Below are 248533 nucleotides of genomic sequence, written 5' to 3'. Positions count from 1 at the left end.
TTAGAAAGTGTGTATTCCTCACTGAACAAAATTCTGTGTGCATTGCTTGTTAAATCACTGAACTCCCCTTGAGCTGTTACGAGTGATCTTTCTAATTCTTCATTTTATTAGAGCAGCTTCTCAAAACAATCTAGAGTTCTGGGTAGAATTTCTGCATCAGACTCAAAATTCTGTACACATTTGAAAGAAAAATCCCCAATTGTAATTACTCCACATTTCAGCTTTTAAATTAATAAAAGTAATCATTCCTTTTGAGTATGAATAACGTTATCTTACAAATGATAAGAAAATAGTGACCTAAGGCTGGCGTTTTCCCCTCTCAGAAAATCCGCACACTGCCTTAACTGTTGGCAGCCAGCAGTTTTCTGGGCCGTGGAGCCGGGGCGGTCACCGCACCTCCCATGTGGGATCTCCCACAGCTCAGGCCACACGAGGAGACCCTCACTGCCTCTGATTCCTTCTTTCCCATTGGACTTTCTCCCACCACCATCTCTTTTCCCTGAGGCTGGCCCTCTGCGTCTAGTCTCAGAGCCCAGGAACGCGTAAGGTCCCCAGAGTGCATTACAGGGGAGGAGTCCGGGCCGGGACCCAGAAGGAGCTTTGGTTTAAGGGAGGAAGAAAGTGAAATTCTTGTGGACTGCGAGGTTCACCTGTGTTGGCTTATTTCTTTCTCATAGTTTCCCTGAGAAGCAGGCTCAACCCTTTCACAGGTGAGAAAATCGAGGCTCAGAGACATTCAGAAACTCCTGCGAGGCCACGCGGCCCACTGCAGAGCCAGGCCCCCAGTCTGCTCCGCCTCATTCCAAAGCCCCTTCCTTTCAACTGAGCACTTAACCCAGGTTGTAGGAACTCTGCGTCTTCTGCTGGACAAACTGACCATGTCCAACCTGGTCTGAGACCCCATCAGGATGTCCCCTGCTAGATCAGGGCCAGCCCCACGATGTAAGGCCAACAGCCACCTACATGCCCACCCCACACCTTGGGCAACTTTGTAAATGGCAAACCAATGCCAGATTCATGTGAAAGTTAAAAACACTAGAATTCAAATAACAGCTGTGCCAGGAGCTTTGTTAAGAAACCCTTCGGTTCTCTCAGGCTCTAACAACCCTGCCGTGTCAGTGTTATCCCCATTTTAGAGATGGGAAAACTGAGCCCTGTGTGGGCTGAGTGGTTGCCAAAGACCAGGGATCTGGGATCCAGCTCAGTGCAAGGCCCTTGTTCTCTACCCCTTCAGAAGTAACCACGACCCAGGTCACTAGCCCCAGGCCCCGATACTCTGTGTGCCCTCGTGGTCCCCTTGCATCCAGCCTGCTCCTCCTGCAAAACCTACATCGTTTCCCCTCAGAATCAGGACGATCTGTACTCCTGTGAAGCTGGGAATTTAAAGGATTTCTCCCTAAGCCTGGTAGTGAGGGCCAGAGGGCGGGCCTTCTCTTAGACTGTTCACAGTGTGGTCCCCGAAGGTCCCAGCATGGCTCTTTGGGACCTAAAGATGGACAGTGAATATTAGCTGAAATGCCTGTTCCTATACGAGGTGACACCCCCCGTAGCATCAGCCAGTGCCACCTACTGCATGAGTGATGTTCCCACTTGCGGGAGGGGGTTGGGGGCAGGTGAACTTACCCTTATCCGTTACATCATGTTCTGGTTTATATGGAACAGACCAAGAAACACTGAGATGTACTTTGAGATTTTTAAATAAATTATGATTGAATTCCTGTCAGCTCATTTGATCACCATAATTCTGCCATTATTCCAAGGGATTTTTCTTTTCTTTTTTTGAACTAAACTGAGTTCCGGGGCTCTACCATTGGTGGAAGGAGTGAGTGCTGGGCTGGGAGGTCTCTGTCCTCCAGCAGGGAGGGGGGCCCTGGAGGAGCCGCCAGAGACAAAGGAGCGGAAATTCCATTTCTTCTCCCTCCTGCTTTTACTTATGTATCTTCCTTTCTTCCCCTTCCTTCTCCTACTCGTGATGTTCTCCTCCCTGGAAAGTAGCCAGCAAGCCAGCCTGGCTGCCGGTGAGGGTGACGCTGAGCCTACTAAGAGACAAAACTGGGAAGATGACTGGTAACCGGAATCTAGTGCTCAGCCCTAAGTGCTGTGCCAAGAAATGTGGCTTTACTTCATGGTTACTGGGTGGGGGTTGGAGGGGAGGAGATGGAAACTGAGGCCCAGAGGGAAAAAAAAATGCCCTCTCCCCTAAGACAGCTAGTTTGGAATGGTTCTAGAAAGCCCAGATGGGAGCATCCGCAGGTCATTTGGAAATTCGTTCACCAATGTTCTTGCTCATTTCTTTAGCAATCATGCTTTGCGGACCCACTAAGCACCCATCACTGCTCAGGGCTAACAGCAAACAAGTACCCTGTGCAAATCCTAAGGGAGGTACTCCATAAAAACCAGCGGCTGCAGAAAGGTAAGGAAGAACACCAAGGAGAAAGGAAGGCGGGCAGCGGGAGGTGGGTCTGCAGGAGGGCGAAGGAGAAAGTGGAGGTGTGGGCGTGGCTTTAACTCCCTTGTTCTCGCCTCATCTCCTTTTTCTGTGTTTCTTCCTTTCTCTGTTGCTCTGGCCGCGCATGTGCAGGAGCTGAAGGGGGAACAGCATTCATAGGCACGAAGGCTCCAGGGGAGGAAGCCCCCTCAATTGTACTCCTCCTTTGAAACCTGTCGGTGCAACAGTTGCAGATCCCAGCAGGAGGGCACCCACCCAGCTGGTACACCCTGAGGGTCCCTACTGTCAGGTCAGCTGTGCTTCTCCTGGACCCGGGAGGCAAAGACCTTCCTTCCTGGAGCCAGCCAAGTGTTCACACTGATTTACTGTTGGGCGTTGAAACTATTAACTTTTGTTTTTAATTATGATGGTTTGCTGAGCTCTGGAAAGCCCTGGTTGTGAGTTAGCTGCTGTAAAAATGTGAAAGGAAAGCAGCCCCACGTCAGTTGCCTGAGAGCAGATGATAAAATCGCTTTCCGTGTTTGCAGAAGGGATCGCCTCGGTACAACAGTCCAATGATGGAGAAGCAACTCCAGAACAGGCACTGAACTTCAGCTGCACTTGACGGCTCCAGCCTGAAATGAACGCTGCCTTCAGGTGATGAGAGGTTTCCTGTTGCAAAACAAAGGGGCTTCCACTCTGGGAGGGCAGACTCTGCTCCCGCTGTGACACAGCCTCCACTGCTGGCAAATGGGCAACCATTCATGTAATGGCCTCGTCCATCATCTCTTGCTTTATTATTACTTCCATTACCCAAGCAATTAGGAGCAAGTCGGAGCCGATCACGGAGCCCGAGAAATGTAAACTTTTATGAACAAGAGGGCGGCCGCCTGGCTTCTGTCACGGAAGGTCATTTCCATAACAAATGATAATTCTGCACACGTCTGGCCCCAGGGACAACCAACAGGCTCAGCCTCTGACACGCCAAATCCAGAGTCAGGCCACACTGGGGGCTCGGATGGGCCACAGCCTGAGACAGGGACAAGGAGGTAGCCTGGCGGCTTCCAACAGCATCCCCTTGGTTATTTGCCCTCTTCTGGTTTGGAAGAGAACGAAAAGACAACAGTAGGGGAGCAAGACAAGAGATAGATGGAGAATTTTTTTTAAAAATCACTGAAAGTCTGGTGCTGGGGGAAAGTGCAAAGCCGTGTTTATCCCCTCCCCGCCCCAAGCCCCCAGCCCTGTCTTTAGCCCAGCCGGACTCCTGTGCAGGGACTTCCCTAGCCAGTCATCAGTGCTGCCCTCCTGCTGACAAGGCTTCCCTCTGCCTCCGCTCCTCTCTGCTCCCCGCACAAGCCCAGGGAGAACCTGGAATCCCGGACACGGCAGGGCTCTCCCCTGCAGTCCCCAGGCTGGACCGCAGACGCCCCACACTCTCAGCAGGTCCACCCTCCCCTCTACCTCCCGCCATCCCCCGGTTCCCTTCAAGGACATGGAGACTGTTGGGGGATGAACTGTGTCCCCCTAAAATCCATAAGCTGAACTCCTAACCCCCAGCTCCTCAGAACGCGACCATATGGAGATGGGGTCTTCGAGGAGGGAACCAAGGTGAAATGAAGTCATCAGGGTGGGTCCTACTCCCATAAGACTGGTGTCCCTATAAGAAAAGGAAAGGACACCAGGGACTCATGCTCGGAGGAGAGACCACATGAGGAGACAGGGAGAAGGCGGCCGTCTCCAGGGCCAGGAGGGAAGCCCCAGGAGACACGAACCCTGCCGACACCTTGATCTTGGACTTCCGGCCTCCAGAGCTTGAGAAAATAAAACTACCGCTGTTTAAGCCCCCATGCAAATACATGTATACAATATGCTGCACGTATGTTTTTAGTTTACGTGGATGTACTGATCACTGTTACTAAGAACAGTTTAGACCTTTCCTTTTTTAAACTTACATAGTTATCAAAGGAATACAGCCAACCACAAAATAAGAATCAGCAGAATGCGGGACTCCAATCACAAAGGACAGACAGATGTGCTTACACATAGTCAAGAAATCAATTATCTAAGTTATAAATAACAAGTTGAACTTGAATTTTTTTTTTAATTATAAATTTGTCATCATGACAAAGTCAGGTGCTGCTAAGAAAAGTCAAAATCGAGGGGAAACACTGATGTTAAAAATACAGAGAGATGGAAAAGAACAGAAAATTAGGAAAGGTTACTGGGTTTGTTAATGAAGAGAGAGAGCCATCTCTGAGAATGGCACTTCTGTTAGTCCAAGATTGACACGGGGACTGGAGGGTTAAAAAGGGAAGGAATGAGAGCCCACAGAGGCCGTGAGCTGAGAATGTGCACAAACCTTCAAAAAAATTTTTCTAACTAACCCAATACTGCTGAGAGGACTAATGATAAATGAAGTGTGATTCCAGGATTTTTGGATTGAAGACTGAAAACTGCTAATACATCAATTCTCCCCCACATTATTATAAATTCAGTGCAGAATAACCAAGGCAGCCCTGAAGAAGAATGAACTTGGAGGGCACACATTGCCAGAAATAAAGAGATCCAAAACAGAAACAAATCAAACAAAAAACATGTATATTTAGGACCAAGTGATGCATCAATGCAGAGTAGAAAGGACGGTGCTAGGTCAACTGGATGTCCACTAAGAGGAAAACAAAACAAACAAAATACGTGTATATAAAATACACACACACTCCTACCTCACACCATTCGCCAAAACCAACGCAGACCAAGGTGAAATACAACTTTGTACATTTTTGTGAACTTGGAGGAGGCAAAGATTTCTTAAACAAGACCCCCAAAATACTACAAAGAAAAATCTCTAAATAGGACTGTATTACAACTAAAATTAAAATAAAAAACACCATCAAGAGGATGAAAAGCCAACCCACTGAGTAGATCATCCGTGTGTGTATGTACTTATGTGGGCATACGTGTACGTATACCTTTGTGTGTCACAAAGTACTGACATTTTGAATATATTTTTAAACACAAATTAATCAGAAAAAGACAGCCCAATAGAAAATCAGACTAAAACTTGAACAGAGACTTCACAAAAGAGAATAGCCAAAGGCCATTAAACGTGTGACAAGGTGCTGACAGTCATCCATCAGCAGGGAAATAAGCTGAAACCGCAGTGAGATCATATTGGTACCACCAGAAGGGCTCAAATGCAGGTGAGGGCTTGGAGTGACCCACGTGCTGCTGGTGGCTGTGAAAATTGGTACAACCACTCTAGAAAACGTTTCATCAGGATCTACTAAAAGTGAACGTACAGTTTTACCCACACTAGCAACTCCACTCTTAAATATATACCCAGCAGAAAAGAAGACACGTGTGCACCGAAAAGGCACGCACAAGAATGTTCACAGCCGGCAGGAAGCTCACAGCAGCCACAACCAGGAATCACCCACTGCAGCAGGACTGACAAAGAAGCTGTGATCTAGTCACACAAAGAAGCATCAAAGAATTAAAGATGCAGAGAGGCTCCAGCTGGAGATGTGGAGCTGGGGGGGTGTGTCTGTGCAAAAGGAAAGAAAACGGTATTTACAATTAACCCTGAGATGAAGGGGCTCTTGGTGTCATTTATTGACTTGAAAGTTTCAAGTCTTCCCACAGGAAGAGTCTGCAGACTGGACAGGACCGCTTTCCCTACGCTAATGTTAGTATCTGAAATAATGAAGAATTCTGCACAATCCCATGCACACACGTGTACTGCTCACCTTTGCAGGTAGACATGGCATCTTCAGGGACCTCCCCGGCTGCCCCCTGACTGTCCACAGGACACCTCCCCCAGTGACTCGGGAAAAACAGACCCCGGATAATCACCACCTGAGCCACGCAGGCTGGGTTCTGACCTGCCTGCCCTCAGGTTGTGAATTGACCTGCCTCAGAGGGCTTTTGTGAAGTTTAGAGGGTAAAATCCACCTTGATGACTCTCAGTCATCACGGTGCCCCAAGGAGAAATTCATCATGAGATCAAAGGTTCTGATTAAGTCGGTCTAGGGTAGGGTCCAGACCTGTGTTAAACTTTCTAGGGGGTTCTAAGGTGACACTGGGGCTGAGAAACACTGATCTGTACGATACTCTGCACACATAGCAAGTGTCTCACAAATGCTATGCTATTGTTATGATTGTTCTGTCATTATTTATCATCTTATTCATTCATTCACCCACTCACTCACTCAAGCTGCCCATCGCAAAAATCAGCAACAAGCCGCGGGAAGTTCTCCTCATTTCATACCCATCCCTGAACATCTCAAGTGTCAGGAACCGCTGTGGAGAACAACTAATAACTGATTAAGGAGAAAAAATGTGTAAAACTTCTTAGAAGCAGCGCCTGCCTAGTCTGTTTAATTCCAGCTCAAACAAGCCCTTCCTCTGAGATCCCAGTAAACGGAACAAACCTCCGACTGCCAGAGGAGCGGGCTGGGAGCAGGCACGGGGTCCTGCTAAGATGTGAGCCCACCACCCGGAGCAGGGGGTGTTCTAATCACGGTCAGCTTCCTGGAGCAAGCTTTCCCGAAGCTCACCTCCATCGCATCAGAGCTAACAATGAGACGCGTGCTTTCCCAGAGCCGAGGGCTGCGTCCGGGTCCTTCTGGTCACTGGGGAGCTACCTGTGGGTCCTTACTCCCTGGAGAAGCCATGTGTGTGTCCTGGCTCTGAAACCGTGAGGCTATACACGTGGTAGTAAGGACATGTGAACGTGGGCTCGGGGACTGTGTTCATCCCATGGGAGGAGCATCTAGGAGCCTGGAAACTGCAACCCTTATGCAAACTTCCTAAAGACTCGTGCCCAGGGTCTGGCTGAAGCTTGGTCTGGAATAGGGCCTCTGAGTCACAAAGCCCTGCGTCCCAGGACAGCCCCCTGACTTCTGTCTTGAGGAGCTGTGTTCTTCTGGGTCTGTGGGAGGCGCCGCCCCGGCGCCCCGAGCAGGGCCACAGAAAGAACGCTGGACCTCAGCCACCGGCGACTCTGAGCCCAAGCTCTGCCCCTGCACCTGTGGTGTCGATCACTGCCATCATTCTCTGATCACATCTGAGGATTATTTTCTCTCAATTAAATTATTATTAGCGCCTCTCGGTCCTGAGCAAAGAAAACGTGCATTTTGAAGGGAGATGAGCTCAAAGTCACAAACTTGAGGGGTTTTTCTTGGGAAAAGAGGGCCAATTAAACACATGCCCCCCCCCAAGTCTACTCAAACTACAGTAAGAGGGTTTCATTTCTTAATGAAAATAAAAATTAAAAATAAAAATGAGAGAGGAAAAAGTGAAAGGAGAAACAGACCCGTCTAAGGGTCAGGAACCAGGGTGGCTTCGGGACTCTGAACACCAAACCCGGAGCCAAAGACGGTGGACTGAAAACCCCCAAGTTCTCAAGGGAAATTATTGCCTACCTAGAAATGAAGTGACCATCAGGTGGAATAATGATGCTTTCAGACCCACAAGCTCTTAAAAATGTGCTTCCCACAAGTCTTTTCTCAGGAGATGATCAGCAGGTGTGCTTGAGATTTAGAAAAACAGAAGGAAATGTGTCCGGAACACAGGTCTAGGGGTCCAGCGGCGCAGGCGGGATGCCCCAGGACAGATGCTCTGGGAAAGGTCTCCCTCAGGAAGGTGAAATCCTGAGAGTGTGGGAGACACGCAGAGGCCTTGAGGGTTAACACGAATGACTTTGTGATGAACACACAAAGCTGAGCGACTGGGGGGGGGGTGGGCGGGGCCGGAAATCAAAGAAAACTGACTCCTGGAAAAATAAAACCGAAAAATGTGCAATAAAGTAAAGAGTGATCATAATTTACTCCATGGCTGAGCTTCGAATAGCATTTACGTAGTTATGAGCACGGCCCCTGCTGTGACCAGAACTGCCAGGTAAAGACAGGAAGCAGACAGATGGATACAAGGATGTGAGTGTGTGTGGTGGGCGTGGAGGGGACAGGTGTGCTTTCTCACCTTCACCGAGGAAAGCCTGAGTTTTCAGATGAGACACCCAGAAGGAGTGGTGCCAACACACAACACATCAGCACAACACAAAGGGGCTGGCCTCTGGCAGTAAGGACGCATGGACAGGGAGCTCTGAGTCAGAGGTGTGTGTGCCTTTTGACAAACCTTGTAAAACTATTTTGTTTTTTAAATCAGGTGCATGTATAGCTTTGATTTTAAAAAAAAAGTTAGATTGTCATTTCATTAGCTAGGTAACCACTGCCAGGCAGTATATTTATGATTAGGATCCTCTATAAAAGAACCTTCCTCGGAGAGTTTTTCTCAAGGTAAAATGAGATGATCCAAGTAAAGACTTTAGCAGATGCCTAAAACATAGTTTGCACTCCATAGATACCAGTCTGGTTTTTTGTAACAACTTCCAGGTGGACGGGGCTGCTCTAGGCCAGCTCCGGAGCCGGTGCAAGGACTGCTGGGGAAAGGGTGAAGGAGCCGCAGCACCCGCGAAACACCCCTGTGCCCCGTTAAGTCCAACCAAGGCCACCCACCAAGACCGAGAGACTCCTTCCCCTGCGGCCGCAGCTACGCCAGCAGTGCATGCCAGCAGGAGTACGAATTGCCTCTAAAATAAAAGGATACAAAGCTGGAGAGTGTGAGGTAGTTACTGGCTTTCCTTAATTGAAAAGAAAAAAGGACCATTCTTAGGAAAAAAATGTGCAGACTAGTTAAAACTCACGCAATGTAATGAACAGATCTCTTAGCTGTGCATACAGCAACATGCACCTGTGAGCACGCTTTTCTGACAGTGGCAGCTGGACAAATCTATGACCTGTTTAGAAGGGAAACTACAGTTAAGCCTGGCTAAATTCCAAGTCAACTTAAACAGTGTCCGACCACGACAGATAACAGGTGAGAGAGACGCCAGTAAATCATTCTTCAGTGCTCAAGTCAGTAGAATTGTCAAGCTGCGCCCGGAGGGTTTCCCCACCGTAAACAAGTAGAATCTTCAGCAAGACAGCACTGGATTGTGGTGATCCCAACTTCAACTAGGAAACAAAACTCCTTAGACCAACAACAGGTTACATTCTTTTTAATGTAACTCTAATCATATCAGCTTGTGAATCTTGTGATATTTCATTAAGTAAATATACATAATACAATCTGGAGCCAATGGTATGTGCTTGCATCTGTAAGAAACACAGATGGCCTAGGCTGTAAGTAAAGTCATAAGGAGGTGTTGAGAAAATACCAGTAAATTGGGGTTAAAGAAAAGAGCCATTAGAAGATTTGTCCATCAAGTTTCAAGTTTCATCAACTGAAGTGGGGATTCCTGAGATGACTGAAATCATGATTTCAAAAAGAGGAAGCGCTTGGATCTCAGGTGCACATGTGACTGCCAAGTGTCGCTTTCGTTCCCACAGGCTGGCCCTCTGCAACCGGGAGTCACAGACCCCCTGCAGAAAGGCCTCTGCTCTCCTGTCCGTGGGCTCCTGGAGGCTCCTCCTGACAGGATCCCATGTGCCCCCACCAAGCCCAGTCTCAGGATAGACTCAGAGCACATTTGACAAACATGAACTAACTCTCCTTGGTTGCAATGCTTTTCTCCTTGAGAAACTTAGTACTTTCAGAAAAATGAAAATTACCCTTGAAAAACAGATTTAGTAATAAAACAGCTGTTGACTTGAAACAAATAGATGCCAGATATTTCTCCAGCAAAGATGGGTTTGTTTGGGATCATCAGAGAATTGCAGTTCAGGGTCTGCAATCACGGCGAGCCACATGCGAGTCCCTGCACGGCAAGGGAAGGAGACGCTTTACAGAGAGGAAGAGGAGGTCAGGCGGGCTGCAGTGTACAAAGAGTGTAAGGCTTTTCACTGGCTGAGTCCTTGCAGGACAGGAGAGGAGTCTTCCTTCTTCCTGCTGGGCTGTGTCCTCACAGGACATGAGAGCACCCGCTTCTGGTCTCCCAACTCTATTTAATTGAGGGTTCTGTTCATTAATTTTTTTTTTTTTCACAGCAGAGCTGTTTCCTGTGGACCAGGAAGTCTTCCGAGTGAAACATCTCTGGGGCTTATCTGCTTCCACAGCCACGGGATCGGGACCTATCCTGACCCTAAGCTGCCCTTCAAGGCCAGGGAACCAAGAGTGGCCCTGTCTCACTCCCCTTGGCCATGAGCCTGGACATCCTGGAGGGTCTGGGCATCCGCAGAGCCGCCCCAGGTGGAGGCCACTGGGGAAGGGAGATGGTGAGGGCCCAGACGCGAGTGGGGGGAGGCAGGACAGACCAACTGAGGGGAGAGAATTGAAGAGTGAGCCCGTTTCTCTCATGGCAGAGCTACTTCCTTGGAATGTCCGTTATAGATTTTCTTGGGAATTTTGAAGTTGCTGTTCAATCTAAAACAATTATCTTGGGGAGGAGGGTGTAGCTCAGGGGCAGAGCGCGTGCTTAGCGTGCACGACGTCCTGGGTTCAATCCCCAGTACCTCCATTAAAATAGATAATTAGCTAATTACCGTCCCCCAAAAAGTAAAATTTTAAAAATAAATAAGTAAATAAAACAATTATTTTATCAAAATGCTTACTAAGGAAGCAACATCTCCTCTAATGAATAAAATTGGAGCCAAGCTTCGTTTGTCTTTTTTTTCCAGTTAGGGACATCTTATTCGAATACAGCACATGTTTAGGAATGTGCACAGGTCACAAGAACTCAGCTCAGGAAACTCCCACAGACTAAATACGCCCTTCTGCTCAGCACCCAGACAGCCTGAGGACCCTCCACCCAAGGGTGACCACAAACCCACAGACTGGCCTTGTCCAGTTTTGAATTTTGCACGAATGGAAGCCTATAGCAAGCACCTCCCGTATCTGGCTGCTTCGCTCAGTGTCATGTTTGCGAGGCTCGGGCGTGTGGGTGCGTGTGGGTGCACGTGGCTGCCGTCCGTGCACTCCTGCTGCTGCCTGGCATCCTGCTGTCCACCGGAGGCAGATGCTCAGGAAGGTCCTTTTATTTGGCTGTGACCAACATCCTACCTTCGTTCGTCTTTGGTGAGTGATATTGACCAGAAAGGCTTTTAAACTAGGAGAGAAAACATCTGCCTGAAGTTACTAAGAAAGCGGATGAAAACAGTGGTGCATAATACTAAATGCAGGGCTTCATTAATTAGCACCCCTGCCCCCCAAATACATCGCTTTACATGCAGAGTGTGAGAAGAGAGAGGTGAGTGGGCCGTGGTGAGAAAACAGTGGAATGACGTCAGAAAAAAGAAAGAAAAAAGCCCTGAGAGAGGGTCTCCCCCATACATACAACATTCTCCTTCCACTAAAAATGCGCCTGGTTAGAATTAATCGTCCAAAACCCTGAGCAAGTCAGAGGCACCGTCTGCAGCTGTGCAGCCCCGTCTCCGTTGTGATGGAAGTACCAAGTGCAAAGTCAGATCCTGAGGCTGGTTCGGCCCAACTCAGCCAAAGGTCACTCCTTAAAATGCAGGAAGGGGCTCTACAGGACAGCCCCGCGGCCCACCGAGCTTGGGAAACGGTGGTGAGACAGCGTGTTTCTGCAGAGCCTCCTGCCGATGCCTGTGCTCCAGGGCAGTGCGTGTGATGGGGCTTTAAGCAGGAAATAGGCTACACAGTGTTTCCCAAAGTCATCTGACCAGGGGACCCTTTTTCAAAGGGAGGGTCTTTCGAGACTCTAGTCACGGAACACACTTTGAGGAATCACTCATGCTGTAAACCTTGGGTGTGTTAGCCATTGCCGAAGCCAAAATGAACATGGCACGATTCCTGACCTCCAGGAAATGAATTAATAAAATCAGATGCCTCCCAAAAAAGGGATAAGAAAAGGAAAAAGAAATTAGGGCTTCCTGAGGGCCTGATCTAAGCCAGGTCGGGAGAGCGGTGGTCTGCCTGGGCTGCCGTACAAAGCCCTGAGGCCGGACAAGCAAGGAAATGTGTTTTCTTACAGTCTGGACGCTGGAAGGCCGAGACCTGGCTCGTCTCTCCTGAAGCCTCTCTCCTGGGCTTGGAGATGGCCGTCTGCTCCCTGCCGTCACACAGTCTTCTGTCTGTGAGTGTCTGGTCCTAGTCTCCTCTTCCTCTAAGGTCACCAATCATATTGGATTAGGACCCACCCTCATAACCCCATTTTAACTTAAGTGACCTCTTTAAAGACCGTATGCTTGAATGCAGTCACATTCTGAGGCACTGGGAGTTAGCACGCCACCAAAATAATTCAGCCCATATCAGCCATTTCACACCTTTTATCTCATGTAATTCTCAAAAGAACCCCCAGAAGTCAATGTTATTACTGCTTGCTTGTGAAAGCTGCTACTACAGTAAAAGATAAAAGGTGAGGAAGGAGGGTAAACCCGGGCCCACACCTCTCCAAAGCCCAGGTCCTCAGCCCCTCAAGCTGCTGCCAGCTCACGAAAACGCATTTGCATGCCAGATGAAGACTTACAGATCCGATGCAGAATATGAGCGAAAAACTGAACACGTATCTCTTTTGTAACATTTTAGAGATGAGTAACTATTTCTCGTTGGAAAAAAATATCCAATTACAAGCAGAACTTGCTAATGAAAAAAGTAATGATTTCAAAATTTTAATAATGTGATTATTTTAAAAACAAGTGCCACATGAGATGTTCTCAGTTTCTGGGTGCCCCTGTCATGGCTGTAATACGGCAGGTTTCCCTGCTCCAGCCGCGTTTCCCTGAGTCCGCCCGGGGGCCAGTGGACCCCGGAACAGACAGCATTCATCTCCTGACCACAAAAAGCAAATGAGGCAGCGGCCGCCTCCTTCACGGAGTGGTCCTTCACATGCAGAGAGGACGTCTGGAGCAGCGGGGTCACAGAAAGACCGGACTGCCGCCTGCGTTGGCACAGACTGCTTGTGTACGTGGACCAAGCCACCTCACCTTCCAACAGTCGGACCCGATCTGCCAAACGGGGATGACTCTTCCCCCTCGAGATTCCTCCCCTCAGGAAGTTTAACGGGAGAGCCCCGGAAATGGGGCGGGGTCCTGCCTGGCTCACAACAGACGGGAGACACTGCTGTGCCTTCCGACTCTGTTAGCATCGGTATTTGTAAATTACAATGCGAAATAAAGCCTCAGTCTGTGCTAAGCGTCAAGGGGCAAGGGCGCCCTCAGTGGGCTGGGGGAAGGAAGAGTGAGGGCCAGTTCCCCACAGGGCCCGCGTGCTGTGCACAACCAGTCCGTGCTGGCTGCAGAAGCCTTCACCTGTCAGGTTGTACGCTCGGCCCCGAGGTGGCCATTCGGCTATGGTACCTGAGTCCCAGCCCGCCATTCCCAGTCCCGGGAGGGACTCACAGCTCGGGGCCCCCAAGGCTCCCCACTGAGACAGATTCCAGAGCGGCTTCTCCACTGCTTTGTAATCAACTAAGCTGCCAAGGATTGAGATATCTGAAAAAATCAAAAGCGTGGAGGGCAGGGACTCCGAGAGCCATGAGAAGGAACCACGTAACTTAGCTGTTAAGAGTAAGGACATCAGGGTCAGACAAAGCCAGGGGATTCATGTTCCAGCCAAGCTGTGTGATCATAGAAGCATTATTAACCTCTCTGTGCTCCGGTCTCCTCATTTGTAAAGTGGGAATCAGGGCCAAATGAGAGAGGCACACAGGTGGGGGGAGGCGCTAAGTTGAAGGAGGTGCTCGCTCTCAGGGTCAGGCTGGTGGAGGGTCAGCCCCTGAGATCAAGTATTTCCTTAAATTTTGCACCCCAGGACCTCACATGGTCCTGCCCATCGTGAGAATAACCACAGTACCCAGGATATAGGGGAAACCTGCGGCGCTTAGCAGAGCGCCTGACACGGCACGGGCCTACGATAAAAATTACAATTATGTTAACTCGACACTCCACCCAGCAAGCTCAGGAATATAGATTCTAACAACCCTCACACCTCTATAGGTTCAGTCTGTCTCCACAGTTTACCTGAAGGACATTTCCAGAAGCACAGAAGTGGAATGTAACCAAAAATAAGGTGCATTCCTGGCCATACCAAAATGCTCCATCTTTGCGGTGGTTACTGCTCAGTCTGATCACTGAGACCTTCCTCTAGGTGGCGCACTATTCCACCACTCCGCGTAACACTCAGGCTCGGCCACAGTCCCTGTCTCACCTGTCAGCGCTGTATCGGAAAGCCTCTTGCGTGTTTTTCCCCTGCAGGCTGGGTGCCTATTGGCAACAAGAACTGTCATATTCATCCTTTTAACCCACTGCCTGACATTCAGTAGACACTTAATTAATGCCTGAAATACAGAATGGCTAATTGGGCAGATATGTCTAAAGTTTCCAAATTAAGTTTATAATAAAAAGTTAAAGTTTTATGATAATAAGTTATTGTTATAGCAGTAATAAGTCGTTCAAAGGAATTAGCTCCATGGTGTAATACTGACCTGAAGGCTCCATGAGACAGTTAAAGGCATTTCTCCCATAGTGTTCTGGAACAGACGTGCACTTAACTGCGTTCAGAGCTTTTTAGAAGGTAATGGTTTATATCTCCAGCAATCTTATTACAGCAGCAATTGGTTTGGGTTTGTTTTGAGGAGAGTCGGTGATTCCAGGAATAGGAGCAGCCAGGACCCTCTGGATCTCCCGGCCTCCTCCCGGCCGGGCGGTACCGCTCAACCCGCGCATTGGCACAAGCTACCGCGCCTACACTTCCAGGTTCGCTCAGCACAACTCTGAAAAGTGCAACGACCTCAGGCACAAACGCTAAATGGAAAGGTGGCAGTGTCCTCCCTTTAAAGTCGCATAAACGGGGCTCTATCTGGAACGACGAGTGTCCTTAGCACCAGTCCCAGCGGCACAGGGCGCAGCCCAGGTTCCGGACCCTCGCGGACCTCGCGCGTCCACGCACCCAAGGAGCCTGCCTTTCCACCCGAAGGACGCAGTGGCCCTGCTTGGTCGCCAGATGGCGCTGAGGCCCCAGCGATCGCGCTCCGGGGTCCACGTGAGCTCGGGCGGGCGGGGTCCCCTCGGAGTCCCCTCAGAGTCCCCTCGGCTTCACGGATACGGAGGTGGCGGCGGCGGGGACACTGCGAGGCCAAAGTCCCTGGCGTCTCGAACCCCTGCCGCTCCAGCCACTCAGCTCCAGCAGGCCTGGTGAAGGTGGCCTGATACTTTATTTTCAAGAAAAGCCAAAAAGCTGAATTTTTGTTTGAAATGCTAGCAATTGCTGTACTTTAAAATGTTTAATGGAAACTCCTTTAAGGACTTGGGGGCTAGGGAGGGGGCTTGTCACTTGGCGCATCTGGTTGCATGGAAGGCTGGCTGGGGACACAGCAGGGCTGAGGCTGCGAGGGGCAGGGAGACACCCAGGCCAGGGCCCTTAGCCTGAATTTAAGCCAGGATCACCCAGGAATTACCTGATCAGGAAGAAGGTGGGTCTGCGTAAAGGAACAGAAGAGAAGGTCTTGAACTTCACCCACGATGGAGTCAACTGGTGTTAGACTCACCCTCCCACGGCAAACAATTGTAAAAGGGAACAAAACAGGCAAGGCAGCTCTTAGCAGGAACTGGACCGCAGTCAGCACAGGCTGTCATCCTTGAGAGAAGGAAGCACATGATTGGAGTCACGTGCCTCCCGCCTCCAATTAATGCAGGGGTGCGGGGAGGTGAGACCACGTGGAGTGTAGTCAGCATCTCACTGGGCCAGCGAGCAGAGACTGGAGAGGAGGGCTGCTGAGAAAGATGATTTGTGGGGCCCGATGCTGGAGAAGGGAGAAGGGAGGCCGGGCAGAGACCTCAGCTGAGGGTCCTTGGCTGAGGGTCCTTAGCCAGGAACTGTACTTCACAAGCCCAGGCAAGACTCTGCAAGACCTGGCCATCCCTGAGTTGGGGGGAGGGCAGGGGAAAAAAGTCTGTCTGCCTAGATTTCTATATCCAAAGAAAATACCCCGTTAAAATAAGAGTGAATTAAAGACACTTTCAGGTAAGTAAAAATTCATTCTCAGCATACCAAGGAGACGTAACTTAGAACCACAATGAGACACTGTCACACACCCACAGAATGGCTAACATTAAGGAAACAGAACAGCAAATTCTGGGGAGGATGCGGAGCAGGGGGGCTGCCACACATTATTGTGGGGGTGGAAATGGTGTGACCGCGTTGAAAACTCTTAGGCAGTTTCTTCCTGTGAGCCAGCAATTCCACTCCTAGGCATTTGCCAAAGGGAGACGAAAGCATATTGCCACCAAAAGAAAGACAAAAGTGTGGAAGCAGCTTTATTCATTATATCCAAAACCTGGGAGCAATCCAAACACCCATCAACAGGGCATTTTGTAAGAGCATGTGTGATGGTATAAGCTGTGGTATATTCATGTGGTGAAATACTGTAAAGGAATTTTAAAAAATGAAGTCTTGGTATCTATATTGTGACAGGAAGGAAATGTTTAAACATATACAGAGGTTGCAGAAGTAACTTGATAAACTCCCATGTACCAATACCCAGCTTCAACAACTGAAATGTATGGGTGTCTGGTTCCAGAAACCACATCTCTTCCTCTATAAGCATTCCAGTGTATCTCTAACAGTTAAGGGCTCTTTTAACATAACAATACTATTGTCACAATAATAATGCTATTATCACACAAAAATATTCCCTTAATATCATCACTAGTCACTCAGCATCCCAGTCTCTCCAACTGCCTCATTGCTGTGTCCTTAATAGTTGATTTTCCCCAATCAAGTCCAGAAAGGCCCATAAGTTGCATTTGTTTGATTTTGAAATGCTTTTTTAATTTAGGTAAAAGTGTTCACATACCAGAACATGCAGATCTCAAGTGTATATTTCTGAGAGTTTGGGCTAATATAGACACTTGTGTGATCAACCCATCAAAATATAAAAGGCTTCCATCACCCCTGAAAGTTCCCTCCTGCCCCCTCGCGACCAGCATCCCCACCACCCAGCCCACTGGAAACCCCCTGATGTGACTTCTGTTGTAGTGGAGTTTTGTCAATTGTAGAAATCCACAGAAATGGACACACTGTCTATACTCATCTGTGTCTAACTTCTTTCACCCAATGTAATAATGTTTTTTTGAGATTCAGGCACAAGGTCATACATACCAAGAATTCAATCTTTTTTATTCCTTCATACTATTTCACCACGTGGATATAACACAGCTTATACCGTCACACATGCTCTTAGGAAATGCCCTGTTGATGGATATTTGGGTTGTTCCCAGGTTTTGGATATAATCAATAAAGCTACTTCCACACAAATTTTTGTGGGGTTTTTTTGTGTGTGGATTTTTGTTTGTTATTTGTTTTTGTTTTTATTTTTGCTTTTTGGTGGCAATATGCTTTCGTCTCCCTTTGGCAAATGCCTAGGAGTGGAATTGCTGGCTCACAGGAAGAAACTGCCTAAGAGTTTTCAACGCGGTCACACCATTTCCACCCCCACAATAATGTGTGGCAGCCCCCCTGCTCCGCATCCTCCCCAGAGTTTGCTGTTCTGTCGCCTTAATGTTAGCCATTCTGCGGGTGTGTGGCAGTGTCTCACTGTGCTTCTACATCGCATCTCCCTGGTGTATTGGGAATGAGTACCAGTCCTCTCAGTTTTTATTTACCTGAAAATGTCTTTATTTTACCTTTATTTTAATGGGATATTTTCCTTGGGTATAGAAATCCAGGTGGACGCCAGGTTTTGCAGAGTGTTGCCTGGGCTTGTGAAGTACAGTCCCCAGCTAAGGACCCTCAGCCAAGGACCCTCAGCTGAGGTCTCTGCCTGGCCTCCCTTCTCCAGCATCAGGCCCCACAAATCGTCTTTCTCAGCAGCCCTCCTCTCCAGTCTCTGCTCGCTGGCCCAGTGAGATGCTGACTACACTCCACGTGGTCTCACTTCCCCGTGCCCCCGCATTAATTGGAAGCGGGAGGCACGTGGTTCCAATCATGTGCTTCCTTCTCTCAAGGATGACAGCCTGTGTGACTGCGGGCAGCTCCTGCGAAGAGCTGCCTTGCCTGTTTTGTTCCCTTTTATAATCATTTGCCGTGGGAGGGTGAGTCTAACACCAGTTGACTCCATCGTGGGTGAAGTCCAAGACCTTCTCATCTGTTCCTTTAAATATGTCAGTTCCTCTGCCCTCTCTTTTGTTTCCTTGCAGCAGGTTGAAGAGACCATGTTCATTGTCCCAAAGAAGTTGCCCACATCGGGATTGTACCTACTGCCTCTCACCAGTGCTTTTTAACAGGACCCCCCTTTCTCATGTTTCCTGGACACTTGTAGTTCTGCCTAGAGGCCAGATTCCATTCCGGTTGGTTGTTGTCTGGACCCCTCGGAGGTCCAGGTCCATACTGCCCTTGGGTGCACGTAATGTTCAGTCCCCGTGATGTGAGTAGCCTGTGATGATCATTGCCTGGATTTATTTTTTCATTGAGGATTTGCAGAGCTGTGGTCTGCTTTTACAGTTTCCCTTCTCCAGTCCCTTGCAGGATGCATCCATAAAGAGAGAGGTTCCTAATCAGCTACGTGGGTGCCCTGAGGCACGGCTCATGCAAGAGAGGCAGATGAAACCTTTGCCTTCTCCCTTACTTTGCCAGAATGGGCTGATTTCCTTACATCTTCTGAAGGTGTCTGGTGAATTTAATTTCTTTCTTCTTTTTTTATTAATGAATCATTGTGAACTTGAGGAACTTAAATATATTTTATGTTTCAATTCATTTAATTTTTTTTTTTAACTGAAGATCAAAGTTTGCCCTCTTTGGACAGAGGGGGCCTCTTTGCAGTGGCTCCTGGGTCCTTTAGACATGATCCCAGGGGCTTCTGAGAGGACATCCCTCCTTTCTGGTGTGACAAGTTACTCTGGGTCATCCTGCCCAGTTCCTGTACCTAACACGGAATCCACCATTTTTATAAGGAAACTAGGTTTCTGTTGGTAGGAAACAGTATTGGGAGCCCACAATCTAGGAGGTAAGGACACTCATAGCTGTTGGGTCAGTTCAAGGTCGTTTTGGTGCCTAGATCAGGAAATAATGTCTTCTCTTTTACATTTTAAAAGAGATAATATACCATGTGTTCATACTGACATTCCCAATTCAAAACTTACTGTGACAAGGGCTCAGATTCTATTTTTTGATGTTTGATGGCAGGTTTTAAGCCTCACCCCTCGCTCCCCGCTCTGCCCCACATCTGAGCGGGCTGATAAGAAGGGCCAAATGCTCCCTCCTCCCAGCCAGCTAGCCCCTGCTTCCGGCTTCCGCTCCTGCCGGCCTCACTGCAGACCACAGTCAAACCCCAGTCAGGTTCCTTCCTTTCCTGGTACTCTCGACCCATTTCAGACCTGGTGAGAGGTCTGCTCTGCACCCCCAGAGGCTCAGCTATGTGAGTCACGAGACTTTCATACCTCTGAGGGCTGGGGGCGGCACCATCCGTCCTGACACACACATCACACTTGAGGTGAGGGGTCCCTCTTTGCAGGGGAGGTCCAGAATACCTCACTCTTTGATTTCATACTCATATCCCTTTTTTCTTAGGCTGAAAAACTCTCTTTCTAGTGGTGCTCACATAATTGCCTATTTGCTTTATCCTACTATAATAAGTTCAGAATAACGAGATCTGTATTACTGCCGATGCAATTACAGAACACTGCTTCATATTGTTTTCAGTTCCTTTATATCCTTAGGGAATGACCATCAAGGGATGTACCGTTAAATTACTGTGTTTTAAATGACTTTAAATTACTGCTCTTTGCGTGGCTCTGTTGCTGCTTGATGGTCAGTTTCCCTCTAATTTCTACTTTTAGGGTTTTCTATGTCGTTGATTCAATTGGTTTTATGTTTATATAAATACTAATATGATTCAAAAGTCAAATTTATCAAAGAAGATAAGTTCAGAAAAATCTAGCTTCTCTCTCTGTCTTTCCTCCTCCATTTTTACATTATATGCATTTTACATTATATGCATATTATATATGCACATATGCATATGTATACTATATGTATATTGTCTCATTTTAATAAGAGCAACTATGCCCGTATATTCACAAGCCCATTTCTTAGATAAACACTGCATGCTGTATGCAACTTTTCCCACTATATCTTTTGCATTTAGTAATATTTGGAGGCAATCACTCCACACTAGTTTACAGAAATATTAAAACTTTCTATTTGAATACGATAATTAAGGCCACTAAAAGTTACTAAATCCATTGATATATTTGATACTAATCCTGTTATATTTTTAAAGATATATTGATATAGTTATGTAGCCTTTCACTGCTGTCTGTGTTCTCTGTCTTTCTTTTCTATATGTTTTGATATTTAAAAGTAGATACTTAGGAGTATTTGTAGTTATGATGGAAACAACCTAAATGTCCATTGACCAATGACTGGATAAAGAAGTTGTGGTGTGTGTATATATATATATATATATATATATATATATATATATATATATAGTGGAATACTACTCAGCCATGAAAAAGAATAAAATAATGCCAATTGCAGCAACATAGATAGACCCAGAGATCGTCATTCTAAGTGAAGTAAGCCAGAAAGAGAAAGAAAAATACCATATGATATCACTTATATGTGGAATCTAAAAAAAAGACACAAATGAACTTATTTATAAAACAGAAACAGACACAGGTATAGAAAACAAACTTATAGTAACCAGGGGATAAGAGGTGAGAAAAGATAAGTTGGGAGTTCAAATTTGAAGATATTAACTACTATGTATAAAATAAATAAACAACAAGTTTCTACTGTGTAGCACAGGGAACTATATTCAATATCTTGTAGTAACCTATAATGAAAAAGAACATGAAAAGGGACACATGCATGTACATGTATGACTGAAATATGATGCTGTACACCAGAAATTGACACAACAGTGTAAACTGACTATAATTCTATTTTAAAAAAGAGAGTACTTTTAGTTACAGTCTAATGGTTATATGCTTTTATACAATATCTTATTCTCTTCTGCTTGAGTCCATGGGTTTCTTAATATAAGCCTTCTTTAAAATTAATCAAAACCATCTCTGGCACAATATTTAATTTGAAGTAACATTCTTTTTCTCCCAGTTCATACCTCTAAGGCAATCAGAGAGCTTACTTCATTTCCCACATACTCTGGCGGCTACCCCACCCCAATCGCTGTTAGTGGTGGTATGTCTGCATTGTCGGAGCATACGCCCTCTACATAAGATAGTCTTTCCCTTGAAACCATCACGTGGTCCTAGTTCTACAGTTACATTTGTATCTAATATTCAATGCTGAAACGTACTAAACGTGGCTTCAGTTGGGTTGTCTGAAGCCTGGTCACGCCAAGTGGTGGAACCACCATCCCTGAGTTCTTCCGTGCTCAAGACAATGTTTCTGCATACATGAAGGTCTCTTTGTAAACCTGTATCTTCCTGGTTTCATTGTTCTCTAGGGAAACTATTCCCCCACTCTTCTTGCTTTTGTTAGGATAAGTGTGTAGGACGTTGCACCCCAGTTCATTCCTCCGCTACTTAGGTGATGGGCTCTCCTACAGTATTGAGACAGGAGGTTAGGATTCCTGGTGTTTTTAACTTCAGACTTCTAGGGGTCCCTAGCCTATTCTACCAACAGGTGTTCCAAATTGGCCTGTGCTTTCTTCAAGCTGCTTGATGTCCTGATTTGTGTGTGGTCTCTCTCTAACTTTCACAGCTAGGGTCCTTGTCCTGCTCAGTTTGGAGTCTGTCACCCAGGGGGAAGCCATCATGCCTGGAAACTTGGTTGCTTGGTTTGCCTTCCTCTATCTGTAAAGCAAATACTTAAGCCTTGCAAGTTACTAACTTTTCAACACATCACAGAGTAAAATTTCCTTTACAAGTGAACATGAATAAAGGGCAATTTTTTTAAACTAGCAAAAGAGAGTTGATCTCAAGGAAAGTCACCTTTCCCTACCCAGAAATTTCCAATGTTTCAAAGGCAAAATTTCAGGGCTATTGTGAGGGCTTTGCCAATGATAGATGTATACCTAGAATTCCATAATTTTCTAATAACTACGTGTAAATCATCATTGATCATCTCTAAAAATTTTGTTGAAGTAAAAAAAAAAACTCCTGTAGGATAGAAACTTGTCTGAACTAATTATTAGAGTATTGAAATTCTGTTCTCAAGCAATTCAAATATCTAAACCTACACTCACAGATCTTTCCTTTCACTTCATAAGAATCAGATACTAGGAAACAGTTCCAGAAAAGTTTCAATAATGAGACACCCCTCACCTTCAGGACAGAGAATCTATGACACGCTTTCCAGGGACACCACCTGGCCCTGGGAGTCCAGGAATAATGAAGACCACAGAATTGAAAGTTTCAAATTGTTAGTTACTCAAATGTTTGACAGTGAAAAGAATGATCTTTAATATTAGATTATCAAATACCTGCCAGTTCATCTACTTACACATCCTTACACCCAAAAGTAATAACGTTCTCCAATAGCATTGTTTCCTTCTGTGTCAGCTCCCCTTTGAAGCAGTGACTTCATTCAGCATCTTCTGCATATCTGTATATGCCGGCCAAGCCCTGCGCTGTCATTTGCCTGTGGATATGCCAGTATCCCCCACTGGAAGTGAAGCCATTTCTGGACAGAGATCCAGGAATCCAATGTCCTTTCACGGAATCCAGGGATCAAGGGCCTGATGTCCTTTCTAACCATTTTTACTTTTACTTTCCCATTATATACTCAAGTGACCCTACTCTGGGAGACTCACTGTGGGCTTCTGGGTCATCTTTAAAGACAGCTTTTTTGATCCTGTCTGTCCCTTGCCCCCACCATGCATGACAGCCAAGCACAGAACTTTCTCAGGGAGCTGGAGAGGTATTTCTTAATTCTTTACACACATTTATCCAAGGAATCCAGCAAGTGGCTTTAAATAGTTTTTGGCTTTATGATTGACTTTTAAAATTCTACTAACTCTGCAGAACAAGGATTTATGTATTTGTTAAATAAATTGGTAACAAAAACTCTAAGACATTAACAGATACTTAGGGGAAATGGCACAAAAAGACTGTTGCCCCAAAGCAAAAATGATGAAAAGTTTAAAAAGGTAAGGAAAAGTGTTCAAGTTTACCAGTAATTTAAAAATTCAAACTGAAACAATATTCCATCTTTGGTTAATTGCAAGCATTTGCATTGGGTAGAAAATTTGTTACGTTTTTGAAAAACAAGCAATTAAGTGATAAGAAGCAAACATTATTTGACCCAGAAACTAGATTTTGGGAGACAGAACCTAAGGAAATACTCTGTTATGTCAAAACAAGGTTTTTGTCAAGATGTTCATGAGCATGTTATTGGTAATAACAAAATGTTAGGGAAAACCTTAAATGTTCAAATACAGGGAAATAAGGTTATCAAAGTGATACTCACCAAAAGTGAACGAGAAAAAGCTTACGCTATAATGCGAAATGAAAGCATAAGAAATAAAATGTGTGTATACACAGATATGTAATGTTTGTTACACAAAATGCACATTATACAACAGTATGAGTAGGTCCTTGTGTGGGCGTGTATGTGCGTCTTGGGGTAACTTTCCCTTCCTTCTACATCTGTATATTTTCCAAGTAGTCCATAATGACAACATCTACTATTAGCTTCTTAAATTTAAAAATGTTTTTCGAAATTTCTTTCATGTTTTTCGATGCCACTTTTTAACCCAGTTTCTTTTTCTAAACTCAGAGAGTAGGAATCAATGTTCCCATCCCCCCTTTCTCCAGGCTGTTAAGTCGAGTGTGGGCACACAGGGTGGGTGCAGGGTTGAGTGGAGCAGGCTCTGGCCAGTCAGAGATCCAGGATGACTCCCCTCCAGGTGGGCCCTTAAACTACCTGTTCTGTTGTGATTCGTCAGGTCTACAGAGCCTACCTCCCCTTGCTCCCCCAGTGGAGAGTTTCAGGGAAGGGAGGGCAGAATCAACAGCCTGGAGGCTAGAAGGATGTGGGCACCTTTGGGGAAAGGATGACTCCCCCCCTTGAGCATGGACATGGACTGGGATCAAATTGACCAAGGAGGCAGAGGCTCAGGGCACATGTGGCTTCACAGGTCCTGGCAGGCTTTTGTATTCAATTCTGAAAGCAATTAGCAACCTCCGAAGGGCATGAGCCAGGAAGTCGCAAGATCTGGAGTCTGTTTGCAGCAGCTCACTCTGTCAACCATGATCTAACGGTCTACAGAGGGTCCCGAGCTGAGGTCCCAGAGGTCAGGAGGATTATATCACATCATTTCAGAGTTGGGACTAAGGGAATAGGGCAGTGCTGATAGAATCCAAAGGGGGAGGTGTGGTCCCATGTGTGCTTGGACCTAGATGGAGTTGGCCTCTCAGATAAGCCAGGAAGAAAGGCCCAGGAGACTGAGTAGGGACAGAGGCTGGGAAGTCAGGGAGGCGTAACCCCACAGACCACCTGGTCACTCCACCCGTGGAATGCTGGCGAAGGGGAACAGTGGAGGAGTCCAGCTTCTGACTCAGGTGAGAGGAGACTGGGAGCCCAGTTGAAGCCAGGTTTGGGGTTCTGGGAAGCAAGTCCAGCCTTGGAGCTGGTGGTTGGAGGCAGGCAGGTCGGGTTGGAGCTGACAGTGACCAGACCTCTAGGGATCTCCAGGGTCTCAGCGGGGCAGTGGACCAACGGAGGGAAGAGGGCATCCAACCCATATCAGAAGGACCCCAGCCCCACCCCTTGGCCGCCTTTCTCATCCCACATTCACACTTTAAGGCTGTTGCCTCCCCTGACTGGAAGGCTGGCAGCATAGCGGGGTTATGAAGAGACAGGGAGGGGAAGTGAAGTTGGGAGTCTAGAGGCTCCTCTGATAGGCTCTTGACCCCTACCTGCAGTCACCCACCCGTGGGTTCCCAGGCCAGGGCGCCTGGCTGGGACCCGAGATGTCCCGTGGACTCGGACGGAGCACCTGCCCCATGCGACCCCGTGGGTGCCAGGATGAGATCCTGCCCGGACTAACAGAACTTGTGCGGGGCGCAAACGGCCCATGAGGGGCGCCTGTAAGTCCCCGCCCTGTGCCTCCCTCTCGCCCCTCCTCTCCACCCCCGCAGCACCAGGTGTCGGGGATTACAAAGTGTAACCTTTACTGGGGCAGAGATGACCAAACAACACAAACGTCTCAAATGCGATAAATTTTTATTAAACACATTCTCAATTTACAGAAAATACATGCTCTAGTCAGGCGGACGGGCCCGGAGCTTAGGGGGACTGCTGAAATGTCCCTTTATCAGGTGTCTGGGGCACTGCCAGGCGGTGAGTCTCTGGCGGTTGAGAGGGGGCGTGGGGAGGGCCGCGGAGACGGGGCCCCGGGGCGGGGGCTCCCTGGAGACAGGATCTTTGGCTGACTGGCTTCAGGCACACTTGCCTGTGCGCTCTGACGGTCTGGAAACGGATTTCCCTGAAATCTCCCCAGGTGCCTTGGAAAGCCTTTTCCTGCCCCGCAGGGTCAGCTGTGCTCTAACTGCAGGGTCCCTATTCCGCGTCCTCTGCAGGACCGACAGAGCGGACTCCAGTCCTGCAAGCCCGGATTCTCGCGCAGGAGTGAGACCCGTGCTTTAATGCAACCTTAGGCTGTGGACCAAGCTTCCACTTCAACAGAAAACACCGCCGCTGAAGCATTTACATCGTCAGTTTAAAGAGGGCCCGCCCACAGATGTAAGCTCCCCGACTGGGACAGTCCGGAAGTCTTTGCTTTAGTTCCCTGCACTCTCCGCAGAATAGAAAGTACCTGCGGCGGGGGCTTTGTGTGCCTATTTATTTGACAGGAAATTTAGCACCTCCTAGTTCTGATTAGGCTGCCCCGACAGGGTCACAGAACAGTCCCTGATAACAAACAGTAATTAGAGTGGCAAAGTAGCATTTAAAGGGGTTTACCAGGCACGAACTTTCCTGTGATGGTGTGAAGGGGGAGGAAATGAAACTAACCCTCCGAAGACGGTTAATAGCATCCCTGCACCTACACGACCCTCAGCAGGCTCGTCGCAGAGGATTAGGAGCTGAAAACCCTACCCACTCACGCTGTTTTTCCAGGAGCTTTCCCACACTCTTGCAGGCAATCTATCCCTGAATTGTCTCTCGGGAGGAGAAAGGCTCCAACTTTTTGGTCTCAGGGTCCCTTTTCGCTCTTAAAAATCATTGAGGACCACTAAGAGTTTTTGTTTATGTAGATCATTAACAGAATAATTTTTAAAATTTCATTTATCATTCATTTTAAATCAATGAACCCATTTCATGTTTTGCATAAAAATATTTTTATGAAAAATACTTATCCAAAAACAAATTAGTAAAAAGAGCAGCACTATTTTATATTTTTGCAAATCTCTGTAATATCTGATTTAGTAAAAAAAAACAAAAAAACAGCTGGATTCTCACATCAGCTTCTGTACTGGGGAAACTCCACGCCACACTCATGAGAGAAAAGGCCAAGGAAGAGCTGTTATTACAAAGGTGGTTTTGACCTCATGGACCTCCTGCAAGGATCTCAGAGACCCTCAGGGGTTCCCAGACCACGCTGTGAGAACAGCAGCTCCCGACCAAGGAGAGCCAAGCTCCAAGGGGTGCGGGGTGAGCTGGAGGCAGGTAACGGGCAGGGGGGGAATCTCCAATTCACTTCACACCACGATGGCCCGCAGAAGCCCCCCTTTCCTCCGTCCCAACACGCACGTGGCCCCAGAGAGGGAGGAATCCTGTAGTTACTTATTTTAGAATTCTTCCATTTTGCAACGCATCCGTTTTACTAATTGGAGAATTTTTTCTAACAGGAAAACATTGCAAATGTATATGGATGGCAATAGCAACGATTAAGTAAATTATGGTTTCTAAAGACGAACATTTTGCAGTCATGAAAAAGAAAGTAAAAGAGGAAGATGTACTCTTTGGGGGTTATAAAGCAGAGAACACTGAATATAGAACAATGTGTATATTATGATCTTAGTACGTTTTTAAAAGAGAATAATACATGGATAACTGGGGGGGGGATACAAGAAATTACGTATAACAATTGGTTTATCTTTGGGGAGATACAGGAACTTTAAAAACTTTTAAACCTTCCAGCACTGAGTAACACATTATGTACCATTGTTAATTGTACACTTGTCTAGGAGCCTTAAAGAAAAGAAGGCAAGACAAGTTTCGCGGCGGTGGGACCATGTTGCATTTTCAATCTATGCTGCGGGATTGAGGACCCTTAAGCAGGCTTCTTTGGCGGGTGCAGCAGAGCCGGCCTGTTGGAGCCCGCCTGGCGGAGCCCGCCTGGGGGAGCCCATCCGCCCCGCCCCGCCCCGCCCCGCCCCGCGGAGCCTGTCCCCTATGGCCCCGCCCCATCTCTTCCCATTGGTCAGTCTCCTCGCCGCTGCGCCCAATCACAGCGCTTAGCGCCAAATTTGAATCGGGATTTTCATTTGAATCGTGAGGGCGCGGCGGCGGCTTTCCGCTCCCGAGCCGCTAACGCCGGGCACCTCCGGGACGTCGCAGGGCAGGTCACCCGGCCACCGGGCCACCGGGCCACCGGCGAGGGCGGGGGCGTGGGGACTGCGGCCGCGGCGGAGGTGGCGCGGGCCCGCGGACGCGGCCCGGTCCCTGTGGCGCGGGCGGGGCCGACGGCAGACGCAGGTGGACGCGTCCCCGGCTCCCCGTGGTGCGGACTTGCGCGGCTGTGGACCCGCTGGCGGCGGCTCGGGAGACTCGTCCCGGGTGAGCCGAGGCCGGCGCGCTTCGGGGGCGGGGGCACCGGCGGGGCCGGGGCCGCGTGGGCGCCGGGGCTCAGCCTGGACCCTGCGCGTCCCGGGCTCCGGCGAGGGGTCTCAGGGGGAGCCCCGGCAGCCGCGACCGCGGGGGGCGGCGTCCTGGCCGCAGGCCTGGGGGCGGTGGGTGCTGGGGGACAGCCGGGGGCCTGGCTGGGGCTTCCAGGGCGGTCAAGTAAGGCGTGGGCCAGGGCGGCAGTACAAGGGACCCCAATGGGTCGCTTTACAAGTGACTTCTTAGCTCTTTGCTTTAGAGTAACCCCCGCCCCTTCCATGTGTTTTGTTTCTCTTGTTTTGTTCAGGGGCGTGTTAAAGTGCAGTGGAAGAGTTGCTTGTAAGTCTGCTTCAGCAAACCTTTTGATGCCTGCCCTTCCCATACGGATTATACTCAGATTCTTGTTTAGAAAATGGGTCCTGCCAGACGCCTTGTTACCATCAAGAGGAGCGGGCTCGACGGCCCCAGCTTTCCACTGAGCCTCAGCTCCTGCTTGTTTGGAAGGTGAGCCCTGCGCAGCGCTGTCAGTTTAATTTAAATTTAATTTAAAATAAGACAGTTTAGCTTAAGAAATCGTAATATTACTAATCACAGATGAACAGACTGGCTACACGGCTCTGGGCTCTGGGAGCAGTGCCCGTCTTGCAGTTTGCTTAGGACTTCCTGTGTATCGTCAGCATGACTGGTTGTTTATTATGAAATAGAGTTTTGAAGACAATGTTTATATAGTTGTGTGTTTTTAATCAAATGATTTTTAATTGATAAAAATCTATAAGCAAAGAGAAATGTAAAGGACTCAAATTGTGACTCATTTCAGGCAGTGTTAGGCGGCCACTGTGTTCATAAGAAATCTCCCCAAACTGGGCATTCCTTGGCTGCTGGGGGATATTGTTGAGCAAATGAGGAGTTCTGTATGTGGCTTGCTAGTCTTCTTGGAAAAATGAAAACAGGAGGGAGAGTCCTGCTTGTGTTTAGAGAACTCTGCTGGTGCCTTCCTGTGTTGGTGCTGGCGGGAACTGCGGTCCCGGTATAACAGACACCGTTATTCATCGCACCCCGTCTCGGTTTCTAACATGTGCCCTTTTAGACAAATGACAGGTCACCCTCCCAGTGGAGCCCAGATCCCCTTCTACCCACACCTCACCCTTACCATGTTCCACCACACTCACGACCGCCCAAGCTCTTGGTCACCTCGGTGCTTTTAGCCAGTTTGAACTTTTATCCCTAGAATGTTCTGTCTACCCTCCGGCATGAGCGAATCCTTTCCAACTTTCAGCTTTAGGATTCAAGTTATCTGAGAAGAAAGCTTTAGTGAAAACTGCTCTGTCTTTCCTGACCCTGACACGGTGATGAGGCTTTGGTTTGTCTGTCTCACTACTAAGCTCCCCAAGGACAGGGACTGTTCAGTTAATACTTATGTACTCAGTGACCGGCATGGGGTTCGGCTTATAAGGGTGGCCGATATTTAGCACTTTGTCCAGTGGAAACATCAGCAAGAGAATTGGATTTGGAATCAGTAAGTAGCAGTGGTTTAGGAGACATTTTTTTTCATGTCACAGTGTGGGAGGACACACACCACGCACAGCATTGGCATCAGGGAGCCAAGGTCAGGGTGCTGCCAAACATCCTGCCATGTACAGGCCAGCTCCCTCTACAGAGAATCGTCTGGCCCCAAATGTCAACAGCGCCAAGGCTAAGAGCCACTGATCCATAGTGATTCTGGTTGGCAGTCTCCTGCCAGACAAATTCTCAGTTCTAATGAGATAGTCTCTCTCTCTCTCTCCCTCTCTCTGTCGCCAGATTCAATGATACCTAAAAATCAAATTCTCTTCTTTGGTTTAAAGTAGCTGTTCACTTTTCATAGCTTCCACTCTCTCCAAAAGGAAAGAACAAAAAAACACTTTGGTATCAAACAGCAGTAATTCTGTTGTTATACTGTAGTGATCCAGCATATCTTTATGCAAGACTTTTTACTCTAGAAACGCATTCCTGTTTGGTCATGTGACACAGGTAGGAAGGGACAGTCTTAGACTCCAGCGACCCATCCTGAGAACAAAGTGGTATATCGTCTGTTCAAACGTGTTACCACAGGATGGGAACAGGAAGACCAGGGACTCGAGGAGCCTTGCCAAGGGCACCTTGGATTGGTCTCTGTGTGGGTTTGCGACTTCTCCCTCCTGGGGCTTCCTGCTGACGTCAGCTTTCTGGGAAACGACAGGTTGGGTCTAGATAATTTGTTGTTACTGCTTGTAGACTAGTGTTTGTCATGATAGGAGACTTGTGACTCTGTCCGTTGACACAGTGTAGTTTGAAAACAATAAAAAGCTCACAGATTACGAGCATCAACTGTGTGTCAGGCAAATGACAGATGTGGGTAACTCAGCTGTTCGCAGAACACCATGACGTGGGGGCCAGTGGAGTCCTCTTTATGAGGAAGCTGAGGCACGGAGAGGTGCAAGCGTGAAATACAGCACTTTTGCTGATGATTAAACATTCCAACACACATAGCATTACCAATAGGCATATACAAACCTTTTTTTTATAGGGGAAAAAAAAGCACAAAGCACTAAAAATAATTATTCTCAAACTGATGTGAAAGTTCTTTGGTTGGGCCTCATCGGTATAGATAGTTTAGTAAAAGGCAATTCAATTTTGTATTCTACTGTTTTCCAGTATAATTATTTGTAAGTACTCTAAAGTTTTAATGATTTAAAATCGTTGTACAATACTTGTAGAAATCCTGTGCAAAATGACAAGATCCTTGACACTGCCCAATTTGTTTTTCCTTTATATCGTTACATTTATAGATCATACAGTCAAATGCTGTTTTATTTTGAGTTATTGATGTAATTTTTTTTAAATTGCAACAACGTAAAAAAATCTTTATTCTTCTGGATCAAGGGGTATCGAGTGTGACATCCGTATTCAACTTCCTGTCGTGTCAAAGCAACATTGCAAAATTGAAATCAACAGGCAGGAGGTGAGTGGGTTTTGGGAAGTCTAAGTCTTAAAATTCGTCCCATTTTGTCCATTTACTGGTTACCTATTTTCCTCTTTTTCTCTACCTGTAGGCAATACTGTCTAATTTCAGTTCCACAAACCCAACTCAAGTAAATGGATCTGCTATTGACAAACCTGTACAACTGAAACATGGAGATGTCATAACTATTGTTGATCGGTCTTTCAGGTTGGTAAGAGCTAATCGGGCTAAAAAGAAATAGACCTGCTTCACCAAAAACTAGCTTCCCAGTTCACCTGTGATCCTTCGTTCATGTTGGTAAATGTCAAGGTGTTTGAGGTTGGCATTCCCAACACTCAGTCTTCATCTAAAATCACATGGTCTAGAAGGAGTGACAACTGGGGTTTATTACCTGCTCCAACTCAAGGATCTGAGTGCGCAGAACTATGCCCTGGAAGGTGACCATGTCCTAAAGGGGTTTTACTTTGTTGCAAGTGTTTTGAAACTGCATACACTTTTTTTTGGTTTCTTCTTTATTTTAAAGTGAAATACACTCATAGAGAAAGATATAAAAGATGTACAGCCCAACTTACTGTGAAGCCAACAGTCTTGAGGTGATCACCTGTTTGAACTGAATCGTGCTCTCCCCAAATTCCCGTGTTGAAGTTCTAACTCCCAGCTCCCCAGAATGGGACTGTCTTGGGAGACAGGGCCTTCAGAGAGATGATTCAGTTAAAATGAGGCCACTAAGTTGGGTCCTAATCCAACCTGACCAGTGTCCTTGTGAAAGAGGAGATGAGGACACAGAGAGAAGCCGGAGGAGCAGGTGCTCAGAGTGGCCACCATGTGGAGAGGCAGCAGGGGGTGGCTGTTGCCAAGGAGAGAGGTCCTGAGGAGGCCAACCCTGCCGACACCTTCATCTTGGACGTCCAGCCCCTGGAACCGTGAGGAAATAATTTTCTCTTGTTTAAGCCACCCAGGGTGTGGCCTTCTGTGATGGCGGCCCTAGAAAACTAACACACCCCCCAAGCCATGAGCAGAATTTCCGGAAGCTGCTTTAATGCATTTTCTAACCTCTGCTGCTTTCCGGCACCCAGTAAACCACCCATGTGGCTTCTGTGACAGCGTGGAAGTCTTCGGAATTTCTCCCACCTGAGCATGCGTCTCTAGCCACTATGGTTTGTCTGCCTCTATTAAACTCTGTGCATTTGTCACTGAGTTCTGCTCTTGTGGTTGTGAGATTCATGCACAGTGTCCCAGCTGCTCCTTCTCACCGCTAAGTATTTCATTGAAGTGACACCCACGGCTGGATACACAATTCCACACAATTTATTCGTTCTGGATGGACATTCAAGTAATTTCCAGGTTTTGGCTTGCTTTTTAAGACTGGATTTTTTTTTTTAATACTAATCTGTCCTGTGTGTTTGAAAAGAGTGTTGTCCCATGGCTGCTGGGTGGAGGGGTCAGTCTGCACAGGGGCACTGGATCCAAACTCCTAACTCTAGAAGCCTAGTAATTTTTCCCCTGTTCTTAGTTACTCAGACAGGTAAGCTGCAATCACACATTGAGGATTTTTTTGGTTTTGTTTTTCAGCTCTGTTGGTTTGTGCTTACCATATTTGGAGGCCACACTATGGGTTTAAATCAAGAATTAAGAATTAGCTCCTCTTGGTGGCTGACATTCCATCGTGTATTATTCTGAAATGCCCTGTACCTTTAGTAGTGCTTCTGATTAGTGATTTTCTACTGTAGATTTTTAAGATCACATTACTTTCAACTTTCATAATCCTTAAGGAACCAGCTGTTAGAGATTATATGCTTTGTCTATAATTGGTTTATCTTGATAGATTGACACTTTTATCAAGGTCTCTGAATAACTTTTATCTTAAATTCTATTTTGGTGGTATGAGTACAACCTCTCCACCTCTCTTCTGGTTGCTGTTTGCATGGTACATCTTTCCCCATCGTTATCCTTTCATCCTGTTTGTGTCTTTGAATCTAAATTGTATCTCTTGTAGGCAGCATATAGTTAAATCTTTTTTTCATCCATTCTGCTAAATGGAAATCTGTCTTCATTACTACCTTCATTTATAGTAAATAGATATTTTCCAATGTACCATTTGAATATCCTGGTCATTTTTTTTTCCCTGTGTTTTTTGTGAATTTACCTTCATTTTTTGTTTTGTTTTTTGTTTTGCTTTTCGGGGGTAGTAATTTAGGTTTGTTTGTTTGTTTGTTTGTTTGTTTGTTTGTTTATTTATTTATTTATTTATTTATTTATTTATTTATTTATTTATTTTTATTTACTTATTTTTTTAATGGAGGTACTGGGGATTGAACCCAGGACCTCATGCTTGCTAAGCATGAGTTTTACCACTGAGCTATACCCTCCCTTCCACCTTCATTTTTGAAGTGTGTTTTTACTGAATACAGACTTTAAGGTAGGAAATATTTGATGAGGAATGGAGACCAGAACTATTTCCCCCAAGTGAGATGCTGCTCAAATTAAGATTAACTGAGATGATTCAGTGCCTCCAACAAAGAGTAGGAAACGGATCTGGGGAAAGGACTTGATTCAGGACTCTGGTACCGTGAGAAACAACTCCAGATGCTTGGCTGCTTCAGATCTTTCTTAGGTGGCATCTAAATTCAAATCAGGCTGTCTCACCGAGGCACCCACATTCAGTATGCATTACAAAAGGTTGTTCTGTGAACTGATAGCTGAGTTCTCTTAGAATAGCTATGTATCTTGCTAAATGCCTTTACATCTTCATAAAATGTTTCTGTCTTTGTTCAGAGATGGACAGACAGAGTGAGAGGCTGAGGAGGTCACAGTGATCTCAAGTAGTTCCCCTGCAGTGAGTGGCAGCACAAAGTGATGGAGGCGTCAGACGCCACCCAGCCTCTGGCCTGACCTTCCAAACCATCAGAGGATTCCCAGGAACGGAAACCAGCCGAAACCCGATGTGCGCTCTTACGCAGTCGGTTCCAGCACAGGAGGTGCTCAGGGACGCTGCTGAATCGTACAGGCCAGTCAGTGTTCAGAAATCAATCTGGGTCCCAACTTCTGACCACGGTGTTTCACAAGAAACGAGGCAAACTTACCGAAGTTTTTAGTGTGAAAACGCTTCTCTAACTCAATTTACTTCTATGAATAAGGCAGTTATCTTGAACACAACCTGAAGTTTGACCCTTGCTCCTCGGACATGAATCAGATATGGAAGGTTTATCGTCGGTTGCAAATCCTGAATCTGAATCTGTGTCTCATTCAGGTATGAAAATGAAAGTCATCAGCATGGAAGCCAGTCGACCGAATTTCCAGGACAAAGACGGGAACAGGTGACGGGGGGCTGTTATCCCACTTTGGGCTCTGACTCTCTTGCATGACGATATGAAATTATTTACATGCACTTAGACACCATGGCTTCTCACAAGGGAGGATGACTTACCAGTTATAGTGGGAGAGTGTAGCTAAGGTATTAAAACACGTTGAGCTTAGACAGAAATTGAAAACTATCCTTCCCCTTTTATTCAAAGTGAGGCTACTAAGTCGGTGTGACACTTTGACCCAGAAGGCTCATGATCTGATTTTGCAAACTTCTGGTTAAAACCACCCCGACACAGAACTCAAACTCCAGAACCGCATGATCTGGTGGCTCATTTGTCTCCCGGTCATCCATCTTTACTCACCTGAAACAGTGTCATCAGAGTTGTGGATACCAGGGATGTGTCCCATTTTGATGGACAGCTGACCCATGACACTGGAGGAGAGTTACTGCCTTGTGTCACGTGAGAGACTCATTACTTGTGTCTTATCAGTGGCGAAAACATATTCCAAATGGTGCAGCTTGTGAAAATGCAATTCTGGGCCCATTCTTGGAAATTCAGTAGGACTTAGAAGGTTGCAGGTAAATCCTGAGAATTCCTCTTTTTCTTACTTTTTATGAAGCTACTCAAGCTAGCCTCACCTGACCAGGTTGGAATTCCCTGGCTTAAGGGCCCTACCACGGGTACTGCGGGGGCAGCAGTAGGTGCTGCAGGCAAAGACCTCGGCTTCTGCTAAGAGCTCTTCCTCCCCCAGAGGAGTAACTTCAGTGCTGAGCCTGCTCTTCAGTGCCGGGGGGGGCTAACCTGAGGTGCCCCACCCGCCAACCGCCCTTAGAACTCCAGCCAGAAAGCTGGACTAAGGGCTGGATCAGTGGTCCCAGTGGTCCGTGAGTTACTTGTTATCTGCATTGTGATAAAGTGAGTATTAAGCCTGAACACTTAGAACATGTTATGGCAGTTTGATGGTGATTTTTATAACTATTGGATATAGTAATGCAGAAAAGTGGGCTTCTATTTTGTACATATTTTTAAATCTTAATTCCTTTTTATTGTTCAGTCATATGATTCTTGGTCAACGTCAGGTTGGAAATTAGAAATAGATCCCTCACATGGGAAGTTAGAGAAGTGATGTATTCAATATGAAGAAATCAGGAAGTGATTAAAGAACGAAGTTCAGTTATTTGCCTTTGGGTATATTTTGTGATATTTCCCCCCTAATAATCTGGAGGATATTATTTTTCCTCCTTTGAAACAATATTGAACTTTTATATCTTAACATATGTGTTCTTCACCCCCTAAAAAGCTGCCTGTGAAAAATCACGAAGGCGGCCAAACAGGAGTGCAGCGTCCCAGCCCTGCTGTGCGCTAAGGGTCCGGTGCCTCTGGGTGCACAGTTTTTTAACTTCTGGGCTTTCAGATATACCCTAAGTGTCTGCCAGCCAAAGGGCACACGTGCTAAGCGGAGCCGCAGTTCACCCACGGGTCCTGTAGCCAGTTTCTGATGAAACTGAGTCCAAAGTCAGTAGCCCTGTGCCTGTGGTAGGGTCCCAGACCCTGAGTGTGGGTGACTTTGATTCTTCTTTCATAGAAGTTCAAGGAAGTTATAAAAAGTGGCTGAGGTTCAATTTAAGCGATCTTAATCTTCAAGTTTGTTTTGTTTCTTACTCTGTCTTTTAAAAAATGAGCTGAGAAACACGTAGCTTGTGAGCACCAGCGCCCGAGTGGCTTGGGCTCATCTGTCAAGGTCTCCAGCAGTCCTGTAAGAACAGCTGGGGGGGAGGAAGGGCATTAGGAGGAAGAATATTGTAGTAAACATGACTGTCGGCATTTGGAAAGGCATCTAAATCGCTTCTCTCATTTTGCCAATTCACAGGAACCTTCGCGTCGGGTCTCAAGATCTAGCTTTTCTTCCAACCCTGGTCAGTAGTTTTTTGGTTTTGTTCTGGGATCCTGTAAGATCAGTTCTCTTTGTAGCTTTGTGGACAAACACAGGCAGACACCTGAGTTAACTTTCCCCAAGTGACGGACGGGCACCACGCTTGTTTGGGGGGGCCATGTGCAGATAAATGGGCTTGCTCTGCCGTCCTCTTAGCTCTGAGCAGGCTGGTCGCACCGGATGTCTCGTGTTGGTTATAGAGGCTAATGCGGTTTGTTTGCTTGCATCATCTTGCTAGTATCAGAATACTGCTGTTACACATTGAGCATTAAGAAGTTTGTAGGCTAAGGGAAGAGCTAGGTTTTAAGACAATTTGAAACAGTCTTAAAACTTGCATACTACACCTGTTAATCATTGAAAAAAATCTTGAACTTCTGTTTCTTATTTCATAACTCGCTGTCAAGGTGGGAAAGTTCAAGATTCCAGTGACCGTTCAAAACTCACTGAAGAAAATGTTTCAGGAAAGCCCCTGGTACATGAGGAAAATACTGTAGCAGCGGGTACCGCCGTCTCAGATGGCTCCGAAGAAGGTGTTGCCAGGGAAACACCTGATGGTGTTCATTCCTCTGGACTTCCGAGAGATAATTGCAGAAGTGCAACAGATCCTACTGCTGGGGCTTTCCAAGAAGATTCCAGCGTAACATTAGGGAGCTGTAATGGAGGAGGGAAGGCTTTTCCCACTATACAGGGTCTTAAGAACAGTGACAAAAACGAATCTCCCTTCAGGAGGCTTTATGAGTCAATGAAGTTAGAGTTAGACGTGAAATCAGAAAAAGTAAATGTTCTACAGAATCGCAGAAAGTCAGGATCACGAAGTCACTGCACAACAGAAAAAGAAAGTGCTGGTGGTTTAGAGGGCGAGTCACCGATCTCACTGGTCTCGCTTAAATCCAGACTGAAGTCGAGCCGAAGTCCCCAGATTAAGGGAGAACAAGGAAGTAGCCAGACTGGGGAACAGAGGAGTGTTGAGGAGACAGTGCAGGCTCCCAAGGACACCAGGAGTCCTGGCATCCTCCGCACAGAGATGGTGGTGACGAAAACCACGACCCCGCTACGGTATTCACAGCAGAACTCCTCGCGGAGATGCCAGAGCGAAGACCTGGGGGCTGTCAGCAGACGTGAGTCTGTGAGTCTAGATCAGAGTGAAGGCTTCGGGGCAGAGCATAAGATGTTTACCCCTCAGAAGTTCTTGCCTAGGAATCAAACACCCATTAAAGTTGAAAACGCTGGTAGTTTTGGAAATACACCAGAAAAATTCTCCAAAAAGAGGAAGAGTATTCCTACAAGTGTGGACAATCTCCCGACAGAAACAGAAATGGTGCAGCAGACTGTCCCAGCTCCACTGGTCCTCCAAGCTGAAGGGAAAATTCAAAACGGCTTTCTCAACAAGACAGCTGGACAGATGTGCCCTGGGGCCCCTGGTCCTGACGCAGCTGATGCTGGCAGCTTCGGTGATTCCATTAGTAAGTTTATTTAACTGGAAACGTATGTCCCCCCAAGAGTTCATGTCTACCTTATACGTCAACGTGAATTAGTGGGACCTTCTCTGGCTAATGATTCGCTCTGTGAGGCACCAAGGGGACAGTGACTAGAGACACACTCGTCTACCCAGAGATTCACGTGAGGACCCAGATCACCAGCCAGACCGAGGGACAGAGGACGTGCTGGTTGTTAGGGGAGGATTTAGCAGGGGGCTCAGGTGATAGGGTGGCCCAGAAGCAGATTTGATTCTTCTGTCTACTGCCAGAGAAGGGGGGAGGAGCATAATTGCTTTTCACAGGAGTTCAGTTCTGAACTCTGAGCTCTTGTGTCCTGGGAGTCTGACCTGACCCTCTCAATTAAGTCATTGTTAATCTTTCAATACGGGGTGGCTCATAACATGTGGACCGTCCCCCTGGGTTTATGTGCCCGGCACTGTTCTTCGTGTCTTACAGACACCCACTTCCCTTACTCCGTGCAGGCAGCTGGAGTGTCTGCGGGACAGGTGTTTTCTCACCCTCATTTTGCAACCTAAGCTCACCCAGTGGGTGCCCGGGAGGTGACCTGTGGCGCAGCTGTGGTAGCCCCTCGGGGGCCGCCGGGTGCTCTGACGCAGTGCGCCTGCCATCAGCAGGGCCTGTGCGGCTCTGAGCTGAGACCTGAGCACACCAGTCACAGTGTCAGCGTCCCCACGAGTCTCACAAAGTGGGCGCGTCACTTCGACGAGGGCTTATGGTGACGGGTGGTTCAAAAAGACGGTGGTGGGGCTTGGGACACAGGACTTCCCATCTGGCAGCACCTCCGGGAGAAGCCCCACGCTCGTAGGCCCTGCTGCGGGCGGGTCTGGGTGAGCCCCGGGTGTGAATCCTTCAGAATCCTTTCTCGGGCGCTGCCGCACCGCCCCCTGCGCCGAGGTGGGAGCCCCTGCGTCAGGCCCTCCGTTACTCAGCTCTGTCCCCGCAGGACTTCTCAGCATTTGAGGGGAAGGCCTTGAACTGTCGGGTCGGGCTTTGGTGGTTTGTCCTTGGGTCTTTCGTGAGCTCTGGAAGCACCGTTAGCTTCCGCATCTTCACAAGAGAGGGAAGGTGTGTGGAATGTCAGTGTCAGTGACTTTACAGCTGGGTTGTCTTTCATTGGAAACAAGTCATTTACTGTCCGGTTTTTTATCACCTTTTCCGCTTCTGTGTCCATCCCTCTAGATAAGGTGGAGGGGGTGTCCCTGAAGAGGAGGCGGGTCTCCTTCGGGGGTCGTCTGAGGCCTGAGTTATTTGATGAAAACTTACCCCCGAACACACCTCTCAAGAGAGGAGAGACACCAAAGCAAAGAAGGTCTCTGGTGGCGCACACTCCAGCCGTCCTGAAGAAAATCATCAAGGTGCGCTTCCCTGCCGGCCGCCCGCAGGTCGGGTGGCTCACGTCTGTGGTCCTTGGTCTTTCCAAAACGCCTCATGCTAGAAGATGGCAAGGAAGACCTTTTTCTCTCTATTAAAAAAATGAAAATATAAAAATCTACATGAGAGCTCATTCTCGTGGGTGTTGAGACAGGAACACCTGGGTTCCTAGCCGTCACCGAGTGTGGCTGAGCACAGGTGGGTTCTTGGGACTCCTCTGCAGAGGCCTCCTGTCCCCCACGCTCCAGGGCTAGAGGACCACAGGAGCCAACTGAGATGAATCCGGATGCAAACTATTGTCTATAAGATAGATCACCCACAAGGTCCTACTGTAGAGCACAGGGAACTTGAAATAACCTCTAATGAAAAAGAGTATGAAAGGGAACATATATGTGTATGTATAACTGAATCACTTTGCTGTACACTTGAAACTAACAATATTGTGAGTTAACTAGACTTCAATTAAAAAAGGAATCTGGAGACATCATGACAGAACCACAAGGGTTTCTTCCGCTTTTAGGATTATAAAGGGAAAAAGAAAATTCGAATGGCAACACACCTAAGATTTTCACCACTAGCTCTTTAGAACTTTCAATCATCTACCCTAGGCGGTGTCGTCCCCCTGACCTCAGATTGTAGGAGTGAAGTGAGGGCTCCCCTCGCTGGAGGAGTTAAGCCATCTTTTTTTTTTTTTTTTTGAAGTATAGTTGTTTCACAATGTCGTGTTAGTTTCTGGTTTACAGCACAGTGATTCAGTCATACATATATATTCTTTTTTCAGATTCCTTTTGTTACAGGCTAGTACAAGGTATTGACTATAGTTCCCTGTGCTGTACAGTAGGACCTTATTGTTCATCTATTCTGTATATAGTAGTTTGTATCTGCTGATCCCAAACTCCTAATTTATCCCGCACTCCACCCTTCCCCTTTGGTAACCATAGTTTGTTGGGCAGTCTTTAATTTCTTTTCATACCAATAGGAGTGTAAGGTATGTTTTTTTCCCTCCCTTCTCTACGGGCTCCCAGGAGTGAGCAGCCCTCCTTCCACGCAGCCCAAATGTAGGATGGCGTTTCCTTGGATTTAGATCTGAGCCTCACTCATCAGGAATTTTCTTCCAGCTTTCTGCCTGGAATACCACAATTAAGACTTATTTGCTGCTTTCTTTTCCCCTTTTCCTTTCCTTTTCCTTTTCTGTCCTGAGGGACGGACCCCATCTCTCCCATACGTTTGACAGACACTGGTTGAAATGTTTAGTGCTTTAGGCTTAAACAACTGAAGTCCTTAATTAGGCAGAATTTTCACATTCATTACAGAGATATTATTTTTGTATTAAGGTTTCTTGTGAACATTTAAATCTTGTCAGGAGCAGCCTCACCCATCAGGGAAAGGAAATTCTTCAGAAACCCGTCCGGAAGTGACCACCCCAGACACGTGTGCAAAAGCTCCAGCCCCGGCTACTACCAGCACACCTCCAGCTGCAGCTGATCGGTGCCGTAGGTCACCCAAGGCGTCTTCTGTCTCCAGTGGCAGCAGATCTCACCAGGCAGACACTCCTAAGAGAGGAGGCAGAAAGAGCGGCAACCTGCCTTCAAAGAGAGCTTCCCTGGATCGCAGCCAACACGGCATCTTACAGATGATTTATTCCAAGAGAAGGAGTGGGGCATCTGAGGCCAATTTAATTGGTTAGTGTCGTATCCACAAATAGGTTTTCAGGTTGATTTTCTCGTTAACACTTGTTTTGAAAAGTCTACATTTTTCCCCTGTGACAGTGGCGAAGTCGTGGGCAGATGTAGTCAAACTTGGCGCGAAGCAAACACAGACCAAAGCTGTTAAACGTGGACCCCAAAGACTGCTGAGCAAAAGGCAAAGAAGAGCCAATACTCCGAAGGTGCGTGTGCCAACATGTGTTGTTCTTTTCCACATCATGTTGTTAAGGGTGACACTAAGTGTGCGCTCAGGCTTTGACGTTTTATGGACCTCCTGATTTTTTTTCCAGAAGCCGACTGGCATCACTGACCATCAGTTTAGTACCGGCCACGCAAACTCTCCTTGTACGATAATCATAGGGAAAGCGCACATCGAGAGAGTGAACGGGCCGGCTCGGCCCTACACGATGCTGAACAGCTTTGTGTTCAACAAGCCGGCGGACTTCAGCGAAGATCTCTCAGGTACAGGCCCAGCCGTGGCTCCCGTAAACCACAGCCCTTTCATCCCCGGCGTGTGTCCACATGGGGAGGGTGGGAGCATGTCTGCTTATCTGCCGTAAGAGGGCAGGAGAATAAGGGCCCTGTCAACCCCGGGGCCATGATGTTTAAGGAGGAGGAGCAGGACTGGAGGAGAGTGAAAGCGACAGGTCCGTGATGAGTTGGGGGTCCCGTGTCCCGCACAGCGCGGGTAGGGCGGGAAGTGCACGCCGTTACCTTGGAGAGCAGCACGCGTAGAAGCCGCTTCGCTGGGGAGAAAGCAGCCTTGTGCTCATAATCGCCCCCTCCTTGCATTTCTACTGAAAGATCGCCCCAGGGTGGGAGACGCTGGTTTGAGTGATACTTTGCTTCTCCCAGCTCTCCTCTCCCTCCACGTAGCTGAGCTGTTCCCTGAAACAAAGGCCCATGAAAAGGCTTCCTTTATTTTCTTACTCTTGTCTGTATTTTGGTGGAGGTGCCGGGAACTGAACCCAGGACTTTGTGCATGCTAGCCAGGTGCTCTGCCACTGAGCTACACCCACCCCAGGCTTCCTTTAACCATTAAGAGTTGAGCAGTGTTGCCATTCTCACTAAAAGTGCCACGGAACCTGCTTATGGCTGTTCCGAATTAGAACTATGGCAAGAACCAGGTTTAGGATTTTAAGCTGCATAGTTTGACCAGTGGTTTCCACTCTGAACACTTTTGGAAAGAGGTGACTCTTGAATCCATTAGGTGAACTCTTTTCTTTTTTTTTTTAACTTATTTTTATTTTTTAATTGAAGTACAGTCACTTTACAATGTTGAGTCAGTTTCTGGTGTCCAGCATAGTGATTCAGTTATACATAGACCTATATATTCCTTTTCATATTCTTTTTTGTTATACGTTATTATAAGATGTTTGATGTAGTGCCCTGCGCTATGCATTGGGACCTTGTTGTCTGTCTATTTTACATATAGTAGTTTGTATGCTAATCTTGAACCCATACAATCTTATTTTTATTTGCTGGCAGATTTTAAAATGGGAGAATTGTAACAGTGACATAATCCAGGCAGGGTGCCCTGAAGTCAGTCGCATTTAGGTCAATACATTTAGCTTTCTAAGAAACAAGACTACAGGAACGTGGATCACGGCTAGACAAAGCCCTGACAGCGTGCTCCAGGAGCGAGGAAGTGTGAGATTATGGCACCCAGTGTGTGGATACGCACGGGTCTGTGGATCCTTGCGCTGCACGTCACGCACATGTAAGAGGGCACTCACAGACAGCTTACGAAGCACTGAGGATAAGTTCTCCAAAAATATTTTTAAGATAAATAGAAGCTTAAATATTTAGTACCCAGGATGATGGGTTTTCTCAGCCTTCCTTCAAAACATTTCCCCAGACGGTCAACAATGGCCGCCCCGACCCTTCGGTGTGAGTAACTCTTACGACAAACCGCGGTTAGGGCTGAGGACTGAGTTTTAGGTCAGGCCTGAGCAGTGGCAGAGGGGTGAGATTTTTAAGTGAGCCGTCCAGCTTGGGAACCTTCGGAACATGCGTCCCAAACACAATTTGCAGACAAAGGCCAGGCTGAGAGCGCGTTTTGACCCGCTGATGGCAGAAAAGGAAGGAGAATGTGGGCTAATGAGAAAGCCCTCATTTGTTGAGAGGACTGTGTGCGTTTTTTCCTGAGATGTTGTTTCTACTACAATTGGTGTTAAAATGAAAAGTGGTGATATTATTACTTGCCAGTACTAAAATTGGGCAGTCCTATGTCAGTTTTAAAGTTTGGGTATGTTTTATTTGTGCATAAAATCCAGGACTGCCTAACCTAGGACTTTTCCAAAGGAGCTTGGGGGCCTGAGGTTTCGGGGTGCATGGAGGGGAGGCCCCGGGGCACAGCCTCTGTCCTCTGGCCAGTGCTCACACTTGGGGATGACTCTGGAAGACTGAGGACATCAACTTCCTTCATTTGATTTTCTTTCCAAGAGGAAAGACAGAGAAGAGGTGATATAAGAGTCTAACTTCTCACACCCTCGTAAAAAAATGCGTTCATGATTAACGCAGCAGTCTCTTGCACAAACCCCATCTGCCAGGAATCCTAGGGCGTCGTTCGCTGTCTGCGTTCCAACATTTCTTCTGTCATGCGTGTTGTTTGCAGGTGTGCACAGTATGTCAGTTTTAACCACTGTCCCACTATTTTCATGTAACAGGCCTGACTGAAATGTTCCAGACTCCAGTCAAGGAGAAACCACAAAGGATGAGCCTGGGTCCCTCCACCCTTTCAAATTCAGGGGATTTTATTGGAAAAAAGCTTCCAGTATCTAATTCAGGAGAAGAGCCTCTGTTGCACACTGCAGAATATTCTGGTTGGTTTGCCTTTTTTTATCCCTCGCACTTTGATTCTCCCCATGGCAACCGGAGACGGTGCTCTTCGTTCACAGCAGCTGTTGTACAACTTTTCTACAGCAGATACTCCTGTTAGAGCACCGCGTCCAGCTTCCCCACCCTATTGTTTTTAGGGGAAGTTCCTGTCAGCCACTGAGCTAGCATTAACCCTTCAGAGACTTGCATAACAAGGAATACTCGTTTAATAATCATAAACTTGCTGTGCACGCTTGGCTGTCTTCATTTAGTATCAGTAAAGAGGGTGATGTGCAGAAGAGTATGGTGGTCTCCCGTCACACTGCTGCGTAAGTCACTCAAATGCAAAAGCGCTGTCAGTTACCAAAGGGAAAGACGGCAGGTGCACACGGCGCAGGGACTCCTGTGACCACGGCGGGGCACCTGCGGCAGGATGAGTGTGAGAGGGGAGGTGTGGGGCCGTCTACCGGCTCACTTACGCTGGGCACTGAGTCCCTGCCGTAGAGGGAACAGCTTGCTGCTCTGAAGATGCTTCCTGTTGCTAAAAAGTAGACGTTTCCGGTGTAACACGAGCCCTCAGCGTGCCAGGTATAATCCGTGATATCGCATCCATGGTTCAGCAGAAGAAACAGCTCTTAGTTTCTCACGTTCAAAGAAAAAAATGTTCCGCTCACTGAGACATGAGTGGCAGCCTTCAGGAATTTTTCACTTTTATCTAATCCCTGAAGATCCTTACCAGCACCTATGTAAACCCTACTCTATATCAGCCAATAACATTATTCCTAAGTGTGCCGGATTCAGATGTCAGCCAGACTGATGGTCACATAAGCAGCCTCATGTCCTTAGGTGGACAGGGGACTGGATTATTGGCTCTTAAACGATATTTATGAGGACAGAACACCAAACTGGCACAACACAGTGAACGGAATATACTTACTGTGTGTGTTTTAATTTCTTGCAGGAGAGAATGTGTTCCCCAGTGCTCAGGAGGTGCCCGCAGAGCCGTCTGGTAAACGTTCTGCCAGCCCTGGCCGTCTTAAAATCAATGAAAGGACTGTGAAAACTCCAGGGAGTGTCTATCAAGCGCCGGGTGCTAAGAGAGAAACTCAAGAGTCTGAGGCAGCGCCTCCAAAGGCAGCACCGAGTGCAAACAGGTGTAGAAGGTGTGCGGAGCCCAGAGCCAGGCAGAGGCCGGGCGCAGAGAGTGCGAGCGAAGATGCGGAACCGGACACTGTGGAGGACATCTCGGGAAGACGTCTGAGAAACGCACCACCACCAGGGCAGAAGCCAGAGGGAAGGGGGAAGGAAAGTGAAAGATTTTTTGAAAGATGTAAGAAAAATATTGAGTCCAAAGAAGATTCTGGAAAGATGATGGCTGTGAGGAGATCCAGAAGAGCTTCAGAGCTGAAATGGGAACCAACAGCAGACCTGACCACCCTCATGAGACTACAAGAGACAGAGTTCAAGGAAGACTCAGTGGACATCCCAAGTGTCCCCCAAACCCCAGCTCGTGCCGAAGAACCAACAGATGCAGAGAACAGAACCACAAAACTGCACTGGAAATCTCCACAGCCCGACAGGATCAGCTCGCCCGCCAGGACAAACACACAGCCCAAGACACCTTCCCGGAAAGGGGATGTGGAAGAGGTCTCAGCACTCGGGAAGCCCACACAGACACCGGGGGACGCCACACACACGGACAGAGGACCAGGTGATGATGAAAACATCAACCTGTGTAAGGAAACTCCAAAGCAGAAACAGAACCCTGCAGAAAATGTAACTGGAAGCAAGAGGCGGCCCAGGACACCCAAGGAAAAGGCCCGATCTTTGGAAGACCTGATTGGCTTCAAAGAGCTCTTCCAAACCCCACATCTTGTCAAGGAACCAATGATTGATGACAAAACCCCCCAGATACCCTGTAAGTCTCCACGGCCAGAACCAGTTGTCACGTCAACCAGTATGACCAGACCATTCAAGACACTTTCCCTGAAAGCAGAGGTGCAGGAAGATCTCTCAGCACTCAGGAAGCCCACCCAGACGCCAGGGGACACCACACACTCGCACGGAGGACCAGCGGGCGCTGATAAAGACATCCAGATGTTTAACGAAACTTCAAGGCAGAAACTGGACTTTGCAGAAAGTGTGACTGGAATTAAGAGGCGGCCAAGGACACCCAAGGAAAAGGTCCAGTCTCTAGAAGACCTGGCTGGTTTCAAAGAGCTCTTCCAAACCCCAGTTTGCACCAAGGAACCAACGGCTGTCGTCAAAACCCCCCAGATGCTCTGGATATCTCCACAACCCAAACCAAATGTCACACCGACCAACAGGAAGAGACAGCTCAAGACACCTCCCCAGAAAGTGGACAGAGAGGTTGAGCTCTCAGCACCCAGGAAGTCCACACAAACACCTGGGGAAACCAGACACTCAGACAGCGAGCTGGTAGGTGATGATGAACACAGAGCATTTAAGGAAAATCCAAAGCAGAAACTGGACTCAGCAGAAAATGTAACTGGAAGCAAGAAGCGGTCAAGGACACCCAAGACCAAGGCTCCACCCCTGGAGGACCTGATTGGCTTCAAAGAGCTCTTCCAGACCCCACATCATGTCAAGCAACCGATGACTGATGACAAAACCCCCCAGATACCCTGTAAATCTCCACGACTGGAACCTGTTGACACACCAGCAAGTAGGAAGGGACAGCTCAAGACAGCTCCCCAGAAAGTGGACAGAGAGGGTGAGCTGTCAGCACTCAGGAAGCCCACCCAGACGCCAGGGGACACCACACACTCACACGGAGGACCAGCGGGCGCTGATAAAGACATCCAGATGTTTAATGAAACTTCAAGGCAGAAACTGGACCCTGTAGAAAACGTGACTGGGATTAAGAGGCGGCCAAGGACACCCAAGGAAAAGGTCCAGTCTCTAGAAGACCTGGCTGGTTTCAAAGAGCTCTTCCAAACCCCAGTTCGCACCAAGGAACCAACGGCTGTCGTCAAAACCCCCCAGATGCTCTGGATATCTCCACAACCCGAACCAAATGTCACACCGACCAACAGGAAGAGACAGCTCAAGACACCTCCCCAGAAAGTGGACAGAGAGGTTGAGCTCTCAGCACCCAGGAAGTCCACACAAACACCTGGGGATACCAGACACTCAGACAGCGAGCTGGTAGGTGATGATGAACACAGAGCATTTAAGGAAAGTCCAAAGCAGAAACTGGAGTCAGCAGAAAATGTAGCTGGAAGCAAGAGGCAGTCAAGGACACCCAAGACCAAGGCTCCACCCCTGGAGGACCTGATTGGCTTCAAAGAGCTCTTCCAGACCCCACATCATGTCAAGGAACCGGTGACTGATGACAAAAACCCCAAAGTGCTCTGCCAGTCTCCACAACCAGAACCACTTGTCACATCAACTAGTATGACCAGACTGCTCAAGACACCTCCCCGGAATGTGGAGATGCAGGAAGATGTCTCAGCACTCAGGAAGCCCACCCAGACTGCAGGCAACACCAGGCCGTCACACAGAGGACCAGTAGGTGATGATAAAAGCATCAGATTACTTAAAGAAACTCCAGAGCAGAAACTGGAGTCAGCAGAAAATCTAACTGGAAGTAAGAGGCGGCCAAGGACACCCAAGGAAAAAGTCCCACCCCTGGAGGACCTGATTGGCTTCAAAGAGCTCTTCCAGACCCCACATCACACAGTGGAACCAATGACTGATAACAAACCTTCCAAAATACCCTGTAAGTCTCCACCATTAGAATCTGTCAACACACCAAGTAGGAAGAGACAGCTCAAGACAGCTCCCCAGAAAGTGGACAGAGAGGGTGAGCTGTCAGCACTCAGGAAGCCCACCCAGACGCCAGGGGACACCACACACTCACACGGAGGACCAGCGGGCGCTGATAAAGACATCCAGATGTTTAACGAAACTTCAAGGCAGAAACTGGACTTTGCAGAAAGTGTGACTGGAATTAAGAGGCGGCCAAGGACACCCAAGGAAAAGGTCCAGTCTCTAGAAGACCTGGCTGGTTTCAAAGAGCTCTTCCAAACCCCAGTTTGCACCAAGGAACCAACGGCTGTCGTCAAAACCCCCCAGATGCTCTGGATATCTCCACAACCCGAACCAAATGTCACACCGACCAACAGGAAGAGACAGCTCAAGACACCTCTCCAGAAAGTGGACAGAGAGGTTGAGCTCTCAGCACCCAGGAAGTCCACACAAACACCTGGGGATACCAGACACTCAGACAGCGAGCTGGTAGGTGATGATGAACACAGAGCATTTAAGGAAAGTCCAAAGCAGAAACTGGAGTCAGCAGAAAATGTAGCTGGAAGCAAGAAGCGGTCAAGGACACCCAAGACCAAGGCTCCACCCCTGGAGGACCTGATTGGCTTCAAAGAGCTCTTCCAGACCCCACATCATGTCAAGCAACCGATGACTGATGACAAAACCCCCCAGATACCCTGTAAATCTCCACGACCGGAACCTGTTGACACACCAGCAAGCAGGAAGGGACGGCTCAAGACGGCTCCTCGGAAAGCAGAGGTGCAGGAAGGTCTCTCAGCCCTCACGAGGCCCACACAGACTTCAGGGGACACCACGCTCTCGCACAGAGGACCAGAGGGCGGTGACAGAGGCATTGCAGTGTCTCAGGAAACTCCAAAGCCGAAACTGGACTCAGCAGCAAATGTAGCTGTAAGTAAGAGGCGGCCCAGGACACCCAAGGAAAAGGCCCCACCCCTAGAGGACCTGACTGGCTTCAAAGAGCTCTTCCAGACCCCAGATCACGCAAAAGAACCAGTGGCCGAGAACAAAATCACCAGAATACCTTGTAAATCTCCCCCAGCTGAACCCGTCACCAGGAGAACAAGTAGGAAGAGACGGCTCAGGTCCCCGCCAGGGAAAGTGGGTGTGGGAGAGGTCTCAGCGCTCGGGGAGCCCACGCTGACGCCAGGGGACGCCACACACAGAGAAGCTGTCGGGGATGACAAGGACGTCAAAGTGTTTAGAAAAACGTCAAGGCAGAAACTGGACTCAGCAGAAAAAATAATCGGTGTCGGAAGTCGGCTAAGATCATGTAAGCAGAAGACCCAACCCCTGGAGGACCCGAGTCTCAAAGAGCTGGTCCAGAAGCCCCGTCAGGCCAAGGGAACAACGAGAGCTGCTAAAGCCACGACAGTGCCCTGCCAGTCTGCCCCCGCAGAACCAGCCCCCGGGCCGACGGGGAGAAAGAGACGGCTCAAGTCCCCACCAGAGAAAGCGGATGTGGCCGAGGTCTCGGCGCTCAGGGAGCCCATCCAAGCACCGGGGGAGACCACGCGCACCCACGGAGAACCTGTCAGTGAAGAAAAAGACACCCAAGTGTTTAGAAAACCTTCAAGGCAGAAACTTGACCCTTCAGAAAATATAACGGGCATGAAGAGTCGGCTAAGAACATTTAAGGAAAAGACCCAACCCCTGGAGGCCCCGGACAGTCTCGAAGAGCTGGTGCGGAAGCCAGATCAGACCAGGGAGCAAACAAGTGATGCCAAGATCCCTGTGATGCCCTGCCAGTCTCCACCAGCACAACCAGTTACCAGGCCAACAAGTAGGAAGAGACGGCTCAGGTCCCCGCCAGGGAAAGCGGGTGTGGGAGAGGTCTCAGCACTTGGGAAGCCCACGCTGACGCCAGGGGACGCCACACACAGAGAAGCTGTCGGGGATGACAAGGACGTCAAAGTGTTTAGAAAAACGTCAAGGCAGAAACTGGACTCAGCAGAAAAAATAATCGGTGTCGGAAGTTGGCTAAGATCATGTAAGGAGAAGACCCAACCCCTGGAGGACCCGAGTCTCAAAGAGCTGGTGCGAAAGCCCCGTCAGGCCAAGGAGCTGGGCAGTGGTGCCGCTGGCATCAAGAGAGCCCCAAAGGAAGCACCTGTTGGAAGAAACCCTGCAAAAATACCCCAAAGGGTCCTCAGAGCCCCTAAATTGAGATTCATGGAAGACCTTGACCTTGTGGGCAAAGAAGACCCCATGAAATCACCAAGTGCAAGCAGCGTCTCCCCGCCGCCCCCCAAGAGGAGACGGGGGGAGGATGGAAGTGTCACAGGAAGGAAGACACTGCGCCCCGCGACTGCCACACAGGGCATCGCAGGTGAGAGGTCACCCCAGAAACCAAGGACAGCCCCCAGGGACGGATGGCCACAGCCCGAACCATTGGTAAGGAGGAAGAAAAGTCTGAGAACTTTGGCACCAAGGACTGAACGAGTGGAGAACCTGCCTGATGGTGACACGGGAGCCAAAGCTACGGGCCGACAAGCAGAAGACGCACACCCTCCAGCTAAGGTGAGGGACGTGCTATGTCACCCTCCTGTGTCCTCCAGGAGGGGTGGTCTCCATTTGGGTTCAACATTTGGTATAAACTGAATGTAACCTGAACGTACGTGGGGTACCCTCTCCAGGGGGGTCTGCACTCAACACAGTGAGCGACTACGGACCACGCTGAAGCATCCTTTGGGGTTTTATAGAGAGAATGAGCTAACTGGGGAAAATAACTGGTCAAAATTAGTATCATATGTTTTGACAAGAGCTTCTCGAGAACTGAGTTGTGTTCACCTTCAGAGATGTGGGGCATGGGGCCGAGGAAAGGTGGGCAGCTCAGTCCTGCACTGTTCAGACACTAACCCCGAGGGCTGGGTAGGTGTGGTTTGTGGTCAGGTTTTAAACGATTAAGACAGTAGACAGGGCACGTGTGTCCTGGGGAGCCCGTGGCTGCTGGGGTGTCAGACAGGCGTTACTGCTGCAGGAGAGAAGCCTGTAAATTCCATTCCTGTCCTGCTCTAGCAACGACTGTTAAAGGGTCAGAGATTCATTTACTGCCTGAATGAAGGGACGTTTTCCTGGAAGACCCTTTGAATGCTTGTTAGAATCAGACTGACACTTGTGACATTCAGGTGTTGATAGAAATTGACACCAAATCCCATACTCAGGGTTTATCAGTAGAGACGGTGATTTCTCCAAAGGGGCAGAGTGTCAGGCGTCCTCCTGACTTCCTCAGATTATGGGCACCTTCAAAAATTCATCAATGTAAAATTTCCCAGCTAATTCCCCTTGGAGTTCACTTTGGATTGTTTCTCTCCATGGTGAGCTTTGAAATCTGTATTCCTCACTATTGGTGTTTTGTGACTGTCTTTTGAACTTTTTTAGGGAATGTCCCTGCGTTCCAGGGGCCGGAGTAAAACCGATGTGGGAGAGCAGCAACCTGAGTCTCTCACATCAGCAGAGAAGGTGAAAATGAAGAGAAAAGAGAAAAAGCCCTTGAAGACGTCGCAGGAGAAGCAGCTCCAGAGGCCAGAAGACGGAGCCGACAATCCTGCCTCCGGGGGCCAAGTTCACGAGCGCAGGATGTGCTTGAGGTCTCGGAGGCAGCAGAAGACACCTCCGCCTGCTGCAGCGGAGGAGAGCGCTGGGGAGGAAGGGGCGGGAGCCCACGGGGGGAGCCGGGAAGGGGAGGGAGCAGCGGAACGTGCAGGCCTCCTGGGCTCGAGATCAAGAAGGACTGCAGCCCACCCTCCAGCAACCCCTGCGGAGAGCGAGTCCGAGCGGAGGGTGACGCGGGGGGCCAGGAGACATGCCAGAGGCCCACCAAAGGCAGGTGGGTGATTTGCCGTTTCTCTGTTTTTATGAGCCTAGGGAGTTTCCATTTAATTTTCGTTCTCTGTTGCGAAAGCAAACACAACACACCCTCTGTGGCAGCAGGCTGCCCGCCGCCGGGGATGCTGACGGGAGCAGCGGGAGGCTAGGCCGTTGCTTTGCCTTGTGGCTGCGTTCGGGTTTGTCCCTCGTGGGGCTCTCCCTCCAACAGCCAGTCCACGTCATGAAGCCGTCATTCGGGGGAACAGGGTTCACCCAGTCAGTGCTCTCCGGCTGCTTGTTCCGTCACCCGCGCCGAGACTGCAGACGGCTGGCTTCAGTCCCGGTCAGAGGCTGAACGCAGCAGCCAGGCCGGTGGCCCTGTCAGATTCCAACGGCGTCCCTTTGGACAGTGGGCGTGGAAAGCAGTCGGGGGTGGCCGTAGGCGAACAGTATGTCCAGGGGGCAGTCGGGCGTCCTCTCTCCTCCGCACATGTGACATTTTCTCTGTTAACGGGCTGTCAGCGCTGTTGACGTCATGTCAGAGCCAGCAGCTCCCGTGTCATCTGCCACTTGAGCAGACACGCGGAGCGGGGGGAAGCACAGTCGGTGTTCTGGGGGACGCCCGACTTGGCTGGTCTGAGAGCGAGGCCCCGCGGCTCCCCCTCTGAGTGGTCTGGGTTTCCCGGCGTGCAGTTCCAGACTCCGTGGACGCCAGGCCTGTGGGCTGCGGCTCCCACCTTCTCCTGTGGTGGATGACTGAGGTGGTGTCACTGCCGAGGCACAGGGACTTGTTGACCATGTGCCGGAAGTAGTGACAACGTGGCGTGACCTGTCACTCGGCCACATCCTGGATCTCATCCAATGTTCCACTGCCCTTGGAGATGAGGGGACAAGGACAGAGAGGGCAGGAAACCATGGTCAGCAGAGGCAGACGGAGTGCATTCTCCCCAGGCCTCTATTATCTTGTCACTTACCATTCTTTTGTCATGCGTAATGTGGATTTCATACCGCGTACATCTCCACTTTGACCTTTTCCTGAGATTCAGTCATTTGAGGAACATTTGTACTGCTTTGTATTAAGGTGATGCCTTCAGTCAGTAAGGATTTCAGGTTATTCGTATTCAAACTCAGCCACAGATTTTTAAATTCTGTCTTCGGTTTTTCTGACTCTTCCCCCACCAGGTTAAAGATCACTTGACCAGGTCATCAGTGGGGACGGCTTCCAAAGTGTGTCCCACATCACGATCAGCACTTCCAGTGGGCTGTTGAGTGGAGGGCTGTGCAGAAGTGTAGACGTGGGCTGCTTACCTGCAAATGCGGGGCAGACACTGCGGCTCCGGGCAGCAGCTCTGAAAAGGCGGATCGCCTTTGGTTTCGTTTTAGATTTTATCGAAGTGTCTAGAAAATGAGCCTTCTCCCAGCACCTCCCGCCGCACACAGCTCACACTCACACGGTGCTGAGTGACTGTTCTCTTCAGACACACAGATCGTTTAGAAAAAGACCCCAAAGACGTAGTCCTGATTATACATTTGAATTCACTTTTTCTGAGTGGGATTTTTAAAAATTAGTGAAAATGTATGTTTTAGTGTTGAAATTTTCTAAGTTATGTATTAACGTAAAAAAAAAGGTTCCAAACCTTTCTATCAAAAGACAAAATATTCAAGTTGAAAACACCAAACAGTAAAAATATTTTAAGGCAGCTTTTACAGGATGCATTGGACAGCTCACTTCCAACCTCAAGATTAATTTTCTAGAATGAAAGGTCTGCATCTCACCTAGCAAGGATTTGGGGCTTTGCAGAGTAGACTTGGTTACAAAAATTATTCTTTTAAAATTACTTAAGAGTTGTATTTTTGTTCCCAAACAGGAAAATGACAATGTGTGTGTCAAGCAAATAAGAACTAGAAGCCGTTGGGACAGTGAAGACATGAAGCGGACAAGTTTGAAAGGGAAAAAAAAAAGTAATAAATGTTAGTTTAGTGATAGTTCTAGCACAGTATTTGCCATACATTTTAAAGTGAATTCTGTAAATAATGCTATCGGTGGAGGTTGGGGGGTTAAGGGAAGAAAGCTTAGAATTTTCTGGCTCTGAATAGTTTATTCAAAAACCCCACATGGAGGTTATGAAGGAGACTGCAGGGTCTCATAAAGTGATAAAAATTTAAAACGGGGAGTGAGGGGTCGGGGGTGGGAGTGCGCCACGGTGCGGCCTCCAGCTGTGCGCAGTGAAGCCCTGACGTTTGTGACCCCGTGGCCGGTCCCCTGGGCCGCGGGCTCTGCCGCAGCCCGTTGTAAATGCTTCTGTGCTTGTCTCCCTCCTGCACATCTCCGCCCATCCGTCTCTCATGTGTGTCCTCCGTCAGACTGTGAAAGGCGGCCGGGGCTTCCAGCCTGCACCCTTAGCACCAGGTAGGCGCTCAGGAAACAGTGACGAGTGGACAGAAGAGTAGAAAAGTGAAAGTTACAGGTGCCCCTTTGCAATGGGGGACGTCGTGTCCATGCACTGGGGCTGTGGTCGCCTGCACGGGACGGTCCTCTCCTTGGTGTCCTCATCAGTTAAGGGAATAAAAGTGATTTGGAGGGTGGCTTATGAATCTGTCTTCAGGATAAAGATGTAACTTTATTTGAGGAATGATGGGTAACTTGCCTTTTTCCACTTTCAGTGTCTTTGTCTAAACTAGGACTGCTTTCATCTGAGAGGCCCCTCACCGACTCTTAGGGCCGTCGGCCAGGGTGCCCCTCGATGCCAAACTAACATCCCTCTCAGCTTGCGTGCTTTCGTGTCAGGCACATCTGAGCTTTCTACTCAGCTGAGCTTTTTGAGGCCACGCCTCTTGGCCTGACTTTGTGTCCAGCCCAGACAGGAAGCAGCACAAACCCTTCTCTAAAAGGATGGCCGTTTCTCACGGCCAGAGCGCACGAGGCTCTTCCCCCCGCAATTTCTGAACTGCTTACCCGTGAGCCCCTGCCGCCCACCCCTCGTTTTCAGCCCAGAATTCTTTCTGCATCTCCAGGGCCCTCCGTCTCACTGCTGGGCATCCCCATTTTCACATGCTGCCCTGTCCTGTGGCTCCGTGGTCCCTAATTCAGAAATGAGCACACCTTCCCTCCAGTCACCTGTGTGGCACGCCCCCCCCCCCCAATTCGGCTGCCTTGCCAGGTGGAGGGGAGCATGGAAAACAAGGGAGGGTCACTGTCCCGTACGGTGTGAACTGTACCAGCCGTGCCCCTGTCTGTCCCCTCTTGTACCCCCGAATCTGGCGAGAAGCCAGATCCGCAGAATAATAAATGTTTGTTGAATAAATGCCTGAGCCTCAGTGTCTGAGTCAACGGAAGTTGATGTTGCTGTTTTGGCTGCCGTAACGCAGTCTTGGAGGCTGATGTCTGAATCATGAGGAAGAGTGAGTGACAGACTGAGGGAGGAGGGCTGCGGAGGGAGGATGGAGGAGACATCTGAGGGCAAGCGATGGTCGAGCTGGGCCAGGAAGAGGGGCGGGACCCTGGCCAGCAGCAGGGAGGGTATTGTAGGAAGTGCGCCCTCACTAGGAAAGGCACTTTCTTAGAAGGTGCGAGTCATAAAGACACCATTTAGTAGGCAAGACTCAAGAAACTGAAGTTGTAGGAATTTTCTATGATTAAGTTGTCCTGCCAAGACTTGGCAAGAATTAGGACCCTTACATGTAGAAAGCCCAGTTAGCTACATGCCTGGGGACTGGAATGTACTGATTGGTTAAACAGCCCCTTGGGGTTCAGTTCTAACCAAAAACCTCACTGAAATATGCCAGCTGCTTTCTTAGCTTCATCAGCGCAGCATGTCAAGAGCTCAAGGCTGGTTTTATTTTCTAGAGTGGGAGGTGCCGGATTAGAAAAGCTATTACAAAAAAAATGTTTTAAAAAACACGAGTCCGCAGGATGCCTTCATTTAGCACGTTTCTGGGGGAGCATCAGGCAGGAATATTAACCATTCAGCCAGGCTGCGTTTGAGAAGGGGGTGCAAGAAATAAATGCTCACCCACGCGCTGTGTGGCTTGGTGACTTCTCTGAGCCTGATTCCAAGTGAGGAGCAGCCCCCTGACGGGAAGTTCTCAGTAAACAGAAGCTATTTTTACATTTTAATCTTCAGGCTTTCTTATCCCCAGTCTCTCCTGGACTTTTCTCCTCTAATTCTGTACCAGCCAATTCTTGCCTTCCTTCGGCAAAACCCTGTACCCCCCGGCACACAGACACAGACGTGCACACATACACGGGCACGTATACACCCGTACACATGGACACACACACACACCACACACCCTGCTCTCTTCTCTGCCTGGGACTTTCCCCACCTCCTGCTTCATAAGACGGTTCCCTCAGCCCTGAGCTCAGCGCCAGTGAGACTCCCTCCAAAAGCCTTGCTCACTCGCACTCCCATCTCCCGGGCTGGGCTGGGCTGGTCCCCGGCTCTGTGGCCCGGAGCCCTGCTGTGCTTCTTGGTAGAATGTGGCCCAGTGGAACCTGGACCTCTCCACTCCTAGGACTAAGCTGTGTCCATCCAGGAAGGCAGACCATGGATTTACCGGTCCCTCTGCTCTGGTGACCAGACGCAGGAGGTGTCTGAGATGAAATGATCTTAAAGCCCACGGTATTTTTATTAAAAGGAGGATGGACAAAAGAAAACAGGACCAAACCAAGAAGGAGAAGGGGCCGCCCGGGGCGGGGCCAAGGGCTGGTTCGCTGGCCTCTGCCTCCCCGTCCACAGCTCCACGGCTGGACGGCTCCTCCCCCTCCTGACCAGCCAGCCCCCCACAGCCCCGCGGGACTAGCCCTCATGTTTGGGAATAGGGATCCCCTGCAACCCTGGCCACATCCAATTCGTCTGGACAGAAGTAGGGAGTCCAGGGGTGGGGGTTTGATCGGGGCCACAGTCAGCAAGTGACAGTGCATGTTGCTCCCAGCCACCCTCACGTGACCAAGATCCTGGAGAGAACTTGCAGGCAAGTCCTGGGGTAGGAGCCCGTGGGGGGTCAGTTTTTCCCCGGGGAAGTTTGCCATCAGGGGCAGAGAAAGGTTTTTGGTGTCTGGGCATCTGGAGTTCATCACTGCCGGGAGATGCGGAGGAAGGAAGGAAGGGGAGGCCACCCTCAGCCCTAAACAGAGTCAAGACCGAGGAACTTAGGCCTCGGCTGCCGGGCACGGGGGTGAGGTGTCCGGATTGCTGTGGAGAGATTACGTCGCAAATGTCAGGACCATAAAGCAAATTCTAGCTACTTAACGAAAAATGATTTAAGATACTGTGGCTGGGATCCTACCATTTGCTGGGCTGTCTAGAAAGTTCCTCTATAATTGCTGTTGAAATCATCTCCCCAGACACAGCAGCGTCACTGCAGCCACAGCTCGAGGGACCCTGGTTCTGGCGCCGTGCAGACCCCCAGCGCCCAGGCCGTCTCCTGGGCCTGGTCGCAGCCTCCCTGCTGGTACGAGCACCACGTGGGCACCCGAGCACCCAGTGGTCTGTAAGCCGGGGGGTCATCCATATCGCTCTTCACAGAGGAACGAAAAGGGCCCGTGACTCGTTCCCGGGAAGCCCCTCCTGGCGTCGACACGACGGCTTCCCGGAGTGAAGGTCTGGTTTTGTATGTTTGTTGGCTGGGTCATACCGGAGTCAGCCTTGCGTTCACCGGCCCCACCTCCAGCCTGGCAAGTCCTGAAGCTTCCTGGACAAGGGTCACTAAATAGCCATCGATGACTGTCCTTTATAAAATATCGAAGGGAAACATTTATAACAGGAATAACAAAGGGTCGTATCGATGTTTTAAAAAGAATCACAATAAATCAGTGAGGACAGGTCAAATGACACAATTAGGAACATGGATTAAAAAGTAGGAACTGGTGATTCACAGATGAAACATGAACAACAAACGTGTGACAGCACGCTCAGCCATGAAGTCAGGCAAATGCAAGCATGAGGCAAGATAGATTTTTTTGCGTCTCCGTTTTACAAAGTTCAGAGGCTTGCTGTTGTCCAGGGTCAGTGGAGAGATGGCCACCATCTGCACCATAGGTGGCCAGATGAGTTGGGACATCCTTTGGAGGTGGCAATTTTTCTGACCCAGGAACTCCACTTCTGGGAAGCTCTCTGTTAGAGAAACTTTGCACGTGAGAGCAAACACATTTGCACAACTACATTCGTCATAACACCGCAGTGTAGCAACGCAGGCTGAGGGAAACCGCCCGACGTCCACCACTGTCCACCTGCAGTGGTTTACACCGGGGATGCCAAGCGCCCTCAGACAGGACGAGGAAGTTGCGCACATGCTGACACAGCCAGAGGCTAACACAGAGCATTAGACAAAAGGGCAAGTCGCACAACAGCCCACAGGCGGTGTGCTGTGTCTTTCTAAGATGCAAGGTTTCCACTGATAACCTCTTCAGCGTCAGGACGTATCTCAGCACCGATGGCGCCTTGGGAGAGACAGCTGGCAGTGTGCTGGCTCTCTCACCGGAACGCGAAGTGGATTTGGCAGTCTTGTCATCCTGGATTTGATGCTATACCAGGAGTCTGACCCTGCTGCTCTGAAAAACAAACCATCAAACCACAGTCCGTGTGTTTACGTAGCTGTACGCTCTAAATCTGCAGATAGCTGTCTGGAAGGACGTACCCCAAAGTTATCAGTGGATTGGGGCGGGGAAGAGGAGTCGGGTGAAGGGCCAAGTTCACATGCGCTCTTTCTGTTTGGTTTGAGCTTTACAACAAACACATCTCCCTGTGTTGCTTCGGTGGCACCATCTTTTGAGACCAGGGGCTGGTGACCCGGGTGACAACTCCCCACCTGGGAGTCGGAGGAGGGGAGGCCGCAGGCCGAGGAGGCCAGAGGCCCTCCTGGCTGCCGAGCTAGTCTCGTGTCTAGAGCCTGGGTTTGGGGGGCGGGACTGTATCCTGGGGCGGGGAGGACTCTCCCCCAGAGCCACCCAGTCATGGGTACTGCCACAGAGCCTGCTGAGCAGCACACCCCTAATCCGTGCCCTCCAACCCCAGCCGGGCACTCACCTCCCCCGGCCCGGCCACCCTGCCAGTACCTGGTGCCACGTCAGTACGTCTCCACCTGACAAGGGGCTCCTCAGGGGCAGGCCTGGCGTTTGTCCCCTTTCGGCCCCTCGCACCCTCCTGAGGCTGTGGGCTTGGGCCGGTTGGTCCCTGGCAGGCTGGGATGCCCGTGTGCACCTTCGCGGCCCCTCCTCCGACCTCTCCTCCCCATCCGCCGCCTCCGGGGGTGCCCCAGCTTTCACCTCTCTGCTTCTGCCTCCCAGGGGAAGGAGCCACCGCACCGAGGGCGGAAGCGATGCGCTCCCTTATCTACCACATAGACAGACGTGCAGACGGACAGACCCAGAAGGAAAATCAACGCTAAACCCAACGTAGAGCAAAGAGCGGTCACTGCTGGTGGGTTTTTTTTTTTTTTTTGCAAGGGGGGGGTGAATTGAGTGGAGGGAGGAGAATAAGAGGTTTTCAAATCACTCATTTTAACAACTATAACAAGGCTTATAAAATTTATTTATTAAATAAATACAACAAATAGTAAAAAGCATCTGTTTAAATCCCAGAGTATGGGAAAGAGGAAGCTGGTGTGTGGGTCAGGGGAGGGCGGAGAGAGAGCTGGGACCACCAGCGACACAAGACGTGTCAAGCGTGGGGGGCCTCACAGGAGTTACTACTTAAGAGGAGAAGCAACATTAGAAGGATTTCCTGATTCCACCTGGCCGTGGGCTTGGAGCTCGCTGCCATCCTCCCTTCTGAGATTCTGAGAAACCAGCGCTCAGCGCGCAGAGCCCTGTTCGGATTCCAGGGGGAACGTGCGCCCCCTGCAGGGCGAGTTATTTGACTCCATGCTTCACGCACGATGAGAACTGGGCTCACCCACCGGCCACCGCGCTCACTCTTGCCAGGGGGGCTGCTTTATGCCGTGTCCGAGCTAAATTTTAGAAGCCGTAAAATCATCTTATAATAAGTCAGCGCTTACCTCCTAACGAATGTCTTGTCTAAAGGGATTTAAGGCACAAGGATGGGAAGAGGAGACTGCAGTGAAGAACGAGACGCAGGCTGAGAGTCAAAGTAAAGATTTATCCTTGTATCTGAATGTTTTGGATCTTGCAATTTGCATATACAAAGATTTCAGCGACATCCACTGGCATTACAGTCAGAGCAAGATCAAATTATAAATGTAATAAAAGAAAAAAAATGGTAGTTGAAACTGAAGTACATACATATATTATAAAGATTGCACATAAATTAAACACAACTCAGGTAAGCAAAACTGAAGTCTCAGTTACACATACATTTTTAAAAATAACATGGGCATGTCTCCGAACGCTGAAACAGAGGTGTCAGGCTCATTTTAAAAAGTTTTTAAAAACACATAAAAATACCTTTTAAAACACTGGTGTGCATTCTTCACTCGTATAGCACGTGGAGAAAAACCGCACAGCGAGTCACACAGTGACTGGTAAAGCATGGAGGTCAGAATGGTGGCCTCCTAACCCCTATTTGGCGTCTGAATGCAAAGGCAGGCAGCAGAGAGAGACGGCTTCGCCAGCATGGCGCCGTTTCGTTATGTACACGGACCTTCTTTGACCAAAGGGAGAGAAGAGAGAACTTTCTGGGCCAGACAGACAGGACACCGAGTCCCAGAGTGCCCACCAAGACTGTTGGACTGGGAGGCGGTGTCAGAGGCCAGAAGGCTGCTCTTACTGGGCCTCCTGTTCAGGCAGGTGCTGCCCTGAGTGCAGAGGGGGTCCTGAACCCAAGGGACCGTGGCTTCTGCTATGTTTTCCGAACCAGGAGGGCCGAAGTGCAGTGGACACGGGGGTGGGCCAAGGGAGCAGAGGAACACACATGGGCGCTTTCCTGACGGCACCACCAGGAGGTCTGCCTTAATCTCAAGATGAGAGATGCCACTTAGACCATTAAGGGGCCTGCAGGATTCTGGCGAAAGGTTCCTAAATCTGACCCAAAGACATGCACCTCGGCCCTGACTCTGGACCCCATGTTGCCTTCACCCCAAACAGCGGCTCTGTTTCTAGGCTTCGGTGCTCACTCAGTCTTTTCTCTTCCCCTGTAGTCAAAGAAGGGCTTCAGGCTTGGGATTTTAACAATGACAACAAATGGACCACCTGGCGGGTCTTGCAAAGCACTCTCCGTTTTCCTCCCCGGCCCAAATGCATGCTCGTGTGCCCAGAAGGGAGATGGGCACCTCCAGCTGTGTGTGGCCCAGGGCAGCAGCTGGTGGTGATGGCAGCGCTCGCAAGTTGTGCTTTTGTCCGTCAGCTGGGCGCCTCCTCCGGCCAGTGGGCGGGGCTCGGAGGTGTGGTGGAAGCTTGATGCCTTGGGCCTGCTATTGGGACTTAACCGACCCTGGGATGAAATGAACACTAGAAACGAACACGGGATAAACAGGGCGATAGGAAGGTGCAATCAGTTACCAGTGGAAATGGCAAGTAAGGCCTTTAGACTCGTATTTCTTTTAAAAAGCAAAAAAAGTACCCCCAAATGCGCATGTCCAATGTGTTCAGAAAGGTAGACCAGATGTCTTTTTGGTATTGTGCTCATCTAGGCACCTGAATGTCTCAGACTGATCGCTGTTAGATTAAACCTTTCTACATGCATCCTTTCCCCTTTTTTTTGGTCCCAAAAGCCAATCCCATCTGGCTCTGGGATCATTAGTATCCAGTGCCAGAGGTCTCAGTAGTAACCATTCAAAAATAAGTTAGCCTTCAGATTAAGGATTTCTCTTCTTCTTTTATTAAATATTGAGGAGTGGGACTTAAAAACTGTATAAATCTAGATTTCAAGATTTCTTTTCTTACAGTCTTGGTTTTTACAAGAGACCTTCAAATACCAAAATGCTTCTCAAGAAGTTTAACGCAAAATTGCCTGTGGCTGTTCTGTTTCTACCAGGCGGGCGCTCTTTGCTTCCGTGAGCGTGAGATGTCCGGCTCTACCTGACCTTTTGGAATGGGAAGTGGTTTTTCTGTCACGCGAGTCTCAGAGAACCATCTGAGTCAAACACCCAGACAGACGGACAGCACGAAGCATCGTGGGAGAGAAACTCTGAGGGCTGGTTTTGCTGGACCCACAGCTGTGGGCACATCAGCCCTCCAGCCTTCCCAGCTCACCCATCCAGCCAAGACGGCACGCCACAGCCTTGAATAAATGCATTTCTAAGTATTAATAATAGTCACCAACTACTCTAGTGTGTTTTAGACCTGGACTCAGGTTGTAAAGTCTCCTTTGATCTTTAAATGCAAAGATAAACCACACGGGTCGAGATTAAGGACTGCAACATCCCCTATTACACTGCATCTTCACCAAAGGTTTGCCTTCAAAAACCTGCTGCTGCTCGGGGCTGTGAAGTCAGTGTCAGGGAAGCCCACCTGCCACTGATTTCTGAGTCCTCGACTGTTTCTTAACGACGCTGTGGTTGGTATATTGTGTAAATAAACACACTTGGCATGTTAAGACTTCTAACAGTTAGAGGTGCTGAATGTGTGAAATTATACAATATGAATCTAATGAAAAATTAAAATATTTTTACTGATTAGCAGAAATATATATTTTATGGGATATTATTTGAACTTATACATTATTCCAGTTTTTAAAAGGGGTATTTGAGATTTAATAACTGCAAATGGCCTTTAAAGCATAACAAAATATATACAAAGAAATTAGGAAGGATATTAATGCCAACTATGAAATAAATTAACATGATTTTTACAAAATATACTGACCATTAAATTAAAAATATTTTAAGGCAGGAGTTTTCATTTGAAATTAGCATAATCAGAAAATATATCAATAAAATCTTGTACCACTTTGTAGCAGAATTCATACTGTTCCTGAAAAAGAAAAGCAAGAACACATGAAAATAATATTTTTAAAATATGTGATTGATTTAATTAGGAGAAACAGTAACAGGAAGACATAAAAATTCTGATTAGTAAATAAAATACTGTATGTACCCTAATACACATTGGCTTCTGTTGCCTCACTTAGTTTCTAGGCACATGAACACTTCCAAATAAAGCTGTTTTTCTACAGAGAAGATGTCCATGTTTAGTTGCACCTTAGCTGAGTGTATTTAGGACAGTCTTGGTGAAAGATTCTTTAGGTTTTCATATTTAAACGAAAAAACAACTACTTTTGAACTGGAAAAAAAAAAGTTAGTGTACTTAGCATCAAACTTCATAATGTAACAAAAAGTAACCTATAGAAGTTAAATAGGCTAGGACTATAGATTGTTCTCAAGCCGAAGTTTACACTACAAAAGGGACATTGTTACATGTAAGTGTTACTAGGATGCCAAGGACGATGCCTTACGTCTGCATCTGTGTAAGGCTCTTAACCTATTTCAACACTTGTACAGCATCTGACTCCTGCCTTCCCAGAAGCTCTGTGAGGTGGTTAAGACTAGAGCCAGGTAGGTGGCAGGTTAATGGGGGACCAGCGAGCAGGGTGTGTGGCACCCCCAATAATGGGCACTCAAAGGAAGAAATGAAAGAGATGGAGAAATTGTCGATGGTAGGACTCTTCAGCATGCCTACTGTGCATCTCAGAAAACCCTGTATACACAACATCAGCTGGCAGGAGGTGGACCCCGAAGGTTCGAGTAACAACAGAGGGCAGTAAAAGGTCTGGGTACTTGCAGACCCTGGTCATTTGCTGGCCCAGAGAACATGGCAGATGGGGAAGCAGGAGGGCTGAGGGCAGCTCCCAGCCCCCTCCTCTTCTTTCCCAACACCTTGGGTTCAACCTCTTCCCTAAATTCACACTGAACAAAAATCACAGAGGAGGATATAGCTCAGTGGTAGAGCATTTGCCTGGAAGGTACGAGGCCCTGGGTTCAATCCCCAGTCCCTCTACTAAATAAATAAATAAATAAACCTAATTACCCGCCCCAAGAAAAACAACAAAAATTTACAGGCTTTCAGGTTGAATAAGGCCAAACATTAGCCTGACCGGCCCTTCTGAAATCTCAGTCCAGCTGGCCCGAGGAGGGGCTTGGCCTTCCAGGGAAAGAAAAGATGGGGCAGGAACCTCCTGTCCTGAGATTGCAGGGAAGTTGTCGGGAGGGCCAAGAAGGGATGGGGGGCTCCTCCCTTCCTGCTACTGCGATTGCCACCAGATCCTCAGTCCTCAGGAGGGAAGGCCAAGTGCCTGAGTCAGGATTGAGCTAGCAAGGAGAGTGAGTAGGCTGGGAGGGCAAGGCCTAAAGCGGGCAGCCCTGGGGAAAGGGACAGGCATGAACAGCCTTTAAAATTGCACTTGCGGGGGCAAACAATCACCGGATTTGGTGAGGCGGCATCTCTCCTGCAAACCGGAAGTGTGTGTTTTCACCACCAAGTGCAGGAGGATGTACAGAGCAACTGCTCACTGCATGGATTCCTTAAGCCCCCTGGACAGCGTCTGGAGGCTGAGTGAGACCCAGCCAAGGAAGAGTCCAGACGTACAGTGGAAGGCAGAAGGTTACAAGAACCAGGACTGGAAACGTCAGAGCTGCTTCTGAGCTTGGTCTGTCCGTAAATGCACACTGGGCTCCGGTGGAAGAGCTCACTCTGACACAGCAGCTGGTACCAGCAGGGCCTCTGTCTCGGGGGTCTCATCACAGGACGTCCTGGATGTGCCCCTCCATTCGTGTCCTGCCCAGGGGACAGACCCCAGCCCGAGGAGGAAGGAGGGAGTCTCTAAAACTTTACTGTAAACTGACTGGAACTTTCAGCTTTTTTTCTTGGAAACTTACCTCCCCCCCTCCCCCCACTTGAACTCTTTCGAAGAAACATACATCAAATTCAGCATCAGATGGGTCTCGACTCCTCTGGAAACAGGTTCTTACCAGGGTTTGCACCATATGTGGCCTCTGAAGTCGTAAACTCTTCACAGCTTGGAATACGTCTAAAAGCCCCTCAGCTTTGACTCGTTCCAGAATGTTGCTGAGCGCGATGAACGTCCCTGTTCTCCCGGCCCCGGCGCTGTGGGGAAAAAATGCTTGATGAGATGCCCAAACCAGCCCACGGGGATGAGAATCCACGGCCCCCAGGACTGAAGCAACCGTCACCGCAAGGATCGCGGTCGGGGTTTTTAACGATCACTTGCATGTGGCTTTAGCTTTGGACCAAGAGTCAGCAAATATAAAATCCCCAAGACACTTGCCTAATTACAACAGACAGACTCCTCCTGAGTCGCATCAGGACCGGTCACAAGATTTTAACCTTGCAGAACCGCTCCCCTCTTCCCTGTGTAGACCACTGGTTCTCGGTGGGGCGCCGGGGCCAGTCACACCAGCATCGCCTGGAAACTTGTTAGAAGTGAAGCCCCTCCCAGTTCAGGTCGAGGGGAAAGTAGTCCTGGCCCAGACTCTCCTTGCTGTGCAGGCCCACCTTCTGAGATGGGAAGTGCGCAAGGCGGGGTTTAAGGGGTCAGATAACGGACGAACACTTCCCAGCGATGGAGATCTGAGTCTACTCCATTTAAGATGATCAGTTGCTTGACAGACTGGATATACCCACAAGAGCAGACCCTCTTAGGAGAGAGAAAGCAGGCCTAAGCGAGGCGGGCTTGGCTGGCCTCTTCCAGGGAGCCCTCTGGGGATGCACGGCTGCCCTCTGGGCCCCAGAATCCCAGGTGTGGGCTGGTTCTAAGATTCCAGTCTCTGTGTCTGCCTTCCCACAGGTGGGATGCCCTTGTGGGTCTCATATCCCTGGTGCCCAACACGTGCTAAGCTCAGCCTGGGTTTGCAGAGATGGAACACCGAGGAACTCAGTTCCAGTTTATCCTAAAGGATGTCTGCGAAGGCGCCAGGGACTGCAAACCACAGCATGCGCTCCACCTGCTGGCCAGGCCGGAAGTGCGCCAGGCGGGTCTCAGACAAGGAAACAAACCCTCCCAGCTCAGCTGCACTTTGCTGGCTGCAGGGCTGGGTGCGGGGAGCGGGGCTGGGGGCGGAGTAGAAGGCACTCACAAAAAACGGGAGCCACGTGTGTGGAGAAAGGGACAGAAGCGCAGCTTTAGAAGCAAATTAGGACCCTCAGGATTAAACAGCACAGACTCCGTGGGCAAGAGCTTTGCAAGGGTGGCCAAGGCCCCGCTTGCAGAGGGTCCTGGCACAGAGGGAAGGGGAGCTGGCATGTCCCCAGATCTGGTCAGATTCAGTCTCTACCCCCGTAATGCTGTTTATCCAGGTGTTTGCTGGGGGTGCCTCAATGTGTCCAGGTGTCCCCACCCTCCCACCCTCTGCCCGAGGTGTGTCCTTCTGTCCATCCCTCTGTCCTTGGTCCTGACTTGGGAGCTGGACTGAGAGGCTTCAGGATGGAGTAAGGCTGGGGGCGCTCCATTACGGACCCCGGCCTGGACATCCCTGAGCAGCTCAAGGAGACCCTCCTGTTTGCTGGGTGGGCACCTCAGCCAGGCTGTCTTTCAAAACAAAGACAACTGAAGTTCAGGGTTTGTCTGAGCTGTGCCTGGAAATTTTTTTTTAACACTTAAAAAGCAACAAAGAAATGTGTGTTTGAGTCATTTCCTGACTCCTCCCCAAATACTTCTGCACGTATGTTAAGATGGCCTTTGTGCACTGATGTAAATTTATTACATGCGTAAGGCAAGGTAGAAACTACAGGCCAGGGAAATTATGTTGCTGGGAGCAGTGAGCTGGGTGTGGGGTCTGCATCTGCCCCACCGGGAGGCGGCGCTCACCTGCAGTGCACGGTGATGGGGTGGTTGCCCGTCTGTTGCTGCTGCTTCTGCACAGCGGCGATGAGGTCGATCATGCCCTTGCCCTCGGCGGGGATCCCGATCTCCGGCCAGCCGTGGAAGTGAAACTGTCGCACCATCCGGGTCTGCTCCTCCTGGCGGGCCAGGGGCTGCCCGGTGGGAAGAGCGTCTCAGTGCTGCCCCATCACAGGCCCCTGCCCACCTGGGGTGGGTCACAGTCCGCCTGCCCTCCCAGGAACTCGAGCCAAGACGGGGAGCCCTCCCGAGGTCTTTGGTGGCCAGTAGAGCTCCCATCTGGCTGGCCTGAGGGCCCCAGTCAGGGTGTCTGCGGGCTGCGGTCATCTTAAAGCAGAAAGCTAGTGACGCCTCCTTCTGCATGGGGGTCAGAACACCCAGAGGATGCGGCCCAGAGCCCCCAGGGACCTCCAGGCCCCCTAATGGGGTCCTGGGCACTCTTGCTTGAGAGAACAGGGGTCATCCTTTTTTCTTTTTTTTTTAAAGAAGGCAGGACTCCACTTGTCCCTTCAAGGCTGGAGATGAGTTTCTGAGTCTAGTGGCCCGGGTTGTTCTGTGACCTTTGGGCAAAGCCAGGCTTCACTGTACTGACCATCTTGAGCTCAGAATCAAAGGTGGGCATCTGACCCATGGCTGACACGCAGAGTTCCTAGTCTGACCAGGAGAGGGGCCCAAGACCCCATGGGGAGGGGGACAGCCAGGGACTCTGAAAACGGGCCTGGCAGAGGGCAGCAGAGCGGCCTCTGTGACTCCGCTAGTGCCCGATTCCCTCCTGCCCCTGGCCGCTGCTACTTGTCCTGAGGAGGGGAGGCAGTGGGATGCCTCTGGGAGTTGCCCTGCCATCCTCACGCTCCAGCAAGGAGGTGACACGGAGGTCACATTTACTACATCTGTCACTTGATAACGCGGCCCCCTACTGTCCACACTGACCACTGATACGAATGTGGGGCTCCAGAGAAGCCAGAGCAGCAGGACATTCTGGGACAATGACAAGCGGACCCCGGGTGATGACTGCAGTGTGTTCTGTCCCCAAGAGATTCAAGGTCTTTGGCAACAATACCTGATTGAAGGTGACCAGGAAGTCTCGTACACTGATGGCTTCAGACAGGGTATCGCTCTTTATTTGGATCGTTATTTCTCCATGAGTCACTGAGCCCTCTGTTGGCCAATACTGGTAGCATTTATCCTTGGAGGATAAAATAAGAATTTAAGTCTCATAATAGATAATTTGCTGCTAGCAGTTTGGATGATATGATGCCAAATTGCTCTCAAACCATTTAACATATTTTGTCCGACTGAGAAAAAAACATTACGAATACTAATGTGAATGCTATTAATGCCTGTTGATCAAGGGAACAGAACAGAGAGTCCAGAAACAGACGTGTGTATTTGAAACTCTGATAGAGAACAGAAATGATGTGACATAAGGGGGAGACCAGTCAATAAATGGAGCTGGGAAATCAGTTTTCTATACAGGAAGAGAGAACTGGATCCCTAATTCACACCCGACCTGGCCTGATATGACCACCCCAGCCCCTCCTGGAATTGCACAGTGTACACAACCTGCTCTATCATACATGGTAGCCTTGAACCTTAATGACAAACCAAGACAGTGTAAGACTTACAGTAGAAAACAAAACTGTGAAAGCCTTAGAAGAAAATGTCTTCTCATTGGGGGTATGGATTTGCCAAACAAGATCCCTAATGAGCTCACTGACTATGACACAAAAGACTGCAACATCAGATTATAATAAAGTAACTCCATGTCATCACCAAATACCAAGGGTGAATAGACAGGGAATTAACTGGGACAAGACACTTGCAACACATAACACCAACAAGGCTCAGTACCAAGGAAACGTAAAGAAATCTTATAAATCAGTTAGAAAAGGGCAAAAACACACCAGAACAATGAGTGAAAGGCATGAATAGGCACTTTGCACAAGAGGAAATACGCGATCTGTAAACATACAGAGTGCCTGCCGCCTGACCTCAGAGGGATCAGGGCTGCAAATGAGAGGCGTGGAGAGATGACATTTAAACCTATTTAATTAATAAAAATGAGGATGCCAGACAACATTAAGGATGTCAATAAATGACAGTCATCGTGTCCACTTTGGAAACCATGACCTCGTTGGAAAGCTATTAGGAGCTACCTTGCAAATGCTTTCTCCAATGCAGCATTTTGTCTCTTTGCAACCTACCGTTCCTTGTGCGGCATGAGACACGCACAAGATTGCACCTACAGCACTGTTTGTAAAACAACAAAATGGAATCAACACAAATGTCCTTGATGGGAGAGGGGACAAACGTATGGATGCATGATATATAGTTCGTGCAGTGGTGTATAAGGAAATAACGATGAATAAGCCACAGTTACAGGCATCAATACAGGGAAATAGAATTTTGAGCAGAAAAATACGTACAGGAAGCCTACATACGGTGATGGTACCCTTTGTACAAAGTTCAAAAGCAGGCAAAGCTGAAGAGCAGTTTCTTTAGGAACACATCTATGTGTTATAAAAAGATTTTTTTCTTTTAAGGCTCAGAACACATCCACTAGGATGGCCTTAATCAAAAAGATAAGTGTTGATGGGGATGTGGAGAAACTGGAACTCTTGCACATTGCTGGTGGGAATATAAAGCGGGGCAGCTGCTTTGGAAAGCAGTCTGGCAGTTCCTCCAAAAGTTTGCAAGGTAGTTATGATAGGTCCAGCAATTCCACCCCTAGGTATCCACCCAAGAGGAATGAAAACATACATCCATGTCAAAACATGTCCATGAATGTTCATAACGTTATCCATAGCAGCCCAAGAGTGGAGACGACACAGATACCCGTCAACCAATGAACAGATAAACAAAGTGTGGTACATTTGTGTAATAAAAAAAAAAAGAATGAGGAACGGATTCATGCTGCAACATGGATGAAACTTGAAAACATCATGCTAAGTGAAAGAACTCAATCACAAAAGACAGGTTGAACTGTGGCCACATCAGGTGGGCAGCCCTTGCTGTGTGTGAGCCGCCCCGGAGGCCGGGCTGCAGGGCACCCCGACCTGCTCTCTCTCCTGGACCTCCGTCAGCATCACGATCGTGTGGCACTTCCACTCCCAGACCATCCTCCAGAAGTCCTCCACCGTGTGCGCCAGGGGCCCCTGGGTGGCGATGAAGTAGTCCTTCTGCCGGTAGCCCTTCAAATGGGAGCAGAGGTTAAAGCCTGGCCTCCAGCTTGCTTCCGCCGCGGCGGGGCTCGTGAGTCTGGGACGGCTTGGGGCCGGGTGAGAGGTAGCACCCCCCAGGCTTGCAGGGCCTGAGCCGAGCCCCAGCTGACACACACACGTGTGCACACGCACGTGCACAGAAAACAGGTCAAGGTGCCCAAACTAGACAGCCCGCTTCCACTCCTAGGGCATCCCTGAATGGGTGTTATAACCCCTTGCTCCCGCCGGCTTTGATCCTAACACGCCTGTGCGTGTTACCGCTAAGCTAGCATCGCGGTGGGGCAGAGAGCCTGGGCGTGGAGCTAGAGGAAGTGGGTTCAAATCCCAGGTCCCCGCTTCAGGCCCAATGACCCCTGGCACCGTGTTCTCAGCTGCAAACGGGAATTCTCACACAGACTTGGTTGCACCTCCTTATCGCCCGTTCTTGAGCTAACTCTGCTGTGTGTGAGGCAGCCTGCGACCGTGTGCCTGGACATGTTCGTGTCGTCACGCAGAGCTCACATGAGAGGATGCGTGTGTAAGCACAGAGAACAGGACTGGTGCGTAACAGGGATGTGAAAGAGAAGTCACTGTTACTGGAGGCAAAATGGAAAAACAGCAAACTGCTCAACAGTGCACCTCCATCCTCTGTTCCCAAAGCTCCTGATTCATTTTTTTAATCAAGCGGTTCGCTAATGAAATGGTTTGGATTTCTGGGGGTGCGTCAATCCTTTCTGATTGTGAAAGCAAGTTAGTTAATCAAGGGTCTGTGTGATCAGGGATGAAGGGACGCCCAGCCTCGCCAGGCTCGGCGCGGCCACTGTACTCACGTCTATAAAGGACGCGTTGATGTAATCCGTGTACTCCTGGCCCCTTTTCATGGAAAGGATCACGCGGTTGAAGTCATCTGCAAGGCAGTGTGTCCCCTGGGTCAGCACAAACCCTATTCTGCCCTGCAAACCTGCGTGCTGCTATAAGCCTCCGAATATAAAACTTCTTAATAAAATCACTAAATAAAGTCAACTCCTCAGAAGGTTTACTTTATAAAACAGGCTACATAAAATGGCCCCGGGGAAATTGTATTTTGGCAGGAGAGTTCTATGGTTTTCACTGGTTATAAAGTGAAGCCATTCATATCAAAATATAAGCGTTAAAGGTGCTACATTTCAGAAGTAAAAGGCGTGTGGCCCGGCAGACACCCTGCTCCTGCCCGAGCTCGTGTCCAGGGGGCGGAGGTCTGGAGTGAGGCTCTCCTCTTCCCCGCAAGGCGGGCACCAGCACACTTCCCTCTGTGGTTCCTCGGATGCCTCCGTTCCTGCCAGGCCGGCAGGCCCTGCCTCTCCCGCAACCTTGGGCAGCCCAGTGCCCCGGTGCCTCCCCTCCCGCGCCTTGACCGTCCCAAGACTTCTTCCCGGAGGGCCTCAGCTGAGTTCCTTTCAGGTCCTGCTGCACAGCCTGGGCAGGGACCCCAACCCCAGCCCGTGTACAGGGGGTGCCCGGCCTCCGCCCAGGCCTGGGGGAGGAGGGAACGAGATGCGGAACCAGGAAGCACTGACTCGTGCCTGGAGCTAATCTCTCCACTTCCAGGAAGCCCTCCCTCTCCCGCCTGCAAGCCCAGGTCACAAGCTGCTGCCCAGACTGCCTGGGTCCCTCGTGCCTCCACAGGTGGGCGTTCTCTTCCCCACACTTGACAGAGCTCCCAGAGGGCGCCCAGCCCTTGACTGCTGGTTTACTGAGGTGGGCGGTCAACGACCTCTCAGCCACAGGATGGCAGCCCCTCGGCATCTGCCTCGGGGGTCTACGCTCTGCGGCCGGGCTGCCTTACACGGGATGATCTGGATGACTCTGGCCTTCTTCATGTTGGCCGGCAGGTTGCCTGTCCTCATGTTCTCCTTCATGATCCGGACATTTGTCAGTTTCTGCAGCCAAGAGGGACACAGCCTTGCGGTTAAAACGCTGCCACTCCCGAGAGGGTGCTCAACCTCCTAGCTCACTACTGTTAAGGGCACCTGCTCAGAGGAAACACCTGTCTGTCTCCAGACACGTCCTGAGTCTTGGGAAGTAAAAGTGCCTGCATGTCACGCCTGTCGCCCCCTGCTTCCTGCCCCAGCCGGCTGCTAAGCTCCGAAAGCCCCCATTATTATTCCCTTGAGAGTCACGGGCAGGATAGTTCCCCTGCCTTTTTTGGGGTCAATCAAGAGGCGAAGCGACTGAGAGCAGCCTCGTTTAAAGGGTGTCCCGTCTCCCCTTAGGGCAGGTCGGCACTTACCCTGAACTCCTCCTCCAGCCCGATCTTGTCAAAGTGGGTGGCAGTGCCGTGCAGCGTCTGCAGGTGCTTCTCCAGGGAGGACACGTCCAGCTCGGTGTCCCCGTAGAGGTAGTACTCCAGTAAGGCTTGGTAAATGAACGTGTACTGCATCTGCGGGGAGACCCAGAGGAGCTCCGAGGGGGCCATTCTCTTCTCCTTGTGCAAACGGGAGGCGGTCTGGGGGCAAAGTCAGACTAATGGCCATTTATAAGGACCACTGGTGGCCTCTGACCAGGGCCAGGGTGACAGTGGGTGTCACTGAGGGCGTCCTCCCCGTCGGGCCCTGCTCTATGTGCACATCTGGGGGAGAGTCGCATGCCTGCTGGGTGGCTGGGACGTCTGGGTTTGCTTTGTGACGCTCACGCCAGGGCAAGCGGCCGGCAGGAGGAGGGCGTGACTCACATCGGTCTGAACCATCTGCGGGCGCTGGTTGCGGATTCTGGACACGAACTCAAAGACATCCACCTTCTGCTCGGTGTGCATCATGTCCATCATGGCGTCGATCACTATGAAGGTGCCCGTCCGGCCCACGCCCGCGCTTGGGGAGAAAGGAGGAGGCCACGTCATGAGCCCTAAGTGAAGGACGGGACAGGCTGCCCTGGACAGGAGACCTCATCGCTGAACACAAACCTCGTTTGGTTAATAAGGCGCAAACCCAAGGCAAGACCACCAGAGGGCACCACGACCCTAGTGAAAAGACCTCAAATCTGGGTCCTCTAGAAACTGTTAAAAGGCTTCCGGAAAAGAGCGGCTGTCACATCGTGGGAGTTGTACAGGGGAGTCTTTCTTCTCTTACCAAATGTTGTCTTCTCGTTACCACTTGTGTAATTGGATTTTTTTTTTTATTGTCAACCTTAATATGGCTTTTCCAGGCTCTTCCTAAGCATGGAAGCTCCCAGGCCAGGTCTGCTGGCCCTTGAGCCAAGGTCATGAGAACAGGCGGCACCAGCTGGCTCTGTCTGCGACCCTAGCCCTCGCCCCCGGGCTGGTGAAGCCAGCTGGTCCCTAGAGACAGGCTCCACTGAGAGGTGTCCTCCCCGGGAAGCGGCCGGATTCCTCTCCTGGGTGTGGGTTCCCTTCCTCCCCGTGTTCTCCCCACTGCGCTCCCAGGAAATCCTCCCCACTCCCGGACCTGTCGCGTCCTGATCACCATCAGCCGGAGCGGATGGTCCACACGTGTCTCCCCAGCTCCCAGGGCTCAGTGGGCACACAAGTGACCTCAGCCAGCATCGCTGAACAAATAAACCCCGATGGCCCAGACTCGCGTGCGGCAGCATCAGCCAGAACGGCGTGCGGCAGCCCAGGGCGTCCGGTCGCTCGGCTGAACTGGGCTTGTCCCTTCCAGCCCGGCAGCGTTAACCTCTTCTAAAACATGAAAGCGAGCTTTTAAACAGACAGGCTCACGATGTAATGAATGCAGTTCCCCCACATTCCTCTTCTGGGGGAGGCTGGTACCGTTCTTTCCAGCTCGTTTCCAAAATGGTGCTAGGACAGGCAGTGAGGACCCTCCCCCCCAAGAAGGACTCCCCGCCGATCTCACGGTGCGGGTGGAGGGGGGAGAGTAGACAGACATGAGAGGACCCCTCCAGGGGTCTTAGTTCTTTACAAATTCAAAGTAGGAGAAATCCATCAGGTGCAGAGCCAGGTAAAGATTCCCCACTGAGCAGGTGCCTGCAAGGGGCCAGGAAGCAGCCGACTAGAGGCTGGGTCCAAGGTGCCCAGGTACACATGGGGGAGGGGCTGCCGAGAGGCCACTTGGCACCAAAGGGACAGTGTCTGTTCCCCCAGGAAAGGTCCCAGGTCAGGAGGTCCTTCCCTGCTGGGCTCTGGGTGTTGGTGCGGAGCTCAGAGCTGTAGTGAGAGACCCCTCCCTGCTGTTTCTACAGGGACTGCCTGGCAGGGAGTGTCGGTCCTAGTTTTTTAACGGAGGTACTGGGGATGGAACCCAGGACTCTGTGTGCTCAGCATGCGCTCTACCCCTGAGCTAATACCTGCCCCCCACTGGCTCTTTTTAAGGGGTTAAGAAGATGTTGAGGATGGGTGTGTGGGAGCAGAGAAGGAAACCACAAAGCTCCTCCACTCCCAGGCCGTACACGCTCCTGACCCTGAGGAACTGGGAGGGACGGGGAGGTGAAGTCCACTCCCCCTGGAGTCCCAGGGGGCTGCCAGCCGGTGTGAGCCTCTTCCCTGACCCTGTGTGAGAACCGCTGTCGCCCCACGACCTGCTGCCAGGCAGCACCCAGACCACCCGTTTGCCCGCATGGGGCTCAGCTTGGGCGGGAAACACCCCCTGGAGAGAAGGGCTTCCCTGCCCCCTGCCCCCCGCCCCCCGCCACACCAGCAAAGCAGAACTTGAGGAGGGAGAGCCGGAGGGGGGCAGTAGCAGCACCAAAGGAAAACACTACCACAGAGGGGCGACTTCTCTCCTCAGTGGCAGAGGCTAATTCCCGGCACAGAGTGGGGCGGAGGGTGAAGCTAAGACAAGAGGTGAACGCAGCTGCCCGGGCACCTGCGGCAAGGAGGAGGTGAGCAGGGGAGGGGCAGCGCCCTAAGGTTGCACACGCACAACGGATCTGGAGGGATCGGAACACAGCAGAACTGAACCGCTCCCTGCAGCCACCCCTGAACTCAACACAGAGTCTGCTCCTTTTCTTCTGCCGTCCAGAGCTGAGCCGGCCTGGTAAAGCTATCGGGAGCTGGACGCACAGCCCCCCTGCCAGCCGCTTCTCCAGAGGAGGGCGTTTGGACTCTCCGCCCAAATGATGCGCTACTGACAGAGATCCCCACCATCTCAGTTACAGTGGGACCACATCTCTGAGGGGTTTCTCAGAGACCCCTGTGCAGGGACTCAGGCCTGCCGGCCCCTCCGTCCAGGCTCAAGGACGGAGGACCCTGCTCACTGGGTGTCAGAGTTTGGACACTGAGTTTCCAGCTGTGACGGACGGGGGTGTTCTGAGTATTACGGTGCTGCCAGGGACAAAAGGCACCTGCACACAGTGACACAGGGGCTCTGAACCTGCCACATAGGTGTTCAGCAGAAGCCACTGGGAGACTCTGGCTTTCAGGAAGTCTGAGCAAGAATGGGAGCTGCCCCAAGACGCCATCACGGGGGCAGGTGGGGCTGGACCACGCCCCACTCCCCTCCAGTGCAGCTGCTGGAGGAGCGTGCAGCGCCAGGGAGCAGGAATTCTACAGGTGCCACCTCACCTAATGCGTAGTGGCTCCAATGGGGCTGATCCAGGATTCCATCCCCGGCCAGGATGCCAGTGGCTCCCCTCTGACTCCCAAACCTCCCAGCCAGGGCAGCGAGGGATACAGCAGAAGCCCCGGGGCTGGGGCACTGGGGGACACAGAAGAGAGCCAGCCAGTGCCTTCAGGTTCTGACCATGCGTTCACCAGGAGGACGGGGAGCGAGGCAATGGGACGGTCTCGTCTTTTGTGTCTTTGTCTTAGAAAACAAAACATGCACAAGCCGGCTGGCCAACCGGAAGTCCAAGGCCTTTTCAGGAACGTGCCTTTATGTATCAGAAGCCAAACCGGGCATTTAGTCATGAACTGTGGGGGCGAATTTGTGCACTGATTCTGCAGACTGGGGAGCCCAGAGCAACTAAGAGCCCAGCGTGAGAACAACTGGAGGGCGTCCGGGGACGCAGAGGCGGAGGGAGACACGCTCTGGAAAAAGCAGGCATTTCCGAGCCTACCTTCCCACAACCTCAGGAGCAGGCACAGCGGGGGGCGCAGCGCTTCGTGTCCTGCACAGCCCACCTCCGACGTGAGTCCCACCCTCCCAGGCTGTCCTTCCCACCACACATGCGGAAACCAGTCAAGCCGCAGCCGGCCGGGGGCAGACTGGGCCACAGACCGGGTCTCCAGGGCACACCAGTTCTGGCTGGCTCTGCTCCAGCCGCTATTCGCTGGGGCCCAGGGCTCGGCCCCCAGCCGCTCCAAGCCTCACGGGCCCTTGTATTAAGACTTGGGGGTCCCCTGTAGAGGTGTGGTTTCCATCTCTGCTCTCGGAGGTGACTTGAGGCTCTCCAGGGGGTGGTGAATGCGAGGCCAAGTGGACTGTCTAGAGCCCCACCCCCACCATCAATTGGGCCTCTCAACTCCTGCTGTTTTTGACAGTGAGGCTCCCCGCCAGGGCCACGGGTGAGAGGGCTCTGCTACCCGGGACGGGGATGGACCTCCAGCTCTCGGCCTGAGGGATTCTCTGAGCCGCACCTGGTATCTGGGAGGTGTTTCACATCGCCCCGGCCGGCCCCTCTGCACACGCCGATACCGTCTGCTGATCATTCTCCCACTGGGGGCAGAGTCCTCCCTGGGGGCCCGCCCCACAGCCCCGGCCCGCACGTACCTACAGTGGACCACGATGGGCCCGGCGTGCGCGGGGTTGAGCGTCCTCACTTTTTTCAGGAACTTGAGCATGCCGATGGGGGTGAAAGGCACTCCGAAGTCGGGCCAGCTGGTGAAGTGCAGCTGGCAGACGAGCCGAGGGGCTTTGCAGCCGTCGGGGAGCTGCTGTGGGACACGGGGACACGTGAGTGGGCGGGACGGCCCCTGCTCCCCGCAACACCACACTCTGAGGGTGCTTGCTCTGGCTCCCCCTCCGCCTTCCAGGCGTGAGCAGAGCCCCTCAGTGAAGGCAGGTCACCCCCGAGTGAGAGAGCCTGATGCTCACTGCCAGCTCCAGACATGCTCCACAGCAGCGCCTAAGGGCGCTGATCCAGGACTGGGCCAGGCAGGCCCCAGGCAGCCAGACACTTCCCTGCGGCTGGCCCTGTGGCTTGTGGACGCCACTGGTAAGCAGGGTGTTCACATTCCGGGTGCCGACTTTGTGCCTATGATGGTCCTGTGTAACTACTGACAGCACAAGCTTTCACTCCCAAAAGCATCTTAATTTGCAGGGGAAAGCTGTGGTTGGCCTACCCTCAGGAGACCTCCCAGCCCCTCCCTCAAAGCCTCTCTCAGGTTTTATTACTTGGAACCCAGGAGTTTGGTTTTCTGTTCCAGACCACAGAAACTTAGAGTATTTGGGAGTGTCTGTATATTTCTGGGAGGGAGGCAAGCCAGGGACAGTAAATTATAAAACTCATCCCTTCCCCTTTTTGCTGTGGCTTCTAGGAACCTCAGAATCATATGTTGCGATCTAACTATACCAATTATTCTACCTTTGATTATTGATAACATGACTTTCTGTTTTTTTTCTCTGTTTTTTAAAAAATATCTCTTAAATTTCATCTGCCTTGCATACAGGTATCTTTATTGAAGACTGCCTTAAATCCTATGGGGGAGGGGGGCTAGCAGGAAATGAGTGTGAAAAATACTGAGATGTTCCAAATATAACTTTGAAACTGTTAAAAAAAAAACAAACTCACCTCACCATTCCAGTGTGTGCAATAATGTGCCACTGAGTGGGGACCCCCCTAAACTCCATGACCCCCCAGCTGACTCAACTTCCTTCACCCAGAATGGTCACTGGGAGCCAGAAGCATCCGGCCCTGTCTCCAGAGTCCTGTGCACTGTCTACCATCTGCTCCTTTGGACTCACGTCCTCCACCCACTGATGACCCTTCCCGTCCCCGCCAGGCACCTCCTCCAGCCTCAGCCTCCACTCAGCAGAGCTGCTGCATGATGAGGGGGCAAAGCTCTTCGTGTTATAAAACGTAGTCCTGGGTTTACTCTCAACGCTGCTCTCTGGAAGGACCGCCTCTCCAGAAAGTCAAGAACGTCAAGTGCTTACTGACTGAATGCAGAACTTCCGGACGGTGTAGTCCACCAGCACCACGCAGTCCTCCACGCACACGCGGATGTTTCCGTAGGTCCAGCAGCCCTGGTCCGGCCAGTACTGATAGCACTTCTCCTACGTGGAACAAGTGAACAGAAACATCAGGTCTGTGGGGGCCTTTGATCACCTCGTCACCCCGACCCCGGCCATCGACACAAGGCCTCATACACACCAGGCTCGAGGGAAACTGTCCTCCAAGCTGGGAAGTGTGTTTCCATCTTATCAGTGGGCAAACAGAGACCACGCAGTGGTTAAGGGTCTCACTGAGACCAGAATTGGGCTGTTCGTGATTTCGACAACAAGCCTGTCTTGCTGACTCATCAATTCATTAAACTCACATCTTGATTGAACCATCTGTCTGAGCAGCTCCCTTCAGATCCCGGAACTTGAGCAGAAGTGGCCCCACCTGGGGCGGGGCTGCACCAAGCCCCAAAGGAGCATGTGCACCCCAAACACTGCCCACTGGATACAGAGGGGAGCTTCTTCCTGCTCGGCGCTAAAGACAGACTTAATCTGCATCACGCCCATCCCCCACGTAGGGGTACTGAGCTTGTGGTCCACTGGGCGCTCCTGGCTCATCTCCAACCAGGAAGAGGCCGATGCAGGAATCTGCAGAGCTGGGACTGTGGTCACAGGCTGTTTCTCTGCCTTCCTTCCCCCAGAACTACAAATGGCATAAACACAAGAGGGTGGGGACAGGGCGCCCCCAGCCCCTGACCCCAGGCCATCCTCCTACAAAGAGGACAGGAGGATCCACCTAAGGGGGAGACACCTGCTCTACGGCCACGGGAGAGGCCCTGGGGGTCAGCAAGCCGTCCACACACCAGGCGGTTTTCCGTGGAAAATGCCAGAGAGCACAGCTAAGGGGTTAAGTCACGAGGATTAATCATCTTATAAACCAACAGGCAGCTGGTATTCACCAGAGCTCAGTGCTTGTGTGATGAACCCACGGGACAACTTCCCCTCCCACAGCCTGGCCCTGGGCATCTCCGGAGAGACCTCGAGGAGAAGCCAATCCCTGAAGGTCCAGGTTTGGGCCAGGATTGGCCTCCAGAGGACCCTCCTGAGATTCTCGCCTCTAGACTCTCACTCGGGGGCCCAAGGGCTGTTTCTCAGGCCCCTATAGGGCTCAGCACGTGTGATGGTTTCACAGCCTTGGCCTCCCGTCTACACAGCGGACGCCGTCCCCTCCCTGCCGTCAGATCATGAGATGCCAGAGCAGCTGCATTTCACAACATTGAGCCAGGATGTTGAAGCCAGGGACACCACAACAGAAGTGTAAGCAATGAAGAAAAAGGGAACTCTATTGAGAAATGATTTCATCTGAAACAGTGAAAATCAACATACAGAAGCCGGCCAGCTCTGAGTCACAGAAATGGAAAAATCCAGCAGGAGGCTTCAAAGAGCCGTGAGAAACCGTCAAGTAACATAGCAACGGAATGACGGAGGGGAGACGGGGTGCTCTGCGCCTGGCTGCCTCCGCACTGGTCCCATGTTCCGTGTTGGTAAACAGGCCCCCCAGAAGCCTGGGCCCAGAGGGCAGCTGGTCCAGGGGAGGCGAGGCTCCAGGCCAGCCCCCTCTCCCAGGGTGGGCCTGCAGAGCATCCGCTCAGAGTGCGGGGGCAGCAGCCTCGCCCCCACAACCAGGGAAGGGTCCTTGCCTGGAAACCCCCTGCCTCCTGCCACTGTTTCCAGTGAGAGAGGGCGGCGGGGGCAGGATTCACACGGAGGGGTGGCCCTCCCAGCCCTGCCCCAACTCCCTTGAAAACAAGAAAACCCCTCACCTCTCCCTGACCAGAAGCGGTGGTTGGAGCCTCTTCCTGTGCTTTTCTGCGCGGAACAAATTGGAGGTGGGGGAATGGGGGGCACTTTGCAGCTGCTCTGCCGGCTGGCTGCCTCCCCCGCACACCCCAGCTGAGCTCCCCACGGCCCATCACTTCCACCTCAAAGGGCAGCCCATCCCCGAGCCCTGAGCCCTGAGCCGAGCTGCCTGGGCTTCGCTGGGAGCCCCGTGGCAGTCAGAGAGGACAGAGGGCAGAGGTGGGGTCAGCGCCTCCGGCCCGCGCCTGCCCAGGCGCCTTCCGCTCATGCTGCTGGCCACCACCCCTGTTCTGGCCCCCAAGCTAGAACCCGCGGGAAGAACCATTCCCCGCCACCAGCAGGCCTCCCTCCAGCTCCCAATTCCCCTTTCATTCTGGAGAGTGAGCTCACTTCCTAAAGCACAGACCCCTGCTCACAGCTGAGAACCCCCAAGGCCCCCTCTGCCCACCGGCTGTCCCTGCCATCTGAGCCCCGAGCCCTGGTTCCCTGATGCCTTTCTAGCTGTCCTGTCCCCAGGCGCAGGCACCCTGGCTCCGGGGCCGGCAGACTGCTCCCAGCCTCGCGCACACGTCTCCCTGCCCCGATGCTTCTCTCCAGGTGCATCTGGTACCCCTGGCGCCAGCTGGCACCACCATTAGCCGCTAATCGTGCACTCCTGCCCCGGCCCGGGCCCCGGCCCCTGCTCCACACCTCCACAGCCACGGTCACGCTGTGTTCTGCTTTACTCCACAGGGGTCTGTGTCCCTTCAGCTAGAAAGTGAATGACTCCCGGGCATGGAAAGGCTGTGCACCCCAAGTGGAGCCCAGTGCTGGGTGCACACCAAGCTCTGCCCTGGCCTTGTCCTCTGGGTGGCCTGTCCCTCCAGGACCACCCCTGTCCCTGTTACTCTCCATTACATTTTATGTCACCTCCCGACAGAATCCACATTGATTTGCTTTGTGTTTGGCACCAGCCTCTCACAGTAGGTGGAAATGGCTTGAGGGGTTTGCCTGCTGCCTCCCTGGGAGTCCTGGGTGGGCGGGGGGCAGATGCTAACAGTACTTGCCACAGAGAGGAAATGAGTCAGTTTAAGTTTTATTCTTCAGAGAGATTTCAGTTCTTATAATGTACATTCATTACTTTTTGAATTAGAAATGGCTGATTAAACCCACTGAAGTGACAAGCGAATAGTACTTTAAGATGCCTTGTTTTTCAAATGCATTTTGCTGGTCTGGACAGGAGGCAGGAAATCTTTTTTTTTTTTTTTTTTAATAGTCTGCGGCCCAACGCATTATATGCCCAAGACACTAAAAATCTATGTATCAAAATCCATCGCTTCCCCCGTGGAGGAAGGGCTGTTGGGCCAACCGGGGACGACCCTCAGCTGAAAAAAAGGAAGTTCTGGCAGCATTTTTGTATCCTTGTCTAGGACGGTGGGATACTTGGAACACAGAGAATTTATTTCAAAATAGAAGTGCCTGCGCTGCCGGGTGCATTCTGTCTCCTGCAGTGACAAGAAAGTGCAGAAGCCGAGAGGAAGCGGTAAGCCCCCACCCAGCCGCACAGCGGCGGCCAAGCCGGAAGAGTCAGAGGCCAGCGGGGCTCACCTCTTTTCTTTCTTTCAGGTTCGTCAACATGACGATGGTCGCAGACTTCTGTTCCCAGATCATTCTCCAGAAGTCATTGACTGTCTCCTGTTTAGGGCCTGTGAGGAGAGGACGGTCCCCAGGTCAGACAGAGAGGTCACTGCAAGCCCCTGGCCCGTCACCCTGGCTCCCAGGGGACACCTGATCCCGCCTTCCCTGAGGACAGAGATGAGGGGCCCGCTGGTCCATTTCATGCCCCACAGAATCCCAGAACCCGAGCGGGTGGCTAGCCTCCCCCTGCCGTCCTGCCACTCTCCCCAGGGGCCCGCTGGGGCTGAGAGCCTCAGGAGCTAAGGAACTGGACCCAGATGGGTGATTATCTTCATGGCAATAAAGGGTATGCAGACAGGAGTTGGGTCTCCAGCTGCCTGTCAATGTGGTTTGTATCCACTAAGGGGATTGTCAAAGTTTCAAATATGACTCCCCCCCAACAAGAACCACTGAATCAAAGGGTGTGTGCGTGTGTGTGTGAGAGAGAGAGAGGGAGAGACTGACTGACTGCAGGCTGACAGACCCGCTTGCCCCGTCTAATCCGCTTTCCTTTGCAAACATCTCTCCCAGCTGCCCTCGCTGCTAGTGATGCTGTCCAGTGAGATGTGGGCTGAAGTCCCTAGGGCAGGGGTGAAAAGACAAAGTGTCTCTGGAAGAAAATTCTCTGCTCTGTGCCCTCTTTCCTGCCTGAATAAGGACACAATGTCTGGAGGTGCGGCAGCCGTTCTGTGATCCTGAGGATGACAGATGCTAAGGAGGGTGAAGCAGGAATAAAAGAGGTCCCTTGAGCTGCTGCTCCAGCCCCCAGTTGCTTCTCCTTGGATACTTGCTTACAAGAAAGAAAAAGACACTTCTATTGGTGCCAGCTAGTGTTTTCTGACGATGCTAAGAGCCAGGCATTCTCCTGAGGTTCTCTGGGTGTATGTGTATCTCCCTGTTCTTTAGGGAATCTGCATTTTATACAAGCTCCCCAGGTGATTTTGATCTGTACTGAACTTGGGTACCCACTGCGCTGAAGATTCTTGCCTAGGAGTGAGGACGTCCAGGGAACCTAGTTTTAGCTCCACTGATACATCCAACTGCACCAGCACAGCTCCTGGGGAAGACAGCCCCTGGGTGACTGCTGGTGCGCTGGACTGAAAGCACTGCAAGACACAGAGAGCCTCATGCCCAAGGCCGAAGGGCGCGCTTTCACGGCTAAAGCACCCTCGTGGTTGTGGCCTTGATCTGAAAAGCTACTCACTCCCCTCCCTGCTGCCCCTACGCACAACGGGGAGCCACACAGAGCTCAGTGGCTGGGAGACAGTCAGGGCTTTCTAATCAAGTATCAACACGCTGCAATGGCAACCAGCAGACCACTGGGATTTGGGTTTAAATCTCGCAGCTGTGGAAGCAGACAGGGTGTCTGTCTGTCTGTCTGTCTGTCTGCGTGGTGGCACCTCTAACATGCCTGTCACATGACAGAAGCCCTCGCACACTCCATGTCTGTCTGCGCCGCCCGCAGTGGGGGGACCCGTGGCTCGGAGACCCCACCTCTTCTGCTCTGGAAGGCCTGCTCACCACCCCACAGGACTCTGCTTCCCAAGCCCTGCTGCGCAAAGAGCCCCGGGAAAGCTGGCTGAAGGGCAGGTTCAGGTCCAGCAGCAGGTCTGGGGTGGGGCTGGCGCTGCTGCATCTCCGTGCAGCCCCGGGGATGTGACGCTCCCGGCCAGTGGAGCAGCCGCGCTGAGTCCCAAGGCCGGGCGAGATGCGTGACACCTTTGAACCCCGTGTGCTCTGGGAATGGACGGACTCCACCCAGGTTACATAAACACGGCAGGCAGTCCCCACACAGCCCGACAGAGAGCCGAGGTAAATCCTCTGACTGCTGGTATCAGATAAGAAGCAACAGCGACCCACGTCATTTTGTCAAAACCACATTCAGAAAATAACTGAAGGAAAAGCTTACCTTGAGCTGCTATGAACTTATTCTTCTCCTTATAACCCTAGAAACATAAACGCAGATACTTCAGAATTATCGTTGTGGAAGGACTTGGTTAGTGCTGTTGGGAAAGCATCACATGTTCATCACGGAGAATTTGGAAAACAGAACAGTAAGAGGAAGATTCCCCAGTAATTTCAGAAATAACGTGCTCTCTTTGTATAACCCCCTCTAATCTTTTATTTTCTGTGACTACCTTCCAGACACACACAGAAGCAGACGCAGGACATTCGTATTTTTTTAATTGGTTAATAGGTACACATTGTCTTATACTGCATTTTTATAATAATTGTTAATTTATATTAGATGACCTTTTAAGGTTCAATTAAAATGGATTCTTAATAATCCATTGCATATGATTTTGCTACAACTTATTTAACTGGCTCCCACTGTGCGGTTCTGTCAGCACTATAAATAACGCTGTAAGGAACATCCTTTGTGCTTATCTGCTTCTTGAGAACGAATCCCTGACACAGGTGCTAATTCAAAATTCCAGGCACTTTCATGCTCTCTGTCCTGCAGCCAGAGTGGCCAGCGTGGCCAGTGTGGCTAATGTGCCCATCAAAGTTGTGACAATTTCACCCTCGGCCCCAGAAAAGAAAGTGCCCATTGGTCATGATTCACACATAGCCCCCAAAGGGCCCAGGCGTGAGCATCATGCTGAAGGGGGTGCAGGGGGCATGGACTTACATCTATATACGAAGCATTGATGTAGTCTGAATACGGGGTTCCATCCACTTGGCTTAAAATCACCCTGGAATGATCATCTGCAAAAAACCAACCAACCAACCCGTGACGTTAGGTCAAGAGATTCGCATCTACTGTAGGAAACACCACAGAGGACACAACCAGAGGGTCCACGGGGGTCGCGGGACAGAAGACGTTCTTCCTAAATATCCCCGTGAGACCCTCGGTGTCATTAGTGCAGGAGAGCGTCTGTTCTATTGAGCCCGGGATCTCAGCACTGGGGACAGTCGAGGCCCCAAAGAGCTGCCCAGGGCAGCCGTACAGGCTGTGGGAGGAGACGGGGGAGAACGTCGGTGTCCGAGAGTGGGGCCTGCCGGCTCCTCACGCAGACACAGGAGGGCAGGGGCTGCGGGACCCCTACTGTGTGAGGACCTTATTCTCTGAGCCCCCAGATCGGGCCCTGACGTTGACAAGTGTGGGCGCACGCAGAAGCACTTCTGGGGTCCACTGTCCCAGGCCTTCTGGGGAGAGCGCTGCTAACCCTCTGGACCAGAAGATCTGAGGGAGGCTCTGGGGTTTGGGATGGCAGACCCCGGCCCTTGTGCTCAGGGCGCCCCGGGGCAGGGAGCAGGGCCACACTCACAGGGCCCGCCGGGCGCTGGCACTGCCTGCGAGGTCCCGGCCTGCGCTACCGGCGGTCCCCCGGGGCGCGGGCTGAGCAGGGGTGCTGGGTGCGTGGGCGTGCGTGTGTATTTATGTGTGCGTGTTTGTGGTGTGCGTATTTATGGTGTGCGTATTTATGGTGTCTGTGTTTGTGATGTGTCTGTGTTTGTGGAGTGTGTGGTGTGTGTGATGTGTGCGTGTTTGTGGTATGTGCATTTATGTGTGTGTGGTGTGTGTTTGCGGTGTGTGCGGTGTGTGTGCTTGGGGTGTGTGTGTCGTGTGTGTTTGTGGTGTGTGCAGTGTGTGTGCTTGGGGCGGTGTGTCTGTGGTGTGATTGTGTACGCACACATGCGGGGGAGGTTTCAGCCGGGGCCCCGCAGGACTGACCGCCCTGGGGCCGCACCACTTCTGCCTTCAGGCCCCCTTTCTCCATAAAAAAATGTAAACATTCCACTTTGCGACTGCAGCAGCGGTTAGCAGAGGTAAGTGTGAGCCAGGCTGGATTAGGTATGTACTTTCTTTTGATTCTAAAAGAAATGAGATGATTTCAGGTGTGTGAGCAGCCGGCCGCCCAGGAGCAGAACATACAGGATGCTCAGACCCCGCCCAGGGCCCGGGGCAGAGCTGCCCGGGGGCTGTTACTCTGCGCTGGGCACAGAGCTTGTTACGTGGGCGTACTTTGTAGTACTCACTACATTAACTAATGAACAGTTCCGTGTCCTTGTCCCTGCTCTGTCCCCTTCTAGGCCCCAAAGGACTGAAGCTAACGGAGGCGGGTGAGTTTGTGGCGTGGATCTGGGGCAGAGCCCCTGCATCATGAAAGGCAGCTGGGCTGGCCGCGAGCTGGGGGCCTCAGACACCTGCTGTCTGGACATCGTACCACTGCTGCTCGCAGAGGACAGGCCAGTGTGGCTCTCAGGGGCGGTCACAGCCCACACGGGGCACTCAGGGTGTCAAATCCCAAACTCACAGCCAGCAGGAACTTGACTATGAGACGTTCCTGCTCAGGGGCTGACAACCAGGAGGCAGAAACAAGCACGAAGCTGGCTGAACAAGCATAAAGCTCGTTGACCATAATTTGCAACAATTTGCACTTCTGAGGACAGCTGTAGAAAACAGAGGGTAAAAAATAGCGTTCTGGTTAGATTCAGAGTCTTGCAGCTCTAAGAGCCTCCTGTCTTTTCATTCTAAAAAGTCACACTTCTCTTTCAAAACATTAATTCCTAAAATTATCATTTATCGGTGTTTTTCCAGAAAAAAAGGGTGCTCTCTTGCCACTGGCCACGGAGCCCTTCCAGAATCCAGCCTTTTCACACACCAGGCATCTTGATCTCCGTCCTCAGTCCCTGGAGCCACATCCAGGACTGGACTCCGAGCCCTGGGGCATCTTGTCAGTCTGATAAATTCACAGCCACTCTCTGCTTGTGGAAGATGGGGAGGGGCAGGGAAGGAGCACAGGGCTGTGCGACTCGGGCCCCCACCCTCTTCCTGCCTGCTGACCCTAACTCCACCTTGAGTACGAGCAGGGTCCTTCAGCCCTGGGGAGAAGAGGGGGTGCAGGCCTAGGGGCGCCCCGCACAACATCCCTGTGACCCAGTCCACTCCTGTCCTAGGCCCACAGCTGCCCTTGGGGCATCTCCGACCAACTGCTCAATTTAATCAGATACGCTTCTCCCGTGTCTTACTGATGCCAAACGCCAGGTGCCACCCAGCTGGCCATCGCCAGGGCACATCCCAAGTGTCTCCCTGCCACCGCTCTGTAAACTCATCCTCCTGCCACTGTGAAATGCTCACCCCCTGGCAGAGTCCCCTGGCCCTTGGTGACCGCCAGCACCCTCAGTGTCCTCAGTGTGGGACTGCTGGCCCAGGAGGGGCTGGAGTGGAACCTACACTTTTATATTTGCAGGAACAGCCAACTCACTTCCCTAGTACCAGCTAGAGGACATGGCTCAGAGAGGATGTGCAAGACACAGTCCCTGTCCTTTCCTGTTGGTGACCCTCAGGGGAGGTGCTGCCCCACCCCAGGCCACCCCATCTGTGAGCAGGGGCAGGTACCCGGCCACTAACTCTGCTCCATTAAGCTCCGATCGAAATGCTCTTAATTAACAACGTAAATGTTACCTTTAAAAGATAAAAGGTTCAGTGATCAGGGAGAGAAATGCAGGCCAGGAACCTAGGAAAGGGCTTGGCACTGAGCACCACACAGACATTCTGCTGTCAGTGCTGAAATTAATTAATTAATCTAATTAATTAAACTAATACTAGACACCAACTTCCAAATATCCTGATTGTTACTCGCCACAAATTATTCCCCAGGTCCCAGATGTCCTACACGCTTTTCCTTTCCTTTGAGCTGTTCAAGCCGCATGGCGGGCTCCCCCCCCCCCCCCGCCCCGTCTCTGATAATCTGCACCCAGTCGAGCAGCGAGTCCTCTCAACGTGATCTTTGCAGTGTGTCCAGAACCTGAGCCTGGACCGAGCCACCCTCTCAGCCTGGCTGCAGGACTGCAGTAGCCTCCTGGCCTGTCCAACAACAAATGCGCTGGATGGAATATTATTTGGTGAGCTTTGAAAAAAAACTAACAAAACCTCCAAAAAAATCAACAAAAAACCCCCCACATACATCCTATGCACACAAAATGGGAATAAACTGCTTCTATCAAGTGCTGAAAATCCAGAGACCACACAGCAGGCAGACCACAGCACCCCTTCACTGCAGAGCACTTGAACACAATTCTAATCCTAAAAATGCAACCAAGAGCCAGCTGCTGAGGCCACCACAGGCCAGCGGCCTCGATCCCACGGAGGTCCTGCCTGAGCAGGGAGGTTCCCTGGACCGGGGAGGCCTTGGCCTGGGGTTCAGACATGAACTCACCAGAGTCTCCGAGGCTGCCCTTCTGTTAGCCTGATGGCAAAGCCAATAGGAGGGTCCAGGCTGGATGAAGGATGCCCCAGCCTCCTCCGGCCAGCTTTTACGAGGGCAGCTCGAGACTCTAGGGGTTTGTCTTGGTTCCGAGGCTCCCAAGGCACAGCCCATCCAGTGATGCCCCTAAACCGATGCGTCTGCTCCCCGGCCCTGCAGCCCCCTGGAGCCAACACCCCCCAGCCCATGGCCACCTTTAGTGGGGTGGTTAAGATGGGGTTGCATCTAAGCCTTCCCACAAAGCTGTCAGAGCCCAATGGCCTTCTTATCCCGTCACTTCTGTCCTTGGTACAGGAGACTAGTTGCTGGTGGCCAAGAACACCATGTCCAAGAAGGGGAGATGCCCGGGGCCACCAGCTGCCCGAGGCTGGGGCTCAAGATTGGGTCCAGTGGGAGGTGGCCTACCAGCCACACAGGTGGCCTCCCTCCTGGCCCCTGGGCAGTCCAGGTCTCAACGGTGAATACAAGCTTAGCAGCCAGGCCCCCAAACAACACAGGGTTTGGGGCCCCGGGCAGAAGACACACACTCAGACTCCCAGGTGCAGGGCTGAGCGCTGCTCTGACACGTGCCCTGCTCTCCCAGCACCTGAGCGTCTGCTGGGGGAAAGGCACGGCCACCAGGAGCTGCAAGGCAAGGCCGAGTTTTGTCCAAATGCCATTGATTGTGCAAAAAAAACAAAAAAGGAAAATCTTACTGGGAAGAATGTTGGGATATCTGTTTTTCTCTCTGTTTTCTTCTTTATTGGCCAGTTCAAAAGCTCCTTGTACGTGTCCAGACGGCAACGACTAGGAGAAAACGCAGAGCCAGCAGTAAACGTGAGGACTCCCACAGCGTGCTTCCCTCCGCCTCCCTGCCGAGTGCAGGGGTCGCACCCCGGACCTCTGCGCAGACCGCCCCCAGGGCGCCGCCTGCCTCCCTCCCCCTGCCCGTGGACGCTCGGCCAGCGCCGGCCAGAGACGCGAAGGAGGCACAGGCCCACATTCCCCTAAGTGCCCCGTCTAGCAGGGCCAGTGGAGGTGTGGACAGAATGATGACCCCTGAGGTGGACCCAGAACTGCACTAAGGCAGGGACTGGCCTGTGCGCTGCCACCAAATCCCCGGGACCCACAGGTCCTGGTCCAAAGCAGGCACTGCACGCGCGCGGGTGGCCCGGCCACGGCAGAGCTCTGTGTCAGGGGACCGAGGGGCTGAAGGACGAGGAGACTGGTGGGGAAGGGCCTTCCTAGAGCCCCGACCCGCTGAAGACTCAGCGTGCTCTGTGGACCGGCGGGGGTTTCCTGAGAACGCGGGTCCCAGGCCCGCCCCAGGTCAGCGCAGCACTTACCCGGACCCCCAGGCACCTGCACGCGTGCCAAGGTTGGACGCGCCACCCTAATCCTCCTTCGTCTCAGAGGAGGAAACAGCCGAGCGGCTCAGCTGAGCCCCCAGAACTGAGGTTTGGTGCAGCGGGCGTGAGCCCAGCCTCCCGACTTCGAGCTCTTTCCACTACTCGGGGCCCCTTGGTTCTTGCAGGCTCCAACCACCCTCCTGCACTTGCTTGCTGCCAGGACCCCCTCCACACTCAGGTGGGCTCCGGGAGGTACATAGTGGGAAAGAGCCTTTCGAACCCCCAAATTACGTCTTTCCACATTCAACCTGACTGTTGGCTGAACCAGGGGCCACTGGAACTCGAGTAATTAGTGTTAATGTTTATCAAGTGTTTACGACGTCCCAGGCACTGTGGGACCAGCCTTCACAGCTCACCTACCATTAAGCGACATTACAAGCATCACCCTTGTTCTGCAGATGAGGAAGCAGAGCCCCAAGGTGACTGCAGAATTGTCGAGTCACCTGGCCAGTAAGCGGCAGACACTGAATGGGGCCTGCAGCCTGCTGGCGTGGAACTGGCACCTGGGCCATCAGGAAGGCACTCCCTTTTTTAAATGTGGGGACAAGCCAGGGCTTCCGTGTGTCCTGCTGTGAGTGCCCCGGGGACTGGGGAAGGCCTCCCGGCTGAGCCTGGGATCAAAGCCAAGGCCCTGAGGCAGGTCTGCAGCCCAAGGGTGCCAGGACTCCCTCTCCTAGGTCGGGAGTTCCTCCATCACAGACTCAGCTCCTGCCATCCGGTGTCCTCTTTCCGCACCAAACCCGATGGCCCCAGGCAGAGGCCCTGCCAGGCCCGGGCAAGGCTGGTGCGCAGTTCCCCGCCAGACCAGACCTCCTCCACCGGCAACTCGAGGCTCGGCATCGGAGATGTTTTAACAGTGACCTCCCTGACCTAACCTCAGTGTGAAATTTATGGCAACATCCTAGAACCTTCTCTTTTTCTACACCGAAAAGCTTTTTTGACCCCAGCCCTGAAAATAAAAACGTGGCATGATACCATAATGGGAGATGCATGATGTTAGACATTTGCTAAAACCCACAGAACGGGCAGCCCTGGGACCCAAACCCGGACCTCAGTTTGTACTAATGAGTTAATACTGGTACATCAGTTGTGACAGGTGTAACACACTTGAGCAGGATGTTAACAACCTGGGAAACTGTGCAGGGAGAGCTGGGGTACATGGGAATTTGGTACTTTCTGTACAATTTTTCTAGAGACCAATATCTGCTCTAAAAACTCCATTAAAATGAATTAAATAATAAATTAAAAAAAAACTTGAGAAGCCTCCCTCTTCCTGAGAAGGCGTGGTGGCTGCAGAGCTGGGGGTGAGGGAGCAGCTGGAGGGGTCAGAGTCGGGGGGACGGGCCTGGCTCTGACACCTGCAGCTGCGTGGCCCCAGCAGCAGCCTGAGAGCCAGAACACGGAGACGGGGTGGCGGTCCCCGGCTCCATGGGCAGCACGGAGGGTCACATGGGGTGACGGGCAAAGTGCTCTGTGCCCTGAACCTCTATCTCGTTTCCAAGTGCACAGAACGACCGCCCGCAGAGCCAGCCAGCACTTTCTCCTGCTTCAGTTACTGGGGACTTGCATCCTGGGACGCTCTGATGGCCCAGGACAAATGAGAGAGCACGCAGGAGGGCTCAGCGAAAGCCGGGTGACCCCTGCAGGGCCTCGAGTGAGCCGTGTGTGTAGTAACGGGTCAGCAAATGCCTTGTGATTGACGGTCCCCTTATGTAAATTGGCCGAAAAGGATTGGTTTGTTTCAGGCGCGATTTCATTTCAATAAAAGTGCACAGGTGTGTGCACACGCACACACGTATCTATGTACAGGTGTACACACACACATACACAGGAGCTACATTCCTTTCCCTTCCTCTTCTTAGCGCTGGGCAGGCACAGCCCAATGAGCAAAACAGACAAGGGGCCAGGTGTTGGCTGTTTCAGAAGCTCCAGGGGACTGTCCTGCTGGGCACTGAGCTGGGACCACTCCTGGGGGCCCCTCCCTGGGCCTTTGGGCAACACTTAGGACCGGGCCTGAAATAACCTGCCAGGACAGGGGCTGTCTGGAGAGGGCCTTTTTCTCGTCCGAATGGACTCAATGGCAGAGGTTTAACTGGGGGCCTGGAACAGACTCCGCGAAGTCAGCCTTCTACCTCTGCGGGTGGAGACTGTGGACTCTGGACACCCCGGAGAGTTGTCCTAAACAGGACGGCAGCTCCAGACTCCTCATGGGCAGACCCTGGGCCCTGAGGGGCACACTCCTCACCTCCTTCCCAGGATAGACAGTCCTATGGGGACAGGCAGGGCCTCATCCCACAGGTGAGGAAACTAGGCGGAGGTTAAGTAGGTGGCTTACATCTCCAGGCTGCCAAGAAGCAAATCTGGGACAGGCTGTTGGGCAGGCTGCCTCTGCGCACGCCATGATGGTCCCACTGGACCCATCCCAGTGCCGCCCTCCTTCTCCTCAGGTGGACCTCAGCTTCCACCAACAGAACGCACATGCCCAGCTCTTTTGGATCGGCTACTTGGAGACACATCTGTCTCCCTACACACTTCCGGGAAGAGACGCTGAAGACGAAGGGTGAGAAAAGAGAGAGAAAAGGACCTAGAGCCCACCTCAAGTCCACCTGCCTGCAGAGCCAGGAGGGGGCTGGTGACAGTGGCCTGGGGGCTCCTGGAACAGGCTGCCCCTCACTGGACAGACGAACAAACTGGGGACCAGAGGGTGACCTTCCCAGGGGTCCCCGGAGCCAGGACCAGGCGCCACGCCGCTGGACTCCACCCCTCCCCCTGCTCCCCCCGCCCTCACTGAGCGGACGACTCCAGGGGCAGCTGGGGAGATACTCAGTGGCAGGGCTGGGGCACAGCGGATGGTGAGGCACTTGGTTTAGGGGCAACGCTGTAAGGAGTACCCAAAAAACCCAGGAATCAAGAAAAACCACATTCAAATTCAACATCTAAAAAAAATCTAAATTAACGCAAAAAATCCAGGATGCTCGAAACATCAAACTTTTTAATAACGGCGGGGTCAGCAACGGTGTGGTGACAGCCTGCAGTGACGGCCCCGTGGGACTGTCAGGAAACAGCAGGAAAGCCAGAGTGGCCCTGTCTGTCTTTGCAGCTGTGCTGCTTTGTCCATCTTGGATGCTCACACCAATGCTGATATTTTCAAACGCCGCATGAAGGTATTATTCGTTCAGATGACTGTCTCGGTGCCCCTTACATTTTGCCCCTGGGGCAAGTGCCTCACCTGTCTGACCTTCCTCCCAGGTTGGCTCCCTCTGAGTTGCCCTCACTTGGAGACGACTCAGCCCTCCCTGAGCAAAGCCTGCCCCGAGCCTCCACGTGGAGAAACACAAGCGCAAGAGGAAATAGGACAAGAAAGGAGGTGGGGGAAATGGTCCTACAGCTGCCAACTTGGATAGTCATTTTGAAAATGGAGAATTAACTTCTCTTGTCAGGCTGAGAGATTGCAAAACAATATTGCTCGGAGCAGTCTTTCAATATGACCTAATTTCTCAAAAAAAAGGGGACACATTTGGAAACAATTAAAAGGAAGCAAGATAAAGGCAGATGAGGCTTGTGTTAAAAAAATAAGCACAATTATGGTCTAAATGCGCCATCACCTTCCCACACCCTCTTGAGTTGCTTCTGGGCGAAAAGTCACTTGTCTACAACAGGATTCATGCTGTCTCCAGATACCACAATTGCATAACCCTTTGCTATTTCAGAAGCCCATTGTCTGAGCCTCACACTGGGCCTGCGAGGTCGTTAAGGCATCCTCTCCACTGGCCCCCTTCACAGAGGATGGGGGCTGGTTTCCAGGAGGTTAACTGACGTGCTGGGGCCGGGGCGAAACGGGCAGAGCCAGGAGCAGGCAGCTTCCCTGCTGGAAACCTGTCCTCTTTCAAGCTCAGCACTCAGCACAGGGTCATACACAAGACAAGGAAAAGAAAACTCAAAACAGGACCAGGGATAAACCCTGAACAGCCGATCCAAGACGACACTCCCCGATGTGTCTGTCTGTCTGTGCATCATGCATCTGTACCTGTCTACCTGATTCATAATTCACAGGACTTTAAATAAAAAATCAGCCACACGGGGGAGGCGTCACTGATGGACACTGTATTTTGTGAGAGTGAGGAGGACCCGTTCGCTACCATCGGGCTGTACCACGTGGTTAGCTGTTCTTTGCTAGATTCATGGAGGGCGGGATGAACATGCTGAAGTGAGCAGACACCACAGGGCTGTCGAGGCAGAGCTTGCGGCCCTCAGGGCAGCCCCCACGACCGTTTAATTGACGCTGTGCGGGCGGCTGGGGCTCCTTGCTGTCAACGTGAAGCTGTCACTCTGTGGTCGGCTCGGGCCCGGGTCCTGCGCATGCTCCGGATGACGGTCTTCCGTCACGCGTGATTTCAGAACGAGGCACTCAGAGCGCCAGAGCGGGAAGGAGCCTTCCGAAAACCTCGCTCACCCGCCTCATCGGATAGCTGAGGGGTGGGGGTCCGGGGAGGGGCACCACAGCAGAAACCAGGTTTCCTCAGGACCCATTTTTGGGACACTGTCACAATGGATGTGGACCTTCTCAGACTTTGGGCTAATTTATCTGGAAACGCAACAGCCCACGTGCCAGCTTTCTTCCACACGACGAGACAAAGGGGCCCTCAGACTCACATTGAACTCCTCCCGAAACCTCTTGCAGTCATCTGCCGATCGGACGCGGATCTCCTCCTCCAGGTGCCCCACGGGGATGGGGAAGTACTTCTTGGGCCCCGAGGGGGACCTGCTGAGAAGCGTCACTCTCTGCTGCTCTGTGGGATCAGAAGAAACCAGGGACCACTTAGCCATACTCCCTTATGGGGGACAGTAACCAGACTGACGGACAACATTCCCGGAGACACGCCTCAGCTGGAGGGGGAATATTCCTCAGTTCAGGAGCCCCGGGGCCAAGCAACTGAGCGCAAGGCCTGCCTCCTTACAACATACCTGCGCCAGCCGTCGGTGATGCACCCCGGCCTGTGCACCGCTCCTGCCGCCCCAAGATGCCTAGTCTTCCCAGCTCCCTCACCCACCCTCCACTCCCTCCCTCCCACCCCTGCTCCTTCCACAAAGGATTTAGGTGGCTTCAGACTCTGACTCAGTTGTCCAGGTTTGAAACAGAGTAATTACAGGTTTCTGGGTACAAACTGGTAACAGACTGGGAATCGATTAGGATATAAAGTCTCCTTCAGCCTGTCTTCTTGGCCACAAATAGTCCTGGTTACACAAGCCCTGTGCTCCAAGAGAAATAAGAGAAACCTCTCCCACCCCCGCTGTTTTTTTTTGGGGAGAGGCTGGGGGCTTTGAGATGCAGAAGGGCCAGACAGCAAAGGAGGCCCCGGACAAGCCGCCTCCACAGATTCAGAGTGAGACAGAGGGAGAAATCCTGGACGAAAGTGCTGATGATCCCAGCAAGGTCAACATAACTTTCCTGTCACTTGCAGAAGGGCCTGTCCCCACCTGCAGAGCCGCTCTGAAGCCCGGCCAAGAACTCCCTCCAGGGCGCATTCCTCCCAGAGACAGACACTGACAGATGAGCGAGCCAGCCTCGCCAGCCACACCCTCCTCCCTCCCATCCCGGCTGCTGGGACGTGCAGGGCAGGGAGGAGAGGACAGGAAGGTGGCACCTGGAGGCCATGTGCCATCATCTAACCAGGGTCACGGCCCCCCAGTGCTGCAAAACCGCCCTTCTGTGTCTGGCCGAGGTCCTCTGCTGTTGACCTTTTTTTTTTAAACTGTCTTGGATGGGTTTGGTAATTCGTCTGAATTCTGACAGCACCTCTGCTCCCCTAAACCACGGAACAACCAGGTAGCAGTCTGCCTGGAGGAAGTTGTAGTCACTGGTGTGAACCCCTGTTTTCAAAAGCCTCTGCCTTGCACACTTTTCTCAGACACCTCAACGTAGGGGAAGAAAACCAACGTGCCTTCATAAGCAGCATTTCCAAGTTAGCAGCTGAACCTGGAACCTAAAAGAAGGGTCGGAAACGCCCCCGGCAGACTCCGAGCCTGCCTGTTGGACACGCTGGTACATCAGCTCCCTTCCTTGAGCTGATCCAAGAACAGGGCGGATTCAGGGGGCCCTTTAGGGAACTGTAGACTGTGAGCCTGCCTGTCTCATCTCAGAATGATCTTGAAGACTTACTGACGTTATATGTCAAAATCCGGTAAAAAAGACAGGATATGAGCAGTGCCTCCCCAAAAGCCACAAACTGAACTGCCTTAAACGTCTGTCTCACACCAGAGAAAAATGAGACCAGTTCTGAAATGGGTTAGACATGTTTCACCAGATGCAGCCAGATGGAAGTCTGGAAGCTGGAAGAGCTGAGCGCTTCCAGGAGAAGGAAGGCAGCCCCCGAGCCGCCCCGGCCCCGTGGTACCTTGCTCCTCGAGGATTCCGTTGGGCATCTTCTTGTCGTTGGCGCTGACCACCGCCTTCCTCTGCTTCCTGAACCTTTGAGACACAGACGTGTTAGGTGTGGGCACAGGGGGCTTCCCGAGAGCCCGGAGCCCGCTCGGGGATACCCACCAGGTGAGCCGGGAGAAGCTGCTCCTGCTGCTCATGGCTGAGCGCCGCCGCTGGTCCCCCAGCCCCGCGCCCTCACCGCCCGGGCCGCCCGCCCGCCCGCAGTCACAGCCTCCCGGCCTCACTTCCTCCTCCAGCAGGTCGGGGCAAGTCAGCGCCCCGGACACTCCTACCTGAAGAAGTAGGCGGCGAGGAGCAGAAGGAGGAGGCACAGCAGCAGCGGCAGCAGCAGCCAGGCCAGCAGGGGCTGGGGCGCGCCGGGGGCTGGGGGGCCTGGGGGCACAATGGGTCCCCTCAGGGCGAGACACGGGGGAAAGGGGTCCGGGCAAGGACAGATGCCCAGCGCCAGACTTCATAGTTTGAAGAGTGGCCCCTCTTCCCTGATGCCAGACCCCACTTTACTGCTCACAAATGAGTTCCCCCTCCAGCCCACTGACCCTTCTTCCTGGACACCAAAACCCCACTTCACAGTTTGCAAACCCCCTCTTTCATCAGCCCTTTTCCTGGACACAAAACGGTACTTCACGGTTTGCAAAGCAGTCTTCCCCTCTATCCGTCCCTCCTCCTCCATGGCAGAACCATACTTCACAGTCTGCAAAGCAAAGTCCCTTCCCTTCAACCCTTCTTCCCTGATACCAGAACTGCACTTTACAGTTTGTAAAGCCCCCTCTTCATCAGCCTTTCTTTCTGAACACGAGCACCCCACTCTACAGTTTTGCAGCACAGTCCACTGTCCTGGTCCATTGGATCCACAGAGGCCACTCTCCTTAGATGAGCACCACTGACAGTGAGAAGGTGCCATCCGAGGTCCCCTGGTGCAGGGCTGTGAAGGCCCCAGACCTCCACGTGGCCTTTTTCTCCAAGTTCCAGAGTACCTGTCCCTCCCTCTACTGGGAGGTGGACAGTGGAGGTACAGACACCCCGCTGCTCTGTCCCAGGACAGATCGGGAGCTCCCAGGGCCTCCAGCACGAGCTCAGGGCACAGGACAGCAGCCTTGCCCTCAGGCCAGACAGACCTGCGGCCACGCAGTAACCTGAGCTCCTGGAGCTGTCAGCTCATGATCCCAACCGCCCAGAGGAAGGCTGGTCACCAGGCACCCCCTTCCCTCCTTCATCTGTCGTTTCTCAACCAGAAGGTCCCACATCCCTGGACCCAACCTGGCCACCCTGGGGCTGCCCAGGACCTGGGCCACAAGCCCCAATTTCATGGGGCTCTGGTGGACGGGCTGCCACCCTCAGTCCCCAACCCTCCCCCGATGCTCTGACTCAGCTCCTGCCTCCCCAGATTGCCAGGCTGCCTCCTCCTCACCAAACCGTCAAAGGCCCCCTCTTCCTGGAAGCCCACACAGTTCCCCAGCCCCCAGTAGGTCCCAGAGAGGCTCTGCCTGCCTTTAGTACAGATCGCCTTCACCCCTGTTTCAGTGCAAGCCCCTTGAAGGCAACAACTAGGCCTCCATCACTTTGAGTCTCAGAGGCACCAGCATGGCCCCCGAGTTGAGCGGGGGCCCACAGCCCTGAAGCCCCCCTCCCCCGGCTAACCTACACCCCACCCCTGGCTGCGAGCTCCCAGGAGCAGGCCATCCCTCCCGGGCCTCGCGGGGCTCAGGTATGTGGGGAGCGCATACACCCCTAACAAACAATGAAATGTTACTGACTTGGGTGACTGTTAGACTTCAAAGTGCAGCGAGGGGCAGTTGGACTGTGGTGAGGGACCTGGTCAGGCCTGCTCCAGCTGGCTAGCGATGGCCCCAGGCCACTGCAATTGTACTGCGAGGCCGGGGGAGGCCAGGCTGAGCAGCTGGTGGCTCTGCTCGGTCCCTCCCCTGGAGCCCAACCTGCTGCAGACCCCTCCCGAGGAGCCCCCCTGGCCTGAGGTTCCCCCTGCAGCTCCTCAGAGCAAACTCAAGCCCAGGCTGATGGGGGAGACTCCTGCTACCGAGGGGCAGAGCTGCTTCATAGCCCCGACTCAGCTCTGTCCCTGCCGTCCAGACGCAGCCTGGGTGGGGCCCTGCTGCTCTCCGCGGGCATCCCTGCTGTGGAATATCCCACTTCTGCATTTGCTCAGCTTGAGCTTGGCCATGACTGACTGGCCAGCTTGCTGGGTGGACCTAGCTGACGGTGCAGGCTTGCCGGGAGCCTCACAGGGGCCCTGGGGCTGTGCACATGGACGGAAGCCCACCCCTGAGGCCGTCGGGGCGCCAGGGTCGGTCCAGCCTCCATGCTCATGACACCCGGCCGGTCACAGATGTGGGTAATTCCCTGGCACGTCCTCAAGGCCTGGGGCTGAATGACCCAAGGCCCCCGGAGAGGGGCTGTGCACAGGGACGGAAGCGATAGATCACCAGGGCGAACGGGTTCCCCGGCTCGGACTTTCTGCCAGTGGTCAGCGGCTGCCTCTGTTCTGGAAGGCAGAGGTCAGGCGGGAATACCCAGGGGCTGACAGGGAACTTGGGGGGGGGGGTCCATTCCCTGCCAACGGGTTGCGGGGCTGGCCGGGTCTCAGCCCCCGTCCACTGGGACCGGGGAAAGGTGGACCCAGAGTGCTTAGCTCTTTCAATTTACTAGAAGAAGAAATCTATATTTTTATGTAAAAATTATCTGATTTTTAAATATTGGTAAGCAACTCAACCTAAATACTATTCTGAAAGCCAGCGTGGGCCAGAAGGCGGCTCTGCAGGCCAGGCTGCGTCCCCGGGGCACCAAGAGCTCTCGATGGGGACTCAGGGTGGTGACTAAGCAGAAACACGGAGCCACTTTCTGTTTTCACTTCACGTTGATGTGGCTCAGACTGGGTGGGGCTGAAGGGGAGCGGGGGGGGGGCCTCTCCCGGAGGTAAGGGCCCTGGTGGTCCACTTAGAGCAGCCTTCTCCCCAAATCTCCCCAAATTCTACGCAGCTCGTGCTGCAAGTCACGTGTGTACGGATGTTTGTGCAAATTTATGCCTACACACACCTGAGACATGTGCATGTGTGTGCACACGTGCACGTGTGTGTATTTGCCTACGAGGAATCCGATCCTGGAAATTAAAAGACCCAGGCTGCTGTGTGAGTTTTGACCTTAAGTCATGCATCTGCACACTTAAACTCGAGTGGATCACCAGCTGTGCTTGAAGGCCCCACGAGGTGGGCGTGGGCAGTGCTGCGTGGGGTCCCTCTGTCCCTGCCTCAGCCCTAAAGAGCTCTGTGTGAGGCCCTGCTGAAGTGACCTTCTTCTGGAGTCTCCCCTTATAGAAAGGGGGCACCAGATGGTGTCCCTCCAATGCGGATCTGCTCTGCCTTGAGGGGGTCTCTGGGGGAGGGAAGAGTTGGCGCAGGTGTGAGAGAGAAGAGGAGGAAAGGAGAGAAGAGGAGGGGAACACAGTGGGAGCAGCTGCGTTCGGAGTGGGGGGGATGGAGGGGAGCACAGGGTCCCTGCAGGACCCGCTGTTCACGGCAGAGGGCGCTTTACAAGCTGGCTCCCGCCCTGTATCTTCTACGTTTTGCTGGGTTCTGGTCTATACGAACAACATAGGGCCCCAGGCCTGCTGCAAAATGTTCAAACCAGACACAAAATAGTCAGGGACTCGAGCCATCCCTCCTTGTTCCCAGAGTCACATGCTGTTAAACTTGTGGAGTGTATCTGCCCTGACGATTTTTTCTACACATTTACGTTCATAAGCCCACGGGTCTGATAAGTAACTAGAGTCCTGCTACTCTCTCATCACATCTGAGAGTCCACGGACCGAAAGGTGTGCTCTTACTTTATGAACCACTAAGAAAGAAAAAAGCAATGAGATCAAGGCATCTCACAATACAGCGATGTGAAATGTGAGAAACAAAACCCAAACCAGATGCCATGCGCTGTCCGGCAGCCCTGCGACTTGTCTTTCTCGTGGGGTCGTCTGTCTTGGAGAGTTTCGGCCTCAGTGCATGTGAGCCTCTTTGTTTTGTTTAACTGCTGCTTGAATTTCCACTTTTTGGATAAATCAAGATTTGGAAGGACATTCAGGTTGTTTCCAACGTTTTTGCTATTATCTGCAATTCTGCATCTCATGACGGCATCTTTGCGTATCTCGCAAGTGCTGCGCAGGGTAGCGCCTGGAACTGGATGTTTGGCATCACTGTCCACACACGTTAAGTTGTAATAGAAACTGCAAATCACTGCCTCCAAAGTTTCCAACCTCTGCGCTCACCTTGGGTGTACGAGGGAACCTATTTCTCCTGGATATTAGCAATTCTTTTAATTTTTGTCAATCTGATAAGTAAAAATGATACCATTTCAATTTGCATTTCCCTAGTTTCTAGAAGGTTACGAATCTTTTCATGATTCACAAACCTAATTAATTAGATATGCATATTTTCCCTGGTCACATTTTTTATCATTTTCCTACTGTGTTTTTCTTTTTCTGTTAATTTTTAGGAATCCTTCATACAATATGGACCAGAATGTTTTGTTATACAATTTGTAAATACTTACCTTCAATTCCTTGTGTAAAAGAACATCTCTTGATGATTATTTACCACGTTTGGTTCGGTGAGCAAAGGAAATGATTGCCGGTTACTTTGGAAGGCCCTGGCGACATGCCGTTATCATCCCTAAGGATGCGTCATCCCTCTTTTGGGGAACAGGTGAAGTTTCAAAGGGCACTTCACACAGCCAGGTTCTCTCTGGAATTCCAGGCCACAGGAGTCTGTCTACTCCCTGTAACGAAGGCTCTGAGGTCGAGCCGGCCTGGATACCCCCCTCTTGGAAGTGGCCAGCAGCCAAGCCTGCAGAGGCTGCAATGGGATGAGTTTCACATTCATTCTGGTGGGCGGCCACCGGATCACACTACAGATACCCATGGCCATATTATCAGCCAATCGTTTTATTTTTAAGTGAAGCCCAGGGTGCCATCTGCAGGTACGTCCACACAGCTCTAGTGTTTCTTCCCTACTTTGAGGCAAAGGATGCTCGGCATGGTTGAATTCTTTGTTGAATCCTCCTGCAGTTGCTGGGCACTGGGTCAGCAGAGGCCAGCAGAGCCCAGCAGATGCCAGCTCCTCTCTGCCTGGCACAGGGAAGCGCTGAAGGGTCCCAGTGACCTGGCTTGAAACCAGGCAGTGTGACGAATGCAGTTTCTATCGGCTGGGGTTTCTGTTCTTTCATTTTTGTGGTTTTGAATTTCTCTGGAGTTTCCATGTAAGAGGGTGTTGCTCATTGCAAAAGACGGCCAGGCACCTAGAACGGCCCTCCTGGTTAGGGGATTACGTCACCAGGGAGGCTCCGGGGTTAGTAAATCATGTGAAGCCTTCGGGCTGGACGGGGACTGAACTCCTGACCCCAGGCTGCATGATACCAACTCTAATACCATGGCCTAACTTCCCCTGGAGGGAAGTTGACGATCTATGTTGTCCAGAGAGCTTGTGATGACCAGGTTGTGATGCTTAATTTCATGTGTCAACTTGACTGGCCATGAAGTGCCCAGATATTTGGTCAACATAGCCGAATGATCTGGGTGTTTCTATGGGGATGCTGTTTGGGTGAGACTCAACGTTTGAGCTGGTGCTCTGAGAAAAGCCAACTGCCCTCCCCATTGCAGGTGGGCCACATCAAATCAGTTGAAGGTCTGAATAGAACAAAAAGCAAGAGCCTCTGGTGAGTAAGGGGGAATTCTTCCCACCTGACTGCCTTCCACATAGGTATCTGTACAGCTCTACAGCAGCCTGCCAGACTTCAGACTGAAACTGGGAAACTGGCTCTGCAGATTTTGGACTTGCCAGCCACCACCATCCTGTGAACCAATTCCTTATAATAAATCTAGATCTAGTTCTGGACATATGTCTAATCACCAAGTGACATCCCATCAGAGAAGTCTTTGAGTTTTATGTCTGGGAGTCTCGGGGGAAGGAGAGGAGAGGGGGGCAGCTGTGTGGGGACTCACAACAGGCCTGGGTCCAGGGTCGGGGGACCATTTTCTGCTGGTTAAAGGCTTTTGAAGGAGCCAGCAGACCCAGGCAGGCCCACAAGTCCACCAGGGAGGCATGGGGTGGCCCAGGGAATTCATATCGACCCCTTTGGGACCCAGAACTCACCCAGCTGAGCCTCCGTCTGCATCAGGCCATGTCTACGGAGACATCAAAAGATACTGAGAGCCAACTGTCAGGGAAGTAGGGGTCTGGCTGGGTGACAGGCCACCATGACACACTCTCTCACTAGCAACAAGCTGACGAGCCCTCTGCACCCCAGCACGATTATCTCTCTTAATCCTCACAGCACTGCCAAGAAGTGGGAGCTATTATCCCCTCCGTCTACAAATGGGGACACTGAAGCACAGAGAGGTTCAGTGACTTACTCCAGGTCATTCAGCCAGGAAGCGGCAGAGCTAGACTTAACACAGGTAGGCGATTCAAGAGCATTTGCTTTCGTTTTTCTTCTTCATCTCCCTCGCCTCCTCTTCCTTTTAACTTTGCATGGAATTTAATTTTACGGAGGTAAAATTTACAAACTATAAAATGCACCATCTAAGAGTACAATTCAATGACTTTTAATCAATTCACAGAGGTATGCAGCCATCACGACGATCCAGTGCTAGAACTCTTCCACCAGCCCAGTAAGATCCCTCCTGCCTCTCTCTGGTCACTCCTGATCCCACCCCAGCTCCCGTCAGCCACTAACACACTTCTCCCCACAACGATTTGCCTGTTCTGGGCATTTCACACACATGGAACCAAACAACCTGTGTTCTCCCATGTCTGGTCACTCAGCACGTTTCTGAGGTCCATCCATGTTGCCACATGTATCAGTGGACTCTTTTTCTCCTAACTTTCAAAGGGTACAAAAAGGTGAGAGATCAGAGTAATGAACCCCGATTTACCTGCCACACAACTTTCCTATGGGACAGGGTCAGCAGTGTGCAATGGCAACCCTGGCCACCTCTGCCCCCGCCCATTTCTGGCCCCACCCACTTCCAGCTCCACCACTCACTTTCTCAAAGTCACTCCTGACATCACATCTCTTCATTCATAAGTACTTAAGTATGTGTCTCTAAAGGGCAAGGACTCTTACTAGTTTTATAATAAACCTAACCTCTATACCAATATTTCACCTAAAAATACTAATTTCTTAATGAATGTCATCCACTTATGACTTAATGTATGGCATGTCAGCATTTAAATATCCCCTACTGACTCATCAGTGTTCATTCAGGGTTGGTTTGAATGGGGTTCCACACAACCGGGTCAGGGCTGCTAACCCTCTGCTCTCCTGCCCCCACCGAAGCTGACAGCAGCTCTCAGCCCAGGTCGGGGGGTCGTGCCTGCTGCTTCCTGGGTGCTAAGCTCTGCTCCAGTCAAGTACTGAACAACTTTCTTCCTAGCCAGCCTGCTTCACAGACATGCCACATCAGAACCACACTAAGGAAGCTAAGCACACCCTCCTCCTCCTGCCTTACCCGCCCATCACCCTGCAAGGTCCTGCAGGCTTGTTAAGAGGAAGAGACGGCGGGTCCTTACCTGGGGTCGTGGAGGTCCAGTTGCTCTGTGCTGTGGTGGTCTTGTTTTCCGTGAGAGCCTTGGCAAGGGGCAAGCTAACACCGGCCAGCAGGAGCGGACAGAAGGGCTCCATGGTGATCCTGGAAGAGGCAGGACAGGCTCAGAGACTCGGCCACCACACGTCGAGGGCTGTTTGGCCACCACCGAGGCGGAAAATTCACGGAAGACAGAGGGCTCGGGGGGAGAAACAGGACGGGACCAGAATCAGGGTGATGGTGGAGACACTCTGGGAGCGGGGCTTTGCCAATCTGCGGTAGGGAGAGAGGTCTTCACGCCGGCACGACATATACCTACACTTGGAAGTCAGTTCCACCTTGCAGCAAGCCAGGCTCGCGACTTCACGAGCTACCCTCAGGTTATGAAGGCTCCTGCTGTTCGGGTTAATTTCCTTTTTGTCTGCTTGTCTGTTTTCTGGGGGAGAAAGGAGGGGAAAAAAGGACTTGGAGGTCCCCAGGAAGGATAAACTCTGAAAACAGCACGAGGTCAAGGATTCTGAGAGGCCGTTTCACAGACCCACAAAGTGGCCCGGTGCCCATCACTTTTGGATTGCCAGTGAGAGTAACTTGTCTGAACATTCAGGAATACACAGTGCAGTATTTCTGTTTTGCATCGTGACAGCTCAGAGGAGCATCAGAGAAGAGTTCAGGCTCAGGAATAGGCCAGGCCATTTGGTTCACGGTCACAGGGCTGGGGGCTGGAAGTGGGGGTCCAGCCATGTGCACCAGGCCCACCTCTGCTGTCCCCTGGCCACGGCCACAACCACAGCCCGGCCCTTATTCTGAGTGCAGGTCTAGACTGCCTCCCACCCTCCCACGGGAGTTACAGGAGAAGGTCCCCTAGTGTCTCCAGCCCCAGGCCGTCCACCTGCCTGGCCTACGCTCAGGAGCCCGATTAATTGCTGTAAAGCCCGGCGCAGTCCCCTCACTCATGAGGTGCGAACAACAACCCGGGGGGTGAGGAGCTGGGGTGACGTCACTGCCCCTCTGAGCCGAGCACTTGGCCGGCAGCTTTCATGGGTTCTATCTTCACAACTCTGGGCTGCTGGCCTTGCTGATTCTGCTCCAGGCTGAACTCTCAGGGGAAGCGGAGGGGAGCTCCCTCCCGGAGGAGGGGCCTCGGCCAGCTTGCCTCTGATAGGGCCGCCTGGGCACCTCGGGGATGGAGGAAAGTGTTCCCTGCATGTACGGATGGATGTGCTGAGCAAAAATGAACTGCAACGTGGCTCAACACGGAAAAGGCTCTTCTGCCCAGGAGACCTGCGGGCAGTCACCTGGGATCCCCACCCTGCACTCCGTTTTGTCACGACACCAGAGATCCTTCAGAAATGCGCCAGTGACCTCTTGGTGGTATAGAAACCCCTCCCAAAGGGCTCACTACAGGTGGAGGTGGGATCTGGCAGGCTGATGCAGACGTGTCCCCCTCCTGCACACCCCCTCCCCCCATTTCATCTGCCCAACCCCGTGCACCGCACGGTCAGCCTGGGCGCCCGGCCGCACAGGGAGCGCTTTCCTGCACGAAGCCTCCCTCGAGGATAGGAATGGACCGAAGCCAAGAACACTGGTTCCTTGTAATTAGAGAAGACTTGTGAATGAGCGCAAAACATCCCAGTCATTTTTCAACAATCACCACTATTAAAATGAAGCCTTTCTGAGCCCATTATGATATTATCTCAGAACAACTACCACGGCCACAGGCAACACTTACACTTCCTTCCTCTTTTTTGTTTCCAAAATATATTTTCGCTCTACAGAGCGAGCCATACACACACACAGAACAGCCCTCGTTCCATGAGCACCTATGACGATGTGCTAGGCCCTTCCTGGGGGTGTGACCCTCACAATAATGCCTCCAGGACTGAGAAACTGGGATACTCAGCGGGGGAAGTGGCCCAAATCCAGTTCAGAGGAAATGCGGGAGCTGTGATTCGAAACCAGGACCGTTGCAGAGAAAGGCCCTCAGCTTCTGACAGGCAGCTTTGCACACACAGCATTAAAAAAAACTGTCACTGAGCACTGCAACCATGCTTTTAATGCATCTGAGTAAACTGCAGAGTCATTGATTGGGAAATATTAATTGGTTCAGTACGACCCAGAGAGGCAGACTTCTTAGGTGCATTAAACAAATTCATTTCTCTCTCCAATGCATTAATTTAAAAACCCTCCTTTCCAGATGTTCAAGGATCGAAGAGGAGGCCGGACAAGGGCATCCCATCAGGAATCAGACGCCACGAGGCCGGTTACGTGCCTCCTAGAGCGGCAGGTGGTTTGCCCGGTATGACCAGCAGAGGGCACTAAGCTTTGCCGAATTCAAAGCCATCCACCGTCTAGATAGAGTCCCTTCCGTCTGTATCACAGCACTGACGGGGCCAGGCCATTGACAACTCACCAGTCCCTGGCCATTTGCCCCCAAAGGGTCTGCACGAGCCACCTGATAAGCACAGACACGAATTAGTGCAAACATAATGCTTCAGACAGCAACTAAATCCATATTGAATTTGAACGATTTGTATTTAATCAGTACTTGTGTGTTCACCAAGGGTTAAGCACCGTGGGGGCAGAAAGCACACTGATCTCTAGAACTGAGATTATCAAAACAGCTTGTTTCCTACAAAGCAGACTTTATCACATTCATCAAAAGTCGGCTGGCTTTACATCTGATTACAATTGACTTTTTTTTTTCACTCCATTTGATGCCTTTTTAATGCTGTTCTTTGGGAAATGACTCTGGGGCAGGCAGCCCACTAGGTCCTGGAGATGCAAAGATGAAAGCAGCTCCTTCTCTGCTCTAAAGCAGCTCCACTGAGCTGGAAGGGAGGGTGGGAAACAGCGCCCCCAGACCCCACTCCCATGCTCTGCAGATGTGTGCCCACAGCGCCAAGGAAGGGCAGTGAGGGGGCAGTAACTCACCGGGGAGGTCACCAAGGCTTCCCCAAGTGCTGAGAGGTCCCTCCAGGACGTGGGGGGAGGGACAGAGGCTTGAGGGAGGCGAAGGCATGACCCATCGTCCAGATAGTGGACGGTCTGGTCTGCTGGGCCGCTGGATCGTGAAGGAGGCAGAGACAGCGAAGGTCAAGAGACGGGGCTAAGTTGAGAAGGCCCTCTAATGCCAAGTTAAAGAGCCTGATTTGGTGTTAAAGGCGCATTATCCATCAGCAGCCTACATTATTAGAACCACTGGGGGCATTAAACAAAGATGCCAATTCCTGGGCCCAGCTCCAAATGTTTGAATTCTAAATACATGGGGAGTGATGGATTTACGTAGACTGAAGTTAAAAACCTTGGCTGTGAGCAGTGAACCGCCCTTCAAAGGGCAGTTGTGAGGGTGAGTTCTAGAAGCCATCATGAGCCACCTGAAACCGGGCATAAGCTTCTGAGGCCCCAGGGTGGCCCGGGAGCCTGGGCACCGCCTGGGAGTGTGCTAGGAATGCAGAGTCCCAGGCCCCACCCAGACCCCTCACCTCTTCAGAAGACCCCTAGTGGCTGCCGCGCACATTACAGTTTGAGATGTGCTGGTCTGGGCAACAGGTCGAGTATGGCTGGACAGGCCAGGACAGCGGGGATGGAAGCGGGGTGGGCTGAGAGGGCTTCGAAGTTGGAATCCATGTGCATCACCGGCTGGACGTGGCGATGAGCGGGTGTCAAAGATACTGGGGTTTCCATCTCGGGAGGTGGAGCGGGAGGGACGTCGTTCATGAGCTGAGTTGGGGAGACTGGGGGCCCTCGTCGGGGGATACAGATGATTTCAGCTTGGATTAGGAAACAAAAATATAAGCTACCAATTATTGAGCTCCTATGAAGTGTGACAGTTTAGCTGAGGTTCTGGATGAAGTACCTCACCAGCCCTGACCGAAATCCCACGAGAAATGTCCTGTTGTCCTTGCAGTGTGATGACAAGTTGGATTCCAGAAGGCTGTGGCCCATTCCCGTGGAGACTGCCAACAGGAGTGGGATCTGGAGCTTGGCTGGAAGGGAGGGGTGGGCTGGAGTTAACTCCAGGGGTATGTGGAAGGGGCAGAGGGGAGGTCGGGGTGCTCAGCTGAAGGAGGCCTCTACACTTAGGGACCGGAAGGGAAGCTGGGCAGGAGACTGGGCAGTGGTGGCCAGGGAACAGGAGGAAGATGGAAGCAGGTGGAGGTGGAGAAGCAGATGCAGGAGAGGGTTCTTTGCCCCCTGTCCACTTCCCCCAGCCCTCACTCACACGCCTCCCCTCACTGGGCGACCCCCTCTCTCCTTTTCATTTACGGGGTCCCCTCAGATGCTGAGGTCCAGCAAGTCTGAGACAGACCCCTCCCTGGGGTCAGACTACCTGATATGGTTTAAAGTCATTGGGTGCCAAGTGTCCCCACCAGACTGGGAGCCTCCTGAGGGCTGGGGACACCTCATTTCCACCCCCAGCCACCCAGATGAATAGGGCCTTGGGGACTTTCCCTGGGGTGTGGAGCCTTCCCTGAGCTAGCGTCTTTGAGGGAGGGCTGCCTGGCTGACCCCTTCTGCCAGAGGGACCCAAAACTGCCCTTTCCAGCTGGCTCTGGGTGTCCTGATGGACTGAACCAGACTGCCCCCTGCAGCTCCAAGAGGGTAGTGCCTTCTTTCTGCAGCTCCGGCCTTCACGTGTGGTTAGAATGCCTGGTTCCTTTGTGCTCAATTATGAAGCAGATGAGGCTCCTTCACAAAGGAGCAGGTAAGGATTTGGGAGCAGCCAAGCTCTGGATATAAAGCTACTGCACTTTAAAAAAGCCCTGGGGTGGCCCGTGTAACTTCTCATCCAAATCAGGCCCCTTTCAGGCACAAAGGAAACGTAAAACAACTAACGCTACATGTTTTCTAAAATATTTAATTATTGAGCAGCATTTTGGTCTTAAATAAAGGGACCCTTTTAAGTAGTTTTGTTCAAAAACCTATTTTTAAAAATTAAGAAAAATTCTAGAAAATTTTACATTTTCCAGGTAAAAATTACAAAATTAACAAAATTTTGTGTCTTTACCATTTATAAAATTAACATATGCATGCACATTACAGCAATATTTTTGGAAAAAACCTTTTTATATTGACTGTATAAAAATAAAATTAGAACATGAACAGAACACTTACTCTCTGCACATATTAACCTGCTCCATCAATTTCTTAGCCTTGTCTGTTCTTAACATGTTTCACTTTTAACATCTTTTTCAATATCCTTAATATTTACATTTCTTCATAAAACTAACTGTAATTTTTTTTCAAAGTAGCATCTTGTGGGCTCTCATCACTTAATTTGCTTTATTCCATCGTTGCTTTTGTAGGAATAAATTTCTAATCTCTTTCTGTTCATAACCTATGTTTTCAGTAATTGTAATTCTATAACAGTTTCAAAAGCTGAGAGCTTTCGGTCTTGTTTTATTTTGTGATTTTTTTTTTTTTTTGGTGCTCTATTTGTTGACTATGTCTATGAAATATTTCCGACTAATTTAGAACAGAATGAAACCAACACTGAAGTCCTCATTTACAGAAAAGTTCACCATCTTTGGACACTTAGATTGATTTACAAAGTAATTCTTTCGGCGGCTCAAACATTTCTGAAATCTGATGGTGGACAGGGAAGAGAAAACCATGCCACCAAGCCAGAGTATTTAAAAAAGCCCCACATCAGCCTCATGACCGTCCACTTTGAGCTCAAGTAATCCTGTAGTTATTTACCATCATTGATAAAGTCTGACACCTACTGCTTCTGTTTTAACTGACGGAACATCCAGTTGGTTTGGACACAATTATGAATGATCTGTACACCACAAGCATTTCCAAGGGCGACACATTTACCCCAAATGCTAAGCTTCACCAGCATTTGTACGCTTACGTTATCCTACGAAACAAATCATCACATCACAGGTGGTCCTGCATCTGCAGGAACATCAGTGATCCTGCCGGGCGCTCACCATTGACAGAAGGAACTTTCAAGTTGTGGCTGGATTCTATGAAATGGATGAAAAACAACAGAACCAATATTGGAATGAACTGTTTTCTCTTTGAAAAATCACTGTGTGAAATTGACACTGATCTCAAACTGGCTTCTGACGGCTTGTGAAGCTCGTCTGCTACTGGGCCGTCAGCAGCTCTCACTTCGCCTTTGGTAAGTGCACAGTGGAACCTGGGGCTGAACATGAGCAAAACCAGCCCAGAAGGGCCCTTTGATCCAAAAGAAAAGCCACGCTCCACAGAGCAGTGTGTCCTGCATCTTCAGTCATCACCCTCAGGCCCAGAGTTCCTACAAGAGTCACTCAGTACATGCAGATGCAGCGGTCCCCTGGGGCTCAGTGAGAGGCTAGCACAAATGGCCCTCCCACCATCTCTCACTGAGAAGGTGGCACCCGACACTGAGGCCCACCCACCCCCACTGACCCTCCACTCAGGAATGCGGACGACGGAGGAGGAGGGGACCATCTCTAAGGGCCGGGCGGCTCCCTGCCGTGAGCCGGCAGCGGGCCAGGCTGCATCCACACACCTTGGATGAGACGTGGACTGAACTTTAGTGGCTGGGTTCACACACACATTTGATTTCAAAGAAACGAGTTTACTTGCTGACTGAACTCTGTAGACCTGCAACTATCTGTCGGTTTGATCATCTGCTCATTCATTCATCCCTCTTTCGGCAATGTTTACTGAGTTATTGCCAAAGTCTGGAAGGCAACCAGCACTGCCTACCTCCCTCAGAGATTGTGTTTCCATAGGAGAAATAAAATAATTAAATAATCGCAAGGCAACTCAGATGGGCCAGGAGGGGGACGCACATGGTGGGGTGGGAGCACCAGGCGGGGATGCCCACAGCCACCCAGACAGGTCTGAAAGGCTGCCTGGGGAGAGGGCTGTCTTCTCAGTGAGGAGTGGACTGGTCCAAGTGGGGAGTGGGAGGAGGAGGCAGAGAGGCAGCAGAAGCTGGGTGCGGGGTAGGGGGGTGGGTTGTGCAGAGAAGGTGGAGCCCTTAGGGAGCCCCAGGACCTGCCCAGGATAAGGAAGATCAAAGGTCTCTCCTGGCAACGCTGTGGATGGTTTATGTGAAGACCTCCAATGAAAGCTTTCCAGTAGGGCTGCGTAAAAGCTAACTCCCCGGGCGGGATGTCCCCTGCCCCGGGGCTTCCTGAGGGCAGAGCAGCTGTCCTGCACATTTCCATCTGGCACAGGGGAGAGGCTTGGGGAACGTGGTGGGAGGAAGTAAAACCATTAGGCACCATGAGAGCAGATTCCTCCCCATCTTCCTCTGAGACTGAAGACCCAGCTGCGATCAGCGTCTCTCTCATCCTCTTTCTCTCTGCTCTCCCACCCGCCCTCTCCCACCCGGGAGATGAGGGTTCTCCCCAGAACACTTCACCTCTCTGACCTTCCTTCCCAATTAGTAAAACAAGAGGCTCCAAGCAGATAATAAATGTGAGTGAATGTTGTTAACTGTCACTCATCAGACTGGCCTGGACCCCACTGTCAGCTGGGGCACGCCCCGTGCAGCAGGGACACTCGGCAAGTGACCGCTGGTATTTCCCGGGGAGACCAGCTCCCCACGGCTGCCTCTGGAAGCAGCCAGAGCTGTGCACGGCCCGGGCGTGAAGCATCTGCTGTTTCCACGACGGAATGTGTGGTCCCGGGGCCGGGACCCCCACGGCTCTGCAGACGGCGCTGCGCTGGGACCGGCACCCCAGGAGGAGACCTCGGTGACGGGTCTGCAGGGTGGCCCTGCGGTGACTGGCATGTCAGCTCTGGGCTCAGGCAGCAGGAGGAAAGGGTCTTGGCCTGGGTGGCGAAGCAGCCAGGCCCCTGGACAGCCTCCCACAGCTGCCACCCGGCTGTCTAAATGGAGGCGGGCACCTCCGGGGCAGAAAGGCCAGACCTTTGCAGCAGAGGGCAAGGGGAAAGAGAAAGACCAGCCATCACCCCCTTCAGGTGACGCCACACTGCTTTACAGACGCCTCGAGGCCCACCTGTGCACAAGGCACTATCGCAGGTGCGGGGATGGGGAGTTTCACAGGCCCCCCGGCCCGCTCTCAGGCCCACACAGTTATGCGCACGCCACCCCCACGTTTCTGGGTTAGCGGGCAAAGTGAAGGCCAGGAGGAGGAGCCAAACTCTGCCTGCGGACAAACCCAGCCTGGGGCAGGTGGGGAGGCAGCTTTGAGGATGGTCGCACACAGGGCCCAAATGCTCCCGGGAAGCCAACCAGCACTGCTCTTCACCTGCGGTCAGGGGCCCCCTCAGCACCCGCGGGGCAGCGAGGGAGGGACCTGGAGCGCCCGGCACCCTCCATCTGGCAGGCCGCCGGGAATGCACACTGCTCAGAAAACCACCACCACCAGGCGCGCAGACAGACAGCGGACTTCCTCAGCCCGCTCGCCTGGGGAACGGACTGGGAAGGGAGAACCAGTTCCCTGCAATCACCCCAATAAGACAAGTCCAGCTCCGTCTGCCGGGCACGGAGCTGAGAGCCCCCCAGCCTCCGGGACCTCGCCAGGAAGCAGGGACCACTCCGAGCCTTGATTACCTAAGTGACTGCCACCTAATTCCACCCTGTCCATTTTCTATAAAACCAGGAAAATATTACCCATTGGGAAAAATTACTATTTAAAGAAATTTGTAGGGGGTGGTAATTAGATTTATCTCTTACTTATTTTTTAAACGGCAGTACTGGGGACCGAGTTCAGGACCTCGTGCTTGCTAAGCACGCATTCTACCACCAAGCTACACCCTCCTTGCCAAATTATTCCTTTTGTACATATAGGGGAAGAAGAAAGATGTGTTTTCAGGGTAAAGGAAAAAACAAATCCAGACCTTCCCCAAGCTTCAGGTCTGAATACACTTAGTGGATGGGAGATTTTAATAATAATCGTACAAACCCCTTACGCAGTAAGATGTGCAGAGTCAGCTCGCCCCACGCGCACCCACAGCAGTCCTGCCTTTTCAGAGAAGGTTCTGCTTGTTAAAGAGAAAAGGATGCAAAGGGGTGCTTTTTATCTGAGTCGGTGAAGGTGGGAACTTAATTGCTTTTGAACAAAGCAATTGCACACGTCTAAACGGAAAACCAGTGAAACATCATTAAGAGGAGACGAGCACAGAGAAGTCCGTGTGTGAGGAGAGAAAGGGGGAGAAACGAGGCGGGAGAAAGGGGTGAGGCGAGGCTGCGCAGTGTCGCCGGGCAGGGCCCCACTGCCCACGGCGTCCTCCAGGGTCTCCCCCTCTGACGCTCCTCTGACAGCCACCCAGCGAGGCGGGCACCACCTCGGCCTCGGACAGACGGGGACAGGGAGGTCAGGCGGGGAGGTGCCCCACCCCCGGCGCTGGGGAACGAGCACCCAAGGAGACAGCAGAGCTGTGGGGCCCTCCTCCGTGGGGTCACAGGCTGGGAGCTCCCCGTCACTGCTGGCGCAGGAAAGCAGTTTGCCGACCTTTCCACCCTCTGGAGTTCTTGAGGACTTGCTTTCCCGGACCCTTCAGTCCTCACCCCCTCTGTAAACACTCGCCCACCCACAGACAGCTCACATGCAACTCGGCGTTCACAATGTACCCTCACTTCCGACTTTCTGTCCATCCTTGAAACAGTCTCCCTGAGGTGTTGGGTGGCATTAGGTGTTAGGACGGCTCCTCACTTTACGAATGAGGAGGAGCTCAGAGACTCAAGGGCACATGGCGAGTGGGGGCCCCCCACCCCGACCCAGGCCCGCACGCTCCACGCTCCGCTCCTTTCTCCGTCAGGCCTGAGGCCCGCCCCCGTGCCAGGTCTTCCAGGGCACAGCGTGGGGTGACCAACTTGCCCCAGGGAGCCCAGGACTGTCCGGCTTTCAGTTTGAAAGCAGGGAGCAGTACGGCCACGCCAGGCAGCTTCCAGGGTTAACAGCCTCGGACAAGGGACAGGATGGAGTTCCGATGTCTGGGGGGCTCTGGGATCCAGAGGACGTCGGCATCCAGGCAAGAAACAGGAAGGACTGGGGACGCATCGCAGTGAGACTGGAGAGGTACTTGGGAAGCAGGGTTGCCAGACAGAACACAGAACACCCAGATGTCAGTGCACCCCAAGTGTTAATGGGTACACTTAACACTACGGCTTACCTGCTGTTAACTGGGAGCTTAAATTTCACTGGGCTTCCTCAGCCCAGTTTCAATTTGCAGTATCTGGTTCCCCTGTCAGAATGTGTCAGAGTCGTAGAGAACAGAGGGGAGCTTTACGGAGGAAGTGACATGGGGCAGGAGCTGGTTTGAGGGAGGGGCGGGACAGTGGCTTCAGGGTCAAGTCTGCAGCCCTGCGGACCACCCAGCAGGTGATGTCCATCAGGCAGGTGTGGTGCTCAGAAGGAGTGATGGCTTGAGGTGGAGCTTTGGAGCTGCCAGTAGGCAGGTGGCCTTGGCATTGGATGAAGGACCTGAGAAAAGCGAAAGAGAGAGAAGGGGGCATCGAGTGAACGCTGGGACCACTGATGCCTAGAGGCTCCCAGAGAGAAGGCCAAGAGGACTTCCCAGAAGAGTCAGACAGGTGGGGGAACTGGGGAGCCGGGGGAGGGGAGGGGAGGGGTAGCCAATTGCTATGAGGCCACGGGAACCAGCAGGGCTGGCTCCAGGGTCCCCAGGTCCCCAGGGGGCGCAAGTCCTCCCTCCGTGGAAGCTGTGACCATGCACAATTGCTGATGTCCCTTCTCCTCCAGTGGCCTCGGCGGCAGTGATTTCCATGTGTCCAGTTTGGGAGTTAGTTTGTTGTTACACTGACTTTCATGCTCCTTTAGAAAGCCCCAGCAGAAGCTCAGCTCATTCACCTGATGGGTCAGATTTTCAAGAATCAGGGTCTCAACGGAGTCCTGACAACTTGGACCCTTCCAGACATGAGGCCCCATCTGCACAGTGCGGGCAGGAAACTCCACTGCACAAACGCTCATTATTACCATGGCCACTAGTAAGGGGACCCCTGGCCAGTCCATGGTCCTGAGAGCTCCCCTGTCCTGGCCCCGGCAGACACAGGGTCAGCTGTCAGACGCAGGCGCAGGTGGCCCCAGACCCTCAGCTGAGACTCTCGGGGAATCTAAGAGTTTCCCAGGAGAACTGGGAGTTTGGTCCCAAACATCACAGGCCCGGTTTGAGGACTGTCTGAAGTGAAACTAAGGTCTCAATGAGGAACCTTTCTGTTTAATAAAGTCCATAGAATTTGTCATTGTGATCGGACATAGATCTTTATCAACTTTTTCCTAAAAAGTGGGTAATTTGTCCTCTGTGATGGGGCAGTGGGTACATGACATTTAATTTCTCTCTTGTCCTTGGGTCACTCTGGTCTTCTCTGTGTTCATGAGGTTAGCGGCTCAAATGAGACAAGCCGTGTGGAAGTCGCCTGTAACCGGGCACGGATTCAGACAGGGCGAGGCTGGGCGAGGGGCTCGGGCCCGCAGGGAACGTGCAGGGACGTGGGGCGGGGGACCTGGCTTCCACCCACAAGTCTGCTGCAGACTCGTCAGTTTACTCCTGTAAACTGAGCTTTACACGGTTCAAGAACAAGAATGGCTTGATTTGTTGAATGAACGGGTACATTCTGGAAGGAAGAGGGTATACACGGGGGAGACACGAAGCCTGCAAGTTCCGCCTCTACCCAAATTTGACTGGTTTCTTGGAAATTTAAGTTATTAGATTGAGGTGGGGGAAGCAGGCGGCTTGGATGTGATGTCTCAGTTTACTCACCCATGAAGTAGGGCAATAAACCTATCTTTCCATCCTCAGCTGGCCGTGTGCTGAGCTTACCCACTTAGTGAAAGGCTTAGAATCTGGAGAAGGCATTTCCCTGAGCAAAGGAGGGGCACCATCAAAGGAAAAGGCAGAGAATCCCAAGCAAAGTGTCCTCGCTGGGAGTTCCACCGACCCTCCTGCCTCTGATGCTGACACGGCAACAGAGCGGCAACCGCTCTTCAGAGAATCCAGGAAACCCACTGTGTCTGAGAACGAAAGGTGCTTTGTACTTCATCTCTGGGCTTTGTTACACACACACTGCTGAGGGCCTCTGTGCACACTGGTGAGTTACATGCTGAAACTGACTGCATCAAAGACTCTTTTTAAATCACCCAAAAAAGGTAAAGCCCCAACCTCTGATGCACTGGTCCTCCCCGGGCTCCCTGCCTGCCCGACTGAGCGGGGCCAGGCGCTCGGGCAGGTCAGCACAGGGGAGGGGCACTCTGTCAGGCCACGAGGAAGGACTGGGAAGAACACTGGCGCGTCAGTGACTCTGTTAAGGGGTAACTGCAATTTCCTATGGGCCATGCACCCATTTGCTTATTTCCAATTATATACCTTGCCCTCTTAAAGATGAAGAAAAGGTGAAGTGTTTACTCTGTAAGAAGAATGTTTTTCTCCTTTGCACTAAAGACGACAGAACCACAGAGAGCTCAAGACCTAAGAAAGCTTCTCAAAATCTCATTCAAACCAACCCCAAAGCCAGACTTGAATTTGTTTGAACACCAACAAGCCCTTGATCAATCACCTATTAGAGAACATAAAACTTACCACGTTTCTACAACTGAGGCCCAGTAAGGTAGGAACAAACTACAGCTGGAATTTCATTGAGAAGGAAACCAGCCTTCTTATAATAGCAGGACGGATGAAGGTTTGGCTGCCTAATCTCAAACGCTGCGTGCGAATGATGTCTCACTATCAGTTGTTCGTGAGCTTCAGAAACTACCAATAATTAATTTTTCCTACACTTGCAGTGGCTGGTCGTCATTGCACAGAAGATACACCACCACCGAATCCTTCATTCATTACAAATGACCCCCTCAGCCGTAAGGCAGCTCTGGTGGGACAGTCTTTGGATCTTACCAAAACCAAACTATTATTACAGAGTAACTATTTATGATCCAGAAAAAAATGCCCTGAAAACAGCATATTAATGTCTACAGCTATAAGGAAACAACAGTGAATAGGCACCAAGGATCCGGCCCCAGTACCTTCTCAGTTCCTGTTAGCTTTTCAAGCAGAAGTCGCATGGCCCGGGGTGGGGGGCACCGTTGATTCACACACAGCAGATCTGAATGGTGGTCTTTCTCCCTGGGAAAGGCACTCGGATTACTTTTCACTCTCACCACTTTGGACGTGAATATTCACGGAGGGGTCCAGGTGCTACCGCCCAAAGTGCCGCTGTCTCCCTGAAGGGTGACCCCGGAGCGGGGGTGGTTTCTGTCCATCTCAGCCATCGTCTCTGGGCCCTGTCCACACGGCTCTCTGGGCGGATGCCACTCGCATCCTCGTCCACTTTGGCGTCTCACCCACCTCCAGGGCCCTGCCCCTGCCACCGCCCTAGGCAGCCTGCTCTCTCCACCCTGGACCCAGGCCTTGGAGGTCTCCGCGGGCACGTGCAACTGGTGGTCTTTGATCCATTTGCCTTCTTGTCTGCTCAACTTTCTGACCTTGAATGACAGCTCCTGGGAGTCAGGCCATCTCAGGCCGGGCACCACCTGGAGGGGCGGGGCGCGCAGGGGGAGGGCAGAGTCCGCACCACCCAGGAAAGTTGTCAGGATGCTTCTGGGAGAAGATCTGGTGGGAACCTGGGCCTTTGACCAGGGAGACAGCCCAGGGTAGGGGAGGACAGGCCCCGTCCCTTCTGAACCTGCTTGGCCGCCTTTTCTGGACCCGAACTTCACTAGAACCCTGAAGAACGCTAGGCAGGGCCTCCGGGTCCCACCTGCCAGTGCAGGAAGGCTGTTAGAGGCACAGGGGGCAGCCTCACCTGCCCTGTTTCCTCACTTGGGTCTCATCTAGGTCCTGTCTGAGAAGCGCAGCTGCAGGGGGCAGGTGCCCTGGGTGCCCCAGGGGACGGAGGAGGGGATGGAGGTGCGCCAGGTGTGTGAAGAACTCTCCAGGGCTTCAGAATACGGTCAGAATACCTTCAAGGGGCTGCTCAGGTAAAGGCCACTTCTTCTACCTTGTGACTTTCATTTGCCTTTCATCTGGGCTGTAGCAGTAAATCAATTTGTGACGTCCTTCCAACAGGGTCCATAAATAAACCAGCACTTCCACTCCTGCCTCCAGGGACCAGAAACCAACATCCTCCATCTAACTGCTTAGATACCCTTGCTGCTGCCGTGGGTTAATTTATCTCAGCAAATACGCCAGTCGCCTGGGCACATGGCTCTGCCAGTGATCAATGACTGAATGCAGATTCTAGGATTGTTCCTGAAAATTGAGGCTGATTACACAGGAAATCAAAGCCCGTGGGAAAAAACGCAGAATTGACAAAAAAGTCAAATAAAGAACAGTGACCCTTCACCTAAAAGCAATCTCAGGAGAATCAAAAGGGAAAAGATCCAGTAAGACACTTGAAACGCCAACATCATGTTTTTCCTTTCTTTGTTTCTCCCCAAGAGTAATTTCCAGGGTGTCTTTGGACCTTTACCCACCCTGCTGTAGCAGGCAATCTAGGTCCTGTGATGGGCGGCAAGATTCTCGAGCACAGTGAAACCAGAAGTGACCTGTGTGCAACCTAGGGCCCCGACGGGAGCAGGCGTTGGAGCGCTGAATGACACTTGGCTTTGGAGGGGCCGTACGCTTGAGGAGGCTGGTAGCGGTAGTCTTACCTTCTTGCGAATGCTCTGCTCGGGCTAATTCTGGAAACAGCGTGTGTTCCCGAGCACCCACTCCCCGGGGGAAGGAGGAGGTGGCCCTGGGAGAGCGGGCGCAGAAGCCGCCCTGAGGCGGCAAGCTGACACGGAACAAGGCGCCAGCCAGTCACTGTACTTCAGCTTCCACTGAACCCCACCTGCCTCCGTTCGTTCAGTGAGCCTTTTCCAAACATGCCGGGGTTTGCTCGCATGGAGGCTCACAGGATGAGGACCCCAGCCCCGCCCCGGGAGGGGTGCAGTGCAGCACGTGGCGGACGGATGCCCCTGCACCTGAGGCGTGGGGTCTCGGCACCTGCAGCAACTAGACGCACGTGCACAAGTGCTCTCCTTCAGGGAGGCAGGGCTGGCGTGGCTTCACCTCCCATCAAATCACGTGGCTCCCAGTAGAGTCCATCACCCCTGCGGGCCCCAGGCTGGACCTTCATGGCCCCCGGGACGGACCCGGAGCCTCTGTGCTGTGAGCCCGTCCCATGTGGTGCTCTTGGTTACCTGACCCACGTGAAACCAGAGGGACAGGCCCCAGCGGGGCAGCCCCGGGGAGGACAGCAGGGCGGACCTGCAGAAGTGACTGGCCATTTTGTCCGTGCAAAACCAAGCGTGTTGCTTCGTGTCAGCATCAGCCGAGGCAAGGATGGCTCCAGATTTACCCAGTTGTCCTGGCTCTGAAGCCCAAACACTGCGCCGTGGTGAGACCGAGGCAGCTTGTTTAGCGCACTGGCCTGTCCCTTCAGCAGGTTTCTGTCGTTGGTGACCAAACGGCAGAAATTCAGTGAAAAAAACTGCTTGCATTTCTGATCTGATTATGTATCTGAACTTGGGGTCAAGAGATCAATCAGCAAGATCAAAATCAAGTAAAAACCGGATCCGCATTCTTGCCAGACGTAGTGCTCACGCCGAGAGCAAAGTGAGGATTTGCTGATGCACAAGTGTGCACCCCTCACATCTACAGCACATCGCTGTGCGGCTTAAATTCTGACATTTCAGTAGGAAGGGCCACTGTCAGTTACTAACGATCAATTATCCTGCCTCCGAGCATAATTTCTCCACAAGCGCGGACACACACACACACACACACACACGCACACACGCACACACAGCCTCCACCTCCCAGCAACGCCTTCTGGAAACCAGGGAAAGAGTCCTGATCTCCCTGAGGGAGACTCTTGGTGCTTCTTTGTAACGAGGGTCCCTGCCCAGAGACCATCACTCTGAGTTTGGGCAAAGCCAGACAGTCCAGCCTCGCAGCCCACGTGCAGAGGGCAGGGGTCCTCCAAGGGCACAGTGGGTGCTGTCACCCTGCACCTCCCACAGTGAGCAGGCAGCCTGGAAGCAGAGCACCCAGGGCCCAGGAGCACAGATTCCTGTAGAGCTTGGCTAGGATCAGGGTGCTGAAGGTCAAGAGGAGTTTGCCTGGCAGAGCAGGGGTGGTGGGTGAAAGCCAGGTAACCTATACCTTTGGGCAGCAAGAGACCCGGCGTGTTTGCTGGGCAGTGGGGCGGGGGACTGGAAGGGCAGATCTCAACCCTGGAGACAGTGGAAGCCACTGAAGAGAAGGATGCATCAAGATTTCTACTTTGTGAAAATCAAGACCTTGGCAGCCTTGAAGGCCGGCTTCAGGGGGCCCTCCTCCTGCCTTCCCTGCAGGGCCCGCCCCACACAGGTCTGGCCCCGGACTGGGGGGCTTCTCACACCCCGGCACGCCCGCAGACTGCCGCTGCCCTCCACCCTTATCCTCGGGTTGAGAGTATGTTCTGGGAATTTCCAGAGAGCATTGACAGATGGAGGTGGATTCTGGAGGTGATCGCAGCTTTGGGGTGGGGAACAAGAGAGTGACTTCTTAGACCCACCGCGTCCCGTCTGTGGATCTGAATCCCCGTCCTTCTTGGCCGGATGGGAAGCACCATCAGGCTCCGGCTGCTGCTTGTCTCAGGGGCCTTACAAGCAGCAGCAGATCAACCCGCCTGTGTGGCATTTCTGCCTCTAAGTCAGACACAGTACGGCGTCTTATCTCCCAGTGTCCTGCCTGTGGAATCTCCCGTCTCGTGGGCTAATCAAAATAGGTCTCCAGCAGGGCTCACTGCGAGGCACCCTGGCTGACTGCCCTGTCTGTTCCCCTCCTGCACCTGAGCCCCTTCAGTTCTATGGCCCAACAAGTACACAGTAGGTGCTCAATGGATGTGCCTGGATAGGTCTGCCTTCCATTTTCTTGGATGTGCGTCCTCCTCGCCCACATTCCCGGTTAAACCCTTGCAGAGTAAAGGAGGGATGTGAGGGACGTCGCCCAGCACCTGGCTGATGGATCTGGGGCAAAGGTGGGCTTTCTGCCCTGTGTCCTTGTCCCCTGAGACCCCAGCCAGCACAGGCACCTCGGTGGACACAGGTCCCCTTGTCAGGAACTCAAAGAAGGCTCATGTGCCACTGTCAGTTTGCTCTGAGCAAAGTGAACACATCCCTCTGCATTCAAAGAAAAGTCACAATCATAGCAATAAATTCAAACGGTACCCTTGCAGGGGCCACAGGGTGGGCAGCAATTTGACGAGGGGTCCCTCCTGCCAGTCCCTCCTGCCCCCCTTACGCCACGTCACACCTGCTTGTGACGGCTGTGTTTCCCTACCTGCGGGCTGACGGTTTCAGGGATGCTGATGCAAGGGTAAAAACTCCCCATAGCATGGAGGTCGCAAATCCAAGCCGGCTGACTCCATGCGACCCGCAGACAGTCTAGGTTTGATGTGCATTATGTTTTAAAAGTTTTCCTTTTTTTAAAGATACAGTTATATGCAGTCAAATGCACATACCTTTGGAGTATAATTTGATGAGCTTTGACAGATGCATATCCCCATGCAGTCACAATGAAGACCATCTGCCATTTTTCTAGAAACTTCCTTCTTGCTCACTCGTCCCTCATCCCAAGCAGCACACACGACTCTGGTTTCTATCTACAGAGATGATTGGCTCCGCTTGTCCTTGAGCTTCCTATAAATGGAACCATAATACTCTTGTGTGTCCAGCTTCTTAAATTCAACTGGTATTCAAGGCTCATCCACGTTGCCGTGGGCGTCGAAGGTCCACCCCTGTTCACCGCTGAAGAATTTCCCACTGCACGACTACCACACTTTGCTTACCCATTCTCCTCTTCATACACATTTGGGTTGTTTCCCAGGTTTTTTGCTATTATGAGCAAAGCTGCTATGAACTTGGGTACCAGCCTTTTTGTGGACAAGTGTTTTTCATTCATTTGAAATGAATGCCTAAAAGTGGAGTTGCTGGCTTCAAGGAGTAGGTGTGTGACGATGATTTAAAAGCATTTAAATTAGTCTGAGATATTTAAAAAGAGGGAGAGCCGACATAAAGTCTGGAGATCTGGCTTCTCTTGGGAAACCAGGTCTGGCCTGAGTTCCCGCCAGGCTGCGTGGGTTGGTCCCTCACCTAGAGCCTGGACGGGCAGCCACGTGGTGGCCCCCACTCCGCCTCCTTCATCACTCAGCCTTGGCTGCCACTCCACAAACGGACACCTCACCCGGATGTCTGGATTTAAAGTGCCTCTCCTTCCCCAGTACTGTGACTCAGAACGCCAACAAAATGATTCCAGACTCAGGCTGGGGGGAGCCTGAATTTTTCTCCTGACTCAAAGCAAGAAGTTTTAGTAATTCCAAGTGAAACACTTCCTTTTCAGGCCACGACTATCCACAGCTGTGGGAGGATTTTAATTTGGTTCAGTCTTCTTAATATGCTGCAGATACCCAGTTTTTAATCTTCTTTTATTAAAAGTAAATCCACCCTCCTCACTCAGGTCTCTTGTGTAACTGTCTAATTAGGGCAGAAGCTTGGCCCAGCCCAACAGAGTGGGTCGCTGTCCCTTAAGAAGGAGAGACTTCAAAGAATTGCTGGCATCTTCTGAAAAATGTTAATTGGGAAACAATGTGCATGAATTATTTAGCACCTCTGGTTCTTTGGAAGAAAAATTTGCACCCAAATTGCAACTAAGAACTCAAAGAAGCTGCTTCGGACCCTCCCTGGACACCTCAACACTATACATGGTGGGTACACAATACTACGTATCCGGTGGGGACACGGGGGCCAGGATCCCTTCTGAAGGTCTGGCCCATTTCATGCCCGAAGCAAGGTCATTGGGTGTAACCTACATAAGTCCATTGGAGCTTCATTCATTCAGCTACTTACTGGCGTCTACTGTGCAATGGTACTGGGGCTGCCTGTGTACATGATTCCTTTTCTCTTCATGTTGACTTCCATCCAAAGTCAGCCACCAGCCCCCAGGGGCACTGAGAAATGTGACTCTCCCTGCACTTTTAAATTATCCCAACAGGTTTTCTAAGAGAGACGCTGCCTGCTGTTGCTTCAGACCACACAGACCCTGCAGGAGGACTCCGTGTCTCCTCTCCTCACAGTTCTGGGGGAGAATATTCTCTCTGCCACCCCCAACTCAGCTAATTAAGTGTAAGGTTAAGCGCTTTAAGTAGTGTAGTTCCAGGGTTACATTTTTCTTTATTGATGCTCTGTCGGTAAACTACAATCAACACAACATAATTATGGAAAATTATAACAGCGCAGCAGAAAACCAAAAAAGTTACTCCTTGGGAATATTAATAAATAGATACTCTTCTCTTTAAGAGAAAATTCATGCCTATCCCTTAAAACGTTTTGCTCTCACACTGGGGCACTCATGAAATTTTAAAGAAACGTTGATTTTAGTACGGCCAGGAGCCAGTAATACAGAATTGTCTATGTGTTTATTCATTCAACAAATATTTACTAAATGTCTTCTGGACACAGAGCAGAGAAGGAGGCCTTGTTTAACCTACGGATTAGACAGAGATGCTGCCTTCGAGGGATTTCTGCCCTGGCCAGGGACCAGCCCGCCCCTCGAAAGAACTTCAGTGGGTCCAGGTGGGAGTGGGGGGTGACTGAGCTGGGCCATTTGAAAGTTTGCTTCACTCCTGCGTTCAGCATGTATGTCCTGGGTGCTCAAGAAGCCTCAGGGACTAAGAGCCCATGCCTGCCTTGGGAAGCCCCCACGGGCAGGAAAGGATGCCTCTCCCACGCCTCGGGCATCATCCGGACCCCTGAATCGAGCAGAAACCCGGATGTTAGCAGCATGGCTGTCGGGAGAAGCCGATGCGCCAGCCCCTCCCTGAGGCTGGGGTCTCTCCCTTGCTGAGGAGCTTTACCTGGGGTTTTCAGCAAAGGTAGAAGGTAGCAGTGGCTATTTCGACTGCCGGGTTCCTGGAGAACCTGCACCTGCTGTCATGGGCAGAGGGCAAAGAGAAGTTGGGTTTATTGGCCAGGAATCTGCTTGGCTCCTGAGTGACCACATGGCAATTGTCCCAGAACAGCACTTGTGACTTGCTGGGAGGCCCCAGGAGGCAGCCAGCCTAGTGGAAAGGGCCCCAACAGGCGACAGGTGGAGCTTGCATCACACCTGGGCTCCTCCGCCTGTCACCCCAGCCAAGTCTCCTGCCTCTGGAAACTCCTTCCCCCTCTGTGATCTGGGGGCACAGCGCCCGCCTGTTAGGGCCCATGGGGACACAAGTGAACTCTCTGGCCCAGGTTCTGCTCTGACCAGGTGGGAAGGGGCAGCTACAGCCCCACCCCTCCGCGTTCTGGGTGCGGCCTCTGCGCTGGCAAGTTCGAAGCACCCACCCACGGCTGCTGAGAGCCTCCTGGGGCTGCGCAAACCGTGGTGCCCTCCGTGGGTGCAGGGCACCCCTAGGATGCTCACAACCTAGTGGGGCAGACAGACACATAAAAATGAGCGTGGAGTTAGAAAGAGGAAGCCCAGACGAATAGGACTGTCCAACAAGGGGCCTTCAAGTGATTCAAGGATTATAATTTCAATCTTTTTTTACAGCTCAACTTGCACCTGAAGTTGGAAGCATCAAGAATACGGGCGGGGGCGGGCCCCTGCCTCTACGCATGCGCAGTCGCACTCAGAAACCTGAGTGCAATAGCAGGGACGACCAGCAGGTGGCGCATGCGGGAAGGCCAGAGAAACGTCCAGCTGCACCTGCCTGGCGCTCCCAGACCCCAAACCGGAAAGTTCCCCACTCCCACCTTCTGTAAGGTCAGGCTCTCACTCACTCAGCCTTCTTCCAGGATCACTCCAGAAACGGGCGCCTGCACTCCCCCAAACAACAAGACAATTACTTGTTTTCTAATAATTTTTCTCTCCATTCATATGCTGAAGTGATTAGCAACCAGCCTTGTGGGATGCATCTGAATTCTCCTGCTTCGGCACCCTCACACCTATTTCCCAGCCTGGAATTCTAGTTATAATCTGTGGATACTTTATCTCTACCTCAGTCAAGAAATTTAACACTTGAACCTCGCCTGAATGACAGAAACTATAAAGCAAACCGCATGCCACGTTCAGGAAATCGGCCGTGCTCCCACCGCAGTGATTCTCCCATACATGCTAAAATTAATTATCCTGGGAACCATAACTCAAAGTATGTTCACATAAAGTGGTGGACAAGGGCAGAAGTGGCAATTAATTAAGACGGAAGACTTCCAGGACAGGCTGGCCTGTGGCCTGCCGTCCACTTAATGGATCAGTTATCAGTTATTTAATAAAGCAACTGATGACAAGTGCTTTGACATTTGTGTTTGGGAAAAAGAGAGGGAGAGAGAGCCTCGGAGGGCAGGGAGGAAGGGGGAGGGGGACTGTGTGAGGAGGGAGGCCAGGCGCTGCAAGGGGTGGGGACCATTCCTGTGCCCCAGGGATGGGGAGTGGCTTTTTGTTCCTCAAAGGAAAAATGTCAGTTCCCAAACCCAGCTGTGCCCAGCTCTCCCTTGCCTCCCGGCTGAGCGAGCAGCAAGAACGTGCCTTGGGAGCCCCCAGCCCTGCCCCTTCCGGCGAGAGCTCGCCTGTCAGGTGGGAAGTCATCTGCATGCGAGGTGCAGACGAGGCCAGGAGTGGGAGAGATGTGCTCAGGCTGCGAACCCACTGGGCTTCCAGGCTGGGACGTGGGTCTGGTTCAGGACCAGCAGCCGGCCTGGTGCCTAGGGGCTGCCTGATGAATGCCCCTGGTGACTGTGAGCAGAGTGACCACACGCCCTGCTTGCCCAGGGCGGTCTCAGTTATGACCGCTGCCAGCCTCATTTTCAATTGTGGCCTCTTTCTCTGTCAAAGCATCAGGGCTTGGATGACCCACTGTGTGCCCACCTGACTAGGAGAGCCGGACGGAGGTGAGGTCACCATGCTCACACGAGAGAGAAATTTGGGTGTCTTAGTATGGGACCTGACCCAAGAGAAACGTGCTGAGGAAACCGCCTCTCAAGTGAATTAATGGCATTTCAACAATTAGGGAATTGGAGAATCCCAAGTTTTAAAACACCAAATGAGTTAATTCCTTTCAGTATCCTTTAAATCACAGCTGCTCTCCTGGAAGCACAGAAAGTACTGGGAAGAGCCTGGGCCACCAGCTCAGGGTGACCCGAGCTCCGGCCACGGGCTGAGCGGCCCCAGGCCAGCTCCTTCCCTCTCTGATCAGAAGAGAGCCCTTCGCGCCCTTTCTGGAATGCGAGTAAGCACTTTAAAATTTGTTCGACTCAAAGGCAACTGAACGAGAAGCAACAGAATCAATCCTACTTCTCTTACTGCAGGCCGCTGCTCTGAGTGGGGGAAGGAAGCCTAGAAGAGGCGTCAGATTTCAGCCCCCGAGACACAAACCGCGGAACGACCCGGCGGCCCCGGGACAGGGGAGCGTCGGGCTCACACCCCCACCAGCAGCACTTACAGAGCGCGGCTGGGCCCGGCTCTCACCGGACGCCCGGGACCCTGCCAGGACAGCACACCTCCTGGATGCCGTCGGCATTTCCAGAAGCACAGTGAGTTGTGCAGAGGAGGGACAAGTGACAATGCTGATGGTGATGGTGACATTATGGGGCATTCACTCTGGCTGAGGACGTGGGTCCGTGTACTCTATACGTAAACATGCTTGACCCTCACAGCAGCTCTCTGAGACAGTCCAGGCTCTCATCATGCCTGTCTTGTGGCAGAGCACTTTGAGGACCAGAGAGGTTAAGTAACCTGCTCAAGGCCACACAGACATAAAAGAGTAGAGCCTGATTCAAACCCAGGCAGTCTCAAACAACCAGACTTTACAAAACCATGTCTCTGTGCTCCAAGTGAGCTTAGCAGACCCAGGAATTATTCTGAAACTCTGCAAGATGCTATCAGGACCAGCATGGGACGCCATCGAAACTGGAAAACATTTCCTTTCCAGACAGGTGGACACACATTCTGTAAATTCCAAACACTCGCTGAAAATATTTACTTTAACTCCACCCCCACCAAGAAAAAAAAAACCCTTGAATTGCTTTGGCACTAACAGATGTTAGCATTTTGTGGGTCTGGGATTCCAAGCATGTCTGCTCAGAAAGTTCCCTTTATCTGTCATACCTGGAACGTGTCCTTGCATCATAAAATGAGTACTTAGTAAGTATTTGTTTGACGAGTGAATGAAATGGCCAGAAAGTTGAGTTGACCTTTATTTTCCCCAACCTATTTCTCTGTAAACATCAGTTGCATCTCCTCAAATAGTTATCAATACAGCATCACAGAATTTTATGTCCTTTGAGAGAGATTTCTTGTTCTGCTACAAAAAAAAAAAAAAAGAGGGATAAAAAGAAACCTCGAAGGAAATGGATGTCACAATCTGCTAGGAAGTCAGGTAACAGGAAGCCAGAAACGGGCTGTGAGAATCTGTTTGTGTTTGACTTGTTTAGAAACGTCCAGGTCAAGTAGAGGCTGATGGCTTCGAGCACAGCGGCACTGGACTGGAGTCTCTTTTGAGCAAAGAGCATCCTTTTATTTGAACTCTGATGACGATGAGAAGGAGGGAAGGAGCGGAGAGGAGAATGCTTTGGGGCAGAGCCGTCACAGAAATGCTTTATTTCTGGTGAAAGACTCTTTCATGGGACTTGGTGCCGTCTCGGGGGCTCGGCAGGGCCCCCTCGATGCCCCGGTGGAGGCTTCCTTCTTTCCTTTCTCCCCCCCAATGCTTGCTGACCTCCTCCCTGCTGTCTCCCAGGCCTGGCAGAGTCAAGCAGACAGAAAGAAAAGATGGGAGCCCTGGGAGCCGTGGTCTGCATGGACAGAGCATCAGTGTCGCTCCGCCTCCCTTTTGCATCCAGAAATGGTGGGAACAATTCAGCAAGCAGGAAAGACTACACACTACACACCTCCTGATTTCTGTTTGGCTCAGACCAGAGGAAACAGACAAATTAAGCGGTGATTTTCAAGTCAAAGTTAGTTAGGTACCTAAGGGGCCCCTAGGAGTTGATTGTCTGTAAAATCCTTGTGCTCAGGTTTACCCTTGCCTGTGAGAATCTGCTTCCTCCGTGGTCTGTGAACGTGCGCTCAGGGACCCCGAGGATGCTGACTCCAGCTGAGGTCAGAACTGCAGAGAGAGGGTCCACGGACTAGCTTTGATCTTAGGAAACCCAGCAGTATCATTACTGCCCCCAAGACCTGCAGTGGAAAAGGACAGACGGCCAACCTGCGCCAGATGCTGTACTGGGCGGACTGTGTTCCTCCCGGTTCACGCCCACCTGGAACCCCAGAATGTGACCTCTTTGGAAATCGGGTCTTTGCAGGTGCAATCAGTTAAGGTGAGGCCATGAGGGATCAGGGTGGGCCCTAAATCTAATGAGCGGTGTCTTTACAAGGAGAGGCGCACACAGGGAGGAAGGACGTGGGTGATGCTGTGATTTACAACGTGGAACATACACTCGATCTTTGTCCCGGCTTCCCATACACAGCTCCTAACGCCCTCAGAATTTCCTAGGTGGTAAGAACACTTGGAGCATCTTTCGTTCTAATGTTTGATCTTTGACCCCAGTTCCTGACACAGGGTTCCTTTTAATGCCTGGGTGGTGGGAGTGTCTTTTGCTCTAATGAGACAACTCTGGGTGGGCTCCTGGATGGGGTCTGGTCACTAGAAAGACCAAGCCAAGATTGGAAGCTTGGAGTTTTCAGCCCTGCCCCCTCCCCCATTCCTTTCGAGAAGGCAGAAGGCTGGGAAGAAGTTAGTAACTGATTATGCCTATGTGATGGAGCACCATAAAAATCCCAGTAGTGCGGGGATCGGAGGGCTCCCGGGGTGTGACCGCACCCACAGACCAGGAGGGTGATGCCCCCAACCCCACGGGGACAGAAGCTCTAGCCTCGTGGGACTGAGCCCTTCACATGTGGGACCTAATGCCATTTCTGGGTGATGTCAGAATTGAGTTTGCAGGACACTCAGCTATTGTCACGAAGAACTGCTTGGTGGGGGAAAACCTCCACATGTTTTGTGACCAGAAGTGTCAGAAGTGAAGTGTTCTCTGTAGACATAAAGGAGACATACAGCAGGAAGGAAAGACTGAGTTTTTTTTTTTTAACACCATGTGAAGGTGGAGGCAGAGGCTGAAATGATGTGGCCACAAGCCAAGGATTCCCAGGAGCCATAAAAGCTGGACACAGTCGCATCTAACTGAGCCTCTCTCTCTGAGCACGAGGAAGGGCCTGGAAGGGGATCAAGAAGGGAAGGGTGTTCCCCTTCATGATTCAAGTTTTTCACTGCTGTGCTCTGTTTCCGCCTAAAACCATCTCAGGACTTCCGTGCATCACAGGCACTAGTAAGAAAGTGAACACACCTTACAGCACGGGAGAAAGTATTTGCGAATCATGTATCTGGTACGGGTCTGGTACTCAGAATACACGAAGGGCCCTTACAGCTGAAGAACAGAAAGGCAACCCAGTCAAAAACCAGATGAAGGACTAGAGTGGACATTTCTCCAAAGAAGACACACAAAGGCCCCACAAGAACATCGCTAATCATCAGGAAAATGCAAACCAAACCACAGTCACATGCCACTCCTGCCCACTACGATGACTGCACTTCAAAAAACAGGAAAAAACCAAGTGTTGGTGAGGATACGAAGAACCAGAACCCTCGTGCACTTCTGGTGGGCCTGGGAAACGGCGTGCTGCTGTGGAAGACAGTCTGGGGGAACCCTCCAACCGGCAAACCCAGAGCCACTCTGGCGGCAGTAATCCCACTCCGAGGCCTAAATCCAACAGAACCCAAACCAGGTGCGCAGTAACTCGTGCACCAGTGCTCAGAGCGACACTCTTCACGGCAGTCAAGACGCAGAACACAACCTCAGTGTCCATCCACTGATGGACGGATAAACTGGGTGGGACTGTGGAACACCCACACGATGGGCCACTATGCAGCCATGAAAAGGAATGAGGTGCTGACACCTGCTGCAGGGTGGGTGACCCTCAAAAACATATGGCTGAGTGAAAGAGGCCAGGCAAAGAGCTCACATAACGCATCATTTCATTTATACGAAATAGCAACGCACATCAGTCAAACGAGGCAGAAGGCAGATAAGGGATCGCCACGGGCTTGGGGGGTGGGGACGACGGCTTAAGGGGTTTGGAAGGTTCCTTTTGGGGGGATGAACATGTTCTGGACTAGGTAGACACAACAGTTGGTCAATATTGTGAATGCACTAAATGCGACTGAACTGCCCTCTTTAAAATGGCTAGTTTTACGTTATATGCATTTTACCTCAGTAAAGACAGAGCATCCCAGGACCACCACAGCCTATGATCTGGGGCAAAAGGCACCCTCCCCAGCCTGGCATCCAAGATCCTCATGAATAACAGCATTCACAAAAAACAGAGCAAGCGACCCTGGTTGAGAGCTGTGCACCCAGGGCTCTCCTGATTCACTCACCTGACGCCCACGACAGCAATGAAAGATTGGGACACTGTTACTCCCACTTCACAGAAGAGGAAACTGAGGCACAGGAACACTGAGTAACCGGCCAGAGCCACGCAGCTCAGTAGCTGTCACAGCTTCTCTGGGGCGGGGGCGGGAGGGGTGCTGGAAATGGTGCTGTAGACAGACGACCTCCGCGGACACGCGCGGCCTCCAGACAGCCTTCCAATCTCCAAACTTCATCCCCTTCTGCGTTAATCATACCTCTTGATTAAATACGAGTCCTACATTCTGCGGGTCCCATTGTGCTAAATTACATGGTGAGCGTGCATTGCAAATTACACTCATTATTAGAAGTTACACGGCAACATTTATACTAATTAAGTTGGGTCTCATTTCTTCTGCTCTAATTTTAAAACCCTGGCAGAACTCCAGCACCTTATGTCCGCGCATGAACTGCCACACAGAGATGGGGTAAAATGCACTTTCAATTTTCCATCTATTTGAGGTTATTTTAGACTGAAAAACTGCTCACATTATTATGCTGCCTTCTTTTTTTTTTCACTGTTATTGGGATGAATGTAAGAGTGCAGTTCTGAAATGCAAGCTGTACCGTGTGCTTCTAACGCCCATGGTGCTAATTTTTTTTTTTTTTTACTGCATTAGAAAACATTTTTGGGAGTTTGTTTTTCCCAGAACATGGATGACTTTTTAAATGCGTTTCCCAGAGAAATACAAATGACTGACACCCAGTGCACTGAGGAGAACACAAAGGAAGAAATAATAGGGAAACAATAAAAGTGACACTTGATGGGGCCACTCAGGACCAGGCAGGATGCTGAGCGCTTTGCAAGAATCATCTCATCTTGGCCCCTCAGCCACCGAAGAGGAAGGTGCCACCTGACAGGTCAAGTCACCTCCGAAGTCTCAAAAGCGAGGAAGTGACAGGCCAGGATTGAAACCCAGCATCTGATTCACAGCCCGCAATGCTGTTCCATCCTTCAAACCACGCAGATATGCATGCATGTTTGCAGGGAGACCAAACATATCACATGGAAGACGATTTGCCCCCGACTACTGCAAAACCAGCTGATGCTGCTTTGTCCACCAGCTCACGTTCACTTCTTCAGAAACGACCACTCGAGCGCCTGCTACGTGCCAGGCAGGTGCCAGGAGCGGGGAAGACGAGGAGGAGCAGAAGCATCGCCCCTGCATCCCTGGCTTCTGAGACGGCCGGGCTGCCCCACTAACCCGCCCGCCGTAGCGTTTTACCTCCTTGGCAGACATTCCCCATCGCTGGGGCCCCGGGGGCAGAGCCAGCCTGCTCCCACCTTCTCTTGGGGAGCACTGGTCCCTCCGGGCTGGCCTGCCCGGGGCCGCCGTTACACGAACCTCCTGACAGCAGTGTCGTCACCCCTGCCCGGGATGGGCTCTCCCGGCTTCCCTGCAGCACAAATGGACAAACGGGGTGCAGTCCAGTCCGAGGAGGGGGCACTCACACCCTGTTACAGCGCAGCTCTCCCCTCAGCAGACATATAAATCTGGATTCTGGAGGGGGTGAGGGCTGGAGGCGGCCATCCAGGGGCCCAGCCTGGAACCGAAGTCCGAGGCAGCGGCTGGCCCTCCAGCCTGCAAACATCAGACAGGTGGGGGTGCCAGTCACCCCGCTTCTTTCCACAAAAGGGACAAGGGGGTTCACTTCCAGGGCCCAGGAAGAGGGGAAACCTCATTACAGACGAACATCCAACTGCCCCCGTCTGCCTTGACATCAGGGACTGACTGTCACGGATCCTGTGTGTTCCTCATTCTCAGCACTTCCCTACGTTGTCTCCCCAGAGCCTGTCACCCCCCCGGGAGGTCCCCAGCGGCAGGAAACAGAAAGCATAATCCTCAGTTTGCCCCTGTTTTGAAGGCAGCTTCTCGGGGGAATTGGGCCCTGAGCCACCTTGGATCTGGGGTCTGCCTGGGGGACAGAGCCCGGCCCCCCAGGCCACCTCCCAGCCCCCACCGTCATACGGAGAGTGGGAGGATTTAAATCCCATCAGAAGGGAGTAAAATCTCACAGAATGCCCAGAGTTCACCCTGCACGTGGCTAGGGGAAACAAGCTCAGGTTCTCCTTGCTGTGCGCCCTTGTCAGCACACCAACAGCCACGTGCACAGCGGGCGTGCAGGGCCGACTCCCACAGCAGCGGCCCCCGCCCCCACGAGCGCACACTCAGGCTTCTCTCTGACAAAGAGCGACCGCATGGCACCAGAGCCGACCGGGAGGTGTGGCCGAGGCCCCTCACGTAACAGCCAAGCGCGACCATGCTCACGCCGGCCTTCCTAACTGAAACAAGTGAAACTGGGAGTGCCTGCAGATCCCGTCAGTGATGCGTGTGGAGGCCACAGGCACAGGGATGCCCTTCTTACAGGGCGCCCAGGGGAGAGAAGGCCAGCCCTGGCCACCTCCAGAGGCGTGACCCCAAGTGAGCGGGTGCAGTTCTTAAGGTAATGCTGGGATGACCAGGAGTCCTTGAGGGGAGCACGAGGGCTTGGAGGGGCCCCTTTACTTTGCAGGGAAGCGCTGACAACCCAGGATAAGCTGATTTAAATGAACCATCTCACAGGACGTAACCTAGTGTTTTTTTTCTCAGCAGGAAGCCTGTTCTCACCATATGTATCAAAACTAGTTCAAGGTGAGTTGTATCTGAGTTCACCCACAGAGTAGCATTTGCAATTGAAAAGTAATTTGAACATTTATCCAATATACAGTCTTTCTGAGAAGATGCAGTTCAATATGGTGCAGTCTCACGGTCACAGCCAGAGCAGTAGGAGAAGGAAGGAAGGAAGGACGGAAGGAAGGAAAGAAAGAAAAGAAAGAAAGAGAAAGAAAGGAAGAAAGAAAGGAAGAAAGAAAGAAAGAAAGAAAGAAAGAAAGAAAGAAAGAAAGAAAGAAAGGGGAAGGAAGGAAGGAAGAAAGAAAGAAAAAAGGGAAGGAAGGAAGGAGGGAGGAGGAAGGAAGGAAGAAGGAAAGAAAGGAAGGAAGGAAGAAAGGAAGGAAGGAAGGAAGAGGGAGGGAGGGAGATGGAGAGGGAGGGAGGGAGGGAGGAAGAGGCAGGGAAAACAACCAGAGTGTCTCTTCTTCCAATTTTTAATTGGTCTGTCAGTTTTCATGTCAAATATTTCCCAAAATGCCTTTATAATTTCCACGTCAGCTGGAACACGCATGCCCAAAATTTTAAGCATGTTCTCTTTGCTTAAAAAACATTCAGATATATTTTCAGAAAGAGAAAGTACTTAGGTCAAACAGCAATTCAGTGCACAGGAAGACATAAAATCAGCGTAAATCATTTGTACAGAACTGCTCACCCGCCAGCAACACCATTTCACAGGCTGGTGGAGTAAAAGCTCGCACACAAACTTGGCACAGAACAAAACTGCTGTTGACATTCCTAAACTAACAGTGAGTAGCAACATTAGGTATTAAACTTTAAAAGCTGTTGGAAAATGCATTTTTCTCACAACCCACACCAGTGACCCAAAGAACGTTCCAGGAATCCCTTGTCACGTCTATGTCCTGCATCCACAGATACTTACAGAGCGCCGCTCCCTGAGCAGCCCCTAACACCCATGTCCACAGCTCTGCGGTCTCGCTGGCTGACCTGAGCATCTCTGAGCAGGCTACTGATGCGAACGGCAGCACATCACGTACGTGGGCATTCCTCCTGTCAGCCTCCTCCCGAGGCTAGCGGCTGTGGGTACCCAAACTATGTCATCAGAAACCAGAGCCAAAAGTCCACCAGGGGAAAAAGTGTCAGAAGAGACGTCTCATCTCTCGTTGAAATAAACACTTAGAAATAAATTTACAATTTGCAGTGATGCAGTGGCTTTTTTTTTTTTTTTTTAAGTTCACAATAAATCAGTCAGAAAGGTGGCAGAGAATCAGTCTGGCTGCTGGAAGCAACCCAAGCCAGCTGCTGGCTGCTGCATTGGAGGTCCCGGCTGGGTAATCACACCCTTCCATGCACTGCGCTCGGAAAGGCAGAGGAAGACAAAACTTGCAGCCCCGGGACAAGCTGGGTTCACGGGCTGCAGAGGGCAAGAACGGACAGGTGCAAGATCTATCGCCAGGGCCCCGCGCTTCAGAGGTAGTTTTCCAGTAAAGTTACTGCCAATGTCTCCTTTCAAAAAAATTCAAGGCGAAATTAATTGAAATACAAGGGAAAGTGAAGCAAAGGTGAAGCAAAGCCCTTCAGCACACGTATGATGTGCACCTTCCCTCAACAGGGTCTAAAGGTAAACAGCTTTCATCCCAGAGCTTTCCACTCAGCTTAAAGAAAATTGTATTTCACAGGCAGGAAAATTCTATTTCAGGCATGACGTTGCTTTGAAAAGAGAAGTTGTCATATCAGAAAGATCTCTGTTTTCTCTCTGCAGTACTTCCTCAAATAAAAAGGGAAACGTCCCCCCAAGCTTTATTCTCTAGTCTGTTATCTGAAAACCTGAAGCTCCCGCGGCTGCCTGCTCTCACCAAATTCTCCTCTTGCATCAGAGTGGAAGATTTTTTTACAGAGCTTCCTTGCTTCACATTCTGTGGGTCGAGCCGTACCCTCAGAATGTGGGTAAAGGAAGTGCCCTTCCCCGTGGACTGGTTATCAGCGCAGGCAGCACGAACTTGTGCAGACAGTTCTAACCAGTGACACATCTTGCGGGAGGAACCCCGGCACCGATGCGCCAAAGCAGCACGTGGCGTCTGGAGGATGGCTTGCTGCAACGTCTCACTTCTGTTGTTGTTGTTGTTGTTGTTAATACTAGTACAGCTCCCACGACCAGCCCCAGGCACGCAATTTCATTTCGTCCTGAGAATTTGATTCGAAGCACTGTTCACTGCACACTTCCCACGTGCCAAAGACTGGGCTAGATGGTTACATGTGCTTTCATTTAATTCCCAATTATTTCTGCCTCCAGTGAAGGAGAAGTCCAGACAGAAACGGAAAGGCTATGAAAGATGGCAGCACAGGGCAGCAGCAGCCCTGCAGATGAGCTGTGCGGCAGGACCAGTGACCAGGCTCCCTGCAGCTCCCGGAACAGCAGCGCGCTCGGGGTGCCCTGGGCGCCTCATCATGGGCTTCTTAAATCGCCACCCCGCCTTCCCCGGTGACTTAGACGAGCACATTCGTTGTCTGCAAATCCATTTGTTTTCTGAAAGCGCCACTTCTCGTTCATCTTCTGTTGACAAGGAATTTCTGAAACAATCATCGCAAACCATCTCTGCTGCAGACAGCCGATGCTACCCGCCTGCAAAAGGACTTGAGATCTCTTATTCCCGAAGGGGGCCATTATTTCCACCGGTTGCCATGGTGATGCCGCAGTATCGCTGCTGTGGTTCGACTGCTTCCCAGCGCAGCCACCGCACACCCTTAAATCAAACCATTTGTCTCACATGGCACAGGTTTTTGGGAAAACAAACACCTGGCTCCGTAAAACTTAGTTAATCGAACTCTCAGCTTCACCTCACAGTGGTGCTGAGTGGGGACAACTGAAGGTGTCCGTGCACGCCAGCGCCAGCGTGGGCGGGATTTCACACAGGGAGAGCAAAGAGCCAAAGATACCTTACCTTACTCCCCTCGAAAATTTAAGGCGAGAGTACTATTTCCAAAGACCTGAGAAATGCTTTTCAAAAACCAAAGGTAAGAAGTTTGGGATTAACAGATACACACTACTGTATATAAAATAGATAAACAACAGGGACCTACTGTGTAGCACAGGGAACTGTATTCAATAGCTTGTAATAACCTAGAATGGAGACAATATGAAAGGGAATAGACACATTGTATGTGTACAACTGAATCACTTTGCTGTACACCTGAAACTAACATAACACTGTAAACCAACTGTATTTCAATTAAAACAACAAACTAAAAAATGGGAAAGAAAAGATGCAAAGCGGTCAGTCTGTTTACAGTGGTACTCCGCAAGTGTTTGCTGAATGCAAAGAAGAAGAAAGAAAAGTAATACAAGTAGAAATGAGGAACTGTGCGGTTTTTATTGGTGGGAGTTCACGTTATCTGAACCTCCGATGTATTCATTCTTGAAGCAACAGCATAGATCCCCTATTTGTGCCTCTCCTGTCTTGCTTTTATTTGTAACTAGCTGACCCCCAGACACAAATACAGATACACTGATGCCTATATATTAATTCCTGAAGTCTCTCACCTGTGAAGTCTGGATTAAATAAAAAACATGGATGTTACTGACTGGGCTTTTCAGTCTTCAAGCCCTGATTTCCTAAGGGATGAACTATTCAAGTGTGGAGCTGACTTTGGACTCAAAGATGCTGGTCCTCTGAGGTGCTAGCTCTGAATCCGGGCTGAGGGAGGGGTGTCCACCCCTCGGCAGCCTCACAGCAGAGGAGGGATGTGGGAAATTTCCAGGAACGTGGCACGTGGGCGCCTCCCTTTGGAGCACAGGGACTTCACCACGTTTCCTTCTGAGTAAACACAGAGTTTATCCGGACTCTCAGGGCCAGGAGTCAGCTGTCCTTAGCTCCTATTACAAATGGTCGTGAGAGCCGGCTTGGACTCCTGACAAGACGGGGTTAATTGAAAGGGGAGAAATCAAATCCGCTGGATTGGACTTCAGAGGCCATTATTTGGAAAAGGCAGGTCATTTACTAAAGCCAAACTTCCAGGAAAATGTCAAATCTCACTCTGGCCCCAATTCATTAAGTTAACCTGAGTTTAACTCACGTTATCTGTGCGCTCTGGTCTTTTTCTTCTGCTGTTATATTTGTTTGGTGTTTGCTTTGTTTTGTCTTTTTAAATTTATTTTTATTTTTTGCCAGACCGCTGAGATTGGCCAGATACAAAGCTGAGAAGCCTGGTTGTTTTAGGGACAGAAAAAAAAAAAACCTCTCTCCACGTAGGAAGGAATGCTGCGGGGGCCTCAGACACCAAGGCTGCGGCAATGAATAGACATACTTCTCACAACGCCCACTTCACAAAGAAATGAGAGCGGCCACACTTCCAGGGACTCCCGACAGCCAGGACGCATCCGAGCGCAGGGTGTGTGTGGTCTGGGCCATCCCCGCACCTCTCTGCCTCCTTCGTGGCAAAGAAGAGCCCTCCTGAGCTCAGCCGGGATATGAAATGAGGCGGAGGGCGGAAGCTGAGAGCTGGGAGAGGTACCGGACGGATGGGATCCACTAACGGGGGTCCATACTGAGGCTCCACACTCATACACACTGAGAAGCATCAAACGCACATGTCCTGAAAAAAATTCTTAGGCTGGAGACCGTATGGTTGGAATCCTGAGCAATTAGAATATACTCTGTCTAAAGTGAGCACGGTGCAGGAGAAACGGGGCACCGCTGTCCCCTTCCACTCTGTCCCCTGCCTGCAACACGCAGTCAGCCCCCATCCCAAGTCCCCCCTTGGGTGTTTCTGTTCTACCGTGGAAGCAATGATTTTAACGGGGCAGCTGTGAGACTGCCCCCTTCTCTATACTGTCACATGGGAGCGTCTGCCTTTGGAGAGACAGAGGCAAAGTTACACACTGCAGAGCCACGGAAGCTCCTGACATTGCGCGGCCTTCTTAGAAGAGCTCGCTCCCTGCCAAACAATGAGACGCCATTCCCTGCTCCACCTGCACACTGGGAGTAACGCACGGGACTTGGCAACATCCTGAAGTGAAAAGTGAATCGCGCAGGTTCCTGGCAACAAGATGTCCATGATGTGAATTTTCCCAGAGAAACCAGACTACTTAACACCAGGGCTGGCAGCTCAGACAGGAGCAGGTGGGGGAGATAGCTTGCTGAACTCTCAGAGACAGCTCCCTGTTTCATGCTAACACACTTTTTAGAAATAGAGGTCAAAACCATTTCGTTCAAGGTGGCCCGGGATTTTTTTTTCCCAGTGTGTGTGCACGTGTGTGGCGTGAGTACCAGCACGGACAGAATGCTGAATGAGGCACAGAAGGATGAGTCGGTTCTCCTTTGATGCTCAACAAATTCACCACGACTCCAAGCAATGCTTACTCTAGTCATCCTGCCATGCCGTCCCGAGACCTAATTGAAGGCTGCAGCACCACTGGGAAGCAGGGTTTCCGTGTAGGTGTTTATAACTGTCTATGGCACAAAGCTATTTATGAAACCACACAAGCCCTGGGTACTGCCCAGTTCCAACCCCGCCTGCAGGCTCTGGGCCATCAGCTCAGCAGCAGCTGGGTAATTCCGCGGTGCTATGCTGGATCAGACCCCGAGAATCTGGGGGCCCCTGGGACCTAAGCCCTTTACATGGAGGTCCTGCAAAGCACATGACTCTGTTGCTGCCAGGCAGCCCTCTAAGGGCAAAGCTGATGATTGAACTTGGTCTCTGGGCTGTGACACCGACATTCTGGCAAGTCCCCGCTGTGTGCCCTCTCTTCCTGGAGGTGAGCCACCATGGGCTAACCTCCTCTGCGTCAGGAGGGAGAAAAATGGCCCCATCCAGTTCAGGCAGATTTCCAAGAACTAAGGGATATGCCCACTGAGCAAAGCTACCTACTTAGCCTTGAAATTCCGTGTCTTGAAAAGGGATGTGTTTTTTTTTTAATTGAAGTCTAGTTGATTTACAATGCTGTGTTAGTTTCTGGTGTACAGCATAGTGATTCAGCTTTATATATATGTATGTGCACGTATATACACACATACATGCATATATACACACACACATATATATGTACATACATATATAGATACATATGTATATATTCATTACAGGGCTAACATGGAGCAGAGTGAGGTTGTCTCCTCCACCACAAAACTGGTCAGTTCAGGATAGGATGATTTATTTTGCACATTCAGGTCTTTTTCACCCAATTTCCTTGCACTTTCTTCAGTCACCCGAGTCTCCCCAGTTCCCCCAGGACTGGGAGAGTAAGACGTGATCCAGCAGCTTGCTGTGGGAAGGCGAGGACCAGGGCTTCCAGGCTCAGCCCTGCCCGCCTCTCTCACGGGGTCCAGCTCTCGCGCCCCACTGTTTGGGCCTGGGCAGGGTAAAGGCACCAGCTCCTCTCCATGGTGATGTGCTGGACTTCAACCTTGGTCATTCTCGGTGTATAGAGCCTAGCGTTGGTAACAGGTCCTCATCTTCGACTACACCTCTAATAGGCTTCTCTAAAACATACCCCTTTCCAGACACGGAATTTCAAGGCTAGTAGGTGGTTTTGATTGAGGAGCAGACCCCTAGCTCTTAGGAAACCACCTGAAATGAAGTAAGGGGTCAGGGCGAGAACTGCCATTAGAAACTCAAATGGAGCTGAAACGCAGAGCTCTGGCCAGCCTGGGGACCAGTGCAGACCTGGAACACTGCTCTCCCTTGGATTCAGGCAGAAATTGGGCCAGAATTACCAGCATGTCCACCTGACATTTGCTGACATATGGTCACAACACAAAACAAAACCAACTTGGCCTCATCTGTGAAAGAAATCACTGAAGCCACTCTGGTGCTGGCCAGAGGCAGTCACAGGGGATTCCTGAGACTCTTGGGGGCATTAATTGCCTTCATTTATTTATACTCCTCTTGCTCCAAAATGGGGGTAAAGCAGTATAAGGAGGATTACATCACAGTCACTCACTCATGTGTCAGCACCTGGGGTGTGCGGGGACAGAGGGACAAGGTCCCTGTCCACACGGGGCCTACATTCCAGTAGGGGAGAGAGGACAAATGCAACTGTTCCAAACAGTAGTGTTTCCGTGACAATATAAAAAAAAATGAAACAGGGTGGCAGAAAGTCATCTGGGACTGGGAGTCAGATAGAGGGGCTGGGATGGGGGTTGGGAGGGAAGACCCTCCCAGAAACTAATGATGGAAAAAGGGAGAATGAAAGGTCTAGCTGAAGATGGCTTGTCTGCCCAGGGGGAAAATACCTCTTAATGCAAACCACCACAGAAGAACATTCCGGTGCTCTGACCATAATGTCTCATGCCAGGGCGCTTCAGGCGTGAGACCAGAGCCTCAGAAGGGGCTCAGCGCCTGGGGCTTCACGCTGCAGCCACTGTCTTGAAATTTGTAAGAATTTTATCTCTGAATCTGTGTTTGGCAAGTGACTTCTGATGGGACAATTCTGCATTGTGCCAGAGGCTTGGGGCCTCGGCTCGCTCCTTCTACCTTCCCAGGACGGGTTCTTGAAGAGCCACTTCCTGACCCCTGATACGTGCACCCTCCCTGCCAAGTCACAGGGCAGGTGCTGGGCACCTCGAAGAGTCTGCACTGCCTGAGCGCGTCCTTGTCCCCATCCCCCAGGGAGCATGACATTAAATGGAGGGGATAAAACACTCTGGCAGTGCCAGAGAGAGACCACAGAAGAAAAGAGAAAGCATTTTTTTCCTGTTTTTTTTTTTTTTTTAACAAGCAACCTAGCATCTTGTGCAGCTGTCCCTGGTCTTGCTAAGTGCTGCCCCAGGCACCATGGAGCACGCAAAATGGAGTTTTCTTTCTGCTGACCGCCTAGTCTCCCCTCTGTCTCCACACCAGTCCATTCATTCATTTACTCATTCGTCAACTGTACATGATCCCCGCGAGGTGCCAGGCCACCGCTGCAGATTCAAATTAGGACATTCACTGTCCTCCAGGAGCTGACCCAACCCCACATGTCACAGTCAGCTGGGAGAGCCAAATCGATCGTCCTCTGTCCCTCTGCATGGATGCAACCAAGCAGTAGTTTCCCGTGATGTGCCACCCATTACATAAATCACAGGAAAAAGTAGAAAACAGGAGTTTTTTTAAAAATATGCATTTCCTATAGCTGAACAGATTGCCCTACAACAGATCATTCTCTGAATTTGACTCTTCATTCCCCGAGATTAGTATTTAATCCTCTTTTAAACATACCCTTGTAGAAAGCCCTTCCTGTGGACTTAAGAAACCTGGGGAGCACCTCCAGGACGGCCGACGCGCCCCTGACACGGCCGCTGTCTTTCTCAGAATCTGGCGGCTCAGTTTCAGTGAACCTTTTCTTCCATCATTTGTTCGCCCTCGGTCAGGTCCACTGGGTCCGTCATGAGGGGCAATTTCAACTGTTTTCAGATTCCCCAGGGACAGTGATATGTGTGTGTGTGTGTGTGTGTGTCTCTCTCTCTCTCTCTCTCTCTCTCACACACACACACACACACACACACAGTTTTATAAAATGCATTTAGCTCGGCTGAAATAAAAACTTATTTTTTTTTTTTTTAGCTTTTAAGTGAATTTCTGAAAGGGGGCTCACCACGGTCTGGTGAAAAATGAAGACTCCCATTTGTACCATTATTACAGACGCCCAGACATGGCAGTTGATTTCCTGACCAGGCACTTGGATTTCCGACAACATTATGTGGGTGTTGGGTGCGGTACCTGGACATTGGCTGCGGTACCTGGACGCTGGACGCGGTGCCCGGACGTCGGGCTCAGTACCTCGGTACCCGGACGTCGGGGGGGGGGGGCGGTACAGGGACGTCACGCACGGTACCCGGACGTCGGGGGGCGGTACAGGGACGTCGGGCGCGGCACGCGGATGTCTGACAGCGGGGCAGCGGCATATGGATTAGCAGGGGCTCCTGATTCAGGCCTGCAGTTTGGCTCTCATAGTAGCCGGTATTTCCCGGGCTTCACCAGGCCTGGGAGCAGCCACTCTGACGATGGGGTGTCTCCTGTGCGGGAAGACAGCTCGGGGAAGCCCTGGGCCTGGACCTCTGATGCTGGTTAAAAGCAGATCGTCCCGAAAGAAATGGCCCCCAGTCACGGCTTCTTGCATTTTCTAGTGTTCTCATCTCGAACACAGATGACTTTTGTGCTATTAAGTTTGCACTAGAATTTTTTTATTTCTTCTGGGCTCCCATCTTAGGTGGACAGAATTCTGGAGTCTTGCGGAGGTGGGTGGTCAGGGAGACAGTGCCCTTAGGAGGTGGTGACCTGATTAAAGCCACACAGCCAGCTGGGACAGACGTGGGCCCCTGACCCCTAGGCCAGGCCCCTCTGCTTCTTTCCGGGTCGTGCTGTTCAATCAGACTGACTCCACGGAGCTGTCCCCCTGTCCCTACTGCACCCCCTTTTACTTTGTTGTTGTTCTCTGATTCCTACCGTCTCCTACCGCCTCCTTTCTGCTCTCCGTGTTTCCCACCTTGGTGCACACCCATCTTCTCAGGCAGCACCAGGGACATCCGAGCAGGGGCCCTTGGTGCTGCGTGGAGGGCACGAGCTTGAATCGCGTGTCTGGAGGCTTCGATCTGTGCCAGCCGGGGTGTGCGTCACTGAAAAATGAATGGTCTTCACTCCCCACCCATCTCAAGGAGCAGAGTTGAGGTGCAAGGAGTGAGCCTAAGATGGGAGCATAACAGTTCTGCTGCCAAGACGACCCCGGAGCTATTGTCACTTCAGGTGATGGGCCGGAAGGGGTTACCAGACCCCAGCTGGGCGGACCGAGGCCACTTGGAGCAAACAGCAGGGCCAGAGAGGAAGCTGAACAAACCCTGTGTGGACACTGATCTATTACTTTCTGTTAGGGAAACCGACCTCCTGGCTTTCCAAGTGGAATGGATTTGTTGCAACGTGAAAAAAAAAAGTTTAAAAAATTTACACAACTTTGAAAAACATTATCATAGAAATGTTTTTAGGTTTTTGATGAGACTCAGTCCCCTCTGGTGGGAACACCCGCCACAGGATGACATCATCACGGCCATCTCATAAGAGCCGGGGGAAGGTAAAGGCCCTGGTCTTACTCAGCGATGCTACTCGGTCCCTTCATCTCAGATGCTCTGAGTACCACATTACTTAGATTATGTCAAAAATAATTTTAAAAGGAAACATGATTTAATCTGCAGCTCCACAGGAGGAAAACAAACAGCTATGGGTAGTGAATCACTCATTAAAAATTAAATAAATCCACCCACAACGGGAAACAGCACAACAGACTGTCGGTGTTGGCTTCACATTGGAAAGAAGCCAAAAATAGGTCCTGGGAATGGTGATGCCTCTGAACTTGATCTTGCTCACATGGTGTGCGTGCGGGATCGCCAGCTTCTCAGCGACACACACTTTCCAGCGTGTCTTTGGCTGAGAACACCCACGAGAAGGGAAGCTATGCGGCACTGGGGGTTTCCACGTATCTGACAAGATCAAGCCCCCAGCCTCCCCATCAGTCACACAGCCCCAGAACCGTTTGCCAGGATGAATCACAGACAGTAAAGGAAGGACTCTTGTTTCATTAACTAAGGTTTCTGTTTCACGTTGTAAAATTAAAACGCATGATTCCCAGCTTTTACTTCCTGCATGGAAACAATGTCATAGAAAAAGATTGCCTTTCAAAAAATGTTTTCTGTGAATAAAACCCTCCTTTACAGGTTCCCACTCCTTTTGGAGGCAGCCAGGGAGCAAATACAAGTAAGTGAGCAGGGAAGAGAAAGCACCAAAGCAGCTGCTTCCTTCTCAAAGCGAAGATTGTAAAACATTTACATCATGACGCACAAATGTCATCCCAGAAACGGGGGCGACGGACATGACTGGCCCCGGACACGCATGATGCCTGGCATCTCTGCTGTTCACTCCAAGTCCAGAGAAGCACTGCCATCAATCCCAGGACTTCATGTCTGGGAGGGACCTTTAAAAAATCCTCACCCAGCTCTAAACTTTTCAGACAAAGGTGTGACTCAGAGCATGAAGGGACACGTCTTAAGTCATTCTGCTTTCTAGAACTGAACTCTATTTCTGTCCCATCCTTCTGCTGAGCAAAACTCACAATTAGACTTGCTAAAGAAAGGACTCAAATGTCGGCCCTACAGGCATCATTTCCTGAAATCAGAACTAGGACCTACCACCGCGTTTTCAGGACCGCGCACAGTCATGAGCCTCCCGGAGACACCTGATAAATGCTGGGCCCGTGAATGGACCAACGAGGGGCCGCCCTGAAAGGAAATCTGGCAAGTATGCGGGAAGAGATTAGAAGACTGGATTTGGTCAGCAGATAACACACGGAAATAGTTTGGAACGCTGGCCAAGATCAGCTTAAGTGGTCATAAAATGGTTCCAAAACATAATTATCTACCAGAAAACCGTTTCCAGAATCCACAGGATACGTTCTTAGTAACGAGCTCTAGTACTTTTGTTAACAGATAAATCATACTCTCCATAATGGAAAATTTTTATTTATTTTCTTTTTGGCAGGTCTGCCCCTCACCTTTGGAGGTGGTAATGAGAGCCAACTGGCTTTCAGGTCTGAGAGGAACCCAGCTCAGGGCTCACGGGAGACCTGTGGGTCCCTTCCCATGGGCACTTCTCCACGCCCACCTGAGCCAGTGTCTCCTTATCTTTAAGGTGGAGATGAGAATGCACACCTAGGCTGCCTCCAAGTATCTGCGAGGCCCAAAGGAGATACAAATTTGAATGTGCTTTGTAAACTGTAAAGTGCTCTACATGCAGGTGGGTTATTATAAACACAATTTAAGTTTTCAGCATAAGGCAGTTATGTTATCTGGCAAAACAGGAAATAGAGCAAGTCCTGTTTCTTGCGAATAATTTCCCCCCATGTGACATTTAAAAAAATTAATTTCTCAGCAGCAACACAAAGAAAAAAATTTATATATCACCTGAACACAAATCTACACCATCCCTCACAGCAGATCAATCTTGGAAGAGTTGTTCGAAATCAGTTAAATTCCATCAACATATTTTTAAAAAGTGGTTAGAATTCCATCAGCCTCCATCATAAAATAACACAGATCCCAGTTCAGTTTTAAGCTTATGTTCATTTCTATTCAAAACAGGGAGAAAAGCTACTCAGAGAATCCATTATGTGACACGTTCTTGTTCAGCAATTCCACGGGGATCTTTCCGTTCCCAACATTTTAAATAGTTTATACCAAACTGCATTGTAAAAAGCAGTTTTAAAAAAGTCACTTCAAATTGGCAAATTTTAAACCGAATGCCCCAAATCTCCTGTTGCTGAATGTCCCCATTCACACGGGGATGGGACATCCCCCAGTGTACGGGACTGCAGCTGGCGGCGAGTTTCCGTATCCAGTGGGGACTGGTCTACAGTCCTCCTCTTTGGCAGCAGAACCCTTTCCTGACTCTGCAGCCCAGTGGGTCTGAGACACACCCAGAGGTTTTACGTGCCTTATCTTTCCCCAAGTGTGAGTGATGCCACTGGCCAGGCAGTCGGCACGGATCTGCAGCTGACGATGCCATCTGTTCCCACCACGTCAGCCACAGAGATGGGAGAACCCTGGACACAGACCACCAGCCCCGCCTCGTGAACCCAAACACAAGCTCCCTGAAAGACCCGCTCACTGCCCAGCCGCCCAGGTACCTCCCGCTGTCCCAGAGCATCATGTTTCACCCAAGTGCCCCTTCACAAATGTGGCTGCTAAGGGAAATTCAGAGGGTGGTTTTGGTTACAAAAATAGGAAACATCCAGCTTAAAATGGGTGGGACTTTGATGTGTCATCCAGTGAACCCAGGGCCCCAACAATAGCTGGGGACTGTCTTCCTGACAAGCGAGCCGCACTGGGCTTCCTGGCCCTCTGACAGCCCACCAGCCGCAGAGCGGACCGCTCCTCGGTGCCATCCCCACACACTCCTGGCCTGGCCATGGTGCATTAAAAAGGCTTCCTGAAGCCTAAGTCCCAGATTTCCTGCACAGGGCGGGACAAAGCTAACTGAGGGGCTTGCCAGCTTTCATCGAAAGAATGCCTCCTGATCATATTCTTTGACCTAGTTTTTAAAGCCCTGAGGAACTCTGTTACACACATATAAACCACGACACAAATCCCAAGCAGCAAGAAAGGCTTTCCTCTCAGCTTCCCTTTACCTCTCGTCCCACTGAGGTGACGCCAGGCAGCCGGCCTGGCCTGCGGGAATCCATGTTTTCCTGTCACTGGAAAAGGATTTCTAGAAGAAGGATTCCAGCTCTGAACTGGCGCTGCCGGGAGCGCGGCGATGAGACAGGAGTTTATATAGGAGAGCTGTGTTCCCAGTCCCTCTCAGTGGAAACTGTGAGGGTTCAGGAGCCGAGCCTCTGCTCTATGACAAACGATTACCGAGCAGACTCTTTTAGGAAGCACTTCTTGGAAGAATGAGGAAACTTTCCTGGGGGAAGATGGAAATGGAAATAAATGAGGGATTAATCTGTTTGTCACCATCAGATCCAAAGGCAGCATTCTTCCAACTTGCTGCCAGCTTCTAATTTCAGATTCTGGGAGAGTAACTGCTTCACTGTGGGGAGAGTCGCACTTTGCTTGGATAGGAAACCTGCAGAATCCAGGGATGCTAAGAAAATCCCAAGAACATGGCAAAGGAAGGAAAGAGAAATCAAGTCTCTTAGAAAGTTCCCAAACTTGCAGACTAAGAGCTGGGTTTTCACTGTGCATCGAGCTTCTCTGTTCTTTCAGCAGATTCAAAAACCAGCGCAGGACATGTGGCCCCAGCTGCGGTGCCCTGGAAGGTCAGGGCCCTGCTCTTGATGTAAAAACCTGCAGAGTCTTCTTTTCTTTCCCCCTCTCTGCCATGCTGGTGGTGCAAACCAACACCGAGGGAGAGGAGTGGCTTGTAAGAGAAAACAAAACAGGGAATGAAACTGGCAGAGGAGGAAGCAGAGGTCCTGACGGAGGACAGGCTAGCGAGTGAATATTCTAAGTTAACTTTTAAATTAAATTCACTGTTACTTAATATTGGCACTTCCATTTAGTTCTCTGGTATTCCTGTGGTATTTCCACGAACCAACGTGGAACAGTCCAACTGCAGAACCATTTAACTTCACTTACTGGTGGGTACCCCTTATAACAGTATAAGACCTCAAAGAGCCTGGAGAAAATATTTAAACCTTAATTACATGTTTAATTCTTAATTCTGAAATTCTACCGCGGTTTTTAAACCCCGTGCAGCTGAGACCCACCGAGCCGCAAGCACTCTCCAGTTGGGGGAACTCTGGGTCATATTTGATGATACTAGCAAGAGTATTACTTCCCAAATCTATTTTTAAACACAGGAAAAAGAAGGAGAAAACTCTGAGAATGGGTGCCTGTGCTTAAAGACTCCTCTTAATCCAGTTTGAGGGAGAAAAAATTGACTTTTCTTTTTTTAAAGTCAGATATGAATATAGAGTGTGTGTTTTGAAGTGAGAAATCGGGCACTGCAGGGCTGAGGGAGGCCTCTGATGTGCAGCCTAGGGGCAGCATTTACACCACCACCCAGCGAAATGCCTTCTTTAAACTTTCTGTGGTGATGTTAACAGTAACGGTTTTATGAAATGCTTACTTTGGGTCATCTCACTTAAACGTCACAATAACCCTAGGAAGAGATGGACAGATGAGAGAAGAGGCAGCTCAGGGGGCTGGGAGTGGGGGGCGCTCACCCCTGCTCTGGAGCCAGCGTGCCGCATGTTGACAGTGGCCTGGGACAGCCTCCGACCTCAGGGTGCCGACTCTCTCCTGCTCTGCCCACAATGAGCTATTCATTTGGTTCTAACCGACTCAAAAGCAAGTTTCCAACCTCACAAATCAGAAATCAACTCCTTTCTATTAGCTGACATCCTGAAGCTCTGGAATGAGCCTCAAATGCTTAGCAAAGAACTTGCCATAGGCTAAAAGACTGTTGTGATGTCCTACGACTCCAAACACAGGCCGTGAAGAAGGTGGCCACCACGGGGGAGTTCGCACTGTCCTCACGTTGACGAGAAAGAGTCTTGAAATCCGAAGCCGTCTTAGTCTAAGGCCTCACAGCTTCCTAAGTCAAACTACTTTCCTATTGAAAAGGAAGCCAAGAGTGGGACCAGGTAGAGGACGATTCTGCCCAAAGTTGCTGTGGCTGCCAAGCCCTGCGGCGGATACAGAGGTCAAAGGTCAGCTCCTGGATAGATGCTCAGTTGCCTTTGGATGGGGTCTGAATCTCTGAATCTGTGGCTGGTTTGAGGCAGCGGGTGTGGGAGCTGGGGCAGCCCAGGTCGCGGGCTCACTCACGGCCAGGCAGCAGGTCAGCTCACCGAGAGGCCGGGAAATCCTTGAGCAGGTGGATGGCAACTGGGTGTGGAGGGACCGGTGCTGAGCCGAGAGCCGGGGAAGGCAGAAGTCAGAGACTCCCAACACATCGTAATCCGTGCCTTGCATTTCAGGAGGAGATGAGTCTGCAGGACCCGCCCTCAGGTACGTCGTCCCAGCACGGTCGGCATCCGCTGGGATCACAAGCAGCATTTAATATCCATTCCAACCCATGTGAACGAGCAGTCCCTCTCAGTGAAGATTCTGAGATGATATGAGATTGCAGACTTCCTATAATTACATCTCCATCCCATTAATATTATTCCAGGAATGCCCCTTCTCGTCCATCCCACCATGGATCTGCCTGAGGAAGGCGTGCGCCGCAGAATCCCAGCACCCGATGATGACGGGATAAAGACGACGGACGGCAGAATGTTTAGCCGGTAGGATGTGGATGGTTTCCTCTCCTGTCTGGGTAAGTAGTTGACTACATTCGGCATTTTCGAGATGAGGAGAAACAGTCCATATAACCAGAATGCATTTGATCACACCAGGAATGACCATAAGAATTTATGCCCCCGGTAAAAGGCACACCCCATAAAAGGGCCAGCCGGCACAAAAGAACCCACCCATTGGCCTTAGAATAATCATGAACAGAGTCGAGGTATTTCAAACAAAGTGATGCATTTGAGAAATACAACTTCCTAGCAGTCCACATCCTGGTTCCCTCGCCAGAGGGGCGCACCCCCCCACCCCCGCTCCCGGCAGACCACGTACTACCTGCCCGCAGGCTGCACCCATGCCAGAAGCTCTTGGAGGCCTTCCCTCAGGTTTCTTAGGAGGCTTGACAGCCTTAAGTCGAGTCTAACACAAAAACGGGGATGGTGTTTCTTTTCCTAAGTCCTAGGACATGGAGGCCATGGAATGTTGCCTCAAAAGGCAAAAATTACGTGATGCCAACAGTTTTTTTTTTTTCTCACTAAGTGTGCAATCCAGAAAAGCTCCTTTTCAGCAGTTTTCCCCACAGCAGATCCATTTAAGAAGCAATTACCATCAATGCAATTATGTGCCACCGCGCTCCCTAATAGTCCCCGAGCGTGCGCACTGAGATGAGGCAAGGCCCTTTCAAAAGTCAGGACAAGTCAGTGAGAGGAAAGCACGTGGAAACTGTGTCCTCAACAACGTGTTTCAGGAGACCGAGCAGCTGAACCTGATTCTAAATGCAAAAAAAAAAAAAAAAAAAAGATGTCACAAAAAGTGTGACATGAGCCTGTTCGAGCAAGTTACAGCTTAAAATTCACATACACGGCACACTGACCATGTGGCCTTTTTCCTCTAGAAGATGATGTCTCTAACAATGAAAGCCCACATAGTTTTTTTGCTAGTTAACTACACATCAGAGGTAATTTTTCAAGAAGGTTTGTACTCACCAAGGGAAAACGAAGGCTATAGTCTGAAAAAGAAAGAGAAAAAAGACAGGGTCACTTTTCTGGGTAACAGGTGTTGCAAGTTTTAGTCACTGCTTTTTCTATAGCACGAGTGGAATGTGCCCATTTTTGCTTCATGGCTTGGGGTCTTCTTGAGGCCTTTTCATCTGGATAATAACTTCTTTTTGCCGCAACCATCAGCTTTTAAAGGCGTCCTGCCCCAAACGCTCCTCTAGGCTCTGGCTGTGTGTTGATGGTAGAGCCTGGTAGCTGCCCCGGATCTGAAGTGTTGGCCTGTAGCACCCAAGATGCTCCATCTGCCAGCTGCTGCTCTGTGACCTACAACGTCCCCTCCCTCTGAAGTTGTCCCTCCACCCATTTCCCCAGAGATACCCTCTTAAAACCTCCATAGGACACACCCCCTTCACCCCAGTTTTTCAGCTTAATCATTATCCAGATTGCTCATTCCGCATTAATTTAGCACTCATGCTTTTTTTGTTTTTAACAGCTTCAGTGAGATATAATTTACATACCATAAAGTCCACCTGTTTAAAGTATACAATTCAATGGTTTTTCACATAATCACAGACTTCGAGACCTTGCTTATGATTTAATTGTAGGACATTTTCATCATCCCCAAAGAAAGCCCATTTGCTCATGACTCCCCCAGCCCATCCTGTCCCAAACCAACGGTCCCTGGCAACCACTAAATCTACCTTCTCATATGGATGTGCCTATTCTGGAAATTCCATCTAAACGGGATCCTATAGCACGTGGCCGTCAGAGACCAGCTGCTTTCACTTGGTGTGTTTCTGAGGTTCACCCACGCGGTGGCCTGTACCAGCACTCGTGCCTTCCAGTGGGTGGACACTGTTCCATCATATGTGGAGACCACCTTTGTTTATCCATTCTCCTTGGAGGACTGACATGACCCCCTTGTTCTTGTGAGAGCGGCCAGCAAGGCAGCCTCACGCCAGGGCTCGGAGCCTGCATCTCCTTGTGACTGGAGGCCACACCCTGTGGCCATCGTGTACCCCTACTGCTGGATGGTGGACTCATGTTTTGAGCATCACTATTTTTATATTTATAGCTAATGCAGTACGTGGCGTTTTCCACCAAAACAGACTACTTATCTAGGTCATGGCCAGGCTAGATATGTTAAACCAAAGGCTATACTCTACAGGGCACATTTATAACAAGTTTTTGCACTAATTAAAAAGTTGACCTGTGAAGTAGGTTTGAATCCAAAGCAGAAGAAATGGTTCTAATACTGAGGGATCTTAAATCTCCTTGGGCAAGTCTACAGCTCACATTATTATTTATGATGGAAGGCTGAAAGCTTTCCCCCTAATACCAGGACAAAGGCAAGTGTACCCACTCTCACCACTCACATTTGACACTGTGCTGGAAGCCCTAGTCAATGCAATAAGACAAGAAAAATAAATACATAGAAAGTGGAAAGAAAAAAATCAGACTTTATGCTCAGATGACATGACTATGAACACAGAAAACTCTACAGAATGTACAAAAAAGCAACAGGGACCGATCTGTCAAGTGGTGTATAAAGACAGAGTTCCCAGAAGACAGAGGAGCCCAATGGAACACAAAGCAGGTGGTGGGAAGGTGAGGGGGGCACTGAGGTGAGGGGGGTCATCAGTGGTTTGGGGGACTCCTTTTTTGTAGAAATAACTTATTACAAGAGTCCACTACTTCTAATGCCCCAAAAGAATTTGGGAAGATGCTGGAAAGAGTGACTTGTGGTGTTTACCCAGGGCCAGGCAGGGGCAGAAGCCAGAAGTGCAAGGAACCCTTCATGTTTCAGGAGGAATCCCAGAAACTCAACACTGCCTTCCATCGCAATACTGAGTCATTTTAATGTAAAACAAAACCCAGTGATGTGCAGAAGCATATCCTGTGCAGAAGCAGGGCTGCCGCCTTGAGTCAAGTCACTCTAAAAACCACAAGGCAAAAAACCAGTCAGGTGCAGAAGCAGCTGAGCACGCCGTCAGAGGGCGGCTAAACACACGAGTCAGTGTGATGGACTAAACCCCGAAGGAACCCAATTAATAATTTTGAGTTAAACTTTAAAGTAATTTTTTTTTAAACAAAGCAAAAATACACGAAACAGTGGGCACTACAAATAGATCACATACTATACTGGCTTGGGGCTCACAGATGTTAGCGTGAAACCACAACCATCAATTTCTCTGAAGAACAGAATTAGCAAAAACCAAGCCACCAGAATAACATCTAAAGGCAGCCTGTATCCTGTGAACACGTCCATTAGCCCGGGGCTCTCATGCACATGGCTGCTGTGATGTTGAGCAAAACGTTTGAAAAGGTAAAATAAGCACATTAAAAAGTGGGGGGGAGGGCACCCCGGTCCCCGTGGCCAGATCCACTCCTCGCGGGAGAGGGTGTCAGGGAGGAGCTGGAGCAGGGTGGTGTCACCGCTGGGAAGGTTCCTGGTACAGCACCATCCTCCAAAAAGGAAAGGAGAGATGCTACCGATTTATTAGGCTTGACCAGGCTTTGGCGGCCCCTTATGGTGTCTCTCCCATAGCCCACAGCCAATCCTAGGCGGCAAGTCCCATTTTAAGGATGAGAAGACTGAGGCTCGGTGAGCTCCTTGACCCGAGTCACGCAGAGCAAGGAAGCAGGGATGCTAACCCAGGGCTGCGGAGATCACTCTTGGCCAGGCCGCACAGGGGGACCCAACCTTCACTGCAGTTTATTTTTGTTTGTTTGTTTTTCTTTCTTGTCTCCATCCCAACAAGCTGAAATTCTTCCAGGGACTGTCTCCCTTTCCTTTACGTTCCTCGTATTTGTGTCACCGCCTGCCAGCAGGAGGGCCCATTAAAGTCTCTTCCCTGTCTAGAAGGAGCCCCACTGGGGTCTGTGTGCCAGAAAGATCTGGAAGGGCCCACGCTGGCCACGTCAGTTCCATGGGAGCAGCTCTGGCCCTCTGGCTCACAGAAGCCGGGGCCTCCTGACCACAGAAGTTCAGAGGTCCGTCCCCAGGGCACACGAGGGCAGCTGCTTCCAGGCAGCAGGGGCGGGAGGAAGCCCAGCTGGACCATGGGAACGGGCCGTGCAAGGCCAAGAGCAGGGGAAGTCCACCCGGGGGGGCGGCGAGGGCAGGCAAGGCCAGGGGGAGCGGGCCCTCCCACAGGAAGCTGCCGGGCTGCAGGGTTTGGCCCTGATCGCTCACAAGATACAGAGAGACCCAGGGACGCTACTGTGCATCCAAACCTCCAAAGAAGAGAAGAAAACTGTACCATTTGGAATCCATCCGCCGGGACCGTTCTGCTTTAGGGAAAAATTAAAATGATTCTCGCTTGCCAAGCTCGGAGATGGGCAGAGCGGAGCAGTCTTTCCAAGCTCGGACAAAAGTAAAATGGCCTCCATACACACCCCGGGCCTGAAGCTTTTTCAGCATCGCGGGGGCGGAATGCATGTCACTGCGGGCGTACCCACAAGCTTTCCTTTTAAATGGGCAGCGGCATTTAAACAATTCTTGGATGCACGTTAGCACTTTATTTTTAAGTATTTATCTATGTATTTCTACATGTGCAGGGTATCTACATTGTTAACTTTTTACTGAAATACAGTTGATTCACAGCATTGTGTTAGCTTAGGGTGTACGTCACAGTGGTTCAGTCACACGTGTACATTCTTTCCCATTACAGGTTATTACAGCACGTTGAAGGCTGCGCTGCACAGTAGGACCTTGTTGTCTGTCTGTCATATATATGGTGTGTATATGTTAATCCCAAACTCCTAATTTATCCTCCCTATCTTTCCCCTTTGGTAACCATAAATTTGTTTTCTATGTCTGTGAGTCTGTTTCTGTTTTATAAATAAGTTCATTCGTATCAGAAAACGTGAACTTTTAATGATGGGTTACAATTTTATGAAGCAAGGGCACACACATAAGGACCTAACACAGGCGATCAGACCCCATGGGCTCTGGCCTCGATTGGCCTCGCCAGCAGCGAGCAGAGCCCAGAGCAAAGCCCCTGCACCCCTGCGGCATTCTCTGGGGCTCCCGCGCTCCCTGAGACATCGATTCGTCCAAGCCCACCGGTCAGAGCACTTGGAACAGAGGAAGCGTAGTTCACTCTCAGTCCCAATGACCCCCAAGCATGATGACTAGGACCGGGGGGGGGGGTGTGGGTGGGGCTGAAGAGCAGGAAAACCCCTCCCGGCGGGAGACCCCACCCCACACCCCAGAGGCAGTGGACACGGACGAGCCCTCAGCATCCTGTCCGGGAGCAAGTTCGCTCTGCTTCCTGGCGCTGATTCAGGCCGGGGGGAGGGCGCAGGACGCCTCTGAGTCACCGGGCTTCGCTCCCTCCCTGATCTCGGACTCTGCCAAGTCTCTCGGCCTCCTTGTTTACCTTCTCGGCATCAGCAAAGCTGTTAATTTCTGTATTTTCTAATGCACAAAAGAAAGGCTGGAAGATGCTGCTGGGGCAGGAAGCCTCCCTGAATGATGAGGAGTTTGGTAGAATCTTCCTCTGCCCACCCCCGTAAAGTGCCGGTGGGGGAGCCTCAAAACGGTGTTGCCAAGGCTGAAAAAAAGATCCGTTTTCTCAGACACTCGTTCTGTCGACCTGTGGCCAACCAGCTGGACTTCTAATATTTGGCAACTTGTAAGAACTATTCATGGGCAGCTGCTCAGAAGATCCAGGTGCATCACTGCCTGCTTCTCGAGACTGTTTCTGAAGCACCGCACCTCCCTAATTACCCCACAGTTGGGGGGGTCCCCTCTTTGGATTAGGAAACTATGCAAATTCTCAAGCCAACGACTCCACTTTTGCAAATACAAATGGCTGCTGGTTTGCACTCTTTGTGTCTGTCTGTGCCATTATCACTGTGGAATTTAGGAACACAGGACTTGGATTCTCTGTGTTCTCTTCCGAGGTGCAGGGGTCCTCTCCCAGCCCCAGAGGGACGGAGCCCTCTGGCTCGTCAGCAGGTGATGCCGCTTCGATCGGGCCACCACCTTGGAGGTCCGCCCCTCCTACTGGGGTCATCTGTGGGCCCGCTCCTCCCTGACCCCTGTTTTTAGTTACACACCTGGCACCAAGCCTGCTTCACTTTGCACACTCTTCTCACGAGACAGGGTCCCACCCTGAACCCTGGCCCCAGCCCTCTTGCTTCCTGGGTGCTGGCTCTTGTCCCCTGTGACATCCCACCAGACTGCGGTAAACCGAGGCGGGCTCAGCCATGTCCCAGCACAGTGCTGGCTGTTGTCCGCTCTGCCCCTGCGGACCCGGACCTGGTCTGTAGGATGGGCACCCAGGCTCCTCACGCGTGGCCAGGACTTTCAACTAAAAACATCACATGTCAGCATCGCTTTCCAGTTTGCAGAACAATAAAATCAGTAGATTAATTTGATAGTTGTACTTTCCCTCCACTACAGCTTCTGCGCTGGTAAGTGCCACCCGGAATGAAAGGACTGACGTACAAATTAACCCTTAATGGCCCAGTCCTCGTTGGTTGAGTTGCTCCTGGGGTCCCCAGAAGTTCTGGCTGGGCCAGATGCAGACTAGATACCCTCTGTGACCAGAGGTGGCCCTCGGGCGGAGAGAGACAGGAGGCAGCCACCATCTACCAGGACTGTCTGCAGGGGGCTCTGGGTGGGCCAGGGGGCTCTGAGCACCAGCAGTGTTTGCTCCACCCTCAGAGCTGCTCTAAGCAACAGCGCAGGTTTGGGGGAGAAGACAGACTTTGGAGCCCTCCAAGGACGAGCACATGACCTCTAGTACGTCGCTCACAAAACACTCCCTGAGCCCCTGTCAGGGGCCCAAGTTCTGCTGTGTGCACGGGGCGGTCCCACACGCTGTAGCAAAGCCCACAGGCAGAATTCGCCACCAGGGGCTGCTCTGTGTAAGGACCAGAGAGCAGGAGAACAAAGTGCTCATCTACCAGAAACCAGGACCCCTCACCCATGTTCCTTAACACACTCAACTCACAGCCTTTCCTTTAGACTTGAAAAGACCCCGGACTCCCCCCGAGACTTTAGGGTCAGCAGGGGATGGGGCCTGAAACAGAGAAGAGGGACGAGCGCTGTAGCCCTGGGCTAGAACCTTCGAAAGGCCGTCAAAGGCGCGTGGACGCCAGGCGCTGGAACGTGGTGGCCTCCCTGCTCACTGAGATTTTGCCTTTCAAAACACATAGCTTGACCCTCGTAAACCGCTAGTGGGATTATAAAATAACAGAGCCGTTTTGGAAAACAGCATGAAAAAGTTTCAGGGCAGAGTTACCACGTGACCTAACGGTTCCACTTGTAGGTATAAACCCAAGAGAAATGAAAACACATGTCCACGCAAAAACTTGCATTACTTATAACCGCCAAAAGTAGAAACAACCCAAATGTCTATCAACTAATGAATAAATAAATAAAAGATAGTATAGCCATATGATGGACTATTATTAGGCAAGATAAAGGAATAAACTTCTGACACGCTGAAACAGGAATGGACCTTGAAAACATGACGCTAAGTAAAAGAAGCCAGTCACAAAAGACCAGGTTCCACTTACACGGAATGTTCAGAACAGGCAAATCTGCAGGCACGAAGTAATTTTAAAAAATTTACATGCGTTTGTTTTATTCTATTCACATTGACAGTTATCCTACAACCTACACAAAGTACAAAAGGCCTAATCCATTTTCCAGTATCAGGTCAGGGCCAAGGTGCAAAAGCCTTGCTGGGGGGGATCCATAGCGGGACTGAGAAGAGACTCACTTTGGGTGGTGGAAACGTTCTAAAATTGATTGTGGAAATGGATACACAACTTTAAAAGCATACTGAAAAAACACAGAACGGTACACGTTAAAGAGGTGAATGGTGTGATATGTGATTCATATATCAATAAAGCTGTTATTAAAATCAAACCGAAAACCAAAAATTAATATAAAAATATAATTAATATAAAAAATTAATATAAAAATCAAAGCACGGTTGGTCTCTCAGCCTGTTTCAGCCTACTCACGCGCTGGAGACGTGACTTTAGGATGTGTCCACAGAGCCATATTGTTGCTCATAAACTCAGGAGAAATAGCCCATCTGCCGAGGACAGTGCCCGCCCGAGGGAGGTGTCCCTAAGCCTTGGGTGAATTTCATGGCACTCTGGGGGAGACCACAGATAATGTGACTCTAAACTCTCTGCTGCCCTAAAGTGTCTGAGGACCAGTCTCACCTTTCAGGTGATTCTCTCAAATTGAGTTACCCTCGAGGTTGGTGCGAGGGGCCAGGCATATGTAACACGGCACTGGTAGAGTATACAGGGGTCCCAGTGACATGCCCTGAACACACCTAAACGTCTCCACCAACTGGGTGAGGCCGGGGGGAAGGTGGGCTCGAGGGGCAGCTCAGGGTGGGAGTGAGACCTCACCAGAGAACTGCCTGGACCGCATGCCCTGTGGGATCTTACTCGCCTGTGCCAGAGCCTTGATCACGCTTTACCTGACACTGCTGCTCCTAGCTCAAGCAAGGTGGATGAGGCTGCGGGGGGGGCATTCCTTAACACCAAGGCCTGTGTCACTCCTCCCACTGGGCTCAGACTGTGAAAGGTACTCAGGACGGGCTTGATGAGTGCCCAATGCTCGTGGTAACTGAACACTTTAAATCCTATTTGAAAGATGTTCTGCACGGTCTAATTAACGTTCAGTGAAGCTCAGAGAAAATGGCTTATCTCTAATATTTAACTAGTGAATCAGTGTTTGTAGGTGTTATCTTCTGGAGTATCAATTTGAAACGCCCCAACCTTTCACCACACGGCCCCGGGCCTGTGACTAGGCTGCTACACGTGTGTGAAGGTCCTGGCTGGTGATACCCTTACATGCAGCTGTAAACAGCGGCAAACCGCAGAGGCCCTGGGCAAAGCCAAGCTCCCCAATGCAGCGTAATGGATGCGCCTCGGCATTGAGTAATTATTCTGGGAGATCGTTATTCCCATGGACCCAGAAGGGAAGGAAACTTCTAACATGCTTCTTAATTTAAAAATACCAATTGTTGCTGTTAATTAAAATGCTAGTTACCAACGATCGTATACAAATGGCAAAGGGACGAGGTAAATGGACCACTCCAATAATAGTAATGGATGTGGTTTTCTTATTACCTAATAATGACTGTTGCTAATGAATACAGGCAACAGCACTTCTGCTCATCACATCTGCACGGAAAACACGAGTAGAATGTGTTGGGGAACAACCTATGGACTCCTTAACAGAGCCTGGAAGTTCTCAGGGAAGAGTCTCAGGACGAGGAGAGGCCACAAGTGAGCGGAAGGTGGTACACACACACCTTCCAACTTGGGGGCCCCCTCCTACTTTTGACTCCAAGCTCCCCTTTCAGGTGCCCCTCCAAAAGCCAGAGTGCTTCCTCTCAGTGGGGTCCAGGGCAGGAACTTTCTAGAGGCCCCTCGCCCACAGAAACCGCGTCTTACCCTCCCCCAGGTACACCAAGCTCTTCCCACGTCATGACTTTCCTCACACGGCTCTTTGACCCAGAAAGCTCCTCATCTCACCCAAACCTACCAGGTTCTCCCCCGACTCCTGGAGCCTGACCTCCCCTCTGAGCTGCCTGCTGCCCTGGTCTTACCTCCTGCTGCTCCAGCAGCACAGAGCTGTCCCGTGCTGCGCCCCTGACCGTCTGGGTCCTCCTTCTCCAAACGCCTTCACAACAACACGATACAGAGGACGGCAGGTTGAGATTAGGCCACCTTTGCTGCCATCCTGGCTGGCCTGTGACGTGGGCAGGCATGGTCTACACTTTACAGACGACAGAAGCCAGGACAGACGTTCGCCCCCAAATCCATAGTGCGTGGCTAGTTCGGTGCTTTCTGAACAGAAATCCTCTTATCGCTACCTTGAACTTCTTGATTATAGACACAGCTCCACGTACACACCGGGAACTCAGAAATACGAGTTAGAAGGATGAATGAGTGCACTAAGCCAGTCATTACCGCTCATCAAGCAGCCACTTATGGGCTAATGCTGTGCCAAGTGCTGAGGATTTCGAGATTGAAAAAAAACACATGGACAGAAGCTGCAGGTCTTTAAAGGAGTCCAGGGACACGGTTATAAAGGGGTCACTCACTGGAAGCGGAGGGGAGGCTTATGATCGCAGTGAGCCCAGGGGCTGTGAGGGATGAGAGCAGAAGCCCCTAACCCGTGTTGGCCAAAGTCAGGGCTACTTTCTCAAGATTAGCTTCCCAGACAGATGCCATGAACCAAGGCTAGGAAGCTGGGGAGCACACGGAACATTCTGGAAATCGCAAATAATTTGAGTCCTGTCTTTGACCTTGGAACAAGTCACTTAATCTTCTTGAGCCTTAGTTTCCTCACTTGCAAATTAAGGACCTTAATCCCTACTGTGCTGGGTTAAAAATGAGATCGTCTACATAAAGGACACAGCACTGGACTCCACAGACAGTCAGCAAATCAGGATCTGGAGTGTGAGACCCACAGGGCCTGGGAGGCTGCAGGCGCATTTGGATTTGGGTTGAAACCACGAGGAGGCTGCACAAGTCTGCAAGGCTGGACGTCACTTTCTGTTCTCTGCAAGGGAGGTCACTGTGGTGGCTGCAGGGAGGTCAGAGGTTGGGGTGAGCTCAGTGCGAATGGTGGATCCCTGAGAAACAAAGGAGCCATTCCGATGGTCCAGGTGAGGGATGGAGAGCTGCTCCTGAGGGCAGCGGCAGCAGTGATGGGGCTGGCATGCAAGGGGAGGCGGCTATTTAAAACTCAAGGGTAAAACTCGAGGGGGCAGAGGCCGCTAGCCTTCGGGAATGTATGCAAAGAGGAAAGAAGGGGAAGGAAGAAATCAAGATGACCTTGGACCTGGTTTGGCCACAGAGTGAAAGGTTTGCCATCCCTGAAGGTGGGGTCCTTGTCTCAGAGTCCCCAGGAGGTGGTAGTACGTGCATCCCTCACAGACCCCCAGAGGGTGTCACTCAGAGACTAGGAATATTTAGCAGCATCACAGGAATAGGAGGAAACCTTCTGAAAATGGCACAGTTCTTTTCTGAGTAACGTGGCACCCACAGCAGAGAAGTTTGCTAGTTACTTCCCAGAAAAACTTTGAAAACCAGTAACCTGGATAACTGAAAGATCTACTAATCAGCCAGTTATTTTGCCAAAAACCCTCAAATATTTTGGTTCAATGATTTTCCCCCACCTTAACTGGTTGACCTGACCCATCTAAACTAGTTCATCACTAACAATCCATGGAAAATGCATGGAAAAGAGGCTGGTTTTAGAAGAAGAGGGGAGAGAAAACACCTCAGGCATCCGCGGTATTGTCTCAAAGAGGAAACGCGAGATGCCTGCGTGTAATGTGAAGCTCCCGGTGAAAGGTGAGCCCCCGGGGAGTCTGCAGTCACTGAGCTATTAGCAAGAATGTGCCCAGGCTTGATTTGTGTTTCTGAAGACAAGCACCTACTCCCCCCCCCCCCCACCCCGGCTGCCACAGAAGAAGTCCTGTGAACTGGGAGCGGGTCCCTCCTCCACACGTAAGAACACTGCTGCATTCATTTGAAAACAAAACCAGCATTGTAACCCAAATCTGCAGCGCTCCATTCTGGAACAATAAACTGCCACAGAAGTGTCATGTTGGACTGGCATTCTGTTTTGTCTACCTAGAAAGGTCAGTCCTCCTTTTCCCCTGGAAGGCAGCGCCCCCACCATCCTCAAGGAAAATGATTTTCTTTCTTTACAACATAAGGAATCCTCTGAAAATGAATGGATTTGAGCTGCTTCCACAAACGATCTGTATGGTCCCAGGCACTGGGGGAAATGTGGAGATGTCAGAGGTGGAGGTGGGTGGGGACCCTAGGGCCCTCCCCCGCCTCACGCGTGGCCAGCAGTCCGCCCTGTAATCCACATCGGAGGGAGGGAGGAAGCAGAGGGTTACGCCCCCAAGCCAGGCCCCGCCCACTGCCACAGGGGAAGGCGGGTGACCTTCCCAGCGAGGTGACCTTGGGCCGGCCCCGCATCCTCTCTGTACTTCAATGGCCTCCATACATGAGGTCAAGGGCAGCTTCAGATGATGATCCAAGGACACAGCGTTGTGTGAATGCGCTTGTAAACTGTGTGAAGACAGGTCAAGGTGAGGGGCGGCTCAGGACAGAGAGGCCACTGGGGGTGGAGGTGGGGTGAGGCCACATGCACAGGGGTCAGAGCGACATTGATGGCCTGTCAGGCACCACGCTGGACACCCTCAGTGCAGGGACTGGGCTGTCTAATCCTCACTATGACCTGGAAGCCAACTGCATGAGGTTACATGGTCAGAAAGAGGCTGGGCTGGAAACCAAATCCAGGTGGACTCATGGTCCCCACCCCCAACGTAAGGGAATCACACTGCTTGCGCGCCTGGACCAGGAATCCCTTCCTGGGAGACACGCCCTCGCTGCCCTTCCATTGCTTGGCACTCTTGGTGGCAGGTAGCAGCTCGGTTCCTGAAGGCCCCGGGAGGACAGGGTCTCCAAGAGCCTTGCAGTGCAGTGACCTCGACCTTTCACAGCTCCCTCACTTCTGCCTCTCCTAGTCCAGAGTCTGCATGTGTGTGGTGGGCTCCCAGGCCACTGGGGGCCAGGGAAACACTCTGGTTTCAAACTATTCTGTGTGTGCGTGTGTGTGTGCGTGTGTGTGTTTGTGTTTATTGGAGTACAGACAGTTACAGTGTGTCAGTTTCTGGCGCACAGCGCAACGTCCCAGTCATGCATATACATACATATGTTCATTTTCATAGTCTTTTTCATTAAAGGTTATTACAAGATACTGAATACAGTCCCCTGTGCTACGTGTGTGTTTTAAGTTCCTCTAGGAAAAAAAGGACTCAATTGCGATGTTCTGAGCCAACTAATCCAAGCTCTGAGTCTCCAGGCAGGGCAGAGCAGACACCACACGCCCTTGGCGCAGGCACCTCCGAAAGGATCCTGCCCCGGACCCGGCGCCTGTGAACCCAGAGCCCCACCTCACGACCCAGCACGTCCACAAATGCGGAGGACGGTGGGCAGGAGCTCAATGGGGTCTCGACCCACCGGGTTCACACTCACTGCGACTTGGCAGACCCCCGTCTGATCCTCTCTCTGACAGATGCACGCCCGGCACTGGTCCGGACGCTCGTCATCTCCTCCATCCTCACAGCGCCCCTGGGAGGCGTGAGAGTGCTGAGTGACTGGAGGGCTCCCTCCTGCTCCTCCAGGCTTTATGCCCTTTTGCTTTATGTCATTATCATGAGCCCACTGAAAAGCCATGGTGGAAGAATTGGAGAAACAGAACTTACTGACTCCTTGCGCCAAGGTATTAGCTTCCCGTACGTAATGTAGTGCTATATCCTAGGGTTAGTATTTTTTAAATTAAGGGATTAACACATGCCAGAGAGACAGAAAGGGGACTTCTCCATCTTCGGGGGAAAAATCTTTGTTGCAAACCCCATCAACGGACGACTCAAGCTTCCAAAGTTGTCTTAGAATCGGGCACCAGGAAAGTGTTTGTATTTCCTGAAAAACTGGGGACATTCTTTTAATCAGACTAGAACAATACAAGCCATTGTGTTTCCACTTTTGCCAAGTCAGCCAGGAAGCTTAGGACCGAATTTAAAGCACGTTTGTAATCGTATCGTATCTGCAGGGGAAAGGGAGCTGGCATTAACCGAATGCCTCTTGTGCTGAGTGCTTCCACCAAGTATTTTAAATTGAATGCTTGCAACTGCCCAGTTATTTTTCCAGCTTCACGCAGCAGCAAACCAGAGTTAAAGAGGCAGAACTAGAAGCTCATGGTGAAGGCAGCCGCCAGCCCCAACCCCCTCCCGAATTATGAAGCTTCTTGACAGAATGCAGCCTGCCACCCCCAAATTGCCCCAAACCCTTCCTGGGAGAGGAGAGCACAGAGTGCCAAGAGGAAAGCGTGCTAATGCACGCCTGCGCTGGACATGACGGACGCGTCCGGCCCTGGGTGCCGGCCGGCAGCTCCCTGGTCAGTAGAGGTGGCCCTTGCAGGTGGTCAGGATGGGCAAGCGCTCTGTTGGGTAGACCTGGGGCTGCGAGGGGGCCGTCTGTCCAGATGGCTGTGCCTTCGCTGGGCATCAGGTCTGTGGCAGCTACCTTGTAAGACAACTTCCGAAGGCCACCTCCCCTTCCCTCCACACCTCCCAGCGGCTGCCTCTCTTCACCATCCCTGCATGTCTGCTCCAGCCCAGACTGCAGGTGACCTCAGTGTTCCAGAAACTTCCCAGCAACACAGAGCCCAAGGTACTCTGCTGAATTCATAGTTACGCCGGAGCTTAAACGACGGATTCAGACAGCGGCGATGCCTCCCTGAACACACACGTTGCGTGAGCGGGTTATCTGGTGAGTGTGGTCTCGGAGGACTGGCCTCTGAGACACCTCCATGACCTACACAGGGGCTCATGCATCCGTAAAAGCTGACTGGCAGGCAGCCAAAGCCAAGCCACGGAGATTCTCTGACAACCCGCATGTCATCCGTGTTTGGTAAGCATGACAAAAGGCTTTACACACCCTCCACGACTCCATTTATATAAACAAATGTGAGGGGTCAGAAGTGGGGAGAGTGGCTGCGGGAAGGGAGAGTGAAGGAATCGGGAGACAGAAGCCGGAGGGGAATTCGGGGCTGGTCTCATCTTACTCCTGGGCCGGTGCGGGTTCCTCAGGGGCTCACTTTGTGAGATTCCAAGGTTCTCCGCATTCCTCCTGACTTGTGTGTACTTTCCTGTGTCTTAATTTGATCCACTGTTTTGGATAATTGCTGGTATTGCTTTTTATCCTGTATAAATAAGCAAACAAATTAACCGTGTCAAAAAAATCAGCTTGCAAAACCGGTCAACTGAGAAACATTCTCGCATCATCTGCCCCTCACCCGACAGGGCGACAGAGGACGTCAGCGCTGAGAGACCTGAAGGGTCGAAGGGCACGGCACCTCTGGCCTGGCTACATCCTTCTATAGGAAATCAAAGCCTGATTTCCTAGAGAACACGCTTGTTTACTTTTAGGCAGGAACTTTATTTGAGAATAGCTTTCTACTTTTACCATAACTTTTTTTTGTTCAAAAGGCATTAAGGAATCCCCAATTTGCACATAAATTTTCTTACAGTGTTGGTCCTGCAAGGACCTTGAGCCCTCAGTCGTGGGAGGCACTGCCTCTCACGGCCTGACTTGGTGCTGCAGTCAAAGCATGTGGATTCAGACCCACAACACATCGGTCCTCCTGCTGGGGGAGGAGCCTGGCCAGGTGAGCTCACATTTCTGAGCTGCAGGCTTCCTGTTTACAAAATGAGGGGAGTCTCCCTTGACCCTGGATAGTAGGCAGGGTGACCGACAAGCCCTGCTTTGCCTGGGACTTTCTGGTTCTACACTGAAAATCCTGCAGCCCGGTAAACCCCTCACTCCCTGGCAAACTGGGAGGCTGGTCACCCTGCGGGGATGTGACTGCAAGGTCACGTTCATAATGGCCCTTCTACGGTGTCTGGGACGTGCCACATACTAAATAAATACAGACTCCTTGTCATTATCAGGACCACAACCTTCCCCAAACGCTTCCCTCCTGGTGTGTTTTGGCTGTACTGTCTGTCGATGTATGACACCCGAGAGCCCTCCCCTCGTCGGACCTTCCCTTCAGTTTCCTGACCCATCTCAAAACATAAATGATGGGTAAGCTGCTAGCAATTCGTATCAGGACCTGAGTGTTTAGAGAGCTCCACACACCTGCTGAGAGGAGCAGATGCTGGTCAGAGGCAGCGAACCCCGCTGACCCAAGATTTAGCATCTGTCTGGCCTCCGAGTTCCGCTCCTTCTGTTAAAATGAAGATGAGATGCTGCAGGTTGTTGGATGCAGAGGGAAGATCTGGTGCACCTGCTCTTGCCAAACTTACCCCCAGTGAGTTCAGTGAGTGTGAGAGCTGTCGCCTCACTCAGCCGGGAGCGCCTGCAGATGCCATGGGGACCAGAGACCACACAGAGACATCTGGGGGCCAGGGACCTCGGCACGAAGGTCAGGGGACGGGCATTGTGGGCAAAGGGGCCGGGGAAGAAAGATAGGAGACCACAGGGTCCAGGGATGTGTTCACTGCCAGTGAACAAATTCTGACCCGGAGCCAGCCAAGGTCTGAAGGCTCTGCAATGGGTACAGGGAAGAGACAAGGCTCCTGGGCTCAGACCATCGCTGCACCCAGTGAGGAAGCCCCCTTCTCAGCTCAGATTAAGCCAGTTTTATCATCTAATGTCTGGCCACTAAAACACCTTTATTTTTTTCTTTATCGAAGTATAGTGATTTACAATGCTCTGCTAGTTTCTGTGTCAGTGGACAGCATAGTGACTCAGTTCTGCATACGTACATACATATTCTTTTCCATATTCTTTTTCATTACAGGTTATTATAAAATATTGAGTATAGTTCTCTGTGCACATGAGCTGTACGAAGAATACAAAATGAAACTGGTTACGCACTTAAGTTTTAATATAAACTGCAAAAGAAATAAAGGAAAATCACGGCTTCTTCCTAATTTAAGGAAATGTGAACACTTCTGATTAGTCTGGCTCTTCTATTACAAATACCTGGGGAGGGATGGAAAAAAGATGATGGTTTATAACCGAAACCCCCCAAACTCCCAGTGGAGTGGACGAACTCAGCCTACGTTCTCTTCACATATCCACAGGGATGTAAATCAATTTAAGTACTTAAAATAGCCAAAGACAGGGGCGGGGGGAACAGCTCAAGCTCTGTTAGTTACCATGGGAATTACTAATTGAAGCACTTATTTTGTTTTTTTGAGAGCCTTGCCATTCCTGTGACACTTAGAATGACAAAATTAAGGGAGCAGCATCTACTTTCTGCCATTTGATGATTACAAAAATACCATTATGGAAGTTCAAATTAAAGAAGCTTCTTAAGACGTAAAACTCACTTATTGTTTTAGTGACACACTTATTAAGGAAATTCATCTTGGACTGAATTCCCCAAGTCGAGTGCAGGATCTTCAAAGGGTTCTAAGAAGTCGGGAAAAGAGACATTGTTTAAATCCCAAATGCTTCCACGGCATTTGGCAGGGAGAAAACATGAAAGGCTGGCTGGCCAGACCCTGTCACTCACCCAGACCGCAGATTCCTGCAATCCAGAGAATTCGCCAACCTTGCAGCAAAACACCAACATCTATGAGATTGCTGCTAAGCCTGTCTTCTGAAAATTATACAACTGACCGCGTGTGCTTGTTGAAAATGAAACTCGTCGTGGCATTCATTGGTGCAGAGCGCTGTCTGGGTTTGTTTCAATCATTACTTGCACAGAGTTTGCACTCCCCAAAGTAATATTCCTGAATGTTACCAACCTGCGTCTTAGCAGGAAGGATCGCCCTGTAATGCAAGCGCCCTCGGAAGATGAAAAGGATTGCCCGGGCACTGAGGTTTATGAATAAAGATGTAAATCTTTCCCTTAACATTGAGAATTGTCTACCGTAAGCCACGGGCTGAAGAGATGGAATGAAGAACTTCACTAATTCTCACAGACGGCCAGAAGTATCATCTATAAAAATGTATTCCTAAAAGTTTAAATTTAATAAAGGAGAAGGACACCCTGCCAGGCAGGAGCAGGTAACGGACTGTAATTACTCTGGGTTCAACTTCAAATGCAATTAGCTTTGCAAGGAACGGTCTCGACAGGAAAGAGGCTGGCCAATTCCAGGAGGAAGATTTTAAAACCCAGGGGCCAGTGTTAAACCTGACGCTTGCTTTAAGAAAATAAAACTGAACCCATTTACCAAAGGATGAGAAGTAAGAGAGATTGAAGGCATGGGGCTTGCTTTCTCCTCCCGGGGGAGAACCCGTCTTTCCGTCTTGGCACACAGGGGCAAGGCAGCTCAGGCAGCAGGGGCCGGGGACGGAGGCCTCAGCCGGCAGCAGACTTCCCTCTCTTCCTCTTGCAGAGCACCTTCCCCCCAGGGCCCCAGGCTTTCCCAGGTGCACATGAGCCACGGCCTCAGACGGCGGGAGAACACCCCAGCCCCGTGGCTCTGCGCCTGCGCGTGCACACACACGCATGCACACACACACTCTGCTCCTGCAGGGGAGGCAGGAGGACACCCACCTGAAGTCACCCTGAGTCTCCCCAGGTGGGAAACGCTTCCCCGGCCCACTTCAGATTGGTCCACTGGGTTGCGCCATACAAGTGTTGTAAATAGGACCGTCTCTTAGTTACCAAGGACAGAGTGCACTCGTTGATGAAACATTTTCTGAGTGCCAACCATGTGCTGGGCTCTGTTGATACCACAGTGGGCCAACTCAGAAGCGTCTCTGACTCTCAGGCAGGTTACAGGGTGGCGGGGGGAGACAGACATGAATCACGTGTTCATGTGAACACAGTTCTTTGCGAGCCGACCCAGACTAGCGGTCAGGGAGGCCTTCCTGTAGGAAGCGACCTTGGTTGAGAGCTGAAGGCAGAGTGAGGGCTAACGAGATGCAGGGGCTCTGAGAGAACATTCCGGACATCTCATCCAGCCAGTGTGCGCACAGTGTGGAGAAAGGGCCCACGTCACAGGCCTTTGGCTGCGTCTGCTCGCCCCAGCCACTCAGGCGGGGAAGGACCCTGGGCATCTGGGTTATCTGCATTTCCACAGGCCTCAGTGGGTGTGGGGTCTAGCTGCCTTCTCAGCGGCTTCCCGCCAAGGACCCTCTTCCTCAGACACATCCTTCCTCTAGCCTCACCCAGTGCTTCTCAGAGCACACCTCCCTAGTCGCGGTCTCTAGACACACATCTCCACTTCCACACAGGAATCTGAAGGCACCCCATCAGGTGAGACACAGACCCCAAGCTAGCTCCTCTCCTAGGCCCTGGTTTCTGTGGATGGTAGGCCCCCTCCCTGTCCACCTAGACATGACCTCAGCCTGGGGTTTCTCCGCTTTGGCAGGATGACATTTTGGACCAGGTAATCCTTTGTCACAGGGTCTGTCCTGGGCACTGTGCAATGCTCAGTGGCATCCCAGCCTTTTACTCACCAAAGGCCAGCGCCACTCCTCCCCGCACCTCCCCAGGCGTGACAATCAAACACGTCTCCAGGGAACGTCCGCTGGGCGGCAGACCACTTCCCCCTAGTTGAGAACCACTGCCTGGGCCGTCGCACTGCTAACCCACACAGCACACCCTCGGCTCCACCCACCGCCCATGAGATTGCTGAGGGCGACCTGTTCTCCACCACCTCCGGTCTCAGGTCAGCTCTGCTTACGTTTGTTTGGATTTAATCAAACACGTCACCATTTCCAATTCATCCTCCAGAACTCAACACAAGCCCTGGTACGTAATTCATGTTTAACAAATGTCTGTGTGATGAATGCTCTCCTGCGATGGTGTCCCAAATAATCGCCAAGTCTCCTCTCCTCTTGGCCAAATGCTGTCTTTAAAGGTGAAGATCTGATCATGCCTTGACCTCACTCTAAAACATTCTATGGCTCCCCACTGACATCTCAAGTTGTCAAGCTGACAAAATGCTTCTCCAAACCATCTCTGACCCATTGCCATGTTTACCCTGAATCGACCTTAAACCAAAGGAACTACTGCTTTTTTGCCAACACACCTTGTTTTTTCCCCAATGGTAAATGCTTGAGATCCCAAAGAGAGCTCAGGCAGTGGCCTGGAACCTATTTATGGTCCAGCGTAGACTCTCACAGAGGCTTGACCCCAGAAATCAGATTATAGGGGACCAAAATCACCTTCTTAATAACTAGCATCCTTAGTCTCTAAGGGACATTGATGTGAGCAGTCAGAGGGCTTCTGGGAACAGGGTTTCATTCCTTCTTCCGTTACAGAACGTGAGGAGCCCTAGCCCTGAGCTCACACCCTGCCAGGCACTGGGGCAGATGGGGAACCCAGAGACAGGGCCTGCTGTGTCTGCCCCGGGGCACCCGATGCTGGGCCTTGACCAGGCATGTGACCTACAAACATCAGAAGTTGTCACTTGACTGCAGCTGATTGTAAAGGCAGGGGTCTCCCTGTGACTGCAGCTGGGGAGCAGCACGCAGACTGTGCAGGGGAAGTGAGAGCGCCGGTGAGGACTGGGAGGGAGGCCGGCAGGCTCGCCCCGCCCCCGCCCTGCAGGCGCAGCATCAGGGCACGGCCCCTCCCCTCCAGATGGGGAGTGGGTCTGTGCCCCACAGAGCAGAACAGCTGCAGGCAGGGGATGCATCCTGGCCGTGGGCTCGCTGTCCGGTGAGCAGAGCCACCGGGAACAAGTTACCCCACCCTTTGGCCTGGGCTCCCTGCCCTGCCTCGTGGTGCCCTGAGAGTCCTGAGAAAGGACATGTGAGCTGGCATGGTGCCTGCGCGCCACTGGTGTCCGCCCTCCTGCAGGTGTGGGGGGCACCTCCCCCCATAGGACCAGAGCCGTGTGCCCTGGGCGGCTGGGCTTCCCTCGACCCTCGGGCTCTGGCAAAGGAGGACTGGATGTTCACTGTGTTTCCCTGTCATTATCTAAAACTTAAAAAAAAAAAAAAAAAAAGGAGGCAATAAATGGTCGTTGTTCAATGAAATTTAAACAAGCCAGTAATACGTGAAGGAAAATCACGGGTCTCTCTCACCTCCCAGAACGCGCATCTCCTGGGGGCTTATTATCCACCAGGCATCGCACAGGTATTTCATTCTTGCTTTTCTTTCACTCACTCACTCATTCATTCAGTCAGTCCATCATTCCATCATTCATTCATCCCACAGGTGCCTGGGCCTGGGCGTCCCGCCTGGGGACCGTGTGAGCCAGACTCCAGGCCCTGCTTAGCGTTGCTCACAGTCTCGGGGTGGGGGGGGCAGGAATAATTACGTTCACACACAGACACGTGACTACCAACTGCAGTGACAGCTCAGAAAGGACAGATGCTGGTGGAGACAGCCACACAGCCACAAAGGGCAGCCTCCCAGGGACTGGGCCTTCTCTCGTGGCACCCAGAGCACCTGACGGCAGGTGTCCCAGAGCTGATGAAGGGGCACACGCCTCAGTCAGGACGCATCCACCCCGCAGAGGTGTGCCCACCTCCATTCATTCTCGGGTTCCAGGCCACCCTGCAGCCTCCAGGGAGAGTCCCCACACCCCCGCTGGATGGGCGGCGTGTTGCCTTGTCCCCTGGGCAGAAAGAACAGCTTCCTGAAAAGCTGAGGCTGCTGCTGGCCTTTCCCAAGCCCCGCTTCCAAACTCACCCAACCCCCCAGCCCCAAAGAGAGGCCTCTGAGGAAGCATTTTCAATTCTCCCCGCCGGGTGCCTGACAAACATCTCCCCAACAAGTCAACACTGTTCTCACCCGCCTCCTGCCACCCAGCTCCAAAAAGGGGAGGCTGTCACCGATAATGATATAAAATAATCAGACTGCAGCTGGGACGTTTTGCTGAATGTCTAATCGTTTTCATTTGTGGGAGCTGAAAAAAGCACTAATGTGCCCCGGGAGAAGGCCCTGAAGATGCGGGGCACATGGGGGGCGAGCAAAGACCCCGCTAAAGCTGAAGGCTCTGCCCTGACCGGCCGAGCTGCTGGCATCATCTGAATGTGCAGTCAGGGAGGGGGAGGGGCATGGGGACCACCTGTTCCCAGATAAGAAGTCTCTCATCTGGGGGTGAGGGAGCTAAACGCTCATAAATTCAAGCAAGGTCTGGGTGACGGCAAATTCACACACATTGACCGAGTTAGGGGTCCAACCTGATTGGACCCCACTCCAGGCTCCAGGGACACAGAGCTGCAGTTGTGAAAAGGGGTGTGCGTGTGTGTCCAGGAGCTCAGGGTCAGAAGGGACCAGGTGAATTCGGGACCACATCCCAGAGAGACAGGACTGCCAGAGCTGAATGCAGATGAGCAGGAAGGAATCCTGAGAGCCCTCAGTGATGCCAGAGGAGTTCTCCAAGCACCCAAAGCAGGAGAAGCTGATAAAGGAGCTTCTGAATGTGCAGATAAGAAAACTGCACTTTCCCTTGAACTCTTTTCTCTCCCTGAGATCCAACTCAGTGCCGGCTTACCCTGTGTCTGCTCGCCGGAGCACAGAGCAGACGCTGTGGGCTGCAGGCGAGGAAGGCCCGGCCTCGCTCTCCAAAGTCACCTTCAGATGCCACATCTGACCACCCAGCGCCAGGCACCCTGAGTCCAGCACACCAGCGAGCCTGCCCACGCTGGGGAGGCGGTCTCCTCTCTCTCCAGCTTCGGCCGTGCATTCATTCTCCCGATCTTTGATCACTTTCCGTCTTCTCAACCTTCGCTCCGTCCTAGCTTCCCACGCAACTGTATTCTCCATGAGGACAGGCACTTTGCGTCCCCTGAAGAACTGAGGTGCCCCCGGCGTGTGACTTAGTAAATGTGAGAGCTACCACTGGCAGCCTGCCAGCATCGAGCTGGAAGCTTTATTAAGTGGTCTCATTCATCCCCACAAGCAGCCTGCAAGGTTGGTGGTGTTCTTTGCACTGTACAGGTGATGGGAAGGAGGATCAAAGTGCTCAGGAGACCATCCCAGGTCTCCCTGCTGGCGAGGGGCCAAGCCAGGGTCACTCCAGGGGGCTCTGACTTTACCCATGTCCTAGCCACTACAGAGAAAGTCATCTAAACACACACACCTTCCCAGCCAGGGACTTAGGCTTCTAGTTTGCCTGAGAATCACCTTCTTTGCAAATTCAGGAAGGTTGCCTTCTGTCAAGCTAATTTCAATGGTTATTACAAAATATAAACTAATTAAGTCTAAATTATGGAAGATGTGCAGTTATAATTTAAAAACAAAAAAGGTAAGTAATTCAAGGCATAAGAACTGCATATGCTGTCATCTTGAGGCAAGGTTTATTTCTGTTCAACAGGTTCAGTGGCTGTTGAATGAATGAACGAATGTGAAAATGAGTGATAAATGAGTGAGTGAGTGAATTCAGGAACTGGGTAGCCTTTCAGGACACACACGTACGTAATTCTCCACTCCCCTCAAACCCTAACATGTCTTTAACCTGGATTTCTCTTGTTAAAAAAATTAAGGAATAGATAAATTGAATAGGATTGCATCTATTAAAGAGATTGAAACAATAATTAATAATCTTCCAAAACAGAAAGTACTAAGGACAGATGGGTCACTGGTAAATTCTACCAAACATTTAAGGAAAAAAATCATACCAACTCTATGCAATCTCTTCCAGAAGGCAGAAGCAGAAGAAATATTTCCTAACTCATTCTATGAGGCCAGCATTACCCTGTTACAAAAATTATACAAAGACATTACAGGAAAACTATAGATCAATATCCCTCATGAACATAGATGCAAAAATTCTCAACAAAATATCAGTGAGTAAAATGCAACAATGTATAAAAAGAATTTTACACCATGACTAGGTAGGTTTTACCCTAGGTACGGAAGGCTGGCTTGACACTTGAAAATCAATGAATATGGTCCATCACGTTAACAGGCTAAAGAGGAGACATCCCACGATCATACCAATATACACAGAAAAGCGATCTGACAATATACAACATCCATGAATGATAAAAACTCTCAGCAAACTAAGGACACAGGGGGAGCATCCTTAACTGGATTAAAAAAAAAATCCACTAAAAAACCTACAGCTAACAATACTTAACAATGAGAAACTAGAAGCTTCCCCACTAAGGTCAGGAACAAGGCAATGTCCCTTCTCAACACTCCTTTTCAGCATCACACTGAAAGTCCTAGCTAACACAATAAGACAAGAAAAGGAAATAAAAGGTATATTGAATGGGAAGTAAGAAATAAAATTGGTTTTGTTCACAGATGACAGTAATTATTTATGGAGAAACGCTGAAAGAATTGACAAGGAAAAATGAACTCCTGGAACTAATAAGCAATTATAGTAAAGTTGCAAGATACAAGGTTAATGTAAAAAGATCAATTGTTCTTCTGTATACCAGCAATGAACAAGTGAAATTTGAAATTAAAAAACACAATACCATTTTTACCATTAATAAATGGTCCCGTTAATACCACTTACAACACCCCCCCCAAATGAAATACTTAGCTATTTCAGACAAAATAAATTACAAAATCTATATGAGGAAAACTACAAAACTATGTTGAATGAACTCAAAGAAAGAAATAGATACTGCATGTTCGTAGATAAGAAAACTCAACACTGTCAAGATGGCAGTTCTTCCCAACTTGATGTATTGATTCAGTGCAATTCCAATCAAAATCCCAGCAAGTCATTTGTGGATATTGACCAACTGATGCTACATTTACATAGAGAAACAACAGACTCACAATCACCAACACAATATTAAAGGAGAAGAACAGAGTTGGAGGACCGACGCTACCTGGACTTCAAGACTTACTATAAAGCTATGGGAACGGAGACAATGTGGTGTTGGCAGAAGAATAGACAAGTGGGTCAACGGAACATATCAGGGAGCCCACAGAGAGACCCACATGAACATAGTCAATCAATAGTTGACAAAGGAACAAAGGCAACACGATAGAGCAAAGGTAGACTTTTCAACAAATGGTGCTTGACCAACTGGACATCCACAAGCAAAGAAATGAATGTAGGCACAGGTACCACACCCTTCACAAAAATTAACTCCAAATGGATCACAGTCCTAAGTGTAAAACTTAAAACTATAAAAGTCCCGGAAGATAACATAGGAGAAACCTTGGGTATGGGGAAGACTTTCTAGATGCGACACCAGAAGCATGACCCATGACAGAAAGAATTGATAAGCTGGAGTTCATTAAAATAAAAAATTTCTGCTTTGTGAGAGACAACGTCACGAGAATGAGAAGACAAGCCACAGACTGGGGGAAAAGAATTTGCAAAAGACACATCTGATAAAGGACAGTTATCAATAATTATGCAAAGAATTCTCAAAACTCAACAATAAGAAACAATCATATTTAAAAAGTGGGCAAAAGAGCCAAACGGATACCTCAGCGAAGAAGATACACAAACGACAAATCTATTCTACATATACGCCATCAGGGAAATACAAACTAAGGAAACAATGAGATTCCACTACACACCTATCAGAATGGCCCAGATCCAAAACACCGCCCACACCAAACGCTGGTAAAGATGTGAAACAACAGGGACACTCATTCATTGCTGGGAATGCAAAATGGCACAGCCACTTTGGAAGATAGTTTGGCATTTCCTGACAAAACCATAAACATAATTTTATCATGTGATCCGGCAATCACGCTCCTTGGTGTTTACCCAAATGAGCTGGAAACGTATGTTCACACGAAACCTGCATATGATGTTTACTCATAACGCCAAAATGTAAAAGCAACAAAGATGTCCTTCAATAGGTGAATGCATAAACAAACTGTGGTACGTCCAGGCAATAAATCACTGTTCAGCACTGAAAGGAAATGAGCTGTCAAGCCACGAAGAAACATGGGAGAACCTCAAACACATGTTACTAAGTGAAAGAAGCCAACGTGAAAAGGTTACGTGCATGCATGATCCCAACCATGTGACATTCTAGGACAGGCAAAATGATGGACACAGTGAAAAGGATTCGTGGTGGCCAGAGGTGAGGAGGGAAGGAAGGATGAACAGGCGGAGCACAGAGGATTTGGGGGCAGTAAAACTTTTCCGTAGGACACTACCATGGTGGACACACGTCATGTGCACTTGTCAAAGGCCACAGAATGTGTAACATCAAGAGGAAGCCCTGATGTGAACTGTGGACTTTGACCAACAATCATGTGTCAGTGTTAAGTCCACTGATGGTCACAAATGTACCATCGGTGGGGGCTGTATGAGAAATCTACCTTCCACTCAGTTCTGCTGTGAACCTGAAGCTTACTAAATAAAAAAAGTTTACTAAATAGTTTACTAAATAAAAAAAGAAGAAGGAGGCTCTGGAGTGTGCATGACTCCAAGCTCGGGGCTCTGTGCTGGTTTCCCGAGTCTAGGCCCATCCTCTTCCACCCACTCTTCCCCTGGGCTCTCCAGGTCCTCCCAGGTGAAAACCCAAACCCTGAGCGTGAGAGATCCTTCGCCAGGTGGTCCCCACTTATCCAATGACCTTGCCACCCTCCCCGACACCATCCCCCTGAACTCGGGGACCTTGAACTTTGGTCTACTGCCAACCATGTTTTTCCCAATCCTGATTCCAGGGAAATGCTGTTTCAGTTTGTATACTAGATTTTGAAAGTCAGGGACCCTTCTTGAGCAGATGTGGTCCAGGACAGACACGTGATAACCTGCAAGGCATCACTGCTCATCTCTGGGCCTGCACACAATTACAGACAGACAGGTGCGCACAGGTGTAGGCTCTGGGGAGAGGTTTTTCTCACTCAGGAAGCATCGCAGAAACCCCACCTGTCAGCCCTGAGGTTCTCCTCTGAAGGGCTGCATGCTGGTCCACGATGCAGAAGTGAAAGTCATCTTTCATCAACCTTTCCCTATTGGTGGGGCATCACATGCCTAATTTAATTTCACTTTTTTGCCACAGTGAACGCCTTGGCGCACATGCCCTCACTTATTGGCCCTGAAATGAGGACAGAGAGCCCGACATCGAATCTCTTCCCTCCAGTGGCCCTGAGCAGGGCTGGCCACATCGGAGGCGATCGATATCCATCCATCAGTATCGGCACCAGTGACCAATCACCCTCCACGCATTTGGACACGTGTTGTCTTGGTGCTTAGGCCCTGGTGCAGTGTCTCCAATTAAATAAACACATCACTCAATTTGATAATGAAACTAAATGAACACGTATATTTGTTTTTCATCGCTTGGTGATGTCAGTGCCTTCGGCGCACTTATCCTTTGACATAAACATGGACTCATTTAGAGGAGACCTTGGTCTCACTCCCACCCTCTCCTGGGAGCCCGGCGCAGTCTCCCGGCGGGGAGCCCGGCAGTGCCACATCTTCGGGACGGCACGTGGACAGCACTGGCATTTCTTCGAAGCCAGATAAGGAAAGTTCAAGAAACAAGGTTTTACGGTGTGGGTCTCCTCGGAAGGCTCTGAGTGTGTGAACTGGGCTCTGACAGCGGACGGAGGCTCCTGGGCGCGGCTCAGCTGCCTCGTCTGGAAGGTGGGGGTGACCCCGCCGGCGCCCCTGATGGTCTCAACAAGTGTGGAGGGAAGCACACTTTCCGGGATAACGTCAAGAAACGGGAGGTCCCTCTTGCTCCTGTCACAGCTCTGCCGTGCCAGCCTGAGCCCCCTCGCACTCCGGGCGCTGGAGGGGCCCCGCCTCCTCCTGACTCTGGAAGGAGACCCCCGCCTGGCCTGTCAGGCCTCGCTGGGCCTCGGGGCCGGGAGTCGTCCTCCAGCCTCGTCCCTGGCCCACTCGCGGAAGGCTCCACACGGCCAGGCCTCTCTCAGAAGGGGCCGCAGGGGACCGTCCACAGAGTCACCCCAGGTCAAAGGCAAGTGGCCCCCAGAGGGGAACTTCTCTTCCTCAGCCACACTGGGGGGCCAGGAGAAAACCCGGGGATCAGCAAGGGTGACAGACAGAACAGAGCTTGCATTTCCACGTCCGTCCACCTCAGGGAAGCAGATGCGGGTGACGAATCTTGGGGAAGGAACCGCATGGCTGACAGGAGAACAAGACGGCTCCCGGCCTCCACCCCCTGGAGCCATGAGACGAAGGAAGGCTCACTCAGCCCGGACGTCTCACCCTCATCGGCCTCTGTGACCGATTTGGGGACACGTGACCCACTCCCCCAGGGACGTGTCCTGAGTGCGGGTCTCTGGTTACTGCCAAACCCCGTTCTGTGGAGGAAGGTGGCCCACACTGCGTCCACTTCAGCCTCCTCTGCAGCGAGGCCGCATTCGGTGTTGGTGACACTCGTCGTGAGCAAGGGCCTCCTCAAACAAGTGGCTGGAGCGGGGATCGAGGCCAGAGCCTACGGGCAGGGGGCCGAGAGTGGCTGGCAAGTGGCCTGGGCTGGAGGCACATGGCCAGACACGGGAGCTTCTCCCCAGTGACCTGCCAGTCTGGTGAGCGGCCCCACCGTGTACCTGTCACAGGAGCCGCACAGCAGGGTGGGGGGTGGCTTTCAGGGACTGTCTAATCCCAGCTCTATGCCCACGGGTTAGTCCAACTTCAAACAGCAACCGTGTACCAGCCCTGAGCCAAGTTCTGGGGAGGCGGGAAGGAGTGAGGAAGACGCAGGGCCTGCCTTCAGGTCCAGCAGAGGTGGTGGCTCGCGGACAGGTCAACGCCACCCAGCCTGCAGGCGCTGTGACAGTCACGACAGACCCCTTTCCCCCAAGACCTGACCCTCTGCCTTCCTCCCGCCCCGATGGTAGGTGCTGCCGTCTCCCCAGCTGTCAAAGCAACTGGGGGTCATCCTGGAGTCTCCCTCTCACCCCAAATGATCATCTCTCAGGGCAACAATACTTCAGCTAGTTTGGACTCTCCATCAGCCTCTCATGCACACGGAACCAGAGGCCCTTTCACACATACAGAGCTCCTGCTTTAACTTTGAATGGCTTTCCGCTCCATCCCCAAGCTTTCTAAGGCCTTCATGATCCGATCTTTGCTGACCTTTCTAGCTTCATCAGCCTTTCCATCCATGGGTAATTCACCCGTCTACCCGTCCACCCACCAATACATCCAAACAATGTGCTGCACACCTCCCAGAACTGCCTCTCTGGCCCTGACCTCTAAATGACCCTCTTGTCTTTGTGACGCAGCAGCTAAGGGCTACCTCTCAATCCTGCATCCTGCTTTATCCCCTCGCCTGGTTCTGGAATCCCCACCAGGCCCTCTGTGCACCCTGGACATCATCCTTTCTGGCAGGAGGGCCCTGATTTGCTGCTGGCCTCACCCTGTCCCCCTGGCTGATGTTCCCCTGATGGCAACACCCGCACCTGCTCTTGTATTCCACCATGCTGACTTCCCCAGTTTGTTGAGATGGCCTCATCGTTCCTAATTAAGCGCCCCCAGGCCTGATGCCCAAGGGAACCACTTCTCCCTCCCTCCCCAGGGTCTGCAGCCAGGGCAGCCCACCCTCCACATGCACACACCCCCGCCCCAGCCACCACTTCCACCCCAGCGGGCAGCTCCAGCTCTGGGCATGGTCACTGCCAGGCCACCCATCCAACAGGTCTGACCAACAGGCCTCTCCAGCTCTGTTCGGGGGCTGGCAGACGTGAGGGCTGGGAGAGCCTGGAATTAAGAGTCAGGGGAGGCCAGACAAAAGCCCTGTGGGCGGTGCTGGCCAACTGCAGAACACAGTGGTACCAAATCTCTCCAGCTCCACCTGCCTGGATAAATGAAATCAGGTGCCCCTTTCCTGCCGGGGAGGCCTCCGGGCCTCTCCAGGCTGCAAGACTCCTGGGGCTTCGGGTCTCGGTGTGTGTGTGTGTGTTGGGGGGGGTCCTCACCTGACTGCAGCCTCGCCTGGTGTGGGAGGGGCCTTCACAGCGCCTCCTCCAAGCAAGGACTCTGAGGTGGGCCGCTCCCAACCCCACCCTTCCTTCCGTGTGGAAGACACGACAGGAAACTTCAGGAATCAACGGCTGGAGGAACCCCCAGGCCCTTCAGGCTAGCAGGAGGGAGCTGCTAAGAAAGGCCTAGCTGTGTGTTACTCCCCAGTACGGAGGTGACAGGGGAGCACAGACCGGTCAGGGACAGGAATGAGACTGTCTGGATAGAGTCCAGAATTTTAGAGGTGAACACAGCTCACTGCAATATTTGAAAAGACACACATTTATAAAAAGTGGACAGAAACATGAACGCACTCCGCTCAGAAACACATGCGCAGGGACGGCTTCCTTCAAGACCTCTTTCTACTTTAAAGAACCTTATTGTTTTCATGAGAGCAGGATGCGATGACGCCTGGCAGAATCACAAGAGAAGGACAAAACTGAGAAAAAAATCAGTGGAGTTTCTGTTAGACTGAAGAGGTAAGAAGAAAACCCTCAAGTTTCCTGGCCTGTGTGATAGGAATGACGTCCAAGTCTCAAAGACATCTTGGCCTCGTGATCACAGATGCCAACCTCAAGTTCCTGCTCCTGCAGGATTTTTTAAGATTGTGGTAAAATATACTTACCATAAAATTTACCAATTTAACCTTTTTTGAGTGCAGAGTTCAGGGCATTAAGCACATTCACAAAACAACCTTCACCACGATCTTCTCCAGAACTTTTTCATCCTCCCAAACTGAAACTCCCACCACGAAACGACCCCCACCCCCCTCCCCAGCTCCTGGTAGCCTCCGTTCCACTTTCCATCTCTGTGAATTTGACAACTCCAAGGGCCTCATTTGAGTGGAATCACACAGCATTTGTGTCTCCCTTATCTTACTGAGATCATGTCCTCACGGTTCATCCACATTGCAGCTGTAGAACGTCCTTCCTTCTAAAGACTGATGCTCCACTGTCTGGATGGACCCCGTTTTGTTTATCTATTCATCCGCTGATGGATGCTTTGTAGGACCCGATTTTAGGCTCTAAAGACAGAGGATCAAACTGAATTGGATCAAACCGACCTGTCAAATGTGTAAGCTTGTTAGTTAATTCACTTTTTAAAATCAAGGATATCATACAATTTAAAAAAAAATTTTATTTTATAAAATTTCATTTTAGACAGGTGGATACACAGCACCCCAACCCCTGAGTTCCTCATGTCCTTGGTCCTCCTCCATTCCTGATGGTTTTCACAGCCTCCAACCAGTAGCAGGTGGAGAGAGAATCCTTGGTTCCCTTTACTTAAAAGGCCCTCCCGGAACGGAAGGCTCTCTCCCACGTCCACTCAGTCTCGTTACTTCCGACCCACTGATCGCAAGCTCCCTGGCGTGCCGAGTGGCACATCTGTGGGCTCTTGGACTGCAGGCGGACTGGCCTGCACTTGGGACGAGGCTGACCTGCTCTTTCCCTGTGAGATATTACAACATCCAACTTGGCAGAGAAGCATCAACATTTTGCCCGTTTCATTTGCTTTTTTTTCCCACTGGTGACACAGTCCACCATCTCGCTGTGGCTCTGCATTCGGCCCGGGAGGGAGGGCCGGGCTGCCCTGCCGCCTTACCTGGCCCCCACTCTGCGAATCACCTATCTGTAGGTAAGGGCTCCCGGGTCTGTGTCCATGAACCCAGGGAGCCTTGACATAAAGACAGGCTGCCCACGGGGACGTGGCTCACATGGTTTTAGCGAGATGGAGAAGGCAGAGCTGTGCTGTGGAGAGGGCAGAGGAATGCATTTCTGGAGGTAAACAAGTGAACCCAGAATGCACCAGTTGGGCTGGAGGGTGGACTGCACAGAGACCAGATGCAGTCAGGAAACAGGCTGTTCAGCACACCTGGTGTAAAAGAATTATTTCATTCGGTTGTCCACAATTTTCAAATTGTAGCATTTTACCAAAAATGTAGATGTCCAGCTTCTCCTGAAAAATCAGATGTGCCCAACGGGGCTGCACTGGGCTGAAGCCGAGCAGGGGCGCCCTCTGTGGCTGCCCCCAGCCCGGCTCTCCTGGCCCCTGGACCACACCTGCCGGGCACCGGCCGGCACTGCGCCTCTTCCTGGGCTGCTGTGCCCGAGCACGGAACAGAATGCGCATGTGGGAAGGCTGTGCTGTTCCCACAACTGCTGAATGGTGGCTATCCTGGGATCCCAGGATGGGGAAGAAGGAGGCTTTAGTCGGAAGGAAAGTTTAATCTGAAGTTCTTGGCTTTAACATTTGGCAACATCCAGAATCAGCGCAAGTCCAGCCTTTCCAGTGGCACTGACCTTGACCTCTCAGACACCGCGGGGCCTCCTGCTTCCACCAGCCCTGCCACTCCTTCCCTCCAGCCTTGTTCAGGGAGCGCCTGAGGACAGACCCCTGCCTTTGCCAGCTCAGCGCCACCTCCCAGCCGATGCTCTGCTCTGCATGGGTCCTTCATTTGTTCTTTCCCAAGCATGTGCTGGGCCCCTTCTCGCTGCCAGGGGCCGTTCATGAGGAGGGTGCCTGGTGGACCGTGGGATGGGCGGTGTCAAGGTCAGCAGGGGCCTGGCAGGGACCCTGTCCCTGGGGCTAAGCAGATGGGATTCTTGCATGAACATGACACGGAGCCTCCAGAGTGCTTATTCAAGGAAGTGCCAGAGTCAGGGCAGAGCTTTCAGAAGATGTTCTGGGGGTGTGTGGACAGGATGGCCCAGAAGCACAGATGAGCGGAGCGCCCGCCACCCCAGCGCCTGCCTCTTCCTGCCTCTCCCCTGGGGCCCATCTCCGCCCTGTGCTCCTCTAGGCGCTGCCCTGACCCTGGCGGTGGGAATACATCTCCATGGCTGCTCTACCACTACTCATGTGTCTGAACTGCCTTCCCACCGGGACTGGAATGCCCGTGAGGACTGGGCCATGCTTCCCCCACCCACGGATCCCCCACAGAGAGGCGCAGTGACCTGCACTCACCTGAGTCTCCCAACGTGTGCACTGCAGTGGCCAGTGACCACAGACAGTCCTGTGTCTGGGGCTCTACTTGCTTTTTTCTGGAATAACTAGACCTAAAATGTGAGATTCCTGTTTGGAAAATTCCACCCTGCCGTCATCTTCCAAAGATAAAGCTTAACATGTCCTGAGTGTCTTTGCTATAGGAAAGAATATTTAAAAATAAAAGAATAGAATTTTAAGACTGATACTCCACTGTAAAAATGAAGACAAATGAAAGAATAAAAAAATAAAGAAGGATGAAAGAATTAAAAGGAAAAAGATTCCAAGAATTCTGTAACTCATGGGCTGATTCCCTTCTGTTAGTAAGAGAGAAAAGTTCTAAAGTTATATTTTACTGAAAAAGCTGTAATGTGAATCACAAGCAAATGAGTTCACTTGCTGAAACATCTGGAAAAGCATTTCACTGGAATGTTATGCTATTTAAAGATAATGAATGATGGGGATTAGTTCACAGCCTTTGTTCAGAAGGGCATTCATAAAATTTTCTTACAAGAGAAGGAAACATCCCTTTGCAATAGCAGGCTTTGCATATCGCTTTGCAGAAGCAATGATACTAATGTTATCAATTTATACGCTTCCTACTAGTAGCAAAAAAAAAAAAGAGTATTAAGAGGTAATAGCATGTGAAATGTATTATAAAGCTGTTTTTAAAAGAAAGTAAAAAAGTAATATCAATCCAGCAATTCCAGTTCTGGGTAAATATCCAAAAGAAATGAAATCATTATCTCAAAGAGATCTCTACACCCCTGTGTTCTCTGCAGCATTATGGCCGAGGTGTGGAAACAACCTAAGTGTCAACTGATGGGCAAATGGATAAAGACAATGTGAGATATCTATATATAGATACATACAGATATAGATAGATAGATAGATATACACATATATAATGGAATATTACTCAGCCATATAAAAGAGGGAAGTCCTGTCACTTGCAACAATAGGGGTGGACCTGGAGGACATTACGCTGAGTGAAATAACCCAGATACAGGAAGACAAACACTCTGTGATCTCACTTACATGTGGAATCTAAAAAAGTCTAATCATAGAAGCAGAGAGTAGAATGGTGGCCGCCAGGGGCGGGGGGTCAGGGACATGGGGAGGTATTGTTCAAAGGGTGCACATTTTCAGTTACAAGATAACTAAGCACTGGGAATCTAATGTACAGCATGGTGACTACAGCTAATAATACCGTCTTTGCACTTAAAATTTGCTAAGAGAGTAGATCTTAAGTGTTCTCACTACGTGTGCACAAAAAAGGTAACTAGCTGAGGTGAGGGGTGTGTCAATCGGCTGGAATTTGGTAATTATGTCATAGTGGATACATGTATCAAATCATGTCCTACAAAGTAATAGCAATTCTAAAAATACTCTGAATGGAAGAAAATATGATTATTTTTTTAAAATGTCCATTGAGGGGGAGGGTATAGCTGAGGAGTGAGGCACATGCTTAGCATGCATGAGGTCCTGGGTTCAGTCCCAGTATCTCCACTAAAAAATAATAATGATAAATGAATAAATCTAATTACTTCCCTCCTGAAAAAAACTTAGGAAAAAAAATGTCCATTTAGCCAACAATTAGAGTAACGACTGAGCCGGGCTCGTGATGAGAACCTGGCGTACTCCAGCTCGACGGCGCGCCGCCCTGAATTAAGGGGCTGCTCGCTCACATCTGTTATTTCATTGAGAGACTGTGTTTGTCAATTCCGGTCACGGTGAATAAACTGGGTCCCAACAGGAAGGCAATTCTGCACACACCAGTCATGGCAGGACAGCAGGGCTCCTGACTTGTAACCAGCTTCACCCCCTAATAGGCTGCTATTCTGAGATATAGGGGAAAGAAAGCTATTTTAAAAAACATGACATAGTTTTATCTACTTGAATATTATTCACACATCTTTATTATTATATCTAACTGACAGCCATGGAGTTTACACACATACACACGTCCACAAACTTATATGTACCTTATTTTAAAAGGCATACACGAGGAATTCCCCTTTTTTTCCTCACTGAGATATTGATTCTTCTGGATGAGAAACGACCCTGGGACCTCTCTTTCCTCATCGACAAAATGCCATCTCTGGTCCGACAATTGCTAGAACCACCTTTCAGCTCGGAAACTCCAGGATTCTGATTACAAATTACAGTCGTGGTTAAACGTGGGCAAGTGCAGAGTCGCAAATCACCTGCTTTCCAACTCTTCCAGTCTGAATGAACTGTACAGGGTGCTGGAGAGGAATTCTAGCCAAATGATTCATGGCGCGGTGCCTTTGATTCCTTGAGGAGGTGGGGGGAAATGCAGACTTCTTTAAAAAGGCATTGTCATCTGAATAAATTCAGTTTAAGACATATTAAAAACCTGAATTCCATGTATAAAAATCTGGCAGCCAGGTCACTGGAATCAGCACCTTCACTTTGGCATTTGGCTCGTTTTCCAGGCATTTCCAGGAATAAAAACATCAGAGTCCCGTCTGCAGGAGGCCGGAGGCGCCTGTGGAGGGCGGCGCACAAGATGCAGGGATTCTGAATCTGGCTCTCAGTGCCCCTGGCAGTTCCTACAGGGGCTGCGTCACTGTACCAGAATCACTACTGACGCCTTGTATAGGACGATGACAACAAACACTTGTCATCTTTAAACTGAAGTGGAATTAGAAATTCTCAGCTAATTGCAGCAAGAATATCAGTCAGGGAATGATTCTAAACCGTCGGCAAGTTGCATAAGTGGTCCTGGGGGTTATAACACCCACCAGCCTGGCTTTCTGAGTCAGCTCTGTCTTCAGTAGGGTTACTGATCCAGACAAACCCGGACATGTGCGTGCGTGTGTGTGTGCGCGTGTGTGTGCGCGTGCATGCCACTATTCATTAAATACCATAAAAATATCAAATAATGTCAAGTTTCAAATTACATTTTTATGTAAAAGCCAAACGCTAAATCCATACCATTTATGAAACAGTTTTGACATAAGCTTCACTATGGGATCGCCTCTACCAGGCTGTGATCGGTGAGGTCTATAAAAGTTTCATTTTTATTGAAGCATATTTGATTTATAATGTTGTGTTAGTTTCTGGTGCACCATGCAGTGATTCAGTTATATATATATATTTTCATATTCTTTTCTATTATAGGTTATTACAAGTTATTGGATATAGTTCCCTGTGCTGTACAGTAGGTCCTTGTTGTTTATCTATTCTGTATATAGCAGTGTGTATCTGCTAATCCCAAACTCCTAATTTATCCCTCCCCACCCTTTCTCCTTTGGTAACCATAAGTTTGCCATCTATGTCTGTGAGTCTGTTTCTGTTTTGTACATAAGTTCATTTGTGGCCTTTTTTTAGATTCCACACATAAGTGATATCATATGATAGTTGTCTTTCTCTGATTTACTTCACTTTGTATGATGATCTCTAGGTCCATCCATGTTGCTGCAAAAGGCATTACTTCGTTCTTTTTTATGGCTGAGAAGTATTCCTTTGTACCCCATCTTCCTTATCCAGTCATCTGTCGATGGACGTTTGTGTTGTTTCCATAACCTGACCATTGTGAATAGTGCTGCTATGAATGCTGGGGTGTGTACATTTTTTTTTAAGTGCCACACAGGATACAGCACTGTCACCATTTAAAAGACAACATCAGATACCCCTGGGATATCCTTGAAACACAGAGCAATTTTCAAATTTAAGAAAGAAACAAGCAGTGTATAGTGTTCAGTGAAACGTGAAGGACTGGGCTGCAGTCCGGGGAGCTGAGGAAGAGTGTCCACCCCCCGCCCCCACTGTTCTGCCACACCTGGAGGGTGTGCCCTGGAAGCTGCACACACCTGAGGCTCAGAGCCACGGCCGCCTGCACATCGAGGAGGAAGGTGACTGGGATGGGGCAGGGGGACGGTCTTGATGTCAGACACCAAGGAGTCTATGTTTACTGTCGCAGTAAGAAATCACGTGGTTTCAAGTCTTAGTTTGAATGACTGACACCAGGAGCTCCTTCCAGGAGCTTCTACCTTGGTGAGGACCCTGGGGGAGGCCCCTGTGACTGTCTGGACTCTTAGTGGACCCTGTCTTAGAGGGAGGGAGGGAGACGGGAGGGAGTCTGTAGCCTGAGACTGCAAGGGAGGGGCGGAGGGAGACTGAAGCCCCCAGGGGGCTGGACACATATGCAAGCCAGGGTACTCTGCAAAATGCATCAGAGAAGTGCCCTTGGGTGGAGACGGAGTGTGTCCATTAGGAGAAGGCGAGTCCCCAGGGACAGGACCAAGAACAATGGATGGTGCTGAGGGGTCCAGACACTGGCTCAGGGGAAGGGTTAGGGTCATAAACCTTTGTGCCACGGGGGCATGAAACTTCAGTTGCCTGGGCAGGGAAGGAGAAGGGGAACCCTACATCTGACAGCACCCAGAGGGCTGCTCCAGGGGAAGGACCGCACAGTCAGCGATGTGTCCCCACTGCCAGCCTCTCCATGGAAACCAGAGGAGAAGGGCAGACACAGATGGGAGTACTGCCAATCAGAGGGTTTGCAAACGCCACAGAGGTCCATAGAGGCGGGGGTGGGGAGGGGGAGGGCGGGGGTGGGGTCCGGCGGGGCGGGCAGGGAACTCCCTTTCAGGAAGGATGCTCAGTGTGGGCCCCGAACGCCAGCCCCCCGCTCAGCACAGCCAGCGGTGGACAGAGCAGCACCCTCCTCACAGGTCTACAGAGGGAGGCCTCCCAGCAGGTGCTGACCCCAGGCCCCAGCCTCAACAACAGACAGCGGGCTCCTTCCCGAGCCCCTCGTGTGGGAGACACGCCAGGCTCCTGCTCCCTGCGCTCCAAAGCCTGAACAGGACCGGGTGGGGATGACCGTCCTCCTCCCCGTGAAAACGAACACAGGACACAGGAGTCTTGTTCAAGCTGTGTCACAGCAGTGTCACCTTCTGAGGCTCCTAAACCAGGGCTGAGCGAGGGAGGTGGGGGAGGTCTAGCACATTTCCTAAAGATGTGCTCATCCCTGAGGAAGGATGCAGCGTTCCGCCGGGAAACCGAACCGTCACCACCAAGCCAGCCATGGAGCAAACAGGGTTTCCAGTTTGCAGAGACAGCCAAGCTCAGTATGCAGATAGCATCTTATTCCTTGAGGCTGGATTTCCAAGACATAACCCACAAGGCAAATGTGTGTGATTCTCTCTCCAAAGCAAATGAATGTTCTAACACATTACAAGCCAAGAACCCCCTCTGAACATAAGAGCTTCATGCTTTGGTCCTCAACAGTGAAGCAGTGACGTGGACACAGGGAGCTGAGGGCTGCAGGGGCGGCCAGGCCGGCACCCTCCCTTGGTGAGCCTGCTCTGGTGCTGAGAAAAGGGGGTCAAACCTCACCTTTTTTGCTTTTGATTCCAAGATTATTCCTGGCAAATAACCTTCCATTGAGAAACCTCATCTAGTCTATGGTGGCTCCCGAATGTGTCAGAACACGTGTCAGAAAGAAAGGGGAGTGGTTTCCAAGTTCGTTCTTCTCCTCTCTCCTCTCTCTGTGTCTCTGTCTCTCTCTGTGTCTGTCTCTGACTCTCCCTGTCTGTCTCTCTCTGTCTCTCCATCTCTCCGTTTCTCTCTCTCTCTCTGTCTTTGCTTATTTAACTAGCAGGCGTCTAACTCTTCCTAAATTACAAATTATTTTCTTAGATGCTACTTCATTAACTCCTAGTCAGGACTATCATTCCCAGATGGCAACACTGATGCTTGAGAACACAGAACTTGCCCTAAGCGGCCCAGCCGGGGGCGGGGGCAGCACTGGAGAGAGAAAACGGAATCGAAATCCTCTGGCCCCGGCCCCTGCCCTCCGCCAAAGGAGGAAGTGTCTTTCCCCGGTGACCGAGGTCGTCCCGAGCAACCCCATGGAGGAAAATAACATGTGTTTAGGATTGCTTTCTCTGTTCAACCCCAAAAACCCTCAGATACATACTTGATATTATAATTCAATAGCTTTTTATTATTAATTTGTGATTATACTTGCAAGGAAATTCCTGGGAAACCTAAAATATGCCATCCATTTGAGCACATTTCCATCTTTCCTACTTCAGAATTCTCCCAGAGTTTCATTTGGCTCATGGTGTAAACAATTTCTCATTTTCATCCAGAATGTGTGGCATGTTGCTATGTTTTCAGGAAAGAGAAAAATCATCTTAATTTATGTAAAGAGTATTCCTCAAGATATGCATAATGGAGTCTGCGAGGCGTAAACACCAAATGTGTAAATACCGCAGAACTCCCCGGCACATATTGTTTGAGAAACGGAAACAAATCCCTTCGCCGCTAACAGCCACTCAGGAGAACCTTAAATTTTGTCATTTTGCTGTTAATGTGCGTGTGCAGGGGGGCTGCTAGGCAGAATTCTAAAGATAGCCCCCAAGACTCCCACCCACCGAACTCTAATCTGGGTGCTGCAGGCAAGGGACTTTGTGGGGGGGTTAAGGTCCCGGGGAGACGGACTTGGAAGCGGACTCGAGGGGGTCTCCAGCCAGGAGCACAGCCCCGCTCATGCTCTGAGTTACTCCTGGGAGGCGCCCCGCACAGAATCCGCAAGGGGGAAGCCTGCCGGGGCTCCTGACGCTCGGAGCCCGGGGGACACGGGGACGGGTAGCTTTCAGCTGCTAAATCCGTGCTAATTTGCCACAGCGGCCACAGGAAACTCGTAAGGGGGAGTGGGAGCGGGGTCGCGAGCACACACGTGTGCAGATGAGCAAAAGCGCCTTTTCCCACCCTCCGTTCCCTAAGAGAAAACCAGAGGGGTGACACTGAAACACAAACTCTGCGACGGTGCCCCTAAGTGAGATGCACGGACTCCCCGGCGCCTCCTCGTAACTGACCCCGTCACTTTACCCGCGTGGCTCTTCACTTCCCTGGAGGGACTGTGCATAGATGCTAGGTAAGAACATTTTTTAATGTCTCTGATTTCCCAGATCATAAGCACTCAGCTTACATTTGCATAAGCTAAGTGTGCCAAATATAAAATGCGGAGCATCTATTCAGCACTAAGACTCATTCTCAAGCAATAACTAACACACGGCAGAGTTCCTCACCACGGCACGATTTTTTGGTGTGTGTGCCAAACATTAATTCTCAGTACATACATTGCATTTGCTTTTCTTTTCCAATTTTTTTCTTTCCAATGGGGAAGAAGAGAATCCTAAATAAGCCCTTTCATGGAATTAAAATGGAACACTACGGCACCACATTTCTGTACCTTGCATCTTCCTTACATTCCTTCATAGAGCAGCCACAAAGCAAAACTGGTAAACTGATCATAAATAAGCATATGGCTCCTAAAAACATTCGCCACACTGGAATTTGACTCAAAAGATTCAGATATGACAAAGTCAATATTCAGCTGCCTACTTAAAAGGGTCCACAGAGACTTTAAAAAAATAGCTCAACTAGATTAAAAAAAATGTTTTTTTCTGGGAGATGAGTATTGCTGGGAAACTGAGATTAAAAAAAATAACAGAGCTTAAGGCAGAAAAATATGTCAGTCCACGGCGTTGTGGAGATAACCATACACAGCAGTAAAGCACACACTCATCCTTTTATCCTGCTTTCAGAAAGAGCTCTTGATTAAAAAGGTGGACCAGGACCATCCTCCTGGAATATGTTGGTTCACATTTTTTCTGCAGCTTAGGATCCCTTCCATTTGGGTAAAGAATCAAAGAGGGCCAAAGAGTTTCATAAAATGTGAAGAGAAGAAATGCACCGTTCACTGCAGAGGAGGGAGGCATACGGGACCTCACCCACACGGGAGAGCGATGTTGTGAAATGCGGTATGGCAGTCTTCCAGCAAGGTAGCTACCCCACAAGAAAACACAAAAACGCGAAAAATAAAGACACTTTAAAGCAAGTGTGTCTCTCAATGGTGCTTAATTTTTTTGGTGATATGGATCCCTTTGGCCATCTAGTGACGCTTATTCTCAGAATAATGTTTTTAATTGCAGAAAATAAAAAGTAGAGGACAAACAACCCAGTGTCTTTACTGGGCATAAGATTTGAAAAGACACGACCAAAGAAGATGGACAGCTGGCAAATACGTCCAGGAAAAGACGCTCAACCACACCGGGCGTTAGGGAAAAGCAAACTAAAACCGCAGTGAAACTGCTCTCACCTACGAGGATGGCAAAATTGGAAAAGTGAACAACAGACCACGGCAAATGTCAGCAAGGACGCAGAGCAGCTGGAATGCTCACACACTCCGGGGGAAAGCCGAGGTGACACCACGACAGAAACGAGTTTGAAAGTTCCTTATGAAGTTAAACACGTGTGATTCAGCAACCCCACCCCACTTACCTACCCGAGTGAAACGATAACCTAAATCCCACCAAAACCTACATGCACGTGTTATAGCCACTGCACTCACAAGTGCCCCCACGTGGAAACAACCCAGTGCCCCCCCGGGGAACCATTAAGCACCAGTGCGTACCTCCAGACGACGGACGGCTACTCAGCGACACTGATGCACGCCACAGCGAGGACGACTCTTCCACCCGCGGGCTAGGTGCGAGCAGCCAGACTCAAAAGGCGACGTGCTGTATGATTCTACTTACAGGACATTCTCGAAAAGGCGAAATTACAGGGATGGAGAACAGATCAATGGTTGCCTGAAATTAGGGGCGGGGTTGGACGGCCTGACTGTAAAGATACAGCAGCCGAGAATTTTCAGTTGGGAGGCAAGGACTATGTCTTGACTGCGGTGGTGGCTACACATCTCTACACATCTGTCAGAACTCGTGGAGCTGACTTTGTGCGTAAATTAAAAAAAAAATTCTGAAAAACCTTTCAAAAATTGTTTCCACCATAAAAAATGGTTTTAAGGTATGAGGAATATAGAATTACAGAAGAAGCCAATTGGATGTAAATAAAAGTGTACGCTTTTTTCCCCATCTATATTTACAGACCCTCTGAATTCTATCCATAGACTCCCGCAGGCTCCCAGGTTAAGAATCCCAGAGTGCAGACCAACACGCTCAGGAGAGGAGTCCCCGTGGCCAAGACAGTATTGAAATGCTGGGGCTCGCTGCTCCTTCTCAAGGGACCCCTGCAGCAGCCACAGCCCTCAGCACCGGCCCATACCTGACCGAGAATCTTGGGGACACACACCCCAGAGAACTCGCTGGAAATACTGTGCTGGATTAGCAGATTCTTGAGGACAGTGACCATGGCCTCCTGACTTCTGTGTCTCCAGCACCGGGCCCAGGTAGAGACTCAGTAAACACCTGTATTTCTTAAACAAGTAAAATACCTATCTTTGCTGATTTCTTTTAAAAAAAATCCGTTTTACGTATTTGCCATACAAGTCACACTTCCAAGTAATTTACTTAAAATATTTTATTGCATTGATACTAAGGATTTATATAATGATTTAAACATAAAACGGGATTTATGAATTTATTATTTACCCAATCCATCATGGAAGAAATTAACCTGAAAAATTACAGTTGACAGAATCTAATTGCATAAGGCACCGTGAATGCGAAGGACCTCCTGATTTTATTTTGCAATGCATATTAAACTCCTTCCCCTGAATACAATGGCTCAATGCTGTAACTTGAAATGTAAACCAATCCAAGGTTTAATTTTGCTTTTAAGATTAAGTAGCACATGTGTAATTTAAAAGTGATTTGAGACAGCAAACAATGTCATTGGGCTTACAATTAATGAGGTTTTGACAACGGCAAACAAATTGGATGCATAAATCTATTCACAACAACCTCTGTATTTAACAGACATGTCACTCTGCATGACTATACAGTTAATTTTCGTTTTCCAGTTTGAAAGCTGATTTATGGCGACCTTGACCTCTAACACTGCTCTCAGTGTTTTGTTCTGCTATAAAAGTTGGGCTGGAAGAAGAACACTGTGAAACCAAATGCTATAATTTTTTTTTTTTCTGAAGTGACATCATCAGTGCGCCCTTATCTACCAGCCCTCATCTTTCTAAAAATGTTATTTCAGAGACAGATACATTTCCAGTGCACACCTCCAGGTTTGTACCCAGGGCAGGACGCTTCCTATCTACTCAGCCAGCCTTGTAGATGGATTCAGCATCAGACAAGCATGCTGCTCCAACCCAGCACAGCAATCTGTCATCCACCCAGAACAAATGTTTCTAGGAGCACAGAGGAAAAGCAGTAAAGACGGGGGTTTGAAAAAAAGGGAATGGATTGGCCCTGGAAAACTTCTAGAAGGACAGACAGAATCAATACAAACCAATGATCCTGCGTGCATTTAAAAATGGTTAAAGAATTGCTGTATTTGCACTAAGTTTTCTACTGTTTCCTTCCTGCTCAGACATTCCAAGGAAACAAAAACAAGCCTGTCAATAGCAAATACGATTTACTGAAAGAGGGAGTGGGCCAGGAAGCGAGCGCGGAAGACCACAGGGGCCCAAACAACACAACTCAGAGGACACTTTCTTTGTTAAATTAAAGGAATTTTAAAGTTTGTTCAGATGCTGCGTGAGATAGGCTGGAAAACGAGTACAAAATGGCAAATCTCCCAAATAAATCTTCTCTGAAGTTTTGCTTTACCCCTTAAATCTGAAGGTTGCCACTAATGCAGTTTACGAACCTTGAGGAAAAAAGCAACTCAGGGCTACGGGAGCTAGCAAATCAATATCCCCTCTAACGGTTTTTGCAAAGGGCATTCATTTTCTTAACCAAAAATGATGGTGCTTTTGTGTTTTATACCTAAATACAATATAAAATGTGGAAAAACCTGTTTAAATAATAATAGTATTGAATAATCATGATCAATAACACACCAGCTAAATGCAAATGACTATTTCTCTTAACAGTCAGTGACATCAGAGAATCAGATTCACCTGTGTTCTGATACAAATGACTAAAATAACCCACTCAAAAATATTACTTATTGTACTCTCTTTAGCCACATATTCAAAGATGTGACCATCTCGAAACCATGGTCTGGAATTACAGAAGGAGGCGCAACGCCGGCTGCCCGGACTCCCAGGCGGCAGCCCCTCCAAGCTGTTCCGCTCATCGCAGCTTAGTGAGTAGGTCTGGCGACAGGCCCAGCTTGGGAAGTGGACAAGCCTGGGCTGAAAGCCCAGCTCCGCACCTTCTAGGGACATGGGCCCAGAACAACTCACATTACTTGTCCAAGCCTCAGTATGTCTAACCATAAAATGGGCTGACACCTTCCACACATTAAACTCAAGAAAATGTAGCCGCACTAAGGGAATCCAAGCAGCCTGATTTGCGCCTCATGCTGTCATTCATCACGATTTCCCCCTGTGCCCTCTCAGAGGGCGCGCCTTAGCACAACGGTATGGGGTATGCTTCCAGCATTTAAAGGAAGCTGTTTGTAAATAACACAGCCCCTGGGAATGTAAGTCAGTATTTCATCTCGTGTCAACCGAAGACAACCAGGGGTTCCAAGGCTGGAGGAAAGGGTAGCTGCATCAGTGTTACTGAGACAGTAACACACCCCAGGTCTCCAACGTGCCACCTTCCTACAGGTGTGTGACAACCTGCCCGGGGTGGAGGCCACTCCAATAAACCCACCCGTTACCTGTGCGGAAAGAGGCAAGAGCGATGTGGGCATCTGACACCTGGAGGTACCCGAGTGGAGGCTGGTATCAGTCTCCACTCTCTCTCTCTCTCTCAGATTATGACAGCAGCCTTCCCGTTCCTCACTGGCTGGTCCCCCTCAATCCTGGGCCACCAGGACTCCTCCGCACACACAGAGCCTGTCGCCAGACGGCAGAGCAGAGCCGGCCTCTCATCTTGCTTCCTGAACCCCTCCCATCCACTCTGTTCACCAGGAAACGTGAAAGCAGCTCTAGGAGACGGAACCCAATACTCCTGCTGTGATGTGAAAGCCTCTTGGAGAAGGAAAAAGAGAAAGGAACATTAAAGGGGAATTTTGCAAATTTGACTTAAAGGTGAATTTTGCAAATCTAATTTCCCAGGCATAACAACAAAAAAATGCTTGTTTCTTCATTCATTCACTGCTAAATATGCTCCTATTAGACAGTCCTGCGGGTCAGAGCAAAGTAAAAACAAGCTCTTTAAAAACTGTAATAGCCTGTACTTCCTTCCAGAAGACAATCAATTACCACGGAAAGAGAGAAATGGAAAAAAAATCCCTCAGTGGTTTTTTTTTTTTTTCCCACACAGCATGAGACACGGCAAGCGTTATCTATAAAGCTGTAGCATTTCTTCACTATGAGGAAGAGAGGAGACCTAAGTGTTGGATACTCTACCTTGAGAAAACACAATATATAGCCTTGATCTTGAAAAAAATCGTTAAGAAGTGATTATTTGTTCTCTAAAAGGATTAGCTGCTTTACAAAAGGATCATCTGCAAACTTCTGGAAAGTATTAAGCTTAGCCAGTGTATATAAGCCACAATTTAAATTAACACAACTTTCCAGGAATATATTTCTACATAATACTGGGTATGCTTGGAGGCAAAAACAACCGTTGAGCTCAGTACAACCCAGGCAGAGTGAACGCCTGCTCTTTGGGGACCCCTCTCTGCAGCCTCATCTCTCATCCCTCATCCTACTTTTTGGCATCCCTCTTGCATGTCCCCTCAGTGGTTCAAAGCTCCCCACCTGCCAGGGCAGGACCTACCTACCCTGCAGACCTCATCCTCCATGCACCTGCAGCCAGACTTTGGCAGCGAGGTGATACAGGCTCCACCAATCGATCCCACCCAGGACCGATGCTCCACGGTGAGTCGTGGATCCAGGGATGTTCTGACACTGCCTGCAGGAAGTCTGGTGGCAGCAACGCCCAGCAGCCTCAGCAGCCATGGACCACAGGCCACATCCTCACCGGCAGCTTCCTGTGGCCTGGCCTTGGCTCTGGTTCAGGCTGAGCGCCTCCTGGGCTCCCGCCCCTTTTGTGACCTGGTTCTCCAGCCTTCCAGTTGATTCTGAGAGCTATTCAGTAACCTCCTGTCCAGTTCCTGTTCTCAGTTTGGTGGTGTCCAGCTAAAAGCCGCAACACACACAACCCGGATAATAAAAGAATGGAGGTTCCTCACTGACACCTGCTCTTTGGAAAGGGCTGGTCATTCTTCTCTGCATGAATAGGGCGAACCTGAGTGACCAATAGAATATTGCAGCTAAGACTGACTTCTGAGGCTGGGTCCTAAAAGATGTTACAGCTTCTGCTTTGCTTTCTCTGGGACCCCTCTCTCTCGGGGAAGCCAGCAGGCGTCACAAGGATGCTCAAGCAGTCCCATGGATGTGTCCACATGGGAAGGAACTGAGGCCTCCTGCCCACGGCCAGCCAGGGAAGTGGGTCTTCCAGCCCCAGCCACACCTCTGAGGTGCCAGTTTCCAACAGCTTAGATGAGACAAAATTGCCAACTCTGTTCTAGAGCTCAGAAAACTGAGGTCTGTGCTAATGGCTGCATTTGCTTACTTAGTTCACAGGACAACCCCTTCAGGGCCAGGGAATATGCATTTCAAAGTCTCCCAGGGACTTCTCTGCTCAAAACAGAAATGGTGCTGGTGGCTGGCGTCCTCTTGCCTTGCTCATTCATTACCATGTCTACTTTCTAGCACGCTCAGCCTCCATGGTGCCAACACTCCTTAACATCTAGCTTGAACAATTAGACATTATCAAAGAGTGCTTAGGAAAGATGAAAGCACCGTGACAGCGAGGGCCCGAGCCGATGTCTCCGTGTTCTGTGACCTGATGGGACCCTATGAACGTTTCACCCAGCTTGTTCTGGTTAGTCTCACAGTTTTATTGCTTTGGGCATTAAATATTCCCTGAGCACAGGAAGGGAACGTGGGCGGAGGGGAACATACTGACCGTGGGCTGGTGGTGAAACCCTGCTGACAATCACACATCTGCCCAGGCTTGTGTCATAAAACCACCTCCCCCACCTTCCCCTGGCCTTCCTGATGCCAGGGACCCTCAACTCACCCCCAATTTAGAGCACAAACTCTTGGTAAAAACTCTTAAGAGCTTGTTCCCGAGTGATCCTTTAATTTGCTCAGACACCCAGTTTCTCAGAGACACGGTCCACCTCACACCGTGGCGGATTTTATTTTTTACGCATCTTGACACAGTATTTAAGCCTCCACGCAAATGCTCCTTGTACTCGTCACGGAGATTTTCCAGCTTAAGCCTTCGGCAGGGAAATCGGCCCCCTTGAGCCGAACCAGACAGCGCGGCGTTCGTGCGGATTTCGTGCGGATCCGTGCTGCTCGGTCAAGGGGCTGAACTCCCACCGGCCGGAAACCAGGCAGCGGGATACGAGCGGCAGGGAGCGGAGCCCCATGGGGAAGGTCAGCTCCACACCCAGACTCATCCAGGTTCTGCCAGAGCTACCCAGAAGTTAAGTCCCTGTGGTTTGGACACCACATTAAAGACAGATGGTGACTCCAACACTAGGGTATCTTGATAGAATTTTTCCCAAAGTAGAAACTCTCCATGGAGACCTTGAAACTAATTCCAAATGATTTCTGATCAGGAGCTGTTGGGCAAATCATTCTATCATTCAGTTCTCCCAGACCTGCAGCCCTGGGTCCTGCGGCTCCCTGGGCCTGAGTCAAGGTCTCTCCGCCAGCCCCTGAGGCGGCCCCGGGTCCAGGAAGGCTGCCCTCGGCCTCCTCACGTGATGAGGCAATCGGATCTTTTTATTCTTTGGAGACTGGGCAACAGCAGGGAGGAAACACAGGCATTTCTTGGACCAGCTTTGCTATTACTCATTTCAAAAGAATGGCATGCCAGCTACTCTGATGGTGAAGTGGCAGCTCTCCAGGCCTCTGGCCGGGGCAGGCACACAGTGGGCGAAGCTGCCAGGACGCGAGGGGGCACAGCCACTAACATGGCCACTGCCACCAAGTGTCCCCACTGCAGGAGGGTGAGTTCAGCGGGACCTGGGGTTCTGGACAAAGAAGCCCTAGTGGTGAAGCTGAGATCAGGGAAACAGAGAGAGCAGAGGGGGAAGACGGGGTGGGGGGGTCCTGGGAGAGGACAGCTGGGCCACAGCTGCTGGGTGACCGTGTGCCTGCTGTCCTTGGCCTTACGGTCCAACCTCCTTCAGATGTTAAGGTTAGAGACAGAGTCACAGGAATAGGTATTCACTACAAGATAGATGGACTTTTAACAGAGAGCCTGGCAAAACTGCCCCCATCTTGGCTTCATCGCCTTTAGCAGCTGTAGTTCTGGGAGGGGCAGACACTCAGCCACAAACACCCAAGTGGAAACAGGGCCCCTGATGAACACACGCTGTTCCAGATCTGCAGAGAAGCGGGCACAATCCCCAGCATAAGGAGCCCTCTCAGTCCCAAGTGGATGACATGAGGACCTTAGGGCGGCCCCTCACTGCACATGGTCTCCAGAGCAAGGCTGAGCTCGGCACTGCCCGCCTCTGGCCAGACAGACAGACAGATGCAGAAGCCCAGGCCCCAGGTAAAGGAGGCAAGGGCAGGATCCGTGGAACCCCGGCACACAATAGGTCTCCCATTCCCTTGTTTTGCACTGATGAGTGAACGGACATAAGTAACTGACGTATGTAAATGACTGTGAGTCCCCGGGGCTTAAAGGCTGCCGAGGAGACCCTCCATGATCACGTTCATGCTGCCGGCAATCCCATCCTCCACCGTTCATTTGGTTTAGCCTCCTTGTTCCCCAGCTGTCGTCTTTTAAACCCTTGAAACTGGCCCTCCGTGAGTCCCTAACACCTCATCATGGATTAGTCTATCCAACAGATTCCGTGAGCACAGGAGGGGCCGGAGCAAGGTGAATGGGGGGCGGAGCACAAAGCAGGTTCACCGAGGATCCATGTCTCCCCGGGGAAGGCACTCAGGACTGGTCCCTGCGATGGTTCCAACTCCATCCTGAGAGCCAAGGGTACCAGGTACACCTCCATCCCGCTGTCGGCCCTGTGAGGCATCGGTGCCTCTTCTCCGTCTGCCAGGGCAGCCACTGTGCCGGCTGTTCCTCCTGGGGCACCCTCCGGCCGCCCCTACCGTGGCAAGTCCTGACCTCATTCCTGGGCCCCTGCAAAAAGCCCCTGACGTTTCCACCCCGGCCACAGGCTGGGCTTCCCGGGGAGCTTTGTGGAAAATGCGGCTCCCAACCTCACTGCATGCAGGGCGCCCTGCGATGGCCCTGGGACTCTGATGCATGGCCCCCTAGGGGTGTGACTGAGAGCCTCTCCTGGTCCCCAGTCCCCCTCATCAGACCTCCCCGTCAGCACTTCCCTTCCTCAGAAGTCTCGTTCATTCGCCTCCCCCAGCCCCAAGATGGAGCCAAGTCCCTCCCTAGATGCCAAGACCTTTCCCCGACAGGCCCAAGGGTCCTCTCATCCTGCTGCCTGAGGGACCAGCCTCTTCCCTTGTCCTGAAGGCCCCATGACCTCCGCCCTTCCCCCTCGACCCGGCACAGTGGTTTGGAGGGAGCTGCTCCATCCCCAGACCCCTGGCAGGACACGGGGCCCAAGCCCGGACAATCAGAACAGGGCAAGTCCAGCCACAGTCAAGCCTTGGGGATGTGGCCGAGGCCTGGCTCATCAGAGCCACGGAGACTCCCTCCTGAGTCCACGGTGGCCCCTATCGGGAAAGGCTCTCTCTTACAGGGAGGACAGGACGAGGGGCTGCTGGAGGCCCTGTGGGGAGGAGCCTGTCGGGGTGAAGGAGGAAGGATGGTGGGGCCTTGACGGCAACGTGGAACCACTGAGTCCTGCTCTTCCCGAGCCTTCAGTTTCGTATGTCAGCGAGGCCTCTTGTGAAGAATCACATTTCCACCTCTGACACCCCTGAGATCCCTGACAATACGGCGCCCTGCCTCTCCCAGTCTGCGGGGGGGCACATCGCAGCTTCCTGTGCACTGAGACAACCTGCGAAGGCCGGGGGGGAGGTGGAAGAAGAGGGTAGCTCTGGACTCAGGGACAGACCGTTTAGCAGACCCTCCCATAGATGGAGCCCCGGGAGGCCTTGGCTCAGTCAGTAACGGGAGTTGTCCCCCCACCCCGCCACCAGGACCCCCACTTACTAGCCCCGTTGACCAGAGGACTGTGGTGGCCACAAGGCAGCTGCAAACCCACCAGCTCCCTGGGGATGTGTACCCTGGCGAGGGGGGACACAGTGGACCCTCCACCAGACTCCATGTGGAAGCAGTGAGTGGCTCGTCCCAGGAGACAGATCCCCCCCACAGGTTCCGGGGGGCCCAAAGACCCCTCCTGTGGGGGCCTACCCTACCCAACGTCCCGTATCACTGGTGACGGGGTCAAGCCCCATGTTACCAGACACCAATCACTCCACGTGTCCCAAAGCACATCCCGGCCATCCACTGAGTCCATCACACCCACACGGCCACGCATTTCCCACCCAGCATCAGTCAGGCCATTGCTCAGAAGTCACCCTGGGAAGCCTGGCCGTGCTCCCTGCCTTCCGGGCCTGAAAACGGACGCAGCACACGGAGCCTGGCTGCGCCAATCTCCAAGACGACAGCCACTGAAGAGTACGCAGTCTCTGTAAAACTCTTACAAGTCACCGCCATACCGAAACAAAGCAAGACAACAAAAACGCCACCACTAAGTAAAATCACCAGGACTGATGTCACCGATTTCTGCCCAGCACTGCCCATCCATTCAGAATGTGCGTTCTAATACAACAAATAATAAATCATTTGCTAAACAAAAGCACGCTGTGCACAAGAAACACACATTCGATAGCTTCCTAAAATACCACCTGCACACCACCGGCCCGGCAGAAACCACCCACGGCCAGGGGACAGGCCAGCAAGACTCAGGCCAAGCAGACAAGAGACGGAGGCACAGCAGTGAAGTCACAACTTCTCACCTTCAGGCCCTGCTCAAAGCTAGAAGGCACTGCGATCCAAATGGACAGACAAGGTGGGCTTTCGTGGGAGGGAGGCAGACGAGGGGCCTCCATTTCCCAAGGCCCCAAAACATAAACCAAGAGTCAAACACGGGAGGGAGAATGAAGGGGTCAGCCCACCAGGACAGAGAACAGAAAAAGGATGCTGATTCCAGGCCAGGACGTGGTCCCTGGACAGGACACGTGACCCTGGGCAAGTCACAGGCTGCTCACCTAGAGCAGGTGACATGCTCAGACTCTAAACAGGGAGATCACATTTCCCCCCAAACATCCCAGGAGCATCCAAAGCAAAACAGCAGAATTGGCTTTGGTTTTCGGCAAACTGAAAGCCTCATGCAGAAAGCATATTTCCAGTTACCTAAAAACAAACGAGGAAGGCTATTGAGACACTAACTAGAAATTAGTAAAAGTGCTTCCTTTCTTATTTGAGGAAAGGGGTGGCTCTTCAGTGTACAATGAATTCAGTTTCCTGACCACAGAAATATGGCTGGATCGAACCACGACTTATGTCCATCCTGGGCGCTGTTCTGCACAGAAAGGTAGCTGGACCCGGCTGGATTTGTAAAATGAAGGGAGCAAATGAGTTTTTAAGGTGATGCAATCGGAGGCATCACCATCATTTCTGACCTCCAGACTTTTGAGGGTGTTTTACAGCCCAGGGAGCCCTCAGGAAAACTCTCCTCTCCCAGAATGGAAGACAGAACTTACAATTCCCAGTCAGGTGGGTCCCCTGAAATCTCAAGGGAAGGTTCTCACTGGAGAATCGGCAAAGACACTCAGCCACGGTCAGAAGTTCTTCCTCGGGGGCAGCCCACTTTCCTCCCTCTTGCTCTAAGCAAGCATCTTTCCTCCCTTTTTGCCAAGGGTCACCGACCGGGATGCTGGCCAGCTGGGGCCAAATGCGTTAAGCATCCATGGACCTGGTTTGCATATGTGACGTGGTCGTTTTCACCTCTGCCCCAGCCTTCTCCACTGCTCTGGTCCCAGCCTCGCCACCCCTGGGCTCTGGCTCCACTCTGACATCTGCTGCTCCCCAGACAGGTCATGCTGTTTTTTTTACCACTGGGCAAGCACCTGGAAGTCCTTTTGTCTGGAATGTTCTAGCCCCATTGGCTACCAAGGAAACATGCTTGAAAACCAAGCTTGCTTTGGTGAAGCCCTTCCAGGCACCCCCTTCACAAGCCCACCTAGGCAGTTCTGTCCCACCTCCACGTTACACATGCCCTGGAAACGACACATTATGTCCTCCTCTGGGTGTGGGGCACCCACAGGACAGGCCGGGTGACTTTTTCACAATACCAGTGTTAAGTACAGTAGGAGTATACAGTAGATACTCAATACATGCTTATCTTCCCCATTTGTCCCTTCTACCTGACCTGACAGACTCTTTCAAATACTACTCACCGTTGATGAAAACCAAGAAACACCCTTTGAAGGAATATTGTTGGCTAGCTAAGGACAGGCCTAGCTGGGCACAGTTCCGTGCAAAATTATTAAATTTCTGGCTCTTGCATATTTATAATAATGTTGGGCCGAAATCAGGACTTTGCTCAAAGGAATTTGAATGAGCAGACTGATAGCATCTCCAATAGATGAGTGAACTTTAGCTGATGTTGGCAACACTGGTGAAAAGTAATTTATTGAATTACTGATGCACTTAATAAAGCCGTGCCCGCCAGGGCCCGGGGGGTGTGCCTCCTGAGTCAGCCATGCTTCAGCACGAAGGATGGGGAACTGTCTCAAAGGATTTTCATGTCCAGGCTTTAAACGTTCAGCTGTTCATAAAACTAGGAACTTTTGGAGCCAGTAGAGCCACATACTGAAGAAAAGAGTTAATTACAAGGAACTAGGAACACTTTTACTTGCAGTAACCATGCAGGTTTTGAGATGACTCGAAATAATTTGACTGCAAAGGAAAGTTTCTTCTGATTAACAAACGTCATAGTGCACATGAGACGCGTTTATTTTTACGTGTTTAAGAAGCTGAAATATTTTAATCTCTTTGGAAAAGCATTTATGCATTTTCTAAGAGCATTTATGTGTTTTCTAGTCATTTAAGCCGGCGCCCCAAGGCAACATTTTGCTAGGCCAGATTGAGTTACTGCAAATCCTTGAACGTAAAATGAAAGGATTCAAATATTCTGGCTTTCTGTTAATTCATGCTGATTCCCCAGCCCTAGCCCTCTGTAACTGGGAGAGAGCTCCTGCTTCAGAGAGTCAGTGTTGGGGCCTAAATGTTAGCGCTACGCCCCGCGGTAAGCAATGGACCACCCCTCTGCCCTCCGAAACGGTCTCAGGCTCTGCCCTGGTCCTCAGCTCCCGCCTCCGGGAACCGAGGATCCAAGTCTCCCATCTGGGTTAAAAGGAAACGTGGAGGCCTCTGTGGATGACAGTCCCTGGAAGACAGAAGCTCAGCACCTGAGAGTCTGTCTCCATCTCCGTCCCTCTGTTTTGTAACAAGTGAATTAGTACAGAACGGCTAAGAGCAGGCCGGCCCTGGGAAAAGCTGCGATGTGAGAAAAACTGACCCCTGGTGTCCTCAAAGCCTTTTCTCAGCCCTTTTTCAAACAACAAATGAAAAGCTTTGCCCCGTGACGAGAGGCCAGACAGACTGGTGAGGCGGGTGGGGAAGACCCCAGGGCTGTGACAGCAAGTCATGTAAGTGGGTGTCCCCCTTTGACGCCAGCCTTTTGAACCAGAGAAGAAAGGGAGGCCGGAGCTCCCGCAGGGTCACCGGGAACCTGCCGGGACAAGAGCCACCCCCGCCGGGGTCTGCTCCAGCCGGCGCGCCCAGCCCAGCCCAGCCCCAGGGCGCTCAGGCCTGCTGGCGAAGGAGTCGGGGCCAAGTCTGCTGGAAGCCAACTGATCTGCCGAGCAGACCTCCTGAAAACGCCAAGTCCTTTTGGGGTAAGAGGCAAAATCAAAAGGCTTAGTGCAAAGGTCACTCAGGATAACACATCGTGACCAAGCAGCTGCGCAACGGGACACTCAGAACTCTCGCGCTGAGAAGAGAATGGAATTAAATTTGCTCCCGAGTACAAAAATCAGTGACTAATGCTCAACTGGAAACGACCAAATAGGCTCAAGGACATTAATAACCAAAAATGATGCCTGTGTTTACAGAGTAGAAATTAAGCAACTTGCCTTGAGGACAAAGCAAGCGTGTCCGAGGAGGAATCAGAGCTCAGGTCATCTCAAGCCTTTGAGTCCAGACTCGCCACCCCTGGACTCCTGGACGTGACAGTGGTACCAGTGACTGTGGAGCCAGCACGAGGCTGGGCTCTCACGCGTGAGCCTAATTCATGCATAGGACAACCCTATTGGGAAAGTGTCCTTGTCCCCATTAGAAAGAGGAGGAGTCACACTGGGAGCGGGTGAGTCACTCGTCCATCCTCAGGGTCAAGAGCCCCAACTTGACCCCAGCTCTCAGCTCCGAAGTCCGTGCTCTGAGCCCGGGGCTGGGTGCCTCCCAGGGAAAAAGGACGCTGGGGACTGTGATTCCCTACTGGTTTTCAGACAGGGTGAAATCCCTGCAGGGAGCGCCCTCTGCACGCACCCTCCGCCACCGCCCCGGACCGCTCGCACTCGGGGCTGGCCCTTCCACCCTCCCTCTGTCCCTCCGGTTCACTTGGAAGAGTGGATGCCCGATGAGCTCCAGGCACCTGGCAAGCGTCCCTCCGTCCCTGGAGAGGATGATGCAGCCACGCACCTGCCTGGGGAGCACGGCTCGGCTCAATGCTGAGCATTCATCCCAGCACCAGCCTTTCTGCCAGATCATTATTTATTGTCACCAGAACCCAGGTCAGGGTCGGGACAAGCTTTCCTGTCAAGGCTTCATTCCTCACCCAGTAAACACTAAAGGCAAAACACCTGCCCGAACCTCAGCAGGTTTGTAACACATAACCCAGGATCATTTTCTCCTCCAAACTCTTCTGTACCCCCAGTGGAGTTTACATTTGTTTCAGGAAGAAAGAAGACGTCACCTTTTTGGCTATCTCATCCAATACACATTCACTGGCTATATTAACTGGGCGTTCTTGATGGTATTTAGAACCTATTTTAAAATACACATTTAAAAAAATGTTTATCTGGTTCCCGTTTCGTTGGGGATCAATATAAAAAGATATGTCAGTTTTCCTGAAAGATATTGTTAACATTATTAGTGCATAAGCTTAGACAGTTCCTTTGAAGTGTTGGTGTAGTTGAAAGAAAGATGTGAGGCCCGCATTTCTGGCTCCACGCCGGGAGCTGTGTGAGTTCAAAGAGGCCGTGAACCACATCAAAACTCCCCAAGTAGAACACCTGGATGGGGCGGGCCCTGGGGGACGAGGTTTGGGGAACAGCAGACAGAGAGAAGAGGCAGCCAGCTCAGCAATCCCCAAACCCGGGATCTCCCGGCCTGAATCTGGCAGGAGCTTCGCCCTGACTGTGCACCTGCGTCTGTTGGAGGATTAGTGGAGTTCAGAGAAACCCCTTTCCCTCTGGCGCGGCTGATCCAAAAGCCAACCATCTAGAGTGCTGTCCAGCACTCTGATAATGGTGAGAATGTTAACTCTGAAAAAAAAAAATCCTTGCAGTATGTATGCAGTCGGTCTGTAAAATGAAGAGCATGCTGAAGGTCCCCCCGAGCGTAATCTCAGTCTGGGAAGATCTGGTACCCAGCACAGAGCGAACTCCGGCCCAGGTGGTGAGCCAGGGACAGGCGGTAACTCCAGCTGTGGGTTCAGCCAGGCGTGGGGTCAGCAGCACTGCCTGGACCAGGGTGGACAGGGTGAAACTAGCCAGCACGCTGGGGGCCAGAGGGGCTCAGAGATGGCCTGGTGCCACAAGTCTCTCTTTTGAGGGTGTCGGGGGGGCGGTCCATGGAGACCGTTCTCTTGCCCCTGGTCCGCCTTGGTTGTAGACCACATGGCTCCTTGGCGCCAGGTCTGGCTCACTTGTGCACGTGGCCTGGTGTAACCCAGCCCATGAGCCCAGCTTAATGCGCATAAGAAACTGCATTTCCACCTCCCAGACCACTGTAACATGAAGGGTCAACCGTGTGTGTTAAAGGATGGGTCTGCCCATGGAGCACAGGTAACATCATGAGATTAAAACACTTAGCCACGCAAGATTTCCATAATCATTCAAATGATCATGCAAAAAAGAAAAATCAAGTTACCTAGCCTGTCCCACCGTACTGACTTGATCTAGCACTTTGGATAACACACACAAGACATCTATTAATATGGAGTCTGACTCTGTTCATTTACTCATTGAAACTTCACTGCTTCTGGACACATGCAGCACACAGCCTCACGTGGTGCAGGGACCTAAAAGCCACAATTTGCCGAGTGCCAGCCCCGCGCCTCACCCTATGCATGCACCATCTGTCACTCTCACAGCAGCCTGTGAAGGAGAGGTTATCAGTCCCATTCTCGAGGAGAGAACACTGAGGCATGTGAACTTTTAATGACTTAGCCAAGGTCACACCAGAGCCAGGATTTGAATCCATTACCTGAACCCAGAGTCTCAGAGACACACCTTCTACCTGAAAGCACGAAGGAGCTGGTAGAGGAGATAAACAGGTCAACTGGAAATCAAAATAGAGTCTGACAGGTGCTCTAGGACAGGCACAAACACCGCTCTTCGGAAAGGAAGAGAGCTTTCTCTCAGCTGGAGGGGTTAGGAAGGCTTTGTGGAGACTGAGGCATTTGAAATGGGCCTTGAGATACACGTAGGAGTCCCTAAGATGGAGATAAAGGGGAGGGAGATTCAGGGCAGGGGGCTGAGCAGGCTGCCCTTCTGAGGATCTGGACAGCTTGGGGTGCCTTCAGGAAGGACAAAGCCACCAGTTCGCTAGGAGATAGCACACCAGGAGAAAGATGGAAGATGGTCTTGGAATACAGTTTTTTTCCCAAGGATAATCAAATATTAAGAAGGCCAGTCTTTATCCTAATGGGTACATTTGTTCCTCTTTTGGCAGCAGAACTTTTGTAAGTGTAACTCAAACATTATAAATGAAAACAACCTGTCAGGTAAAGGAAGGGAGGGCAGCTTCCATGGTGTCCCCTCACTGCTCCCAAACCTGCCTCCTTGGGAGGTCATCTGGGGTCGCTCTGGTCTGGGGCAGACAGTCATTTTAGCAATAAAGTTCAGCATCTCCAGAAGAACTGGCAATATGATGCCTAGACAGACCTCTCTTATCTTCCCAGGATCCAGTTTTCAATCAGCGTTAAAAAAAAAAAATGTGTGGCTGCCAATCAAGCACAATGGACATCTGCTAAAAAGACACAAACTCTTATATATAAGCAGACATGCTCCTAAAATGTCTCGATTTGTCACTTGTTCATCATCCAATGATAGTCATCAGAGCCTACTGCCAGGTACCCAGCTGGGCGCAGAGGACACAACATCATCCTCAGGGAAATGACAATCCAGCAAATCTTTCCACAGCAGGGTGAAGGCTGGTGCGAGCAGACGGATAAAACATTAGGAGAGTGTTGGGCTGGGTGGGCAGAGGTCACAAGTTTGATTTGAGACATGTTGAGCTGGGGGCATTTGACATCTCAGGAGAAAGGTCCAGTGGGCGTCTAAGCCTGGGAACCGCCGAGGACTGGACGGGGCTAGGACATGCCTCTGACCTGGAAGAAGGGAGTTTTGATAGAAGCGGGTAGCTTGGGCTGGGATGACGGCAGCAGCAGAAGTGGACCAATGGGGGCATAGTTTAAAGGAGACCCCAGTCACATTTCAGCTTCATTACAAACCAACTGTCAACGGCTGTCAATGCCTCACACGTCTACCTCCGACAGTCCCCCTCTGACTGAGCTCCGACCCCACCCCACAGCCGCTGCAACCCCTCTCAGGAGTTGACAATTTGCACACACGCATCCCTGGACGGGAGGGGGTCACGCATGAGAACATGGAGCTCCAAGAGGCTTCTTCAGGCTTCCTTGGAGGCACCAACCTAGGACATCTCCAGGCCGGCTGTCCCTCCACAGAGAAGTGGCCCCTCCTGCTCAGGGCTTGTGGTCCTGACCACAATGCTTCAGACTCACTCCGTGCCTCCACGGGGGTCCCAGAAAGCGCCACAGGGACAGTAACTTCCTCATCCACTCCCCACAACTCATTTGGCTGGGGGAACCGAGGGATGGTTTTACATCTAAAACCATCTGGATTCATCCAAAACCTGGCCATCTGCAGGGACAAATCTAGCTCTCAGTCAGCTCTTGTTCACACATGGAAAGTCTGGGGCCTTTTTTTTTGTGGGGGGAGCGTGGTGAGGGTGCAGGGGCTGGTGCACAGGCATCATTTACACCAGTGAGCAAAGACCTCAGCCCCTGAGGTCCCAGTCAGAGGCAGAGCCACACCTGGGAAGGGCTAGGTGCCGCGCAGGGCCTGCTCCATGTCACCGTCTGGCCTTTTGCTCCCGGAAGGCCTGGAGCCTGTGCTCAGAAAGCCCAGACCCCAACCCGATTCGCACACAGAGCTCTGCCCCGCACCGCGACGGCTGAGTGGCCGCGGCAGTCTGGAGCCAGCCTTGGCTCATGCCCCTCTTTGGCTTAGTGCTCTGGTTTTGAAAAGCCACGACCCCTCACTCCCGCCACACACAGTTTAAACGGGCCTGGGTCTTTATTTGGCAGAGGCAGAATTTCGCTGACTTTTGAGACACAAAGACCTCCAGGCACCCCAGGTCAAGGGGCACCTGGGGTCAGTGGCTGAGTGGACACGGACACAGGGACTTCCAAACACGTGACCATCCTTTGCTGGTTTTCATCCAACGTAACCACTTTCATTCCCGATACAAACACACACAGGGCCACATTCCTCTTTCCTTGAGTTTCCTGGGTGGAAACTGATAGTCCGTCCAGCACAGATCAAGATCGTAATTCTGCAAGAATAATTGTCTAACCTTTCCAGGAGGGTCTGCCATGCCAGGAAAGAATTTAGGTCAAGTCCAGCAAATCACTCAGGGCTTGGCTCTGTCTCTCCATCCTGAGGGTTGTCTGGCCTTTCCCAGATGGTCCCAGGGAGCTGGCAGGCTTGGTGTTGTACTGACCTCTGGGCCAGGAGCTCTGACTGTCACTCCACTGACACCAAGGTCCGGCCTGGGCCAGCGGGGACCTGCTCACCTCCTGGGTGTCCCTGCCTCATCTCTGAACCCCCTAGAGGCATCCTACTGGGCTCCCCTCCCCTGGAAAAGCAAGGGGCACGTGGACACAAGTCCATGCCCCTCCCGGATTTGGTGCAACTCAGAGTCACTTTGTTAAAAGGCTCCTGTCTGCACCCCTGAAAGCGGTAGCCCCCAACACACCCGTTGGCACCCTCTCTCCATCTCGCCTGCTTTTACACACGTCCTCCCTGTCGCTATCCCCCTAGTACTGTCGCCACCCGCAGACACACACACACACTCTGCTGGTCCGTTTACCAGGAGGGAGCGCGAGAGCTGCCGATGTGGTCGCCAAGTTGGGCTGCGGGGCCCGGGGGCCCGATGGCCGGGGTCACAAGGTCCCCAGGCGCTGGCACCGGGCGCGCCGGCGGCCGGCAGGGACCAGCTCGGGGACCCGGCATCCCGGCGCGGCCCCTCCCTCCCTTGGCGGCGGCGGTGGAGGCGGCGTCCCCGGCCTGCTCCGGCCGCCCCGGGGACACGGCCACCCGGAGGGGCGCGCGGCTCCCCGCCCGCACCCCACGCGCTCTCACCTCGGAGGGGACGGTCCTGTCGCGCCGATCCCGCCGCCGCCGCGGCGGCTCCGCATCTCCTGGGCGCCCGCCCGCCGCCCTCCGGGGCGCCCCGCCGTCCCCGCCGGGCGCACAGGAGGGTCGTGGGGACTCGCGGAGGCCGCGGGGTCCGGCGCCGCCTGCGCCGCCTGCTGCCGCCGCACCCGCGCCGCCCGCACCCGCCGCCCGCCGCCGAGCAGGAAATTTGTCGGACCGGGTCCCGCCGCCTCCTCCGCGCTCGGCCGGGGAATCGGCGGCGGGGGCGGGGGCCCCGGCGCAGCGAGGAGCCGGGGCGACGCCTGGTGTCCGGCGCGGGGAGCGCACCCGGCGCCCGCCCCGCTTGGAGCCGCGGCCCCGCCCCGCAAGGATGACCCTGAGGCCGCGCAAGACCCGGCCACGCTGGACGTCCACTAACCCAGGCTCGTGACCCCACCGGGGAGACCCTGGTCGGGCCCCCGCTGCCCGGACCCAGGCGTTACGTAGGGTATCCAGGGGTGACAGCCACTTTTACAAGCGGAAGAGGCCCTTCCTTCCCAGCCTTGGCCCTGGACACCAGGAAGTGGCATGGCTGGGGACAAGCTCTGGGTCATGCAGTCGGTCCAGCAGAGCGGAGGGCGCCCTGTACTGCTTCTGGTTCGGGGAAGTAGGGCTAACTGTGAAGTCTGAGCCGGTGTCTTCCTGTGCAAAGAGGGGATAAAGCCTCCCACCTGGTGGATGTTGAAAAGGGCTTGCCTGTCATTAAGACAGCACTAGCCACGTTAAACACACACGGAAGGACGCGCACACGGAGGAGGAAGAGCCGCAGCTAGGAGGGGTCTGGACCAGTTGCTCTCGGGAACTTCTTTCCAGGTGACCTCCTGCAAGCTATTTAGGGAGGTTTCAGAGTAGAGGAAATTCCATAAGGATGGACGGAAAGGATACATGTTGCCTCATCTTGGTTCTGAACCTTTGTGCTGTGCGCCGCAGGTTGGTCCAAGGCCCCCGCCCTCATGAGGAATATTGCATCCCTGTGGCAGTGACCTCACTCATCAGGGCTGGTGAATGAAGGAATCAATGGTGAGAAGGTGCATTCAGGGTCTGTTACCCAACCTTGCTTCTGTAGCCAGCAGACAACTCCTGGGACACTCACGACCTGTTCTGGACAAAGCTGGCGACCCCAAAGACCAAGGAGAATGGCTACCTACTGGCTGAGACCGTCCACAGTGCAACTTCTCTTCCACAGGGCGTAAAGAGTAGGGAAACAGCGGAGAACTTGAACTCAACTTTTCTGCCTTTGCTGTTTCTGGGGTATCCTGTCCAGCACAAGGGTTCTAAATACCATCTATATCCAGGGACCTCAGAAAAAAAAAAGAAAAAACAGCCCAGCTCACCTGGCCCCCTCCCAAGCTCCCTCCTCTGTTTGTCTACCACTGTGGCCCCGATCTCTTGCTCCAACTCCATCTCTCTGCAGGCACATCCCTGTCTCTACCTCTCCTCTCGCTCGCTGCATCCCCAGGTGCACTTCCTGTCCAACTTCAAAACACCTCTCAAATGTGTCCCCTCCTGTCTACTCTGCTGCTTTCATCTCTCCAATGACTTGCGGTGGTCCCCCAACTTCAGACTCACTCTTTTTGGGGCAATCTGTTTCTCACACATCGTCCAGGGGGACGCCTACAAATGAAACCAGGTCAGGCCAGTCCCCTGCTTGAAAAACTTCCATTCAGAATAAACCCCAAACTCCTGGGAGCCTCTGCCTGATGTCTCAGCTGCTCCTGAGCCTCTCACGCCTGTTTCCCGGGCTCCAGCCCTCCGCTCCTTCTTCAGTGTCAGAACCCAGCTCTTCCCCATCTGGGATACCCCTGCCCTGTAACTGGCCTGCACCTTCTTGCTGACTGCTTCTGGAAGATCACCTTGCATGCCTCCCTTCTGCTCCTCTCTCACAAAGGGTACTCATTTGGTTGGTGTCAGTCATTCCCTGCTCCTTCCCCCTCCCTCCCAGCTGTGAACGCCAGTCCAGGCTGCACCTATCTTCATCACCTCCCCATCTCCAGCTTCTGATGCAACCCAATAGCCAGGAGGTGCCCCATAAAAGCCTGTAGGCTGACAGATCAGAGGGGGAGCGGCCCCAGCTGCAGCGCCAGGCAGCCTGGTCACCCTGGAGCCCAGCAGGGCGGGTGGTTCCCTCCTGGGCGTGCCCTGGAGGAACAGCCCAGGTTGGGTGGGGCCAGGTAGCCCAGTGACATCACCCCGCTGTCAATCTCCCTGCTGTGGCGGTGTACAGAACCGGGCTTCTATACAGAAGGCGATCGTTTCAAACTCTGATGAGCACAGTGCTGCTGGTTCACACTGCAGGGCTGCGGAGGCAGACTGTGAGGCAAGGAGAGAGACACAAGTTGCCTTTGTCAGACATCTGCTGTTGGAAAGTCAACAGCCCCGGGAACAGAACGAGGGGCAGATGGCGCTTCCCTCCCGGTAATATCCTCTCTGTTGGGCCCGAGTGATTCTTCCTGGAATTAAGCAATATCCTTCAACCTCTAAAGTCTGAAGACATTCATCATCCACACACAAAAGCATGCTGTCAGAGGCATCGATGGCTGGGTTGTGCTGATTGCCACTCGGAAACCCCTTCATCCTCCATATCCATCTTCCTTCCGCCTCCTGGGGGCTCAGCGCCCCTGCGGACATCAGAGCCAATTCCCTGATTCTCATCTTAGGCTCTAAGGACCTCCCCCAGCCTCCTGCCATCCCGAACACCTACGCGCGCCCATCTCTTAGGACCCCGGGACACAGCCCTTCTTACCTCCAGTTTCCTCTTTAGCCTCCTTAAATGCTCCTCTTTAATCCACCTTCACCTCACCTGTGCCATTCTCCCGCCTGGCTCCCACCTCCTCCCTTTCCACCAAGCCGCTCAGCCCTTTTCCTTTAAAACGCATCTGGGGGCAGTTTTCCCGTGACTGGTAATGTTAACTGCAGTCATGTGTGTTGTCTTCCATTTTACTGGAGGACTGGACCTTCAGATTTCTCTGCAGTCTCCCGAATAATGTTCGTCACGCTTTAAGGGCTCAATAGATGCCAATTAAAATTGAAATGCTGAGGCCAGAATTGGTCTCTAGAAAAATACGTTTAAAAGGGCAAAATTGGTATGTAGAAAGCAAATCAGAATTTGCTTTTAAGTGCTGTCCAAAAACATTAACATAAAATCACTCAACTTTAGGAGATAAAATCAGGTCTTGGGGATTGGTTGGCTCTCAGGCAGAACAAGGAAGGAAGGACCTGTCCCCACATACAGGAGACTCAGGATGGCTGTTCTAATCTCTAGAATGTGCCAGAATGAATAACTAATGGATCCAGAACTTTCTATTTTTACATTACCCAATTATCCTTCCCTGTCTTTTTTTCCCAAGTTATGCCTGAGCAATAAAATTTACTTCAATTAAAAAAATACATTAAAAGGATTATTTTTTAAAAATTTACTAACCAGTGGAATCATGAGGACAGACCCTTTGCTGGAAGATTCCTTTATTATCCCTGAAGAACAGATAATTGTCCTCTCTTCTGGGTCCTCACAGTATTTTAACCCTTTTTTTCTTGAATTACTTTTCATTAGTGAATAATATGTCATGTATTATAGAGATCCTGAGTACACAGTTTAATGAATAAACACAATTGCATCTATTAAGATATTCCTCATTTTCATCACCCAGAAAGTACTCTCATGCGTCTTCCCAGGAAATCCCCTACTCTAGCTAAAGGCAGCCCCAGTTCTGATGTCTGTTACCACAGACAGCTTAACCTGATCTAGAGCATTACATAAATAGAATCATACAACACATACTTTTATTTTTAGCTTCTTTCACACAGAAAAACCTCTTTGAGTTTCCTGGTTAATTACCTATATCAGTAATTTAGATAATGTATTTTTTTCTTTCATTGCTCTAAAGCTTTATTTTCCTTATCATTTTTTTTAAATAAATTTGTCTAAAATATGTCTTAGTGCCGTTTTCTTTGTCCCTATCATGCTTGGGATTGGATGTACTTCTTAATTTACAATGTATGTAATATAGCTTATAATACCAGTTTCTAGTTTTCATCAGATTTGGAAATTTTTCAGCCATTATTTCTTCAAAAATGTTTTCTGCTGGCCCCCATTTCTGGGACTTCATTTATATGTACATGATATCTCCTAATATCGTCCCATAGGTCACTGAAGTTTTTAAACTTTTAAGCCACTTTTCTTCTTTGTGTTTCAGTTTTTATTGCTGTATATTTAAGCTTGCTGATTTTTTTCCTTCTAGAGTGTTTAATCATCTGTTAAGTTTCCATCCAGTGAAATTTTCATTTCAGATATTTTATTTTTATGTCATAGGATTTTCATCTGGTTATTTTAAAAATAACTCCTATTTCTCTGCCAAGGTTCCTCTTATGCTTGTTTATTGTATTCAGCTTTTCCTTTAAATCCTTTAAATATTCATAATAGCACTTCTAGTTCTTGGCTAATTTTAACATGTGTGTCATCGTTAAATGTGTATCTCTTGTTTTCCTGCTCCTTTGCACGTCTAATTTTTTCTGTTTGGGATTTACTTCTCTGTGCTGCCGTGTAGAAAGCTTCCCAGGCAGAATGCTGGGTTTAATGTTGTAATCATGTCACATGTTTCCTTTCTGTCAAGGATCACAGCCTTCTATTGACCAAAAAAAAAAAAAAACAAAAAACTTTTTACCACATATGCTTTTCCAGTTTTACACGTTTTTATGTGGTAGGAAAGTAAGTTTCGTACTCATTACTTTGCCCTGGCTGTAACTGGACTTCCCACTTTTATTTAAAATTTTTATTGCATTGTTGTTTGATTCTTTATATGAATCCATTCTCCCAACGCTGAGTCTAAGTCATTTTTGTATCTTTAACACTTATCAGACACCTTAATAGGTGCAGAGTGACTGATGTTTGAACTAATGAACTCAACTAATATTATATACATATATATGTAGCAATTCAAGTTTCAGCTTATGTGCTGTTCAGAATTGCAATTAGTTTAGTAAGTCAATGTGGTTATGTTATTGAAATAGTAGTTAACTTTGTACTTAAAAAATACATGTATGTGGCTCAAAATGAAAAAGGTTCAAAGAGTGACACTGTGACAGATTTAAGCCGCGTTGCTTCCTTGTTCCCTAATCAGTTCCTCTCTCCTGAGACACAGTTACTCACCAGTTTCTTCTCTATCCTTCCAGAGGAATATTAAGGATTGGCAAACAAATATATGTATTTATATATATGAATTTTCTGTTACCTAAATTGCAACATACGGGTATTTTTCTGTACTAGCACTAACAGACATACCTCATCTTAGCCACTGAGGTCACTATGTGGTTGCACCAAAATGTATTTATGCTTCTGTTGTAGGCTACATAGGTTATTGCCAGTCAGCTTCTAATACAAAAAAAGCTATGAAACACAAAAATAAACTCAAAATGCCTTAAAGACTTAAACGTAAGATAAGACACTACAGACCTCTTCGAAGAAAACATAGGCAAAACATTATCTGACATAGATCTTAGCAATGTTCTCCTGAAGGCAGTCTACCCAGGCAATAGAAATAAAAACAAAAATAAACAAATGGGACCTAATTAAATTTATAAGCTTTTGCACAGCAAAGGAGACCGTAAGTAAAACAAAAAGACAACCTACAGAATGGGAGAAAATATTTGCAATGATGAGACTGACAAGGGGCTAATTTCCACAATATATAAACAGCCCATACAATTTAATCATTAAAAAAACCAATCCAAAAATGAGCAGAAGACCTAAACAAGCAATTCTCCAACGAAGACATACAAATGACCAATGGGCACATGAAAAATGGGTCAGTACTGCTAATTATCAGAGAAACGCAAATCAAAACTACAATGAGGTATCCCCTCACACCAGTCAGAATGGCCATCATTAAAAAGTCCACAAATGATAAATGCTGGAGACGCTGTGGTGAAAAGGGAGTCCTCCCACGTTGTTGGTGGGAAGGTCGTTTGGTGCAGCCATTATGGAAAACAATATGGAGACTCTTCAAAAACTAAAAATAGACTTACCATACGATCCAGCAGTCCCATTCTTGGGCATATATCCAGCAGGAATTTTAATTCAAACAGAAGCATGCACCCCAATGTTCATAGCAGCACTATATACAATAGCCAAGACATGGAAACAACCTAAGATGTCCATTAACAGATGACTGAATAAAGAAGCTGTGGTATATTTATATAATGGAATACTACTCAGCCATAAAAAAGAATAAAATAATGCCATTCGCAGCAACATGGATGGACCTGGAGAATGTCATTCTAAGTGAAGTAAGCCAGAAAGAGAAAGAAAAATACCATATGATCTTTCTTATACCATATGATATGCAGATACTAAATAGAATATATAAGATAGATAAACAATAAGGACCTATTTATAGCACAGGGAACTATATTCTATGTCCTGTAGTAACCTATAATGAAAGAGAATATGAAAACAAATATACGTATGAGTATGTATGGCTGAAACATGCTGTACACGGGAAATCGATGCAACATTGTAAACTGACTATACTTCAATAAAAAAAAAATAAAAAAACTATGAGGAATATCCTTGTCTATATGTCATTCATATGTCATTTCAATTATATGAGAGTATATGTGAATATAGAATTCTTGGTCACTAGAACCAGGTTGTTTTTAAAAACAGATGAGCAGTACATCTGTGTGTGTGTGTGTGTTTGTGTATGTGTGTGTGTGTAATTCTTCAGAGATAAGTTGTCACATATGTGAGTAGGAATGTAGGTGACCATTCCATTTATGACAAATAACATTAACTACTTCTCTTCCTCTATGACTAAGAAAGTTTGATTCAATCCCTTAAGTAAACTGACACCTAGAAATCACAGTAAACACCATTGGAAGGCCAAATAATAAAACCGTTCAGCACCTTCCATGATCTGCCTCCAGTGGTGCGTGGAATTCCCTCCTATTCCTCACGCAAAAATTACAAGGTCTCTCGGAAGGGTTAATGCTTTGGCCAAAGTATATTTTCCTTCAACTTCTTTGAGAAACTGTAAGACCTTCAATAGATTTCTGGCAGAGTGAAATGACTTAATTTCTTTATTTCTAACCATGAAATTAGTGCCTGTAATCCACTGAATATTATCACTTGTGGAAAGATTTATCACTCACTTAGTTTTGGCTTTGTATATATTTTCGGTTTGCTTCAAGAATTGAGGAAAATGTTAGTAATAAGAATATGATGCTGCTCTGAGATACCAAGGAAACTCTCCTGGTAAATAGGAGATAGCTAGTTCTTATCAGTTATTAAAGCAGGATAGAAATTTAGTTTTTAAATGTTTAATTTCCTGAAGCATCACAATGTTAACAAAGGCTTTTATGTATAAAAAATTGCTTTTTTAATGGAAAATTATGCTCATATCTAGGCAGTTTTCCTATTAAAATGATTCTAAAGTACACAAAAGCCACATACATTTTGTAACAAAAGCAAAAATGTACATGAATTAATTAAAAATAGCAAAATAAAATCCCTTTATATATTCTAGAGCTCTATGTGCTGTAAGACACATATTTGTGATTTTAAAAAATGCTCACATTTAATAACCTGCATGGTAAACAGAAGAAGAAATCAGCCACCTCAAATTGTAGTAAAAAGCAAAAAAGCTAACAGCTTGTCCTAGTGCTTTCTGATTCTTCACATCAGCCAGACCAGCTTTTTCCAAGGTAGGACTCCGTTAGAAGCGATCAGCATGGAAGAGGTCTGGGATGGCTGTGGACAGTGGGTAGTACAGAGCTGGCCACTTAAAACTTTCATATACCAATTGCACACTAATCTTCAGGTATTTATTTTCATGTTTGTGTATCATCTGAGATTTTATTGTAACTAGGCTAAAGCAGATAGTGTCATACTCAATTAATTTATAAAAATATTAATACAGAAAAACTTATTAAGGCGATAGAGATGAAGTTTCCCATATGTCAGAAACTGCAGCAGTGGACCTGGAATGACAGGACCGCAGGCAGTCATGAGGCAGAGCCTCCTCCCAGCTCCTGGTGTGAACTTCATCCCGGACTTCGGCCTTACTCTCGTCCCATCTATAAAGGCTTCATGTTCCAGGCCATCTTCCCTTTGCAGTGGCCTCTACAGCACAGGCTCTGACGTCACTTTCCTTTGGTGTCCCACGCCCAGCTCTGTCTGTCCCAGCCCATCCTTCATGCAGCCCCTGTTCCTGGAGGAGCCCCAGGCCTCCTTTCACTGTTGACAGCGGGGCGAGACAGTCTCCAACGTCATGCCCTCTAAGATTTCCAAACCTAGCAGGAGAAAGTTCTTGACTTGAAGCAAGATCACAAATTCTGCCTCCCCTGACTCAAAATGAATCAAAAGCCATTCCAGTAGCAAGATGTCCTCCCTGCAACTCTAGGATGTAGATGTGCGACAGCATTAGAGCTAAAATAATGTCCAGAGATTTCTGGGCGGGGTGGAGGCATGTAATTGTTTTTTGTAATAACTTAAAGCTGAGAAAATAGAAGTTCTGGACAAGGGAAGAAGTCCATGAAATCAGGAGCAGAGCCAGGAGAAACAAGCAGGGCGTCAACCTGCACAGCATCACGCATGGGGCTTCCCTGACCTGGTGCGTGTGTGAGCTTCAGTCAACCTGACTCAGGTGTTTTGTCAAAGCTGAGCACTTGCTTTCCTCCTGGATGCGTTCAGGTGGAAACATGAAAGAAAGTCATCCGGCCAAAAGCTGAAGCTTGGGGAAGATGAGACAAAGTGAGCCCAGAAAAGGTAAGAAGGATGTAGGGGGAACCACTCACAATGAACTGGAGCCAAGCGATGGTTGGACAGAGCTGGCCAGGCTCAGCAGAAGCAAGATAAAACGAAATGCCGAAGGGACGATGTAAACATACAGCAAAGGAAAGGAAGACGGAGGTGCTGGATAAACACCCGGTGCAACAGAGGCGGTTTTCTCTGCGTGTGTGTTGTGTGCGAGGGCGTGGAGTAAGGAGGATTTATTAAAATAAGAAGTGAATAATGAGACAGTAAAACAATAGAGAGGACAGGGAAAAGAAATTGAAATTCCAAACCACACAGTTTCAGATTCAATATGTAAGTTCAAAAAAGACTTGATGAGTTACCATCACAGAGGCGAGTGAACGGTGAGTACAGAGGTTAAAGACAGAGACCAGAGCAAGTAGAGAAATGGTGGAGACGGACGTCAAAGGTAGCCCAATGCAGGAGTGACCGGTGTGCCTAAAGGTAAGATTTCAACAAGCGGAGCTCACAGTACAGAATAAGATACGCAAAAATGCATCTGCAATGAACCCAATGTGCAGATTGAAAAGACTGAGAAAAAAATGATAAACTATAATCTATACAAAACGTATTCAGGTCAAGTGACTGTGTTTCACGAATAAAGACTTTTATTACTGTGCTATCAGAATAGAAAAGTCACAATCAGAGAGAAGACATAAGGCTGACCTCAGACTCTCCCACACCAACATTCAATGTCAAAAGACAACAGAGGAACATATACAAAATTCTGAGAGGAAGCAGATGTGGTAATCATGCTGTCATTCAAGAATAAATCTGACTGCCTCCTCTGAGCATGGTGGAGGAACAGGGACCAGACTGGCCTTCCAATCATAAAACAGTCACAAAAATTACATATAGAGGAATGGTTTCTAGGTTCCGATATCTAGTATCAGGCTGCACAGTGCTTTAATTCCTGAGAGAAATGAAACAAATGAGGTGAGAGTGACCCCCGTGCCAGGGAGTTCCCAAGGAGGAACTGGCACACAGGCTATGGTGCAGGAGTTGAAGAGGGGAAGACCAGAGTTTGGGGAAGCAGGAGTGGCTATAACTGATGGTGCAAAGTACCAGAGAGAGGTTGCTGCACAGACAAGCTCTAGAGATCTGCGGATTGCAAATCTTTGGTTGAGGGCTGGTCCGCACAGGTGAGAGGGAGCTCTCTGAGGCCAAGGGAAAAGAGCTGCTGGAAAGTGATGTGACAAACAGTTCCTGGAGTTTACACAGGGTTGGGAAGAAAGACCTTGTAATAGAGAATCCAGCAGGAGACCTACACAAATGTGGTCATCTGTGTTGCCAAGGCAATTCATTAAGGAAGGGATAATTCATAAAAAAATCAAGCTTAATCAATTGCACACCCTCATGTGTAAGAATGAACCTCAGCCCTTACTTCATACCATGTATATTTAAAAAAAAACCCTCGAATAAGCAAATAACGTTACGTGTAAAAACTAACATTATAAAACTTCTAGAAGAAAACATAGGAGAAAATTATCTTTCTGATCTTGAGTTAGGCAAAGTTTTCTTAAACACGACATTAAAAGCACAACTCAAAATAAAAACAATTGGTACTTACACTTCACCCAAATTAAAAAAATATTTCTTTTCAGAAGACACCATAAAAAAATTAAAAAAAGATAAGCCAGAGACTGGAAGAAAACAGATGCAAAACATATATCTAGTAAAGGACTTCCATGGAGGTATGCAATATAAAGAGCTCTGAAAATTCACAAAGAAGACAAGCCAATTTAAGAAAAGAGCAAAAGATTTAAATAAACACTTCTACAAAGAAAGTATGTAAAAAATAAGCACGTAAAAAGATGTTCAATATCATTAACGTTTGTGGAATGCAAACCGAAGCCACAGTGAGATACTACTAAGCACTCATTATAACGCCAAATTTTTAAAAACCGATAATAGCGAGTGTCGATGAGGATATGAAACAACTGGAATGATCACACACTGCTTGTGGGAACGCACATGGGTACAACCACCTTGGAACACACTTCGTTAGTTTCCTCAAAAGTTAGATACATTCACCACATGCCCCAGCAATTCCTCTCCTGTATATTATCTAAGGGAAAGAAACGTGCACATCCACACGAAGGCTTGTACCCAAACGTTCATAACAGCTTTGCTCAAAATAGTCAGTAACTTGAATCTACCCAAATATCCATCAACTGCTAAATGGAGAAACAAATTTTGGGATATTCAGAAGAATCTCAAAACAAACCAGATAAGGAAGACTATATACTATTCTATGAAATTCTAGAAAAGGTTAAACTGCAGTGACAGAAAAGTAGATCATAGAATTGTAACATAAATGCAATACTACCTATAAAAATGGCCATAATTCAAAAACTTAGTAGCCAGCATTTTCCAGCACTGTAGGAACGAGTGTTTTCTCATACACTGCTGGTGGGATTTTCAGTTGGAGGCCAATTTGAAGGACAATTTGTATTTAGTATCAGAAATCTACAAATGTCTGTTTGAACCAGCAATTCTTCTCTAGGAACTTATCCTAAGGCTGTAATTTACAATCTGTATTCAAGCAAGTTTATATGAGGAAAAAAATCCAGTAATATGCAAAATGTCCAAAAGAGAACATTGTTAAATGAGTGATGGTAAGTCCATAAAATGGAATATCATCAAGTGACATAAAATGTTGCAAACATTCATAAAAGTAGATTATCATTTGATGACAAAAAATTGATAAAATCCAGAGTAAATACTGTAAGATCACATTCTTTGTTTAAAATTATAGAAAACTAGAAGTAATAAAAATGAAACTCTTAGATAATCATTTTACAAAATAGCTCCTTAACAAGGAAGAAATAGTTTAAAGATTGAAGTGATATGAGTGCCCACAATAGTGGAGTATCGTGCATATACCTCCAATAACTCTTTCAACAAATATTTGCAGAATGTCTGCTCTCTGACAGACCCTGGGAGACCAAAACAAACACGTCCACCTCCTGGAGCCCATAGTCCAGTTATTCTAGAGGGAAAGACAGGCACTATCAATTCATTCCACAAAGAAGTTCGATGCTGTCCAAGAAAAGTACAAGATGAGAGTGTGCATGTACAATATTACTTTATAGTCAGATAAAGAATAAATAAAAAGTGTGCACAATGTGAGCATCTACTTATTTTCTTGAGAAATGATCTGCTAGACAAATAGGGGAGTTTCTCTGAGGGCCAGAAGTGATCATTCAGAAGCTATTCACTACTCAACAGAGAGGGTGGACAGAAGGCACAAAGACCTACAGCAGGGATGTTCAGGACCACTTCCATCAGAGAACCAAAGGGAAAGCAAGATGGAACCTCTCGAGTTAGGCTTCCATAATGTGTAGGTATGATGCAATTTGAAAGAGGAAATTTGGAAGGTGTATTTCTCTAACAAGGTCTAAAAGTAAGATGCAAACTGTTCCTTTTCCACTCCACAGTACCTCTAGCAAAGGCTTCATCTCCTTAGAGTTTCCTTTTAGAACAGTTGTTAGGGCCAAGTCATTAACCCTTGGTCATTGAGACTCTATGTTGTTGGCTGCTAGAATCAGCAACTTTTTTGGGGGAAAGGTACAGATCCATTGCTCTCTCCGTATTTAGGAATTCTAGACCTGTGCTGACATGGTAGGCTGAACTCGCTGCTAGGGCACTTGAAAAAGAGTTACAGATTAATTGTGTGATGGAGGAAGCGTTGGGAGGATCATGCCCAGCCGTTGCTCAGTTGGTTGGCTGTAACCATAGCAACCTCTTACTCTGGACCAAAGTTCAGGTGCTGTAAATTTTTATGATCATGTTCATAGTTTAACGTTCATTTGTGTAGCTCTTCCTCATGGTGAGCAAGGTTTTATATTTTACAAGAAGCTGTTAGACTTCTTTTCTCAATACTGGACTCCAAATGAGAAGGTCCAAAAATATTACTAAAAAATCTTCGCTTTTTCACCCCTGGACCCTTATTTTCCTGGGAAAATGCCTACGACAAAGAAAACGTGCATGTTCTTTTCCAGCTTTCTCACAAGCTTGGGGGCTTTCATTGTAATCTGCTCCATTCTTGCGACTAAAGAATGGATCAGCAGTACCATTGCCATTAGTGACTCTTCTTCGAATGGCAGCGTGATCATCACCTACGGACTCTTCCGTGGTAAGAGTGTTCAAGAACTGAGTCACGGACTTGCAGAATCGGACAAGAATTTTGAAGGTAAACGAGAAACTAATTTGAATGGGCACAGTGGGGCTGAATTAACTGGGTAAGACTCATCCTATATTTGGGCCAAACAGCCATTCAACAGTAATTGCCTTGTAAGTTTTGAGTTGGGCTGTAAATATGAACATGTATTTTTAATTTTGAAAATTCACCATATCATGATTTCAGCTTCCTCAGTTCTGGCTGTGTCTATTAGCAGAAGAGTCTAAATCAGCCGAGCAGAGGCTATGTTCAAATGGTGCTACCAAGTTTATTCAGTGAATGGGTAGGTAGAAATGTGGAGCCCAATATGGCATCCAACAGCCACAAGGGTCAGCATTTATAACTGTACTGACAGTGGAGTTTTAGCTGCAGCAAGAGCCTCTGTCCAGAACTCCGTTAGTGGCAGCTACGCAAGGGGAAAATAAAGTGGAAAATGTGGGCCATTTCTTATTCTTGTACCTCAAGTGCATTTCTTCCACCAATTCTTACCTGCAAAATATCTCACTGCTAATGGAACTGATATTACATCTCCATAAATTCTATTAATTGACTATTTTATAGGAATTCCTAAATTTTTTTTTCTGATTTCTTATCCAATAATACCCTTATAAACGTACATCATTTTCTACCTTGTACACATGTAATGTTTGGTCCTCATGCAATGCGCAATGGTGGGAGTTTGAGACTTGACATTAGCTCCAAGTTCTAGCTCTAATGTGTGACTTCATTTTTTTTAAAAAAATTTATATTTATTTAGTTTTGGTTTGTTTTGGGGGGGAGGTAAGTAGGTTTATTTATTTATATTAACTTGTTTTTTAACAGAGGTACTGGGGATTGAACCCAGGACCTCATGCGTGCTAAGCACACACTCTACCACTGAGTTATACCCTCCCTCTGTGATTTTATTAATGAAATGATTTCCTTAAATCCAGAGCTATGTAGTTACATTTCCAAATTATAGATTTGTCTTTTAGACCTTAGGAAAAGCAGCATCTCCCTCAGGGGCTTAGCAGCGTTAACACTTCTCCCCTGGTCCCAGCCTCAGCTCCTCAGAAAAATGAGGAATATTCACTTTGCAACAACTAGAAACTAAGATTTTCAAAGATTCAGTCACCCTTTTGGTTATGTGAAGAGCATTTTCAAAACCAACACTTATACTAGTTCCCGAATTTCCAGACACAGCTACATTGTTTGAAATATGAGATAACACCTTGTGAAGTTTTTGATTTTCATACAGTGTCTGTTTGGAACCAATTGATTCCAATTTGAGTTAAATGGCTTCCGTGAGATCCCTGGCTCCCTGCATCCAGGGGAGCTCGCAGGAGGCCTGCGTTGGTCAGCGCCTGGCTCTGGGACCCTGGGGGAGGGACATGAGCCCCGCGGTGTTGGGAGGGCAGGGACAACTGGGTCAAGGACAGCCCCAAAGGCGGCAGGGTCTGGTAGGCACTGCAGGGCAACAGCAGGCCCACAAGGAGGTGGAATATTTGCATTTGCTTTTCCTACTCTTACTTTTGTCCTTTGTTACTGGAGAGCCACCCTCCAACCACAAGTCACCATCTCCAATCAGTCCAGACGCTGTTGAAGATAAACCACCTCCTGGTCACAGAGGCGCTGCACAGTTGCTGGGGCTGATATCTGCTGGGATCCCTCAGAGCCCGGGAGGTTTTCAGTGCTGATGGTTTTAGCAATCGTTGAGCTGGGAACACTTGCAAACAGTCCTCTCAGAGAGGGAAAAGTCATGTGACTTGAGTGTAGACGGTGGTTTGGCTGCTGCAGGTGCGTGGATGCGGTCCCTGGGGAGCAGAGCCGCACCGCTGCAGCCAGACAGGGCTGCTCTCCTGCTCGGGTCTCACGACCACACTGGGCTTCTTTCCAAGCAGAAACCAACCATTGACAGGACAACAGAATCGGGGGCAATGCCCCTTTCCTGCCCTGCAGGGACACATTGCCTTTACATATGGAAAGTTAACCCATGTCAGTGTCTCAGCTAGGGTGAGGTCACACTGAAATCTCCAAGGAGTCATGACTATTGCAAGCTCTGCTACATTTCTGCATAGGATTTATCACCCGGTGCCCTTTTGGGGCTAGAGATTGTGAAAAGAAAGAGCAACGTGAAGTGATGATGGATGAGTTGGTGTCAAAATAATTCAACCAACAAGACATCAACTGGTGGGGAAAATACTCAGTCAGACCCAGTGAGGACACCCTCCATGGTGTCAGTAGATTGTCTGGGCAGCTCAGACTGAACTGGAGACCTACCAGCCTCGTTCCCAACTTATCCAACGTCTAGAGGAAAAGTGCTCTGTGCCCGCCACTGAGCACGCTGCCTTGCTATCCCCACAGTTCTGGATACATAATTTCAGTTCCAAAAACCCTCCATGAGCAGCTACATGAGTGAGGGGCTTGGCTCCTGAGCGGAACTGCACAGAGCTGCTGCCTGGGTGGACTCACCATCTAGTCTTTCTAGAGAAGGACTCCCTGCCCCCTGGCATCAGTTAAATCCAACAGCTGGCACTACTTGCAGGGCAAAGGTGTGTGCCGGTCGCTGTGAGCACAAGGGGGAGTTTCACCCCAAACCTGCCTTTCCCCTGCCCACCTGTCTCTTTTCTCCACCCACCCTGTTTGTTCTCAGGGAACTCTAAGTTGTGCTATTGGCTGAAGCTAAAAATAATGAGGAAAGTGAATCTGCTGCAAAAGTAAATTAATTTCAAGAACGATTGAACTGAAGAACAAGGAGGTTTATGTCTCCAGAATTTGCAAAAAGCCCCTCCGTACCACTCTGACCTGCCCACCTCCACCGCACACCCCCCCCATACTTTTCCCCAGAGAGGAAAGGTTTATCATTTGCCCCCCGAGACATGACCGCACTGGGAGGTGGCGCCTACGGGGGGCAGAAAAGGCTTCCCCCGACCCTTCTCCTGGATAGAACCCTGATCAATCTCCCTGAGGTTGGGGGCATCTGCTGGGACATCCTGGGGGAGCTCCCAGGCCACACCCCGGGATCTGTGCAGTTAATGAGCTCATCCAGGGATACGCTGTGGTCCAGGGATGGAGGAGCCCCACTGAGGCCCCTGGTGACTAGCTGCTTCAGGAGAGGGTGGAGGCCATTCCCGCCTCTGCCTTCCCACAAAAAAGCCACCAACTCTCCTTTAATTTCCGAGGACCTACTGAAAACCGGAGCTAGAAGGGCCGGGTGGCAAGTGGGGCTCGAATATAAATATCCACGCACAGGAAGCCCGGGTGCCCGGCGGACCCCACTTCTGCACGTTGCAGCTTCCCAGCTGCGGGAGCTGTGGCCTCTCTCCTGGGGCTGCAAGAATGCGGACAATCAGTTCCAATTGTGAGATGGCTTTCTCGATTCTGACACGTGGCCCCTCAAAGGAAGAAAAAAAGAACAGCATGTATTTGCTAATTTTGTAGGCAGAGAGCAGCTGTCAGATGCTGTGGGGGTTGATTGTTCTTTCATTCTTGCTAACTTTCACCAAATTCCCAGCTTTCATTGTCTGAGTTCTGAGCCAGGAAGGGGAGGGGAGATGTAGCTGTCATACCTGTGTGGCAGGGAATTCAGGATGCTGAGATAGAATTTTTAAATATGACAGTTCAAATTAAGTTAAATTGTCACATTAATTTATAGAAAAGTGTGAGTCAGGAGGCTCCACACTGACTCCCTTTTGAGAACGCCTGTCTGTTAGCTCTCACCAACAGTCACCAACAAAGCTTACCCTGATCGTCACGTTCTAATTTACTCTGAAAATGTGGAACGTTCACCACTTGCAAATGAACATCTGTTTATAGAATTTATAAGGAAGCTCCCCCAGGGCGCTTCAGGTGCCTTCGACACGTGACATTCTTCCCACAGTGAAATTTTTATTTTCTGGTTATGTATTCAAATTATTTCTCATTGGCTAAGGACAGAGTTCATTTCGTCCCCAGCAAGCCTGTGATTCGCTGCTGGAGTTTCCTCTTTCGTGCTCCGGGCGAGGCTAGGTGACTGCGGAATGGGGAAAAATTCTTCCCAGTGGTGACTCAGTTTTGAAGTATCTGCAACCTTTGACCCTGCACCTCCAAACAGGTGTGTCCTGTGTCTTGTTCTTCCTACTCTGGTGTCACCTTCCACTAGTTTCAAAATAGATGTGTGCTCGGTTACAGCCGTGCCAGTCCCCCAGCCGCCGCATCTCCGCGGTGAGCCAGGCGAGGAAGCAGGAGCTGAGGTCAAGCCCCGGGAGCAGCCCAGCCCAGCGGCCCCTGGAGGGCAGGCGGCCCGTCGGCCCCCACCCATCGCCACCTGGGCAACAGGGAGGACCCCGTTTTCAGTTTAACCTTGTTAGAATTCTTCCCTGGAACACATAGCCAAGAGGGCCCTGCTGAGAACTTAGCTCTGTCTACAGGTCATTAACAGAAACGGTGACGGGGCCAGGCTCCTCTAGGAGGCAGCAGACTGGACGTGTGTGAGCCGAGCTTTGCCCCCAGGCCTGTCTCTCACTGAAGGGGCAGAATGCTCTCTAGCCGGGACGGTGAGGTCATCGCCTCCATGCTGCTGAGCGGTCCCGCCGCTCTGTCCTCTCCTGCCTCCCACAGGGCTTGGAGGGCTGCGTGGCTGAGCTCACATGGGACGACATTCACCTGTCCTTTCTCCTGGCCCTTCTCTCTCCTGCCCCCTTTCTTCTCTGTGGGCTTTTGCTGCCCAACCCTTCCTCTCAGCCCTGTGCTCCTGGCCTGGTGTCCCTGCTCGGTCTGCGGACGCTTCCAGCCCTGGGCATGGCCATGTGGCATGGCCCTCAGGATGAAGTCTCCCACACACGAGGGTCTTCATGTCCAGGGCATCTGAAGGCAGACTTGCTGACCACATCTCTTTCATGCCCACCCTCCCTCTGAGGACAGGAGTTCTATCTCCCTCATAGAGTGCTGCTGATGTGAAAAGAAAACTATCTGAACTGATAACATTTAGATGTTCGGAAATGGAGAGAGCGGATGGGGCCCTGCCTGGGTAGTGTCAGGCCTCATAGGGAGAGCCGAGCCCCTGGCCATGGCGCTTGGGGAAGGAGGGTCAAACTTAAGCGCGTGCGGAGCCGGGGCCAGGCTGTCAGGAGCTTTGAAATCACATCTTACAGAGAACATGTTGGAGTTTATTCCCCTCTTCAAATATAGGGAAAGGCTCCCAGGCAGGAGAGGGGGAGAGGATTCTGTGTTCCTCCAAATGCAGCATTAGGATCCAAGGAAGTGTCATGGAGACGCAGGATGGAGGACTCCTAAGTGACTCAGGTGAAGTGGTGACGGAAAGGGCCGCCTTGCCGGGTTGCAGCTCAGCAGGGGGCTCGGCAGCTCCTGCGCTCGGGGGCCTCACCAGATCCCAGGGCCCCGGACTTTGAAACATGCCGTCCACACTGGGACAGGGAGTCTTCCATGGCCGTCTGGTTTCTGTTCTTTAAGGCCGCTCTGGGGTGAGGATGTGAGTGTCTCCCGCAGGACCTGAGAAACAGGAACGGAAAGAAGGAAGCTTTCGCCTTTTCTTACCCACCGCCACCACGGTTCTACACCTTGCCATTCCCGGTGGTGTGGTCAGTGTATTCCTAAGGACTCTGAAGTCTTTTTCCCAACTTACTTTTTCCCTTCTGTCATTGTGACTTTCACAGAACATCTTGGTAAACGCTTCATTTAACGTGGTGGCAATCTCCTAAGGGCCTAAAACGCACTGGCAGCTCTTGGAAGGGCTTTATAAATGCATGGCTGGGTTCACAGGTGTGAGTGGGGACAGTGCGCCTCTGGGGTCTGGTCATTTTGTGTTGTGTGCAAGGGAGAAAGCAGAGGAAGCAGACGCAGAGGGAGGCTGGTGGTGGTGGTTAGAAAGAGGAGAATGGCCAAGCGGGAACTGATGGCGAACGGCCCGGGGCGTTTGTGTTCCATTTTATACAAGTCTGGCGCTCCGTGCACTTAAGGAATAGGCAAATCATGTGAAAATGTTGACAGTTTCTAACCCAAGTGCCTAAGCAGGTAGAATGTGGAGAGAGGCTGGGGGGTGGGGGGGCAGCCCTCTGGTCCAGAGTCGATCTTTGCACTTGGCGCCGCATCCTTACCGAACATTGTTTTAGTTTTAGGGAAACTGAACAATTCTTCCCAAAAGACTCTGCACTCCGTGGTCATCCTGTTCCTGGTCCTCAGTTTGCTCGCTTCGCTGCTGAGCTCTGGCTTCACCTTCTACAACAGCGTCGGCAACCCCTATCAGACGTTCCTGGGCCCGGTGGGGGTGCACACCTGGAGCGGGCTCAGCGGTGAGTATCGCCCGCAAGGCGGGCGCCCGTGGCGCAGACGTCCTCTCTGTCCCTGGCCCTGGCCTCCTCTCTCCCACCCGTGGACACATGGGAATGAGGAGGCCCTCCTGTGTGCTGAGCTGCGTGCTGGGGGCTGGGGTTTGTGTTTGTAAGCCTACAGCATTTCCTCAGCATCTCTGGAAAAAAAACTCTGTTTTAGATGCACTCGTGAGAGGCGAGGAGCCATCTGAGGAGGGCGTGTTAGGTGCTAAAATATATGACACACCCAGTCTTCGCCTCTGAGCATCTAATGTAAGGAGTTACACAAAAAGCACATAAATCAAAGAAAGGTTCACTGGACCCTTGCTACGTGTCGACTCCCAGTTAGGCTCCATGTGGTGCACAGAAGCACACACGTGCACACACACGCACACATGTGCACACTTTTATTTAGTCTCCTCCCTGCCCCCACAGAACAGCAGTCAGCTTGGCCTACAGTCTAACCATGAGTGTGCCACAGAGAACCACAGAGACTGTCATTTTGGAGAATCTGGGGTCAACGCCCTTCTTGTGGGTGACCTGTGAGCCCGGGTGTCGCTGAGTGGGGCTGCCCGGCTGTGTTACGTGTTTGTGGGGAAGGTGTGGGTGGGGGCTGGGAAGCGGATCCCAGCTTGAGTCACGGTAGTTTGGACTGTCTCTGGGTCCTCAGGGGCTCGGCACCCACCACGCCCGCCCAGAGGCGTGGTCAGGTGGGAGCCCCGTTGCCCCGCCAGGCAGCCGGGTTTGGGTTCTCCTGCTCTCTCGCTGTCTCCCTCTCTCCACCATGAAAACCTGATCTCCAGATCGGATCAGAAGGAGCCTGTCCCACTGACGGGGCGGCTCTGGAAGTGGCCTCTTGTCAGCGTCAGGTGGTACATTTTAACACAGATCAGAAACTTTGAGGGACAAGAAAGGTGCTCTGGATATTAAGGTTCAGGAAATGTCAGCTTGGAGAATGAACTCTGGGCAGCTTCCTCCTGCCTTTCTGTGAGAGGCCATCCCCACTGTCCGTCGCAGGTGGCTGGAAGGGCCCGCGCCTGCGGGCTCTCGCAGTGGTGTGCTGAGCGCCCAGCTCCTGGGGGAAGGGAGGCCTGACTGCAGCCCTGGCTGGTGCGAGTGTGTAAACGCCTCCACTGAGGCCTTTTTCAGATGAATGGTTGAGATGTGTGAGCCAGCCCCAGTCCAGTGTGGATACGAGGGGGAGCCGTGCAACGCACTGGTCAAACACGTGCAATTTATAATCACTGATCCAGGACAACAGGGAACCTGGGGCTGGCTGCACACTCACCTCCCAACTCTGAGCATCTGGGGTCAGGCTGGTTTAGCCGCATCCTCACACCACCTTCCCTCTCCTTTCCTTTTGGGTTTTATTCCCTGGTGGTAAAAACAAACGCCCACATTTAAAGGGCGTCCACTGTGTGCCAGGCACAGCCATCCTGGGGAATGGGTACGCCTGTTCCCCGTCTCACGGCAGAGCTGAGGCCCTTGGTTCCAGACTCAGAGACCCTCGCCCAGACGCCAGCGCTCCTTGCCCCAGGCTATTCCTATGCCTGTAGCTCGCCTCAGTCAGCCAAACCAAAGGCAAGACTCATTGGCACTCATTGCCAGGGTGAAAAATAGATTAATTTTTGCTTATATGATTAGGAAGCTATGGGAAGCAGGGGCTTCAGGTACAGTTGGGTCTAGGGTCTCAATCTACGCTGTCAGACCTCTGTTCCCCTCTAGTGTCCCCTCTGTCATTCAGCAGCCAAGCTGGTCCTCTTAAAGGCAAGATGGCTGCCAGTCCTTCTTGGCGCATCACTGTATGCGGCAACCCCAGGAGAAAAGACTTCTTTTTTCTCCCAAATCTGACTCTCACTGAAATTGCTCTTGTCCATCTTTGGAGCAGCCTCTGTGGCCGGCAGGGCTGAATTCACTGATCGACCCACCTTGGCTGAGGACACTGACCACCTTGGAGCTGGGGCCGAGGGGGAGCAGTTCCAAGAGGAGCGTCAGGCACTAGTGGCAGAGGGGAGGGCTGGACGTGGGGCCAGCGGGACAAAATTGGCCCTTGTTGCTCTGTCTACAGCCTGCAGGGTTGGAGCCCACCCCTTATCTCGGCAGGAAGGAAACCCTGTCTTCCAGTCTCTGCGTACATGCTGGCTTTGCGCAGGGCAGAGGCTGACGCACGTTTGTGGAGGAAAACATGAAAAGGAGACTGGCAGCCTCCCCACCCCCCACTTCCCAAGAATTGTTTGGCAGGAGCAAGTTCATGCACATTCCGTTCCAGGCTCCGGGCAAGTTCTGACACACAGAGAGGCGGGGAGGTGGGCAGAGACATGGGCAGAGACTTGGATGTATAAGGAGGGGATTTGCCTCTGGCAGGGGCCCAGGACGATCTCTGTTCAGGTTTGGCTTTGCCTCCGAACCCCCTCACATCCTCTGGATCCCAAGGCTCCGATCGGTAAACTTGTGCCGAGTTTGGCTGGAGAACTTCATGAAAGCCTGGTTCACAGGAGGCTCAGCCTGCAGAAGGGTTTGTGCACAAACACGCCACTGCTGTATCCTCGCCTCGGGTCACCGCGGCAGGAGGGCAGGGCTCCGGCTCACCTCAGGGGTCCTGGAGGCTGCAAAGTCCTGTCCAGGCTGGGCTTGCACACACGCTCCTCGGCTGCAGGAAGAAGAGGGAGTGAAGGAACAGGAGGGGCTTCTCCTCTGAGGAGAAAAAAGCAGCCATCACCTCCCAGGCTTCTGTGCCCTCTGACCCTGGCCTGGCGTGTCCCGGCCCTGACCACAGGGGACAGAGCTGGAGACTGAGAGACGATGCTGGAGCCGGAGAGACCTTTGCAGATGGTCTGCTCCAACACACTTGATCCTCAGCCCAGGAACCTGAGAGCAGAGGGTAACCCGGTAGGTCCGATGGCCCGGTGGAGAGAGGCCACGGCAGGAAGCTGGCATCTGAGCCTTCGGAGGTTTTCCTTCTCCCATGGGGCTTCCTCCAGGCCCCGCAGACCCTCTGTCCTGGAAGCCAGAGAAGCAGGCAGTAAGAGGCGTCTCCATCCTTGTCCGTGCGCCCCCCCCCACCCCGATTTCCATCGGAGCCACATTCGCCCACTTCAGAAAGTGTTCAGCCCTTTCCCATCCTGTCCCGGTATGACTCAGCCCTCGTGAGGAACTTCACAGGAGCCAAATGAAGGGTAATGAAGGGGTGTGAGCCAAACAGCGCACAGAGGAAGGGGCTTTTGTGTGCACCCCCTGCTTTTATTATTAAGAAATAAAACCATCACTGTGAGGATGAAAGCCTGTCATCACGGAGAGCGAAAACCCTCGCACAGGAGCCCTCTAATCAGGGCCTCTGCAGGCCCTCCCCGGGCGCAGGCTACGGCCAGGACACGTTTGATCCCAAAGTATCTGTCTAGTCCTGGGCAAGTAGCAGCAGACGAAGTCACTGGGCATGTGTCCCAAAGGACTTCAGTCCCGGGGTTCCCCGGCAGCCACCTGGCATGCTCACCGGACGGCTCAGCGCAGCAGCATGAGCCCGGGATGTCTGCCTCCTGACCCTCCCTCCCCTCCTTCTCAGGCAGCTAGGTGGAGACATGATTCACATGCCATGCAGTTCACCCATTTAAAGCGTATACTTCAATGATTTTTAGTATATCCACCCAAATGTGCAACCATCACCCCGGTCGACTTTAGAATATTTTCATCACCTCAGAAGGAAACCCTCCCCACAGCCCAGCCCCAGCCCTAAGCAACCAGGGGTCTACTTTGTGACTCTGGCTCATCCCCTTTGCAAGATGAAGAAGGTGTTTCAGAGAAGCTCGTTAAATGTCCTAAGGCCAATGGCTGGCGCCCCGGAACCCTGCTCTCTCTGACTCCAGAACTATGTTCCTTCACCAGACCAAGAGGGCTTCCCAAAGTCAGCCCCAAGGAATGTTCTCCAGTGGAGGGCATTGTAAAGAATGAAAAAGGGAAGATAAAATCTTTAAACGCTCGTCTAAAATGAGTTTAGGAAAGAGATCCTTCCTGGTTAAAAGCTGTACTCCACTGTGTGTAGAATGAAATGCCAGCTCCTGAGCCGACGTTTGGAGCTCCTCAGTGGGTCTCATCCTCTGTGCCCATGCTTAGGACCCCCAGGACCGCCCCCCCTACCAGCTGGGCTTGTGTCGCACGGACGCGGATGCTCTGAGCTCGCTGCCCATCACAAGCCTTTGTCAGGCTGCCTCTGCCATTTGCACTTCGTCAGCCTTTCCATCCCGCGGGCCCCCTCTAGAGAGCCTCCCTGTTGACCCTCGTCTCAGTCATCTCTTCACTCCCTCGTTCAGCAATCCTGCTGCGTTCGTTGCCCGAGGGAGTGGGCAGAGCAGCTCCCTCAGAAAGGGTTTGAGCCCAACATTTGCTCCGGTCACACACTGCCCTGCACTGTCATTAGCGTTGCGGACCCAGCATCTAGCTGGTGTCCTACAGTTACATTCTCCCCGCTGTTCAATGATGAGAGTAAACCCCAGTATAGGCGTTCAGAGGATACCCAGGGAGCACACGTTTGATAAGTGAAAAAAGTGACCTTTAAACACGTATAACCATGTCATTTACAAAACACATCTTCCTTTCAGCGTCCTTCGTGTTCGTGGCCATGGTGCTCTTTGTGGGAAACACAGAGGCCAACAGTCTGTCGGGAGAGCTGGCGCAGCAGCTGTACCCAAACTACCCGGCCTCCACGCACCACGGGGCCACGCACAGCTACGGGTACTCCTTCTGGCTCGTCCTGCTCGTCATCCTTCTGAACATCACCACTGTGGTCATCATCGTCTTCTACCAGAAGGCCAGATACCAGCAGAAGCAGGAGCAGAAAAAGCCCGTGGAATATGCCCCGAGGGACGGAATTTTATTCTGAATCCTGTATCCCCGCTGGGCCGTTAGGTCTGCTCTGCCATCTGCCAGCTTCCCGAGCGGTCGCCGCCTACTTACCCAGGCAGCCATCAGGGAAGGGGCAGCGCTGCTTGCCTGTCGTTCTGTGACAGTTTCTGTAGCTCATGACACTGTGTTCTTCATGAATGATGTGTCCTTGAGAAAGGGTTCTTCCCACGAGGGTGGGGACGTGAAAGGGCCCTCCAGTCCACAGAGAGTTCAGAGAGGTGGGACCATCGGGAGCCCGTGACCCCTCCTGACCCGGCCTCACTCTCTTAAGTAATAAAGGTTTGTGCTGCACACCTTCCCTTTGAGTTGCTCAAGGCGCTTTGCTCCTATGATCTCATTCTCCTCAGGAGGGGCCGTGGAGGTTTATCCCACTCTGTGAATTAAGATTTCCAGGCACAGAGGCATCAGAACTTGTCTTTGCAAGACCAGGTGTTGGAAACAAAAGGAGAGACTTAGGGATGGATGCCCTGGTCCTCTGGACCCTCGACCACTGACATAGCTCAAACTCAGCGGTGGGCAGAAATGCTGACAGAAAGCAAGAAGATGAAGGAAAGATAAAAATTTCAGCCCTGCAGCCTACATGCTAAGAAGGCTAAATATATTTTTGCTTTAAAAAGATTGTGGTGAATTCAGTCAAAATAGAAATGTAACATTGCAGCAAGTTTTAAAAACCACAGCAACCCGCCCTGGGCTGCGTAGCTGCCGTGCTGACACAGGGGCAGGTGGTCAGGTGGGAGCGCGTCGCCCTCAAGCAGCCCCCCGCCCAGCCGCTGGATAGTACTTTGCTGTCCTAAAACTCTTAGTAAAGGCGTTCTCTCAGGTTTGTTGTGATGAAACCACTTGAAACACTGTTTTGAAGGAGTCCAAACTGTTCTGTGAAATGAGGATGTTTCAGGGAGCATGACATGACCCCTAGTGCCCCGACGCGGTCCTGTTCCAATGAGCTGCGTTACCATGGAAAGCATCTTGCTGTTCGGTTTTCTAAGAACATGAGTCTGTGATAACAACTTCGGGGAAGGCAACGCTTTGTGCCACCGTCAAGGTGATGGGGCTCCTCCGCCGGTGCTTCCAAAACACGGCGGGAAACGGGGGTGACCTCCAGGGAAGCTCTGCTATCATCATGACCATTTTATTTGATCATCTCATCAAAGTGTGTGGATCAGACAGGGCAGGGAGGGTTGTCCCCTTGGATATGCCACTTCTCTGGGTCTAAGTAACCATCCTGCTGCCGGCCCCACAGGGCCATACAGTATTGGCACCTGGTAAGTGACATGTGACCAAACAGGTAGACATGTCAGCAGGCTCCTGCCTTCTGACTGGCTTCCTGGAAGCCCTAGGAACCTGCAGGTCTGCAAAGTGCAGGCAGGTGCCAAGCAAAGTTCCAGAGCAGGAGCCCTTCTGATTCTGAAATTCCAGCTTGTAAAGAAGCCAGGTTCCTTGGCCCCAGAGCCCCACAGAGCTCTCCTGACCTTGGCACCCAGGTCCCCCAAGGGCCTTGGTCCCCCAGCCAGGGGCGTGGAGGGCTGACGCCTCCCTACAGCCGGGGGTGGGATCTGCTCTCTGATCCTCATTCTCTGTCCTCAACCCAGGAAAGCCCCATCTCCCAGGACATGGGGACATGGGGACACAGCTGGAGCTCCGTTTACAGACTTCTCTGACATCTCGTAGGCAACGTCACTCCTCTTGCTGAGCTTCTGTTTCCTCTTGACAAAAAAGTAAGTAATAAATAATAGACATGGCAACCAGTGTGGGACTGAGCCGGGAAGTTCTGCAGTCAGGATGCCCGGGGTGGAGAAGTTAACCTCAGCAAGCATCTGTGAAATGGGCTCACAGTACCAGGCTTCTCTCAGTGCCGCAAGAATAACCATGAGCAGGGATGTAAGGTGCGTGGGGCCACCCCTCCCTTACAGAACAGGGAGCAGGCAGAGCTAGAGGGTGTTGCCCCTTCAGCTGTCACACTAAGAATTATTTTGTTCTGTAAACGAGCAAGCAACAGACAACTCAAACCCAGGGAGGTTAAACTCGCCCGGGCATCCAAAGCTGGCAGGTGGCAAAGTGCCACAAAACACCAGTCTCTGAGCTCTTGTTCTTTTTCACCTTTGTTTGATTCAGTTCCAGAAACATTTTGTCTGCATCTGGCGGAGGATGGAGCTCAGGGACCGGTGTCGGGGGGTAGTGGGTGGGGTCGGGGTTCCCTGCCCGTGAGCTCTGCCCTGCGGGCAGCGTGGTCTTGCTGGGGTGGCCCTGGGGCACTGAGCGCCACGTTTCACTGCATTGTGTGTCTCACCGTGGACTGGGATCTGGTTCATTCAGAACGAAAAGGAGCGGCTTGTTCAGGCAAAGGCCCCTCATTTATTTCAAATAAATCGTCAGCCGGACTGGAGAGGGTGGGGTCTCCCAGATGTGACCCTCCTACACACACCCAGATGGGGCAGCGGGTCCCATGACCAAAGGACTTTGTGCTTCTTAAAATAGAAAGGGAGGCCTGGTTACTCAGGGTGATCTTTGTCACTGGTTTATTACAGCTGAACCCAAGGAGGAGTGGAGGCATGGGGAGTTGTGGGACATTTAGTGCCCTGAGTGCTCTGAAGGACACCCAGCCCTCCCCGCTGTGTCTTCTCACCCTGCCCAAAGACTCGGAAAATTATTACAGCACCAGTGAGAACTCCAGACAATGTCCTAGTTGCCAAAAAAAAAAAGTGTTAGTGGGCTTCAGACCATGAAACTCCAATTTTCAAAATGTTTAGATGTTTAATGAGAAATAAAAATTTAGATAGAAACACGTTGTATTTCATGACCATTTGTTTTAATTAATTGAAGTACAGTCAGTTACAATGTGTCGGTTTCTGGCGCACAGCACAGTGTCCCAGTCATGCAGGCACATACATATATTCATTTTCATATTCCTTTTCATTAAAGGTTATTACAAGATGTTGAATATAGTAAACAAACTACTTAAGAAATGAACAACCCTCTTGCCCCCCATCTCCCCCTCCTCACCAAGACAGGCAGACTGGGAATTTGTACACGTGACCCCCGGTGGAACGCCCTGCCCCTGAGGCTGTCCTGAAGCAGGGCCCTTCAGCACAGTGGTCAGCGTGGAAATCTCCCTTCCGGAAGCAGGAGCTTCTCCTTTTCTAATTCCGAGCACGGATGGAGGGTCTTCCGGGACAGAGCGTGGTCACAACCAGCGTCACTGTCTATGAGTGTGAGCTTCCCCTAAATGCTTACAGGTGAGAGTTCATTGAATCTGCTCTGCAAAAGCACGTGCTGGTTTATAATTAACCCCATTTTACAGATGAGGACCGAGGCTTACACTGGGTGAGTGCTGTGTCCACACTCCCCCTGCAACGGAGGGGCTGAGCAGAGATTCCAGCGCAGACCCTCTGTCTGCCATGTCTCCCGTGGGGCTGGGGGCTGGTAATCTCACAGTGGCCCCTTGCATGTGCGTCAGAGTCGTAAAAAGTCCCAAGTGCACGTCCAAGCTCTAGACCTTTGCCTCCATCAGGTGTCCCCCTGGTATGTGGCACTTGGGGTTAACTGAGTTTTCTGGATTACTAAGTGCTTGATCATTCTCTTTTTGCTTAAAAATTTAACTGTTTTCACCAGACACCACACATCGCATGTTATCTTTATGTACTTGGGACGGACCAGCCTCTCCTTGATGGCCCCGTCACCGTGGTGACTAGAGATTACGTATTCTACTGAAGGCAGGTGATAAAGTGCAGAAGGCACAAGCCGATGTGTTTAGAGACAGGTTGCAGTGGATACACTGAACAAGTATTTATTGAGTGCTTAGTGTATTTAAGGCAGGAGGCAGGAGCTGGGAACCCAGCGACGTATGAAGGAGACATGAGCCTGCAGTGCGGCTGGACAGACGGATGCTGAGTTTCAAGCAGAACGTCTTCGGGGTCATCTCAAAGGAGAACCTGAGCTAATTGAGAAGGCTCCTCCAAGAAAGGCGTGCCTTCGCCCCACCCCCAATGCTGTGACCTTTGAGAGGAGCTGATCTGGCCCACGGGTCACATGGAGGAGCGGGGAAGCTCAAATACAGCAAGCTAAGGGCTTCTTGTCTCTGCTTCCTCATTTAAAAATAAGAAATAAAAGGGTCAAGGAAGATTTAGGAACCTTTAAGTTCTTTTTTTTTTTCTTCTTAATTTCACTAAGTTATGCTTAAAGAAACACTTAAACACAGAATGTGAAGAGGTCAAAGTTCCAAGTGTTCAGGACGTACGTCATAAGTGTTTCCCAGCGAACATTCCTGTGAAAGTTGTTTTCACGAAAGCTGCTGCTTCCCCGCGCGGGACGCAGTGGGTCTGCTCCGCGGGGTCTTCCTTTGCTGGGCAGTGTTGCTGAAATGCTCTCTTCAGCGTTTGCCCAACAAAAGCCAGCAAATGAATGATGATGACAATCAGGTGAACTTGACGAGACATGAAAATTTCACTTCGTGTTCCACAATGAGGCATTTGGGGAGAAAAAAAGAAAAAAAAAAAAGAAACTTCTGTTTTCCAGACTCCTCCTAGTTTTTATTTATAAATAAGCAGCCAGGAGCTGGTGGTGCACGGTTGAGGCAACTCCGAGGTCCTGTGTCCGGGAGCTCTGTGGCTTTGTCCTGAGCATCCCCACCCGGGGATGTCCCATCTCCTGCTGTGAATGCAGCTCCTTTGAGAGGGCTTCCTGGCTATACTGTAACCCACGTCAGTTAATGGCACCCCCAACCGATAAAATGCCACCCCCCTCCAGTGTTGCTCTAGATAAACATTAATCTCAACGCCTCCGTGAAGATGTGGCCATCATGGACTTGTTCCATCAAATAAAAACTTGTAGAGAATTTTAACAGCAAGACAGATGATTTTAACTTCTTCAGAGGGTTGTAGAGGCAGGTGGCATGAAAGATGCCTGTGGCTGAAGATCAGGAGCTTTCAAAACTCTCGGTCTCAGGAGGACCCCCGTGTACTCTGAAATTTGATTGAAGACCCTACAGAGCTTTTGTTACGGCAAATGTCTGTGGATATTTATCATATTAGAAGTTAAGACCAGTTAAGTTTTCACAGTGATCATTTTTTATTTATTACATGTTACTATAAATAACATATTTTAAAGAAAAATAACGATGTTTTTAAAACAAAAAAAAATAATTCCACGAGAAGAGTGGCATTCTTTTCTATTTTTGCAGATTTCTTTAATATCTGGCTTAATAGAAGACAGCTAGGGACTCACGTCTGCTTCCATCTGTCATAAGTTGTTTTGGTTGAAGAAAATTCCACTTCACGTGGAGAAATAGAACAGAGAGGAGTGTCTGATGGCCCTTTTAGATAATCACGGCTGTTCTTTGTGGATTGTCCACCACAGCATGACCAGGGGTCTTTGCTTTAAGGTCAGGTGCAATGAGGAATCTGAAACTATGTGAGTGAATTCTTCCTTCTCTGTTACCCTGAAACACTGCATCGCATTGGTCTCTTTTGGACCGTGAATGGATCGTGTAACCGCGCGTGATTTTGTAACATCAAATATGGATCACTTAAAAAAAATGCTGGTTCACTGACTTACGCAGCTCTTCCAAATGTTGACACATTCATCAGAAACACTGAAAACTCACATTTGTTAATTTTATCTCCAATCTCATCAGGAGAGTCTTTAAGGATTGGGAAGCTGGTAAGCTCAAGATGGCAGATACAAGTTTTCCAGAATTCTAATTTTTTTTTTTTTTTTTTTGCTTGAAAGCTCAAATTTTATCATTGGCAGCAAATCATGTCAGTTGTTTTCCTTGAAGTGACAGACTCACTTTATTCATTTTGGAGAAAATGTTGCCAAATACTCAACACTGAATAACCCTAGTATGTCAGTCATTCTTTCAGATAGAAATGGAGTTCCATGAAAAAGGCAGTAAGTTTAGCTCACAACTCAGCCAGCCTCGCAAGCTCTCTGCCTGGAGACGATCACAGGACGTCTGTATGTAGCCAACAAGCTGGGTGCATATTTTTATTTTGACCAAAGGTGTTCCTAACTAAAACTGGCTTTCTTCCTACTGCAAGTGCCTGGCGGTGAACAGCACGGTGACATCTGGTGCCTTGGTTTGTGCTGAGGTGCAAGCCACATTCCCACCCTTGCAAGCACCAGCCCCGTTGGAAAGGGAGATCACATCTTACTATTTTGATGGAGATCGTCTGACCAGAACACAGAACTCTATTGGAACCGTATTTTAAAAGGAAGGTTAGGATTCCAAGACAGATTTCAAGACGTAAGTGAGAGTCTGTGTCTTAAAAAAAAGCCTCAGAAATGGACAGCCGTGTTTCTACGAGGAGTGACAGTTACGGGGGATGAAGATGCGGAGAATGTAATTATATCCACCAAATGGGACGGAATGAAGCAAATGAAAATGATGATTGAGAAAAAACTGTGTACAAAAAATGTTGTGTGGAAAAGGCAGGATTTTTACTGTTAACAGGGGTACCTCCGGGTAGGGAGGGGGCACTGGGTTCTATCTTTTCTTACATCCTCCTGTCTTTCCTTCAATCGGCATATTCAGAAACAAACACCAACGTTTTTTCATTCTTTATAAAAATGCAGAGAACAGGAAGTAGGGAAAATCAGTCCATTGATTGTGGGGTCTTCAGGTCTAAATGTTATAGCCAGAATTATAGCAAAAAGGTAAAATCCAAGTTGTGAAGCTTGCCGAGCCTGAGTGCAGCGACAGACCTGGGGCAGCATTAGACAAACCCACCCCCACCACAGAGGGGAGTCACCGGGACGGAAGGGCATTCAGCCCGGGGCTCGTGAGGCAGAGTTGGCCATGGCGGCTGCAGAGGCTTATTGGTAACATTTGTAGCTGTCACGGCCTCCCGTGTTTATCTGCTGCAATCCCCAGTGGCAAGAGGGACAATGAAGGACCACGCAGCCCCCGTGTGAACCATGCAGCCCCTCAGCTGACTCATTTCCGATTAAAGTCTGTTGGAAGGGGGGGGGGACAGAGGGAGTCAGACACAGAATCAGGGGTTGGGGCTCTAAGGAGCAGGGTTGGCCTGGCATCACTGGGAGAACAAGGAGGGGCTGACCGAGGAGGTGGGGGACCACCTGCAGACCCCACTGCTGAAGACCATCGTGCGAGCTCACTCCAGGCCCCGACCACCAAAGGGGTCTCTTTTCCTACATGCCTGTGGGGATGGGCCATGGGGGCCCACGGGGAGCAGGGGCAGAGACGCACGGGCAGGGGCTCTCGGACATTAAGACTCTCTCTAGTCATCATTCTGTTTGATGATGTCCTGGGGGACTCCAGGGGCGTTGCTGCAAGGACAGGGAGTGAATGAGCCTCCTTCTCGGGAGGGGGGCTGTGCAGGGGACGCTGAGGGCTGGACACCTAGTGAGGAATGATGCTGGATTTCCCAGCAGGAGCAGGCAGAGCTTTCGGGGGCAAATGTGGTCCAGGCGTCATCCTTGCCCTCTGAGGACTTACTATGTGTAAACACTTTCTGAAGCAAGATAGTAAACAAGACATTTTTAAACAGATAGAAAAATAGAATAATGTACCAAATGCCCATGAGCCCACCCACTCAGGACTTAAAATGTTAAATGTCTTTGCCTGACATCATTAATCATCAGAGAAATGCAAATCAAAACCACCCGGAGATACCACGTCTCCCCGACTAGTCTGGCTGGAACCACAATCAGATACTAGTGAGTGATGCTGAACACGTGGAAAACCCAGAATCCGTATACACCACTGGTGGGGATGTGAAATGGTGCAGCCGCTTTGGAAACAGTCTGACAGTTGCTCAGATAAGCAAATAGAGTTACCTAGGACCCAGCAATTCCAGTACTGGGTATATATCCAAGAGAATTGAAAGTGTATTTCCATATAAAACTTGCACATGAATGTTCATGCAGCCTTATTTGTAATAGCCCCAAAGTGGAAACCACCCAAATGCTCACGCACTGGTGAACAGATAAAATGTGGTGTATCTATGCAATGGAATATTACTCACCCATGAAGAGGAATGAAATACTGACATCCACTGCAACAGGGTTGGACCTTGAAAACAAGGTGCTCAGCGAAGGAGCCAGACACAAAAGCCCACGTGATGTAGAGCTCCATTCACATGCGATGTCTGTAGTAGAGAGACCAGGAAAACCAGAAAGCAGACCAGTGTTGCTTAGAGTTGGGGAGGGGAGCAGAGGATTGAGGAGGGACTGATAATGGGCACAGGGTTTCTCTCTGAGATGCTGAAAATGTTCTATAATTTGAGTGATAGTTTCACCTATCTGTGAATACACTAAAATCCACTGAATTGTACATTTTCAATGGGTGAGTTGTATGGTATGTGAATTATATCTCCATGGAGTGATTTTAAAAGTCTGTTACATTCTCTGGGGGAAGGGGATGAGAAGGGATAAATTTGGGAGTTTGAGATTTGCAAATGTTAGCCACTATATATAAAAACAGATTAAAATTTTTTCTTCTGTACAGCACAGGGAACTATATTCAGTATCTTGTAATAATCTTTAATGAAAAAGAATATGAAAACAAATATATGTATGTATCTGCATGACGGGGACGTTGTGCTGTGCACCAGAAACTGACACACTGTAACTGACTGTACTATAATAATAAAAAAAGTCTGTTACATTCTCTTCTAATATTTCTTTACATGAAATAAATAAAATATTGCTAAGAATGCAGACGTCTCCCTTCTACCCTCCCTGGTTCTGTTCCCCTTCCTCCCTCATGAGACAGCCACGAAACACGACCATGGTTTCTGTCCTTCTGTCTGTGGTTTATGTCACTGCCCCGTGAGCCTCTAAGCATCTTGTATTTTCACCACCATAAAAGCTCTGGGAGCCCTTACCGTTACTACCTCCACTTGACAGATGAGCAAATTGAGGTCCTAAAGGTCAAAATTGAGCTGCCCAAGATCAAAAAGCCAGGCTGACCCCCGCCGCACACTTTTGTCCTACCTTCATCTTACCAACCTGCTTTTTAATTCCCTATTTTTCCGACAAGCTTCTTTGGCAAAACCTCACAAATAATCCCATGAATCTGTTTCCATGAAAAGAACGTTATGAATCATATTAACAGTGAATATGTTACACGCAGACGTCTCAAAACATCTCCAGGATTTTCCAGGAAATGTTTTCACAGTGCTAAGGTGATTTTATAAATCCTTCCATAAAAGGTGAAAATTGCTATTTTGAACATCTCAAGCAGACAACCTCGGTTTCTTAAGTAGAACTCGGCTAATTCTCACCTGCTGGACCTGCAAATGTCACAAATCTTCCAACAAGCCTTGACCATTTTACAGCTTTTGTCGGCAAAGCATGAGAAACAGAGGGGCTGAGAGGCTTTGCGTTTCAGACACTCCATCGTGGAGAAAACGGACGTGCTGTGCGCTGTGGAATATCTGCCATAAAAGGGATGGGGAAAAGAGAGAAACTCTTCCAGAAGCCGAACACGGGGAGCCCCGACCACTCCCACCCCAGCACCCCCCACCGCTGCTCACAGCCACTGCACCTTGGACGAGCCACTGTACCCACTGGTTTTCATGGGGCCCCCAGGATCTGTGAGGCACTGTGGGCAGATGCAGAGATGGATAGGATGTGACCCTGGTCTCCAGCGCAGTGTTATTTATTAACTGATGTTGACTTGCTTCTTTTTAAATGCTGACCCCTAATAGTGAGAAATAACAACTTTTAAAGAGACCCTTTGTATCCAGGAACAGAGACGCACACATTTTGCAGATGAGCCCGAGGCCATGGAACCACAGCCCCACTCAGGGCAAAAGCTCTCTGATTATGTGTTCAATTTGTCCCCCAGAAAAATATGTTGTCATCCTAATCCTGGTACCTGTGAATGTGACTTTATTTGGAAACAGGGTCCTTGCAGATGCAATTAGTTAAGATGAGGTCATACTGATTTACAACAGCCAAGACATGGGAGCAGCCTAAATGTCCATTGACAGATGACCGATAAAGAAGTTGTGATATATTTATATGATGGAATACTACTCAGCCATAAAAAGAATAAAATAATGCCATTTGCACCAGCATAGATGGACCTGGAGAATTTTATACTAAGTGAAATAAACCAGAAAGAGAAAGAAAAATACCATGTGATATCACTTATACATGGAATCTAAAAAAGAAAAAAAAAGGACACAAATGAACTTATTTACAAAACAGAGACAGATTCATAGACATAGAAAACAAACTTATGGTTACTGGGGGAAAAGGGGGTGGGGAGGGATAAATTGAGAGTTTGTGATTTGCAGATACTAATTACTATGTATTAAACATAAACAGAATCCTATTGTATAGCACACGGAATTGTATTCAGTAACTTGTAACAACCTATAATTAAAAAAAAAGTGTGTCTAACTGAATCACTTTGCTGTCTACCAGAAACTAATACAACATTGTATATCGGCTATACTTCAGTAAAAAAAAAAATAGAGCAGGTCATGCTGGATTAGGGTGGGCCCTCAGTCCAATATGATGTCCTTAATAGAAGAGGGAAATTTGGAGAGAGATGCACACAGAGACAAGGCCATGTGAAGACAGGGACACAGGGACAAGACAGCCCTGTGGAAAGGAGGCAGAGTTTGAAGTAATGCGGCCACTGCCAAGGAATGCCTGGGGCCACCAGGAGCTGCAAGGGTCAGGGAAGGAGCCCCCTGGAGCCTCATGGGGAGCACGGCTATTCCATCACCTCGATTTTGGATTTCTGGCCTCCAGGACTGAGAGATGATAAGCTTCTGTTGCTTTAAGCCACCCGGCTCATGGCACTTTGCTATGGCAGCCCTAGCAGACCAGGACCCTCAGCGTCTCTGAACCCCCGAGGCCCCCTCCCCTACTCCCGCGGGGCCCTGCTCCTTCCCTGTGCGCAGCTTGGACTTGGCTCCTTCCTGCCCCCTGTTGTTTTAGGTTGTTCCCAACTCGTGAACCCCGGACCACGCCCTGCCCACCCCCCATGACGCCTGGACTGTCCCGGCTTCCCAGACCCTGGGCCCTGGGCAGGTGCCGAGGTGTGGTTAGGGCCTCAGGAGTGCTGCCGCCAGGGACCTCTGGGTCCCTCTCTGAGAGGCTCTATCAGGGACGGGTCACACAGAGTTGAATCTCTTAGCTTCCTGATTAATCACAGGGTCTAAATCCAGGGTCCAGACAAGTCTCCCCAGGGCTGTCGATCCTGGTCTGCTATTTCCAGGAACCCAAGAGGCTGGTGGAAGGTGCTTGTCCCCTGGCCCCCAGGAGCCCCTTGCCTCTGCCAACACCAGCTCCTGCTGGCCCCTCTCCACCTTCCCAGGTCCCCTGCAGCCTTCTCTTTCCAGGAATCTGACTCCAGAGCCTGTCCGGGTCTCCGAGACTGAGAGGGATTGAGGAGCCAGGAAGCTGAGGACTTTTGGGCCCCCCTGTCCCTCAGAAGAGATGTGGTTCCTGCCCTTGGTGAGCTCTCATCCGGCGGGAGGCTTCCCACCTGGAACCCAGGTCCTTGCTCACCCAATGGGGCACATGCAGGATGCGCTGAGAGATCTAGCGGGGCCGAGGGTCCCTGTGACCCAGCGCCAGGAGTCTGTGATGCCCCAGGGCCACTCCCAGGGGACACTCCTCCCCAGTGGAGCAGCAGCCAGTGACTGTGTTGGCAAGACGGCCGCAGCCACAGCACGTGGGCCAGGGCACAAGGCCCTGGGTCCCGAGGTGACAGGCCCCAGACCTCAGGGGGCCCCCGAGCCGGCTAGGCTGGCCCTGGAACTAACCCTGCAGCCGGCTTTGCAAAGAAGCTGGAGCCCAGAGTCAACACACGCTCATTTCGGCCTTGGGTCCCAGGCTGTCTGTTCCCAGCCCGGCAGGAGGCAGGAAGAGAGACTGAGGATGTACAGGCTTTTACAGACATCTGACAGAGTGACTTTATGCCTGTTGAATCTGATAATATATTTTACATGTCTCTTCATTTTACCTTCTAGCGTTCCTGTTTATTGAATTTTACAGAAGTGTCAGTCTACCACGAACTGAAAAACAGAAACAAAACTTTTCCTTAACCACAGTTAGTCTGGGATGCACTGGTCTGCATCCTGGCCCGGCAACGAGCAGATCCTGGAGGTCTGGGGACGCTGGTGGTGCGGCCGGGGGCACCTGGCCCCATCAGGCACTATGCTCTGGTTATGATGCTGACCCCCTGATGCTGGACCCATCCTGGGGACAGAAACCACAAAGCAGATGCCCTGGGGAGACACAGAGACAAATAAGAAAGACCGAGAGCTGCCCTGCATGACGGCTGGGGGCTTGAGAAGGTGTACTGTCTCGTTGTGGTGCATTTCTGAGATAATGGCTGTGCCCTTGGGAGTTGGCTTGGCCAGACGGGAAGGCTGGGGGAGGGGGTGGGCAGGTACGGGGTAGGGGATTACCAAAGGTTTGAGTGAGTGAATGAATGAATGAATAATGAGTGTCAGGGTGGGATGGAGGGAGATTGGAGGGGCCTGGAGGTGTCAGAGCTGAACACAGCTCTTTTCTGTGCACCCGCCCACCCCTCACCATCCCATCCAAACTGCCCCCCCACACACACACACACACAGCTGAGGAGTGACCCTCTCTCTGAGTGACAGCCTGGGGACTCGGGGGAAGGAGTCAGGTGGGGCAGATGGGTCAGGGGACTTGGCTTTGCTCCCACTGGGCCAGGATCTCACTTCCTAGCCTTACCTGGTCTCTGCCCCCGCCCCCTCGCCCCAGTGGGGACCCCCGCCCCCCGCCAAGTTTCCTTATCTGCACGCTGAAGCTCTAGCTCAGGGTTCAGCGAACTACTTCCCGGGGCCGGATCCAGCCAGGCACCTGCTTTTGTGATCAGGGTCTCACTGCGCACAGCGTGCCCACGTGCCTGTGCACCTCCCACTGTTGCGGCCGGGGTCCCCGCAGGGTGAGGGGCTGCTTGGGGCGGACAGCTTGCAGCCCGCAGAGCCCTGAACGGTCTCCCGTCGGGCTCCAGGTGCCCCGGTCTCAGTGGGCGCAACACTGCCTCCTAGCGGGGGATTTGGAAACTGTGCCGCTGGTGGGTCACTGGAAGCCTCATTCTACCTGACACACCTTGCTTGCCTTTCCGTTCTTGTGGTTACGCGTTCTATCAGAGTTAAAGCATTATGTGTAGCTTTTTGAAATTTGGAGCATCAGCAGGTTATACTGTCTACGGGCTTCACTAAGGGGGCATTAAAGACTATTTCTCACAGCAGGGTCACCACGAGATCCCAGAGCCCGGGCCTCCGCATCGCCATCCTGCGGCCCTTTCAATGCGGCGCCACTAGAGGGCAGTATAAGCCCGCGTGTGTGCGGCCGGAGCCCGGGCCGCCCGCACTGCTCATCCGCGAGTGCCCAGGACTGGCAGGGGGTCCTGAGCTTTAAGCCGGAGTCATGGCTCCGAACCGGTTAGGGGACCATTTTAGTATGTGAGACGTATGGGGGAGCAGGAGGCCACCGGCCTTTCCTTGAATGTCCCCCCGGTGTTTTTGGAGATGCCTTGTCCTCAGAGATGCTCCTTCAAAGAGGGCTCTGCTTTGTCCTGCCCCACGGAGTCCGGGGGCGCGGTGCGCATTTGCATAGTCAAGTTTCCAAGACGTCAGGCAGCGAAGAACCCTGCCCACTCAGCTAACGGACCCTTTCTCCAATGGATTCGACATTAGGGTCTTGTGTGTGTGTGTGTGTGTGTGTGTCTGTGATGCCATGAAACAAACATGGGTAAATGCTGACTGAGCATTCTGGGGAAAGTTTGGATTTTTTTGTTTTGTTTTGCTCTGGTTTTTAAGCTGGGTTCTTGTTCATTTTTGAGCTGTCTCTGCTGGTTTCTCTGCGTGGTAGGGAACGTGCTGTGCTGGCAGGCAGGGTCATGTCCAGGACTGGAAGCAGCCGACTCTGCGCTGCTGGCTGAAGGCATGCGTGCCAGGAGGGAGAGTGGGGCTCACAGATTCTAAGTGCCTGGGACCACATCCGTCACACCTGTGGGCCACTGTGCTTCTCCTGCCTTCTAGGTCTCCCTTTGGCCCCTTCTTGTCTGGGGAACGGTGGACGACTGACAAAAGCAGCGGATAACTAACAAGAGAAAGCTACTGAAGAAATGTGGGGCCACCCCAGACCTAGCACTGCTGCCCTACTCTTCCAGGCAGCGTGAGAGGGGGTCCGTGCCTCTCTGCCTGGACCTCGGGCCCCTTGGATGGAGCCTGGGAGGGCCGGGAGTGGTGTGGTCCCCTCTCTGTCTCCCCAGCCTGAGAGCACAGCTCAGTGGGATGCAGTGGGCCGGGATCGCTGGGTGACGCAGCCAGGAGGAAATGCAGACCTCTGCATCCTAGGGAGACTGATGGGTCTCACGTGGGCAACAGCCACTGAGCAGCTGGATGGACGTCACTCCTCCACGATGCGGAAGGTCAGCTGCCACAGCGGACACCCCACCAGTGAGTCTTCTTCAACGTTAATGGGTGTCTCTGTGCAGCTGAGTTTTCTTTAAATCCTTTTCAAATCACATCTTGTAGATTCCAAGTGCTGGAAATCCTCCCTGCTCCCTCTAACCTCACCCACCTCCCCATTACCATCTAAGCCGCTTAATTCTTCCACAGTGTGTTGTTCATGGCCTTGAGAATGTGCCACCTGGTCCAAGAATCCCTCAGGGGCTCCCTCTGCTGCACACCTTCAGCGTTTTTGCTGTATCTCTCGGGCAGCCTGATCCCTCCTCACTACAAGCTGGGGCCTCTGGGGGCTGGATCCTTCTTGCGCAAAGCAAGTTGATTAAATTAAGCATAAATCAGTAAAATAAACTGCTGCCTCCGAACATGGGCATATCCCTCACAGCTGCTCAGACGCAGCTGGAATGTTGATAGCCAGCGAGAGAGTGTTACGTAGCCCCTCTGTGAACCGGCGGCTCTGAAGTCCTATTGGGAATCAGCTCCAGTGCACTGGGCTCTCCTCTCTGGTTCTGTCCCCCTCCTACCTGGTCAGCCCTCCCCGTGGGGGTCCCCCTCCCTTTGTGCGGCAGCCCCCGCCGCGCTCAGAGGCTGACTCTCCTCCTCTCCATGCGGTGTGTCCCTCCCTTTCCCTTTTGGGGATCCATCCTCTCTGGGCCAAAGAGAGGGGAGAAGGAAGGGTGAGGGGTCCTGCCTCCTTCTGTCAGGAGGCCCCGCCACTTTCCTCTGTGACCTGTCCTGATGACATCCCCACCGAAGTGGAGCCTTGCCACATCTCCTGCCTCTGGGAAAATTCACAGCTTGAAGTGGAAATCATGAAATGCTCTTCAGAAGGTCTGATCAGAGAAGACTTTGCAGACCCCAAGCTCTCTGACCTGCCTCTTCTTTCCTGAAACCACCACCCCCTGCCCCCATCTACTGCTCTGCAGGTCACCTTTGAGCAAGCATCCTCCAGCCTCTGTCTTCAAAGCAGGCATCTTGGAGGTGCGTCAGGCCCACTGTCTCCCACCCACCCCTCCCGTGGGGCCCCTGATGCAGTCCTGCCTTCCCCCTGCCCTGCTCTGGCCCAGGGCCCCAGGCCTCCTCATCACCCCTCTTGCAGGACGATCCCAGCCCCACCTCCCTGCTGCTTCCTCCCGGCCATCTGGGTTCCCCTGTACATGAGTCCCCACCGCCCTGGCCAGGGCAGCCCTCTTGTCCTATCCTGTGTACCTACCCCTACCCCACCTTTACTTCTGGCTGCAGCCCTTGGGATGCTTCTGGGGTTGGGAGCTGCTCTGGAGGCCACATCCCCCGCTTTTGCCTTTCATGTGCACTGGCGGGGTCTGCCCACCACCCAGCCTGCCAAAGCGTACGCCTTCACCCCTCCACCGACCAGCCCGGCCAAGGTGCATCTCCTGCCCGGCCAAGTCCCACGGTGCCTTGTGGACAGAGGGTGACAGGGGCCACCCCCAGAGCAGTGGTCAGGGTTTTCCAGACCATACATAGAATTAACTCGAAAACCATGTGCTCTGAACTCTTGGCATCCTGTGCACACCCAGATCTGAGCGTTCACTTCATCCGTCTCAGAAAGCGGCGTTTATAAAAACCTCTCTCTTCTCAGCCAGAGGGATGGTGGCCACAGCTGGACCCTGAGCGCCTGCCCTGTCCCGGGTGCAGCGGCCCATCCCCGCGGTCTGGGGCGCCTCCCCCCTCCCTGCAGGACTTGCTTTTCTCTAAGGAGGCTCCTCGCCGCCCAGGGCGCTGCTCTCCGGAGGCGGAAATTGAGATGTAAAAGTTAATTATTTCATTGGGCTTTAAAGAGCAGGAGAACCACCACCACCGACAGCCAGTGCTTCGGAGCTGTTTTCTAATTTATTTTTATAACGAGTTCTCACTCGGTATTGATTGTGGCCTGCTCTGGGGGGACCCGTGTCCCGCCCCCCTTGAGGGCTGATGCAGTGGAAGGCACCGTGTCCTCTGGTTTATAATTAATTCATTCGTTTCTTTTAGAGAAAGTGATCAGGAAGGACCTCATGAAGCTGGGGATTTTCCCTGAGCAAAGGGTTCTCAAAGGCATAGCATGTCTTTCTGAAACCAGAGCAGCTGCTGGTGGGCGAGGGGGAGCTTTGGGTTCATGTGAGTCTTGCTAATCCTTCCTGCAGTGGAAATTTGTTTGCATTCTGAGCAAACAGCTTCCTTCCAGGACCTGGGCTGGGGGTGGCTCACAGCCGCTCCCCGCCACCGCCTTTGATGGGATTACAGCGCTGGGCAGATTCCTCTCACCTAACAGGCTCGGCCAGTGCCTTCCGCAGGGTCAGCTCCGAACATCTCCTGGCCTGAGGGAGAAACTCCCGTCTCTTCTTGACAAATTATTTCTCATAGACTCCATTTCAATTCTTTCTCGGTAGAAGTTCCCCATACGTTTACAGCTTTTAGAGATGATCATTCTCTCAATAGAATTATTGTTCTCGCAAACAGAATCCTAGGAAAGAAGGTAGATTCTTTTTTTGAGGGGGTGTCTTTCCTTTTAGGTGTTAAATGTCTGTATTTTATCTATTTGAATGAACACAGGTGGGTTCATTCCATAAACAAGGACCCAAAGGAACCATTATGCAAAATGTAGCAGAATCTTATCGTGACATTGACCATGGAATGGCGTTGACTTTCTGTGTTTTCCACAGAATTCAGAGCACATGTATTCATCGCATCTGCCCGCTGTGGACACCGGAGCTCACTGAGCAGCTCCTGGGAGGGCTGGGAGGACCGATCGTGCAGGGCTCCCTCACTGTCCCTGCACTGGTCACTCTACCCCAGTCCGTCCTTCTCACCCATCAAGCCTCTGAGCAGGACCACCTCCCCACGGGCCCCTCGCCTGGCCTGCCCTCTGGCTCTCGGTCCCATGACCCCCTGGCATCGCATCCTCAGCACTGCATTTTCTGGTGTGTCTGACTCCCGTCTCCACTGTCCTGCTCTAACTCTGAGTTCCGTGAGGCCAGGCCCCAGGCTGACTGTGCCCTAAAGGTCCAGAGTCGCGCCCACGATGGTTGCTGATAGGTGAACGGAGGTCGGAGAAGCCCCGGGGTCTGGTGAGGCTGCCCTGCGGTCACTGTCTAGCTCTTGGGCGAGCTTTTGCATCCCCGGGCGCCAGTGCCCCCGTCTTCGCTCTGCTGGGGTGGCTGGTAAGGGGGCTCCGGAGCCCATCTCCAGGCCCCGCAGATGGAAGGGAGGATGGCGGTGCCCTTCTCCCTGGGTCCTTACTATGGGATGGGGCTGGGAGGACCAAGAAGGGAGGCGTGGCCGGCGCAGGTGCCCTGATGGAAGGCTTAAGAGAGAGGAAGCCTCGGCTGGGGTCGGGTGGCAGGGACCACATTTCCCAGACACATAAGCAAAGGACAGACCAGGGAGGTCGCCTGAGGCGCGTCCGTCAGGGACGAGGCATCATCTCCCGGGAGCCGCTCTCCGTGGAATCCCAGGGCACCTCTGGGCGCCCTTGCCACACAACAGTGTCATTAGTCACGAGGTCCTGTGGGGTCTGAGCTAGGGAGGGGTGGCCATGAGTGTGGTTGACTTAGAAGGGCCTCCTGGGTTTCTGTGCAGATGCTCCGGCCACTGTTCAGCGATGACCAGGGTGCAGGAGGTAAGCAGGGGGGAGGCCACCGCAGCAGTGGGGCTGGGGGAGCAGGTGAGGGTTGGAGCCACGGAGGGATGTGGGGGTGCAGGGAGGATGACGATTTAGGCAAGGGATGGAA

The 248533-nt window shown here is 50.8% G+C and overlaps 3 protein-coding genes and 1 long non-coding RNA gene across 11 annotated transcripts in view; 2 read left to right on the top strand and 2 right to left on the bottom strand.

The window, feature by feature from the left end:
- The window catches only part of LOC135321877 (uncharacterized), a 99168-nt gene extending 83218 nt beyond the window's left edge, over positions 1–15950 (bottom strand). For both annotated transcript variants that reach the window (XR_010382064.1, XR_010382065.1), the window contains exon 1: positions 15783–15950. This is a non-coding gene — a long non-coding RNA (uncharacterized LOC135321877). The remainder of the gene's footprint in view (positions 1–15782) is intronic.
- Positions 15951–27957: 12007 nt separating this feature from the next.
- MKI67 (marker of proliferation Ki-67) lies at positions 27958–54656 on the top strand. 3 transcript variants are annotated; one of them, XM_031461985.2, is made up of 15 exons: positions 27958–28072; positions 28425–28621; positions 31019–31097; positions 31189–31304; positions 34348–34414; positions 36276–36321; positions 37646–37801; positions 39017–39192; positions 40572–40890; positions 40978–41096; positions 41205–41376; positions 43584–43739; positions 44696–50061; positions 50923–51370; positions 53220–54656. In XM_031461985.2, the coding sequence occupies exons 2-15, from the start codon at positions 28530–28532 to the stop codon at positions 53225–53227; spliced, it is 7320 nt and encodes a 2439-aa protein (XP_031317845.2). In that variant the 5' UTR covers positions 27958–28072; positions 28425–28529; the 3' UTR covers positions 53228–54656. The 3 variants fall into 3 exon arrangements, with proteins under 3 accessions (XP_031317845.2, XP_064344609.1, XP_064344608.1); XM_064488539.1 differs by having other exon boundaries at positions 36743–37801; positions 40578–40890; XM_064488538.1 differs by having other exon boundaries at positions 36743–37801.
- A 4210-nt stretch (positions 54657–58866) lies between these two features.
- PTPRE (protein tyrosine phosphatase receptor type E) lies at positions 58867–206270 on the bottom strand. 5 transcript variants are annotated; one of them, XM_064488535.1, is made up of 21 exons: positions 206169–206267; positions 102491–102609; positions 95192–95291; positions 94873–94946; positions 93131–93267; positions 87785–87875; positions 83507–83583; positions 82784–82820; positions 80806–80903; positions 77353–77472; positions 75967–76130; positions 72015–72150; positions 71574–71723; positions 71130–71223; positions 70135–70211; positions 69161–69295; positions 67165–67290; positions 66072–66238; positions 64216–64351; positions 62114–62221; positions 58867–60757 (listed from the first exon to the last, which is right to left on the bottom strand). In XM_064488535.1, the coding sequence occupies exons 1-20, from the start codon at positions 206222–206224 to the stop codon at positions 62147–62149; spliced, it is 2169 nt and encodes a 722-aa protein (XP_064344605.1). In that variant the 5' UTR covers positions 206225–206267; the 3' UTR covers positions 58867–60757; positions 62114–62146. The 5 variants fall into 5 exon arrangements, with proteins under 5 accessions (XP_064344605.1, XP_031317849.1, XP_064344607.1 ...); XM_031461989.2 differs by adding an exon at positions 148257–148279 and having other exon boundaries at positions 58867–62221; positions 206169–206230; XM_064488537.1 differs by having other exon boundaries at positions 58867–62221; positions 75967–76127; positions 206169–206270.
- Positions 206271–218793: 12523 nt separating this feature from the next.
- On the top strand, positions 218794–230674 carry CLRN3 (clarin 3). Its single transcript, XM_010998258.3, has 3 exons — positions 218794–219205; positions 225283–225462; positions 230073–230674. Exons 1-3 carry the CDS (start codon positions 218977–218979, stop codon positions 230351–230353), a joined length of 690 nt encoding a protein of 229 aa, XP_010996560.3. The 5' UTR covers positions 218794–218976; the 3' UTR covers positions 230354–230674.
- Positions 230675–248533: the final 17859 nt, after the last annotated feature.

The sequence above is a fragment of the Camelus dromedarius genome, chromosome 8 (genome assembly GCF_036321535.1).
Source record: "Camelus dromedarius isolate mCamDro1 chromosome 8, mCamDro1.pat, whole genome shotgun sequence".
In the NCBI taxonomy this organism is placed as follows: domain Eukaryota; kingdom Metazoa; phylum Chordata; class Mammalia; order Artiodactyla; family Camelidae; genus Camelus; species Camelus dromedarius.
This window is presented reverse-complemented; position numbering and strand designations above follow the sequence as displayed.

Coding starts and splice junctions, on each gene's coding strand:
- MKI67 (XM_064488538.1), top strand. CDS start 28,530: ATGGGTCCTGCCAGACGCCTTGTTACCATCAAGAGGAGCGGGCTCGAC. Junction 28,622..31,018: donor AGCTCCTGCTTGTTTGGAAG/GTGAGCCCTGCG, acceptor TTCTGGATCAAG/GGGTATCGAGTGTGACATCC. Junction 39,193..40,571: donor TCCTGAAGAAAATCATCAAG/GTGCGCTTCCCT, acceptor AAATCTTGTCAG/GAGCAGCCTCACCCATCAGG.
- PTPRE (XM_031461988.2), bottom strand. CDS start 206,224: ATGCGGAGCCGCCGCGGCGGCGGCGGGATCGGCGCGACAGGACCGTCC. Junction 94,947..95,191: donor CTCGCCGCCTACTTCTTCAG/GTAGGAGTGTCC, acceptor TGTGTCTCAAAG/GTTCAGGAAGCAGAGGAAGG. Junction 71,724..72,014: donor CGCAGATGGTTCAGACCGAT/GTGAGTCACGCC, acceptor GTCTCCCCGCAG/ATGCAGTACACGTTCATTTA.
- CLRN3 (XM_010998258.3), top strand. CDS start 218,977: ATGCCTACGACAAAGAAAACGTGCATGTTCTTTTCCAGCTTTCTCACA. Junction 219,206..225,282: donor ATCGGACAAGAATTTTGAAG/GTAAACGAGAAA, acceptor ACATTGTTTTAG/TTTTAGGGAAACTGAACAAT. Junction 225,463..230,072: donor CACCTGGAGCGGGCTCAGCG/GTGAGTATCGCC, acceptor TCTTCCTTTCAG/CGTCCTTCGTGTTCGTGGCC.